Source organism: Pocillopora verrucosa, chromosome 4 (assembly GCF_036669915.1).
Source record: "Pocillopora verrucosa isolate sample1 chromosome 4, ASM3666991v2, whole genome shotgun sequence".
NCBI classification, from domain to species: domain Eukaryota; kingdom Metazoa; phylum Cnidaria; class Anthozoa; order Scleractinia; family Pocilloporidae; genus Pocillopora; species Pocillopora verrucosa.
In genome coordinates this window covers 13,720,975-13,964,767 of record NC_089315.1, presented here as the reverse complement: position 1 = coordinate 13,964,767, position 243,793 = coordinate 13,720,975, and the positions used below count along the sequence as shown (strand labels likewise).

Genomic DNA, 243,793 nt, shown 5'->3' with positions numbered 1-243,793 from the left:
TTCTCAAAGTTTATAGAATATTTTACAATTTTCTCTCTTTGAAACAAAGATAAACCAAAGAAACATTGGCCTAATCAGTTTATCAAGGCTCGTAATTTGCAATCTTTTAATCTTTTCTATTCATACCTTCCCCTTTCCTTGTCAGCTTTCAGCTTACAGACGTCATAAATGTCAGTTTCTTTGTACTCCAGACCTGGCAGAGTGTTCTTTTTTCAGTTTACAAACTTGTTTTACTTGACGCGACGTTAACCATCGTGAAGCAGCTACTTGAAATTGACTGTTGGCAGGTTTCCACGAAACAACTATAACGGTTATTTTTTTTTTTTGGCCTGGACTATTTCTCTCATTCGAGGATAATAGATTCAGAAAGCTTATTATCATTTACCCATCCCCTCCCAGCTTACGTTGAAATATCCTAAATAAAGTTAAACCGTTTGCGTCATTGATTTTTTCGTCGTGTTAGTTCTTGGACAATTGTCAATTGAATGCGGACTAAGCAAACTAAATACCAGCGTTGAATTTTGCCTAAATGCTTAGAAGCTTTGATAAAATAAAGTATTATAGCCGAGAACTTCCATACATAATACTACAACAATTACCAAACACACAGCGCGGGGATCTGATTATCAAAGCACATTGTAAAAATAGCTCGACTGAGCAAGCTTGGACTTGCACAACCCATAAGGAACTTTTTGGTTGAATATGTCAGCTGCTACGTGACTGATCTCGCCGAGAGTAACCTCATACTGAGCGAGCAAAACAACCGTTTCAGGTCCTTCGTTGAAGGCCGCTTTTCATTTATGGTCTTGTTCTAGTTACTTCAACCCTTCTCCAGAAGAGTGTTCATCCATTTTGCGAGCAGACCCAATATAATGAAGATCCTACTTACCGCGTGTGTCATATGGATTGTGTCGAACGCTCGCGACGTTGAAGGTTAGCCAAATTTCATTTCTGGTCGAATCGCATTCCACTGTTTACTTTTATCAAAATATTATTTCATGATTGGTTCTACCCCACTGAATAAGAAATCCTCACGGCCCTAAACATTTTTCAAACAGACTACCTGTTATATTTTGATAAAAGTCACTGAGGGACTCATCGTATTGATGTGGCTGCTGTTATAAGCAATAGCCACACGTAAGCTGTCGTAAGACGTTTCTGCGTTGGTGGTATACATCATAGCTTGTTTTGATATTTGTATTTTCCCCATGCAACGCTCTTTGTCAGCGTAATTTTAATTTTTTTTTCAATAATAGTCCTAAGATCTATTTAATCAAAAATCTAAATGAAATAAAAAAAACTTAGACTGCGCTCTCTATTTATCTTTTTTCGTGTTTTCCGCAAAGGAAACAGGAGACGCTAACTTATAAAGGACGTCTGTGCAAAGATAGCAACGAAAGCCATTAATATACTAATATTTCAAATCATCAAACAGGAAGTTTAAAAGATAGGAAAGTCAAGCAGACGTGAGAGATTGAGCCTAAACAATGTATCTGCACTAATCAAATTTTTAGTCCAGTTTCTTCCCCATGCGGTAATTTCTAGCTATATTTATATGTGAGACATTGGCCTAAGTCTCATCGATAATCTATCTGTGAGATAGCTTTCGGTATTAAAGGTCAAGTGTTGAAACTGACTGATACTTGAAGTATTTGTTTTGTTTAGCAACACGCAAGGAAGTTTATATTACTTATTACCCCCTGAGCGTTGTCGGAAGATTTTCGTTAATTTGGTTCCATATGTTTCATGTTCGGACAGAACTCCTGTGAGACTGAAATGAAAGGATGAATCATGGAATTTTTTATTTCTTTTGCGTGGTCGGCGGACAACTCCCTGGACAATTAACATAAAAGAAAGGAAAAATTAAACTCCGCGGTTTTTCACCTTACAAATTTGAATTTTTCGTTGAACTTGTCAAGTGCCGTAGTCAGATCCCTGAGATCCTTGTCAGTGTATGCTGCCACTTCTGTACAAATTAGGACGCATTTGTTCGCTGATATGATTCGCCTCGAACATCCCAACTATAATGCGAACAAAGGCGTTTATCCCGCGCGAGGTGCTTAACGCTAAAATTCGACTCTGTTCTCTGAAAGGTGCGTGCAATGCAAGCCTGGGAATGCAGAACAAGAAAATTCAGGACAGCAGCATCACAGCATCGTCGCAATTAAGTATAAACCACGTCCCTTCCCTTGCTCGACTGGACGGTGTGCAAGGGGCCTGGTGCTCGGCTCCGACCGACAATCTGCCCTACATAGAAATACTGCTGAGCGAGGAAAAGTTTCTTACTTTGATTAAGACGCAGGGAAGCAAAAAGGACTTAAGATGGGCAACGAAGTACGAAATTCGATACCAGAAGGATGGAAAATGGATCGTTTACAGGAGAACGGACGGAACTCAGGTTAGTAATAAACAAACAAATCCTGTGTCGGATCCATATCGCTTGCACCGACATCCGAATATCGGCATTCTGCAAGCAAAATGAACATTGCACGCACAATGTATTATGCATGCCCAAAGAAGATGCACGTAACACGGTTGGTGTGCCGAACGCAATTATTCATAAGTTTCTACTATGTACTGAAAGACCCCCACCCTGCCCCACTCCTCCTCCCTTAATTACATAAATCTGAGTTACTACGCTCGAGGAACCAAAGAAGAATGAAAAAAAAAGTTATTCCTTTGATGGGACAGTTATCGTTTATTACCTGTGGAAGGGCGGGGGCGGGTAGAATTGGGGAGACTCATATGGTTTTCAGGGAGCGAAGGGAGGATGAGTCGACTCCAAAAAAGTAAAGAAGAGAGGGCTGTGGTAAATTGACTGCCAATTTACCCCTAGTGAGAAGGGATATAAGAATATTTCAGAACCTTATGGGGGAATGCAGAACTTTATGGGGGAATCAGGTAGATTTTCGCGTAACACAAGCAAAGTCCTCCTACTAGTCCCCTCCCCCTTCCCAAAAAAAAAATAGTAACAATAGATAAAATAAAAATAAAATAAAACAAGGCAGGAATCAGCCCTTAATTACATTAAGAAAAAAAATACCAAAAGGAGAGGGGCTGGACCGAGAGATTAATATCAGCGATAAAATAACGACATCAAGCGAGTGTGATTTACCTTTGAACTGGGTCTCGCATCTTTTTGGTAACCATGACGTTTTGATAAAGTTTATGAATAAAAAAATATTATCGTTTCTTACTTTTATCTTTCGACGTACAGACATTTGATGGAAATGTTGGCATAGCCTCCGTAAACGGTATTGCACTCCAACCTCAAATTAGAACACGTTCGGTTCGTATCTACCCAAAGTTTCCACTTTCTTTGGATGGTGATGCATCTCTGGCAAATGTTTCCTGTCTCCGCCTGGAATTATATGGCTGCTCTGCCCCTGGTTAGTTATATACTAAATTTCAACTTGTCTTTCCAATTAAGTCTGTGAGTGATTTAAATTTTCCATCACATATTAGGAGTGTGTTTCGTTGGTATAACTCAGATCTGTATGAGTGATCCAAGATTACTCAGATAATTGCAATTGAAAGAAGTTGATGAATCCTGTTTTTCGAGTAACTTCACTGGCTTACTTGGTTAGCTCATGATGGTTATGATACTTTAGCGGAACACAAACAGAAACAAAGTTCCCATTAGAATTATGTGCCTGTTAACACATATTTGAAGTTCAGTGACTCCTTTGCGCGCCTTAAATAGGGGCTAATACCAAATGGCGTTCTGAGTACGAGAAAGCAAGATTTCCTGGACTCTCTCTATATGGCGCTCTTTTTTCAACCCTCTCTGTCGGGCGCGGGAGGAGGAGTTTTAAGGCGTTGGATAGGAGGAATTTAATGAGTGCGGATGTGGCGATATTTAATTTTAATTGATTTTGCTTTTTTCTGTGCTTTTGTTTATTTGTTTGTTTGTTTGTCTCTTTTTTGGTGGAGTGTGATAAAAGCTACGATTGATTTGAATGAAACCTTTAAAGGTTAGACAAACAAGAAAGAAAGAATAACCTTAATAAACATAAGGATGGTTTAAGGATAAGTATAGGTAATCACATGAGGCCAAGTACTATTAAGGATTAATTGCACGAGAGTTTTCAAAATTTTCCAAAATTGCCCGAGTCGCGAAGCGACGAGGGCAATTTGGAAAATTTTGAAAACTCAAGTGCAATTAATCCTTAATAGTACGAGGTCTCATGGGATTACTTGTTTATCAATAAAGGGCAAGATTTATACGAAGGAAAATCACGCGCGCACGGATTAGCCAATCATTAACAGGTAATCATGCCCTCTCTTGATTACTAAAAATGCCCTCGATTAAGAAAAAAATGCCCTCTCTCTCAACCAATCAGCGCTCAGTAATTTTACCCTTTATTGATAAAGAGGATTAACGAATACTGGAAATAGAATCTAAAATAAATTTTTCACGATGCACAAGTTTTGACTGGGTTGTAACTTCTTTCAAGGCGAATCCTTTCAACTGTCAGACTATTCTCGTGTCAACAACGTCATAATCTCTGAACACCTAATTTCTTTTCTTTTTTTTTAGTTGATGGCTCATGGGGAACGTGGACTCCTTGGTGGCCATGCAGTGTGACCTGTGGACGTGGAAAGCGGTCACGTGAACGATTTTGCGACTCGCCAATGCCTACCAATGGTGGTGCACCGTGCAACGAGAGTGAAAGAACTGAAGACGAATATTGTAGATTACAAAAGTGCATTAAACCAGGTGAGCCAATATTGACTAAAAGTAACATTTTATTTCCAGTGTTTAATGACTTCTTTACTACTTAAGGGCAAAGGACTGAGGTGTAGATTGTGATTAGCCTGCGCTCTGCCGAGAATTAGTTTTTGACAAACCTAAAGACTAGGAAGGCGACTTACCGGAATTTTATACTGTTTGGTGGTTATCTTCAACTTCAACGATACTAAGAAATAAGTAGTGTGCATGACTAGCCCTTTTCGTTCTTAAGGTAATGCATATAAATGTATACAAAGGTCCCTCATGGCGTGAGAAGCCGTCTAACGATATTGATCAATACCATATAAGAAGATTTATCAAATGATTGGTAAATTTAGTCAGGCTGGCCTCCTCGTGTCTTTTTTCTTTTCTATCTTCGTTCCACGTTCGATCGATGAAGTTAAGTCCTGCTGGAAAACTTCCAACCCCCAGAAGTCTCCGTATTGTAAAGATGTCTCTTCACAAATGTAATCAAACCTTACTTTTTTGAGAATCAAGGTTTCGAGGTTCAACCCTCAAAAGTCTCCGTACTGTGAAGATGTCTCTTCACAAATGTAATAAAACCTTACTTTGTTGAAGAATCAAGGTTTCGTTGCGCTTCACAAATGGTGTGAAATTATGATATCTTTTCTAATTCAGTATGTTGTCTTATTTCAAAGCTGTCGACGGAGGCTGGGGCAATTGGGGTCCTTGGTCAGAATGTAGCTTGACGTGTGGAATTGGATTGCGGGCACGTGAAAGGAAATGTGATTCACCTGAACCAAGGAATGGGGGAGTGCCGTGTGACAAGGCAGAGCGAATGCAACAGAGATTCTGTAGGGAAGCCACTTGCGGAGGTCTGCCAAGCGTCACACGTTTGATAATCGATTCAAGAATTTAATCAGAGCGTATTTTTCTGTTGGTTACTTAGGCTCTGGACTGACTCGCTGAGAAACTGAATTACAGATCTGTCTGACTAAAAAGGTTGACGGGTTGATTAAGAACCGATTATCTGCTCAAGTGGCTAACTGACTGACTGTCTAAACCACTGCAAGAGTTGGACTAATTATCAACAGACTGACTGACAACCCGCTGGAAAGTTTGTCCGGAATTTTGATTTCCTGTTACCCTTTCATGTCTTAGATTTGTGTTTTCCTGTCCGATGTCTTTAAATCTGGGAGTATTATTGTTAATTTTTTTTTTTTTGGTACTCCTTGCAGGCAATGACGTGGGATTTTCTGGCTCAGGTTATGGCTGGGAAACTTCTTTAGATACTTCGGGATTTTTTGAAGAAGAAAATGGTTGGAAAGTATGTTGCAGAACTAAATCTGGTGAAGAGAAACACCACCAGGGACTCAGCGATGACGAGGACTTCACGGTTAAGTCAAGTCTTGATGATTAAGTCTTCGCCACGAACTTGGAAGGGTGTCAACAGCTTAACTGTCCAGAACAGACAATAACATCGAGCTTTTAGACCTTCAGATTGCGCTTAAAGCACTAAAACCTTTTTTTTTTTATCGTTTTAGAGGATTAACCGTCTAGCAGTTCACAGTATCTAGAAGCTGTTTCTTCACTAAAAACCAAGACACCTGATGTTAATGTTTGACAATTGCGAATACGTCCAAATAAGAAAAGTCATATGCAAAGGTTGCTACATCCTAATTAAATGCGTAACTTCGTTCAGTATTCTTTTGTAAAAGATAAACTATAGTTCATAACTGATCTAGCAAAATTCATGATTACTTAGCTACCGTTGTGGATGTATTCATTACTAAATTCAATACCGAAGTCGATACTGTCTTTTTTCTGTACAATAATCATGTGCGGAAACTAATGAAGCCACTTATTAATAATAAAGCAGCAATTTATTTCAATTTAGATGAAATAATTGCGTTAGTTCGGAAGCGAATCATCGACTTAAGAATCGTTCAAATCCTCTCCATCATAATACGCAGATCAGAGATAAGCTATTGACTGCAGTTCAGCGAAATATGGTTCTCAAATTGAAACTGCATACTGATTTTATCGACTGGATGAGCAAATGAGAAAGATAAGATAAGCTATAGTTGATAACTGATCTGGCAAAATTAATGATTACCTAGCAACCTTTGTGGATGTATTCATTTCTATATTCAATACCGACGTCGATACGGTCTTTTTTCAGTACCATAATCATGGGCGGAAACAAATGAAGCCAATTATTAATAATAAAGCAGCAATTTATTTCAATTAAGAATAAATTATGCACGGCCAAAAGTCCTAAGGACTCCCAACTGCAAACAAAGTTTAGAATAAATATAACTTATATATATAAATATAAATATAAATTATATAGAATAATATAACATTCGTAATCCAGATGAGCGTGTTCGTGGTTCGAGTAGTGAGCCATTTATTCGCCGAGTGTGTTAATGTTAATTATTTTTATTTGAGCTTTACTATTATTGCAGCATTTTCTCTTCTTTTCCTCAAGAGTTCTAGTCAGTTAATTTAGTCTAAAATGATTGATAATTTGCACCTTTTGTCGTTATCAATCCATCTTCAGCCCGGGAGAAACTGTGAGCATGAATTCACTTGTGCATCGCTCCTTAAGCCTGAGACGATTTCACGATGTCAATTTCGCAAAAAACCTTGAGCATGGTGAAAAGTTTATCGGTGGATTTTACTTCAAATTTCATGGTGATTCAAACAAAGACTTACGCTTCCTGTGTATCAACATTACTTAAATTTATTTCTGATAAATCAGCGGCGAAAAAGCGATGATCTCTCTCCATAATCGTTTTTGTTTTACCTTGAAACAATCCTTCGCCATACAGTTGCAATGTTCGCCCCGTGGCGATCCCAGAAATCTTTGCAAAATAAAAGGATCCTGTTACTGGCAACTCATTCATTTGGTCTGTAATCATACGAGTGATTAACAAAATCGGACGACCACGAAGCGGCGATCACAGATGTCCGATTACAGCCAACTGTCCGATTACACTGTCCGATTACAACTGTACAAAATGATTTGTGAAAAATGAAGCTACGGATGCAACAATAATATTTGAGGAATTTGTAATGATTATCATGAGGAACAACGCCATCAAACCTTCCGTTGGAAAAATGCACTTCTACAAAAAGATATAGGCTCCTGATCATATAACTATTTTGTTCCTTATATCGTATCAACAAATCAAAAGGACGGCGAATACCCCAATTTCTAATTTCACATCTTTTTTTGTAGACCTCAGACGTGAAAACTTACCAAAGGTAAAACAAGGGCGTTCTAGCTTCAGCAATGGCAGCTACTTTCGCAAAGTGGTGACATATAAGAGTAAGAAACCGTGTATACTCCGCGGCTCAGAAACACGAACTAGAATAGATTTCGTTTACAAAATACGGCTCAGGGCCAGTATTGTTGGCTTGTTAGCTCAGTTGGTTGAGCGCTACACCGGTATCGCAGAAGTCATGGGTTCAAATCCCGTACGGGCCTGAATTTTTTTAGGTCCTATTTTCAACTACCAGTTCAGTAGTGTTCTTAGCTGCGAAGATCTCTTAAATTCGTTTCTTCAGCGCAGTGCAAATATATGAATTTCATATATCGAAAATCATTATTCATCACTTGGATGGTTTATTTGGACCCAACATATTCTCCAGCTCCCAGTTGGCTTGTTAGCTCAGTCGGTACAGCGCTGCACCGGTATCGCAGAGGTCATGGGTTCAAATCCCGTACGGGCCTGAATTTTTTCAGGTCCTATTTTCAACTACTAGTTCAGTAGTGTTCTTAGCTGCGAGGATCGTAGAATTCAGCTTCTCGACCCTTAAGCGATTTCGGTATTTTCCCCTCCACGCGCGTTACCTTTGCCTGTGTCAACTAAGTCATCACGGTCACGCGTGACCGTGATGACTCTCCTTGCGTGCCGCCAAATCTTGCCCCAGAGGGATGGCTAACGTTTTATAGAAGTTTACGGTGAGGTTCTGTCGAAACTCGCTGACTCCCATATCACGACTAGCACTCTTTAGCTGCTTGTGTACATAATTATTCCCCCTCCTCTCTCATTTTTTTCCCGACAACTGCCGCAGCTTATCAGACATATCTAGCTGTGAAAGAACATAGCCATTTCTTAGTAATAATATCATTTCCGGTTGAGTTGACCGTAACTTGAGGAACTCATTTTGTCGAAGCGTTTTAGTGATGCGTTGGAACGGAGGCTATAAACGTGTAGAATTCGAATCGATATATATAACAATGTGGAAAACACTTCTCTTGGGGGCGATTTTCCTTTGCTGTTATCCAGTCATTGAGGGCAAACCAAGGCAGAGTGGTAAATATGCGTTCATTAGATACTCTAAGATCCTCACAGTTTCTTCTTAATCGACTTCCTCGTTTTCATAGGCTGCCCCAGAACAAATAAGGTACGATTCTGTGGCAAGACCTGCTCGACTGACGGAGATTGCCGAGGAAATAGAACATGTTTATGTGATGGAGACTGTGGAATGATTTGCGTTAAAAACAGTGAGTGGATATGATATGATCATGCGAAGATTTCTAGAAATCAAACGAAAAATTTAAAGCAAGGATATATGAACATGTCTTGTTTCTTGGCTGGACTTTAACGAGATTACATGGAATATATTCACGTAGGCGCTTTTTGAGAGAAGTACACACATGTAGAAATTAGAGTACTCTGTCTAGAGAACATATCTTTACGATTATACGACATATACAGAATTATCTATTATAATTACGGAACTGTAATGTATTCAGAGATAACAGCAAGATTTCTCTCAAACATCACAAAAAAACAAACAGGAAACACGACGAAGATTACGTTTAATACGTTTTAATATAATCGTTTAATTCATTTTCCATTATGCTAAGAGAGTAGTTCTATGTGTTCTAATCAAACGTGTCTATCAACAAGGACTCTTGATAAGACATTATTTTCCCCGTTTGCGTCACGCAATTTGATAACCAAGATTTTTCGTGATGAGTCAGCCACCGGCGTGACTCGACGAAAGTGACGTAGAAATTCCTATTACGTTTTAGGCGAGGCATGATATCTTAATCAACAGATAACTACCCCACTTTTTGCCACCTGGATACAGTTACCTATACTTAGTTCTTCAGATAATTCTGTGGATATATTAAAGGAAGAATCACTGTATATGCTCTCAACGCTTTATTCGAGGTGAGATTACTAAGCTCGATAGTTTACACTTGCAAGCCTTACTGAATCAGGCCTACCCGCTCGTGTGAGAGCATTGTTACCCCAGGGTTTATAGCTGGGGTTTTACAGATAGTGGCTGGTAAGAACTACGCCATCAAACCTTCCAATGGAAAAATGCACGTCGAGAAAAAGATATAGGCTCCTGATCATATAATAATTTTGTTCTTTGTATCGTATCAACGAAGAAAGAGGACGACGAATGCCCAAATTTCGAATTTCCCTTTTTTTCTTGTAGACCTCAGATGTGAAAACTTACCAAAGGTAAAAAATGGTCGTTCTAGCTTCAGCAACGGCAGCTACTTTCGCAGCGTGGTGACATATGAGTGTAAGAAAGGGTATAGACTCCGCGGCTCGGTAGAACGAACTTGTAGAGCCACAGGAAAATGGGATGGAGCGAAAGCGAGATGCAGTAAGTATTATGCATCAAATTCAATACGTGTTCCAACAATTTATCAATCCGACCGTCCTTCCGATTATGTAGCCATACACATTTAAATAGTTTACAATTCAGTTCTTTAATCACCGACATAAATATTGGATCATTTCTTCGCTCTTGACAGGAACCTTGTGTCAGAATCCAGGACACATCTCTTTTGGAAACAGACGAATTGAACATATTAAGGGTGTTAAGTATATTCATTTCTGGTGTTTTGATGAAGACATGTTCAAAATGGTAGGAACTCCTCGAATACGGTGCCAGGAAAACGGACAATGGAGTGCTCCAAAGCCAAAATGCATTCATTCACGTGAGTAATTCATTCGGGATTCATTCCTCATACTTAACTATGCTTGGTCGTCAAATGAACCGCTGAAATAAATAAATCGCGGTCGTTGGTGAGTTTAAAGATCAAATTAACTTTGATTTACTTAATTTTTTTTATAATTCGCAAGTCGCAATCACGATTCATGCAAATATTTCGGTTTAGCGATAAGACGGCTGAACAATCTGAAGGTATGCAGACGGAAAGAAGTAAAATTTTTGCCTTTTGCTGTAAACGACATGCTTAACCTCTCTGCTGGCGGCCTCTAGTTGTCCTAGTTGATGGAAAAATGTAGCCTTTATGAACATGATATCAAAAGAAATCGGTGCAAGGGAAAATATGAACCAGGAGTTCCAGGGCAGCTAAATTTTCTCGATCTGTCCATTTCTTGACTATATCTTGTAATTACGACTTGGATAGAAACTCAAATTTTTACTCAGTTCTCTAATTTTTTTCTTTCACCAGCTCCGTTTTGGTTTTTCCTTTCCCTGTTCTATAATTTGTTTCCGTGGTTTTTGTTTGAATGTCACTTTGCAAATACTTTTGGTTGCGACTTTTAAGACAATAGCCCCATATCCTGAAAACAAATAAGTTTGAATCTCTTTGAAAGATAGCATCATGTGTTCTTAAATTATAATTCTGTGTAGCTCCCTTATGTGACAAGCCGAACATCCCAGACGAAGCTGCTGTTATCTACCCTTGGTCAATGGATAGGGAATTCAAATACGGTGACAGAGTGCTATTGAAATGCAAGGAAGGATATTTTAAGTCAGGACTTGGTGTTTACCAATGTAAGAAAGGCAACAGGTGGAGTGGAGGCATCACCTGCTCACGTGAGTTTAGTCTGTTTAGAGTTACAGTGCATACTCAATCTGTGCTGACTCGCCAAACTCAGTCACTAAGATATCTAAAAACAAACGCCAGATCTTTGGGTCATAACTGAGCGATACACGAGTTACGCGTTTTCACTTGGCACTGATGCACATGCATGGTTTTAAGTGCATTCCAGCTTAGAAAAACAAATAACAAGGAAAAGAAAAGGAAAGATCGACTCTCTTTTCTTTACGCTATAGGTTACAAGAAAGACGGAAAATTGTTGGTTTAGATGTCCATCTTTTCGTTGAACAGGGCTGTACTCTTTGGAAATTTAACCTTCCTAAAGCGTTGAAAAATTCCTATAGTAAGATCACGCTGGATTTTTTTTCACATTTTTGCTCCCTGGTATTCTTCATTTGATTTCCCCAGCGTTGTGTCTGTGGCAAAACCACCCAGCAATTTAACTCAAAATGGATCTTGCTCAAAATAATATTGCACATCGTGAAAAAGAAACACACGGTTGTATGATGGAAATCGAAAATCATTTACAGAAATCAGTACTTGCCTAAGATTTTTATTAATTTCATCAGCTAAAAACTGTGGCCGCCCAAACGATATCCCTAACGGAAAGATCATAGGATACGTATATTCCTTTAAAGAAAAGATCAGATACGAGTGCAATGAAGGCTACAATCTTAAAGGACCATCTTATAGAACATGCCAGGCTAACGAGAAATGGGGCGATAAAGACCCTATTTGTGAAGGTAAGATATTCGATAATATAAATATTGAGATCATTTCGTACGTGTTTGTTATTAGTCATGTAAGTATTACAGTTTTGTGTGGAAGATATATTTTTTTTCAAATTTACTATTGCTTTCCCACAAATTAAACACAGGCGAGAGCGATGCATGTGAACATGGATTTGAAAGTCACGTTTTGGAATAGCGGATCAACCACTAGTCCTTAGAGAAAAATCTCACTGTGAACGTAGATTCTACTTTGAAATAAATCTTATTTTCGTTTCATTTATTTAATTAAGGCAACAAGGAACGCGTAAATTTTTATGTTACATTTTCTCGGAAATCTCCTAAGAATTATTTTGTAGCTGCCTTATACATTTATTAGTCTAGTGTTAGCAGTTAAACAGCAATTTTAGGTGAGTGAAGATTAGAATAGTTTATGGCAATTGACGAAAGAGTCATAGACTGTTTTAAACGCACGAGAAACGAAATACGCATTCAAAAAGAAAAAAAAAATTAGTAGGTAAAGAAAAAGTCTGCACTAAAGCCAAGAGGCCTGTTGGAGCTTATCCCGCTTTCTATAGTATGAAGCGACTGGGAACATTACTACTCCCGCTTGGATGCAATATACCAGTTGATCACAAGGTTACCCCCAAAATTCGCCGATGCTCATTTATAATCCTGGGTATGAGGAACATTGTTAAAAGAAAAGTGTTTTGTCCAAAAACATGCACAGCGGAGTCAAGGCCATCGCGTCTCCCACATTTAGAAAATAACATCTAATATTATATGTCATTCTTGTTTGTTGTTGTTTTCTTTCGGAAGTTGTGGATTGTGGCCCCTTACAAAAGCCAGATCATGGAGATATAATAGAGCAAGTAGCGTTTACCTATGGAAATAGAATAGTGTTCGACTGCACAGAGACGGGTTATGAAATGAAAGGATCAAGAGTAAGGACATGCTTAGGTGATGGAACATGGAGTGGCTCTCTTACAACATGCGAAGGTACGTAAGAGAAAATTGATCAGTTAAAGAAGTCACGTATAGAATATTTCAATAATAGCATTTGCTATGCTACAGAATTTTAACCTTACTAAATGTAAATAGAAAAAAACTCAAGAAACAGTGATAAATAAATTTAAACAGAAAAAATGAAAAAGACTGTTTTCATTGTTCGAAAGGCTTGATGACTGAAATTCTTATGTGGCAGCCCAAATCATTTCAATGTCGTACCAGATAAAGTTTCACGGTTAAGATGGCATATGTGCAAAAAGATTTAGAACTCTCTGGAGCAATTGCAAAGGAAAACAGCAATCTGATTTGGAGACGGAAAAATTCAAGATTCAAGTCAAGCGTTGGAATGGGGTGCGTTAGCACACTGATTGTAAACCTTTGTGAAGGAAAAGAAGAATGCACTCATAGACTTTTTCGATTAATGACAATTTTAACAGAGTAACGAAAAATCAAGAAGTACTATATAACTTAATGTTAGCTGTAGGCATGAAAAGCTTTAACGCTTTAACCCGTGGGAGTAAACTGAAATAAAAATGAGTAATATAGAGAACACAATTTTCCCAGTGATTAAACCGACGCTGACCTATAAATATCACAGTTCTTGTCCAGTTCTTGGAAAATGTCTTTATTGCTCACTGCCACATGGTAACTAATAAAAAGACAATAATTCCCATTAAAATGTAAGGCAAAGAGCAATTTAATGATTGCCTTAAAGCTAAAATTAGTAATTCTTACATGTTTGACTCCATAGCACCATGTGCTAGGCCCACCATACCTGTGAATGGCAAAATAGTTGGAAATATCTTCAGTCATGGAAAATCTGTAAACTTTTACTGTGATTCTGGCTATAAAAGAGTTGGCGCCCGTTCGATTAAATGCGATGATGGTAAATGGGATAAGCCGTCTCCAGTCTGCAAAGGTTAGAAATGTGTTTTTTTCGCAACTTCATGCATTCACTTGCATTCGTGATGACTTAACCAACGTTCTCTTTATGATTAATCAGGCATTTGCTCAACACCGAGAGATCCACAGAACGGAAAATTGCATCAGAAGGTGCCCCCAGAACGTTTCCTTGACGGAGATGAAGCAAAATTCTTTTGCAACAGCGGTTATGACTTGATTGGTAAAAAGAAACTTCGTTGTGTTGGAAAAGTGTGGGATTCCAGCGAGCCTGAATGTAAAGGTGAGTGTTCCAGCTCTTCTGAAAAAAAGGTGCCCTTGAGAAATATTTTTGTTGTAATGACTAGACTAGCGACCGCCTAAATTAATAGCTTTTTAGCTTTCCTTGCCCCACTCAGTAGGCAATGGTGGGACCTTAAACACAACTCGTGGGTAACATTTTCCTGTAATAAAAAATATCAGCTTGAGGGAAAAGGACAAATACAATGCAAAGATGGCGTTTGGAGTGGTAACCGTCCTAAATGTGTCGGTAAGAAAATTCGAATAAGATGTTCGTTTGAGTTTTAATTCATATGGAAAAGAAATTCCGAGCGATATCAGTTGTTTTGTTTTTACGTAGAAATTGTATCTCTCTTTTATCTTTTGGTCTTCTCCAAAGTGTGGTTATAGCGTTGTACATTGTAGATGTATCGTGACAGCCCCATCCTGTGCTTGCTTTTAAAGTTCTTCTCCTTTCTTTTTTGATCTTTGAAACCTTTTGTTTTGTCCCCTACCTACTTTACTAATACAGCCATGTGTCCAGATCCTGGTAAACCATTGAATGGCAAACGCTACGGCAACAATTTCGAGAAAGGTAGCATAATAAATTTTACGTGCAACACAGACCACGAGTTAATAGGAAACAATACTATACTACCTTTTTTAGACTTTACTGTTACACGCTGTAGTATAATATTGGAATAAATGAATTATAGGTATAGGGCATGCAATTTAACCTAAAACAAAACCTTGTCTCTGAGTCTAAGAACTAAACTGAACGTTGGTGATTTGCGTTCTATGTAATTCCCAATTTAGACCTCCTCCATAACAGCAGGCTTGATTACTGTTCCTTTATATGCATTATTAGAGCCTTCCTGACCTCGCTTTTGAAAGAAAATTCGATTGTCCTGACGAATGTTAACGAGACCAACAGGAGTGGGCTAATTAACATGTATACAAACGGATAAAATGCTTAGCCAAAAGGTATAACAGAAAGATTAAGAGAGACGTAAGCAAGCAAGCCTTGATTTTTATTCCAAAAAGACAGTCCGAAATTCGAAACTCCCATCTTGTCTATTGCAACTGAGCCAGAAATATGATTATCGGATTTGGATGCTTCCGTCCCGAATTCGCATGCACTCTACCCCGGCGCCGTCCGATTTGGAACAGATGGCTTTCAATGGGATTCAAAGATTCTTCTTTAGATTGATCATCTTTTCTTGTTAATTTTTTTAGTGCAAGACTGCAAACCCCCAACTATTCCTATAAACGCGAGGATTTCAAATCCGAGCAATAAATACCATTCTGGTTATAAAGTCACATTCAAATGTAATGAAGGTTACAACCAAGAAGGGATGGCGACTCAAATGTGTTTCCTCGGTTCGTGGACCGTGCTGCCTTTCAAATGTACAGGTAGGTCATTTCCGTACAGTCTGGTAGTCATCCTCAAGGCTTATCTCTACAAACCACAAAACGAAGTATGTTTTGGAGTCTTTCAAAGGCGACGTCAACCTCAAAACAATTAACAAAACCTCAATTAATTTTCCATAGCAAAAGCATAAAATTTAAGATTAAAAATAAGCTTCTTAGTTTCAGAGCTCGACCACACATTGTGCGCGTTGTTATGATCATCTCTCTAAATAAAAGTATTCGATAACAAATTAAAAAGGGGTAGAAGATGGCAGTTTTTTATTTGTTGAATGAATGCTTAAAATAGTTTAACGAACGTGACTACGAACGCGTGGGGGTGAGCCAGAAAATCAGTTTGTAAGTTTCAAAACTTATTGTCAGGTTTCTCCCAGCAAAGTTTACTCTGTTTTATCCTATAAGCGTCACCTTGGTGCATTTTGGCATATAGGCATAAGGGAAGGAAAGATTAAATTCGGCGGCGTTTGTCCTTAGAAATTTGAATGTTTCGTTGAACCTGCCAAGTGTCATGGTCAGATCCCTGAGGTCCCTGTCAGTGTATGCTGCCACTTCTGTATAAATTGGGACACATCTGTTCATTGATATGGATTCGCCTCGAACATCCGAACTCTGATGCAAACAAAGGCGTTTAACGCTGAAATTCGGCTCTTTCCTTTGAAAGGTGCGTGCAATGCCGTCCTGGGAATGCACAACAAGAAAATTCAAGACAGCAGCATCACAGCATCGTCGCAATTAAGTCTAAACCATGTTCCTTCCCTTGCGCGCCTTGACAGTGTGCAGGGGGCCTGGTGCTCGGCTCCGACCGACAATCTGCCCTACATAGAAATACTGCTTAGCGAGGAAAAGTTTCTTACTTTGATTAAGACGCAGGGAAGCAAAAAGGACTTAAGATGGGCAACGAAGTACGAAATTCAATACCAGAAGGATGGACAATGGATCGTTTACAGGAAAACGGACGGAACCCGGGTTAGTAATAAACAAACAAATCCTGTCTGTTATTCCATCCGAATATCGGTATTCTGCAAGCACAATGAATAATGCACGCACAATGCAATATGCATGCCCAAAGAAGCACATACGGTTCGAGTGACAAACGCAATTATTCACAAGTTTCTACTATGTACTGAAAGACCTCCTCCCCCCTGCCCCACTCTCTCCTCCCTCACTCACCTAAAGCTGAGTTACTACGCGACAAAATAACGACATTAAGGGAGTCTGATTTATCTTTGAACTGGGTCTCACATATTTTTAGTAATCGAGACGTTGTGATGAATTTTATGAATAAGAAATATTATCGTGTTTTACTCTTATCTTTCGACACAGACATTTGATGGAAATGTCGGCGTAACATCCTTAAACGCTATTGCGCTCCAACCTCGAATTAGAACACGTTCAGTCCGTATCTACCCAAAGTTTCCATTATCTTTGGATGGCGATGCGTCTCTTATGAATGTTTCCTGTCTCCGACTGGAATTATACGGCTGCTCTGCCCCTGGTTAGTTACTAAATTTCAACTTGTCTTACCAATTAAGTCTTTGAGTAATTGAAATTTTTCTGTCACATATTAGGAGTGTGATTCGTTGATATAACTCAGATCTGTATGGGTGATCCAAGATTACTCAGATAATGACAATTGAAAGAAAGATGAATCCCGTTTTTTGAGTAACTTCACCTTACTGGCTTACTTGGTTAGCTCATAATGGTTATGATACTTTAGTGGAATACAAACAGAAACAAAGTTTCTATAGAATTATAGGCTTGTTTACGCATATTTGAAGTTTAGTGCCTCCTTTGCGCGCATTAAATAGGGGCTAATACCAGATGGTGCTCTGGGCGTGAGCAAGCAAGTTTTCCTGGCCTCTCTATATGGCACCCTTTGTTCAACCTCCTAAATTGGGCGCGGGAGGAAGACTTTCTAGGAGTTGAACACGTCTTGACTGAGCAATAACTTCTTCCAAGGCGAATCCTTTCAACTGTCAGATTATTCTCAACAATGTCAACAATGTCACGATCTCTGAACATCTAATTTCTTTCTTTTTTTCAGTTTATGGCTCGTGGGGCGCGTGAGTAGTATAGAAAGTTGGCGTTGCGAGATCAATTTGAAAATGACCTCGAAGTCAACTCATTACTACGTAAAATTTGATAGAAACTATTTTAAAAACCCCAAAAAGTGATACTTTATGCATAAGAAAATTTTCAATCATGATTCTTGTAAAAAAAAATAAAATTATAGTTTCCAAAAAAAATCTTTACGAAAAAAGAAACATCTGTGATATTATTTTACGAAATCACAAAAAAAAACCAGAGAAATGTCAAACGATACATCTCGTTCTTCTATGTCATTTTTTTTACATAAAATTAATGTCATTTTGTAGGATCCATTGTAATTTAGAAATTCATAATGAAATAAAAATGATGACTGCCTTACATGCCCTTTTGGTAACTTTAAAATAGAAGAGTATGTAAATAATAATAAGGAAGAACCATGTTGTTATAGGATAGAAATTATTCATGACAATGACACACGTTTATGCTCGAGTTGTGGTTTAGTTCATGGAAATAAAAGAGCAGAGTAGTATATGAATTATCGTGAAAATCGATATAAGATTCATAACAATTATATATACAACCGAAAATGTCGTATCAATGAGGTCATTTTTATATTAATATTTAAATGGATAATAAAATCAGATGGAAAATACACCTTTTTCAGGAAATAGATAAAATCATGAAAGAAAATAATTAGATATATCAGATTATGATAATGAAATAATTTTTGCTAATATCGTTCCGTTATCAACATCGATCCAAATTTCTGTGTCAACTTGGATACCTAAAAGACAAGAAAAGCTGAATGTCTCCAACGAACTAGTAGAATAAAGATGTTTGATGTTCAGTTAATGATTTATGATAAAAAAGTTTATACTCAAATGTAATCTAAGATGGTTGTCATTTTGTGGTGATTTGTATCTATCAAACTAACAAATTTAATATAGACCGGCTAGTTTAATCAAATTCAGTCATTAGAATTTGAATCGCAAAAAAAAATAATTGTCCGCACTTTTTTTCGCCTCAATGCTTTCCCCGATTGAATTATTTGGAACAAAAATGAATTTTGAATCATTGCTATGCGTTCCAATGGCTTTATAATAAATTTATCCGAATTTCGAATGACTTTGGCAAGGTGTCAACAGCTTAACTGTTCAGAACAGCTTTAAGATCTTCAGATTACGCTTAAAGCACTCAAGACCTATTCTATTGTTTCTAGAGGATTTACCGTCTAGCCTTTCACAGTATCTAGAACCAAGACACTTGATGTTAAAGTTTTACAGTTGTGAATACGTCCAAATAAGAAAAGTCATATGCAAAGGTTGCTACATCCTAATGAAACGGGCTTCGACAGCTCATTTCTAGAAGGGTTTCTGAATGAGTGCAAGAATTGTGTGAACTATAGTTCATAACTGATCTAGCAAAATCCATGATCATCCATGATCACTGAGCAACCTTTGTGTATGTATTGAGTACTAGATGAATACCGTACTCGATACCGTTCTTTTTCTGTACCATAATCTTGGGTGGAAACTAATAAACTTGGAGCCACTTATTAATGACAGAGCAGCAATTTATTTAAATTTAGAATAAATTATGCACGGCCAAAAGTTCTAAGGACTCTTCAGCAAACAAAGTGTAGATAGAATAATATGACATTCGTAATCCAGACGAACGTGTTCGTGGCTTGAGTAGTGAGCCATTTATTCGAGTGTGTTAATTATTTGAGCTTTATTATTATTACAATATTTTATCTTCTTTCCCTCAAGCATTCTGGTCAGTTAATTCATCTTTCTTCAAATATTTAATCCTTCTTCAAATATGTAATCTTTTCTCACCAGCTCTTTTATTTTTTTCCTTGACGATAGCCCTTTGTTTTTTCCTTGACGATATCGCTATCACTTTCACAATTTTACCGTGATAATATCCTCTCTCCTTTCTCCATTGCAAGTTCTCCCGGATAGTAGCTCACACGACTTGAGGGGTATCAGCTGGGAGTTCCAATTAGCTAAGCGCGAGAGCGACGGTAATTTGCCATCTGCTGTCACAGAAAGCGCATTTAGACTTCCAGGTCTGATGACCAGTCGCTGTTTTGAAAAGTAAGGCAGCACATTACAATTTGTACTTAGATAAGAAAAGTTATTTATATGGAAGATTGCGTGACGTTTCCCAAGAGAGAAGACGGGAGATCGATGACGACGTTGAAGGCTGGGAAACTTGAGAACTATCAATTTACTCTAATAATAGTTCACAATACTCCATTCCCGGTCCGGTTTCACATTTTTAGTTTATTGCCAACAATAAGTCACCAGTCTGTGCTTTTAACAGGGCCGTTGACGAAACTGGTCAGTGTCTCTTTTGCAAAAAATGAGAATTCTGTTCATTTCATGCCTGCTGTGGACTATTCTTTTCACACGTCAAGTCAAAGGTGAGTTTATTTTACCGTCCGTTGCGAGTGAATTTTGAGACAAGATTCTGTACTACACGCAGACGTCGTGAAAATTGTTTTCCATGACGCATATTCATATCGCATAAAAGGTAGTTCTTCCCAAGCTTCAACAAACACATTTTGCGTTCGTTCAGAAGCGAATTATCGACTCGAGCATCGTTCAAATCCTCTCCGTCATAATACGCAGATCAGCGATAAGCTCTTGATTGCAATTCAACGCAATATGGTTCTTAAATTGAAACTGTATACTGATTTTATCGATTAGATGAGCAAATGGGAAAGATAAGGCAATTAAGATGTGATCTCGCAAAGTCACCCGAAGGAAATTTCGGTGTATTCACTGATGATTCTTGAACAAAGCTTTGGTGTGGATTTCACACACAGGAAGTCTTCCCACTATGAGCCAAAGTAGAGGTTACGTTAAGCAATCGTGCTTCTATTCTTCAAACAAACACATTAAGCCTTGCACGCGAAGGGTCATGTAAACAAAACCGCGCAGTCCCACCTGAATACAGAAAACAGCAAACATCGTAAATGCATTTATTTGTTTTGACATGTTATGAAATAAGAGGTCAGGAGTTTAGTCATTTATCCCCGACCGCAAATGAAAATTGAACATCGAGGAGCAGAGAGACAGGCGTAGAGAGATCGTGTAGAGACAGGGTTTAACTGAGGTTTTACTGGAAAAAGGGGATCAACCAGCATGAGAAGATAAAAATTGATTTTCCTTTTCCTTTTCTCTTAGTTGTTGTGTAAATCACATCGACGTAAATTTTGTAACAAAATAGATGGCTTACATTTTCATAATCCCACAAAACGACGGAAGTTGAGGACGAAAAAAGTTCACTTTCTTTTCAATGTCTACATTGGGTGCCATATTTGCTGAAACCGAAAGTAATTTCTGTTATGTAACATTAGACATTCCTATCAGGCCTACTGAGAGGTATGTCATTTCGGAATATGAAGTAAACTTTACGTGAGGTGAGCTAGTACAGTCACGGACAACTTCACGCACGTTGGTCGTGCGTGTTGGCAATAAATTTGGAATCATAGAAATTGGATTTCCTTCCATGAGTTTGTTTTAATCAGTCACAAGTGGTAGGAGTGATGCAGAACCCTTGAAAGCGAAGATGACTTCCCAATGCAGGGAATGTTCGCTTGTATTGTACATTTTTTCTTAGCTTTGTTCAATTTCATCTTGATTTGTTTTGTCCCCTATTTTGAGCGCCGTTTTGATCCCAACGATTTGCCAAATTTGAATAAAATTTCGCGCTTTGTTTTGGCGTACTCTCTAATTAATGGGTTTTTTTTGTTTGTTTTGTTTTGTTTTTGTAACGGTTCAGCTTTTAGATATGACCTCTCCAACAGCCATCCCTTATTTCTTTCTTTTGTAGATTGCGCTCATTTCGAAAGAAAAAGAGCCATCGAGTAGGTTTCAGTTAGGAATTTGATCGGCGCCGTTTGTGCGTTCATCAATTGAATTTTAAAAGCGCGTTTTGAACATTTGCTTGTGATATTTACTAATTTTTGGGAGAAGCGACCTCCAGTGCTTTGGTTTGAAACTGCTCCATTGCTTTGCGGGTTTGTTCCATAATTTTATACATCATTTATGTATTAATTGTTTACTTAGAACATGCATAAAGGGCAAAATAAGTAAATGCTGATTGGCTGAGGCAGAGGACATTTTTCTTTAAATTCACCAAAATCAGGAAAACATTAAAAAAGGCTTGACGTGACCTAAACATTTTATAATTTAATGAATGGCGAATACTTTTCATTGCTTTGGCGTTGTCGTACAAAAATATAATCTCATTCAGCTGATTCGTGCATTTTACAGTTTATTGAGGCGACCTGAAAATTAAGATGGCTTCCTACGAACGTAGGAAGCGGCTAGAGCGCTCAAGAAGTGAGTGATTACATCTCGTGTTTCTCCCTACACTTCTTTCGTGCTTTAGCCGCTTCTTGTGGGCTTTACAACAGGACAGAGCATAGTCAAGGCTTCTGTATTCGATAAAAAATAGTTGCGCGACTCGTGCAATTTCTGCAACTTCTGAAAACACGCGTGAAATTAATCCTTAAATTTACTCCACCCAATGCAATTACCTACCTTACTTATTCATCTATATTCTTTCTTAGGCGAGTCGAAATGTCTCCGCACTAATCGACAGCCCGATCGGATGTGTGTTACTAAGTGTGATCCTTTAACTGGCTGCAGGGCTGAAGAAAAATGTCTTTGCGATGGCGACTGTGGGTATAGTTGTGTAAAGAGAGGTAAGCTTGCTATTTGATAGCTACCAGTAGGAATGTTGAAGAAAAAAAAAAGAAGAGATTATAACGAGATATCACATTTTTTCAGGCTTCATTTCTGCAATTGCTAAAATTGCAGCTCAATTTTTAGAATTTTGGCTCTCTATGAATTTAAATCCGCAGATCAAAATAAATTTGTTCACAACAAATGTGCATCGCTCCCAACATCAACGTGGGGCTTCATTACTCAGTCGGTAGTACCTTCCAAATTTTGTCACGGTTTTTTTCTGCAATTAATTCAGTTGATCTCATCTGCAAGGATCATGGCTTTGATGTAAAAGTATTATTGCCGCCAAAAATTCGTTAAGCGCCTTGTGTTAATAATTCGTACTTTTTCCCCGTTGTCATGTCTTCATTTAGTCCTTTTGTTCAGCGTGCACAACTGTCATCAAAATTCTGTTACTTTTTTTCTTGTATAATTTTTGTCAGTTCAAAACGCTCGTACCAGCTCTTTACCGTTGATTTCTGTCATTCGCATCTATCGTTCTAACGATTCAAATGCCTTTGTCGATTGCTTTCACATCGTTTTCAATCCGCCGATTTGTTCCTGATCTCGCACAATGATCGTAAGTGTCTTTGTTTGCTCTCCTTTTCTTTTTTTTTCTGGTTTTGTCAATTCCTTTTTTATATATAATCGTAATAACTTGTATTTTTTCTGTTTGAGCAGTGTAGTAACGGCTTCAATTTGATTTACTTCGCTTCAATTCGCTTAACTTCACTTCGCTTCGTTTCTTGGCAGTGAACGAAGGGATGCGTTTCACATGTAATTAACGAATGTTTTGGCCTCTCCATGTATGCAGTCTTAAACAAAGCAAAGTTGCGAATTTTAACATGAGCGCATCGAAGTTTTGCACAGAAAACTTTGATTTGATTCACCCAAAATCCTAAGCAGCTAGTAGTGGAGAGAGGCATCGCTTTGTATGGATCCTGGCAAATTTTTGGTGTCTGCGCATTTTGGTTATCTAATGCTGCTAACTTATTAAAGTACTAAAACATTTTCCGTGATAGCCTGAAACAAAATCCAAGAGGAGTGACAGTAACTTCCGTGGCATCATACTCCGGGAAAGTGACACTCGCTGACATACTCCGACATCAATGACTTGTTTAGACTCCTGATCTTTTTACCTACATATCATCCATTACGTCAAATTGAATTGTATCTACTACTGATTATCCTGAGACGAAGCAACTCGGAGACAAAGTCAACAAGGGCTGGAATGGGGTATCCAAAGTACCCTTGTAAGATCAAATTTCAGTTGTTATTAGTAAGCTCAAAATGTTTGTGTCGCTTCACTATCTTTGTTGTTTGCTTTCGAACAGATTTATCCTGCGGAAGGCCACCACGGGTGTCCAACGCTCGACCTCAGTACCCAGCCACTAATTTCAGTTCCGTTGTTACTTACGTTTGTAACGAGGGTCACACATTGTCCGGAGCAGCCAAGAGAACTTGCCGGGCAAATGGCAGGTGGGACGGCGTGGGACCTAACTGCTGTGAGTATCGGCTAGTAGGGTGTGTCCTCATCGATTTTGCTGCCTTGAAATTAATATTTTTTCCATTATTTCTTTTCAGTAAAAATGTGTTCTTTACCAACAATTCCATTTTCTACGTACATCGCAAAGCCCGTAAATTACACCCGGACATACAGGACTGGTGAGAGAATAACTTTGGCCTGCAAAAAAGGGTTTAAAAAGAAACCGGGCGGTAATCCTGTAAGAATCTGCATCAGCGGGTTGTGGACTCGATTTCCGTTTCAGTGCGAAGGTAAGGTCGACTAAAAATCGTATCTCCGCAAGGTAATTTAATATTATGAACTCAGTCGATTATAGCAAATTACCTTCTTATACTCTCTCACCGACGCAGCACCACAGTTTCTTTAGAAACAACCCCGTTCATTCTTATCTCCGCAGTTGAGGAGGCCATATAATATCAGTTTAACATGGCCGTGGTACAGACAGATAAATTAATCTTTGATTCAAACGCAAAAAAAAATTAAATCTCTCTCTTCTTTGGCTGACAAATACCAAAATGGGAAGAATTACCCGGAAAAGAACTGAATGCTTGCTTATGCGTGAGAAAGACTTGCATAGATTGCAAATGAAGAAGTTCAAAGATCACCAGCTTCTGTTTTTTTCCCCTTCATGGATGAGAGTGGGATAATGAGGCATTAAATTTTTGTGAGACAGGTAGGAAACCAGCAACCAGATATCAAACCATCGGAAACAACAATGACAAAGGCGTACATAACAACGATAGTAAAACTAGAACTTGAATCCTTCATGTGTTTCATTTTAGATTGTACTATTTTTTCCTGTATGTATGCTAAAAAATAGACTATTATATATATCATATAGTAATATATTACATGTTCCTATCAAGTAACTGGTCCGTGTGTGTGGACATGTGTTTAGGTACCCACGCGTGTAAAAGAACCATCCGAGCCCCCAGAACTAAATGCACACTAGAGTGTAGTCCTCAAAGTGGGTGTGGTTCAGATAAATACAAGTGCCTTTGTGATGGAAGTTGTGGGTTCAGTTGCGTGGAAATAGGTAAGTTATAACTTTGTAATAAGGTAAAAGAAAATAGCCTTGTATTCCTGATAGCCAGTTAAGCGGCAACTCTCACATGACTATAAAGTCGCTAAAGTGACTATTGAGGTGTGTCAGTCCACGGTTAGACAAGGAGATCGGTCACGAAAGTTGGTAATAAAAAGGAATATAGAAACTTCGGTGTTGCTCTATGTTGGGAGCTCTTTCAGCATCCACATTTTTTTGTCTTTAGACTCATTTAACGGCTGAATGAAAATGGGACTTTACCATTGATCAGCTAATTTGGCGTGACGAAATGGTGTGAAACGTTTTGGACGTTCAGGTACAAAAAAAGGGTGAACAAAGAACAATGATCGGTCCAGTTGAGTTTAAGTTGGATTTCTGAGTTGGAAAAATTTAGTTGTTATTTAAATCTGCGAATGAAATAGGCACGTGAATCTTGAGAATCTGTTGGAAGTTCGAAGGGACGTATTAGCATAAAAATATGAAGAGGTAAATGTTCCAAAACTCCTGTTTAGTTCATCAGAGGGGAACGTACGGGGAATGTAGTGTCTATCGAATGTAAGATTATTGGGTTATTTTTATTTTAAGAATCTTTGAAGTTTTCATTTGTGTGATAATTGGTACTGTCCTGAGCTCTGTCATTTCAATTTCATCCCTTTCTTTTCTCTGTTATACGCCACTAGCCATTAGAGTTAGTTTCTTACGCAGGTTATCTGAATCAGCCGTTCCACTTTTATGGCATTCTGTCTACACATTCGGTGTCTGTATGTAAGCCGGGTTTGTATCGCATTAATGTTAGCTGAACTAGCGCATAGAACTAAATGATTTGTCGTTTCATATTTTTTTTGGTCCTAAACCATCAAACAGGAATGTCTTGCGGTGTCTGTATGTAAGCCGGGTTTGTATCGCATTAATGTTAGCTGAACTAGCGCATAGAACTAAATGATTTGTCGTTTCATATTTTTTTTGGTCCTAAACCATCAAACAGGAATGTCTTGCGGAAATCCACCGTCAATCAGCAATGGCAACCTCGTTTACAATAACACAAGTTACAACTCAACCGCTCATTACTCCTGCAATGAAGGATACAATTTGAATACAGCTCCAGTCAAGAGATGCACCGCTAAGAAACGCTGGGAAGGCCTCACTCCTAGATGCTGTGAGTAAACTTTTGCAGTGCGAAGTTCGTGTAGGCTTAATTGTTGATCCATCCTGTGGGGGGGACTACCCTATTTAGGCTTCACGGCTACATGCTGTCATATTATATTGAGAGTGATGATTCATAGGTATAGGGTGTGCAATTTAACCTCAATCAAATCTTTCTTTCTGAGTCTAAGAACAAAATTGTTTTGGACGTTGGCTATTTGCGCTCTATTTAACTCCCAATTTAGACCTCTGTGCCTTTATATGCACGTATAAGAGCCTTCCTGATCTTGCTTTTGAGAGAAAATTATATTGTCTTGACGAATGTTAACGAGACCAATAGGAGTGGGCTAATTGACACGCATACAAACGGATAACAATAACGCCCAGCCAAAAGTCGTGACAAAAAAATCAAGAGAGACGTAAGCAAGAAAGCCTTGATTTTTATCTCGAAAATACAGTCCGAAAATCGAAACGCCATCAACCAAACGTCCATCATGTCCATTGCTACTGAACCAGAAATATGCTTATCGAATTTGGACGCTTCTGTTCCGAATTCGCATGCACTCTGCTATCAGAATTTGTACGGCGCCATCCGATTTGGAACAGATGGCTTTGAATGGATTGAAAGATTCTCATTTAGGCTGATCAGTTGGTATCTTTCTTGCTAATTTTTCAGTGAAAGACTGCAAACCCCCAACTATTCCTAGAAACGCGAACATTTCAAATCCGAGCAAAAAATACCATTCTGGTTATAAAGTCACATTCAAATGTAATGAAGGTTACAACCAGGAAGGGATGGCGACTCAAATGTGTTTCCTTGGTTCCTGGACCGTATTGCCTTTCAAATGTACAGGTGGGTCATTCTGAGCAGACTAGTAGTTTTTCATATTCAGGGCTTATCACTACAAACCACAAACCGACGTATGTTTCGGAATCTATCACAGGCAATGTCAACCTCTAAACAATTAACAAAGTTTCAATTAATCTACCACAGCAAAAACATAAAATTTGAAATTAAAAAAAAAGGCCTCCGAGTTTCAGAGATCGCCCACACATTTTGCGCGTTGTTATGGTCATCCCTCTAAATAAAATTTATTTGTGCAGATTTAGCAGATTAGAGATGAAGTATGGAGAGCCACTTTTTTAAATGATTATTTTTGGTCTCTGTGATACTTAAATATACAAACTTTGTTAATCCTTTTAAAGTAAAATGCCAAAAACCAAGACGAATGTATCGGCCTTGTAGTTTTGCCCTGGATATCTCCTAGTTACGCTACTTCCCCATGGACTTGTGGATTTATTTCCGTGTCTCACGATTATTTTGCTCTCAGGAGACTTCTATCGTAGAAGAACTGTAACTGTAGAATATCTCGACCTTACGTTTGTTCCTAGATCATCCTGGTGGTTATAATTCCACCGCGTGTTGAATCTTTTCACATTTTATAAGCAGCATGACTCATTCTGTGGCTCTCTTATGACAGAGGGAGGATGTGGAGACCCAGGCACACCTGAGAATGGTCGGAAGCTGGGAGTCACATATTCTGTTAATAGCAAGGTCTACTTTGATTGTGACTTGGGCTATGAACTAGAGGGGTCAGCAGACCGCAAGTGTCAACTAAATGGAACTTGGACAGGAATTCAACCAGTTTGTAAAGGTAAGGTGTCCAAAATTTGTCTACTGTCGACGCTTTATGCAATAAATACAACGTTGAAGTTCTGTATCTAGTGCCTAACTTTTTCCCCATAGTTTTTCTTCTGATTTTTTCCTATATTGGTACTTAATTTTGCGTTTTCCGCGGTTGCAAAAAATCGCGAAATTAAATACTTTCGCATAAAAATCCTTGCGAAATTAAATCCCTACAGAAAATTCAGATCACAAAAAAAAAAGAAAAAATTATCAACGTGTAATAACAACAACATCTACAGGATATGTATCAACAAATGCACAATTTTTTTACCGATCTTGCTAGTAACTTCTAGTGTGTATCTTCCTTTTGTGGTGAAATGATGTTAATTTGCAAAGATTGCGCCTATGGAATAGAGAATCTTGCTGAGTCGCTCTATTCATACAAATTCCTTGGAACATCTCTCGTGCGGTCGTCAAAAGTCGAGAACGCTTTAATTGCGAATTTCATATTTGCCTGTTTTAATCGCGAAAATATAACCCTGCAATGCACCGTCTCGTCAAAATCGTGAAATTTAGTACAAAAAAGGAAGTACGAAGTGGCTGTGAGGTGTTAAGCTTTGTTACTATCCTAGAGCACTAGGGTTTGCATCTGAAAATTTTTTCTGGGTTTGCGATACTGGGAGGTAAACACTTTTACGGTATCCATTCTTATGCTAATATTCTATGTTAATGTTTTGACAATTGCTAAGTTGCGAGATCTCTCTTAGAAAGAGGCATTGTGCATTGAGCTAACAAGTTTGAAACAATCTTGAATGAACGATCCAAGATTTGTCATACCTTACTCTCATTGTCTATCTGTTCACGTTTAAAGTTGTAAATTGTGGCTTTCCGCCTCGACCAAAGAATGGAACATTTATTGGTAACGAAACAACTTTCAGAAGTGAGCTCGAATTCAGATGTGACGAAGGTTTTGAATTGCAAGGCAGTGCCAAAAGAATGTGCACCACGGACAAAAGCTGGACCGGGAAAGAAGTGACATGTAATGGTAAGTGTATTAGAAATCGTTTATTTCTACGGTTTTATTTTCGCTCTCACTTTTTAACGGTCCATTTTGAGGCTTAACCTCACTTTTCCAACCACCATTGAGGCTGGGAGACGTTCCTTCAAAAGGCAACATTACTTTTTTGGAATCGACCTCATTAAATACGTGGCGCGATAGACAATTAATGGATTGAACAAATAATTTCTGTCACTCTTAACCTGATGAGGAAAAGTGGCATAAAGAACGTCAGGTCCACATCGGGTGCGAATCCATATCTTATCTTATAGATAATGGTTTATGCTCTAGACACTTACTTAAAGTTTACTAGTTACAACTGATACTGCTTTTGTTACTGGCGATATAAGCTTGATTTTCCAGTGTCTGAGCTATAAAATAGGATAAATGGAAGCATACAGACAGATGTTAAGCTTTTGTAATCGGCGTGGTACAAAGAAAAAAGTTCGAAGACTCCCGAGAGCATTCGTTTATCACATTTTGCGATGTAGCGGGGAAAGGGAAGGGAAGGGAGGGTGGGAGAGGAAGGGAAGGGAGGGTGGGATGGGGGTAGGAGGGAAGGAGGGGGGGGGCTCTGAAGGAGGTTAATTACATCAGATTCGCTCATTAATTTCACGTTTCTTGTGAAGCTGTTGACTGTGGGAGCCTCGATCCTCCCAAGAACGGCTCTTTAATCGTAAAAGAAACTACTTACCCAAACCATGCGGAGATCAGGTGCGATGAAGGATTCACCCTGCTCGGACCACGAAGACGAACATGTCAAGCGAACGGAACGTGGAGTGGAAATATAACGGAATGTAAAGGTGATTAACTTTACTTTGTTTGAGCAGATATTTGTCCTTTTCTATTAAAATAAAAATTATCCATTTCACTGAGAACGAATTGACCCCTTAACAATATCAAATGCACCTACTCTTTAAATCGTGCAAAAATTTCAGGTACGGAAGTGTAATGTAAAATATGTCTTGTCCCGGATTGAGCGCAAGTCCTGTCTTTATGAGCTCGAGCGCTTTATGTCTGATTGAGTTTGTCTCGACAATATCAAGTTATTTCATATTGCGGCAGGAGATTTAAGTGAGTTCAATGATTGTGTGTCCCAACAAACTTTTATCAATGAAGTTACTTTGCTAGTGCCTCTCACTAAATGGCTGTCTGTCGTGAAGCCAAACTTCTCTGTGATAAATTCTTGAGGGTTGATCAATTAAATTAAATAGAGAAATCTTTGAACTTTAACTTTCGAATCTTTAGCGGTTGACTGTGGTGCTTTATCCGTCCCTACGAATGGTTCTTCCATTGGCACCGAAACGAAATTTCCTAACAAGATAAGATTCCGTTGCGACACTGGATTCGATCTGGTTGGGTCCTCTGTAAGGATGTGCATGGCTGACAAGAGCTGGAATGGCGTAAAGACAGTTTGTAAAGGTAATCTCCCTCAACGATATTAATGAAGAAAAAAAAGCAATTTAGTAGGCCCCTTATGGCCTTTAAAAGGTCTTTTTAGAACACGAGTATCAGATCAAGCGAATGGAATCTCAGGCTTTTAATCATGAAGAACCAAGAGTTTATTTACCAACACATAGGGTGGGATTCTGGGCCAGATTGACCTATTTTGTCCATTTACCGCAGAAGGAAAGGTTGGCTCCTCCGCTGAATCTCCTATGTACTCAGTTTGTTTTATCCAGGCAATTATGCCAAGGTGTATTGGAGAACCCGTAGCGGCTAGAGCGCTGTGGGTTTGAAATGTGATCATGTGTGTAAGCAATTGAATTAAAACATCTCGACCATTCTATTATGTAAAAACCCACTGATATGGGAACTTTCTAAGTTTCGAGTTTTTTGGGGTTTATTTCACTGACTTACCATGAAATATTTGTAATTCCTTCTCAGTTGATTTAACGCAATCTGTTGAAGCAGAGAACTAAAAAGAATATGAAAATGTTAACCTCCAGTCCTTCTAACTCGGGGTTTTAACCCAGTTTCAAACTCGTCCATTGACAAATGGATGTATCGTCTTTGTTCTTCGACCAACTTTAATTGCTGTTTATCAATTGTACTTTCATCCAAGCCGTGGACTGTGGGAAGCTTCCTCATCCCACGAACGGCTCAGTGATAGGGAAAGAGACAACCTTCCCGAACGAAGTGGAAATCAGCTGTGACAAAGGTTTTATTTTACGTGGATCACACCGTAGGAAATGTAAAGCAGACAGAAATTGGAGCGGAGACACTACAGTCTGTGAAGGTGATAAAAGCGATGAGTATAATCAGTTTCTATACTTTTGCAAACAGCTTTAAATGACAATTAAATTTTGTTATTTATAAAAAAAATATGTAATTGTGAAATTGTTGTCTTTTATGCTATTATTTTTGTCCGTCCGTCCGTCAGAACTTCCCTTTGTTCGTCCGTCTGTCCGTCTGTCCGTCCGTCCGTCAGTCCGTCCGCTCGTCACTATCTACGTTTCCAAACTTTCGTTGGGCTGTTAAATTATTTATCCGTTGTTTCTTTTATACGCACTCGGTTCAACGGTATTTCTACTGTCTCTTTTTGAAGTCACTGATTGCTCCGCCTTTCGTTCTAAATTTTCTTCAGCATATGAATGCATTTTGAATGCGCACCGCAGCTATTGCATTTGCAGCAAGTAACGTTGTGTAACTTGTCTTAAACTTAAAATTAAACGATTCAACCATGTTTTATTTAAAACTAACTAACTTAATAAGAATCATTGCTCATTCCTTGAAAACAATAAAACGTAAAAAACAGCATTTAATGTTTCGCTTTAACGAGGCCAGTCCTGGTTGTAAATTTCGCCAGCTGGACAGCTTTATTTTGGAGGCCAAAGCTTTCCTCTGACGCTACTACATTCGTGCATTTACGACGTCAGTTATTCGTTGTTAACTGGCACTGTCTTGGAGTGGAGTTCTTTTGCTTTTGAAGCTTGTTCTCTCATTTTGAAGCCATCAACTGCGGCAAGCCAACACTGCCAGACCATGGGTCCGTCTCAGGAGTATCTACTAGATACCCTCACTCAATAACGTTTACTTGCATTATCGGATACGAAATCTATGGGTCTGTTGTGAGAAGATGCCAAGCTAATGGGACATGGAGTGGAAGTAAAACTACCTGTAAACGTAAGATACACTGTATTTTTTTCGTTCCTCTTTTTCCATAACTCGCTCCTCCAAGTGAAGCACAGCAGATGTATATTTGGTCAACCTTATCGGACTTTTTTCTCCGCGTAAAAGGATTTCCCTCAGTTAGGTCTTTTTTCTTAATCTTTATTTCAAGAAACCAGTTGGATGTGTTGTACTTAGCGACAGTTTCCTATTAGGTACAAAAAAAGGCATGAAGACATGAAACAAATTAGCCAATCTATAATGCAAATACTAGATAAGCCGAATTTCAGTTCCGGGAAGCGTCTTTAAAGCGGCTATTCTTGTCTTTAATAAGAACTGGTAACAAATTATTTAATGTCTCCGTGAATCTAGTGTATGTCTCAAATCCAAATCCATTTTTTTCAACTGTCTTCTAGCGGTTGACTGTGGGCTCCTTCAGAGACCGAACAATGGTACTAAGGTCGGCAATAAAACAACTTTCTTAAATGAAGTCAGTTTCTTTTGCAACAAGGGATTTTATATGTTGGGATCCTCAAAGAGAACTTGTCAGGCTGATAAGCAATGGAGTGGAGTCAAGACTTTCTGTAGAGGTAAGGCAAAAACATGATTCCTGATTGCCTCATTTCCTATTCCAGAGTATTGCGTTTCCAACAAACCAATTAGAGGGCTTTTCGACTGAGTGTCTTAGAACCAAAACGAAAACAATTATAACAGCCAATCATAGCAAGGGTAAATATCACCAGGAGCCAATGAGACCTCGAATTAAAAAAAAGGCAAGAAGCGCGGGAAAACGCGTGTGACAAAGTTGCGATTGATTTTAGCTTTGAATGCGATCGGTCGAGTTAGTGGCGCAAGTTTTCTAAACCAATCACATAAAGGAATAAGCAAAAATCAAATCAAACCCGAACTACTTCCAACGCTCAATTGAAAATTGCGCCATCAGAAATAGAGAAATCGTGTACTCGCGATTATTTTGTGCGAAAGTTTTGAAGCTTCAAGTGTGCGACTTGAAAGCGGTAGCGCTTAGAAATAAGACATGGCAAAAATCGCACTTTGTTAAAGAACTTATGAACGTATTTCCTCTGACATGGCTCAACAACAAAGAAATAAATAGTGTTGAAACTAGAGTCCGGGATTGCCGTGTGAATGATGAAATAATCTCGCATTCTTCAAGACCTATCGCGTGACTCAACGCGACACAAACACGCGACGCTTTTAGCAGTAACTTTGCCCGCAATTCACCCAACCAGCGATATTCCCCAATAACAAGCCTGACTGTTGGAAACCTGTCAGCCAAAGCAGTGGCTTGAGATACCTTTTTTCAACAGAAATAACAAGAAAATGAGTTATTTTGTCGGGATAAAGAAGGGGTGAAGTTTCCTCTTCTCCATCGGCGATTTTGCAGACATCTGGTCGGGGCATCCGGGCTCATGTTCATTGTGTATAAAATTTGAACATTGAAAGATTTTAGCGAAGTTGGCACAACGGAATAAAATCAAGCAAATTGAACGTAGGCGTTAATATAGACACGAGGTAGGCACCTTAAAGCAATTAGGAGAAGCTTTGAGATATCAAGGACTATTCGTTCGTTGGACACTATGTCGGTAAATCGTCTGCTCAACCACCAAATAATTACGCAACATCGATACTTATTTGGAGGTCGGCAAGTACCGGGTGTGGTACTTCTTTTGCGCTTTCCTTTGCTGATTTTCTTTAAGCTGTAAAATATTGTAAGAGGTGTCTTCTCCTTGTTTTGGCCAACTGTATCAACTACTGTAAGATATGTTACTCTTTCAAAGTCCTCAGATTTTCTTTCCACAGTTAAAATCTATCAAGTGAAGTTATTGATCAGGGACAAGTAGCCAGAAATTTATGTAGCTGCTATTTCCTTGACTTCATTTCGCGGGAAATTTAAATGTGCAAACACGTGAATTTATCTGCCAAGTATGACCAATTTGGATATAGCTCAAATAGCTAAATCATGCTTTGTAAGTAGCATATGCATGTGGGCAGCATAATTACACTTTTCCTTAGACATCCACTGACAGGCATGAAACCAGATTACCATTGCTGGTGTGTTACCAAGGTGTTAAATATACATTCTCTATTTTCTTGCAGCGGTTGACTGTGGTTCCTTAATTGTTCCAAAAAATGGCAGCAAGCTTGGACAGGAAACAACATATCCTAATTTTATCAAATTTAGCTGTGATGAAGGGTTCATCTTGTTGGGATCGACAGTAAGGACCTGTTTGGCAAATGGATCTTGGAGTGGTATGCAAACACTTTGCCAAGGTAACAGAAAGTTTTGCTGTATACATTTTGCTATGTGTAAGACTAAGGTCATTAATGGCAACTTAAGAAGGTCATGGGTCCTATACAGTCTACTACTGAAGTCAAGTAAATTTCTCCTGATTATTTACTCACAGAGCTTGTTTGAACTCTCCAATCAGTTTCTAGGTCCATTTTTCATGTTTCTTATTCTTTTTCCCCCAAAATGAAGACAAAATGTCAAATGATTCTCATAGATGTCTATCTATGACCCAAATTCTTTCTTCTTCATTATTTTCTCTCTAAGTTGACAATTAGCTATCATTGCTCAGTAATCAGATCTTGTTAAAGGGACAGTCTCTTTGGTGTGGGTGTAATGCAGGTTGAGTTTTGATTACTGTTATAGCTTTTCTACCATATTGAGAGCAATTGTATCTTATATAATTTGAATTTATTTTTGTATAGCTAAAGACTGTGGGCCCATTCAAGCACCAAGGAATGGAACTAAACATGGAAGTCAGACCACTTATCTGAACAAAATTTTGTTCACTTGCGACAATGGGTTTAATTTGATTGGCTCAAATGAGAGACAGTGTACATCAGATGGAGTTTGGAGTGGTGCTGAAACTTTGTGTGAAGGTGAGATGATACTTGAGGTTTGACATTTGTTATACCAAGGATTGTTGAATTTCATCTTGACCTTTTCTATATTCCACTGAATTAGGATCTATTTTGGAGTCAAAATTTGGTAACTGAACTGCATGCATCCTTTCCTTCTTAGCCAAAGACTGTGGACCAATACGCACACCCATAAATGGCACCAAACATGGTACAAAAACCACTTACCCAAGCAGGGTCACAGTTACCTGTAACAGTGGCTTTCATCTAAGAGGTTCATCTGAACGGGAATGCATGTCAGATGGTGTGTGGAGTGGAGTTGAAGCATATTGTGAAGGTAACGAAATGAAATTTGCAAAGAAAGTGGTTGTTTTCTGTTTGTGGGAATTTCATCATCATTTGACCTAAAAATGGTATCTTGAATCTTGCTTGTACATCATTTTTTGTGCAGCTAAAGACTGTGGCTCGCTTGAGATTCCCACAAATGGATCCTTAGTTGGACTGACCCTGACAACTTTTCCAAACTCCTTGACCTTTGCTTGTGATGATGGGTTTGAACTGAAAGGATCTGTAGTAAGATATTGTCAAGCAAATGCATTGTGGAGTGGTAATAAAACCTTTTGTCAAGGTGAGAAAGTTCATTCATTAAGCTAACTGCATGGACATTTTGCATATAACTTTACTCTAACCATTTGTTATTAACATACCATAAATTGCATTTGTTGTACAAAACTGTATGTGCCTACACCCATGCCCAACATGCCTTTTTTTATTTTAATTAAATATCATGTTTCTTTTATTTTTGGGTTAGCTAAAGATTGTGGACCAATTGAATCACCAACCAATGGATCCCTTTTTTTTGGAGACAGAACAACTTATCCTCACATAGTGCTGTTCAGTTGTGACAAGGGGTTTCTGCTGAAAGGATCAAACCTCAGACGTTGCACCTCAGAGGGTGTTTGGAGTGGAATGCCGGCCTCGTGTGAAGGTACATTTACTGTGATAGTTAACATGTAATATGTGAGGTAACACAATTGGCAGCAATATGAATACAGGGGACATTTTTTTTGTCAACAGGAGATGAGCAATGAGATCTAATTTGACAAGCAGGGGCCTCACATGTATTATTTTTACAATCTGCACCAAGAGAAACCTTATTCTAGGCACATATTTCTTAGCTTTACAATTGCTTCTCTTGGTGAAGGTTTTCTCTGATCTATTACCTTCTAGTTTTTTTTTTTAGTATGACCTGGCTGACATAACATCTGAAACACATCTAAAGAATTTTAGATGACTCATTAAACCTTAACAATTATTAAATGGATATCCAAACTTTCTAACGACTTGCTTTTTTTAGTCAAATCATATTTGGTTATGGCCACAATTATACAAAATTCAATAAAAGATATCATATTTGCCTTTTTTTCCTCATTTGTTGCAAACATCAAAGCCAGGGACTGTGGTCCACTTCCTTTCCTATTGAATGGAACTGCCATTGGGCAAAGGACGGTTTATCCTAATGAAATAATATTTAACTGTGATGCTGGATTCAACTTGGTTGGCTCAAGGATAAGGAGATGTCAGTCCACTGGAATTTGGAGTGGAAAGCAAACTTCCTGCCAAGGTAGTAATTTCTCCATGATACACTCTAATATAAATTATTACATCTTTAACTTAAGTTCACCACAGAGAACCCCATTTTCTACAATTCACACCAGCCAATGCTATTCCATCCAACTTGAATCAAATTCATCCAATCTAGTCCAGAACATCCCAGTTCTCCCAAACTGATCCAAATCCCACCCCTGTCTCCCTGAGTCATTCCAATTCAACCCAAATCATCCCAATCCACCTTAATCCTTACAAATCCATGTAAAATCTGCCCTGGCCTACCCATCCCATTTCACCTCAGTCCACACTAATCTAGCTTAATCTGCTCAATTTTTTGTTAAATCCTTTTCTAGTATTTACTATCCACTTCATTCCCCTCTTATTTATTCTAGTCGTAGCTAATCAAACCCAATCTGCCCAATTAGGGACCAATCCACTCCAAGTCCTTTTATCCTCTTCAGTCCTCTAAAATTTACCTTTTATAGGCCAGTGTACTTCAATCCCCTTTCACTGCACTCAAATACACTCCAGTCTTCTTCAGTCCAGTCCATTATGCCCCAATCCACCCTTCTCTATACCCATTAAACTAAATCTGACTAAATATTCAATGTGCCCCAATCCAATCCAACCCATTCCCGTCTAGTGCAATCCCATCCAATCCATTTGAATCCTTTCCACTCATATCAGTCTTAAACCGTCTTGCTTCACTTTATTAGTCATGAAACCCCGAGAAAAGTATTGAAATTCGCCTTAAGAGAGTAAACCCATGATCACCTCACATTGTATTGCCTAAAAAGGCACTACGTAGCACCTCAACTACACAAAAGATTCAACTTAAGATTATGATTGGTTGATACCCATAGATCATTGATATGTCAGTCATAGTCACAAATGTGGGTCAGTGACTTGCTACATATTGATATTTAAATGGAGTGGTTTTGGAATTACCAATATGTATAGGTTCAGGAGCGCTTTTTTATCAATATATCCAGAAATACTCAAGCAAATATTATAATCTTTTGATAGGGAGGGAAGTAACTTTTGAAGTTACTTAATGTGGAATAATTGCAATTGGTTAAACGGTTACCACAACAATGGTTGTTAAGGAAACCAAGATAAACATTTTTGGTGAAATATAGTTAAAACGACATTTAAATTATCATTTCTTATCGTTCTGTGATAAAAAAGAACGATCATAATCATTTTGGATCAGTTTTTGATGTTTTGTTGCTAATTATATTTATTTATACTGACGAGGATGAACGGCAGCTGTTGTTGGCTTGAAAAATACAGTCCGTGTGAGAAATATGTCAAATAAAGACAATTGAGAATGAGTCGAGGTTGGTTATGATGTAGAAGTTGCATTAGCCAACCCGTATCCAATCTCCTACATTTACGTAACCTGCAAAGATAGTCAAGAGCTCATTGACCCCCATCTCGATAACAAATGTCTAGCGATCGGTAGGTCTTATTAGAGCTCACTGACTCCCCGATCGACCAACAAAAGTCTTGCGATCGATAGCTCTTATAAGAGCTCTTTGACTCCCCGATCGACCAACAAATCTCTTGCGATCGGAAGCTTAACTTCCCGATAACTCCCCGATCGACAACAAATGTTTTTTGGTCAGTAGCTCTTATCAGAGCCATTAAATCCCCGATCAACCACAAATGTCTTACAATCGGGATTTCTTATCAGAGCTCGTTGACTCCCCGATCGATAACAAATGTCTTTTGATCAGTAGCTCTTATTAGAGCTCATTGGCTCCTTCATCGACCAACAAATGTCATGCGATCGGGAGCTCTTATTAGAGCAGAGCCCATTTACTCCCCGATCGACCAACAAATGTCTTGCGATCGGTAGCTCTAATCAGAGCTCATTGACTCCCCAATCGACCAACAAATCTCTCGCGATCGGTAGCTCTTATCAGAGCTCATTAACTCCCCGATCGACCAACAAATGTCTTGTGATCGGTAGCTCTTATTAGAGCTCATTGACTCCCCGATCGACCGACAAATCTCTTGCGATCAGTAGCTCTTATCTGAGCTCAATGACTTCCCGATCTACCAACAAATGTCTTGTGATCAGTAGCTCTTATCAGAGCTCATTGACTTCCCGATCAACCAACAAATGTCTTTTGATCAGTAGCTCTTATCTGAGCTCATTGACTTCCCGATCAACCAACAAATGTCTTGTGATCAGTAGCTCTTATCTGAGCTCATTGACTTCCCGATCAACCAACAAATGTCTTTTGATCGGTAGCTCTTATCAGAGCTCATTGACTCCCCGATCGACCAACAAATGTCATGTGATCGGGAGCTCTTATCATAGCTCATTGACTCCTCGACCGACCAACAAATGTCTTGTGATCGGGAGTTCCTATAAGAGCTTGTTGACTCCCCTATCGAACAACAAATGTCTTGCTATCGGGTGTTCTTATTAGAGCCCATTAACTCCCCGATCGACCAACAAATGTCATGTGATCGGGAGCTCTTATCAGAGCTCATGGACTCCTTGATCGACTAACAAATGTCTTGTGATCGGGAGCTCCTATTAGAGCTCATTTACTTACCGATCGACCAACAAATGTTATGTGATCGGGAGCTCTTATTAGAGCTCATTGACTCCTTGATCGACCAACAAATGTCTTGTGATCGGGAACTCTTATCAGAGCTCATTGGCTCCCCTATTGACCAATAAATGTCTTGCTATCGGGAGCTCTTATTAGAGCTCATTTACTCGCCGATCGACCAACAAATGTCATGTGATCGGGAGCTCTTATCAGAGCTCATTGACTCCTTGATCGACCAACAAATGTCTTGTTATTCGGTAGCTCTTATCAGAGCTCACTGACTCCCCGATCGACCAACAAAAGCCTTGCGATCGGTAGCTCTTATTAGAGCTCTTTGACTCCCCGATCGACCAACAAATCTGTTGCAATCGGGAGCTCTTATCAGAGCTCATTGACTCCCGATCGACAACAAATGTCTTGTGATCGGTAGCTCTTATCAGAGATTATTGACTCCCCGATTGAGAACAAATGTCTTGTGATCAGTAGCTCTTATGAGGGCTCATTGACTCACCGATCAACCAAGAAATCTCTTGCGATCAGTAGCTCTTATCAGAGCTCATTGACTCCCGATCGACCCACAAATGTCTTGCGATCGGTAGCTCTTATCGGCACTCATTGACTCCCAATGGACCAACAAATCTATCGCGATCGGTAGCTCTTATTAGAGCTCATTGACTCCCCGATCAACCAACAAATGTCTTGTGATCAGTAGGTCTTATCAGAGCTTATTGACTCCCCGATCGACCTGCAAATGTCTTGCGATCGGTAGCCCTTATCAGAGCGCATTGACTCCCTGATCTACCAACAAATGTCTTGTGGTCGGTAGGTCTTTTCAGAGCTCATTGACTCCCCGATCGATAACAAATGTCTTGCGATCGGTAGCTCATATCAGAGCGCATTGACTTCCCGATCGACCAACAAATCTCTTGCGTTCGGGAGCTCTTATCAAAGCTCATTGACTCCCCGATCGATAACAAATGTCTTTTGATCGGTAGCTCTTATCAGAGCCCATTGACTCCTCGATCGACCAACAAATATCTCACAATCGGGAGTTCTTATCAGAGCTCATTGACTCCCCGATCGATAACAATGTCTTTTGACCAGAAGCTCTTATTAGAGCTTCTTGACTCCCCGATCGACCAGCAATTGTCTTGCGATCGGTAGCCCTTATCAGAGCGCATTGATTCCCTGATCAACCAACTAATGTCTTGTGATCGGTAGGTCTTATCAGAGCTCATTGACTCCCCGATCGACCAACAAATGTCTTGCTATCGGGAGCTCTTATTAGAGCCCATTAACTCCTCGATCGACCAACAAATGTCTTACGATCGGTAGCCCTTATCAGAGCGCATTGATTCCCTGATAAACCAACAAATGTCTTGTGATCGGTAGGTCTTATCAGAGCTCATTGACTCCTCGATCGACCAGCAAATGTCTTGCGATCGGTAGCTCATATCAGAGCGCATTGACTCCCTGGTCGACCAACAAATGTCATGCGATCGTGAGCTCTTATTAGAGCTCACTGACTCCCCGATCGACCGACAAATGTCTAGTGATCAGTAGCTCTTATCAGAGCCCATTTACTCCCCGATCGACCCACAAATGTCTTGTGATCAGTAGCCCTTATCAGAACCCATTGACTTCCCGATCGACCAATAAATGCCTTGCGATCGGTAGCTCCTATCAGCGCCCATTGATTTTACAATGGACCAACAAATTTCATCTGTTTGGTAGCTCTTATCAGAGCTTATTGACTCCCGATCGATCAACAAATGTGCGATCGGGAGGTCTTATCAGAACTCAGTGACTCCCCGATGGAGCAAAAAATGTCGTGTGATCGGTAGCTCTTATTAGAACACATTGTCTCCCCGATCGATCACAAATATCTTGCAATCGGTAGCTCTTTTCAGAGCTCCTTGACTCCCCGATCGACCAACAAATCTCTTGCGATCGGGAGCTCTTATTAGAGCTCATTGACTTCACGATCGACCAACAAATGCTTGTGATCGGTAGCTCTTATCAGAGTTTATTGACTTCTTGATCAATAACAGATCTCATTGGCTTCCCGATCGGTAACGAATGTCTTGCGATCGGTAGCTCTTATCAGGGCTCCTTGACTCCCCGATCGATGAACAAATATCTTGCGATCGGTAGCTCTTATCAGAGCTCCTTGTGTCCCGATCGACCAAAAAATGTCATGCGATCGGGAGGTCTTATCAGAACTCAGTAACTCCCCGATCGATAATAAATATCTTGCGATCGGTAGCTCTTTTCAGAGCTTCTTGACTCCCCGATCGGTCTACAAATGTAATGCGATCGGGTGCTCTTATTAGAGCTTATTGACTTCCCGATCGACCAAAAAATTTCTTGTGATCGGGAGCTCTTATCAGAGCTCATTGACTACCCCGATCGACCGGCCAGTGTTTTGCGATCGTCAGCTCTTATCAGAGCTCCTTGACTCCCTTATCAACCTACAAATGTCATGTGATCGGGAGCTCTTATTAGAGCTCATTGACTTCCCGATCGATAACAAATCTCATTGACTCCCCGATCGGTAAGAAATGTCTTGCGATCGGTAGCTCTTATCAGAGCTCTTTGATTACCCGATCGACCCACAAATGTCTTGCGGTCGTAGCTCTTATCAGAGCTCGTTGACTCCCCGTTCGACCAACAAATGTCTTGCGACCAATAGCTCTTATTAGAGCTCTTAGACACCCCGATCGATTAACAAACGTCTTGCGATCGGTAGCTCTTATCAGAGCGCATTCACCCCTGATCGACCGACCTTTTTTTTCGATCTGAGGCTCTTATAAGAGCTCATGATTCCTCACTCTAATCATTGACTCCCCAATCAATCGAAGCTGTCGCCTTCGAGATGAATCTCCTGGAGCCTTGCACGCTCTGGTCTGAATAACTTTAGAAGAAGCAACACCGTGTTTATGTGGCTGCCCCCCAACAAACTTGAATTGATGTGATGACATTTGTTTCTTGTAAGTGCGGATGTTTTTTGTTGAATACATCAAAGCTTGTTTCTCCTTCATGAGGTCTGAGCACAGAATGCTTTCCGCTGCAACCTCAGCAAAACTCCATATTTGAACCTTCTTCTCTACCAATCTCTTGAAATTTCTTAGCTATTGCAGCTTGGAAGTTTAACGCACAAACAAATCATAACTGAATTTCTTTTGCCTTTGTATATAAGGCAAGGTCAGTGTTACTGTATTCTCCGAGTGAACAGCATCTGTCATTTATTTTTCCGGAATATTCTAATATATTTCTCAAACTCTCCTTTTTTTGGTTTCCTTAGCAACCATTGCCATGGTAAACAACCGAAATAATAATCCATGAAGTATTTTTGATCGCGCTTGATTTGGTCGAAATGCATTATGTGATCGTAATATTCCCGCGCGTTGTAAAATATTGGAAGGATAATAAACAGAATAGCCTCCATTTGGCGCGAAAACACACTCAAATATTGCCTTAGATATTTTCTGTTCCTCAAAGGTCACATAATTTATTGAGTAGTTCCGGATATATTGCTGAAAAGTTCCTGAACACACAAATTTTGGTACTTCCAAAAGCATTTCACCGTCCCTGATCGCAAGTCACAAACTAACCCCGCAACACTTGTGACTACGACTAACATGGCGATGATCTCTGGGTATCAGGCCATTATGATCTAATGTCATTATAATCTGAAGAGGGGGTGCTACGAGGTCGACTTTTTCTGGCGTCTTCCTCCACCATCAATTGCCTTACCTTTAAGCGCTGGACTGTGGTCACATCAAAACGCCACAGAATGGAAGTAAATTCGGAGAGGAAACAACGTATCCTCATTCCATAAGATTTTCTTGTGACGAAGGCTTCATACTTTTGGGATCTTCTGTAAGATACTGTCTTTCCACTGGAATATGGAGTGGTCAGCAGGCTTTGTGTCAAGGTAAAAATGGCTTGTCCTGATCGTGGAGATTGGGAGTTGATAAGAATTTAAACCTTGCATTGACTGTTATTGAACTTAAAAAAATTGCATGATATTGATGAAATCTGGAGAATTTTTTGCTTAGCAGGATGTCAGATTTACTTTGTTGAATCCGGCCAAAAACCTAAGGTATCCAAATTTGACCAAAAGAATGCAAACTGTTAAGATACCTCACAGGTCTATCTTCCAGATTAGCGGGACAAAATGTAACAGTTATCATTCTTGTCTTTTCGTTAGCAGATATCTTATTCAATAGTTTTGTCAAAGAGACTAAGAAGATATACCTCAAGCAAAAGCCATTTTGCTTAAAATGTTCGAGTTCGTGATTGGAACCAAGACAGTGACCCACGAAGCGATCAGGCACCCTCTTGTAAAATTAGCAGAACAGATGATGATTAAAATTCAAGTCCTTTTTCTCCAATATCAGTATGTTCTAAAAGTGTTACTGAATATTGGGCCCAAAGTTATGCCTATGTTTAAAATGGGTTATTACCGTCTAATTTTAGCCAAAGACTGCGGTCCACTTGCATTGCCGTTAAATGGATCTTCCTTTGGAAGCGACACTACCTTCCCAAATGTCATATCATTCTACTGCGATGTCGGCTTCATAATGATTGGGACACAAACAAGAAAATGTCAGGCAAACGGCAAATGGAGTGGTAACGAAACAACTTGTAGAGGTAAATAAATGAATAAAACGTGACTCGCAGAGTTTTCGGTAAGAACAGAAACCTTGTTAGTATCTGTAGAAAGGTAACTAAGGAATACGGGATTAAAAGTAAAACCGACTTTGCACTCACATAGGTTAGTTCGTTTTCAGCCTCCAATAGATTCACTTAACTTTGGACTTTTGACGCAGTGTCACGCTTTGTTCGCTCATTCAGTTGCTAATTTTGTATGAAAGATATTTCGAGACTTGTTCGAATTTCAAACAGCTTCTCGAGAGGGATTTCGTAAGAAAGGTATTGAAATGCAACTAAACCACAAACATGAGTTGTCCTTCTTTTTCAGAAATCTCTCTCTTAACTAGAAATCAATTTTTTGTTACCAAATGTTTTCTTCTTTTAAAGGTAACAGTACACAGTTCACAATTTTTCCTTTTAATTTTTCCAGCTGTTGAATGCGGTTCCCTAGCGATGCCAACGAATGGTTCTACGTATGGCGAACTTACTACTTATCCCAATAAGGTGTACTTCAATTGCGTTGAGGGATTTGTCCTCCAAGGATCTTCTATAAGAGTTTGCATGGCAAATGGATCTTGGAGTGGAACTGAGACTCTCTGTGAAGGTGAGTTGGATAGTTAAAGAACGTCTTCACCAATTCTTGTCAAGTCTGTCGTTCTAAGTTCGGATCAGTCGTCTCTAATAACAACCATTATTATATCGCTGGCAGTGCCCGTGGGCAATATGAAGCAAATCCTGTGTTCTGATCGAGATTGCCTACCCTGATCCCACGCAAGAAAAAGGAAATTAGTTGGAACGGACAAACAAAGTTCGTAATTTTTGGACAACTTCTGCCTTAGATTCACAAACGCGGCAACCGTGATTGTTCATTTCACTGTGGTACTTGTAGCGCAAAATTGTAAAACAATAGAGGTACTTTAAGTGTAATAAATTGTCAAATATTCTGCGGTAAAAATTGCTTTGATAGTGGTCAACGTTTATCTCAAAGATCTGCACCTTTTTTTAATCTTTTTTACTGGAATTGTCTTGTGGTAATGGCGACACTAAATACTCAGGGATGCGTTTTATGGAAGTGAAAAATACTAGAGGAAAATCTTGCTAATGAAACATGTGGAGCTAGTTGGTAAGGTGTAGGATAACTGTTAACTTTCTTGTCCTTAGCTATTAACTGCGGTGAATTAGCTGTTCCGCAAAATGGAACGTTGCAGGGATCTGCCACTACCTTCCCGAATGGAGTTGATTTTTCTTGCGACGAGGGCTTTGTGCTCGAAGGATCTGATTTCAGAAGGTGCCAAGCCAATGGAACATGGAGTGGAGGGATCACGTATTGCAGAGGTAATGAAAACACACACAAGGGCACTGAGCTGTAAGAAAACATTCCGCGAAATTCATATAAGTTATCCTTACTCGCCTCGCCTTACCTCCCCTCCCCTCCCTTCCGTTGTAGGCTTCGGCATCATTTCTCCGACCTTAATTCGTTTACATATTTCTCGCGTACATAAGTATTATTTCATTTTGTCAAAAGATGAAGATCCATCACTGATTAATTTCCCACTTGTAGCTAAAGATTGTGGAAAATTACCTTTTCCAATGAATGGTTCAGTTTTTTGGAAGTCAAACTACTTTTCCAAACAAGCTACAATTCTCATGTGACAACGGCTTTGACCTGATTGGGTCCACTGTCAGGAGGTGTGAGGCAGACGGGATGTGGAGTGGACAACAAACAGCTTGTCAAGGTAAAAGAAACGATAATATTTTATCATCATTTGGCTGAAATGAGTGCTTTAAAGGACTACATTTCTTAATGCAGGTATTCATTAATTAACTGATATTAGTTTAATTTTACCCATCGTATCAACACAAATATTGTCGGGGAGACCAACAGTGTTGAAGGCAAACAGTGAATGACACAATAACACCACTCCGTTTGCGCACGGCAATTGTATTTTGTTATTATCATTATTTTTTAAAATTTGCTACTGTTTTCTTTTCTTATATCTCACAGCTGTTGATTGTGGACCATTGCCTTTACTTCTAAATGGCACCTATCTAGGAAATTTGACCACGTATCCAAATGAGGTGTTATCATTCTGCGATGAGGGGTTTTTGTTAAGAGGTTCAGCACGAAGATTCTGCCAGGCGAACAGAACTTGGAGCGGCATCCAAACAACATGTGCAGGTAAAGAGATCTGAGGCGTGTTCGACTAAGAAGCAGAAGGCAAAAAAAAATTCTGTGAGGATTTGGACAACAGACCCTCTGATTTCGCGATCTTACGATCTGCTCATTGAGCTTCAGGGAACTCGTTGATGAGGCCACATCTAGGTCCATGACGTTCGTGACAATTTCTTAGGGACTTTTGAAATAATTTTTTGTTTTACATTCAGCGACCATCTTTTATACTACACGGGACCTTCTTAGATGCTATCAGTATGCAAGGGGCTTGTTCTTAATATGACTGGTTCACCACAGAGTTTTCACAAATCCTCTGCAGAAATGGTTTTCTTTTTTCTCTCATTAGCGACAAATGCCTTACGTATTTCGTTATTCGACAACTGAGCTGAAGAATTAATTTTGTACGAATTGTGTTCTCTTTTTTAGCCCATTACGGAATTTATTTTAAAACCAAACAGCTTTCAAGACTGTTCATTATCGTACCAATTGCATTGAAAGAGTAAAGGTAGTGCATATGTAGATTCCATTGGCCGTGAGTCTTAGTTATGCTTGTTTTTATTCCTTCTCTGTGGGATTATCTGTGGGTCCTCCAGTTTTATTTTCCTTACAAAATCTTGCGCTCTAAACTCCCAGTTGATGATTTGAATGACTGTAAACTTACAGCTTATTGAAATAGGAGCACTTTTAACGAAAGGGCTGTAATATATTTATTGGTTGGTGGAATTGCTCATTTGGCCTGACTGTTTAAATGCAAATCTTGACATATCATATTTTTGCCTTCAATCAAATTTCCGTATTTATGCATATTCACTATATACACATGTTTTTAATCTATCAGCGGTTGATTGTGGACCTCTACCTGTTCTTATCAATGGTTCTTCTTACGGATCGCTGACCTATTTTCCGAATTCGATACAATTTTCTTGTGATTCTGGATTTCTTTTGAGAGGCTCATCAGGGAGAAGTTGTTTACCTACTGGTTTGTGGAGCGGAAGCAATACCACCTGTGAAGGTCAGCTATTAGTAAAGTAGAGTTTGTTTTTACATTTTCTACAATTCCTTTCCAGTTGATCGAACCATTGAATAGCATTGAGTACTCTGCAAGACGCAGACGTACAAGATGTATCAAGAACGTACTACCAGAAGATGGAACTTATGAAAAAGTGACAGCAATCTCGCCTAAAACGCACCAAGCGAACTCAGCGGAACTCCCGCTGGAGCTGCTGCATTTGTTGGCTATTGCTAAGAAAATGGCGTTCTGTCATGACATAACTGCTTACGCGTAGTTTCCCAGTTTTGTACTCAAGTGTTGATTATATTTTATCTCGACTTATCTGTTTTCTAGCAATTGATTGCGGAACACTTGCTGTGCCTATGAATGGGAGTTTTAAGGGAACCAGGACTTATTTTCCGAACGTATTACAGTTTTCTTGCGATGAAGGCTTTATCCTGGGCGTGGCTACAGAAAGGCAATGTTTAGCCGACGGTTCATGGAGCGGAAATGACACATCATGCAAAGGTTTGATTTACCAAAAAAAGAAAAAAAGAATTAACGAACTAAATACTCATAGTTGTTGGTCGTAGCTGGGAGAACACCTTTTTCGCGTCAATTTTTGCCACATTTGCGTAGTGATTATTTTTTTTCAATCGTTATGCTATGGATTTCCTATCTAGGAAAGTTATCAGAAAATATGTAGAATTACAAAACTAATACCACATCCGTAAAGGTTAATACTCAGGCTGTTCCATTTGCTCTGAAACAAACAAACAAGGATAACAACAACAGTTTTTAATTTAGGTATGTGGTATTCATTAGAGTCATTGTGCTCCTTTCAGCGGTTTGACTGTGGCCCTTTGCCTGTTCCAAGAAATGGATCCTCTCATGGCGACATGACTGTTTACCCCAATAGTGTCTGGTTTTCCTGTGACGCTGGATTCTTTCTGAAGGGATCGTCGAGAAGAATGTGCCAGGCAAATGGAACTTGGAGTGGCTCTTTGGCAAACTGCAATCGTTAGTTAGAGACCAAAGAAAGAAAAAAAAACCTTGAGGTTTCATTTCCAAAAAAAAGTTATAACTTACACTTAGAATTTCAATCTGCGCCTCTATACAAGCATGTTGTAATCTATTACTAAATATAGACTTAGGTAATAGTGTAGGTATTCTTGTAATGTTGACTCTTATGGGAGAGGCCAGTCTTCCCACTGCACGGTCGGACGGACGGATGGATACAGACCCTTACATTTTAAATGAAAGATTCAGTAGAAAGATACCATAAACTAAGGTATGTTCGTGTCTTTGGGTGAAAATACTTAATTGTGAAAACGTCAATTTATAAAAAAATTCTCCCATAGAGAACGACTGCTTACATCCTGTACCTTTACTTGTCTTGAAGCTTTGTGCGACTAATGTAAATGTTTGTTGAAAATAACATGTCTTTCTATTTTAAGCTGTTGAATGCGGACAAGTCACAGCCCCTGCAAATGGCTCTGTACGTGGAAATTACACAACATTCCCAAACAAACTGCATTTTTACTGCGACGATGGATTTATACTGAGCGGCCTCGTTTTATAATACGTTGTACTGAAACTGGGACCTGGAGTGGTGAACAAACAGTGTGCATTGGTAAGAAGCAATAGCCAGAACGTTATTACGAGTTGGTAGGTTTTTGCCGGGGGATGTCTTCGTGATGCTAAACAATGTTGTCTTTCATCTATTACAGCGAAGGACTGTGGCCTCCTTAGGGACTCCTCAGAATGGGTTTCCATGTTGGGAACTGAGACCCCTTTCCCAATGTGGTAAACATTTACTTGCGGATGAAGGGTTTTTTTGATGGATGCGTCCGGAACAGAAGGAGATGCCAAAACGAGGGAACTTGGAGTGGAAAACACACGAAACAATATGCGCAGGTTTGAGATTAAAGACTTGGATTGGAGGTTCTTAATTGTCACATGTATTAGTTGAATTTTTAGGGATGTACAATGTCCTTTTTGCAGCCATTGATTGTGGGAAGTAAAGAGGCCTAAAAATGGGATCATTGCATGGTGAACGTACAGTGTTTCCTGAAAGCTTACGATTTAGTTGTGATTATTGGTTTTCGTAATGGGCGGATCACCTGTTCGACAATGCCAACCAAACGGAACATGGAAGTGGGAACTGAAACCACTTGCAGTGTTAAGAATTTACTTTTCAACAAGTTTGAAACGACATTTATAGATATACAAGTCATTTAACAACTCTCCAAGCTCAATCTCTTCAAAAAAAGCCTTTATGGCGACCTTCAATTGTAAAATGGCAACCAGCCATTAAAAATATGTTTGGGAGTCCTTCCCTCAATACCACTTCAAGGAAAAAGAAAACCCCCTCATAAATGAGAGGCCATCTCATGGTGTACTACATGATGTAATCTAGGAGCCGAACGAATGGCGTGTTGCAAACCCCTTTCATCTGCCAAATTGATGTCGTTCACAAGCGCTTTTCTGGTTTAAGGAATTGTGTCAACGGTCACGAGAAAAAGGGTAAAGTGGGTTTTTTAAAAGTCTGGTATCAGAAATGATATTGCAACAAAGTGATTGGCGAAATGGATTCCATGCTAATTTTGGTCGATTTACCAGCAGAGAAACATCTCATTTTACCATGAGTTAAACGAGTGGTATTAAAACCTCCCTAGCTGTCAACAACATGTTAATCAAGGTCAGTTGATGGTTAACACACCATGCTTCGTAATGCAAAGTTACCAGTTAGGAGCTAAATGCTGAATAATACCTCGACAAATCAGTTGACTTGGGTCCACCTCGCTCAACTTTTAGGTTAATGCGCATGTGAGAATTAAGGAACGGCGCGAGAGAGAAAAGGAGATTTGTAGACAAGAGATTATTGCGTTTATGTTTGCTTCGTATCAGTCGACCTCCCTCTCTTTGTTTCAAATCTTTTAGGCACAAAATTTAGGCCGCAAAAGTTATTTTTCACTCGCCATGGTGACAAAATTATTCGCAGCTCAGAGTGGTTGTAATTTAGATGGATTAATTTATCTTTGTGTTTCTTTATTCGTTTTCCATCCTGGATTTATCGTTCATGCGATTGATTGCGGTAGACCTCCAACGCACTAATGGTTTCAGTGTATGGAGATAAAACCACGTATCCTAACATTTGGCACTTTTTCATGTTACGAGGGTTCACTCAGCATGGTTCTACAGAATCATGTCATCCAAATGAGACTTGGAGTGGGAAGAAGTACTTTTTTGTGCCAAGGTAGCTTGCAATTTTTGTGTTAATCTGCTTTAATGCTTTTTTTCTTTCACTTCTGATCGATGATAGGACGGCGCATAAACGACATCACCGTTAACAACATTTGCTTTCTTATCAGTACACACAAAGGTTACCGGTCGTTTCGTTTTAATGTAAGTTCGGTTTCTTATTACGAATAGCATAAAAAAAAAAAAAAAAAAAAAAAAAAAAAAAAAAAGTCCCACCATCATTAAATAATTTTGTTGACGCGGGTGTACATTATTTAAGAACGATCCCCTAGTGCAAGGCCTGGGACCGAGAATGCGGGAGTCCTCGACAGACGCAAACAACATTTCGTCCGGAAACCATTTTAACACTTTGTTTGCATTCCATCCCAATTAACCGACCCAGCAAACCGAAAGTAAAAGTCTTAAAATTATAGAGCTGACTTGACTTACTATTTTTTCTTTCTAATGTACTATACTTAATGACAACATGCCGTAATAGCGTTCAGGTCCATTCGATTACGCGCATTTGATCTTGGCGCATTCTTTCAGTAATTGTTTTAGCGAATAGCAGGTATTTAGGTTTAACAACCTGAGTTGAAGAACGTAAATTGGCCACCGTAAAGGGTAAAAAGGACAGACTAGCTGTTTTTACCCCTTTACCCTTTTTGGGATTTTTCCATTATCCGACTCAGGAACCCCATTTTTTTTTTATAAACAGAGGAGTATTTTCATTTCTTTCTTTTCTTTCTCTCGTTTTTATCAAATTACTGGTGGGAAACCTATCAGTTCCGCAAAAACGGATCCCTGTTTGGAGTGAGACAACTTTTCCAAACGTCATTACCTTTCGCTGTGACGAGGTTTTCATATGGAAAGGATCGAAAGTCCCGAAAGTGTCCAAGCCAATAAGACATGGACTGGAAACACTACTTATTGCGATGGTAATAGAAGCAGGCAAGCAACGTGTTTCTCCTCCCAGGACTAGACCAATATATTGTGTCTCTAATCACATTTTCTGCAAGGATCTAGTGGGCTCTTTTTCCTTTTTTTTTTTTTTTTTTTTTCTGTCTCTTACGTTGCACGCCATTGGAGTTAATTCGACTATAAAGTATGTAACACTAAGACAGATGTACAAGTGAAAATGAAACGTTCATGCAGATTTCATGGCACTGTAGTAAAAACTTTGGAAAGTATTGGGGCTCTCACTCTGTACCTTATTTTTTTGCATTGTTTTGTTCAACCGTAATAGCACGGACAGGGAATGACGATGAGGTTTGGGGTACACAATAAACCAATGAACCAATGGCAACTAATGACCCAATACTAAGCCTTAGCAAACAAGCATTTTTTTTATGAGTTGGTTCGCTTGGTTTTTGTTTGTTTTGCTTGGCTTTTTCCCCATTTTTGTACTAGTCCAACCACTTATGGCTTCTACTTTTTGTTTTTTTTCCAGCTGTGTCGATATTGTGGCTCACTTGAACTCCTCCAATGAATTGGCTCTTTTTTCGTAACCTCACTGTTTTTCCAAACAGCGTTCGGTTTGATTGTGATGCGGGGTTTATTCTTAGTGTTCCCTCTGTGAGAAACGTGTCAGCCGAATGGTATCGGGAGCGGATATTAAACAAAGTTGTAGTGGTGAATTTACCATTCTAAAAGGGCCTTATAAAAGTTAACTGCTCCGGCTAGCGATCGTTAACACAATCCCCACATCTAACACGTTTTTTTTCACGAAATGCTGTTCAATTCGACGAAGAAAAATTAAAAAGAATTTTTAAAAAACAGACGGGATGGACCAATAACTATATGGACAGAATCGAAATTTCTATACTTTGACTCAATAGCGTAAGTACAAACTGCTCAGTTGTGTTGAGGTCAATAATGCTGTTTCATGTTTTCCCTAATTATTATTTTTTTTGTTATTGCTCTAGCTATTGATTGTGGGCCATTACCTGTGCCACAAAATGGAAGTTTATTGGGCAAAATGACCGTATACCCCAGCATTCTGCAATTTTCCTGTGACGAAGGATTTACGCTGCACGGATCTAGTTACAGAAAGTGTCAAACAAATGGAGCATGGAGTGGAAACAGCTCTTTTTGCAAAGGTGCAAACGGAATTTTGTTATTCTGTAATCGCTTATTATACATAGAAAATAATTTATCTTAAAGCAAGGTCAGAGAAAGGTTTGGCGGAAACTAAGATTTATGCTTGTGCCCCAAAATGGCCGTGCAGTAACTCAATTTAGGTAACAATCTTCCAATGTTTTTGCAATTAACTGAGCATCAAAAACACATTGTATGTGGGGATTTTTTTATTTGTTAGTTGGTTTCTTTGGCTTATCTCCAACAAAATCCGATTCCTAGTTCATTTCCGTTTCCTTCTAACGTTTAGAGAACGATTGTGGTCCATTGTCAGTACCTATGAACGGCACCTCATTCGGAAATCTAACAACGTTTCCAAACGAGATCAGCTTTACATGTGATGAAGGTTTCATTTTACATGGATCTGTTTTGAGACAATGCCAAGCTAACAAGTTGTGGAGTGGAAATGACACATTTTGGTGAAGGTAATAAGCCCTAATTCTCTACCTATTGCTATAATTTGAAACGGAGATGAAATTAAACAAATGTAGATGAAAAGCTATTGCAAGTATTGTAACTACTGCCTCATGAATGCAATTTTTTTACAGCTGTTGATTGCGGTCACTTAGACAGTCCAAAAAATGGCTCGTTGTCCGGCGACTCGACAGTGTTCCCAAGTAGTCTACAATTTCAGTGTGACTTGGGCTTCATTCTTAAAGGATCCAGAATTAGAAAGTGCCAAGCGAATGGCACATGGCATGGATTTAAGACCTCTTGCCATGGTAAGTTATTACACTTCTGATATATACATATTCTTATTTCTTTCCTATCAAGTTGAGGCTTAACGAATAGTCTAGTTTAAGTATTTGATCCGGAAAGGACCAATGTCAGTATCTGAGCAACTGGGCACCCACCTCTCCCCTAACCCAACAGCCGCCGACTGATATCAAGCGAGAGTTACTGTTGGGTTAGGAGAGGGGTAGGTATGTAGTTGCTCGGCTCGATCTGGAAACTTACTATCTAACAAGATCTGAATAATGATAAAAACTAACCAAGAAAAGACGGTCAACCCAAGGTACCCGTGCGAAACAGAACGAAAATAATTTTTAAACGTCACCGCTACACGTAAATGAATATGGAGAGGAGTTGGCGCACGAGAAGCTGTTCATCTACTTCCTTGGAGAGTTATCTTCTATCATGTTACAATGGAGGATAGAATGAGCATCTATCTAAGCTTCCTCACTAACAGTTTCCTTCACCTGCAGCTATTGATTGCGGACAGCTACAAGCACCTCACAATGGAAGCATGATCGGTAAAAATACGACCTATCCCAACATGCTGCTGTTTACTTGTGATGTTGGGTTACACTAGTCGGAGCCGTTGTTAGGAAGTGTCAAGCAAATGGAACATGGAGTGGAACCGACGCACTATGCCAAGGTGAAAAGAAACTTTCTTTTATGAGCAAACTGAACCATCATGATTCCCCTCTTAAACATGAGTACATGAACCTTCCCTATATTTACTATTTTTGTTTTAAATTACTTTGTTAGAATTATTTGGTTTTTTATTTTAGTTTCTTTGTTTCTTCGTCTGCTTTTCTATTTTTGTTGTAACTTTAGATGCAGTGATGGAACTATCTTAATAAATGTATCAATAGTTGTATTGTGTTTATGTTGTTGTACGTGCCACTATTGTGACATGTTGAGGAAGTGCCGTAGTAGAGATTTTCCGTTTATCAGAGAGAGATGCGGTAAGAACGCGCTTGAAACAAAGAATTCTCTTTTTTGAGATATATTTTATTTGCCCTTGTAAACCTCAGGGGTTTCGATTAACATTTTAAAAATTGAGAGTGACCAGTATCTAATTTCTCCTTACGGTGATATGGCTGAATCATTCATGAGATCATGAGAATAAAGGAGATAATCAAAGAAACTTTGATTGTTAAACAAATTCTCCTTCAGTACTTAAGAAAAAAACGTATAGAAAAGAGTATGGAGAACATGGATGCTGATGTTAGAGTGTAAAGGGTTAAAAACCGGCAACCGGTGGTCTACCTCCGCTTATAGGACCCCTTACCGCCGTCTGTAACCCTGCAAGCGGGCTCTCGTTCTTCGTTTCGCCTTACTGACCCTCCCGAGGTGCCGTGGCTTCCCTTTTCCCTGGGGCTATGGCTTATAACACGAACGGCAGCCGCTAATAGAAGAGTTATCGAAATCCTATAAACCTGTGAGGCAGAAATGTGTGAGGTGTTTTCTATTCATTTTGTGCTTTTTCGATACAAACCTGTTCTTAATCTTATTATCTGTTCAACTCAGCAAATGACTGCGGACCTTTGTCCGTTCCCTTGAATGGCAGCCTTACTGGTAAACTGACTACTTATCCCAACAAGGTCAGCTTTGGTTGCGATAAAGGTTTTGTTCTGAGAGGGTCTGCAGTGCGACAGTGTCAACCTAGTAAACAGTGGAGTGGAAATGACACATTTTGTGAAGGTATGTTTGGAATAATTTTGTTGCTTTTAATAGAAAACGAACTGAAACTCACAGAAGAATTGCAACGGAAGAAATTTCAGAAAAATGAAGCCCGTATCATAAAGGTCTCGGCAGGGCTCGAACCCATGCCACTGAGATATTCGTTGGCTTTTTTTTGGATTTAACTACCATTTTAGCTCCGAACCCGCATGTCAAATATTATTTATTAATTTATTAGCAAAAGATTGTGGAGTGCTTGCTATACCCATGAATGGATCGCTGGAAGGATCACTCACAACCTTTCCGAACAAAATTAGTTTCGGCTGTGACGAGGGCTTCATCCTGAGAGGCTCAAAAGTTCGGAGGTGTCTATCAAACGGGAATGGAGTGGAAGCAAAACATATTGCGAAGGTAAACTTTCAATTTGCTGGTGTGTGTTAATTAACGTTGGATATAGAGTGTTGTAAGTGCTATGCATCGATATAACATATAGGAGCTTTAACTGTATCATTACTTTCCTCCATTAGCTAAAGATTGTGGTGAGCTAGTGACTCCAACCAACGGGTCTTCATTTGGTAACCTAACAACATATCCGCACGAAAAGATATTCAGTTGCGACGAAGGTTTATTCTGCGAGGGTCGAGGACAAGGCAATGCTTGCCAAGTGGAAACTGGAGTGGGAACACTACTATCTGTGTCGGTACGTATATTAACAAATGTTCCATGAGCGTGCGTTGGATATGAGAGTTGGATATAACCAATCACGTATCTAACAAGCACGAATGGAATAGATGTATTTTCAGTTCTGCAACAGTTGGCGCAATGCATTTCCATATAAGGTGAATATGGAAATAATATATAATAATATGAGCCGATAACCGGAGTTTAATGAACCTATCAGAACCCTAGAAATTCTATATTCGGCGTTAAAAATTTAATAAATTGTAATATTATTTATGTAACAAGATGACTGTGTTTTGGACAGTATACCTTAAGTAGCTGAAAGAAAATAAATGAGATCGTAAAGATTTCAAAATGATGTCCGTTGGTATAACAAAAAAATGTTCATTGCGTTAGATCTAAGTTCAGTTCTTTTTTGTTATGGAGAAGTTATGTTTACTACCATCTGTCGTCCGTTGTTTATGTTGAATTCTTGTAGCACCACGTTTTGATCATTTTACAATTGTGTTCTCGAGATTTAATAATCTAATAGTCAGTAATCTCTTATTAACCTTAGACAATTAATAGTCAATAAACTAAAGACTTCTGAATGTTATAGCCAAAGATTGCGGTCCTTTACCTGTTCCATTAAATGGCTCCCTATTGGAGAAAAGACAACAACACCCAAACCAAATAACTTTCAGTTGTGACGACGGCTTTGTTCAGAGAGGTTCAGTTGTTAGAAGGTGTCGGTCAAATGGAACATGGAGCGGTGATACCACGTTTTGCAAAGGTAAAGTATTAATCCCCACGGTATCAACGAACGCTTTTCATTCAACTGATTATTCTTGTTTTCCTCGTTCCCTTATCCCCACTATTACTATAGCTCCATTTTCTGCATAAAAAACACGCACAAGCCACAATTCCTCTGTGTGCTCTGACGAAGGGCAAACGCTTTACACGTCAGCTAACTAACTCTTTACGTTGGCTAATTCACATCATCAATTAGTCGATAAAAACAAATAAAAGAAATAACAAGCCTTGAAATTAGTTTTTTTTTTTATGACAGCCGTTATGACCATTAGACGAATAGCTTGAATTGTATCTCTCCTCTGGAGAAGTACTACCTGTGAATTGATTTTTTTTTCCGTTTCATTTTATTCCAGCCAAGGATTGTGGTCCTCTTCTGGCTCCAGTAAATGGCTCCTCTAGCGGAAAACTTTTTACGTTTCCCAACATAGTATCATTTCGTTGCGATGAAGGATTCATTTTAAAAGGATCTGAAGTAAGGAAATGTCAGGCCAACGGTGTGTGGACTGGAAACGACACCATTTGTGAGGGTGAGAACAAAAGAAAGGACGAGGCCAACTATTGCCGCTAAGGCACCTACGTCAGTGATATTTACCTGAATGAAAAAACGTGTAATATGTACCTTCTACTATATTAAGCCAGAGGCAATATTGATTTAAAGTCCACCCATTTTTCAGTACTTTCTTTAAGTTTTTTGCTGTCACCTTTGTTTTTTTTGGATTCGTTTTATTTTGCATTTATTCGTTTCTACCATTTTAGCTGTAGACTGTGGTATTCTTTCATCTCCTTTAAATGGATCCTCTTCTGGAAATCGGACGGTGTACCCTAATAGTGTGCGATTGTGGTGTGATTCTGGATTCGTTTTTGCATGGTCCTGGCTAAGAACTTGCCAAATCTAATGGAAAATGGGATGGAAACGAAAACCATTTGTGAAGGTAAAAAGCCCGGTAGTGAAATTGCGGCCCCATTACGCTTTCTTAAGGTTACTTTTTTCTTACTAAAATAGCGATCTCTAAAACAGTTTGAATTACATTAATTAATTATTTTTCGGCAGTTACTGCGTTCTTTTGATTTGTTATTTCATTTGTTTTCGTTATTTTCGAAGGCTATCGATTGTGGAGAGCTTATGACCCCACAGAATGGCACTATGTTTGGGAAAGTGACAACGTACCCAAATATCTTAAAGTTTAATTGTGACGAAGGCTTTATTTTGACCGGATCGTCTGTGAGGAAATGGGGATCTAATGGTACTTGGAGTGGCAATGAAACTAAGTGTCAAGGTTCGACAATCTTTTCTTTTTCTACATTTAGATAAAACTAAGTAACTTACCTTGAAAATTTTGAGCCATTGAGACTCATATTAACCAAAATTCAAGCGTCCCTTTTCTGTCTCCTTCTTCTGCACATTTTAATATTGTCATCCTATCTGGTTGCATACCTGTGCTGTCGAAATATTTTCGCAACCTGACCCTGAGCTGGGTTCAGCGGCTAACTTAAGTTGTAGAAAACTCAAGAGGAAATCATGCTGCTTTCTAGTGTAGTTAAACAAGCAGTTTATTGCGACGTTGGTGATGATTCATGATAATGATGACGATGATTATTATTTTATTTAGCGAAAGATTGTGGTCCCCTAGCCGTTCCAGTGAACGGCTCGTCTATGGCGATCGGACAGTATTTCCACACAAAGTCGTCTTCAATTGCGATGAAGGATTTCTCCTCAGCGGCTCTCATATCAGGGTTTGTCAAGCTAACGGAACTTGGAGTGGGAATCAGACATTCTGTCAAGGTCTTTCTTTGCTCTTTATTCAGTGAGATTAGATTTTGAGAAGATGCTAGTTGTACTGTATCTCAAAATAACTCGGTCGTATTTAGCGAAACAAACTTTTGATCTTCTAAATTTTTAATGGGACAATGGATATTATCCGTCGCTTGCAAGGAAAAACAAAAAAGGGAGAAAAGAGACAAACGTTTGCGTTAAATGAGATAAGATGGATCATAACTTTAGCCTTGTCTTCCTGAAATTATTTCGTTGGGTCTTTCAGATTAGAACATTCACTTTGGTAATCTAGAGGACTCTAGGTACCTAAATAAAGAGTCTTCTAAGGGCTATAATCGTTTTTCTTTCGTAGGTCCTGATGAAACTTTTTATTATTTCTTATCTCCCTCTTATTTATTTTTTTTTTTTCCTTTTTTTCCTCTTATTTCTTTTTCCTTAGCTGTTGACTGTGGTCCTTTGTCTGTTCCTGCGATGGATCCTCTCTTGGGCCGCAACAGTTTTCCCCAAATAGTCAGCATTTTTCATCTGTGATCCTGGATTCATCCTAAACGGATCTGCTTTAAGGACGTGTCCGCCTAATGGAACATGGAGTGGCTTTACAACCACATGTAGTGGTGTATGTCTGAAGCAGACATCAATAAACACGGACATTGATGTTGCCTACGTGTTCGTTTTGAAGAAACGCCCGTTTAACGCCCAACTGCTATTGTCTTTATTGTATGCCCAATTGCGCTTACTTCCTGTTATGGCACTCACTGTCGCGTTCAACTCAGTCTGTTATCATTTGAGTATTCGCTTTATGTGTGTGTTCTTTCATGCAATTACAACCTGCTCCACAATTGTTTATACATGCTAAATTTCGTTCATGCTGATATGCTTTTCTGCCGCCTATTCCCTTTGAGCATTTGCGCTACTGCTGAACCGATCAACGTGTCAAAACATTTGTATCTTCGATTCGAAATGTAATTTTGTTTGCTTCATTCGTGAAGGGACGGAACGGGCTGACGGACGAACTAAGGGATTTCGTCGTCACCTCTGTCACATATTCTCGATCATCGTCTTTTTGTCATGAAGTGCCCGATTCTTGAATTTGTTCTTGTCGTTCAAACTAAGCAATTTATATCACTGGGTCACCCAATTAATTGATTTAAACACTTACTGTCCAGACCAGCGTTCATAATTTATTAATTATTCTAAAAAGACGTATTTTTTATGGTACCGCTATCTCTTGTTTCCCCGGGCGGTATTGCATTTCAGCTGTTGACTGTGGTCGGCCTCAACCTTGCGAAATGGGAGCGTCATTGGGAAAACACAGTGTATCCAAATTTTGTCATTCACAACTGCGACCGAAGGTTTTTATCCTTCGAGGCCTCGCTAAGATAAAATGCCAACTAATGGAACCTGGAGTCAAAAAACTGATAGCTTTTTTGTGAAGGTAAGACCTTGTTTCATAAATAATCAGTGGATAGTAAAGTAAGACATCGGTGCTCAATCGTGGTGATATGGAATTGGCGATTTTTAAAACAAGTACCAACATATCCCCTGCTTTTGTTTTCAGCTAAGGATTGCGGCAATCTTTCAAAGCCCTTAAATGGTTCCATGACTGGGTCTTGAAACAACGTTTCCCAACAAAGTTTCTTTTAATTGCGATGAAGGATTATTTTTAAGTGGTTCAAGTGTGAGGTACTGCCAATCAAATGGGTCCTGGAGTGGCACAGAGGACCACGTGCACAGGTAAGGACACCTACAGCAGATAGGTAGATCCCTCCATACAACTGTTTTTAGCTTTGGGTATCTTGCGGCATCTGTAGAAGATGCCACATGACAATTGCAGCGTCTGAATTTGTCAATATACTGTTAATTAGGTTAAGGTCTAGACAGTGGTTACATTTAGAGCGCGATTCAGTTACTAAGAGAGGAACAGATGCCTTCTTTGGTTGACCGAGAATCCGACGAAAATACTTTTTCCCAGTTATTTTCATTTTTAACTGTTGTGGTGTTTTTATGACAACGAATGCATTGAAATAGAGATATACGAATTTTGAAAGACAGACATTCTTGTCGACAAGAGCAGACCTACTCGCATTGAAATCCTTTGTAATTTAATTTTTTTCGTAGCTGTCGACTGTGGTTCTTTACATGCACCCATGAATGGCTCATCTCATGGTGTGGCAACAGTGTTCCCCAACGGTATACAATTTAGTTGTGAACCTGGCTTTATTTTAAGTGGTTCAGCGGAGAGAACTTGTCAGCCCAATGGAACTTGGAGTGGAGTCACACAGTATGCACTGGTAGGATTTATTACTAATATATATTTTGCAAAGCCGATTGGCCGGGCAAAAAATATTCCCTCCTAATTCTCTACGTAAGTATTGCATAAAGTAAATTTTGGTCGATATATTTTCTCTTATTTCATCAAGCGATAGATTGTGGCCCTCTCGCTGTCCCAACAAATGGCTCCAGTATTGGTTTCTTACAACTTTTCCAAACAAGATCGACTTTAGTTGTGACGAAGTTTTTTCTTGAGAGGCTCTCAAACCAGGCATTGTGAGGGAAAAAATGGAACATGGAGTGGAAATCAGACCTTTTGTCAAGGTATCTATAGTTATTTTTGTCTTTCTGAGTTACGCATACATTTTGATTTAGACATGATACATTTATTCTCTTTTATTGCTGTAAAAGTAATAAAAAAAATTGACGAAAGTTTTTTTTTATAGTACTTTTATGAACCAATAATCACCAATATTGCGCTACATTATTGATCACTAAGTAAGTGTTTTGTAAACTTCTTATTTCAAGCTGTTGATTGGGGTTCCTTATCTGTTCCTGTGAACGGCTCCTCTCTGGGGACTCCACGTTATTTCCGAATAGTGTGCTTTTTAACTGTGATACGGGCTTCATTCTCAGTGGATCTACTGTAAGGACATGCCAGCCTAATGCGACATGGAGTGGTTCTCCAACTACTTGCAGTGGTAAGTCTAACACGAAGATAAACTGGTGTGTTTTTGTTCGTGGCTTTACAGGAAAGTCGTTTTGGCTTATTGATCGAGGAAACATTTTTTGTGGTTAATGTGGGCCCGATGTGCGGTGTACGCACTAAGCTCACGAAAGTGGCACTAATAAGTGTATTATATCTTGCGCAGTTCGGACTTCAGGTTTTAACAACACCCCTTAACAATATAATTTCTTTGTTATGTGAAAAAAGCAACTGAAAATATTTTGAGAAACAGTCACGGCGCGGAATAGAATAGAAACCTTGGTTTGCCACAACTAATAGCTGTTCTTTATTAGATGAATCTCATGTTTATTGTTTTTGTAGCCATTGACTGCGGTTCGTTATCTGTTCCCATGAATGGATCTTCCTCTGGTAACTCAACGGTGTTCCCCAATAGCGTACACTTTCAATGTGATCCTGGTTTTCTTCTCAGTGGATCTGCCATAGAGAACTTGTCAGGCAAATGGGACGTGGGGTGGACTTGAAAGTCTTTGCATTGGTACGTTTGAAGCAGAAAGGAAAAAAAAAGTTGTTAATTAAAAAAAAGTTATCGTCTTGCTACAACGAGACGGAATACGTCAACGCTTTGCTTATGCGATCTGACTGAATGTTAAAAATTTCTCACCTACCTTGCTCTGACCCTAATATCCTTTGTGATCCCTTCACACTGTCGATTCCTTGCTCTCAAGCTTTTGTCTTTTGTGCTAATTTCAAGTTGTTCACATCCGTCGTTATGATTTTGTTTGGGTATACTTTCTAAGTTTTAAAAGTCTTCGTTATCAATCTCACGTGATGCTTTTGACTCATTTTATGCTATAAGCGCGCGACAACCTTTTCTTTGGGTTAGTAAACCTTAAAAATAAAACGTCAAGACGAATGGACAGACGGACAATAGGTATCTCCCACTGTGTTTAATATCATTTATCCTGGTATGAAAAGTTCCCTAATGAGCAGTGGTAAGCAATGAAAGCCTTTGTAGTTTTTACGCACCACGCTTGATTTCGCATCGTCATGCAATTGTACTAGATAAAGTTCACAAAACGAAAATTTTGAAATGATCTATAATTTCTTGTTTTACGCACGATGCAAAGGCAACAGCGAGGCGGTAAAAATCAATATTTAGGGGAGCAGACAGGAGCTCTGCACGTGCGTTTTAAGAGTTTTTGCATTTCAAAGCTGTTCTCTGTAAAGCAGTAACGTGAAATTCCCGAATGGTGTGTCTTTTGAGAACGGAAAGTCTGACGTTAAAATTGTACTCATTAGCTCCAAACCCCCACCTCCTTGTCAGTTATCTTATGCAACGTCACAAGAGGTATATGATTGGATGAAGTTGTTGCTCGACGATTTTTAACCGTCGCCTCGTTATTGTTTGAAATTAAGATTTTCAGAGCTTGTTTACTTCTCAGCCTCTACCATGATTTTTGTTTTTATTCTCAGCTGTTGATTGTGGCAATCCTCAGCCTTTGCAGAATGGAAGTATTGTTGGCAATAAGACAGTCTATCCAAATAGTGTCACCCCACACAGATGTGTGAAGGAGTCAGTCTGGATGGCTCCTCAGGATTACTGGGCAGACCAATGGAACATGGAGCAAAGCTTCAATGCTATTGCGAAGGTAAATTGTATCAATTTAAGCCCAAAGTAGGCCAAAAGTAGTAGCTCTTCTTGCAAGCAGGTTTGGGTGCAACCAAGACATTGTAAGCCTATGTTCACGTGGCACGTGTATTTTACTTTGGAGGTCGGGGGTAGTCTTAAGTGGACGTTTTTCGGGATAGTTAAAATAAGCGTTATGGCGTTTGAAAATGTTAATCCATCGTCATCAGGATGTTTTCATTCCTCTACATCCTGTCAATCATATGCAGTTTACTTTCTCTTTTCACACAGCCAGAAACTGGCGGGGTGTCTTTGATATTCCTGTGAATGGTTCAACAACTGGAGCAACCACCTATCCTAGTAACTTTATTTTAGCTGCGATTACGGATTCATCCTAACAGGATCCACAATAAGACAGTGTCTAGCAGAGGGAATTGGAGTGGTAATGACACCCTCTTGTGAAGGGAAGTTTTCCGGTAATCGATGCTTTTACTGCCTGCAGAAATTGATTGGTAAGCCCCTTCCTGAACTATTCTAGTCGACGCCGCGTGCAGTAAATCTGATTTTCATCAGAATGAACGGAATCGAATTTTGACTGTTTTCAGGATATCTGTTTTTCTTCGTTTGGTAATGCAAGAAGTAAAATCAGAGTTAAGCCAGACGTATCGATGCAGAAGCTTTTTTCAAATAATTGCAGAATGATTTTGAATGAAATAACCTTTTTCTTTCTTTAACTCTTTTTTCTTATAGCTATTGACTGTGGTCCTCTGTTGGTTCCCGTGAATGGGCTCTTCTTCTGGTAACTTCACAGTTTTTTTCCCAATAGTGTGATATTCAAATGTGATCCTGGATTCAATCTATATGGATCCCCTATGAGGATGTGTCCGGGCTAATGGACCTTGGAGTGAAAAGCGGTTTCATGTGCTGGTAGGTTTTCAACGAATACAATGTGAAACGCGTTTTGAAGCTTCTCCACCTTAAGTGGTTGTGTGTTTTGGCAGTTATTGGTCAATTTCGCTGAATTCTGCTCTAGCCCCAGAACAACACATTAATTCTGTCTTTTATGTTCTATTCTACACAGCGAAAGATTTGTGGTCCGGCTTGCAGCTCCGACGAACGAGTTCCTTCACAGGCGAACTGACATTCTTTCCAATGAGATCGTCCTTTGATTGTGGACAAAGTTTTCTTCTCAAGGGGCTCTTCCATCAGGCATTGGCAAACAAATGGGAACTGGAGTGGAACTCAGACCTTTTGCAAAGGTTCATATTGTTCAACTATTAATCAATATCCTGGTTCCTCATAAGATTCTTACGATTCATGGATGTGTATAAAACTAAATTTCTTCAATTGTTTATGAAAATTCGATGGCAAGATTCCTTTGTGACAGCGGAACAAAGCATTTCGAAACCACCACTGGCACTTTTTTATGGGGCCTTGCGTGCGTTCGGTCCGTTGGCTCTGTTCCCCAGATGGGCGAGTTCGACTAAAATTCGCTCCTTGGCCCTCAGTGAAACACGGATTAAACCCGCTGATTCTTTGGAGAAAAGAAAAGATAATATATCCATTGTCGAAGCACAACTAAGGTTACAGTATTCTGAGCGATAGGAGAAACCTGGCTCGTTTCACACAACATCATAAAGGTTTATTGAGAGAACAGAAGAACTTTTCTCTCGCTTATATTAGTGAATGTTGTTGGTTTTCAGTTTTCCATTTATGAAAATACAGTTACAGCAATTATTTTTTTTCTCTATAGCTGTTGACTGTGGTCTTTTATCAAATCCCATGAACGGCTCCTCTTCTGGGGACTCTACAGTGTTCCCCAATAGTGTGCAATTTGACTGCGATTCAGGGTTCATTCTCAGTGGACCCCACGAAAGGAAATGCCTGGCGAATGGATCCTGGAGTGGTTTCCCGACCGTATGCAGTGGTACGTATTAAAAGAGCATTTTACTAGGTGAAAAAGAGACCACAGGAGTAACAGAAAAGACACAATTCGCACATATTTACAGTTCTCGACTTCCTTACTAAAAATCACTCAGAAACACTACCGTTTGTATATGAAGATGCGAGGCAGTAATTATAATTATATTCCAATGCTACGGGTCCTAAGCTTCCAGGTTTTGCTGTCATTCAAACCTTAATGAGATAATTAGGTCCTTAACTGAGATAAGAAAGTTTACGTAGTGCAGGTACTGACGTAATTAATGATGCCTTTCTAGCCGTTGACTGTGGTCCTCTATCCGCTCCGAAGAATGGTTCCTCAACTGGTAACTTAACAGTGTTTCCCAATAGTGTAGCATTTAATTGCGATCCTGGATTCCTTCTTAATGGTTCTGCCACGAGGAAGTGCCAGGCAAATGGAACGTGGAGTGGATTACAAGCCGTATGTAATGGTAGGTTCAAGGAAATACATTCCATTGAGGTCGCACATCAGGATTGTCATGGATGTGCTTGTCACTGGCAGTCATTTAGAAGCAACAGGAAGGCGTTTCTACACCAGACGTTAAAATTATCGACGCTAAGTATTCCAGTGTGTTTTACAATCCTCTATCGTATTTCCTTTTATTTGTTGTCGCTAGAACGTTGCTGCTGTTATGGTAAGTGTTCAATTGTCGCCTAAAAGCCAGTTTCCTTCTGATGTGTATTTGTTTGTGTTACGAATTGCTAGCGTCTTTGTAAGCACCTATTCTATCGTTTGCTGTTTGCACCTCTCATAGTTAATATGGTCTGACGGACGGACGAAGTTACCTCCTTTAGTTATAAACTTTAGAGCGTAGATTACTCATGTAATAGGTCGTCGTATGTAATAATTATTTACAACAAGCTTGAGCTTTTATTATACTTTGTCCTTTGCCGATGTGATTTATCTTTCCAGCTATTGACTGTGGTATGCCCCAGCCCTTACAGAATGGCACCGTCATCGGAGAATTTACTGTGTATCCCAATTTTGTGACTCACGTTTGCGATGAAGGATTCGTTCTTCGCGGTCCTCCAAAAATAAAGTGTCAGACGAATGGAACCTGGAGCAAAAGTTCCACCTTTTGTGAAGGTAAAACACGTTTCCAGATCTCACGGCAAATATGAATTGGAAAGGTGCATATGTATTTTCAGAACTGTTGTCAAATACGTCACTGGTGTTGTGCCTTTGGAGTGCCGAAGACATTTTAGAATAAATTGATCACAACAGAACGTTAAGATATGTAGCAAGATAATGAAAATATGAAATGACGGTCTAAATTAGAGCTTCCAGGCTTTCCAACTTTCTGTTACGGGAGAGTGTTCAAAGCAGAAATACAAAAGGAGAGATTTATTCGGGGTGACCTTTTTCTTTCACGCTTGATGTTATTTAGTAAACTTGGCCTACAGTGCTGCCTGTGTTGTTTTTGGTTTTTATTTCTTTCGTTTTCTCTTTATCTACAGCCAAGGATTGTGGGGCGCCTGTTGTTCCTGTGAATGGCTCTGCAACTGGACAAAAAACTACTTTTCCAAATGAAGTTACTTTTAGCTGTGACGAAGGATTTATTTTGAATGGTTCAACAGTCAGGCGATGCCAGGCTAATGGGTCCTGGAGTGGAGTTCAAACATCTTGCAGAGGTAACATTGCCATATTGGTTAGACGGAACTGCATAGCACATGCTAATGAAATTAAACGTGTGGAGGCACATTCTAACATTTGCTTCGTTAATCCGAAATTTTAAAAGTACCTGGTGTCAAGCGGGGAAAAACTTGGGCGAAGCCGAGATTGCTTTTGTTTGAACATTCTAGGTGGTGTTGGTTGACCATTCTAAACTCGGAGCGCAGTGAAAGGAAATGATTTTGGATTGCTTTCCTTAATCGAAATATTTTGTAAAAGAAGGAAACATGTCTAACTCGATTCTAATTAAAACATTTGTGTGAAATCTTTTTCAGCTGTCGATTGCGGTCCTCTCTCGGCTCCTAAGAACGGATCTTTCGTTGGTGACTCCACAGTCTTCCCTAATAGTCTGCTGTTTGCTTGCAATCTCGGATTCATTCTTGATGGATCCTATAGGAGGACATGTCAGGCAAACGGGACGTGGGATGGGCTTGAAACTGTTTGTATTGGTAAGTTTATTGTTGAAATCAAAATTTATTTCAGAGTCCTGCCTGGGTTTGTGCAATCTATATTCCTTTCTGTTGGGCTCTCTCTACGGATCTCACTAAGTTCTACTATACACTCGCGGAGGTCATAGTTGCAATATACCTCTTTCCTAAATGACAGGTTTAGTTGCAATTCTTTTGTATTCATTTCATCTAGTCTTTGTGGACTCAAAAACATTTAAGGGGGAAAAAAACAGGATTTTCACTCAAAAGCATGCAACAAGCCTCTCGCCCTCGCTTTTGAGTGAAAATCCAGTTGTTTTTCTCCTGAATGAGAATAAAGACCATGTCCACCGTCATGAAAAAGGTCTATAATGTTCACAACTGTCCTTGATACGCATTTACGTAGATCACCACTCAAACACCCTTTATTGATAATATCTTGATTCAGCAAAAGATTGTGGCGCCTTGGAAATCCCAGCAAATGGTTCATTACATGGTGACCTTACTTCTTTCCCGAACAAGGTCGACTTTAGTTGTGACCAAGGATTTCTTCTCAGCGGTTCGCAAACCAGGCGATGTCAGGGAAATGGAACTTGGAGCGGAATTCAGACATATTGTGAAGGTTTTGTTTTCTTTCTTTCGTTTTAGCTGTATGAAACAGGCAATTCTTTTCTACTCCAATTCATAATAGCGAGTCATTCTACTGCGTTATGAGGATTTTAGTGCAAAGAGCACCCTTCCGTCCCACTTGATTTTTTAAATGTTTAGCATTGTATTTATTTCTATAGCTGTAGACTGTGGCCCCCTGTATGTTCCGATGAACGGCTCCGCTTCTGGTAACTCCACGGTGTTCCCAAATAGTGTGCAGTTTAGCTGTGACCCTGGATTTATTCTTAATGGCTCTGCTGTGAGAACGTGTCAACCTCATGGAACTTGGAATGGGACTAAAACTGTATGTGTGGGTAAGTTGTAAGGAAAGAACTGTTAAAAGCAGGTAAATAAGAAAAGTAGAAATTGCAATTTTCCCTCAGAATGGTTAAACTTTGGAAGACGCTTCTTTTGAGGAAATGTAATTATTTAAAGAGGAAATTTATTATGAAAAGGTGGCTCGCTACAAAAGTGCGTCCAGTTGCGATTTATTAATGGTTAAATCTATGCTTCAAAGCTATAAATGCCAATGTTTAATTCAACTCGCTTGAATAGAAAGTAATCTTTTAATAATAAGTTACTGGCCGAAAGATGGAAATCGATGGCAATGTCTCATGAGCGAAAATTGTATACCTGATGCATTTCTATTATTTGTAGCTGTTGATTGTGGACCTTTACCTGTTCCTACGAATGGATCCTCTTCTGGAGACTCCACAGTCTTCCCTAATGCTATACAATTTAGTTGTGATCCAGGGTTCATTTTGAGTGGATCTGCCTCAAGGATGTGCCAGACTAACGGAACATGGAGTGGTTTCTCCACTGAATGTAGTGGTAGGTTGAACGAGCGGTCTTGTTCCTCTCCGTCTTATCCTGAATCAAGAACACCTTTGGCAGTTATAATTTCATTTTTTTGATCAATCAATGATCAATCAGTGAAACAATCAATCAAGGATTCCTTATTCATTCAATAATTCGATCATTCACGTTTTTACTCATCTACTCATTTCATTCATATGTTTATTCCAATCAAAACAAGTGCCTCAGCAACTGTGCACCTACCTCTCCCCTAACCCAACAACAGTCAACTGTTAACAAGTTAAGATTATAGTCAAGTTAGGGGAGGGGTAGTTGCGCAGTTGCTCATATACTGACACTGATCTGTTCATTCCTTCTTATTTATTCTGATGCAATTATCTTTCCGTGCCTTTATTCATGGATCTCTTCCTTAATCCTTCTATTTCATTTGCTCTCTTCCTTTTTTTCATAATTATTATTCGATGAGATTTTCAAATCTCGCGCGCATAGTCAGTCAATGAATGAAGGTCATCCAATATGCATCATCTCTCCAGCGTTTTTGTGCATGAATCCTGAAAATTTCGGATGCATCATCAAACAGTGTTAAATTGGCTAAAATCGCTCTACCTTTCGATGCTGCAGTTTAAGTTGATCATGTCTACATCGATCCTTCTTCCTCTTGAATTCGCATAATTTCCTCCACATCATATCCGTTCTGTGAAAGGTGACCCATTTACTTACACGGATTAACGCAAGGCTACACTGACGTGTCTCTTTAAATCTTTGAAGTAGTCCAAGTGGAATAAATGACCTCTTGGTCAAGTGGGAGAACGGACGGACAGACAGACGTACGTCAGTGATCGTCGTTTATTTCTAACTCTGCGATTTTTGTAATCATAATTTTAACTCGGATAATTAACAACGACGACAATGACGTTTCTTTTACCTATCGCAGCCAAGAGTCACCAAATAACCAAGCTTTTTATTTTTTGGCGGATGTTTTCTTGTAGCTATCGACTGTGGTTGGCCTGAGCCATTACAGAATGGAAGTATCATTGGAAAGTTTACTGTGTACCCGAACTCTGTGCGCCACATTTGCGATAAGGGATTTGTTCTTCGTGGTTCTCCTGAGATAAAATGCCAGGCAAACGGAACATGGAGCAAAACGTCTAGTTTTTGTGAAGGTAGAAAACAAATGTTAGTGGTAACTATGTGCCGTGGAATAACTTCCTACAGCAAACAACAGAGGCAGATCTTGTTTAACTTGAAAACGGGTGCATCGATCTTTTTTTTTATTTTTATTATTATTATTTTTTTATTTATTTATTAATTTTTTTACTTTTGATTACCAATATGGCTCGTCATTGAATATCGCTGCTGTATGGGCTAGGCGGTTAATTTCTTATTTCAAGCAGTGTTACAACTTTCACTTTTTAACGTCAATCAAATTGTCTGTGACTGGAAAGTCCACTGTTTCTTACAGCTAAGGACTGCGGTGCTCTTGAGGTCCCTTTGAACGGTTCTATTACTGGACGTGAAACGACCTTTCCGAATGAAGCCATACTGAGCTGTGATGTTGGGTTTATTTTACACGGATCGTCATTCAGGCGCTGTCAAGCAAACGGAACATGGAGTGGTACTAAAACTGTTTGCAAAGGTACTTAGTATATACCTTTTTATCATTATGACAGATTATTTGATTTGCCGCAGTTTTAGTTTGGCTAGAGTTGCGAATATGTCGAGTATCTATCACATTGGATTTTCAGGTTCGCCGAAACGAATTCGATTAAAGTCGATTTTTTCTCTGCAGCTGTTGACTGCGGCTCATTATCCGCTCCAAGGAATGGCAGTTCACTTGGAAACTTTACGGTGTTTCCTAATGAATTATTGTTCTACTGTGATCCTGGATTTTTGCTTGGTGGTTCCTCCACAAGAACATGCCAGGCTAATGGTACATGGAGTGGAATAGAGACCATTTGTACTCGTAAGTTTAAATTGTGAATACCCTAAGAGGAATCAATTTGATAATTCTCGTTGCATGTAGTAAAAAATTTATAGTTGAAATTTAGCCCAGAGCTTACGCATATAGTTAAAGCTTGCATCGCTTGGCTGAATAGATTTACCCGAATGGGTCTGTTGGCTGCTAGGGACGTTTGAAACCGTGCACCATCTGAGATTTAAGGAGTCAAAAGTTACATTGGGTGTAATTTCGCACGTAGAGGATAAAAAATGTATTGCTTGCGAAGTCTGATCATAGCTGTTCTGCCAGCTGACTTTGTTGTGATCGTATTTGTCTATTTTTAGCCGTGGATTGCGGTCCGCTACGACCTTTGCAATACGGGAGTTACAACGGGACAAGTACAGTGTTCCCAAACGTTGTGAATGCAGTTTGTGATATGGGATTCATTCTTCGAGGATCTTCTCGTATTAAGTGTCAAGTAAACGGAACGTGGAGTTCGAATGACACTTTTTGTGACGGTACGAGATCTACACGTAACTGCATCTCTACCACAATTCCAACAAAATGATTTTTCTATTGAGAAAAGTGCATCGCTAGAGTATCTGATCACAAAGTAAAAAGGGTAGAAGACGACAGTTGTTTATTAGTTGAAAGGATGCTTTGATTAGTTTAACAAACGTCACTAAGAACGCGTGGAGTGAGCCAGGAAATTAGATTATAAGTTTCAAAACTTCGTGTAAAGTTACTCTCAGCCACGTTTACCTTGTTTTATCCCAGCTGTACTCGTTATCTCGGTGCATTTTAGCATATAAAAGTTTGGTTAGCCAAACTTATCTGCTTAAAGTAGTAATTTGAGCTAAACCCTGTTGATCTTAGATGAGCTAAGTGAAGTGTACTCAAGAAGGAAAACGTTATTCCCGATTCAAGGTTTTTTACTCTTAAGTTCATGAAATGTCTGCCCCTCATTAGCAAAGGACTGTGGAAATCTACCAAGGCCTCTCAACGGGTCCGTGATCGGTGACAAGACGACGTATCCAAGCGAAGTGGAATTTGAGTGTGATGCAGGATTTAACCTTCAAGGATCCACCATCAGGAGATGTGAGGCCGATGGTCAATGGAGTGGAGTGGAGGTTAAATGCCGAGGTACATTTAATCTATATGAAATAAGGAATCCTCCACCCATTTTGTTTGCTCGTTACCACTCGGCTTTTAGAGGGTGGACGCCTTAATTGACGGCTGTCTTAGTTGTTTATTGTTTAAAGAAATGAATTCTTTGTTTCAGTACACCTTTCCCGGTTCTATTTGTCAACAATACCACAGTTTGAAGACCACAGTCTACATTTAATAGTCTTTACATGACAATTGTTCATGGTGTAGGTTTTACCTGTCTATCACAGCCTTTCAGTTTCTTTGTGTTTCAGGGAGTAAATAAAATCACAAAAAAACGGTCATTGTTAGTAAAAGAATCGTGTTATGATAAGGCGTTGTAAAAAATGAAAAATTATTCCTTTCTTACATGTGGAACAGCTGAAACACAAATTGGAGACAAGCTTCGATCCTCTCAACATTTGATTCTAAATGCTCGATTGGATTCAGGGAAGTGTGTGCTTTCTAAAAAGACGCATTTACTCGACCCCGCGCTGGTTGAGATTAGATGCATGACGTTCGTCAGGACACGATTTGAAGCTGGTTCTCTTTCGAGACCCAAAGTTCATTCCCCAATCATTTATAACTTTATTTCTTCCAGCGGTTGATTGTGGTCGTTTAGCTATTCCTGAACATGGCTTTGCCCATGGCAATTCCACAACATATCCCAATACGATCACCTTTAGTTGTAACACAGGATTTTCCTTACACGGAACATCTTCCCGAACATGCCAAGCGGACGGGACATGGACGAGTGGAAAAACACGTTGCCAAGGCACGGTATTTTCTTCTTCGTCAGTGTATCACAGCTTCTCGAAGTATCGTACATGTATTGTCTTCTAGTAGTCTTTGGCATAAGAGGATTGATCAGCTCGAAATAAAGATTAATGGAGCTGATGCTAATCGGGTATTTGTGGCAATGGTACCCGACTTTGCATCTTTTTAAGCATAAGTAGGTAAACTCCCACACGAGGGGTTTTTGACGATGGATTGCTTTTCGATTAGACTCGTAAACCGGCGGTAAACCAAAGTCAAAAAAAAAAAAAAATGAAAGAAAAGACCAACGATAAACTCACTTGAGTGAGAGCTCGAAGTAGACACTTACAAAAGGCCTTAAGGCGGCAAGAAGCGAATGTTTAAACTACAATTGATTAGAGGTTTGTTGCAGATTGCTTAAAAGTGTGGAGATATGATTTACACCAATAACAGAGCGAATTAAAAAAAAAATAGATAGAAAAGCAAGAACAAAATATATGCAATATCAGATTATTTTCGGCATTCAATTGAAAATTGTTCCATTTGTGTCCAGTTTTGCTTATCAACTGTATACTTTTATTTATAGGAGAAGATTGTGGAAAGCTACTGCCTCCTGAAAATGGTTGGATGTTTGGTTCCGACACATCTCATCCCAGTAAGGTGTTGTTCAGTTGTGCATCTGGGTACAGTACGGTTGGGTCGTCTCAAAGAACTTGCTTGAGGAATGGTTCATGGAGCGGCCAACAACCGAGATGCCTCCGTAAGATATACTGCATCCCCTTATTATGAATCAAAATGGGGCCCTAGATGTCCCCGAGAAAAATTCTTATGAAACATACGAGATTATCGTTCTTATACTACTAAATCAAGAGCAAAAACCTAGCTTTTGCCCAAAGGGATTTGATATTATTTGCTGGAATTTTCGAAAATGCAGAGAAATATGGAGCATGCTAAAAAATAACACACTCACTTAAAACCTCCCAACAAATTTGGTGTAACATGTTCGCGATTATTTAAGACCCTGGTTTGGGAAGGAATTTTGAAGGCCAACTTACAATCATAATGGCAATCTTAGTGTTAAGCACCATACTTCACTGATACCTCATCTTTTTTTCTTCACATTCGAAAAATACTGTGGAAGTAAAAAATAAAAGAAGCCAGACAAGCCGTTTTTTACGTTTTGGCATCATGTTAAAGCTGTTTCACCTTCGTTGATCAAATGACTCTTGATCATAACAATTATTGCGGCTTATCCGACAATTACCCTTGCGTTTACGAAACTAAGTCGTTTGTTGAACAAGCGTCTAATTGCTCTAATTCATTGTCGTTATTTACCTTTCTCAACCAATCCATTGGGTTTCTCCGCTTTCTACTGATGTTATGTCCTGTGTTCATTTAATCGTGTACAATTAAAGTAGCTATTTCGTACTTTCGTATAAAATACTGCCTGCTTTTCACTTTTCGTTGCACAGTCTTCAAGACATTTGTTTATAAAACGAATGAGGTATTACTCAGATATTTATAAACATCGATTTCTCTGAGTTTTCCTCTCCCTCTTTGAACAGCGCGCTGGTGTAGCCAGGCTCCGGATGTCCCTGCGTTTGCATACCAGACGTGGACAGCAAAGAACAAGCGCTATGAGGACGGAGAACGTATCTACTACAGCTGTAAAGCAGGCCTTATGATGGTCGGCATTCCGATGAGAAAATGTGTGAAGGGTCGCTGGACAAAAGCTAATTTCCGCTGCAGCGGTAGGTACAGTGTATACATGAATGTCAGAAGAGCAACGAAACCAGTGGCACGTCACCTTCCGTTGAAAGCATTGTGGTAAATTAGGATCTTAAATTTGGCTCAAATCGTCTGAAATGCGAATAATGTCACTTCGAAATATCGCAGAAACCATATTTTCAATTTTCTTGACAACACTTCTCGGTTAATCGATATCAACCATGACCAGATTTGCTTAATGCCTATGATTGATGCAATTGGCGACCAGTTAAAATTTGTTTCGACACACTGGTCCTTGTAGCATGCATGGTAGCCACCATTTCCCGACAAATAAAGGGCGTAAGTATATCTATGACTGTGATAACACCTATCGATGATGGTAGTAAGGTGCAAAAGGCAACCAAATCAAAATTCAGTAGTAGGAGCCCTCGTGGCTGATATTCTTATTGCCTTTCGCTTCTTGAAGCCACCTCTAAAACATGTCGTCTTTTAGAACTTCCTGACAAACAAACTCCGTATTTAAATATAAACATTCGTGTCGGCAACAAATATTAGTTGCCTTTGCTTGCCGTACAGCATGAACTGCACTTCCAGTTTCAAGACACTTTTGATTTTCTTTTGGCTTTCTTTTAGCGCCAAGTTGTGATGCTCCTCCAGTCCCAAAATTTGCCTACCTTACATGGGCACGTGGTGCACGGAGCAAATACCTCAACGGTGAAACTGCATACTACAGTTGTCAGGCTGGTTATGAGCTGATAGGAATTCCTTATATTGAGTGTAAAGACAGCGGCTGGACAAAAATCGACTTTAGTTGTAAAGGTACCTGTACTGTTAACATAGTGAGAGACAGGGAGGCTAGTCACACCCCTTACCACAACAAACACACCCGTACTCACGCCCATTGACTACCATCATAGTCATTACAGGTTGTCATGATTTCTTTTCAACAATTTCAATGCTGCTGATTGGGTGATTATGTCGATGTCGAGACTTGAAGGTTTCGGAAAGCCAATCAAACTGTACTTTGAATTAAGGTTTCCCTGGTGAAATGGAGAAGGATCACCGGAAAGATATTTGAATGAAGGGGGTAAAGAGAGTTTAGTGCTGCGTCAGTATGAGACTATAGCAACGTAATTTGGTATTATCAACTGAGTTGATAACGTAAATTGGCCACTGTTAAGAGTTTCAAAGCTGACGTTTCGAGCGTTAGCCCGTCGTCAGAGCAAATGGCGAAGGGCTAACGCTCGGAAAGGCCAGTTTACGTTATCAGCTTAGTTGATAATGCCAAATTGAAAAAAATATATAAGATTGAACGTCTCTGATTCTTGTTTACAGAAAGAGCGAAGATCATTTGTCTTTTGTACAATTTTGAACTATGTTGATTTGGTGAGAAGTACATGATATAATGGTAATTGAGCTGAGTGGAGTACACTTTGGGTGCAATTTGGAATAAATAAGCACGACTAAATTTTTTCAAAAACTAACAAAATTGCATGAGCCCGTAGGGCGAGTGAAATTTGTGGTCTTTGAAAAAATTTACAAGTGCTTATTTATTCCGAATTACACGAGAAAAATCATGTGATTACGTATTAATAATATACAAGATAAAATATAAGATAGCTTATCATAATTAGGCAGACGCGAAGCACGCATCGAGTGCAAAAATAAGTTATTCAACTATGCAAGTGACATGGTACTTTCGGTCAAAACAGCTCCGTACGATCAAAACAGTAATATTCAATGATATTTTCACATCTTCAAGGCATGAAAAAGTTCAAAGTCCGGCTAAATAGTTCAAGGAATTGTTCAGTCTGGTTTGTTACTTCTTTGCACTGAATTAACCCTCTCCTGCATTGAAATACCTAAAAACTGCATTTACCCTAACCAATCAGAATTGAGTAATTTTTTCATGTACCTTATTAGGTCTGTAATAATACACATGCAAAAATTTTAGCTTGCTCATTGGCTGAGAACACATCACTTAATCACTTGAAATTGAGTTGATTGACAAGTCGCCAAAGCACAATTAAACAAAATAGCGGACAGGAGAGAAAAAGTAACAACGTTTTAATTCAGAGTCTGAGGAAAAATGCGAAAAACAAAAACACCCAACAAAGAAAACAACTTACTCAAAGTCTGGCTTCCAAAAACGGATATGAAAGTATGAACCGCAGGTCCTGAGTAAAATTCTCGAGTGGTTTTACGCAACAGTTCGGGAAAGATTACGAGCGTGATAGCTTTCGTGTAATGGTTACAGCTGCCGACTGATACCTAATAGAGAAAGAATACAAATTATTATTCTTGAGAAAAGTTTTAAAATTTTAAAGCAAGTGCTTGAGGGAAAAGCCTGACAACTCCGGCGACTATGGGAAGGAAAGCAGCCGAACTGGTGAACCATAACACGAAATAAAAACAACTGAGAGGGAAAACAGCGTCACATTTTTGCCTGTATATTATTTACTAGAAATTACATGATTTTTCTCGTGCAATTTGGGATAAATCAGCGCTCGTAAATTTTTCAAAACTACAAATTGCACTCGTCCTACGGGCTCGTACAATTTGATTAGCCTTTGAGAATTTACTCGTGCTGATTTATCCCAAATTGCACTCGAAGTCATGAGATTACCTTTACAAATCGTAAGAGTGAGTTCAAAATTAAAAGAGTGTGCAGTGCGAGTTTGACTTAAAATCACAAGTATGATTTTAGTCCAAAATTACACCACTCAAAGATTCATTATCAATATATCACATCGATTTTAATATCGCAAACTTCGGTTCCTCAAATACAGGATTTTTTTAATCTGGGTAAATATTTCATTGAACTAGTGCTGAGCTGGTTTGTAAAAATTTGCAAAAGTTGTCTTCATGTTCCTCTACTTTGATTGGTTACTTTAAGCAAGCCTTGAAATATGATTGGTTGTTGTTTTTTAGTAACGATTTTTCATTGGTGGGGAAAAAAAAGCGATCTAGAGCCAAAAATGGTGCGATTCGTGAATAAATTTCACTCAAGGTCCACTAGTGTTTTCAAAATGGATGTAATAAAGAGTAAAATATCTAAACTAAGTCTCTAATGCAGATGAATCAACACAATTATTCCTAAGTGACCTAACAAAACGATTGAGAGACGCACTTAAAGAGGAAAGAAGCCCATGCCTTCAAGAAAGACCGCGGGTCGACAACAAGTACAAAAAAAAATATGGGATGAATAGGAGAGGTTTTGAGGTTTAGCTGCCTTTCTTTTTTTTTTCCCCCTTGGTGTAGCTGTTGATTGCGGCTTCTTAGAGAGCCCACCCAATGGTGGCATTGCAAAGAAGACAGGAAAAACGTTCGGAGCAATATACGTGTTCGAGTGTGATGAAGACAAAGGCTACCTCATGGATGGGTCTAAAGAGAGACGATGCCAGGCTGACGCCACATGGAGCGGAGTACAACCACTCTGCAAGTGTAGGTTTCACACATTCCACTGATGTAAACCCTTCATACTTAAAAGAGCTTGGACAAAATTGTCACGAGCGTGGGACAGACTAAAATCTGAGTTCATTTGCATAAATTGCAGGCCTTATCGGTATCTCTTTATCTTAATCAGTCTTTCTTGCCTCGACAACAAGGTCAAAAACAATGGAATTATCACTGAAAAGCGAGGCCAAGAAGGCTTGTTTGCATGCACTCAAAAGAAAAAAAAGATATTGCCTGCCATTATGGAAGAGGTCCACGAGGATTCCAATTTTTTGGTTGCCTGTCGCGCCAAATGCTTAGGAAATTTATTTGTTAGACGAAAAAGCTGAGCGAGACCTCGATAGCACCTTTTAGGGGGCAGCACATTGGTTTCAGAAGAGTTTGACTGAAAATTAATCCTCAAGTCTCATTTACACGATAACTTTTTCTTTGGCAAGTTTTTTTGATTTGACAACTTTCCCTTCTCGTAATTTTTTATCTTGTCTGTTTTTCTCTCTCAAGTAGAGATACGCCAATTTTAAAACGAAGGCACAAGGAATAATTCGCAGTTTTCTGCTTTAAACTCTATCGAAAATTTTCGACGCAATTAAAAGCCCGTTACCCTTAGTGGGTAACTCATGACTTTCATACTTTGAAAACAGTTTCAAAGTAAATACTTTTCGGTAATGCATACAGTAAAACTGGCAAATAACAGAAATATTAACCAATTCACAATCTGAGCGAAGTAGGACGTTGAAGGCATTCCTTTGGGATCACTCGCTGTCTTAACAGTAAAACGGTCAATCCTAAAGATATGATTACCTGCGAGTGGACCAATTCGACAAAATAGCATCAGTTGTGTATCGTGTTGTTTGTTATCTATGTTCTTGCGATCAGTGTAACCGTGAGATATTTACATTTCCTTGTTATAGTGCAGAGTTGCGTTACTCCAAGCAAGCCAATGCACGGGAAGTTTAAATCAGAGCCTCGAAGCAAGTACTACTTTGAAAATATCGTTGGTTACCAGTGCGATAGTGGATACTCTCTTCGTGGTCATGAAAGGACAAAATGCTTGATTCATGGTAACTGGAGTCATGCAGCACCCACGTGTACGGGTACGTTAATTGTTATTGTTTAGTGCTCATTCTTCACGTCCCAATCCTTGAGTAACGAATCCAGTAATCCTCACAAGAAATGTTTCATAGGGACCCCGTTGTTTTAACACCTGCTGTCGGGCTATGAGATTATTTTTGTCGTAATGGCAGCGTGGATGGATTGCTGCATTCGTTAAATGATGAAGCGTTCTTGTTTGGATGTTGAAATTGGTCTTTCAGAGCACAAAACGTGTTGGTTATTAGTCTTCATGAAGGTTGCCTCTTCTGAATGGACGGCATTTTATTGTGTTTAAAATAACTCGAAATTGTATTGTTTTAGGTTCACTCGCTCTTTAACTAGTTTTAGGAACTTGCAGCATTCCTACAAAAAAAAAATCAGATGCTAAATTAACGGCTGGTTTCATACATTTGCTTTGAGATTTTAGTGACTCCTTGTAACTTTTTCCGTTTGTTCTCGTTGTCGTTTGTATTTACCTGGTATTACTACGTTCTGTGACTAAATCCGTGACATGCTCCCTATAAAAAGCTTTTTCTTCACCTTGAAAGGGCATTGCGGTCACTTCCATTTTTATTTCCATCAATGCCCACAGTTTTAAAATAATCTCTGGTATGATTAGGATGTTCCAAACCTCTTGGTTTAAAGAGCAGAATGATCTTCAGCCGCCAGTTGTCAGCGTCATCAGAGCGAGATTCGCGACACTCCGCCCGACATGGCCGTCTAGATGGTAACAGCGCTTGGTGTTCTGCGAGAAGCAGCTTCGCAAAATATTTTCAGGTTCGTAAAAATGTTTTCTAAACTTAGCCGCCGCTTATCTTTGTGAGCATATTTTTGTGAGGCAAGGGTACATTTCTACTAACAGGTTAAGAGCGGCATGCGTTTTACAGAACGAATGCTAAACTGAACGTAAAGGAGTCACTTTTGGTTCGTGCATGGGGACACATTTAAGCATTCCTACCATTCAAGTCACTCTTATCCATCCTTGCTCCTTCCTGGTTCTTTTTTACCCTGTGATGATTGTCTTTCCCGGCAAACCGTCATGGTAAGGTTTTATGTTGAAAAAATCAACCGCTTCTTTTTCTGTAAAAATGACCCAATAGACTGTGACGATGTATTTTTTAATTGGAAAATACGGCGCAGCCTTCACCAAGGGACAATGCACGAGGGCGGAAACTTCTTGAAAGCTTGCACCAAGACCCGTTCCCAATCCCTTATGAACCCTTTTAGTTAGCTTTTATATGCGCGGACATCTTTTGTGAACGGACACTTTTTCTGGTCACGGGAATGTCCCTTCACTCAAAGACAATAGTCCGACCGTAATCCTCTCTTTTGCAGATCGATTTCGGCCGCACCGTTGAGGTGACTTCTGTTGCTACTCAAGGACACCCGAGAGAAGAAAAATGGATCCAGAGATATATATTGAGATATTCACTGGGGAAGAATTGGTTCACTTACCAAGCATCAGGCCGTGATAAAGTAATACAGCATCTGTTATGCTTTCTTTGTTTCGCTTCTAAATTTTTTCTGGAAGATGATATCTTGCAACATGTCGAGGTTTTTATGAGGAGCTATATAATTAGAATGAAATATTTCTGATCGAGTCTTAGTCCTATTACAGCATGAATAAAATTGAATGGTCTATAAATTTGCTTTTGACATTTTTTTCCCTCATGACAAGGTATTCAAAGGAAACAGGGATGGCAGGAGTGCTGTGAGACACTATTTAAAGGAACGGCTGGTGGCTAAGAAATTAAGAATAGTACGCCATGAAAACTCACGAGACTTCATGGGATCCACTGTATGCTTGAGGGCTGAGGTGTATGGATGTTCATTCGACACAGGTGAATATGTTATTACTATTTTTAGTTTCTGGCTTAACGCTGTAATGTGTTAAGAGCAGTTCCAGTAGGAAAAGGCGACCGTAAACAAGAAATTTAAATCAGACGAAATGGGTTAAGAGAGTAAACGCGAAGGGAACACTCTAGCCGGCGACAACTTAGAAAAACGTCGGTAAAGCTTTATCATAGTCACTAATGCACCGATGCTTGTAAGCATTAAGTATCTCCAGCTATCTATTACTTATGTTACGCTTGAGAACCTCTTGAATCGATATTATTAGGTCGTAAAAAAATGATAGAAATGTGTATCACCAACATCCTCACATTGCTTAATTTTCGTATCATTGTCCTTCTTCAGAATGTCTCACTTTCGGTTCTGAAGTATTTGCTCACTGGAATTCCATCAAGAAACATACGCGCTACATCCATGGCTACGTCACAAAGGTTCACCGAACAAGCGTCCATATATCTCCCTCGGGTAAACATGGTGGAAACGCCGACAGCATCTTTGAATTACCACGAGAAAAGGAATTTTACGTGATCAAAGATGAAAAATCCAGTCCACAAGAGATAAAAATTGGATCGGATGTCATCGTAGCTTCCGAGGATAAAGTCGGTTTTTCCCAAGGCAAAGTGACGCAGAAATATTACTCTTGGTATGGAGTCGAACTTGGCAACGGAAAGACGGTTTGGGGGACTGTGGACGAAATCAGGCTACTGAAAAGGCCAATTTATTGTGAAAAAGAATATATAACGGCATGAAATGTTATAGATTTTTTCGAGATATCTTTGAATGACAGTGAGAAGCAACACTTTACATCTTTAGTTGTATGATTAGGAAAGTGGGTACCCTTCTGTTTTTAGCCTTCGTAGAACGTTTAAGCGACCGATTATCTAAGAGTTCCATAACTTACTTTAGAGAGTCAACTCTCAATCTAACTTTTTTTGAAATTTTCTTCATATTAATGTGAGCAAGCTAGTGTCCATAAGTGAACATGGTTAGCCTAATTAGGTACCATTAAAAGACAAGTGATCAAAAGCTTTGAACTTGCAGATTGTCAAAAGTGTTGAACAGTTTCTGTTTCTCATATCTTTCATGCTTCATACGCGTTGAAAGAGACTGATGAAAAAAATGATAAATTCATTGACTGCTAGCTAATATTTGTTTGCAATGTTTTTTATTTTATCGACAAAAAAGGAAATAAATTGTTAATGTAAGAAAAATTGTGGAGGCTTGGGACCAAGTTATGATAGGGGTCTGAATCTCTGACGTCATATCGGGTTTGCGTAAAAGCTTATGAAAGCGCTTCCATTTTCGTTTCACCTCGTGCGGAAGTGTGCCATTTCTACTCGTTCATTCACTGCTTTACATCGCTGTAAATAAGCTGTTTCTTTCAGTATATTCAGCTGGGAGCCGGATGTTAATCGATCAAGCAAGCAACCGGCTGATTGACTAAGAGCTTGGTATCTGAATTTTATCACTAAGATATCAATCTGAGTGGTACGCGCCAATTTTACCATGGAATGGTCTTGGGAAACCTTCTTGTTGCCTTTGCGTAATGGTGATCTGACGTGTCATCCTTCTCCCAGAAGTGTGACATTTACACCCCAGTTCTTATCGTCTCATTCGCTCGTACGGAGATTCTCGAGAGATCTGCAAAGACAAGATTTGCAGAAGACGGAAGAGAAAAGGATTGCCGTTGCTTCTGCCGAAGCTACCCTTAGGAGTTTGTTTCAGTTTGGTCGAGTAGATCTTAAAGAACTGGGAAGAGAATGGAAAACTTATCAAAGAGCCTTGAATAGCAAGTCTGACCGTGACAGTTCAGGTTCGGCTTGGACGATTGAAATCCTGCAAAAATACATTCAACGTAGCGACATTGTCTGTTTTCAACCTTGCCCATCGCTCTTTGCAGTGCAAGAAGCGCAATACATCAGGGATAAAGTTGCACTGTCACTGGCAGCCCTTTGTGGCAATCAGGGTAACGGAATCGACGAAAACCTTCTACTGTTTCATGGTATGCGCGATAGCACGGAAGGCGACTCAAGAATGATTCTCGAGGCAATCTTACAGCCACTTTGTGCCGCTAAGGGACTTGCACTTCGATGTGAGCAAAGCCTAACTTGCAATGATCTTCCCGATAACAGATTTGATTACATCATGTACTACAATAACCAACCGCTTGGTTTTGTCGAAGCCAAAAGACAACATTGCATTAAAGATCAGTCCGTGGTGCAGCTAATCGTTCAACTCCTGCTTCTTTCTGCGGAGGACTCGCATGGTTTCCGATTTGGTGTTTTGTCTGACGCACGCCGTTTTATTTTGGCTGGGGTTTCGCAAAACAAAGTGGTTTTCTTTCAAAAAGACATTCATCCAATCAGAATAAGATATATGGAATCTGAAGCAGATCTGCTTTCCATAGCAAATGAGATAGCATGGTTGATTGACCTCGCAGTTTACTCGAGGCAAACAAACCGTTCAATCGAAGAATGTCTCAGTCAAGTTAACGATGTTTGCTATGAAGTTCAAGGTGAATTCTTTTTTCCATTTTGTTCCATACTGTAGCCGTAGGAACAATGAGATTAACGGTGATAAACAGATTGCGAGTGAAACATTTAGGAGTCAGTGGCGGAGGATCAGGTTGAAAGGTCTGACGAAGTATACTATGATAATGACGGAAGCTTACCAGGGAGGTATAAAACATTAGCGAGGCCTTCAAAACCTCCCCGTTGTGATAGAAAAGCTGTGCTTTTATTTTATTTTATGCCATATTACTTATTGGCGCTAATGCAATGTAATACCGATAACACAGAAAGATGTGACTTTCTACACATTGACGAAGCTTTAAAACTTAGACATCGCAGACCTTTTCTTTTGAGCCATTCACTCGGTAAAGTGAACTCTTTACCTTTAAACACTTCCACATAAAGATTAAATACTTGTATTCTGTCGGAAAGGCTGGACATTTCCGGTTCAAATTCCCCCCACCCCCCTGGCTGAGCCTGTAGGTTACCCGGGCAGGGAATGTTGAGGCTTCGAATTGATCGGCCCATAAACCGATAGAAAGTGCGTTGCCCTGCTTAATGAGAACCATATCTGTAAACAATTTTTTCCATTTTCATCAAAATAACAGCTCCAAATCACTGTAATTGCATCGATCGAATCCTTTTTAGTTCATAAAATTCTAAGCCAAGCGTGCATGTTGTATTTTCAACAAATACTCTTTGTCTTCTCCAGAATACGAAGAACCTATGACATCAGCTAAGTGCACTTCCGTGTTGAAGTACGAAGTATTTTTAATAGTGCATATTGAAATTACGGTGGCATTAAAATGCTGCAATTGTTTATGTTCATGTTATTATTTTCAGTATCTCCAGTGAGGAATGTATCACACTATAAGTAACCATTTTTCGCAAGCTACGAATAAAAAAAGCAATCTATGTTTTTTATCAAATCAGCCTAGTTGACAATTATAAAGTAGGCCTGTGACATGTGACGAGCTTGTATTTGTCTGTGATCTCAGACTATCTTATTTTGAACACCACTCACCACACTCGAGCTCATTATACTAACAAAGCTTCTCACCAACATTTGTTCCATTTTGTTTTTGTAAATCAGACTAATACTTTTGAGAAGACTTACAACGTTTAGCACAAACCATGCTTTTGATAGGTTTTTCTCCTCTCTGAGTTCTCCTATGCCACTGAAGATGAAATGTTTAACCAAAACACGCCACTCTAAACATTTCTAAGGGACTGCACCAGTATGCGCGTGCTTGTGTCCTTGCCGCAAATGTTAAGTCTGAAAATACTTGTTAAAAACCATATGAATAAGACCCTTCGAAAAATGCAATGCCTCGAGATGGAGAATTTTTTACCGAGTGAAACATGAAATAAACGAAAACTGATTTAGATGTGATGAAAAACTGCGTTACTTTCTGCCGTTTAAAATTCAATAATGATCCTTACTGACAAGGAGACTGGGAATGAAAATGCCAACTTGAGAATTCAGTTTGATTGAATCTCTACGCGTCTCAAAGTTTAGTTATTTTCATTCATATTGGCCGCGATTACTCATCGACTATTATTGCTAAGTCGCAATGGCAAGAAACTCAGAATATAGCAAATCACTTGATTCCGAAGTGAGCATGAGTGAAACTGATGATTTTGAGAAAGAATTGAGGGGTTTATAAATACTTTGATGACTCCTGAAAAAGATGAACCACCCGCTGAAATTGGTGATGACCAGGCAGGGGAGTCCGAGGAAGAAACAGACGTCAATGGTTTCACTCTGGCCGTTTTGGCACAGAGACACTAAGGAACTGTGAGCGTGGATACTTGGTCAGTAAAGTTTTTGATATTACACTCTTAATAAACGCAATATGGGTCATAATGGGATATTACTAAAAGCGGGAATGAGGAGTGGGAAATTGAAAATAGGAACTTCATTTTTTAATTTTTTTCCCTTTGGTTTCAGATTTACTCTTTATAATGAGGACCAGATATTTTGCATCGATATCCACATTTTCCTTCAAAAACTTTCAGGGGCAAAATTCGAGACATGAAATTAAGCAATGATAAGGAAAGAAATGTGCTTTGAGGAACAGATAATGTCCAAAGAGAAAGAGGCAACCATATTTTGGTGCAAAATAGAGGTTATTGTGTTTCATATCCTTCAAACATTTTGCAATGCCTACTGTTTTTTCGTGGGATATTTTCTTACAAGGTTTCTACCATACAACTTTATGAACAAACAAGTATTTCCCTTTTTCTGTAACAACCATCTGTAACCAAATTTTACTTGAAGACTTATTGTAGCAAATGTAAGGTTTGAAAATTGGTGAGTATGACTTGGGTGATAATATCGGGTATCCCCCAGTTTAAGCAAGGGAATATATGTTAATATGATGCATTTAGGCCAGTCGCACAAGAGCAAAAATATTTGATGGATCATAATTGAGGATATACCCCTAGAGATAATCTCTAAATTTTAAGCCCTATGTCCATTATGATATGGTGAGAAGGTGTTCTGTGGCCTTTAAATAAAGAGGGGACATGTTTGTTTGTTCATAAAACCATACCAGAGAACACTGAAAAGAGAACATCCAATGCACTGAAGGGTTAGCTGTCAGTAAACATCTTTTCCTGCAATTTTAAAAGATATTTGAAAGACACTAAACAAAACAACTTCCACTTGAGGGGAAAGATGCTTGTTCATTCACACTCTAAAGACAAGATTACATATGTTTGCAAGAAACCTTTGTAAATTTAAGGAGTTGGCTGCACACTTGCCACCAATATTCATGCAAATTACCACTTGAACCTGATAGATATGTTATCTGTATGAAAGTAAAATTATTCTTTGATTGTGGTGTATAATCACTGGACAGTTGACATGCAATCACTGTCCACAGTGAAATTTGAGTTGTCCTTGAGTCATTTTTGTCAGAAAGACACTATACCAGTGGGAAAATATCAGTTCAAGGGTTTTACCTTTTCATCTTTTGTTCTTTAAATGGAATGTACAAGGAATCTCAAGTCCTTACAGCCTTCACAGATGAAACAACATTTAGAGAGCTACACCAACACAGTTTAACACCTCATCTTCTTAGTTTTTTTTATTGTTTTCAGTGATGTACATGCTTTCATGGGATAATTGCTTTATATGTTAGCATGGATAGAATCACAAGAGACAATAAGATAACCTAATTTTTGTTGCATTGTAACCATGTGATGGTTGAGAATAAGTGATGGAAGTTTGGGTAGGACCAACATATCAAGACAGGATCATAAAGTACCAAAAGCATTGAAGACAAAAAGACAAATATATAAGCATTTGATGCTTTGACCCTTTACAAATATGGCCTTAAAATTTTTGAAACAAGGCACAGAGATCTGCTTTGGCCATCAATTCCCAGTTAATAGTTTCTGCTTAATTTGACCTTAATGTATGTCAAATGAAGAGGCTGTGAGGCCTCTATATAGAACTAATGAAAGTTATTTTACTCTCTGAAAGCAAGATACTCCTTTATCTTCTTAAGATGATTCTGTGATAGAGACAAAACAAGGGTGATTTACATACCATATTTCAGCTGATAAGTGTTAACAAAACATACTGTACTATCCAAAGGATGGAGATCTATACAGTGCATAGCATTTTACACCCTCGAACAACCAGGGCCTGATCTTGACTGCAAATGTGTCAAAATAAAAAGTTAATAGAACAAGAAAGGGATCAATATCAGTATCTGGGCAACTGCCCACCTACTCCTCCCCTAACTCAACAACAGTTAATTGACAACAAGTTAAGGTTAATGTTGGGTTAGGGGAGGGGCACGTGGGCAGTTGCCCAGATACTGATATTGATCCCAAGAAAGTTCTATATACATGAGAAATCCTTTAGAAAGCACAATAAAGAAATGACGAAGTCCACTTGCATCTTCCAAGAGTGATAGTCCTGGTTAGAAGCAAGGTCAGCTAAAGACAGGATAGTCTCTTTTTCGTGTTACTGTCTACCAATATCAATTCTGAAACAACACATGACCTTGCTTCCTTAGTTCATACATAGTTAGTAGAGGAGACTCCTCTACTAACTATGGTTCATAGAAATACGGTATAAGTGACAAGAGTTCCTGGCAGGTCTTGGATGCCAACCAAATGGTGCAAATAGTCCAGCACTGTAACAAACCAATCAAAACACCACAGAACACATCACTCACGTGATGTCTGCCAAGTATGATACGAGACATCGACACGCACAGGGCCCAACAACCAATCAGAATTCTCCAAAGTCCATTTTCAATAAACATTGCAAATAAACCTGCAACCATCGCAGCTCGTGTAGAGTGACCAGAAGGAAATGAGTAATTATCCACGGACACTGTAGCAAACATGTCTTCTTCGTTGTATACTGGTCTTTTTCGTCGCACCATAACTTTTAAGCCTCCAACCACGACTAGATCGAATATCAGAGCTAGAAGCAAATTACAAGCGAATTCTTGTTTAACACCTGAGAAAAATATCACAGAAAACACCGTTCCAACAATCCATGGAACTCCGTGCCCACTGATTTCAAGAATAATCATCAGCGATCTCCATCTCCCTGATTTTTTGTCCGCACAAACGCTTAGATTCCTTGACAACGTGATGTCAAAGTTATAAAGATTTTCCATCAAACTCGATTCGCTCGTGTTCAGATCACGTTTGTGACTTTCTTTTGGAGACAATTCTTTCTTTCCTTTTGTTTTACATTCAACCACATTATTCTTCGTTTGGTGAAAATTGTTGGACTCAATCGCTTTCTTGCGTCCACGCTCCTTCAAGTTGGGTTGATGTACCAAATCGTCTTCAACCAGAACCATTTCTCAACAACCTTTGCTCGACTATTAGAACAGTTGATCGCCGGCTGATTCGGTGTTGAAGGCACGAGCCCGCAATATTCAACGGTGAACGACGAAAGAAAGCAAATTTTTCAGGGGCCCAGAAAAGTAGAGTGACATTTTTGGAAATACTGTCTTATTTTGACCACTTCGCTGCCGCCTAGATTATCTATTCTGATTTTATTGACAGTTTTTCTTTTTTTCATAAAATAGAAAGAAGAGTAAAAACGCATAAATGGATAAGAATCATGAGCAATTAAACCCGCTCCCTTCCCTCTCCTCCCCTCTCCTCCCCTAGAAAAGTACGATAAAAGAGAGGTTACACAGCTCTCTTACTGCATTGAGAAATAATTATGTCTTTGACTTCTTGAACGTTAGTGGAATTTGTTCACAAACAGATTGATTTTTGAGTCAAATTACCGAGAAGAGGAAAAGAAACTAAATATCTTAACCTACCAAGTTGATGTTAGTCATAATTGCTTCGTTCTCGTGACTTTGTGTGGAAATTAAAATGGGTTGCCACGTGTAAAGGTACGTTATTAATGGCGATTCAGCTGACGACGTTCACGTGAAGAAACAAGAAAACACCAATTCCTTGGTACCAATTTAAAAGAAGATATGCCTCCCAAGTTTAGTCGAGTTAACGGGGACGACAGATCCACCGCCAGAGCTTCTGAAAGGGTAAGAAAGATGTAGAGTAATGATTAGTAATGACTTTGTCAGTTTGCCACGACTGACACTAAACAAACTTCACGTTCTCATTGATGTAAACTTGTCGATGCTGCACAGAAATACTGGCTTTTGATCTTAAATTTTCCACATTCTAGTAAGTACCCAGAATTTTTTTTTACCATATGATGCAAGATTGGCGTGTATCAATAGTGCAGATAAAAATCTTTCACATTTGGAGCAAGCAAACTTGTAGTGGTCTTCCTGCTCATGGCAAGCCTATGAGGAAGAATTGTCATGAGAAGCAAACCCTGAAATAATGGCTTGCGGTATTTTACCAAATCTAAGCCAGGCATTGCTGGGATTCCCTTTTTAGACAACTGTCTTGTGTCAAATTATTTGTTCATGCCTTGTCTGTAAAAGTGTAAGGGTTATGTGACGCTTAAATAGACAGTTTTGATGTTAGAAATAACCATGCCTTTGAAATAATGGCTTGAGGCTGAATTTTGTTCCATGATTTCTAAGGGATAGCTTGAAAAGAACTAATTTAAGGTGGCTCCTTAGAGTATTCAGTAATGAACCTCCCTTCAGAACGCAGGTTTTGAAGGAAATCAGTTGATCAACCACAAGATATATACCAGTTCAGCAAATGATTTGATAAGGCTTCTGTTTTGGGTGTTAATTTTAAGATTTATGATGTTACCATGGCAATATCACCTCAAATGACAGGCAGATAAATCACAATTTTAATTTGGCCTGAATACAGTAAAATTCTTACTTTCCCACAGTGAAATGTCTTCTTTCTTTGCCAAATCATAGACATGATGTTGCATGACTTTTTGAGATGGAAGAAACTCAGGAACATTTGGACAGTTTTGCCAATATTCTCTAATTTGTCATTTTTCTGAATGTATTTGATTAGCTCCGAGAGATTTTTACTAAAATAGACTGTTGATATTGAATGTATGTGGCTAGAACTTAGTCAATTTTCAAAATAATTTTTCCAAGCAAATGCAATAAATCTCACTTGAAAGATCTGCTTTTCCTTGCTCCCATGAATAAGAAATAAAATAGCACTTTACAAAGATTGATATCTGGGCATACTTAAACTTTTGTAATCTGTTGCCTTTACCCAATCTTTTACCTGGTGTTTTCTTTTCTGGCCACCTCTTTTCTCAGGCATAGGGGACCTATGGATATTATGGGTATAGTTGCTAGAAACCTCAGAAACCCATGTTAATTTTTCAAAGACTACAAATTGAAAATTAACTTGGTCTTATTAACACAAAATTGCAATTGAAATCATTTATTAAGTATACTAATCACCATGATGAGCTAGCCGCGATAGACCTTAGCATGATCGTAGTCGCTCTGACACCATCACGATTAGTATGAATTTTAACAGTTATGCCAGGTTATATTTTTCATCATTCCTGTTTTTTCTGTTTTGTTTTTGAAAACAAAACTTTATATACTATACAAATGTTAGCTGTGTTTGATTTTTATTACCATATGTAAACTCGCAATCTAACTGAGTGTGAAAACTGTTAAAACTCAGACTGTCTATTTTGTTTTATCTTTGAGGATTTTTGTCTCTGCTCATGCTACAGTAACATAAATTACTACACCTGGCATTTTTGCAAACATTTTCTCGCTTGTTCCGAAATTTCACTTTCAATTAACGAAAGAAAAGCTAGAAGGAAGTCCCAGAAAAGGTCAGACATAGTACGATTTGGCAGATGGCATGACAGCTTTAGCTCAGTTCTATGCTCTATACTCTCATAGAGCACGCTCTTTCAACCAATGACAGTACATGTTATATCTGAACTTTATTACAATTTGGTTTATTATTTATGGATTATCACAGGTCAGTTTACTTGATGACTCAGATGATGAAGATGGATCCAACATGTAAGTGACAACTTAATCTTAAACTGATTTGGAGAGCCAAGATATACATGTACATGTACAATGTAGGTAGCCTGTGGTCATTTATCCTACTCTCTACCCAACCCTCAGACTGGAGCACCCAAGGGTCATATTTACAAGTTCTGTTTGTTCAACCTAAAACTATGTAGCACTGGGCACAAAAACACCCACTGGTATAGGTGTAGGGGTCCGTAAAGCTGATTTTTTTTTATTTGAGATGATTCTTTCAAGTTTTGACAGTTATAAAATAAATTTATCAGCTACAAAAACAAAATGGAATGGTTAGGGTGCCACAACCTTCTTCTCCATTCTTTAAATTTTGATTTCGAAATATGGTTTTGGGCCTGTTTAGTTACTGGGAATTTCAAGAAATGAGCCCTAGTGGTCCAAGGGTACAGAGGCTGTTACACAAACAGTGTGCTGTAGTGTGTGTTTATAAGGTCCAAATTAAGGCAAATTGGTGTGACTGTACTTTTGGTTCTCCTTCCTTGGGCAAGGAAAGATAACCAAAATAGCCAGAATTGTATCTTGTTTGGGACAATATCTGATAGCTTTCATGATTTTAGGACCCTGTCCCTAGATGCCTTTTTTAGAGATAATTTGTGAATGAGATTACTTTAAAGAAAAAAAATTTCTCAGGTTTTTATCTGGATTGAAATGGTAGGAAAGGGGCAGGGGGAGATGTTCCAGGAGGAATTATTTGACCTAATTGGAGTAAATTTCTTGGCTAACAGTCAAAAAAAAAATTTTTTTGAACTTGCTGCCTTCTTTTGACAAGTATGGGATATCAAAAAAATTATTTCTACAGGCTAATCTATGTTTTTCAATTTATAAAGATTTGCAGCACCTGATGGTTTTCATCACATAAAACCGCAACCAACAGTGAAGGATGGGATAGCAAAGGTGAAATCAGAAATTAAGGGTGTCATGGGAATAATGCAAGACAATATATCAAAAGTACTGGACAGAGGTTCAAAGTTAGAAGACCTGCAAGATAAATCAGGTAAATTAAATACAGGTGCAGCTGTGCTGTAAATATTTGAATATATATATATATATATATATATATATGATATATATATATATATATATATATATATATATATATATATATATATATGTTTACTTTTTGCATGTTATTTTCATTACATTTTAACATACCTGAAATACTGAATTACAAGCATGATGTAGTTTGCACGATCGTAAATGTAGCATACAATAGTGATGGCTGAAACTTATCGGGGCTCCAAATGAAAAAAAAAATTTAAAGAAAAAACTTAGGTATATTCAGTTTCAGTCAGTGGAGTAATAGTTTAGGACAATGTACAGTGTACTATCTGTAACAATTCTTTTTTTTTAGTGGGTTCAACATGATGATAGTTACTGTGTTGAGCTCTTTCTTGGTTAGAGGGATCTGCATTTGAGCTGTTGGTGGGTTGTTGTGTTGTGTTCTTAGGCTAGCCTGCAGAGCAGGCATACAAAGTGTAACTTTTGGCATGTGAGTGCTCAGTATTTTCTTAGCAAAAATTATGTTTGCCATCTTTGATTTAAATGGGAATGGAAGGTTGGAGAGAGAAAGACATTTGTAGTGTACCTGTCAAAAATAAGGAGAGGGGTGGGAATGGGGGAGTTGATATTTTTGGCCTTTCCTGCCCACTTCCCCCACCGCCACCTCTATTTCCAAATCAAACATGGCCGGTTGAATAGACGACCGCAAGATTCTTAAAGTTAACTTGCCCTAAAAAGACACCTGCACTGCATGCTATTCTTGGGCACAACACTTTATTCTCATATTATCTCTCTCCAGTGAGGGATATGAATGGGAACCAGCAAACTGTTGGAGAAACATGGCAAAATGCTGAAGGATGACCTGCAGTGAGGCAGTACTTCATCCATTGGGTAGAACAGAAACAGTGCTTTAAGTGCTGTAGCTTAATGCTACAGAAAATAAGATATTAATCTTCTGTAAGATGTCCCACCTGGCTTGTGTGTTATTTTAATGATTGCATTTTTTCAGAGGGACTGGAGATGAGTGCATCACATTTTAGATCAGGGTCCAGAAGACTACAGAGAAAGTTATGGTGGCAAAATTTTAGAGTGAGTGTCAATTTTCTTCATCTGAAAATGTCTAAAGATGTATGTCATTTCTGCTCTCAAATGGTTGCAACCACTTTGTAGAAAAATGTTACTTAATATGTATTTAGTATCCTTTGTTTTAATTTTCAAAGTGAATGCAAATTTTGTTTGTCTTAAAATGTCTTACCTTTCTTTCTTTTTCTCCCTTTGGGCTCCTCATTCTGCTCTATGACTTCAACAATTCTTCCAAACATTGTGACTCATTTCTCTTAGGATTATCCCCAGGTGGAAATCTTATTAAGATCTTGGAAGATCTTGTAAGATCTTGGAAGATCTTGTAAGAATCTTATAAGATGGCAATTAAGATGAAGATCTTACTAAGATCTTATTAAGAATTAATAATCTTAATAAGATCTTGCCAAATTCTTGAACAAATCTTAACCAGGTTTGAGCATTGTAAGATCTTAAAAGATCTTATTAAGTTTATACAAGAATCTTGTAAGAATCTTGACAAAATTTTACAACACATGGGATTAAGATCTTGGAAGGTTCTTAACAAGATCTTACTAAGTTTATTTAAGAATCTTGTAAGAATCCTCACAAAATTTTACAAGAAATGGGGGTTAAGATCTTGAAAGGTTCTCAACAAGATCTTATTAAGTTTATTTAAGAATCTTTTAAGAATCCTAAAAAAAATTTTACAACACATGGGCATTAATATCTTGAAAGTTCTTAACAACATCATATAAAGTTCACTTAAGAATCTCAGTTGTAAGAATCCTAATCTTTAAGAAAAGGAAGATCTTACAAGCTTCTTGACAAGATCTTGGTAAGTTTGTTTAAGAATCTTAATAATGAAGTAAGATCTGTAAATGTAACATCATTAAGATTCTAGACAGGATTTAATCTAAAGTTCATCTAAGAGTTTTGTAAGAATCAAAATTTTAAGATCAGTAGGAATTTAAATGTTCTTGACAAGATTTTATCAAGTTTATTCCAGTACATTCTTGAGTAACTTGAAATACTTATCCTGTTCTGTTCATAAGAGAGCATGGGGATGCATAAGGCTTAAAACCTCTCACACATGATGTGAAAAATGCCATGTCCAAAAGGGGATCACATAACGTCAAGTAAGCTTCTATGGTATGGTGTGCAAATTTCAGACCTGAGAACACAATATACATGCAGCTGCTTTCTAAAGAGGTAATTGTTCCACTGGAATTATGGTATCAGCAGATTAAATTTGGACAGACTTTTCAGATTACATTTGATGATTGATTATGAAATATACTGAACAGCTAGTTTAAATAATCACTAATCATGTTCATAGGGAGTGTCTAGAAAGGGATTAAACCTTCCCATCTTTGCCTTGAACATAAAGACACCCATAGATAATGTCACCACATTCCACAAGCAAGAGACTTTCGCTGATATGGTTCAGAAAAAAAAAATATGGCAGTATGCAGACCAGCCAGATGGCAGAGTGAAAAGATGTATTAAAAAAAAAATTCATAGCTAGCTACTTGTAAAAATATTTTTCAAGAAAGTTGCATGAAATTTGTACTTTCACCAAGGCATTCCACGCCACTGCGCATACGCAGAATTGCAAATTGTACACTTGATCGTTGTTGTTAACTGTTTTTGCATCATATCGTTTCGGACAAAGTTTGACAGAAATTCTACATTGGTCGAGTGTTGTCTGCCTGGTTGCGAAATTTAACTGTGCCTTACAGCCCTAAAGAAGAAGAATGATTTTGAGAATTAGGATTTTACCAACCAAATTCTTTACAAAATAATAACAAATAAACATCGGAAATTTGCAGACCGGTCAGATGGCAGAAATTAAAAGTATTTTAAAAAAGTTTATAGGTAGTTACTTACAAAATACTTGCGAGAGTTGCGTGACATTTTGTACTTTCACTAAGGTTTTCCCCAGTCTCCCGCTACGGCCGGCGCAAAATTACAAATTGTTCACTCGACCGTTGTTGTCAACCGTTCTCGCGCCATTTCGTTTCGGCAAAGTTTTACAGAAATTTTACTTTGGTTGAGTGTTATCTACCTCGTTGTGAAATTTAATTGTGTCTAAAGCCCTGAAGAAGAATAATGATCTCGAGAATTAGGATTTTACAAGCCAAGTTCTTTACAAAATAACTAATGTTACTGTCGCTTAAAATACAGAAAATGACGCAGTCGGTAAGTAACATGAGTTTACAGCACACCAGAGGAGATAAATCGCGTTTTGCTTTTCTTGTGAAAGAACACTACGATTACACATTCAAGGTTGCGATATCCTTGTTTTATTCTGTCACGTGAAGGGGCCTCAGGTGAATAGTTTACACATCTAAGCACATAGAAAGCACACGTATGATCTTTGTGCACGACACTCGCTTTATAACTCAAGGAACACATTGGTCTTGGTAGTTTAAGTATCTTGAGAAGATTTCTAAAAAAACCACTAGTGCACTACTGGTAATGAAGCAAATGAAGGCAAATCATCCCGAAGGTAAGTGCTACTGACTTTTATTCATTAAGTTCACGTTATCAACATTACACATCTGGAAGGTGATGCGATAGACTTATTTCTCGCACTTTTTAGATTCTTTCAGCATGGACGAAAAAAGTGACGATAAGTTTATGTAATTGCAAGGCCACGGTATTTTTATACAAGGCAAATCATAAAATCTCGTTAGGGTTCGATTTCGTCAGGAAGCGTTTTTGTTTAGAATTGAGTGGAAACTGACACGAGATGTAACGCTATCATCATCAAAACCACGTAACGGCGGCTGCTAACCTTACTGCACTTGTAGCAATTCTCTCAAGTCAGTTTTAATCCAGATTGTTCTGGATTTAAGTGTTGTAGGCAGAATCATCGTAGCTTCCAGTCGTCTCGCATGGAAATGGTTCACAATAAACAATTAATTTGTCTTCGGCTTTACTAATAACCACTAGAAGTTAAACTAGAAGGGTGCAATAACAACGCGAAATCGATTATGGAATTCCTTTATTCCCAAATAATTATAAATTGCCACGTTCTACTTAAAAGTTTCCACTGGTGAGGATGATGATGAAAGCCAAACTGGGTTTGATTATCACGGCCGTGTCCACAGTAGTGGAAATCTTCCCAAAGCAAACAAAAATTACCAAAAAATGGGAAGTTCTTCTGATGATGTAAGAACTCTAAATACTCAATGTTGGTGCATGATAGTTCATTTCCCCCCCCCCCCCCCCCCTCCTTCAAGACTTCATTGACTTAGATGGCTTAAGGCAGAATTTTGGCACTGTTATCCTGTTAATTTTACTCTAATACATTCAATACCTGTATTAATTCCATGCAACATTTTTTGTATTTTGTTTGGTTCTGTTTAGTTTTTATTTGTTTTGTTTTGTGAATGTGTGTGTATTTTTTTTCTGGTTTTCATTTAATGCTGAGTTATGATTCCTTGCTTCCCTTTCTCACAATTTTCTTTGTTCTAAAGGTTAATGAAACTTAATTCAGTGGAGGGATTGCTCAACAAATGTAAACATTTTTTCAATTCATATTCACAGGAGAACAGGAGAGATAGGATCACCTGTAAAAATGATTGTATCCTGAATAAAGTAGACTTTGAGTCCCATCTTAATGCTACAAGCACAGAATGGGATAGAAGGGTGGCAACTCCTCTGATTGTAAAAAGGTAATTTTTCATTTATCAACTTTTTGTGGGAATTGGGAATAGCTGTTTCAGCAGTGCAAAGCGTAAACAAAGTTTGTTGGATTGGAGTTGGGCAGTGCAAATTGCCAAGATTCATAACTGGGAACTTGTACATAAAAATTTTGCTCTTAAAGATGATAAATTCTTGTTAAAGATAGCCACTACCTCCTTTTCTTTGCATACAGATGAGGCATGATGGTGATCAAGGAGAAACATTGAGAAGCTCCTCCCCTCTATCTTAGTAAGTACTCCTCACAAGTCAGGCTACTGAAAGATGGAATTGAAGTCAGAGCAACAATTCTACTGCAGACAATAGATTATGATACTTAATTATTTAAACACTGAGGGTTTTTTTTCCAATCTTGATTCTTGTCTCCTAACATGTTACATTTCATTTTAGATGTACAATGAAACCAAACTCCTATTACTCCTCTCTGGCAGGGATTTTAAAAAATACGCTCTCAAGGTTTTAGTATATTTTGTACCTGTATACAAATTACTATTTTCTTTTTTTCTTCCCACAGGAGCCATAAAACAGAAATTTGGTGATGCCCAAATGAATAAGAGGTGGTCTCAAATAAGGCTCTACTTGAATAAAAAAATTGCTTGGATTCCAAGAGAAAAGTTCAAAATGTAGAGGGCAATGTTGACAAGTCCGTAGACTGAATGAACTAAGGCTTGGTTGATATTTGTACAAAATTGAAACATATGCAAATTTACTTGTCAAGTAGCTGTCAAATTGACTAAAATGCCAACTTAGATGAGTGATAGTGAGCTTTAATTCTTTGAACACGTTTGCTGCAATACAAAATTTTGTTGTTTTTTTTTTGTTTTCATGCTTAAATTACTCTAAAAAAAGAAAAACTATTTCAGTTTGAATCAAACGAAGAACAATTTAAAACTGGGACATGCCTTTAGTTATTATGGCTTTTTTGTGAAAGGATAACTATGGTAGTTCAAATCAAACTGTCAAATGACTCCAACAATTAAAACAATTGTTTTTTTAGATTTTTAAAACACACCGAAGGGAAGAACAAGAACTCTTCTTGTACAATTGTCATTTAAATCGTGCATGTTTACCAGTTAACGTTTCTTATCAAGATCTTTTTTAGTAATTAATTTCACAGTGTTGAGAATTTGAAATAAATTTTGCTTAAATGTTGGATGAAGAAATTCTTTCTTAGTTGTGATCTCCATTCCTCGATCATCCAGTTACTGCATATTGCATAAACCATCAGTTACCTACTATGGTCTGAAAAAAATGTGATATTTAAGAATTTTTACAGATTCTGCAAAAATTCTTGTAAGTTGTTTGAAAATCTCACAAGTTCTTGTAAGTTCTTTTAGAGATCATTCAGACATTGTTTAGAATCTTAACAAGTTCTTTTGAAAACTTGTGAAGGTACTTAATTAAGATTCTTGTCACAGGAATCCTACCAGATCTTGTAAGATTCTTGTAAGTTTCTTACTAAGATACTTATCAAGACTCTTAGTTAAGAATCTTATAGGATCTGGTAAGATCTTCTCACAAGATTCTTACAGGAATCTTGTAAGATCTTACAAGATCAGGTAAGATCTTGTCACAAGATTCTTACAAGAATCTTGTAAGATCTTGTCACAAGATTCTTACAAGAATCTTGCAAGATCTGGCAAGATCTTACCACAAGATTCTTACAAGATCTTGTAAGATCTTACAAGATTCTTACAAGATCTTGTAAGATCTTACAAGATTCTTGTAAGAATCTTGTGACAAGATCTTACAAGATCTTGTAAGGTCTTACAAGATTCTTAATTAAGAATCTTAATAAGAATCTTAGTAAGAAACTTACAAGAATCCTAGTAAGATCTTAATAAGATTTCCACCTGGGATCACTTATTAATACATTTATAAAAGTCTTTCTCACATCATGGGGAGGGCAGCCTGCAAGGTTCCAGGACATGGATAGCATAGTTTTCAAAATGAACACTTTAAAAATAACTCACCCAATCACACTTATCCCATCCAATGTTTTTTTTTTTACCTGTGAAATTTAATATTTTGGGTTGCTGGTTGGTTTGGAATGTGGAAAGTTTCTCTTGATAAATCTGATATCTTTTTTTTGCAATGAACTGTAAGAGTTGTTGGAGAAGCTTTCAAATTATTGTCTAAGAAATGTCCTCACCTTTGCTACAGAAAGTCTTACAGGTTAACTCAACCCATCCAGAAACTTTTATTTGCCATAATGTTTTCATTTGTAATAGCTTGAAACCAGGCCTACATTGATTATACATCCCATATTTTTTTTCTGATGAGATTTTCTTTTTTCCTTTAGCTCAAGTTAATCTTTGCATTTATCTTCATTGTAATTCTCATTATCATAATAGGTGAGTTTTAACAGTAAATAGAAAACATATGTTTCTTTAGGGTAATAATGATATTTACATACAGTATGTAGGGATTGCTAATGAAGGTAAAGCTACAGCCAAACTTTTCTATAGCAGCCACAATGGGGGCACAGGAAAGTGGCCATTATGGGAAGGGAGGGGTGTAATGTGACGTGCTGGTTGGGAGGTTCCATTTTCAACTTTCAAGATATCTTATTGTGGTATATATGAAGTGCAGCTCAATGTAGAAAAATGTATCAAATCATTGATCAATAAACAAGTGTTCAGAAGGAAAAAAGTTATGAAAGGCAACTATGGAGGAAGACTGAGTTCATCAGCTTGTACAAATAATGTTTCATTTTTATGCTATTAGAGGCATGTTATTGCATTCAAGCTGTCCAAAATGGTCACTAGCTTGTAGCATGAACGAGTTCTTTTGTTCCCCATAAACTTTCTGATGGGTTATCCATTGGCCATTGCTGTAGGGACAAAGACATAGTGGCTGATGTGTTTTTGTAGCTGCTGTGGAGAGCTGCCTGTTTAAGGTGTTAAGCTGTATTTTTAAAGATAGTATTTGGGATGAATTTTCTAGCGATTCATAGTCGAAGTGTAGGATATGTTATTGTGTTATAATCACTCCCCTCGTTTTCAACATGGTTACCAGGTGACACCTTAAAATCTTGGTTACATGGGTGCCCTGTGTGAACTTCTGCTGTTTGGTGACATTTTTTTCTTCCGTTATGTTTGCAGTTCCGATTGTTGTGAAGAGTAAAAAGAAGTCAGAAGAGTAAAAAGAAGTCAGAAGACAACTCCAGATGAAGGTCGTTTTTTCAAAAATATATTGAATTATAAATGAAATTTATTTCAGCCTAGGATTATGATCAAATGTTAGAGTACTGCTAAATGAAATCTTTTAGGAAATTGCAGCAAGAGGAAACAATGAGAAAAATATTTAACGTGTAGGTGTCTTTACGTGCCTTTACGGACTTGTATATAAAAATAGCTTAACCTAATAGTACACAAATTGAAAATCTCACAGTTTTAGCCTTGACATTTTTTCTTTTCTTTTTTGTTAAATATTTGTGTACTTGTATAATTATTTCTATTTGATAGATGTTCCTAAATTGTCTCTACCATTTAAATTCAGTTTTCTCTGCGGGACTAAAAATAACTGTACTTCACTAAGATTACATATATTTTCGGGTGGGAGTTAAATTCACAATCTGTGAAAGATGAGGAACTTTTTTTAAAATATAGTATTTATTTGAAATGCAGAGAAAGTTTGTGAACAGTTCTTCTTGAGTGTCAATTATGTCTGAATATTCACCAAGATAAGCTCATTGTGACTAAATTCCAAGCGACCTGATACTTGCTATGCACCGACTGAACATTTGGTGAATTAGAAAACCTAATTTAGCAGTAGAACACATTATTCCGGGCTCTGCAACGTAATAACGTTACCGATAAGCTTGAAAGTCACTCGCCTTCGACTTGTGATTTACAAGCTTTTCTCTTGTTCTCCCAACAGTCCATGTAGCTTTAAAAAGTTATAGATCCCAGTAAATTGTTATGTGTTGCTCACTTAGGCATGCACAATTAAACTGGTACTGATCTAACCAAGCGCTTTTGCAATAAAGTTCCTCTCCTCAAAAACTATCAGAAGAATATCAGAATGAGCAATTGTTGCATGAGAACTTGCCTCCAAAGGTAGCCATTCTCGTTCAGCAGCGATTTGAGGGAAAAAGAGTGCTATAAGGTGGCAAAGTTTATTTATATTATTGCACGAGATTAACTTCAAACACGGAAAACGGTTGGTTAAAGTTGAGCAGGCTTCAATCCAAACGATGAAAAGTTGACGCGATAGAGGGTGTGGTTCGGAAGGAAAATGGGAAGGACAAAAAGTAAATGGAAAAAAAAAAGGAGATAAAGAGCTTCATAGAAAAAGCACATACGATTTCCGGTACACGTCGCATAGTTGATGTGAGTAAGTAAATTTTTGTTTTTAATGTCTGCTCCCACGTAAAAATAGGCGCGCAGAAGGCGGAATTGAACCGCTCCGACGCTAATCGGCTACAGGTTTGAAGCCTGCACCCCACACCAGTGAGGCTCATCCGCGCGATGAAAGTATAGTTGGCCATTCGGTTATATATGTTAGAGTATATAACGCCGCCTACTTGTGGTATGGGAGGTCCTTTTTCAAAAAATTTAACCCTTGTATCACAAGAGTAAGGTAGGTGCCTTAGAGGACCTTTTACCTGCTTTAAGTTCTGCTTCGTCACTGAGAATCGTTGAAAAATAGTTAGGGTCTAAATTAGATTGTAGCACTCTCACGCATGCGCAAAGGAAACCAGTAAAACTTCCTAAATTGGAAATCAGTCGAGAGGTCAGTCCGCCTCCGCCTCCACTCATTTTATTGAACTTATTGTGAAACAATGCTTTTGTTTTTCATTTCCTTTTTTTTAAGAACGATTTCTTGTGAGATGTGCATATAAAATACGTCAACGGAGTAAAAATATACTGTTTATTGCAAATCACGTTGAAGTGACGCATCGATTTTCTGAGTTTTTTCACGCTATTAATTACAAATTATCACCCCTTTCTGTCAGAAAAAGACTGATATTCTAATGATAAAGTCTCATGCAATTTGTTTATGAATGCTGACACCGAGTTTCAATTTTCATTCATTAACTGGCACTCGTTCTCTGCATTTTAAACGGGCTATAAATTTTGACCTCCTTTTAAACGCAAACTCGGTACGAACGTTTTATTGACACGTCCCTAAATACCTACGCCGTTTGAGTAATTCGTTATAAATTGATTCTTGAAATCGTGAAAGTTCTTTACTGTTGTAAAAATATGATTTAAAGCAGTTATATTTGAATAAACGTAGACTGCCATATTCCTTCTGACAGTCACGCAGCCTTTTCACCCTTTTTTTGCGTGACGGCCGAACGAAAGGCTGATCACTGAATAGAAGCCTGCCTAAGGTAAGCTGGAAAGATCTCTCTTTGGGGCGACGCCTTTCGGTTTTGCTTTCTCCTTCTTCTTTTCTTCAAACATCAAGATCCTATAAGGGTAGTGGAGAAAGGACAGAGCATAAACAAGGTTTCTTTATTTCAACATTTTCAAACGGTATAGGGAAGCACCCTGCCCCACCCACCCTCCCAACCCTTTCATTTAATTAGTTTTTCTTATGCATTTTTTTTAAGGGATTGGAAAGAGGGTAATCTCGTACCCAGATCCTACCTTGTAACTGAAATGCAAGTACAACTGCATGGCCGTTGGAGGCTTGGGTAAGAGAATAGAAAGAGGGGGTGTTCTCCGTCACCCTCAAAAACAAGGTGATCATTACTCCTAAAATACCCTGCGTGAGACATTTTGTTGTTTTTGGTTTTTGTTTGTTTTTTTTTTTTGTCAAAGCGCATGTACCGAATACTTACAATTTCAGAACACTTGATTTCTTTCCGAGCATCATTGTCAGAAATTCGGTATACGAAATTGTTCCTGCAAGAGTAATAAAAACATTCATTGTCACGAAAAGCAAGTTTATAGAGTGCAGCGACGGTAATCAGTTTTTAACTCGTCTTTTAGGCATCGTAACACACTTAACTTTTTAGAATACCAACCTGAGTTCGTTGTATCGACTTCAGCGATCATTTTCTTCAGCTCCAAGTGGGTCTTCGCTTGTCCAAGTTTTTCCATCATGCGTTTGAGCTCCATGATGTCTAACAAAAAATAATGATAAAATAGAGAGATTTAACCTCGATATCTTTGTGACACTTTAAAGTGGAACGTTATTTTACCAGGTGCTGCTTAGAGACTTTCCATTTGGAGTGTTGGGATACCTCGTTACAACCTCACATCAAAATGTATACTCTCCAGACTGTTCTCTTTAAATTGCCTAAGGCGCTGACAATTAAGGAGAATTTGTTTGAACAGTTAAGAGCTTCTATAGTTTGTGATCATTTCCTTTACTTTCGTGACACTGATGTGTGATTCCGTGATCATGTTAAAAGAGACTATAACTGCTAGCCACTTTAGGCGTCAACGGGCTAATAGGCTCCAAGTCAAGGACTTTACGAGTGGATGGTTGTGCTCCAAGTGTACTGAAGGCAATTGTCATCGTTGTTCAGTCACCGTTTTTCAAATTATCTTTAGATAGTCTCTCGAACGAGGATGTGTTTTCCAAAACGTCCGCATAAGGGCTAAGCTCGACCCAATTCTCGAGTGAAAGCAGTACAGCTTGGCGGACAGCGTAGAGATAAGGGGGGTAGTTTTCTAAAGAAACTGTGGTGCTGCGTCGGTGAAAGGGTACAACAGGGTAATTTAGTCGTTCAAGCTATATGCATATACGTGCACACTACTGAGACAGAGAAAAAAATGAATCCAACTGCATGACAATTTTTGTGTTGTTTTTTTCTTTTGGTCGCTCCTAGAAAAGAAGAGAAGCATAGTCGTAACTGGGGATCGGAAATACTGTTGCTTCTCTCCCAATTCTCACTCTCGGTCAAACATTAGCAGCAGATCAGATGCACGTAATCTTGTCACACATTGGTTGTTTTGCGTGACAACATTTCAGACGATGGTCCGCTGAGTCAAATGGAAGATATCTCGGCTACCTTTTTAAAATTTTGCGGAACTCTTGAAAGCAAGAAAATCAATTAATCGCATGTCACCATCGATATGGTCAAATAGTTATTTTCATTTTAAAAAGCCTTAACGCTGAAAGCTTTCGGGTGGTTTTGTTTTGACAATTGATGACAATTGGTCGGATGATCTTTGGTCTGTCTTTTTGTGTAGCAATTGTTTTTTTTAATCAGTAGTTCCCTTACACCAGACACCTCGAAAAAATAGTAGACATATTAATTTCACTTTTTTAAAATGTCAATCAATCATGGGTTTAACCGAGATTCCAAACAGAGCCATGCACATAAAATTATATTAATTGAAAAATTGCATTATGGCAAAGTTCTGAAAATTCCAAATATGTTAACAGATCTTTGTTTGCTTTCACTTGAATACTTTTATTTGCTAAGCGTAATAAGATCAATATTTCAGCCCTCGTTTTATCGCATATAGATATAGATATCACGCATGAAAACTCACCGATATCTCCCGAATTATCTTCGTCAAATTCCATGAACTGCTCTGTTGACCGAGAAAAAAATATGAGTCAAAAGGTCTCTTGAGATCTCAAGAAACATAAATCGATCGTAAGAATATCACTTTTGGGATTTGAATTATTCGTGATTCTCACGTGAAATAAATTGCTGGCAATTGTTCAAAAGCCAAACAAACATAATTAGTATTCCTCGACGCAACTTACTTTTGTAGCCTTCCAGCCGATCGTTGAGATCAGGGTAGTCATCTTCGTCATCGTAATCGCCGCTGTCTACGAAGGACTAGGATAAATACAGTATTCTTTATTTAGAGTTATTTAGCAATGCAAGCCAAACGTATGTTCAAGGCCTTTTGAAGTCGACTGCGTCGATGAATAAAGGAATGATTAAAATGCAACTTTAACGCCAGCTGGCTGAAATTATGCAAAGGGTTTCAATTTCGGAAGCGTCAACTTCGTAGCCCTTCAGCTTTGATTAGCTTGAGAAGTATTTGATGTTAAAGTAAGCTATTCATCTCACATACAGATCGCAAACACAGATCAGGATAGTGGTAAACCAGAGAAACCGGAAGCGAATTCATCAGTGAATTGTCTTGTAAGTTTACTAACGTATCACTCAGCTTTTAAACCCACCTTGTTGATTTCATCTAGATTTCTTTCTTGGTCGGTTCGAAGTTGTCCATAGCGCTTGCCACCTGAAAGAACATATGATCAGCACTGATATTTTTTAGATAGCCACCGATCAAAAACTTAGGTTCACCTTGATAATCGATAGAAGTCATCTTGAATAGAATCAGCTCTTCCCGTTCCTTGACTGGCGTGGACAAGCCTTTGATTCTGTATTTAAAAGGTCACAAATTCGACACGGCCCACCAAATTTCTTTCGTTTGATTGGTTCATGCTGATAATTATGCAAAAAAAGGCGACCCGCCTTGTGCCTTCGGCGAAACCGGAAGCCCTTTTGATCCCACGTAAATCACGGTATTCGATTCCACATCTGGCTTTTATAGCTTTCGATGACTTCAACCTTTGATATTGAAATGCAGTGTACGAATATTGGGCTAAATTTAACAGAGAACAAAATCAACGCGAACGAGGGAGCTTTTATTAGATCGTCTTTTGTACTCCCGAACGGAAGTGAAAGCTGGTGACTAAGAAAACAGTGAGATTTGATTGCATGTTTTGTTTTCAAGATAGTTCAAAACGTTTCTCGTCTCCTTTAATATATAGGCAGATTTCCAACACACTGAGAGGTTAATGTCTGGAAGACTTAACACATTCTCCTAGATATATGCTTAGTGGTAAGAAGCAAAGATATTATTGATGATTTTCATATATTCACAGTCATTTACAAACGGAAATGTTAAATTTCTTGAACGTCAGTTTCAACTGGTTTGATACTTCCTTGTTTACTTTCTTTCGTTTCCGAAGACGCGGACGTGGGACTGAGTAAGTGTTTGTGTCTACACAGCAAGGACTGAATCACTGCCTTTTATGGTAAAAATTCAACTTTAAGGTTGGATAGAAGACGACTTCTTCCTGATTATGTACGCATTAATTTTCAAGTGTATGCGATCACGAAGAAATTATCAAATCGTGGGAAACGTAAAAAACTTAACTATGGGAATTTTTGGAGTGTGGCGCATGAATCCTTTTAAGGGTAACGGAAGACCACAATCGAATGAATTTATTCATTTATCTATCTATTTTTATTCACTTACATAAATTTTTCCTTCATTTAACCAGCTACGTAGGTGAGGCCAGTGAAACACTCAGTCAAATATGGACGTGAAGTTGAACTAAAATAAGGCTCAGGTAGAGGTAAATTAACTGCCATACCGAATCAGCGAAATTTTAAGAACCAAACGGAAGGGACAGGACGGGCTTACCCTGCAGCCATCAACCTTACCAGCGGTTAACACGAGGCCGAGAATATACGGGCTGACTGATACCCACCCCTTCTCCATACTGTTGTATAAGGAGGGATAGATGGAGCCCTCATATCCTTTATTAAGGAGGGGGTTTTCATCAAGCTTAATTTAAAACGATTCAACTATGGGGGGATAAAAGGTTTGCGAAGGCGCTTTTTGTTAATGAAATCGAGGTGGCGCGGTAGGTGGACTGTTAAGAGAGAGCGAGATTCGATTTATTAGGATTCTCAAATGTACTAATGAAAATTCAACTCCGATCCTAAGGCAGCCAGGGGCACAGAGGCATAAAATTGACAAAAAGTGAACAAAATGTGGCTATTTTTATCCAAGTCTTTATCGTACGCCTTCTTAAGAGCAATCCCAGAGAAATCACCAGACACTGTCTGAACGGGTGAAAACTTAGATCGCAAAAAACTATCAAATAACGCCAGGGTTGCCTATGGGTTACGTGACGTGAGCGTGACACAACCGTGACATATAATTCGTGATGGACGGAAGACTTGGCACCATGGGAACTAATTTCAATATGGCGGCTGATAATTCAGTTCGAACGCCGTGCGACTGGCACCACCAAACCTTTCGAGGAAAAAACACTCTCAAAGTCATCATTTGCCTTCAAAAATGTTCCATTTTGCTTAGCAAGAACTGAAAGCGATGGTAGCGATAAAGAAGCTAAAATGGATACCACTTAATCTTTCTTAGGTAAGGATTATCTTTTTCCAAATAAGTTCACTAATTAAATTCAATAATGAAGACTTCATACAGTTTTCATTAAGCGTAAATGAGGGAAATGGATGTACTGTGGTTGTGATTTAAGCATGCATGTTGAGGTGGAGTATGGAAGTGAGCTTGTTTGGACTGTTACTTGTTTCTTAGGATGTTGCTGGTAGTTGAACGTAAGGCAGCGTCCTACCCGTAGTGTGATTCTCTAGTCATAATTTCGCAGAAACTATTCTGTACTTAAAGGGCATTTCCGAAACCATCTTATAATTTTGTGTTATTTAAATGAACCCAAGGATTTGAAAGGTTGGAAAATGATGAAAATAGGAAAAAAACACATTTAACTTGTATTGCAAGGGGGAAGGATAATTTTGATTGTCAGGAATCCATCCACTTACTGAAAAATGTATTCTATGAGTAACTCTGACATTACAAAAAGGTGTTAGTAGTTTTCATAATAAATAGCAATTACTTTAAAATTTCCTTTGATGTCAAAATCCCTCTAGCTTTTCTTTGGAAGTTTGAGATTTGAGTATTTTCAAACATGTGGTATTTAATGTCAGTTTCTGTTCAAGATGTTTGGATTTCAAGTAATACCTGGAGCAGAAAATTAGCCACAGTTCCTATGTGAAGAAAACAAACATTTACCAGGGCTTGACTTATTTCACGATAGACCATCAAAGGAATTTTACATGTCACAAGAATCCATTCACTTTAAGACTTGCTCTTATTTTTATTTTAAAACCAATTTTGCTTGTAACTATCCTTTTTAAGGAGCTCAGCATCTAGGAGTATACAGTTTTGTCTTTAAAAGCCTTGAAATTTTTCTGTCTGAAACAACTACAGTTCCCCCCTTTTCATTTTACTCTTGAAGGGAGCAGGTAAATTCAGATTTTTGTCAGTACAGAGCAAACTAATGTCAAGTGTAAGCCCATTTCCCTCCAAATTCAGAAAGTGGATGATATTTTGAACATGTTTCTGCTTTTCTGGATCAATCTCAGAAGATGAATGGCAGTAACATCAAAAAGGAAGTGGGGAAAAGAAAGAGAGGGAGAAAAAAACTTGTCTTTCAGCCCTTTTGCTCCCCTTCCATCAGGACTTCAAACAAATGAAAATATTATCATCAGGGCTCATCTGACAGACACTCTTACTTACAGTCTCCAAGCTTGACTTTTTTCACCAGTGGTTGTCAGAAATAAAACGTTGGTCACCAGAAGAAAAATAACACCTTTTGTAATGTAACATGACATACCAAGCTACTGACCATGCCTCCTGTCTTTAGAGTAAGCAGTACGGCTGGCATTTGTTCATTAGAGATTCATGTGACATCTCAGAGCTTAACACTCAGGAAACTGAAGATAAAGAGGCAAAGTTTTATAGATTTGAAGAACAAAAGTTAACATAAATTAAGTTTCCTCAAAATGTTAATCTTATTCTTATTCAGACCATAAAAACTAAAAGAGAAGAACTTAATCACCTCACTAATGATAGCTGAACACAGGTCACCAAAATTGTTCTGCAAATGAATTTACTAGAATTTTCCATTCTTATTTTGGGAACCCAAACTATTGCTAGCTAGGAATGATTATATTTATCTCACAGACTCAATTACTGACAAACTTCCAGAATTTTCCATTGTCAACTCTGGAACCAAAACTGTTGCCGCTGGAAGGGCTGGGAATGACTTTATTTCTCACACAAACTCATTTAATGACAAACTAAATTGTTGACTGATTAGGGCACTGATGGATTAACTATCCATGAAATTGAAGGGCTGTATTTTTTTAATTACAGGTTACCTAAACAGGCTGTTTTAAGTGGATTATACACTGACTGGCTTCCTTCCTAACACCTCACTGACCTAACCTATCCATTTAATAGAATGGCTTCAGTGTCTAAACCTGCAGATGCTTTGAAAACTATGTAAGGAAATCTTAATTGACAGAAAGCTAGATTGCATGATTATTGCATGCAGTAACCATGTTATTGACTGGTTGGCGCTGGCCTACCTGCCAGCTTGACTGATGCATTGATTGATTGACTTATTGATTGAGTGAGTGAGTGAGTGACTGACTGATTGATGTACTGAATGGTGAAATGATTAAATGACTGACCCACCAACTGACATACAAGTTTACTGACTGATTGAGTGGTTGCATAACAGACTGATTGTCAAGCTGACTTATTGATTGAGTGACTGCATGACTGACTGACTGACTGACTTGCTGACATGCAGTCTGGCTGACTGGCTGGCTGACTGCCTTACTTACTGACCTAAAGTGCACTGATATACTCCCTGACTGACTGACCAACTGGTTGGCTAGCTTACTGATTAATTGGCTGCCTGACTGACTTTACAGAATTAATGACCTGTAACTGACAGACTATGCTGCTATGCATTGGACGCCAGAAGGGAAACGCAAGCGGGGTCGCCCAAGATCACATGGCGACGGACAGTTGAGAAGGAAATAAAGGAGATGGGGAAGACCTGGGAGGGCATCAAGTTCATGGCAAGGGATCGCCAGACGTGGAGGGAACACGTTGCTGCCCTACATGCCTGTTAGGCGTAAAGGGCATAATAATGATGATGATGATGAACTGACAGACTGTCTGACTGATTGGCTGGCTGGCTGAACTGCTGACTGACTGTGGCTACATGTAAATGATGGGCTGGTTGGTCTGCTGGCTCACCGATTGACCTAATGATGAAATGACTGACTGGGTGACTAGCCAAATGTTTTCTCATTGTTTCACAAGCTAACTGAGCAATGGAATAACTGATTGGCTGGCTGGTAGTTTACTGTTTGGCTCACCAACTGACTGGCTGATTTGCTGGCTCAAAATAGCCCAATTGACATAATCAAAGTGTTTCATTGACAAGCCGACTTCCTTGATAATTGAATGACTGAGTGATTGGCTAAATGCTGACTGATTAAATGGCTGACTGGCAACTGACTGCCTGACAGGCTGACTGAGTGTTTTAGGCTGATGAACAATGCAATTTCACAAAGCTGCAAGGAAGTGAAAAAATGATGGGTCGTGAATTTTTTTCAGCTTTGGCCGAATCAAAATCTGTGATATGGTAAGAGGCATGCATTGTTCACAGATGTAGTTGATTTGCACTGCATAGAGAAACATAATAAAGCCGCTACAAAATTCAAGGTTTTTTACATACGTTATTTCTCGAAAACGAAGCGCAAACCAGCGAAAAAAAAAACCACAACAGTGTATATCGAGTAAAACTAAGTCCACATGCCAAAATTCAACTACTTCTGAACACTTTCAAAAATGGCCGAAAAATCAAGGGGTCGTTCTTGCTCTGAGCCTTTCAATTGATAGTGTGTCGTCACTTCTCTAATGTCTCTAATGTTAGTTTTTTTGGAGGATTTTGAAAAGATTTGGAAATGCTTTATTAGATTTTGTATGTTATGGGTCATTTTTAGGTTGTTACATTTGTGTTAGCTCTTCATTCTAGTGTTTCATTTTTTCTTTCCCTTTCTTCCTATAAATGTTGTGACAAGATAGATATTTACCCTATTTCCTTCTTCAACTTATGTAAAATTTTGAGTGAAGCGTTGGAGAAGTAAATGGGCCCAGCTTGGTTGCTACAGGTCAGGAAATGATCAGGTAAGAAAAACTGTCCTCAAAGGCAGAGAATGTCTCTGAGTCAGGAAAAATTCATATATTTGACAAAAGTCAGGGAGAGGTGAAAACTAGACTTGATATGAACTCTTTCATCTTGTCTTACCCTTTTCATGAGGAAAGATTCTTGATTTTTTGTGATGTTGATGTTGTACAGTTCTATGGTTCCTGACTTGTGAAGCATATCGCTTCCCCTTATAATGCAATCTGAAGCTGGTTTGTGCCATGAAGTCATACATTTTTCCTTCTGATTTCACTTTTTTAAGACATGAAATGTATTGGTTGGTTGAGAACTTTTCAATGAATTTAAAGGAACACCTTCTGTGTGCTTTCCAAGAAATTCAGTCCTTTACCCATGTTACGTTAAGGAACTATCAATTCAAGTAGTACAATACATGACTTACTAATGGCGTACATTAAAAGTGAAATTATACGTTCAGTTGCTTGGGGAAATACATGTTCAATTCCTGCTGTCTTTTTCACTTCAGATACTGCATGGATTACACGTTGAGAAAGAAGGTCCAGGAAGAAAGGAATACAACACGTCATGGTTAGTGTAACTGGGTTTTTTTATTGTTGAACCCCCATGTGTTAAAATCTGTATATTTTTTGTTCAAGTTGTTATCGTCAAAAAATTTTCACCGGTGAATGTTCTCGCTGTCGCTGGGCAATCAGTGGTTCCTAACTAGAACCAGAAATGCCAAACTCTTCAGAAGGGACCTAAATCAGCCTGGACGAAAACGCTGAGGAAGATGTCAATTAAAAAATTAATTTGTATTCTCAGTTTGAATTTTGCGAATGACTGGATGTGCCTACTGTCTCTTACGGTGTCACACCTCAACTCTAGCATAACATATGTGAGCAGTGGTTTAGTTCTAAAAGGAGACTTAAAAAATTTTCTGTCGATCTCAGACCGCGTTGTTATTTTGCTGAAGACGGCTAAGATATGTACAAAGTTTTAAAACGAACGTGCGGAGCTTTTTTTTGTGCTCGTTAGATCTTTTGTTTTGCCATGTCCTCGTTGCCGTGGTGGTTTACTTAAGGGTCCTTATTATCTCTCGATTTCTTTCCCTCTTCCAGGTGTTGCAAGGATTACAAGTTTATAAGGTCAAGGGAGAGAAAAACACTCTTCATTTTGGTGAGTATAATTGATGTGATATGGTTGAACCTTTAGACCTGAGACCAAGGTAATTCTAAGTAAGGGTCAATAATCGAAAATTTTGCGTATTTTTTCAGTGTTATTCGGTACTTACTTAATTTTAACGAGAACCAAAGGTGTTAAGTTGTTGAAACTGTTATTTATTTACGTATTTCTCGATTACTTATTTGTTTCAGATACTTAAAAACTACAAGCTTAAAAAGAAGGTCAAGGTGGACTGAGTAATGTCTATGTATCGTCAAAAGTCAGGAAGTTTAACTCGTTTCCAATTTTTCTTTGTCAGGGAACACTTCTAAAAATTGTAATTATTAGTTTGAGGAAGTAGCCATATTTTTAGTTCAGACCGCTACTAGGGTTTGTTAAGATTGACAGAGTAAGCCTTTTGAAAGTCGTATTTGCTGTACTTTGCATACGAACTGATAGTTTAATCTTTATTAGATACTTAATAAAGACACTTAAGTTTTGTGTGATGATTTTATTCTCCAGAAGACGATGCTGATATTGACCATCTTAAGGTTGATACTTCTTCCTTGAAGGTCTCTCTATCTTACTATATAGGTGTAACAAAAATCACCATCTCAAGCAAGACCAAGGAAAAATGTTATCTTTGGAATGAACGAAAAATTGGGGGGTCGATCCGCCACCGTCCCCCCACCACACCCACCTCTTAAAGACAGTTGTTTTGTAATTTGAGACAAGTTCATAATTATGGCAACCTACATCTTTTAATACTCATGCGTGTTGTAAGACGCATGCTTATTAGGATATATCATACCACAATGTTAAACTAGTCTCAAATTACAAACCAACTGTCTGTAAGAGGTGGGTGTGGTGGGGGACGGTGGCGGATCGACCCCCCAATTTTTCGTTCATTCCAAAGATAGGACCACGTTCACGGGGGATTTTAGACACCCGATTTCGACTTCTTTTCAAGGTCGAAGTTTTTCTTTGGCTTCTTTCGTGAAGGGGGTAGAGATACCTGCGATGTCAATAGAAATAACACAATTACCAACTTAAATAACATGACCAGCGAGGGCTTCATATGAGACTTGCTAATTTTTCACTCTATCACACCAGTTATACTCACCAGATTTGCAAGTATCGTGGACTCTCTCTCCACCACCAATTTCTTCTTTCCTTCCATGGTTGATATATTTACTTGGTGTCTTGCTTGAGATGGTCTGTCCCTCTGACATCTACTGATAGAGAAAGAACAAGTTACGAGCTATGATATGAATGCGTACAGCAGACAATGAAACTGTACCCCAAAGATGGGATCATTTAAACTTTGTCGTTAAGTATAACACGACTGCTAATTGCGGATGCTCAGATGACGGACGCACACGGTAAAATCCCCACTTTTTTAAGGTGGTAATTTTTCTTGAGATGGCCATTGGTAATTAGCGGTTTCTGGCATTGATGAATGTCTCATCGTCTCTGGTCATAACTGAAACTGAAACTATTTGTCACTGACGCTAGAGTAAAGTTTTTGAGGCGATTGCTCGTTTTTGACGTTGAGTCATTTGACTTTTTACTGCATTTTTACTATAGATTGATTCAATCTTAACCCCATTCTTTGCTCCTTAACCCAACGCCCAAACCTTACGCCATATGTTCAAAATAAACAATTCTGAAAACATGGAGGGCAAAACTTACATTTTCTCTACATCCTTAACCCTCTTAAGAGAAAGCCAACTCTATGGGTCCAACGGAAAAAAAAACTTGGAGATCTATTGATCACGGATGAGGAAACTCTACACTGTTAAGAAAACGAAAAGAAAAAAAACATGAAAACATTCCTCTTAAGATACGAGTATATTTTTTACTGTCTGTTTGCATGAGATTGATTCAATCTTAAACCAATTCTTTGCTCCTTAATTCAAAGCCCAAACCTCACTCCCTATTTTCAAAGTAAACAATCCTCGATTTGATTTTCTACCGCATGTTTGCAATTGATTGATTCGATTTCAAGCTCAACTCATTAAAGCGTGAAACAGCAGCAGCACTTGAGGTACTATAAACACTAGGCAACGAAAGCTGCTTTTCCCAGAATAAGATTTTTGGTTGAAGGAAACTTCTCTATGGGTCGGCTATTAATCACCCATCTCTTATACACCATTCAATATCCATTGAGCGCAGCAAAACAGTCCAGTTCCCGAAACAGATTTCACCCGCTTCTCTTTTTTTTTGGTGGACCAGGACTAAGCGTCCCAGATCAAGACTGAGGAAGAGAATCTGTGGGTGAGGCCAACTCCACTGCGGGTCAGCTGTTAGTTACCCATCTCTTGTACACAGTTCAAGATCCGATCAGCACAGCGAGACAATCCAGTTTCCGAAAAAGTTTCCACACTCTTCTCTTTATCTTTTGGTGGATCAGGTCTAAGCATCCCAGATCAAGACTGTGGAAGAGACTTTATGGGTGAAGCTGAATCCATTGCAGGTCAGTCATTAGTTACCCATCTCTTATACACAGTTCAAGATCCGATCAGCACAGCAGGACAGTCCAGTTTCCCAAATAGTTTTCACACTCTTCTCTGTGTTTTTCGGTGGACCAAGTCTGATAGCATCCCAGATCAAGACTGTGGAAGAGACTTAATGGATGAAGCCAATTCAATTGCTAGTCAGCCATTAGTCATCCACCTCTTGTACACAGTTCAAGATCCGATCAGCACAATAAGACAGTCCAGTTACGAAACAGTTTTCACACTCTTCTCTTTATTTTTTGGTGGACCAGGTCGAAGCATCTCTGATCAACACTGAGGAAGAGACTTTATGAGTGAAGCTGAATCCATTGCAGGTCAGCCATAAGTTACCCATCTCTTATACACAGATCAAGATCCGATCGGCACAGCAAGACAGTCCAGTTTCCCAAATAGTTTTCACACTCTTCTCTGTGTTTTTCGGTGGACCAAGTCTGATAGCATCCCAGATCAAGACTGTGGAAGAGACTTTATGGATGAAGCCGACTCCATTGCTAGTCAGCCATTAGTCATCCACCTCTTGTACACAGTTCAAGATCTGATCAGCACAACAAGACGGTCCAGTTTCTGAAACAGTTTTCACACTCTTCTCTTTGCATTTTGGTGGGCCAAGTCTTAGCATCGCAGATTAAGACTTAAAAAGAGACTTCATGGGTGAAGCCAAGATAGCTATTTGTCACCCATCTCTTGTGCACAGTTCAAGCTCAGTTCAGCGCAGCATGACAGTCAAATTTCCCACTCAGTTCTCACACCCATCTCTTGTACACCATTCAATATCCGTTGAGCGCAGCAAAACAGTCCAGTTCCCAAAACAGATTTCTTCTCTGTGTTTTTTGGTGACCAAGTCTTAAGACCCCATACTGAGGAAGAGAATTTATGGGTGAAACCAAGACAGCTATTAGTCACCCATCTCTTGAGCACAATTCAAAATCCGTTCAGCGTAGTTTCCTCTCTGTTTTTTGGTGACCTAAGTATTAGGATCCCAGATCAAGACTGGGTAAGAGACTTAATGGGTAAAGCTGACTCCAGTGCAGGTCAGTGAGAAGTCACCCACCTCTAATACACAGTTCAAGATCCATTCAGCAAAGCAAGACGGCCTAGTATCAAAAACAGCTGTAACTTTCTTTACTTTTATTTTTTTATTTTTTTTTAATGTCGACCAGGTCTTTGAATCCCAGATCAAAACTTACACCAGTGAGACAAGAATTGAGTATTTAAATAGGTAATGAAATTATTTCAAGTGCAACTTTGACTTAATAAGCAATTTGGTTTGAGTTAGCAAGGGTTTGAATTATCAGGATTCAACTGTGTATGTAACTTCACAGGAGACATGGTGATAAACGTGTATCCATAGGGAGGTACAACATGCCACAAGATTCTGTTAGAGCTTATAGCAAACTTCATGAGCAGTTTCTTTTGGATTTTAAAGCAGTTACTAGTGCCAGTTGGCAAAATGTCATAATTTTACCTTTTCATTTTGTCTTTGCCTTTTAACCCTATGGTTTGCCACTTGTTATCCAGCTTCATACACCAACCACTCTTGTCCAAGTCTACATTGTAGATTCTCCACTTTCCATGAAGACTTGTCCACAGGCATTTATCAAGGCTTGCTACGTGTACACTGTATCAAGGCTTATCCATAGGTTGGAACCAAGGCTTGTTCACAACAGATCTCCACTGACAATCTATCAATTAAATAAAAAGTGGCAAATGAGTAAAGTACATTGCATCATGTGAATAATGCCAAAACCCAAGAACTGACTAAATTCATTTATCATTATGGAAAGACCTTGATATGATGCACACTGTGATTAGTTGTTGCTCATGATCTACACTGTATCCAAGTTCAGAAGCATTTTGCATATCATTCCCAAATTGTGATCATTAGTTTGCCAAACATGACACACAGTTCGCAAAATAATTTCAAGATTTTTTCAGATTTAGCCTGTAAAGATGAGGGAAAAAATTAGCTGGGAGCTGTTTGTGAACAGGAAAAAGGGAGTGAGTTCAAAGCAACTTGAAAGTCAATAGGCATGATTATTTAAAGGAGAGTTAGTTTTTCTTTACTTTGCTTTTCTATTAATGAAGGAGACAACTAGATATCATTTTAATTTGGTTTTAGCAACTGAGTTCACAATATCAATTGGCCACAGTGAAAAGAGGTTAAAGCTGTTGTTTTGATAGTTAGCCTTTCATCAGAGCTCTGATGAAGGGCTGATGCTTGAAACTCTTTATGAAGGCCAATTTATGTGATCATAAACTCTGTTGAGAAACTCAAATTATATTTTAATAGTTCTTTAGAAACTTACCCCCTTCAGTTTATACATTTCATTGTGCCATTAGATATCTCTATTTAATCATAGCCATTACAATTTCCTCAAATGTGATCGGTGCATCAGCTGCTTCATTTTCTGTACAGTTGTAATTGGACAGTTGGCTGTAATCAGACACCTGTAATCAGACAGTTGAAGCAGCCAATCATACTAAGTCCACTCAGCTGAATCCACCAATCACAGAATTTATCACAATAACCATAGCAACAACCACTTATACAAAGAAAAACAAGGCAATTTCCAAAATGAAGGAATATTCAACTCAATACATTGTCTCCACTGGAGATATTTGTCCTAGGTGTATTTGTTTTTTTGGAAATTGAAATGGTTATGATTAATTGGTAACAGAATTTCTTGTGGTCCAATTCTGTCAGTAATCATACTCGTGATAAACAAATTGGACTCCCACTTTGCAGTCGTCCGATTTTGTTAATCACTTGTTTGATTATAGACCGAATTGGACTCCACTCGGTCCTATTACTATTATTAATCAAAGACCACAGAAGTCAACAAAACATGGTAAGATTCAATAGAAAAGAGGAATTTTTGGCAAGTTTATATTTTTCCTCTAAATCAAAGAAGACAGCTGTATTTCATTTTGCCATGTATCTGTATATTTATAGACTACAAAAGGCACAGTAATGCATCATTTGCCACTTTTTCATTTTGATCAAATATTTGTCCATACAATACTGTTTACTTTCTGAGTTTGAAACATTCCAAACCCTTATAATTACATACTACTAGGTCATAAGAGAAACAAGTTTCAGAGTAGAATAAAAGAATGTTAAGTTAGTCCCAATTTGACTGACTTTCAATCTGAAAAAACTTTGATTATGAAATTTAGAACACATTCATGGGGGATTTGTCTTATCATGTCCCTCCTCTCTGAAGGGATGTGATCTCAAACTTACACTGGGGAATTTTTTGAGCCAGAAGTCAGTATCTTCATGTATTATGCACCATGCACCAGTCAGCAGTCAATCAGCCAGACAGTCAGTCTTCATTCAGGTGGTCAGTCAATCATCTTCAGTCTGTCTGTCAGTCAATTAATCAACCAACCAGCAATAAGCCAATCTGTCAGCTGTTGAATTCATGTGTTGCAATAGCTAGCAGTCAGTCAATAGGTTGAACAGTCAATCAATCAGTCAATAGGTTGAACAGTCAGTGAAACAGTCACTCAGCCTAAACACCTTCCAAATATCAGTCTGTGTCAGTAAATCAATGAGCCCACCAGCTTGCAGTCAGTCGGTCAATGAGTTGGTCACTTATTCAATAGGCAAATCAGCCAAAACATCACCAAATATCAGTCTATTTTAGTCAACCAGCTTGCAGTTAGTCAGTCTGTTAGCCAGTTTGTTGGTGTGTCAGTCAATCAGTCACTAAACCAAAACATCTTCCAGATATTAGCCTGTGTCAGTCAATCAACTTGCAATCAGTAAATCAGTGAGCCTACCAGCTTGCAGTCAGGCTGTCAATCAGTCAGTCAGCATGTTGGTCTGAAAGTCAATCACTTGACTCAGTCAAAACATATACCAAATGTCAGTCTGTGTCAGTCAACCAGCTTGCAGTCAGTCAGTTGGCCAACCCTTCATCTAAAACAATCCAGGCTCAGTCTGTTATCCAGCTCACCTGCCTCTGGCTAATCAGCTTACCATCCATCAATCAGCTAGCTCTCAATCAATTATTCAATCTGTGGGCCTAAAAGTAGTCAGCATGTCTATCAGCCAGCCAGTCACCCAGCAGTCATTCAAAGAGTAAGCCAACCCACTGGCTCAGAATCAGTAAGTCAGTCAGCCAGACAGCCTGCTCAATGGTTCTGCCGGCCAACAGTCAGTAGAACAGCCAGCCAGTAAGTAGTAAGCCAGTCATTCATTTAGCCAAGCTATACCCAGTCCATCACTCAGTCAGTCAATTAGCCCACAAGTTAGTAATCAGTTAAGTTGTAATTTTCCTCAAAACAGAATTTTCTTATATAATTTCAAGCATTAAAGTTCGCCATAAGTAAACTGAGCTTCTTTGGAAACATTTGCAAAATGACAGAACATGCATGTACTCAGCTGGGTTTCATAAGCAAATAGAGTTGACACCACCAAGCAACTAACAACACATACAATTTAAGAAGTCTGGAAAAATAGGCTCCTGTCTTTTTTTTGGGTAATGAGTAGATTCTTGATTAAATTTTTGATTCTATGAAGAATATGTAGTTGCTGATTGCTAGTAAAAGAAATTAACTTTGGTTTGCTTCTTAAAGATCTCACCAGTATGTTTTCTCAGTTGTTAAATGATAGGTTCTGGTAAATAAAATTGATTACAGAGTGTGCATTGTATTATCTACAGAACAGAGAAGCAGATCACATGTACTATAAGTAGTGTCTACCAATATTTCCGTTCTCTCAGTGACTACCATGCTCTGAAAGATTTCCTCTTCCATGATTGGTTGCTGGACAGATGCAAGACATAAACAACTCTATTTGTTCTATTTGTTGTAAAACTGTTCCCACAAAAACATGGGGATTCATGCAAATTTGCAATGGACACTTATCAAGAAGATTGTGTAGACAAGAAACTGTAAGAAAACCATTCACAGCACTTGAAGACATTTATTAAACTTTCATCAACTTTCCAATAATTTTATTCTATTTTGTTGTAAAGTGGTTTGGCTGTCACTGAAATATAAGTGAAGTATTGACATGCTTTGACACACCTTCAATCAACTGTCAACTGGCTATTGGCCAATAGTCAACTAATACTTTGTGAAGTAGCCATGAAATAGTGGTGAAGTGTCAGTGACAAATCCATGTAGTATCAACATTTTTCAGTGGAAAAATTAAATAACTTTTGACTTATATATGTAGAGTGACTGTTGACGCATAACTGAGTGTCTGTCAACCAACTATCAATGAATTTAACATTGGTCTCCTATCTGACAATTACCTTAACTAATAGTTTTATTTCTAATTAAAATCTTCCATTTGCTGACATGTGATTACTTGCTGCAGGAATTTCCCAATAAAGTCCTCTCAAAAGAAATATGGTTACTGGTAACCAAAATTTGAGTGAGTATTTTCTTGAAACTCAAAATCTTTTTTTTTTTGCTGGAAATCATTTTTATCAAAACTAATTTGGCTGAAAGAACTCTAAAAGGTTTCAAGGTGTTTGCTTGAAAGTTCCCAAAAAGACACAGAAAGATCCAGAATTATGGTAACCATCCAACATTCTATGATACCGAACACTTTCAAAAGTCAGTCTACAGAAACAATACCAGATAATAATTATATTGTGTGTATCAAATTTCAGTATGCACATTTTCTCATATTTTGATGCTACAATCCAAACCCTTCTTTGCCTGGCCATTGTATTCCATTTAAACATCACCAGTTGACTTACAGTTGCTTAAAATATTTCCGTGATTGTAATGCCATGATCTTTGTTAACAGAGTCTTCTTCTGCTTATAATTTGAAACAAACTTTTCACAACAGAATACTGGCTGAAGCTTTGTCGGGTGCCAGGTGTTATTGAAAGCACTGGATATGTCAACCACTATATCTGCCCCCAACATCAACCCAACACTACCTATAGTACACATGATCCAAAGAACCTAACTGATATCCCATTTTTTGATTGGTTCTGTCATAATACTGGAAGATGGAATGTACACAAAGAATTTACTACTAATGAACCTATATTCTACAATTTGTTACCTAAGCTGCTTGGGATAATCATCCAGTGGTATGCAAAAATGCAGTTTAACCCTTCAACTCCCAGATCTGATAATCAATTCTCCCCTATGGCTACTACATATTTCCTTTTAAATTAGTTACAAGAATTTGGTGTTTGATCAAGTTGATATGTTTGAGTATTTTCAATACCTGTTTGCTGGATAATGTATGGATATTGCAGGGAGAAGGTCAATCACTTCTGGGAGTTAATGGGTTAAGGTTTATAAACTCAGAAAAAAGCATAGTTAAGAGTAAGTTAATTTTTGCTTAATATAGTTTCATCTTTCAAATAAACTGTTCATTAGGGTGGCATGAGGAAACAGGTTCTTAATCATGATCTATTGGAAGACATCAAACAAATAAATAAACAAATTCCATGTTGCCATGCATCTGTTCAGGAACACATAATTAAAGACATGTCCTGTGATCAGTTACTTACCAGACACATAGCATTATAAAATATATCTATTTATATAGAGTTTATTTATCAAAATTGAACTGTAAACTGCTTGATTGTTCTTGGCTGGACATGTTCTTAAATATTTGGGTATTAAAATGGCCACCTTCTGTCACAGTTCTTACATGTAGATTTTATCTGTTTGAATTTCCCGCAAAATATTTTGAGCTATGCCTATAGAATGTCCGACCAGATCACCGGCTAAGCTCGCAACAAAAAGAAGAGGAATGAAAAATAATTTGAAACAATACGTTGGTCAAGCCGTTTTTCTTTCATTCCTTACCTCAAGCAGTTGATCAAGACATGCAGCTGAGAAATCACATGCGGTCTCCACCTCAGGGTTGTTCGGCCTATGTGACATCTCTCTTCCATCCAAACACCATCAAACAAGAGACACTGTGTACTGATGACAGACAATTTATGTTCATAGCTCCTTTGTGTCCTGTTTCTGGCAACAGGCAGGTCAGTTCATGATACAGCACAGTATTTACGCTGCCATATTTGATACTAGTTTCCAGTCTTTTTCGTTAAACGAAAGTGCGTCACGCCACACACGAGATTGCGTGACAACACACATTGAGCGAGCGGCGCAAAAAACCTACTCAACGAGACTTCCATCCAGCAATAAGATTTTTGATCCTTCTTCATGTAATGATCAGGATACGATGCTTTCGTCCTTGACTATAGTCCAGACACCAATGGAGTCCACATAACTTGGTTGATTTCCTATAGACTGAGATTTACATGTGAAAAAAGCCCGCGAAAAATTCGTACGAAATACACAACCAACCGATCAGAAAAGCGAACGACTGTGGAAAATATATCATTCGTCCAATCAGAGACACGAACGATTGTACTTTAAAGTGGTGGGCAATAAGCGTGCGGTTTTCTGTAAAAACAAAATGGAGGAAGACGCGGCAACATTCGCGTATTCGCTCTCCTTGCGGGGTCGACAAAATTTGGATCGTAAATCGTAGAGACGTAAACCTGCTAAAAACCTCTCTTCAAAGGAAGATAGAGCTCAGGAACGTTGAAGAAATGCCTCCTTTTTTTTTCTTCAGATTTTATAAATTGTACATATCTTTATTCCTCAGGGCCTCTATGGATACCAGCCTCGTTGATGGGTTAACCTGGTTGAAAGTCACTTACTTACTTACTCCTGCTCAACTCAATGAAATGCTCTGCGATTTCGCTCTCAGTGTCAGAGCCAAAGATGGAAATGACTACGAGGGATGATTGCTGGCTTTAAACAATATCTCAAACGCAAAAACTTTTAAGCTAGTATCATCAACGATTCAGCGTTTGAGAAAATAACAAAAACAAAAAGTATATAGTTGTCAACAGACTGCTGAATCATCCGTCATACACGTCTTTTTAATTTTTGTCTTTATCTTTACATCTAGTTTTTGGTCATAAGAGAGACAATCCATAATTTGCGATATGGCGCATGCGTATTTTCGTCCGCAAGAAACTCTGAGGACTTGATAAAAGTGTGCCGGCAGAGGTCTGGGAAGGGCCTGGTAACAATTCAGTTATTCATATTCTTATACATGCAGAGTAATTTAGTGATATCAATTGAGTTGAAAACGTAAATTGGCCACCGTAAAGAGTTTAAAGGCTGACGTTTCGAGCGTTAGCTCTTCGCCAATCGCCAATCTCTCTAACATTGGACTAACGCTCGAAACATCAGCCTTTGAACTCTTTACGGTGGCCAATTTACGTTTTCAACTCAGTTGATATCACTAAATTACCTTGTTATACTCTCCCACCAACGCAGTACCATAGTTTCTTTTGAAACTTACCACCTTCATTTATATTCTTACACAGACTGACTGACACCCTTGGTTAGAGTAAATTTTAAATGTTAAGCTATCACCGCCAACCCAAGGTATATATCAACCCGGGGTTGTTTAAGGAAGCCGTTAAATAACTTTTTTTTTGGCCCATAGAGAAAAATGTAAACTCTTGGCGTGGGTTGAAAGACAAATCCTGAATTTCCCACGGGAACTCACGCCTCGAATCTTCTAATTTCACGGTCCAATTCGCTATTAATTGATCAAGAGCGAGCTGGGTCGACAGAAAAACTCGTCAGCAAGCCAGGCCATGTGGACGAGCATACATACGTAATGAGACTCGAACAGGTCTCCGGGATTTGCCAGAAGCGGCGAAATCAACAGGATTTGATAGTTGATGCCACGACAACTACATGAATAACGAACACCACAGATTGGACTTTGAACCATGCAATGTTTAAGTACTTCTTTGTCAATACACTTCTCTTTTGTTTCATTGAATGCAGTGTTCTACGCGATGAAAAAGCCTAATTTTCATCAACTTGTTTGTACTCAGACTGTTCAAACAAATAAAACGTTGGTATTAAAAACAACTGGAGATCAGTTAAGCTCTGAAATGAGTGGCCTTACTTTACTATATTCAACTTTCGCCGGCGTCAATTAGCAGAGCACGAGAACAATTGAATAGCAAATAAATTATTCACATTCTGACATTCCCAATGGTGAATTTTGTTGATGAAAAGACACACAATAGAAGACAGAGAAAGCTCTGACTGTGCGATTAATTTCAGTTGATGGTGCCTATTCTCTTCGTTTTATGTCTAAAAATGCATCGCGCATATTAAAAGAAACTCAGCCGGAAGGACAGACCTTGAATCTTTATGGGTACAATTAATTTGAGCTGTATCATCATATGATCATTTGCAGTTCGAGCATGCATGTTATTTGCAGGGAAACCGAAATAAATTTGTTCTTAAAAAATTTGCAGTAAGCCTTACAATGGGTACTAATGAATATAGGAAAGAGCTATTCATATGTATTAGACAGTTTTGTTTTCATTTTAATCCTCAGAACAATCCAGCAAGTCCAACCCAGAAACATCACTATTCAGTGCATAGCAACGTTTAGAGAGACCTCTTAGAAGTTTACTCGAAGGAGTATCACTTTTTGATCGTCGTATTTGACCCAGTTGACAGAAGTCAGTTTGTAATCATGAATACCAAACTGTTACTCTTCCTGGTAGTTGCTTCATGTGTGCTTTTCACCGATGCTCGCAGTATATCGCGCCAGAATGCCGACGCAGTCGAGGGCAATTTACGTAAGGGTGTCCGAAATGACGCTAATAGGAGAGAGTACCCGGCTAAAAAGGGTAAGCCACTCATGACATTCAATGTTGACTGAACGATTGGAAACTTAACATGTAATCGTGTCATATTCTTGAATAAGATCAGAGAGACTGGCAATTTCGAATTGAAATTTTTGATGTAAAAGAATGCGTTGAGGGAACTTTTTGCTGTACTCAAATCCATGCAAAAAGTTGAGCCAAGAATATGCTTATGGGTGAATCTTATCAATGGCGCCGATAGAGGAAGCATATGATGAGCGCGCACGATTCTCGTAGAATGTTATATTGAAAAGTTTCTCAAGGTAGTAGCTTATTTGGCATAAGTCAAACGGAGGAGGCGTTGGCTACAAGCCTTCGCAAATTAGCCGTTATAGTAGGGTTTTGCCTGTTCGCTAGAGCATTTCAAAGGGTTCAAGAAGCCTTTTTTTCCTGGTCTTTTTTCAGCAGGGGGAGGGGGGATAAAAAGCAGTGAATTATGGATTACGAACAACGGAGATAAGTTTCTGGAGAAACTTTGTTGCTGCTTCCGTTTAGGGTATTGAAAGATAATTTGCTTTTATTATCTGAGTTGATTATGTAAATTGGCTACCGTAAAGAATTTTTAAAGCTGGCGTTTCTAGTTCTGAAGAAGGACTAACGCTTGAAATGTCAGCTCAAGAAACTCTTTACGGTGGTCAGTTAACATGATCAACTCAGTTAATAAAACCAAATCGTCCATGGATTATGGCACTTTACCCACGAGAATCACCTTTTCGTGTTTAGTTTTTAAAAGAACCTATAAAGGTAAAGACCAAATCTGAGGAAACACTGTATGGTTAAACTTAAGGAGAGGGAAAAAGTTCTTGACGGTGGCAAAAAAACAGGCAACATCGACAGTCCTCCTAATTCCACCCCTTTACTTTGACAGTGTTCTTGTGTAGATGTAGAAATATGACATTCAGGGAAAATCACCGATGCATAAAATGCGAAGGGCTTTGTTTAGCGCGATTAAGCATTTCGCTTAGTTTACATTGTAATATAACTGCTTCTTGATGCCTGCATGACTTCTTGTAAATTGATGAAAACGAGATGAAAAGATTTTCACTTGGTTAAAATTGAAACCAATCACCCCTAAACAATTCTGTTTGACCAATATTCCACAGCGGAAGCTATTCGAGATTCTCTAAAGGAATTGCACCTATTTGTTTGTCTTATATAACTTCTGAAAAAAATCAAATGTATTCCTTCTACGTAAAAAAGCTTATAGTTTAACCTCATGTTTCTTCCACCAATCCCAGCCTTCCTTCTCTTCTTTTGAATGAAGTAAAAGGCAGCATTCAATTGTGGTGAAGATTAAAAGTTAATTTTACCTTTTGCCGTGAATGTTTCAGATGAATCCACTGGAGCCGATACTCAGGATGGCATGGTAATACCTCGCACTATAATTCATAGGATGAGACCCACAAAGAACAAAGTTGAACAGACAGCTCCTAACTTTTCGTTGACAGTTCGTGGTATTTTGGATAAAGCAACAAGCAGCATAAGCTCGGCATCTAACAAGGCGAAGGAAACGGCGAATAAAGCGAAAGCCAAAGTTGAAGAGTTAGGCAAGAAAGCGAAAGGTAAAGATGACGTACATAGTTTTCATGCATTTTTGAGCTCTACTTCCGCTGCTCGTACATTTTGTTACAATCCGTTCTGAATCTTGTTTAGGAGCTATTGAAGAAGGAAAAAAAAAGGTGGGTTCCATCACAGGAAAAAGAAAATTCGTCGACACTTTGTTGACAGCTCGTGGTATTTTGGATAAAGCAAAAAGCAGCTTAAGCTCAGCATCTAACAAGGCGAAGGAAACAGCGAATAAAGCGAAAGCTAAAGTTGAAGAATTAGGCGAGAAGGCGAAAGGTAAAGATGACGAAAATGGTTTTCATGCATTTCTATGATCTACTTTCGCTGCTCATACATTTTGTTACAATCCGTTCTGAATCTTGTTTAGGAGCTATTGAAGAAGGAAAAAAAAAGGTGGGTTCCATCACAGGAAAAAGAGAATTCGAGGCATTCTTGGAAACAAGTATGGGAACGCGGGAAGGTAAAGAGACTTGACCAAAGGTTCTGAGCTTATCCTCGCTTCCAGAGTCCTCGTTTCTTTCGGTCATGAGATTGGAGAAACGAGCGTACCATTACTGAAAACGAGCAGCTCTGGGAACGAAATTGTTCTGAACCTGTGTAAATTTAGCAACCTGCGCATGCGATGTGATAAAGAAGATGGAAACATAAGACGGGGCAATGTTAACGGAAAAGCCCATATTCTGCAACTGAAAAATAGACTAGAAACTGTTATTGGAGGTCTTTTTTTTATTTGTCACATCTTACTCGCCACTAATTGAGACCTAAAGCCGAGGCGCCCTGATACTTTCACACCTGAAAGATGTTCATCGCCTTCGACAACACAATATTACTACTCACTTTTCCTTGTTAGTCGCCTTCTATGCTACGAATTTACCTTCATGATTTGTCCTTTATTCGATTCCTTTTTCATTTTTCCCCCTTGAACAGATTTAATGGGAAACGTTTCAGCGGGGAAGGATTAAAAGTTTGTTTTTCCTTTTGTCTCCTTGTTTCAGATTAAGCCAGTGGAACAGATTCTCAAGACGAAATGCCAGATAGACCGAGAAAGAGGGTTGAGACTAGCAAATAGTTGACACCCTGTGTCTGTTTTTGAAATCTCTAATTATATTTGCACTTAAGCACCGAGTTCCCCATGAGTTATACGACGTGGCCCAGAATATAACTGAAAATCTCACTTTGGTAATTCCTAAATTCAAGTTTATTGTTGTACACATTCATTAACCCTTTCATTCCAAGACATGACCAACCTAGTTTCTCTTCAACATATCATTTTCAAGCAGGACTGTGATGGAAAGAATGCAAATCATCAATCATAAGGTGTAATTTGATTAAGCAACAAATTATCAGTGCTAAAAATTACAATGGTAGAAGGTAAAAACAATCATCTTGATCCTAGAAGTAAACAGGTTAAGAAAGAACAAATGAACCCGACATTCAACCCCAATTGCTATCTTTCCTCCGTATCTATATCTCAATTTTTTTTTACCAATAAATGGTATTAATATATCTCTTTTAACAGCTTGATTGCTTGTATTTATGTGTGCATATGAAACCTCATTTCGTCAATAATATTTTAAGAACACAAGGGGCTTGTGGGTTCAGGTAACTTAACGGGCCTGTAAAGCTGTGCTGTTTTCCTTTAAGATAGAGACTTCAAAAGGTTTGAAAATTCCACAATAAAGGTCTTAGGTAACGAAAGAAAATGGGCTGGTTGAGGTGCCAAAACCCTCCTCTCTAATTTTAAATTTTGATTTAAAAAAAAAAAAATGGCTTTAGGCGCGTCAAGTTACCTGGACTGATTCGAGAAACGGGTCGCAACGCAGTTGATTCACATTCTCATTTGTGTCGATGACTCGAAGTAATCCTAGTTTTTAGATGTAGCCCGTTTGTTAGTATCTGCAGTTATGGAATAGTCTTTGTTCGGATCGGAGCCCCCACGTGAAGATACACTTCGTTACACGCACCAAGAAAATTGTAGCCATTCCCTTGAACCGCAATTGCTTTGCTGTTCAAACAGATTAGATTCACAGTCGTTACACCAAGTTCTATGCAAGAAGAGCATCGCCCTTTGTGGAACACTTGTTCAGTTGAACTCGAACCGCAGAAATAAATACACCTTATTCGACGGTTTAACATACAATACGTGCGGAGGTGAAGCGAAATGTCTGCTTGTCTTTAAAGTCAAACCACTGAATGAGGGATTTATTTCTCTGTTTTTATTTCATTTTCTGGTATTTTGGCTTCTAGTTTTCGAAATACTTCCAACTACTTTATATAGGCCAACACTTTTACATGGGCGTCATATCGATTGAATAAAGTGTGCGTCAAAGACAAAATCAACAGAAGCGAAACCATTATAGCGTTTTTTATGACCAACGGAAAATCGGAGGCGCTTAAAGTTCGTTTCTTCAAAAGTCAAGCTTAAAAGAACGGAGAGAAAGAACCATAGTTTGGGTTGTACCTTTCATAAAGATTTTTCAGTTCCAATTAGCAAACTGGGATTTATCTTATCAAGTCTTAAAAATGGAAGATAGGCATGGTCGATAATCGATAAGGACTGCAAATGAAAAACTTGAAAATGTGGCCTCACCTTTATCAATGGTGACAAGACCGAAAAGGAAAATGAAAGGTTTGAAAAGTCACAGTACACTGGTCCACTTTCTTTTTGGGTCTCTTTAGAAAATTTCTAAAAGAAATTGAAGCCATTGGCTAAATTCGTTTTATCTATCATCAGGTGATGTCTCCACAAAAGTATGCAACGAGTCAGCGCGTGGTGTATTTGATTGCAAGAGACCGGAAAATAAGTTCCAATTCCAAATGGATGTTGTTGTCATCACGTCAGCTGAAACGTGACGCCTTAAAGTGAGACGTCAAAATAGACTCAGCAGCAATTTAGTGTCGACGTCCTGAAATTACAGAGTTCCGATCTTGGCGCAATATAGTTATAATTTGCAATATTTTTGAAAGATTTCGATTGGAGAAGGAATCATGCGAGTAGTCTACCAACTGCTGTTGTGGGTATTTGTTTTCTGCCGTTACACAACACAAGAAGGTAAGAAGACATGTTTCTGCTGTTCAACGCAGCATCTGATAAATGCAAGCCGATCGGTGGACTTCTCTCTCGATATTTTAACTGCTTCTGTGATTCCTTTTAATACATTGAGTCTTATGATGCGGTATATTCTGACGTGTCTAAACCATTCAATGGTTGTTTATCGATACGTGCATATAAATAGCGTGCACGGACACATGTTCAGCTTTTTAGTTAAGGAGAGCATGATTTTAACATTTCGTAGAGAACTTAAATCGATGGACGTATCCTTTTCTGATAAAGATTTGTAGAACTCTAAAGGGACTTGAAAAAGAGGGAAAACTGGAAAGAAGACTGATATAATAATCAAATGAAATTAAGTGTGACTGAAGCTAAGCTGAAGAGAAATTTTCTAGACTTCCCTTAGCCTAAGTAAGGGGATACTTGCCAAAAATGTCACGCTGTTGTTATTTAACTGACGTCATGTGAAAATTAAATCTTATGAAATCGGTGTAATAACGTCATTATTTGGGTCTCCAGTTGAAAATCAGAAGGGTTAGTTAGAAGGGTTTGATGATTTCGAAATGTACCCTCTTTACCAGCTGGGAAGAACTGTTGTTCCGAACCATCAAAAGCAAGAATTGTTAGCGCTACTTGCAATTGTCGGTGCTCTGTAAATTTACAGATGCTGCTCACTTTAACCTTTAGGCACACTTGCTCTTGTTCTTCTTCTTGCTCTTCTTATGAAAAACCTATCTTGTGTCGAGTGTATGAGTACTCCCAGGGAAAGGATTTTTGGAGATCTGCGGAAGCCTATCAAGGAAAACTTTGAACGGCCGAATTAGCATCTTATCACATGAGAAATCCAATCGTAAATGAGTCGCTGTTTCAGCATTTTAGTGATGAGCTGAGCTCTGAATGTATTGTGAATATTTCCGCCTGTGGATAATCCAATTCTGTCGAAATCTGCGAGGCACGTAGTGATTAATTTTACATCTTAACCAGACTTAATTCTTAAATTGAGTTACCTTTACGTCAAAACCAGTTGTTTCCTTTTTTGAGAGATGTTAAGATTTTAATTTTTTGAATGAAGGCTTCATGAAAACCTTGGGGCCTAATTTATCACTTTCGCATCTCCCATAATACATTCTGCTGCTGCACCATTTTCATGTTTCTAATTTCGACAACTGTGTGTGCCCAGAGATATAAAAAGTCCTGACCAGTGGCGGCTATGATTGGAGAAGTGTAAGAGGCGGATGTACCGCGGTTAAAAATCACAATATCACATGTTTTAATTTATCGACACTTTAGAAAAAAGCTGCCGCGATGACCTTGGAATGAAAAGTAAAGGAATACCAGACGAGAGTATTGCAGCATCGTCTTCAAAAAGTGCAGATAACTCCCCACAGTTTGCACGTTTGGACGGAAAAAAGGCCTGGTGCTCTGCGCCAACGGACAAAGAGCCACACATACAAATCAATCTGGTCGAGCCAAAGTCAATAACTGGCATAACAACTCAAGGAAGCTTTTCTGATTGGGCGTGGGTAACAAAATATGAAGTCAAGTATTTAGAAAAAGGAACTTGGAAACACTACGATGAGGTGCCTGAATTGTTATCTCTTTTAATGCTTTTGCTCCAGCTCAAAATAACTCGTATTATTTTTTGCTCTTTTTGGAATTTCCGGGAGAAAACTGGAAGTAATTGATTAAATCTTTTGGAAGTAAATGAGTCAGTGTTACTCCTCAGCTTAAAAAAAACTGCTATTCTTCAAGTTAGGAAAATGTTTAGTTAATTTGTCACGAGAGATCCAAAGCTTTAGCCGCAGAGGACAAGCACACAATGTATACTAGTCAATCAAGTTTGGATTCAAAGGCATCAAGGCAAATTGTAATATTATGAAGTTACCTAAATTGGCATGATGCAATTAAGCTAGTTGATGAGCTCAATTTCTGTCAAAATTTCAGGAATTTGAAGGCAACAAAAATATTAATGGCTTGAAGCCGAACACCTTAAATCCTCCAATCAGAACACAGTCGATTAGAATCTATCCCAAGGATCCAGTGACGTTGGATAGCACCGATCCTAAACCCTGCTGCCTAAGATTAGAGCTGTATGGATGTTCTGCACCAGGTATCATTTGAAGATCGCCTCAACGGCATTTTATCTTCAAGTCAAATAATTTATAGGTGTAATTGCCAGGTACTGTCTTGGATGAGTATGGATATGTATCATATTCGGAGGCTTAAAAGTCTTATTAATGTTGTCTCTGTAAAATCTTTCGAAGTCTTAACCGCTACATAGCTAAACTTTTGACTGAGATATACAGACCTTCAAGAATTAGTTTCCTCTTTTATTTGTTGACTGGAAAGCATGACGTATTCTTGTTTATTGCTCTACATGTCGCCATTGTTTTTGCAAAATCTTGTTAAAAGATTGACTACTATTTTTTAAACTTAGGGTTTCAGCGAAGGGCCGCCGTAAAGAAGTTCATGGATTTAGGGGGCCAGTCACTTAGGGGGAGGGGGATTTTGGAGAAGATCACAAGGCTTTTAGGGGGATTAGAGGGGGGTTCATGTGTCACTAACAGAGTTTAAAGGAGGAACTATGGAAAATTGACCGCGGATTAACTGTCGATGGGGGGATTATAGGAATATTGCAAAGCCTCATAGGGGGATCAGGATAATTTTATCGTGACACAACCAAAATCCTCCGACCTCTGAAAAGGCGGGAATTGGATTCCCTACATACGGTTCCCGGATGTAGTGGTCGTATTGGTTCCACGAGTGTTTTAGTTTTCGGTAAACCACTCACGCCCATACAATAATTAGATTTATAGGGGGGATTTTCTATTGTTCCAGCCAACTGCAAAAACCCCGGACATCCATCCAACGGAAAGCGAAATGGGAGCGATTTTGGTCATGGTAAACAGGTAAACTTCACCTGCACGGAAGGTTTCATGCTAGTGGGAAGCGCAACATCTGTTTGTCATAAGGGTACATGGAGTCATACCCTTCCTCAATGCAAAGGTAAGTTGTGTTACTTTGTGATGTGGGTTCATGATTTTCCTTGACTGGCCCTCTTTGCGCTGGAATTTAGAATGCTTCCGTCCTATCCCATTTATTCCATAGGATTATTCAGAGAAAGTAATGCCTTTTGAATAGCATTTTTCGTTTCCCGCAGCACTTAAGTAACAAAGATGATGTGAACGGAACAAATAATATTTTGACTTCTTGTTGATTACTTTTCCTCTCTCTCCATTCGTACCGGGATTCGTACCTCGGCGATTTGAGGGCGCCGGTTGAAGCAAAGTCTATTCGTAATTTTTTTATGGCTTTAATATCTGCAAGTACACTTGTGAGCGCGGGATCGATGTAGTATTGGTACTTTATGAGATTACTAGAGTTAAAAAAAAACTCTCTTCCTAACGATCGAAATGCTATCAATTCAAAAGGAAATTGAAAATAATTTGTATGGAGCTTTTGGTGCTCGTCTTGAATCTTCAAATTTTCATGTTGCTATTCGTTTTTTTTTGTCTGTTTTTCATAATTAAACGTGTAAAAAGCTACCTGTAAAGATCCTGGAGTCCCAGTGAATGGAAAGAGAAAAGGAAAGTCATTCGTCGATGGCGACACAGTAGAGTTTACTTGCGACGAAAACTTTAGCCTCTCTGGTTCATCGATCAGTCGTTGTTTGGGTGGAAGGTGGAGCGTGGCTTTGCCAGAATGCAAAGGTTAGAAAATGCTTTATCATCTCTTTATCTCATACCTCATGTTGAATTACTCCGACAATAAAAATACGCTCAAGAAAGTTTGCTAACGTTAATTTTCCATCACCTTGTTGAGAGCCTTTAAAAAGTTAGGTTTGTGTAGCACCTTCCACCAAAGAGAATCAAAGGATACCAGGAACAGTCAGGCAACGTGACAAGGAAAGTCATTGGACATTGGCGATGGACTTATGATACCCCTCCGGGAATAGCATCATGACTCGAAAATTCCTAATGCTAAGAAAGGCATATCAAACTTTGCCTATTGTCATGGTTGTATTCGTTTTAAGTCAATGGCGCTATTGTTCATTATCCTCCGAGACCTTTTCATCAGATGGTTTAAATTGCGCTCAGCAAGTGTTGAATTCAGGCGAGGAAAACTTTTTCGGTTGAACAACTTCTGCCTAAGGGTGACATTCTTAGGCATTAATGTAGCTCAAAACATTTGAAGACAAAAATTGGATTGGGAGGGAGGGAGAGGGGATTGATGGAGACAAGTTCAGGTAGATATGCAAGACAATATCGCATGCTGACATTGCCTTCATCTAGGAAGCTTGAAATGTTTCTCGTGACCGTCAGCAACCTGCATTTTTTATTCAGTGTTAAACAGCTTAGCTTTCCGTTACTGTATCTTAAAAGTGACTTTAAAGTGATTGTTTAAAAAGAACTACGTTTCCAAGTAGCATGTTGTGTGTTTATGCGCTCTCAAGTTTAATAACCTTTGGTTTTGTTTTAATTACAGCTTCTTGCCCAGACCCCGGTATACCTGTGAATGGTGAAAGGGTTGATGGGAGTTTTGAACACGGCAAGCACTTACAGTTCAAGTGCAAACCAGGATTTTGGCTGGTAGGAAGTCAACTGATCTTTTGTAATGAGGGCACGTGGAGCAACGAAATTCCCACGTGTAGAGGTATGAAACTCAAAAACTTTACGCGTCCTTCTTTAATGAAGTTACGATAACACCATAACAGTTAAAGGCCCTCTAAGGCTTTGACGCAGATGTGACCAAAATATAACTAATCTTGGCAATATGAATACATTATCTAGCAAATGACGATGTCTAGCAGTTACAAGTGAGAATCAATACAGATCTTTGGAATCTTAGGAATAACACCATCACTTGATATGAGAGCGATCTTCGCAGTAACGACCATGTCGGGTCATGAATTATGGTTGTGATAATCCATGTATTTTAGGGCCAATAGGTGATCGTATACTGGTTGCTAGCTCGGGGATATCCTAACTTAAATAACATCAGACGTAACGATCGTTTGTGGAGGTCAACCTTGCTTTACGGCGACTAATGGAAGTGCAGTTCTGAAACGCTCCTTCTAGGGTAACGTAATGACTCTCTTTTGAAGCTGTTTGTAGAGATCCTGGAGTGCCAGAAAATGGAATCAGGATCGGAGACGATTTTGGAGATAGCCAGATGGTGGCTTACAGATGTAATGAAAACTTTAACTTGGTAGGCTCACCTACCTCGTTTTGCATAGCTGGACACTGGAATACAACAAAGCCAACTTGTAAAGGTAAGCAGCAAGATAACGTCAGGAATGACGCTACTTGAGAAAACGAAGGTTGTTCTCTTAGCCACCTGGTTAGGAAAGTTTTCCCCTTTTGCTCGGTCTGAAAAAGAAACTCACGACTTCCTGGGGATCTCTTCAATTTATGCACTGCTCTTTAGAAAATTTTTTCTTTTAGTTGAAGGAACGTTTTCTTCTATGTGAATTCTGCCGTGCTGCTCTCTAAAGATAGCGAGACTTTTGCTAACAGCCATGTACACCATAAAATCCCGCAATCATTTTACATTCCACACGGATCCAGATATCGTTTTCGTTTAACGTCATACGGGAACAGTTTCAACTTTCTTCACTTAAGAGAATGATTTGGAAAACTTACGCCGTTTATGTAAAAAGGAAAGCGTTTTCAGGCGTAAATGTCAATTGCAGCATCCTGTCCTGATCCTGGTGTACCGAGTCATGGCAGAAGAATCGGTTCTAATTTTGGTCACGGTGGCCTGGTGACATTCGTGTGTTTAAAGGATTTCAACTTGATAGGAAGCCAGTCCATGACTTGTCACGACGGAAAATGGAGTTCTGTTGTCCCTGTTTGCAAAGGTAATCTATGAAAATAAATTTTGTCATCATTTCTAAGTCTCACGCATAAAATCGATCCTCAATTTTGGGACGGCGTCACGAACATGCTGAGAAAGTTCGCTGGAACTATGATTGTACAAAAGGAGAAACGTAATTCGCCTGAGAGATTTCAAATTTCCGGTAATTTTAAAGCCTTTGGGAAATTATCAGAGATAACCAAATATGTTTTAGTCTTTTTCTATTTCGTACGTTTAAGCAGTCTTTGAAACTTCTATTCGGAAAGGAGTAAATTGTCCAATGCCAAAGTCTTGAGAGATTTAATAATACTTGGCATAAAATCAGTCCACTGTTCACCTGGCTGTAGAGTCACTAGCTTTTCAGTATTATATATGTCTTTTGTATGTCCTAAGCATCATGTAAGGACCCAGGCTCTCCCAACAATGGAGTCAGACATGGTAACGACTTTGATCACAACAAGCGAATATCCTTCACATGTCTCCCGGGATTTCAACTGACGGGGACTTCGAACGCGGTGTGTATCAATGGAAAGTGGAGTGCATCCATGCCTCAATGCAAAGGTGAATTGTTACGAACTCAATTTATGATTACCGTTTAACTTTTATGCCTTTGGAAAACCTGTGATAAAAGGAATGCTGCTTTGTTTCGCCTTATGTGCGAAATCTAACGGTGCAAGTTGTTTTATCCTCAAGATGAATGCCATACAATGTAACTTTATTTAAAGTCGAGACTATTCCCAGTTAAGGAAGCGAAGGTTTCGTGAAAAAAGAAAACTCATAAAACTATTTTAGTCCCCTCCTTTCGACCACAAAAATCGCGCCAATTATAAAACGGTTACTGTTATTTGCGACTCCTTGAGCAAGGCCTTATTCTTACCCTTCTTGGAGCCAAATATTAGCCAAGAACCAAAGTACAATTTGCCGCCGAACTTTCCAGATTTATTGAACGATTTTAGGCTCAGACCCTTCGATTTTATTTCGGTTGCTGATATAATAATAATATCTATTAAACATCCAATCAAATAAACTCAACACAGTTTAGAATTCACACTCTCAAATCAATGATCAGTATCAGTCAAATCATTGAGACAAGATATTCCGGTATTCACGTCGTCATTCTGAATTATAGCTGTTTGCGTCGATCCTGGTAAGCCTGTTCATGGAAACAGAATAGGGAATACCTTCCTTGATGGTCAGGCTGTGGCATTCAGTTGCCAACCGGGTCACACACTGATTGGCGCGCCGATTCTGCGGTGCGTTGCTGGAAAATGGAATAAGCCAACACCCGAGTGTAAAGGTAAGTTTTTTAAGAGGCGTTTAGCAACACCAAGATTATTTTGCCTCCAACCCAAGCTCAATTGTTTTTCCCCAATATTCAATATGATATAGTCGAGTCTATTATGTCTCATAGACAGTATGGTACAACGGTGCGCCCTTATTTTGATTGGCACAAGTCGACTGACCAACTAATGGTCACTCTGCCTTTTCGAAATTGTACCTTACCATGTAAATTTTTTTATTGAAATGCTTTTAAAACTAGCAAACGATAGAGAGGGCTTCGCGTTACATTAATTGAGTGTCATTATACACTTAAGTTAGAAATCTATTTGGTAAACATAAAAAGATTCGAACGTCTGTCATATCAGTTGATCTCATGTGTTATTGTATGATCCTTTTGACTCATTACTCAGTCTGAAAGTCCAGTCGAGTCACTGTTAATAAATTCGTATTTTGTTTGTTCATTTCAAGCCTCGTGTCCAGACCCTGTTGCTCCTATAAATGGCCGAGCTATTGATCTAAAGCCTGGTTACCGTCACGGAGAACGAGCGAAGTTTTCGTGCGATTCAGGTTTTAAATTGATAGGATCATCAAACATCAGGTGTCTCGATGGAAACTGGAGCTCGACGGCTCCCTTATGTACAGGTATAGTTCGGTTACGTTTTTTTGATCGACTCAAATGTAATCGTCGTCCAAAGGAGCACATAATACAATATAGCTAGTTTAATGAACAAATTTAAAGTGAATGGTTTCGTGATCTTAGCCTGTAAAGTGCTTACAATCCAACGACAATGGATCATCAAATGTCGTTAATATCGAGTTGAAGTATGTTTGCAAGCTCAAAGTAATCAAAGTCAATTCCTTACGAGTCTACATCCATACAAATTAACTTACAAATCAGCTAGAATATTAACAGTTTCCTTTCGCGGATAAGTGATAAAGCAGTCGGATTCATTTACTCTCTCTATTGCGTTGTAATTTGTTAGTTTCCAGGTTTCATAGATCATTAGCACAGTAGCTCTGCTGTGTTTTAAACTGTGAATTAATTCATCCTACAATCTAGCTGTCGTCATAAGTGACGAGGTCGTAACTTTAATCAGAAAAGAAGAAACTCTTTTTGCGAAAAAAATTTTGCATTTTCGCCAGTTTCGTATTCGGAAAGACAGGACGTTTTCAGATCAGAAGTTGTGCTTCCCAATTGAAACTCTAACTATTAAATTGGAGCGTTTTTGATTAGGACAATGACTCTGTCTTTTGAGAAAACCAAACTAAAGGGGACGGACTCTTGAAACATAAATAAGATGCCATAACTCTTCTGTGTGATTCTCACGCTAGATATCGACGAGTGTTCAGAGGGAGTATCCCGCTGTCACTCCAACGCTGAGTGCTCAAACACCATTGGTTCTTTTACGTGCAGATGTAACGCAGGCTCAGCTGGAAATGGCAAGACTTGTTTGAGTAAGGAAAGATAACTTGATTGCTTGTTATACTCCAGAAGTAGGGCGTATTCAACCTTATACCGTATACCGCGTTTAAAAATCTTAAGAAGTTCTCAAGATGGCGTCCTGAGTTGCCCGCAGCCTTCTCAACATATTTGGCGGTGTGAGAATTTGTGGTGGACTATTTTCGGAAGTCGCACATCAACATAAAGATAGCTTAGCATATTTTGAGGTTCCGTAAGATTATGTGATTATTGATATCCTTATTACTATTTGCAATCATGCGTAGTATCGGCTCAATGCTGCCAAGCCGGCTGAAAAGTGTGTATTTGTGAGTTTTACAGAATGCTATATGTCCCATATAGCTGTTTAACTTTGCCGAAATTATTCAACCCGTGGCTAAGAGGCTATGGAAACCTTACTCCTCCTATTTTCTTCATCAGAGAACTGCAATGATCCAGGCACACCACAAAATGGTCAAAGAAACAGCAGTGATTTCGTTCATGAAAGTAAAGTAACTTTTACATGCCAAACTGATTTTAAGCTTGTCGGAAGCAGTAGTATTACTTGTCGTGATGGAACATGGAGTGGCAGAGTTCCTATATGTATGGGTAAGCGAGGATAATAGCACTTAAAATGATGTCTTTGGTCAGAATCTTCCACATACCTTGCGCGATCCGAAATCACAAAATTCGTATAAACTTGATATAATCGGGGTGAACAAATTTCAGTTTAACGTAATTCAGCGTAAAACACATTTCTAACCTGTTTCATGACAGCAGGACCCGTTCAGCAAATTTTTGAGTGGGGTAGCTAGAGAAGAACTTATAAGCTTTAGCCAACAAGGGGATAGGGTATGCTTAGCAGGAGAAGTTATTTTTAAAAAAGTATAGGGAAGGGGGTTGGTGGGGGGAAGCCTCCTCCCTCAGCCCCTCCCTCCGCGCGATCTCTAGAAAGGAACAACCTTCGCTACCCTTTTTCCCAAATATCGCTTCTTTCGGAGGGTTGCTACTTTCCTGTGACTAAAACACGTAACTTCAAGTAAAAATTAAACAGTGTTATCAAGAAAAACGATAAAATTAAAACAGACAAATTTCGCAGTAACAGGTAACTACGCGATACAATAGTCCTTGCTGTAAGAGCTTTACGGTGTTTCTTTTTTTAATGAGACGGTGTTTCTTTTTTTAATGAGCCAGCTGCAAAAATACAGGAGTTGCACGAAATTGCGCAGCGACAGTTCAATTGCATGAAAAATTTACGCGCGCCTTTCTATTCTAAATTACACTCGAAAAAACTAGATAATCTATACCTATTGAGCACGAACCAAGGTTCATAGAGTGTTCTCTCAGCAGTTTGAAGACATCAGTCCCAAATCTTATCATAAGTAACATCATTGGTAACCTACCAAAAGTAATATATAAAAATTAACATGATTCGACCAGGTAGACCACGTTACGTCGGCAAAAATAAACTCTTATGGTTTGTTCCGGCGTCCAATCGGTTTGTTTAGAAACTTGCATGCGACCGCGACATTTAATCGGTTCTTTCGAAGATCCTAACTTCCAAGTTTCATTTTTCCTTCTCTAGCCAGCTGCAACGATCCAGGAGTTCCCTTGAATGGTTCCAGGACAGGCGACAACTTTCAACACGGACAAGCTGTCAGCTTTTCATGTGATCGTGGCTACACGTTGATTGGTAGGAAGGCAATAAGGTGTCAGAAAGGAGTATGGAGTTCATCTTTACCGCAGTGTAAAAGTAAGTGGCTATGATAACTAGCAGTTGTATTGGATTATCGACTATATAGTTCGAAATCTTGGTCACCTTGGAGGTATGCTGAGTGACCTTCCAGACCTTCCAGTCCGATTTCTTTAGTTGATACAGAGTAAACAAAGGCAAGCTGTCTAACAAAAACCCCCAATATTTTGTAACATGAAGGCCAGTTTACTGTCTACTAATCTTTACTTCCTTAGTGAGCTGCAATGATCCAGGTAGGCCAGCCAACGGCCAAAGAAGAGGCAATGATTTCCACCACACAAAGACAGTAACTTTTACATGTCAACCTAATTTTACGCTTGCTGGCAGCAGAGCTATTACCTGCCGTGATGGAACATGGAGTGGCAGAGTTCCAGTGTGTATGGGTAAGCCATGAGACAACTGGGCATACTCCTTGTGCGACCAGAAATCTCTGTAGTATTCAGTCGAAAAACTGCAAGCCGGTAAATGGCATATATGTCGATTGTTACTCAGTTAATTTCTTTTGGCCTGCTGTAAAACGAGCTGAGCTTTTGAGCACTAACAGGCAAACGAAATGTGCTATACCTGTCATTAGTCGCTTTTTGTTTGCTGATGTGAAGAAGAAGGCATTTTGAAAATCTCAGGGAGGTCGTTACTTAACTGTGAAGGGTTAAGTTTGTGGAAGGGCTTGAAGGTTGTGAAAGGTATGAGCAGTCCTTAGCCCTATGATGTTGTTTCCTTTGTTTTTTCTTTTAGCGAGCTGCAAAAATCCTGGAGTTCCACGTCATGGTGTAAGGCCAAGCGACAACTTCCAACATGGACAAACAGTCAATTTTGGGTGTAAAAGTGGCCACACATTGATCGGTAGTAAATCAATAAGATGTCAGAATGGAGTTTGGAGTTCATCTTTACCGCAGTGTAAAGGTAAGAGGCTTTTTTTCTAAAGGGATTTTGACACACAAATCTCACATGGAATTTGTATGCTTATATCTTTTTTCCTTCAGAGACATGCGATAATCCAGGTACACCGAAAAACGGCCAAAGAAAAGGCAGTGATTTCCGTCACGGAAGGAATGTAACTTTTACGTGTCAAACTGATTTTAAGCTTCTCGGTAGCGAGACTTTAACCTGCCATGATGGAACATGGAGTGGCAGAATTCCCGTATGTTCAGGTAATCAAGGATAATATCAGTTGAAAATAGTGTAGTTGTAAGTGATGAACAGAATGACTTAAAAGTTAGTTCCACATACTTTATGTGTTGGATCCGAAATCACAAATGAATATGGCAACTTATCAAGCAGTCTGAAGCAATTTTACAGGTTTTACTGTTTTACTTTCGTCTCGCCCAAAGTGCTGTTACCATAGATATATTCTTATCTACTTACCTACTGTTGAGGTTATAACTTTAAATGGGTCGTTACGTTCTTCGTTTCTAGCCAGCTGCAAAGATCCAGGAGTTCCACTGAATGGTTCCAGGACAGGCGACAATTTTGAACAGGGAGAGACAGTCAGTTTTTCATGTAATCGTGGCTACACTTTAATTGGTAGGAAGGTCATAAGGTGTCATAAAAGAGTATGGAGTTCATCTTTACCACAGTGTAAAAGTAAGTGGCTCTCATTTCGAGTAGATGTATCGACTTAAGAATTTCAATTTGAAAATTTCAATCACTGGGGAAATGACCTTTATAATAAAAGACACGTATTTACCGAGACGCAATGAAGAAAAATGCGCTGAAAATAACCCTCTTCAACTGAGTCTTTTCAAAATTTTTTTGCAGAGCACAGTGGGTAAAAAAATGTCTCATCCTTGCTTAAGAAACAAAATTGAAAAGCACACAGTTAAATTGAGATTACGTGAGCGTCGTTACCCGCCCGACACCCCTACTCCACTCCATTATTTTTTTTGCCGTGGGATCCCTCATGATTGACGTACCGATTTACTATCTCGCCATCACTGACGTTTATTTTTCCATGGTAGAATCCTGCACTGATCCTGGTAAACCACGGAATGGTCGCAAAATTGGGGGAGATTACCGTCACGGAAGGACCATGTCTTTTATTTGCCAACCTACGTTTAAACTGACAGGAGTGAACAGAATCACATGCCGTGATGGGACATGGAGTGGCAATGTCCCCACATGTAGAGGTAGCTTTTAACCGAGGTTAAAGTCAACATAGAAGAAACAATGACTGTGTCTTTTCTGGAAGCGAGTTAACAATGAAATAGGAAAAAACAAAAAAAATGGAGATAAATTTCAGCTTGTCTGTTAATCGTGTTCTTTTTTGAACTCTTATAACCTTCTCGGTTTGTGCTTTCTGCGCTTCCTAAAACAGAATAAGCGAGTGTTTCCTGTGGAGAATCCTACACTACTATCTCATTGGCCTTTAGCAGCGGGTGTATCCCAGGTTTTTGTCTTCGTTGTGGTTGTTTGAATCGTCATTAAACATTGTCACGTACAGCGAGGGGAGTCATATGCACCCCTCCCTCTGTGCTTTCACAGAGTAGGTTAGTTAAAATGCACGAATTCCCTCAAAGTACACTGAAGTTCCTTGAAGGGTTAGAGAACTAACTAAATGCTCATTTTTCTGTTCCCAGCGACATGTCGAGCCCCGACCAACATTAAACATGGCTCTTACATCGGAAGTAAATATGCTGGAGACAGCGTCACATTCACATGTGACGATCAGTACTTTTTAGATGGCTCTTTTGTCATCACTTGTGTTAATGGGCGATGGAATGGAACTTCACCCATCTGTAGAGGTAAAGTAAAGTTGAAAAAGTGCGTTGGTTACGGTTGCTTCGGTTCTCGCTAAAACATGGCTGATATTGACACAAAATATCCCCGGGTTCTATTAACACCATCAGGCTTAGATAATGCGAAAAGAAAAAAAAATAAAATGCTTTCAACCAAGTCGACTGCAGTGATATATACTTATGTCGATAAATAGATTAAAGATATGCAACTACTCTTTAGAAATATCCTAGTGGACGAACATCACTTTTCGGTTTATTACTTTCCTTCCAGCTCCGTGCTCTCCTCCGATTCCACCAGCTAACGGTTTCGTCTTTGGCGATAACCACCAACACCAATCGCTTGTTCAGTTCTGGTGCGATCAAGGTTATACATTAGAGGGCCCAGCATCCCGTGAGTGTATCGATGGAAAGTGGGAAAAGAAAGCTCCATACTGCAAAGGTAATTTACACTACACATGATGTCAATACCAAAGTAAAAGAGACCATCGGTACTTTTAGAATTATTGACCTGGCAACACCTCTTCCAGGTACTAACATTGCCGAAAGTAGCATCACCGTGTTAAGGGACTTTTCTATTTAAAACGGTTTATTTTCATTTTCGCATGTATTTTTCAGTTTCCAATAAAAAAGTACAAATTTGTTTTGGATATAAAATACAATCTGCCATGAAAAATTGGCACACGAAGCGAAATTAACCAATTCCTCGTTTAACCTGTCAACCTCCTTTATGACAACACAGTGACAATATTGTAGTGTTAAGACAGCATATTGCAGAGTGGTTCGAGAGTTTTGAGTGTCATCCGGAAGCACAAGAACGAAGCTTTACTGAGTTTACTCTTCGAAGGAACAACAAGCGCATGGGGACCGAAAAATAATTGTTGAGTATGCTCTTTTACTGTTAAGAAATCCTGCTGTGAGATTTATTCAAAACACCTTTTCAGACACCAAATCATGTAGAAAGCCTACCCTTCCGCCGAATGCATATCTTAGACCCTCGCAGTCTCAGATGGAAGTGTTTCCTAATGGTGCAAGATTGTATTATCTGTGCAATCCAGGATACTGGCGGTCTGGATTTTCCATTCAAAGATGTGAGAATGGAAAATGGACCAAAGCGACTCTCAGATGTCGACGTAAGTAATTTAGAATCTTTCAATTACGTGAAGGAAGTGTATATTTAGAGCACTGAACTGTAGCAAGACAAACAATTAAATGAAGAAACAGCATCTCGAGTAGAATAGGCCACTTCCGAGTTCTCGCGGTTCAGTGATCTGGGGACGAAATTACGGCGCGAGAACGAGGCTAAAGGCGAGGTCGCTCTCATCGGTGTGAAGGATCAACTGTCGTGGTGGTGAAAATGAGTGAAACTTTTTTAAAATTCAATGTGGGAGAGTGAAAAATTATTTGTGGGAGAGCGGTATACAGTTAAGTGATGGCAGCAGAGGAAAGAAAAATGCAAAACTGTTCGATTTATACAAGAAAGCTGCAGCAATGAAGAAAATCAAACTAACCTTATCTGCAATGGGCTATTACGTAGAAGGTTTACCCATTACGTTTAAATTACGTCTTCAAAGTTTGTTTTCTTTTTCATCCTATGGGGGAAAAAAAATTGATGAGCGCCCGTTGCCTTTCCCTATCGTTTAGACATCTGATTTTCATTTAATTTGAGCCAGGGTTGGGGCAGAAGGCTGTCAAAGTCACTGCCAAGTTTCACAACTTCTTTAGTGACAGTCTGGAGTAATATGAATTCAAGAGTTATTCACAAAATCTGTTTCCGTTTTACTCTCTCGCACAGCAAGATCTTGTGGTAACCCAGGATCGATTACAAATGGCAAAATAAGCAGCTACGTGTTTACATACAATAGCACAGTCGAGTACTCTTGTCATCCTGGATATTCAATTGTGGGATCCAAGACTCGTTTATGCCAAGCCAACGGAACATGGAGTGGAACATTGCCCCGATGCACAAGTACGTTTGCCTGTTTGTTCGCCTCCATTGTTTGTTTGTTTTTTTTTTCTTGGCTGCCGTGAAATTGAACTAACCCCTTATACCGTTAAATCGCAACACAAGAGTATTTAGATTTCTTGAAACCTATCGAGGATGCGAGGCACCTAAAGTGAAGACGAAAAAATCGCCCTCGCCTAAAAAATTTACTGCGACTTCAGAAGAAAACAATACTTCCTTAGAGCCTCTAACTTAACTCTCGAATTAACGGGGAAAGTAAAAAATTGTTTGGAGTACAAATTAGATAAATTGCACGAATCTCAGCGGTTCCTTTACTGGAATCGTTTTTCGCCGTAGGCAATATTCGTTCATTGTAGATATCGACTGATGTAGCGGCTAGTCTACTTCGCCGCCGGGATGTCACGGATATTTAATGGGGACTGACTGAATAACTGACAGAGTGACTTCCTCAAGGACTGATTGAACTGCCATTGAGTCCTCAGTTATAGAAGACGCTTGTAACAACCCCCTGTAACTCGTTCGCATTCTAATCCAATAATTCTTAAAAACTTCTTCAAGCAGGTGAAATGTTAGTCCTCTTACATGCTCCTCCAAAGGCGAAGGATTGGCGAATCTGTCAACGACCCTCCAACGGAAAAGTGACATTCCGCTGCGTTGGCTATGCACGATATAAATTGGTGGGACGGATCAACACGGACGGGTCTCCAAAATGGACAGTGGAGCGGTACACAGCAATCATGTGCATTGTAAGTCCGTTACGATAAATTAGCTTAACTTGAACCTACTGATGCTACGTTGAGGTTTAATTGCGTTCTGTGAGACACCGTTTACTAGAACACCAAGAGGAAGTTATTGGAGAGACACAAAGAGAAACACAGGAAATTTAAGCCCCGTTCGTACTCTACCTGGTCATAAGCAGGTCGTGTCCAGAGACCATAGGAACATTCATCAATTTAGATTACAGTGACCTTCTATTTCTCCCTTTCAACGACTGAATATTAAAAGATATCGATTGAGTTGGTTGAGTTGGTCGTGTGTACGTTGTTGTTAGCTGTCTCCTTTCATCGAACCCACCAAAGGAATTTCTCCCATTGATGGGCCTTTGTGTCCATCCATTTTTGAATGTCTTGTTTTTAATACACTTAACTATGAAGAACAGAAACTATTAGATTTTCTCCACGGTAACTATTCCGCTTAGTTAATTACGTTACAAACTTTCGGATATTTTTCAGTGATTGTTTGTTCCCGGATCCCGGAATTCGGTGTAAACGGCAACAGATTCAACCGCACTAACTCTGTGCGATTTTCTTGCCCAAGGGAAAAATACAAACTTGTTGGCGACATATATAATCTACTGCCATGAAAAGATGCGTACCTGGAGCAGACCTACGCCTAAATGTTTAGGGTTAGCAGGCATTCTTGATGTGGTTTTCTGATAATCACAATGTAAAACGAAATAAAAATGAAACGCAACAGATAAGTCAGTTTGTGAGTGCGAATGAAGGATGTTCCCGTGCTTTCGGGTTAGCTGTTAATTTGTTTGGGAGGAGAATTTTCTCTATATTCATCATTTCCCAACCCATTTGGTCGTTACAATTCTTCGTGGAAGCTATCGAGTATCGCGAAGGTCATACGGCTTGTTTCTGATAAAGCAGAAAAGAATATCTGTCTAAGTGTGCCCAAGAAGTGCACTAGTGGCGGTCGTAGGACTGTGGACATAGATTCAAGAATCTGTTCATTCATAGAACGGTCCCGTACTTGTATTTTAGGGTTTTTTTTTTTTTTTTTTTTATGCAAAAATCCACGAACACCATGTGGTAAATACTATCAAAATCAAATTATACTGTTTTTCTTTCTGTCAGTATTCTTCATTACATCAAAAAGCGTATCGTTTCATTTTGCCTTTATGAATTCAGCCCCATGCCCCAAACCCCGGCCACGACAAATAATGCCGCCGACGGGTGAGTGCAAGTGATTTCAGACATACCGAAAAGTTCGGATTTCCCGCGTTGTAAAAAGAATTTTCGACTTGTCGGCTCTAAAGAAATAACTGTTTCCAGAAAGACGGACAAGTGGAGTGGAAGACTACACCTACTTGTCAAAAAAAGAAGACATTGCCCTTGAGAAGCGGAAGAAAGGACAATCAGCAAAAAAACTACTAACAAGGCAGAATCATTTTAAGCTTGTAAGTATATAGATAATATTATTTTTGGTTCATATTAACAATATCAAAGATTAAGTATGCTGTTTAGGTTTGAGTTCTGCTGCCTTTCTATAATATTCTTGCTTCTGTAATTTAATTTGTGAATGGCTTTTATTACATGTTTCCGATTGATGGACGGCAGTTGCAAACCTTCTACGACGCCTACCGCTCACGCGCCGAGTAACAGCCCATATTTAAGCTGTTAGCCCCAACGATACTTCCAAGTTGTAGGAAGATATCAATTTTAGTTACAACAAATTTAAGCATCATTAGTATGCGCAGGCTAGTACAACAATTTGTCCACAAATAGTGGAGTAAAGCCTATTAAAGACAAAATTTAAGTTAAAAATACCAAGAAATGAATTCCTGTTGTTTTAAAATTGTTCTCTAAATGTTGCATTGGTCTCTTGTACTATTCTGATACTTAGCACTTAATAACTTGTCTGGGATGTTCCTCTGGCTAGTTCGCGGCTTTTCCCTTCCTTGAGATTGGCAGACTGTCTGTGGTTGTCCTTTGATATTGTGCCATGCATTTCATTCGTTGAAGAGCCTCAAGTGTTTCTCTTACGTAGAGGTGATTGTCCGGAAAGTCATATTGGCGAATTGCTGTTAGCGCTCAACAGTAGTAATCTTCAGCAGAGCTTATTTAGGACTTCCTCTCACTGATAACCAGGGAAGTACAGACTCCGCCTGACAAGTAAACGGTTACTAATGTCGCATCTGATGTTAAATGCCCTTTCCACGAACTGCTTGGCTTTTTTCGAAGCCTCTTGAAGAGAAGTCGTCCCAAATTGTTTAAAATAATTTCGACCCATTCTTGCTTTTCTCCACAAATCTCTATTTGAAAAAAAAATTAACAATGCTCCCTGGAAACACTCGTCAGCCTCATCATGATAGAGAAGAATTAGCTCTTGCATTTCCTTATCCAACTAAACATTCTGATACATCTTTGTGTATCAATCCATATATCTCGGAAGGTAGAGAGTGCCTCTTAGTAAACCTCAGTTACGCGATAAACTAAAGTTCGCAGACCTAAATAGCGTAGACATTCTGCCACAATTTGGTGTTAATTGTTTTCATACGTCGCCTAATGGTCACAGACCTCTCTAAGTATTTGATTGTGATAACGAGTTCATCGAAATCAATCGAAGCACGTCCACAAAAGAAAATTAAAAGAGGCAAAGTCTCTCCACTTCACTTTCATTTGCAATGAAATGCTTCACTTTTTCCAAGCTCTGAACAGCTGGACGTTTGCCATAGGAAAGACATGCGGTCGCACATGAAGTAAAGCGCTAAAAGTCACCAAGTGCTGTAAACTGTTGCAATTTGACCATTAAATTCAGGGTTTTTGACGAAGGAGAGCTGAAACGAAATTACATAATCAAGGGTAGCACTCAAATGCTCCATAAAAAATGGTGAAATTGAGGCCTCTGGGCTATTTCTCGCGCTTACTGCATTACCAATTCAGAAACTAAAAGCTGGACTGGACTTTCCCAGACGTCAATGATGCGTGAAATACAAACAAAACAGCACGAGATTGTTGTAGTGTTAGAATGGTAGGACTAAAATAACCTTTTGAGTTATCAACTCAACTTGAATGAAAAAGAAAAAAAAACGTTTTAACAGCAACTTGGTGGATGCGTCCTCCCCCTAGTTAGCATTTTCTTTGAAGAATACGTAATAGTGAGTGAGTGAAATTAGATGTAACTCACCGCCTGCTGTTTTAAAAGAATTTTCCATCCACCCACAGAGACATTTTCAAATAAAAGGAACGCACTCAAAGTTAAGAATACGGAAAACGAGGAAAAAGGAGGAATAGTTTTCGATTGCAATAAATAAGACTTAAAACTTATACAGATAGCTTAGGGTAGAGGGTTCATGCGTCCAGTTAACAACAAGTAAATTAATAAAGAAAACCAAAGATTTATTTAGCGTCTAAACTTATAAAATGTTTTAATCTCCAAAACAGAATTTAGTCTATGTAGATACAAGTATTCCAAATTCTATACAATAATCTTAATTTTAAAAATGATGGAACAATTACTCTTTGAAATAATAAAACTGGAACTTAGCGCCCCCCGCCCCACCTTTAAGAACTAGACTAATCGTCCAATCGATACATTGATCGTTGCGAATACCATATAGGACTGATGTGGAGTTCCTAAAGGGTAACCCGCTCTTAAAAAGTGCGCGAGGTGGCCAAGCCGACATTGGAAGTAGTTCAACTTTTCACTCACTGACAATTTTCTGCGATAATAATGTCAATTATTTAAATTAATGACTTAACCTACACGAGTCACCAGCCGAAAGAGACATACTAACCAATCGGAGGGCACAAGCCTGTCTTTTCAACCATCGGGAACAAGAACAAATCGAACCTTTTTCCCGCGCTTGCCTAAAACTGCATTTATGAGGACGAGTTTTCCCGCGAGTTTCACCATCGCTATACGTTTCCCCGTTTTGACCTGTACTCAAACGTTTTCAGCTGGCGCTTGTTGGCCATTACAAACGTAAAATTCTTGGAGTTGTAATGATTTCTGTCATTATCACCTCTTTAACCCTTCGCTCCCATGATCTCATAAATAATTCTCCATACTGTCAGCCATACAATTCTTATGATGTTAGTTCGGAGAATTTGGTATTGGATCAACTAATAATCCCCTTCACGATATCTCTCTTTATTCTCATCACTTGTGTGCTTGATATTGTACAGATGTTGCCAGAAGAAATTCTGTCCCTTGGTCACTCATGGGAGTTACAGGGTTAAGTGAGCGTTATTTATGGATGGCTTCAGATACTCAACTAAAAGCTCAACTAACCAATAATTGCGCCATCTTTAATAGCTAACAAGCTGCTTTAATACCAGTTATATTTTGTAGAAACCATTTTATATATTTGTATATATTATAGTTCGGAGAATTTAATATTGGATCAACTAATAACAGCAGCTAACAAGCTGCTTCACCAGTTTTATTTTGTATAAATTGTTGTATAAATTTTGTATACATTATAGTTCGGAGAATTTGGTACTGAATCAACTAATAATCCCCTAAATGATATTTCTTTTTATTCTCATCACACTTATGTGCTTGACATCGTACGGATATCGCCAAGAGAAATTCTGTCTTGGTCACTCATGGAAGTTAGAGGATTAAGTGAGTAACTGAGTATCTGAATGGCTTCAGATACTCAATTAAAACTCAACGAACCAATCATTGCGCTAAATTTAAAAGCTAACAAGGTGCTTTATCAGTTATATTTTGACAAAAAACTTAATGTAATAAAGGTAATATGAAATGATGAGCCAGACGGCCGTGCCGACCAGGTTCATAGCCAGTAGGTCTGCGTGTTGCACGTGACCGCTGACTGTCCAGCAAAATGGGAAGTATCTTCCCAGAATTTCACTTCCCACGTAAACTAGAATAGAGTTCATTCCTGCAAGATATTAAATAACAATCCAAATGTTTTTCAAAAGAAAAAGTTTGGTGTTAACCAGACAATTTGCCTGTTAACCCTCAGTCTCCTGCGTCGAATTTTATCGACGTAAGCAAGAGAAATAAGATCACCCATGACGTCACAGCCTTGTACGTCACCTCTTTTGTTTCGCTTGGTTGACAAAAAGGTACTGAAAGTAAAGTGGCGCTGAGAGAATGTTTCCGTGCTCCAAATATTAACACATTAGAGATGATTTGACGGTTGTCACAAGACAAGAATTACTTTCACAAGACCCAGTTGATGGTGACTTCCACACCAGTTATAAAGGAAATCTAACCTTAGCGGTATCAGAAAAGTTTCGGGTAATTAGGAAGATGATTAGCCACACGATGAATCTTCAGTACTGTTTTCCGATCGTGCCCGATAATTAATGGAATTCCTAAATCTAGTATACGTGTTAAATAAATTCTGTTAGGTCATAATAGTTTCTGCGTTCTGTTTTGATAGTTCTCTTCTTGTCTTTCACAGATGTATCAACCACAGGTTCACGAAACGGCAGTTTGTATCTTTAAATTAAAGATACGATGTTCTCAAGCACTTGTATCGATTTGTAGCCATGGATTCATTCAAAACAAGCTTGCTCACTTCAAAAAAATTATCGGTTTTAATCATCCGGAGAAAAAGAAAGAGCGTGATCCTCTCAAAGGACTAAATTTCTCACCTCAGTCGATAGTAAAAGACCTTTTCGCTGTAAAACCGGAATCGGTTATGATGGCACGGTATCGTGTAAAAGTAAACATTCACACGGATCTTTTACTCCAAAAGGCACAAGGATCAACATGACATAAAGCCTTAAAGGCTTTAAGGGATACAACACTTTTACGAGTAAAATCCTTCTCCCTCACCTCCCTAAAAAAAACACACAGATACACTAAAAAATGGTTTTGTCCCAAGACCACTTTTCACGATTGGGGAGAAACAAGGAAAGGTCATATATACGGTATCCCGCATTGCTTCACTTGGAAATTCCTACTCACCAGGGTAGCAAAAAGGCGCGCCATTCCACCATCTCAAGACATCAATGGTCACATAGCAAAATGTCAGCAGAAGAAATGCCATGCCACCAGTAACAAAGATAAACGAAACAGACCTAGCAACAAAAATGTTGTTTGAGCAACCGAATCTAAATAGAAAACAAAGTTTAAAGGGAAATTCTCTACATTTCGACTGTATTTTTCGGGATGTGCGTAATTACTTCCACCTTATAAAAAGTATAGAATATTAGTTCGTCCAGATCTACAACACCGAAAAACTAACTACAAACCAGGAAGAAGCCAGAAAAGCTAAGGAAAGAGAGAATAACACTGATGACGAAGAACGAACCTTAAGTTACATTTCCAACAGGCGAAGCCGCGGGGCGTAATTATTATTTGCATGGACTCTAATGTAATTATTTTTCGGAGTATTCTTCACCCGTTTTCTGGTTAGCGCAGTCACCTTCTCACTTACCATAAGTTCTTGTTTATCGGTATAACACTGTCGTTATTCTTGCCTGCGAGTGCAAGAGTGATGCAACCCTGAGTAAGGAAGGAAAATGACCATATTTACGATAACGATGACGATAACGCTATTGGTATTATTGATGATACTATTAATTTTAATAACACAAGTAAAATGAGACATAAATTATTGAAAAAAATAAGATAGATGGAAAATGAAAAAAGCTTGCAGTCGTCGATTGAAGAAAAAGCATGTAATCATTCATTTAATTGCAAGCGGCTTATCTCCCGCTCGCAACTAAAGGAATAAAAAAAGTGATGTTTGGGACATACTGTGTTTTCTGTCTATAATACTCACAAGTAGCAAAGACCAAATTATCCACCGTTTCATTCTAGATATGTTGTATGGGAAAGTGTGCAAGGTGTAACCAGCCTGAAAGCAGAAAATTAAACGTAACATAATTAGCTACATTGTGTAAAGAAGATATTACAGAAGAGTGAACAGCTTCTTAGGGCTTTAAGCTTAAAGAAACAAATTTATAGTTAATTTTCAATAACCCTTTAACTCCCGTTATTGACCGCGATGGAATTTCTCCTTACAATATCAGTACAATATTAAGCAGACAAGTGATGAGAATAAAGAAAATATAAATTAGGGGAATATTACTTGATCCATTACCAAATTCTCCAAATTTACATCGTAAGAATTGTACGACAGACAGTAAGGAGAAATATTAATGAGATCTTGGAGGTGAAAGGGTCTCAACAAGGAAAAAGTTCTAAATTATCTTTGACTGATCAGACAGAAGTGCAAACATCTTTGAAATATAACAATGTAGCAAGTTGAAGAAATAACTTGAAATTAGCAGTATCTGTCTATCTTATGAAGCGATTGTTCGAGCGAGTTCGTTCCTGTAAAGGACTGTTGGTGATAGTCATCGGCAGAGTCACCTGACTCTGATAATAACTTCTGCTCGTTTTGACAAAATGTCTGTCACTGACATCGACGACCATACTCCTTTTCGGATGATCACAACACAGATCTATCAGCTATTATTATTCACAACCGCATTTGATTGCAAAGGCAAGACTGAAGGCGAAACACATGTAATCCATGCTTAAAAATGCCATCGCTTGTCTTCTGGATGCACCTAAGGTGGTCTGCACTGAGAATAACATGGAAGGCTACTAATTCAAACCTGAACTCCCAGGAACACCAAGAAAGCAGAAGTCAGGGTACCCAAAGCGCCCTCTGGATCGTACGGAACCTCCGTCTTGTATGTTTCCTGACAAGAGAAAATTTCCATGTATCATTTATTATCTCAAACTAACTTGTAACAAATTAGATAAAATGGCATGAAAATATCACTCTATTCTTTCAAGAAAGTACAACTCCGGCCTGGCACTCAAGAACGGAAGGTCTGAAATTTTTCATGTTAAAAGAGGGTGTTTGCACTTATGGCACACCTCCACAAAAGATTGATTACCTTTTTTTTTTTTTTTTCTTTTCAATTTACAGCGAAGGAAGTTAGTTCAGTAATTGTAAAGGAAAGTTGTTAGCCCTGTTGGTAGAGCACTGCACCGGCATCGGTCATGGGTTCAAATCCCGTACAGGCCTGAATTTTTTTTCAGTCCTTATAAGTTAAGTGTTCATTACTGCAAAGATCGCTTTCATATTCATTTCTTAAACTGCAGTTCACATATATGACTTTTATATATTCACATTCATTTTCTTAGAGTTTCGCTTTCACGACAGAAATAATACCAGGTTTTATAAAATTTGTACGATGATAAATGAAGAAAGCTTTCTATTGAGTAGATTTTCATCACCAGTAGCATCGGGTTACAAACTCTGAACTCCCATTGCTTATTTCCTGTGTTAACCTTTCTTCAGATTGGTCAATATGACCTCTTAGATTCACTTTTACAACATTAAATCGAAAAGTGCGCGAAAAAATACTGCTATTAAGTTATTAAGGTAAGACAGTATATATGTATAAACGTTACCATGCAAGTAGGATGCCCGTAGATGTGCTTTGATCCAAAAAAGTGTCGGTCAATGTAACCAGCATTCCCACCGGTGCAATTGTAAGCTTCAGGTGAAGCAAGACCCCCAGGTCCGATATAACCTCTGCAAGAACAAAACGTCTCATGATGAAAGTCGTCGTTCGTTTCGACACGAGCGTATGATAAATAATAAGAATCTGAGTTTCCCCACTAGGAATTGAACTCCAAAACTTCGGATTTAGCGGCCTAATTCTCTACAACCGAGTGACAGAGAGCTCGTTGGCGAATTAAAAACCTACTTGCTTTCTACGCGATAAACTTCTTGCATACTGTTGCGATCACAGATGTCGAAAGCATCGTATTCAACTCAACGGTGACATGACAGTGACTTAATATGATCAACTTAAACGTTTTCGGTTTGCTAACAGCAGCTGTCAACACTACAAGTGAAAACGACAATTCTAGAAGTAAAAAAAGAAACAATTCTTTAGACCCTTACCTTGGACAACCACCAATTTTGAGGGCAAAAGTAATGATGATATAGATAGCTAGTAGGCCCAGCATCACCAGCCATTGACCCCATAAAGCGAAGACATCCCTGATAGGGTTCCACCATGCAGCAACTGGCTATCGAATTCAAAATAATCAGACATGTTTCAATCCATGAAGTGAAAGGGCACACTGAATTCAAGATTGCAATGAAACTACTAATTAAAGAGACAGCTGAATAAGTGTTCTTGTGCGAATTACTTGTGGGTACAACATACACGCATATGCATGCAACTTAAAAGCATAAACATAAAGCGAAGACATCCCTGATAGGGTTCCACCATGCAGCAACTGGCTATCGAATTCAAAATAATCAGACATGTTTCAATCCATGAAGTAAAAGGGCACACTGAATTCAAGATTGCAATGAAACTACTAATTAAAGAGACAGCTGAATAAGTGTTCTTGTGCGAATTACTTGTGGGTACAACATACACGCATATGCATGCAACTTACCAGGATAGAATCAGTTCCAGGATTAATAACCAACTGGAGCATGGCAGTGATAAAGTAGCAAGCAGAAAATCTTTGTAGGACTCCTGGTACTCTGTAGTGAGCAAGGTCTGCATCTGTGTGCCAACAACATTTCAGCCGGTAAGAACGGCAACATTTGTCATATGCATGTGAGAAAATCCAGCATGCTTATTGGCCCAGAACACGTCAATTAATTCCAAACATTGCAGAATATTTAAATTGAGGGAAAAAGCGAAAAACAAAATGGCAAAAAAGGTGAGGAGAAAGAAACAACGTTTTACTTCACAATTTAAAGGAGAATGGTAGGAAAAAAAAACCAGAAAATAAAACTCAAATAACTGGCTAAGAGTGTTGCATGGGCATTTAAGGGCATCATCAACTTACAATTGCTTACAAAAAGCCCCAGTGCAAACAGAATGAGTGTGCGACGGATAATCTTGGCAAAGATAGTTATGGATCTCATTTGGCGACGTCTCATAGATTGAAACGAAATAACCATGGAAACACCCATAATCCACATAAACCTACAAAGAAGAAAGAAAAAAGAAAAATCGGTAAAATGTCCATATCAAAAGTTTACTTTTGCAGAGTTTTCCACTTCCCTAACTTTGCTTGAAACATCAATTCAAGACAATTTCTTGCACAGACCTTTGAGCCAACATAATTCTCCCTTTTTCTTTTACTTATAATTGTAATGAACGCACATTTTAAGATACAATACCATTGATCGTATACGTACATGTATAAATTAATGCTTTAACCCTTTAACTCAAGTTAGTGACCAAGACAGAATTTCTCCTAACTATATCTAAACAATATCAAGAACACAAGTGATGAGAATTAAGAAAAATATCAATTATAGGATTACTAATTGATCCAGTACCAAATTCTCCAAACAAACATGATGATAATTGTTTGGCAGACAGTAAGGAGAATTACTGGTGAGATCTTGGGAGTCAAAGGGCCAAAGAACTATCGTAAGGTGACATACTTGGTTTTAAATCATAATAGATATATCTTAAAAATAAGACTAAAACAGCAATGACAATTAGTCAATCAATCAATCAATTAATCAATCAGTAAAACAAAAGTGAAAAAAAACACAAAACTGTAGAAAAGCAAATGACTGTCCTGACTGAAAATCAATTGTACAGTAGAACCTCCCCAACTGGAACTAGGTGAACACAAACCCCACCAAAAACTTGAACAAACTCTGATTTCCCTTGACCCAGTTTTTTTCAGTCACTTACTATCAGCTAACTTGAATCCCCTACTAACTCTGACAACAGTTCATTTTTGTTTCCGTTTGGAGTATAAGGTAGAGGAGCTCTACTGTAAATCAATGCTAAAGAATAACAAAAAATACTAAAATTAATGTTGAAGTAATCTTACTAGTAGTAGTAACATACCATGGAAAGACAAGGTCTGCAACTGTAAGCCCTGTAAAAGAAATAGGAATCACTTACTATAGCTAGTAGCTCTACCCTGATCTATTGTCTCTCATGGAAGATACAGTTACCTCCATGTATAGTTAGAGAACATCTATCTCACCCACATGAACAAGGTAGAGATTATTCCACTGCCATTAACACTTTCACTCCCACGAGTGATCAAGACAGAATTTTCTCCTTACAATATCAATAAAATGTCAACCAGATAAGCGATGAGAATAAAGTAAAATTTGAGGACAATTAGTTGACCCAACACTAAATTCTCTGAACTGAAATTATAAGAATTGTATAGTTGACAGTGAGGAGGATTACAAATTTGACCTGGGAGTTAAAGGATTGATAGCCCAATAGATTAGGTCAATGTTAACTGACTATTTTTTAAAAAAAAAAAAAAAAAAACCTGTAAGGGATACAGTCTATGGGGGCAGACAAAAACATAAATATTCATTAAATAAAAAACAGGTTAACAAAGTCAAGTGACACAAGTGGGAGATTATTATGGCGAATGGCCAATCTCACATATATGTAGAATGTTTAAATTTGAAACTATCAGTAGTTAAAAGGCAAGGTACCTCATCCCACCCTGACCATTTTTTTTCTCAACAATCAAATCCTGGTTGAAATGTGTCTGGAACTGCAATTCATGTCAGGGTTGCAAGGAATTTGCCAATCAAGGCAGCAGCTTTCTATCCAGAAGCTGGTTGAACACAATGAAAAGCCCTCAATATTACAGACATGCCCTTTCATGTAAGTGAGGCAGTGGCTTGACATATTTCAAAGTTAAAAAAATGCATCTTTGATGACAACTGGTCAGGAGCCTGTATCTTAAAATATATTTAATAATTATGATCATTTGAAAAATACACTACCCCAGGGCAGGAAAGATACCCACCATTCCATCTGGCATGCTTGAAGAAATAATATCCACCACCACCAGAATTCACAAATATCATAATAGTCAATGCAATCCTGCAAGAAATCATAATTTATATCTTAATTCAATCACCAAAAATGCCAAAGTGCAAATGCTAATATGCTAACCAAAGCCCTGTTGATAAATAAATTTTTTATTGAATAATTCTCAGTGTGGAAATAGCCACAGTAATACTACTCTAAAATTAAAGATGTATTGTTTGAAAACAATGTCACCAGGCTGAGCATGAAACAAGAAAAAAAATGTGAGCTACACTGTACTAATTAAAAAGTATTTTTTTTAACTATGTAGTTCCATGGATGGATGCTCCAATAACTGAGCTACACAAACCTCCCTGAGCTCCGCCAAATTAGTCAAGCTGCTGCACTCATTGGAATACATTTGTGTAAACTTAGATGTTCCAAAGATAAACCCATTTGGAATCTCTCATGTGATTTACTTTTCATTTCTGTGTCCAAGGTTCCCACTGGGTACTATATTCGTTATTTTTCATTCAAAAATGTAAGAGTGCATATTTGTATGCGCATGTACTATGACAAATCTACTTCTTAAAACCAGCAACAATACACAAATAAAGACTTCCAAATAAACCATCTGACTAGCTTGAGGCTCACTAAAGTAAGGGGAGACTATAAGGTTGGATTTCGTGATTGGGCCCCCCTCAGCACTTCCCTGGTTTGCCCCAATTTTTACCAGAGCTTAACTTCATAAAGCATTCAGCTCATTGACTGATTCAGTGAATCACTAAGACTGATCCAATTAATGGCTCACCGAAACTCATGATTTTCATTGATGGAGACTCACCCGCGAAATGTGTCCAAAGATTTAAGTCTTTGTTTCTTTGGCTTTTCAAGCTGAAAAGTAATTTTGAGAAATGAACTAGTGATCTCTCATTGTTTTCATTATTTTTGAAAAACAAAATTATGTACGGCCCAATTAAACTTACCAATTCATGAGGATCAATGTGATGTCCTGAACCATCTACAGGGCCATTGAAATTGGGGCTTCCAAGATCCTAATTGATAAATATGAAAAATAGCTTAATTCTACCTCATTTAACTGCTACACATAATTAAGAGAAAATTTGTCCATCTGTACAAGTTCATCAGCAAATGTCTAATTCTTTGTCTATACTTACATAAAACTATGCATTACATTTATTCATTCATTTATTTAAACTATATTTGCTTTCCATGGCAGATGGAAAATTGTGATCTCACATGTAAGTAAGCTTACCGCATTTATAAGACTTTCTGTGTCATGAAACAGTTCCCAGTTGACCAAGAGATTGTACTTCCTATGAAATCAAACTTGTAAAGGTCAATGCTGAAGACAAAATTGCATTTTTTTACATGGAAGGAGAGTTTTCACCTGTTCACATTCAATTTGACAAAGTGCTCTTGCTTGAAAAACAGTGTGAAAACAATATTTACTGTACAGTACCAGGTTCAGCACTCCATATACAACTGTAGTGTACATGAAAATTGGACAGGAGGCAGCTGAAATAACTATGTTTATCAGCATCCTATATAAGGTGTACTTTGTTAAGATATAGGGCAGCTGGACTAACACATTGTGAGCATTCCATTCTTACCTTAGAAGATATAGAAGAACAAGCCAAGTTAAGGCAACCCCAAGAATAACCAAAAATGCATACAATAAAGCTAAAGACAAATGAAAAAATACAATTAGCAACAAGAGGAAATAAACTTGCATTAAATCATTTTGATCTGTTCAAATCAGGAAGTAGGCTAGGGATCACAAACAGGTAAGGGAGCTTAATATGTTTGATTCCCTGACCAGTAACAACACAGTCTACAATGAATCCAAATAGTATCTGGAGGGTATATATAGATATGTTCTCCTTTTCAGGAGCTAAAAGGTAAACTTAAACATGTCCATTAACTTAAATTTACCTCAAGGAACTTTTAAGTTCCATAAAAGTGGATACACTGTATTAAAATATCTACTTTGAAAGTATAGAAACTTACGTAAATATGCATTGTCTGGATCTATTTTCTTATATAAAGTACAGCTTGTCTTGGTTTTATATCCATGGATAGTGTAAATGTAAAAGCCATGTTCTCCAAAAGTTTCAGTTTTGTTCCTAAAACACAAGGGTATTTTAATTACCATCATATCATCATACAGACTATGAGGGTTCATTTCATCAATTTAATAATTATTTCATTATAAAGGAATGCCTAAATACATCTACATAAATGTGTTGAGAAGTATATATTATATGAAATTTTGTTGACAAAAGGGCCAGCACAAGCCATAAAGCATTTGAATTATTTGAAAATGCATAACAGAATGACTGTTTTAACCAATTACTGTCCATGGGGTTCCACCACAGTATGATTTTTGTGTATTACCCAGAAGTTCAAATTGATTAGATTTACAAAATTGATGAAGCTTTAGAGTTAGTACAGTGCAGTAGCTAACTTTGTACTTACTCGCATACATGTGTTCCTTCGGAGTCATTGACGAAGAGTGTAACTGGGAAATTTGTTTCCACAGTTACATTTAAAGAGTATTTCAGGTTTTTTGCCAAAGGTTCAAAGATACACTACAAAATAATGCAAGAAAATACAAAAAGTTAGTAGGTTTGTAGTACACACTAGCACGTAGACCGTTGCCTTCAAATGAAACTTTGATATAAAAAAAAGCCCAAGAAGTGTCAGAAATTTCCCAAGGAATTAGCAGCCATTCTAAATTGAGATAGCTCCTCTCTGGTTGAGAAGGTAGCACGGAGACACTTATCAATGTCGTGACTGTAGAGTTCAGCTTTGGGTCTGTTGTGTTAGCTGAAAATAACCTATAAAAAGATTGGCAAATTAAAGCCGGGTCCCATTTTGGTTCCCATTTGCTATACCATTAGTTTGTAATAGATATCCCTAAAGGCAAAGCAATAAGACTAGTTTGGCTCAGTAGAGTAGTATTACAGAGCTAGGTTCCTTAGCAGTGTACTGATCAAAAAAATTTTTTTAACGAACAGGGGACCTTTGCCACCTGAGTGAAAAGATATTTGTCTTCACCACAGAAATTGCAAAAATTTTCAAATGCGTTTTGGCTGTCTTTCAGGTATGATGGTAAAGTTTTGATGATAGGTGGCATAATTTTGTCTAAATAGCTAGAAATAAGCTTGGTGGGACAACAGCATACAGAGAGGATGGGTCCACCTGGGTTGTTAAATTTGTGGAGTTATGGCAAAAAAAAACTGATGCACTAACTGACTGATGAAGTGTTTTTTCTAACCGACGAACAATAATGAACAAAAACTAAGGAATATTAGAGTTACTATGGATCCACTGTTAATAGCCTGTGCATCATGTACCTTATGGCAGTTACTAGAGAGACCAAACACATTAACAGGTTTAATATCTGAAGTCAAAGTCAGTTGTAGCAAGGCTGTGTCCATTGGCAATGATTTCACATCAACGTGTGAGTCCGTTGGTAGTGATGTGGATGGCAAACGGTGACTTGCAAGTCCTGAATAACCAAGAATGTAGAAAAGTTAGCACTGTTTTTGTAAACCATAATTATTATTGTGCATTATCAGCCAATACAATACAATATGACTGTATGGTAATAAAGTCCATTTGTTCGTAATTTCAAGTTTTGCTCAATTTACACCACGAAACAAATCATCATACAAGGAAAAAAAATTACACATTATACAAATAAAAAAATTACACATTTTTAACAATTTAGAAAAATTTAGATATTTTTAAGGAGACTAGGAAGACGCATCGAGAAGCTTTTATCCTCAAATCATTTTTTCGTTCCTCGAATTGCCTCTATTTTTCAATTTATTGTTTTTTTTTTAACTTGTGAACTCTTCTTTGAACCTCGAAGTCACATGATTCGGGAAGGAAGTTTCACTCGCGGGAAACTACAGTGTACTGAAGAAAATATTCCGATGGTAGAGATACCTGGGCAAATTCTAAATCTGAAAATCAAGAAAATCGTAATTTCTTAATCCAAAAGCCATTACTCAATACTTTGAATGTAAGCGTGTATGGCACTCATCAGCATTCAAATACAAGGACGTCACCAAATGATGTAAAGTTGAGCACACAAACGCAACGGTCCATATTTGCGCTCACCGTTCGTCTTTGGAACAGAGTATGCCTTCTTAATTGAATATAACTATGTCTTAGTCATCTTATAATTGTAAACTTACCTAATCTTTGAGTAGAAAGTAGTGCAAGAACCAGAAAAACAGCAGAGAACGCCATGAATACTATATGGTCGTCTGCATGGATCTCCATGAAACAACAGGAGGACCAGAAATAGACTGGAACTAGAAAGTAGCGATGAAAATTTCTGGAATAGGACTTCTTGAGGTTGGAAAACGGACGGGGAAATAAAAGGAAGTAACAGCCGAGAAATGTTGGGATACTGACATGAGCTTTACTACACGTGAGTCATAAAAATTTGGGAAGTTGGAATTATAGTTAACGATTAAGTGTAGTTATAATTCTATTTTCATTCCGTTGTTGTCTTTCCTTCAGACTGATTTCAATCTGAGACGAAACGTTCACAAAGATTAATTCGATCACTAAGTTCCTTCTGCCAGCTATCGTTGTTCATTGAAATGCTTATAGTAACTCTTTCTTTCAATAAAAAAAATCACTCGTGGATCTGTCAAAGGTATCCAATCATGCTGTAAACATGAAGTTTCTGATGTCTGGTAAATCTATCTCCTCTCGTCAAGTTATACTGAAAAAGTAGGCCACTGTGTTGGTAGTCACGATAAATCATTTCTTTAGGTAAATAGATTCGCATTTGTCACACGAATATCTAAGGAAATGAATGAATGGGAATCGATTGGAAAGTGGTACTTATTGCCATTAAGATCGAAGCAGAAAATAATTTGGTGCATGTGGGAAATTAGAAGGAAATCATTTTACAGATGCTGTGACCCCGTGACAGGAGAACCTCTCGTGTTTCGTCGAAGAATTGTGTCCACGTAATTTTCAACCTTCAACTCCCATGATTCAAATGGTTGATATGCCTCTGATTGTTACACATTCATCTGACTGCCAAAAATTTAAATTAGATAAGAACATATCACGTTATGTCAATGATAAAGCTTTTCTTCAGCAATCAGTTTGTCTCTGCGCATGATCTGTTTGATGCATAGTGTACAAATAATGAGAGGTGAGGTTAGTGTTAAAGCGCTTTTGGGTGTCAGACGGATAAATATAAATATTTGTTATGCATGACGCCTGTGGGCAGGTTACAGAGGTCAAATTAGAAAACCCGCGTCCTTTCTTACATTACAGTTTCAAGCCATCCTGCTTTCACTTATCATTACAGAGCTGAAAACACTTGACCGCGGAACATGTCTTCAAGGCGCCTTCTTAGCACTGCCTTCCTCTTGTTGTTGTTCGTTGGTAAGTACTAAGATTAATATACTACCTTTGGCAAAAGGCAAGCGCCCGTTTTCCTTACACTACGGGGCGCTTCAGCTACAAAACTTGAGTATTGTGTTTCTAGCTGCTTATCTCCTTCAATACGTCTATTTGATAAAGTTCGTTATAAATCACGCTCACTTGAAAGACGTCTCTGCGTTTCTTTGAAGTTCTTGAAACAGTTAAAATGGCGAATATTTGATAAAATCGGCCATGGTCGAAAGGAAATTTTCAAATGAAAACATGATGATGAATTTAATTAGGCGGCCAATACAGCGAGTTCTCTTTGACTGGAAATGTATCTTACTTGAATATGAAGCAAAATGTTGGTTATTTTTTTCATTTTTACGTATCACTGTTACCGTTGTTAAGGTATCGAAATGCTAAGAAAAAAGAAAATTCAGTTACTTTGGAGATTCAGAAATGCCATTTCTTTCTGCATGAAAACAATGTCTCAAAATGACATTGAAACTCTGATGTGTTTATCATGAGAAACAGAAGTTACTTTTGGTTATGTCAATCAAAATATCAACTGGAATAAACATCGAAAGGTTTGTCATATCATTACATCTAAAATAATCTCAGGAAAGAAGAAGGCGCAATTAAGTTCCCGGTCGAATTTTAACGAAAATGAACGAAGCTATCAGAAAGAGAGGATGAAAGTAAACCCTTTCGAGATGATTTGAAATCAGTCAATTAATTCACGCTAAATGCGTTCCCAAAAATGATGAAACGCCATATGTGCTGTTTTGATGAATCTGTGACATTTGTTTCCTTCTGTCATGGATTACAACTGAAGATTAAAGGACCAAAACTAGGCTTTCATCTTTCATAATAAGCTCCTTTGCCTTGAAAGGACCGCATCATCTAATTAATTTAAGAGACTTCCAGGCTTGAGTTCTAAGCCCTTTTTGGACACAATCGCCTAAAGGAGGTTTTGGGAACCAGACATTATTCATCATTTGGGAGGATCACTGGTTTTAAGGGGGACTGGAGGGGGGATCAGTCGTCGCCGACAGAGTATCAAGGAGGGACTCTTCATTGGCGGTTAATTAGTGGGCAAGTAGGGTATCATAAGCCTTATGGGGGAATAGGATAAATTTTATCGCAGCACAACCAGAAACCTCTAAACTTCAATTCCACCCCCCACCCCACCCCCCTCAGGCGATAAATTGTGACCGGTCTTTAAATAGCATTTTGCAACTGGCAGGTCTGGTGTCCAACATGTCATCATCGTCATGTCCGCAAGAGGAAAAGTTATCACCGAATAAGTTGAAAATGGACACCGCTTTTGTGAATATCAGTTCCACTTTAGAGGAGCCTATTACAATATCAGGGATATCGTCAAACTGTTACGAGGTGATAAAACAGTGTGTTCGTGTTCATAACTTTGTTTTTGGCCCGACTAGGTGCCATTTTTATCCGTGCCGCCAGGCGAGGGAGCCCAAAACATTTATATCAAAGACAATAAACTGTACTAGGATTTTAATCACTTGAAGAGCACTGATAAAATAGAATGACAGAAAAATAAAAAATAAAAATAACAGCCTGAACTACCACGCGAGCAAGTGAACCATTTTGCACGATGCCCGACAAATTGATAATAATATCCATTTTGTTGCATCGATTAAACTTGTGCTTCTTGGCGCATTTAATATATGTTGTTAGGTCGACTCTACTGCTAAATTGCCTAAAGGAACATATAAATAATTTCTCAAGGAGCACACATAGTAATAAAGGGTGGCAAGATCGATGGTATTATCAAATAACATCATTCATTCTTCGTTCTTTACAACCGTGCGTTCGTAAGTTAAGGGCAAGCGAGTACAGACTCCAGTTTTGGCCGATCACAAAAGGCAAGAGACCATGAGCTGCTCATGTTCCGGCTCTAGAAAAAGTCAAGCATCCATTTAAATAAATTAATAATTTTTTTTTTTTTGCAGTGCCCAATACAGGAAATTATACCTCAGCTCCTCAATGGAGCCGCCCCCCTTGTGGTAAACACACATTACAGTTTTACCATCTCTGTTAAAATCAAAAATGGATCTCAAGAGTTATGCAGGTTTGTGACTGACTCAATATTAATTTCAATTTCAACGAGGCTCAAGTAAAAAGTGAAATTTTTAGGCGATATCAGCATTGATTAGCTCGTCGGCGAAGAACTTGCTAATTCAAGACGACTGAACATTAAAAAAATAATTCCAATGAAACAAGAAGAGCCAGCTGAGGCATAGGATTCTTTAGCCAACGTTCAGAGGGGTGGGGGGGGGGGGAAAGGTAGTGTCAACAACCCCAACCGAGAAAGTAGCGGAAATCGACACCAGCATAGGCAGAGATAAAAAAAAAAAAAGAATATAAGGGATAACATTCGGGCACTTGAAGAGAAAAGAAAAAGTTTGTAAAAGTTTTTGGATTTATCTCGGTCTGAGTGCGGCATGGTTCATGTAGGTGTATTTGTTCAGTTTAAGATAAATTTACGTGCTGTTTTATTTGCACTATAAAGTGATTGACGAGAAACACTATATCTCATCAGGAAGTTAAAATGTTGGAAGCAATGTTATAGTATTGATTGCCATGCGTTTAGGAAGCTACCTTTCGAGGGACAACTACAGTTAGCACCTGAGATCACTTTAAATCATTACTCGACCTCTTCCAGATTAGTGTCCTCGGTATTTTCGTCCCAATGTTGACTGTGTGATGTGTTTTACAGGCTTAGTTACCTTTTTGGTGAGAGAGGTTGGTACGAGTATAACATCCATCATTCTGATGGCCAATCATCAAACAAGGTCACATGCAAACTAGAGATCAAGCGGTCACCCGATTACCCATACATGCGTGAGTATCTGTTTATCTCATCCTATTCTAGTGATTAATCTTTGTATTGAAAATTAAAAATCTATCATGATACCATGGATAGTTAGGATCACTCATGTGGAAGGCATTTTTTTTCTTTTTCGCAAATGAATGATACGAATCTTTCCAAGAAAGTCTTAGTAGATTGAGGAAAAAGTCACCAGAAACAAATATGAGCAAAAAAGACGGAACAAAAGTCAAGTACTGTAAATGGATGGACGAACGAACGTTTTTGACAAAATTTTCTGTTTTTTTCTTTCCCTTTTATGATCAGCTCTATGGATAGCCCTCGGAGCGCTCTTTTGCATGGCTGTTATATGGGTTTTACTTACCTGTATTGGAAGGTAAATAACTTCCTCGAAATCAAAAAATTTATCGAAGAACATTTTTGAAGTTACGTGTTAAAAGTTATCCACTCTGTGTTTGTTCTTGAAAACTCGCGCCGTCTTGTCAACCGAACGGATAAAAAACAGTACAACTAATCGCTAATTGCTCCTCCGAGTTTTCCCGCTCTTGAAACTTGTTTTTTTTTCTTTTAATTTTTTGTTTACGTTGTGGGCTCTCATTGATTCTTTGTGATCTTCGCCCTCTTTAATTGGATAGACATAATTATCTTGCTTTGGGTTGGGAGAAAGAAGAAGTTAATCTCTGTCTTTTTTAGTCTATAATCTTGCGTCGACACAGGACCAAACACATGAAAGGCAGAGCACGTAGCAAGTGCCCACGATGCAAGGGAAACATTTATATAAAATTAAACATATCTCATCATCCATTACTATACTACTGACTCAGGTCACGGTTAACCTAATCTTGTTATTGTATTATCGAGTTCCTATGGCAGTTCATCATTCAATTACCAGATTACCTAAGTATTATATCAAGAGGGTTTGATAAAATTTACCGCAAACTTGGTTTGATGTCGTGTATTTTCATAAACAGGAAATGCAAAGTCGCTTGCAAGAAAGAAAATTCGAACATGATGAATCAGGTAAGAGCATGCAGTAACATGTCCGCGCTAACGCCAGTTTTTATGAAACGAAATCTTCAGAAGTTGATGGGGGGGGGGTAGGGGGGGGGGGGGGAGGAGATTAAAAACCTCCTTTTAAGGGCTAGAGAGGCAACCTTCAACGTAACCATCTTGTAAGGCTTAACCTAAAGCGTGAGCTTCGGGTGTTCAGTATATCTACATAAATCCTTTTAAATCTTTTTTCAAGGCCAAATACTAAAAGCCGAAATGTCACATTTTTAATTCAAGTTTATCCATTAAACGAATTTTTTTCCGTGCATATTGATTTAAGTCCTGGTTGCTGTTCTATTTCTAATACCTCAGCAAGTTTATTCAAATTAAACGTTTTTCTTCTCAACTCAAGGATGGTAATTTTGTCAATTTTTTTTTTTGTAGGCCGATGAGATCGATGACAGAGAAGACACAGAAATGGTATGCTCTGAGTCCTTCAAGTTTGTTTTAATTTATTAATTGTTTATTGTACCTTTAAAAAAAATGAGTTTAATGTCTGAAAGCTGGCTGTATTCAAAATCAAACCCTCGTTGTAGTATTGTTGATCGCCTCGATATCAATTAAAGAAGTATTTCTTAGTTTTTGTCGTTGTTTTGTTGTTAGTTGTCAAAAGTCTTAAATTACAATTAAATTAATTGATTCATCAGTCATTTCTTAATTAGTTGATTACTTAATTAATGAACGATTTATGCCGACCAATTTTATTTTATTGCGCACCACTAGCACGTGACTGGAGAGGGAGAACAACAAATGCTACCAGAGGTAAAATGTGATGTCCTTTCCCTTTCAATTTTTATTTTCTTTTTTCCTTCCTTTTTTCTTATTCTTTCCGTTCTGTGCTTTTATGTTGTTCAATACCTCCAATTCCGATTCATTACTTTCTTCGTCTAGAAACTGTCCTGAAGAAGAACTCTTTTTAACCAAAAGAATGGTATGTTCAGGTATTGTTCAATAGAGGTTCTTTTTGTTTTGTTTTTTCAGACTCAGCTTAAAGCCAGGTCGAGGAGGTTGAAGTCTTTAGATACGTTTCGAGGGTATGTCATGTTACAGCATCGACTAATGAGTATCTTGGTGGTGGAGCAATTTTAGAATTGAGCGGTTTTTGATAAGCATTCCAAGAAACACTATGAACCACTTTCTCGACCCATCAGATGAAAATTTATATCCATTTAATGATTGGCTACTCCTGTGTTTGCACGCTTGATTAAAATTTACCTTTTTGATGGGAAGTGCTCACAAGCTCCTCACAAGATTTGACTTTTTTCTCAAGAGCCTTTTGTATTTACTTTGAGTCTCGTTTTACGATAACTGATGGAAATGCGTTCTAAAACGTTAATTGACATTAACCCTGAGTCTTGCAACGAAAGTGAAGTTTGGTTAAAGTTAGAAGAAATTTTAGCATTTTGACCGAGGTTTGTTTTCTGGACTGCTCTTGTCTCCTTTTGTAGAATTGCAATAACACTGATGATATTTGTGAACTATGGTGGTGGTGGATATTACTTCTTCGGGCATGCCGTGTGGAATGGTAAAATATAATAAGCATGTTATATATGTTAACTTCCTGACTTATGAATTCAGAGCGCGCGGCATTCTCTCTTTAGTCTCCTTCACGGCCGTTGTTTGGTATCTACGCCCGACGCGTTCTCTCTTTTAGGAGAGCGAATGTATTGGGTGATGATATCAAACAGTGGCTCCCAAGCAATCCACATGTCTGTTGTCTCTATTTTGCGTAGTAACTAAGAGTTAAGTCTTTAAGACTTTTAACCTAATTCAAAACCGTGGCAATTGGATTTTACTTAACGAAGAACTTGTAAAGGGAAAAATCAACCATTAAATTCTTTAAAGCTTAGTTTACCAAATGTTGGGTTATGTGACAAAAGATCCTTTTTTTTTAAACACGTATCCATCGCTTCACCTTTCTGTCTCTTTTTTAAACAGGATTGTTGGTCGCTGATCTCGTCTTTCCATGGTATGTTGCAGATAATTCTAGTGGGAGGCCAGAATCAAGCAAAACGATCGAATTGTATTCTGTCTACACTAAAAAGAAAGGCGGAGGTTTTCAAATTCTCCCTTGTAAGCCTCATTAAATCGGTGTGGACAAGGCATGGGTTGCAAAAGATTTTAGTTATTCGAAGTCAAATTATCTATTTTCTTATAATTTATCTATTCAGATGTATCTGTTGATCTATTTGATTATTCATTCATTGATCAATTATTGACTTGTTCATTCTAGGTTTATCTGGATCATGGGAGTCTCAATCACTTTATCTTTTCGCTCGTTGAGACGCAAGAAAACAAGCAAGCCTAGAATAGCATGTAAAATCCTAAAACGAAGCTTCATCTTGTTCGCACTGGGTCTGTTTACCAGCAACTGTAAGTGACCAATCAAAAGGGTTCAATAAAGAATAGGCAAGAACCGTTAAAGTTGGCCATAAATGATTTGCCTCGAGTTGATAGAAGCGAAATCATAGGTAGCTTGGGCATCATCGCTCTTCACCTTAGTTCATGACCTCGCAATGGTGTCATTCCTCTGAAAACGTTTGTTTTATTAGGCAGTTATTCCTATGGAAATCGGGTTAACAATGACAATACAGTTAACAGACTGCAAGGCTCTCAATACAAACTTAAGCCCTCATTAGTATCGGGGTGCTCATATCGATGTACGTTATAACGGGTGTCTGTCAGGCGAGAGCTTACTACACTGTTAGAACATGATTAGTTGCGCATGCAATCAATTTGTATTTCTCCAACGCGATAGCTTATCAGAGTGCACGTGATGATTAAATGCATGGCCACATGAATCACGAACTTCTACGATAACTTGAATGAATTTATCGTTTTAGACGGTAACCTGAAGTACTACAGAATCCCTGGAGTTCTTCAGAGGTTTGGAGTTTGTTACTTCTTCGTTGCCATGATGCAGTTGCTACTGCCTCCTATGGAAAAAGGCGAAAAAAAGGTAGCATTAAAGGTTTTCGCTCTTCGCATAAGCTAAACCCTTGTAACCGTGTAGCGAGAGCTTAAGATTTTCATAAGTAATTCCTACTTCTTTGTTATCATAGAAAAGATGGTGGGAAGTGTTTCGAGATGTGTTTGGTTTATGGAAGCAGTGGATCTTTGTGCTGATGCTACTCGCTGGCTATCTTGCGCTTACCTATGGAGTGGATGTGCCTGGATGTCCCAAGTAAGGAGTATAGTTTGTTTTAAAAGAAGTAAAAGAAGTAAAACGAATCTCTCGAGTTATAGCGCGTTTCGGAGTCATAAGACCGAAGCAATCAGAACAAGGCAATCTGCTTCCAGCGCGGGAGACCATGCATGATGAGCAAAGACCCACATGCTTTTTTTTTTTTTTAAACTGAGTTTAATGTAAGTTGGCCACCATAAAGAGTTTCTAAAGCTGACGTTTCAAACATTAGCCCTTCGCTAGGGCTTGGTTTTAGTTTTGCATCTAAAGGGTAGAGACGGCTTTTCTAGTTCTTCTAGACCAATCATTGAGCCTACCAAAGCAACGCCAATACAATTCCGGCTTAGTTTCGACAGACGGTCAATAATTGGTTTATTGAATGATCAGGGTAGTTGACCTTGAATGTTTTTACATCAGCTATACATCTAGTGTACGCCACGAGAATGACTGTATAACAGTTCTACATTCGCCCCCACCCCCCCCCCCTTTTTTTTGTAAGGAACTTATTTACTAACTACATTACGATTGCAGGGGTTACACGGGTCCGGGGGGCATTGGGGAAGGATACCCAAATGCTTTTAACTGCACTGGAGGAATGGCGGGGTACATTGACACAATCGCCTTAGGCAACCATCTTTACAGGTTTCCTACTATCAAGGTTAAGTAACAAAGTCATTTCTTGAACTCAAGATACATGCGCACTAAAGTTCCGAGTGGAAAAAAAGATTACCCGACAACACTTGGTCAAAATCATTCACCGAATGTGGAAAGTTGTACCTTTCTCAGCTCATTTTTACTCAGTTCGCTTTGTAATTTTTCTTTTATTTTTGCCTAGTCAAACGACGTAGGTTGATATTGAAAACGTTGTCTTAGTGTGAATCACTCGTTTCACACGATAATCATCTTTTCCCTTCATATGTACTTTCCAATCTTTTTTGCCAGTTTCTGCACCTAATCACAAATCTCTCGTGTTCTGCTCGAACAGGGTGTCTACAAAACTACCTTACCATATGACCCGGAGGGGATCCTTGGATGCCTAACTTCTATTGTTTTGGTTTTCTTTGGCGTTCAGGTAAGAAAATAAAATGTATTTGCTATCTATGAAAAAACAGACGCGTTCTTTTCTTAGTGTTTTTTTGGTATCTTAGCACACTGCTTGTCAAATTTGGCAATACTTTTGCGGTGTTTAAAACAAACACAAGCAAACAAAACCGAGAGAAAAAATTGAAAACAAAAACACCTAATCACACAAACCTGCGTACTTGTAGTTCTTGAAGGTTAGCGGTGCTGCACCTCGCATTGTTGATAGGAGCTAATGATTACTTTGCCCTATGTATTCTCCCCGGATCATTATCAGTAGCTGGTCTGAGTCCAGCTACTGATAATAATCCCTGCCTCCTTCTTGGTATAACGTGAAAATCGGCCATCAGATAACATAAAAGCATAGATAGGCAACAAATATTTTCAAACCATATCGCGTCGTCACGTTGTGTTTATGTTGGTTGATTGCATCGCAAAAACCGTGGAGCATTTGACGAAAATCGACATCGTTACAGAACATTACAGAACTGTGCATTACAGAACCCTTCTAACCAAGCAGTGAGAAAAAAAATATGCATATATTGGCTAGTTATTTCGCTTCTGTCATCTGCTTACCTGAGTATCGCATTCCTTAGTCGTGACAAAAATGGTTCTTCGCAAACCATTACTAAATTCACCGCGTGTTCTGAAGAGCCAGCATATTGTATTGCTTACAGCCATGCGGTTTCCTGGACTACACGATTAATCATTTATAGGTTGTAGGACATATATATAACATATGATTTCAGAGGGGTTAAATACTTCGAAGATTTCGAAGAGTGAGTGACTCTCCCAAATGATGACTGCATACTTCTTGGGAAATTTGCACGAGCGATTCTAAATTTTTTCTCGTTGCTTCTACGGTGGCTCTTGGTTGGTTAAAAAACAATATCCTATTCATCGGGTTCACACATTGCGTGCAGTGAATAATTACCAAGTCTCTTCAAAGAGCACATAGTTCTTGCCAATCAGATGGAGCTACTTTAGTACATAAATTATTCTAGTTTAGTTTTGGATGGATAATTTAACTGAAATCAAAATTACATCATATTACTGTCATAAGGACAACAACAACAATAACAACAATCAATCTTTATTTGTAAGCTCTCTGGCTTTATAAGCTGTAACACACACAAAAAAAGATAATAAGATTGCTGGCTGCCTGGAATAATCATAGGGGCTATTGGAGCCAGGCAGCCAGTTGACCTCTACATTAAGAACAGAATGAAAAAGCATCCTGCAGGAGCTAGTAGGATTTGGGGGATCACATTGTTTTCAGGGGGAACCTGAGGAGAGGAGGAGATATGTCCAGTGAATAGGTGGGTGATCAGTTGATCAGTTGATCAGTTGTCGCAAGAGACTATATTATATTTATATTCTCTTCGATGTCGTCAACAGAGTAAAAAGGGGGTACAGTGGAAAAACGACTGCCAATTAAGTGAAAATGAGGGGGAGGGAAATCATAAGAATATTATAGAGCCTTATGGGGGAATGAAGTAAATTTTAATCGCTACACAACCAAAATGCTTTCAACCCCCCCCCCCCCCCCCTTTCAGTTGATAAATAGTGCCCGTCCATTATTGTATTATTTTCTTCTTCCGAACAGGCTGGTCACATACTGACAATTCATTCCAAACATAGACCACGACTCATCAGGTGGATAACCTGGGCGGTTCTGATGGTGAGAGGTTTCAATGATAATCTTATAATAGAGAAAACATTTTAGCTTTTAACCAGCATTGAATCACACGTGAAGGTTTGAAATAATTTTCATGTTACATTCTTCAGACTGCATTTACGTTGGGCCTGTGTGGAGCCACAAAAAATGAAGGGATCGTTCCAATCAACAAAAATATATGGTAACAAAATGATCCATTTTGATTTTAAATTTCGCGCCCTGATAACTTGGGCCGCGCCTGAAGCTGCTTGGGTTTACAAGTATATTTTGCACCGGCAGTAAAACTTTAATTTACGAAATTATCATCGTTTAGCAGCCAAAAACATTTTTCAAAGAGGAAATATCTTTTTAGGTCGGTGTCGTTCGTCTTAGCCACGGGAGCGAGTGCATTCTTTCTGTTTGCTATTTGTTATCTTCTGACTGACGTCCTGGATTGGTGGAATGGTGCACCCTTCTTTTACCCAGGTAAGAGTCTAAGAAAACTGCTAAGATGTAAACATACAAAGGAATTTATTACGATTACAGGAAACCCAATTATTTAAAACGCTTTTTATTAGATCATCTGGTCCAAAACAAAACAAAAAATTAGTGACAATTTTTGGACGATGCATGAGTTAACATTCAACAACTTATGATTTTTTCCTTTGACAAACTGTCTCAAATCTTCGGGGCTTATCGCTGATAATGTATCCTTACGATGTCTAACTTGTTTGTTTATTAGAAAGAGGGACCCCATCAGGGAACCAACACGTGACGTCACACCCAATTCATTGTCTTCATGATAAACCGTGATATAACATTCTTGTCTCCTCGTGATGTATCATATATTTTGATCCCAAACAACCCAGTGCGCAGATTTTCATCGATAAATATGGCATAAAAGTCAAAATCAAGCGACACTGCATCTTATAATTTTGGTTCAAGAGAGAATTGACGTAAGAGCTTAATCGCCTAATATGACCCTATTTCCAAGGGAAGATCTGTCGGAACTTTAGTTCATAATCAAGCTATCTGGTCTTCCAAAGATTGCATCTAGCGCTCTTGTTGCTTGATTAATTTTGTGGGAGGAAAACGTTAATTCATTAGAAGACTTGAATGGTCATGTGTCAGAAAACAATGACATACAATTGGTTATTTCTATATTCTATCAGGATCTTTGGAATCAGGAATGATTTAAAAGGGATTAACTTTGAATTAAGGCCATTTGTAGGGTTTAAGTTTGACGCTCCAATTTTTCTCGATAATTTTGCTTATTTTGGGATGCATGACTCTTCTTTTATAGGTATGAACTCCATTCTTGTGTACGTTGGTCATGGTATTCTGTGGAGACACTTTCCCTTCAGCTGGGAGATGGATGAGTATGGCGGCCACGCGGAGAAACTAGGCATGAGCTTAGCTGGAACTGCCTTGTGGGTTCTGATAGCGTATTGCCTTTTTACTAAAAATGTTTTCCTGAAGATTTAAAAGATCTCATTTTGAAAACGTTTTGAAGCATCATTTCTACTGACAAGGACATCTAAGGAAACTTGAACATCAGTGATCTCTCGGTTACTGAAAATATCCTACAACATAAGATAAGGACTCGTGAGCCAACATCAGATGTCTACGCTTCATCGCTATTCCTTAACATTACACTTAGAACAGTTCATAACTGCTTCAGGTTTTTCAATTAAATCATTGGGCTGGGCTATAAGGGCCGGGGAGCGAATAACTGATAAAGCGATAAAGCTAAACTCGGCTCTTGAAAAACTATAACATAAGTTAGCAGGTCATCGACCATTACTGTGCAAAAGCGTCAAAGGACAGGTCTTAGTCTATTTGCTACATACGCTAAGTCTCAGTCGTAAATCTACGCTCTCAGATGATCTTAATTAAGTCATTCCATAGATTTACAAGAGCGAAACTGCATGGAATAAAATCTACAGCTTTAATGATAAAGGCGTAGGAGTGCATCATTCTAAAGGAAAAGGTTTATTGATCGAGCTGAATTGTAACCTTGTAAATGTGTTGTCTATTTATCTTCTTGTGAAAGAAAAAAAGCAGCGAAATCACCTCACTCCAAATGATAGCGCCCCTTATGCTTATTTTTATTTTAAAACATGATGGGATTAAATTGGCTGTTTCAGGCCTTCAGAGAAGTCAGAAACGTTTAGCTGCCTGCGACCGTAGGAAACACACTTTTGTCCTGTTGTCTTATATCATTGTTTACAAAAATACAGGCGTCGTCAAGATTTAATCTTACAGACATACATTAAATTTATGATAGTGTTATACACCCATCGCTAAGTTTTTCTGAGCTGTTGTGCGTTTGGTCAGTTTATGACTTCGGCTAAGAGAAAATAATGCAGTAGCTTTTTAACGCTTTTTTAACTCTCATCTACTTACGAACATGCTGATTAATCCAGTCAACATAGGGAGCTAACTTGGTGTAGAATGTATATCGACCGTAAATACCACAGCCCTCTCCCCAGCTAACAAGACCTACAGCGACCCACTTCCATGCACCGCCCTTCAACACCCTCATAACAAAAGGCCCTCCACTGTCGCCCGTGCATGGTCCGATTCCATTTCTATCGCTTCCAGCGCAAAATTCTAACGAGTCGTTAAAGTGATAATCAGTAGAGTTCTGGCAGAGTTTCGAGTCTTGAATTTGAAAATGAGCGGATCTTAATACCGCTGATGAGGAATACTTCGAGTCGGCTGTCTCTCCTGGATTAAGCACTTGGGTGGCTCCCCAACCAGCAACAAATCCATGAGCTCCAGGTGTTGCATTTTCGTGGTATGACGTGCTGTTTTCTGCTTGTGGAAGGCAAACTTTACGTACATTCCGAGTAAGTGTGACTCTGAAAGATAACTTGACTAAGGCAATATCGTTTTCTTTGTATTCGTCGTGGTATTTGGGATGCATGATTATTTTGGTCGCAAAATACACTCGTTCCGAGGCTTCTTCTATGGTGCGCACACTGTCACCGACCTTAATCTTGTACCTGAAGAGAAAACCCACTTCAGTTAGAGGCGTCGTAGAGGCGTGTAGCGCTCTCAGAAAAATCGGCCTCAAACTAAAACGAACCACAGAAAAATTGCGAAAGTCGTGGAGCAAACGATGAAAGTTTAAGTGGTTTAAGTCTGAATTCTTTCTGATTACGTCAAAGTCAAATATAGAGGAAACTTACATTTCCGGGGGTGAAATGAGAGATTTTCTAACGTGGTCATCCGCGTGTGTGTACATGAAGCAGTGGGCAGCAGTGATTATCCACTGTCGAGTGATAAGGGCAGCTCCACAGAGAAAATGTTCTTTTCCTACATACAAAATGCAAATATCAAACTAAACGAAAACAATCTCTAAATCAAACGCGCAGCTCCACGTCAGCACGAGGAAAACAGGGATGAGGAAGGACAGATTGCGCTGAAGGAATAAGAAAGCAACCGCATCGATTATTATCAACTGAAGGAGCCTCGCCATTATGATATTTTCGGTTTTCTTGTTGCTCACTTGGATTATTGGTAGTTGTTCGTACAGTATGAGATAAATACGACTAGATGCAAAAGGTGTCTCCGGAACAGTTCATCTTATTAGCTCGTATTCTCCTTGGGGATTTTTGAGTTAATCATTCGGGAATGTGTCAGAAAAGCAGAGAGTTCCCTATTCATACACTCGTCCGGTATTCCGTGTTGTCCATTCTTTTCCGCACCTATTCCGAGCGCCCCGTTAGATTTGGCATCCCACTTAGTTTTGTGAAAGTTGTTGAACTGAGAAGGAGCCTTCGGAAAAAAAGGGTACAATGTTAGGCATCATTACATATCTCACCGGTCGTTTGGTCAATTCGATAAAGTCCAGCTTGCCAAGGCCACATCCCGTGGGTGCTGATAACACCACCCACCATTCGAGAAAGGCGGATTCTCTTCCTTTCACCGCATTTGGAATAATCTAAAAATGACAAATGCGGCAGTGTTACAATTGAGCAAGTAATTTTTTTAACTCTAGCTCTTCGCCTAATTCCTTTACCAACAAATTATTTTCAGTCCCACAGTTTTATTTAAGGAGGGGGAGGGGGCGTTTTCTTTGAAATGCAAAGCCATTGAAAAAAGGTGAAAAAAAATGGAGGAAAGGGGAAGGAACAAAAATACTTCTGTGGATTGACTGATGTGGTGGTTTTCCGAAGAAAGATTGAAAGGAGAGGCAGATAAACAATGTATTACCTTTCACTTGCGAGGGGGGCAGACACTTGGGTTTACGGTCACTCCAGCTGCCATCGTAACAGATGATTCTCCTGGGCCCTTGAATCTTCAGTGATTTTTGACACTGGAAACTCACTTGTTTTGCATGCCTAAAGTTGTTCCCGATTCTCCGCCCCCCGGCTGGCACTCCTGGGTTACTGCAATGGGCTGAATGCACATTGATAACGTTCTAGCGTTATTTGATGTTAATGGTTTTTACAACACTCAGTCGAAAAGGGACTGCATTAACTTGTAGGACAAGCGTTTTTTTCCTCTAAGCAAGCGGTGGCGAGCGCGTAGCGAGCGCAACAAGTGACACACGCCTACCAGGCGTCTCGCTCCCCCACGCTGTCCTCGTTCACGCCTCGCGCTCGCCATCGCATCGCTGAAAAACGCAAAAAAAACGAAGCTTGTCCCTTTAAAAAAGAGCGATGAACGGATATACCTTTACAAAGTGTCGGTTTGCCACTCCATTCACCATTTGCTTGACAAAACCTTCTTCGACTTCCAACGATTGAATACCGTTTTTTCCTGCAAATAAAATCAGCTCTACCACCGAATGTAGTTTTAGTTTCCTTGATTTTCATCCCATGGGCTGGATCTGGCAGACTTCCACAGTCAACAACTACCAAAATGATAAAAATTAAAGGAATTAAGAGATAAACGTTCATGATATCTTTTAAAGGTTTTCGTTATGCTGACAATTTCTAACAGGTCCAAACGTTAGTCACTGAAGGGTAGCTGAACTTTGGGCGTCTTCATGCTGCTCAACGGGCTCATGGTCTCTTGTGTTGATTCAATGTGTTTGCTGTTAGAAATTGTATTAAGAACGTTTATTTTACTCATCATTTTTCGCTGCGCTTAAAAAAAAGGACCCAAATTTTCTTAAGTAATGGGCGTATTTGCCATTTCATCGGCATTTTTACTCTCCGTTTTTCGTTTTTAGTGATACCTCTATGGTTGTTAGTCTTCGATATTTATTTAGACAGTCACTGTTTCTGTTGTCGTTTTTTTGTCGTTTTTACCTTCGCATGTAGGCGCTGCTTTGTTCCAGGTTTTATTTTTCAAGCACTCTATAACTGCTGCTCCTTGCAAGACAAATCCGGTTTCACATGAAAATCTAACCCTTTGACCTACAGAGTAAGCACTTCCAAATCTTTTACCATTTTTGGGCACACGTGGGCTTCGGCACTCTTTCGAAGCTAAAAATCAAAAGAATTCTCACTATTTTTTTCAAAACGACGACTGTAACATGAATGAAACATTGTGAAAAGTATAAAAGGTACTGATATATACATTTCTATTGTCAGTATCCATGCGGCTTGGCCAAATTGTAGAATTTTTTCCACTCAAAACTCGAAAGGAAGGTGTTACGTTAGTGCGAGCACAAGAAAGGGATAAAGTCTAATGAAGCACGCCTTTGTCACCGGCTATTTAAGACGCTTCACATGTGTGCAATCAAGCGAGGAGTCACGCAAGGCTATCCTTTAAGTTGCAAATGATTTGGCAGTATTATGGCGTAATTTCATTTTCGTAACTAATTGTACTTGCCTACACAAGTAAAGGTTAACTTCGTCCACGTTGTTCCTAGGCACTTAACAAGAACAAGGCCAGACAAGCGTTGATATCCTGGCTTACAAGTGTATAATATTACGGTTCCTTTGCTGTAACCGCTTGATGTTGGCTTTGTTGACTCAGAGCGAATGGCAGCATTGCTTGGAAGAGGTGGAGGTCCGCAAGATGAAGCTATTAGGAAGAAGATTTCAAATTCTATTTTGATAGCCTTACAATGGTTTTCTGCGAAGAAATAGATGAGTAGTGTAGGTGGGGAAAGCAAGCACGGTTTTAATGTAACTGCTCCATTTCTTAGACGAAAGAGACTAACCTGCAGAACGGGAGTAATTGTTTTGAATTTTTAACGCAAACATAGGTAAGGGTGAGGCATGCGCGACTCACGCGCGAGGGGAGGCGCTACTCTACTTGTGCGTGAATCGCGCTTCGCGCTCGCCTTGCGTTTGCCTGTTCTGCAGGTTAAAAGAGAGAGAGTGAGATGGTGTACGAACTGCTTGTCTCTTGATCTTTGTTCACTTGAATGTTTGGTTTTGAGAATTCGCGTCCTCTGAGGCTCATGACGGTTTGAATTCAATCGAGAACTTTTGACGTTACATTTCGGTTCTCATTTGACCCCGAAATGGGAAATTCGTGAGCGACTTTCTAATTTTCACTCTCAAGGGGTGGCTCGTAATTCCTTATGTCAATAATTCTTTTTCTAAGCGGGGAGGGAAGGGGGTCGGTCGTCGAATCAAGCAAGATGTTCTTCCCCACCCCTTTCCACACGATTTAAGTTTGCAAGGGGGTCCTATCACTGTACTTTGTAATAACCATATCGCATGATGCCACCGTGTAACAGATATCTTTGTTTATGCGAGACAACCGGCTATTGACTCCGCATAGCAATAACAGCCGGTATAGTTTACGTAAAGAGACAAGTTTGGGCAAATCAGGTGATTATGTTCCTTTTTTTCTCGAGAAACCAGGAAGAAAACAGTTTTAATTCAACGTTACCATGATGACAACTAATTCCCTCAACGGCGCACGATATAATTTGATTTGATATGTTTTTTTCCTTAATTAGCATTCGCCAGAACCACCACATTTTTCATTTGGTGCATGTTTGGCGTTATTTTGAGTTCTCATATCACTGAAATTTATCGGAGATCGTTTCAGCTTGTTTTGATTAAAAGACTGATAAGAGTAACTATGTTCAACTTATTCTGGACTGATAAAATAATGTTTTGGTGCAAATTTTATCTACAAACTATATTATTGTTGGTTGAGTTCTACTCTTACCTTTCACTTGCGGTAGAAATATGCAAACGCAAAGTACCAGTATTTGCAACACGTTGGTGGGGGTCATTTTGGTAATTATCCTTTAAGCGAAACAACAAGAGTGTTGGTGAATTCGAAGAATTCCTTTGAAGCTTAGACGGAAGTAAGACAGAGAATAAGCCTCTTTTTAAATTGTTTATAATCATCAGCTAAATTTGACTTTGATAAAGGGGGTAAGTTTCTAAAGAAACTGTGGTGCTGCGTCGGTAGAAGAGTATAACAGGGTAATTTAGTATTATCAACTGAGTTGGACGTAAATTGGCCACCGTAAAGAGGTTCAAAAGCTGACGTTTCGAAGGTTAGTCCTTCGTTGGAGGTAATTTTTCGCCATTCGCTCTGACGAAGGGCTAACGCTCGAAATGTCAGCTTTGAAACTTGTTACGGTGGCTAATTAAGTATTATCAACTCAGTTGATAATACTTAATTACCCTGGTAAGTTTGACTTGTGATTGGTTTATAGATACGAAGGAACTGTTATTCCTGAGGAATCTATTTTTTAATTTTTTCCCTCGAAGCACCACAGTTTCTTTAAAAACTTACCCCCTTTTATAATATTTGTTTCCTACTGCGAAATGAAGACGAAACAATTCTCCATACATAATGTAGCATAATCGAATTCATGATTTAGGTCACTTTTGTAGCAAATGACGATTTAGGCAGGAATGAAACGTAATCTTTGTTGAAAAAACAGTTAAGGCTAAGATACTCGATAGTCACAATAGCCGGCAGGAAATACCTTGCCTTATCTTTCACAATCGTCAAGTCCATCACGTTCCCAACCTCGTATGTTCCTGTTGCGCTGACTAACCCTTTTCTTCCCTTTGTTTAGACAGGCTTTCTTGATCACATTTCTCCTCCCTCCCCCCGGTGTCCAACACAAACACACACACTACTTCATCCTCAATTACCCCGCTTTCCTTGTCGTCGGTAAGATAAAAGAGCGTTACTAAAGACTTTGTCATATGGACCCTGAAGAAGAGACTTAATTTACTGAAAATAACCTGAAATTATAAGTGGTACGTGTTTGTGGATCTACGTATTCTCTCCACGCTTAAGCGCAGCGGGGAAAAAAGCCGATCAAATGCTGACGAAAACAGCATGTTGCTCTGACTCCGTCTTAAATCAAAACAATAAGATCAACATCAATCAAGGGTGTCATTTAAGCTGAAGGCGAAACCTGAAACTACATGCTTTGCCAGTCGTGACTCAGTATGTCTGTTGATAGTACTTCCTGTGTGCGTATCATACGTTCGTGGTACATTGTGTTTGAAGCACGATGAAGTACGCAATTCTTTTGCTCGCCGTATTCGCCATTCAAGGTAACTGCACTACGTTTTCAGTACCCGTGATCTTAATTTCAATTCATTGACATGTAATGTCATTAACAGACCCAAAATTAGACCGATATGATAATTGTTATCTTTGTAACATTTGTTATCAGGTATTCGAAGTCAAAATTGTACTCGCACAAACCATCAGAGCAATATCTGCGCCAAACCCTGTAATCCATCAAAGAATGAATGCGGTAGAAACGAAGATTGTATATGCGATGGTGACTGTGGCCATAGTTGCGTAAAAAGAGGTAAGACGAGAAAACGGGCATAATGAACCACCTCGTATTTCCTAACCTGAACGTTTGGCTTTTCAGTTTCTTCTTTAAGGCGCAATTTAATACAACTTCTCATGTATATTTCGAAATTTTTTCTTTTGCAAAATGTAAGAATTTAATGTTTAAAGTCAAAATTAGCGTAATCGCTGAACCGTACTGAGACAGAAGTGAGAAGTGTTCCTCTTCAGTTTGGTCACAGCAGGACCACCTTGGCAACTGTCATTAATTATATTCCGTTTAAGATAACGAAAGAATAGTTTCAATTTTTTTTTTTCAAATGCAAGTTACAGCCTGTTTCTATCTTTTTTATTTTATTTCTAAATCAAAGCACTCATCGGGCCCTACCATCGTGATTTAATAAATCACCTAATTTTTTTTCTGTCTCGCCAAATTCTTATTTGGTTTGTATTTGTTGCTGAAGACTAATATAATACTGAAATACTGCTCCAGTTGGCTGTGCACGCGCATCTGGGCGCTCAGAAAAATAGACGCGATACTGTAAAATAAGATGGGGGGGTTTTCTGTTTTTATCAGCTTTCCTTCTTCAGTTCCGTTGTTCACCATTTGATGAATGGAGACTATTTTAATGCTGAAGCCCACGCACGTATCACTCATGAATAGTGCGTGACGTCCTTGCGCGTTGACGCGTGACAATAAAATGAAAAGCCTTAATTAATCATATATGTAGACTCAATCGCAGCCATTCTTTGGGATAGCACGTAACGTTTGGAGCGCGTGATATCCCAAATAACGCGTTCGAGGGAGAACAGGTGAAACAAGCTATCCAATGGCTGTGAAAAGTACACTTTGCGACAACTATCAGAGGGGTTTTCCATTTTAGCTTCAGCAAAGAGATCGATTACAAACCGATCCATGTTTTGTTTAAATTTATATGCAATTGCTCATCGAAAAAGGAAATCAAAGAAGAACAGCATTTAATCAGAAATTTGCTTTTTTTGCTCGTATGCTTTAATTTCAAGGTTTCTATGAGGAAGAGGAATATACCAAAAAATTTCTAGGTAAATACAATGTTTATTTTTTGTGTTTTATCTACAGGCCTTCACTGTCCACGATTGAGCCGAATTGATAAAGGTCGAGTTAAATTAAAAAATACCGCATTTAGGTCAGTTGCCAAGTATCAATGCAGATCACCATACAAGGCAATCGGATCTAAAAAGAGAACGTGCAGAGGAAATGGCACCTGGGACGGTCAAGAGCCTGTCTGCAGTAAGTAGTGCACCCTTGCCTACTTTACACGCGCGATTGTTTTAGAGCGGGATGTGATTTAGACTTACTACACGCGAGTCAGAGGTCGCATTCGCGAGAGGCAATGGGAATCTCTTTCGCGTTTCTATTCACTTCACTCGCGTTTTCTTTAAAATCCCCGCCACGTGGGTTGTACTATAATCCTGGAACTTTCAATAAATTTAAAAAAATGGAAATCTACCATCATCTTTCAGTATTATAGAATAGTGTTCACTTTGTTTTAAAAGGAGAGTAAGACGCTTGCTCCAGCATTCCAACCAGTGGAATAGTAGGAGCAAATATTCATCTGAATTCAGGATTTAAACACAGGAAAAAATAATTTTCGATTCCTGACGGGTTAAAGTTAGAAAGTTCTTAACACGAAGGGTGTTAACCATTGTAGTTATTTCGCTATCTTTCAGTTGCAGTAACTTTCACTCCAGATGTTTCTACTTTTTTTTTCTTCAGGGGTGTAAATATTGAACAGTTAGACTATTCGAAAAAGGAACTTCTCAATATTTGTTGGGACGAATCATCTCCTTCCATATTACGCGAAAGAGATGGTGCTTTACACTATTGTATTCCCTTGACACATAACTTAGTGGAATGATAAGTCGCGAAAGAAATTTGACACTACAAACACAAAAATACGTCGACTATTTGCTCCTATTTTCTGCCATGCTCCTTTACGCCTTCTACGTGTACATTTTTATCAAACATATCCCAGTAGCTACTTCATGTAATATTCAACAGGCGCATTCTTTCCTTTCCTTTTTTTCTTCCGTTAATTCTAGAACTGATGTGTCCAGTCCCACCAAGTATCTTAAATGGTACAATGAAGTATGATAGCTTAGAAGTTGGGCAAAAGGTGACTTACACTTGTTCGCCTGGATTCGTAATGGAAGGTAGGAACACATTGACTTGTGCGAGGAGTGGCGCCTGGAACAGAGGTGAGCCAAAGTGCGTATGTAAGAGAACCAATCGTGAACATTGGAAATTCTGTAGGAGACAATGCAACCCAAGCACATCCGGAAGCTGCAGAAACAACCAGGAATGTATTTGTGATGGAGACTGTGGATACAGCTGTGTTCCGAAAGGTTTGAAAAAGACATATCTCTACATTCTGTTACTTGCATTCATGAAACGCTTTATGGCCCTTTTACAATTATTATGGGAATATAAAGCGCTAAGCTGTCCTTGAAAAATGACACTAGCAGGAGCATCTTCTTTTCACAATTGAAATACATGATTTTGTTCAAGATTTCTTGTGTCAGATTTTCACCTGTCGACATATCCGTTCTTGATCTCCTGGCCTCGTATGGTACGTGAATTTTGTGTCGGAGATTGACAGACTTAAGAAATAAGATAGCATAGCCCAACGCAATATAATTTGAGGGCTATGGCCTTTAAAACCTGTAAATTGTATTTACATTCCCTCGAAACCTTGATTGAAAGCACTTTAGTAGTCTTATATCAATACCAAAAAGATGAAGAGCGGGAACTACCGACTAAATGCCTCTACATCAACTGTCAAATGGGTAAAATCACATCGAATATGGCTAATTAAAGCGAGGAGACTATGCACCTCCGATCTTTTCATGTGTATGTGTTTTTCGGTTAAACGCTATACTTTTGTGTCTGAATCACGGTTTAATTTGGGAATAAGGCGCCGTACCTAGACTAGTCTGACATCTCTGATAACTCATCTCTAAAATATGACTCTATCAATTAAGTGTTATATCTATACCAAAGTAAACTTTTTGCTTTCAAATGTAGCTCTGGAATGTGGAAGACCATCAAGATTGGAGAATGGAAAACAAAAATATTCCTCCCGAAGACTTGGGTCTGTTGTAAAGTATAATTGCAATGAACCTTACACCTTGATCGGACCCAAGAAGCGTACTTGTCGTGGCATAAAGAGATGGGATGGCAATGATCCATCATGTAGTAAGCAATGGTCTTTTTTTGTATTGAGATCATGAATAACCTTAGTCAATATAGGACCTCTCGTAAGGTTGCTGCGTTATTTAGTAATTGAAAAGAAATCGAGAAAAGAACGAGAAAAAGAAGAAAGTAAGAGTTAAGAAGGTGGTTTTATTATGCCGAAAAGATGACGACGAGGAACAGCTTTTAATTTTCTTTTAGCAATTTAAATTTGTTGAGGTTTTTTCTCTGAGATAGTTTTTATGCCCTGTTTATGGCTCTTTTAGTAATATTGTTAATACTTCAAGTAGTAAGCACCTCAACGTGAGCAATCCTGTGCGAGTGTACGCAAGTAAATATCATGGACGGAATTATAGAACTAAGTATCACAGATGCGATTCAAGACGAAATATTTCACCGAACTCTGACAGAAATCCCTAGTTATAACTCAGTGGGGGTACAAATAACTTGCAAATAGGGTACAAACATCAAGCGATATTGTACAGTTGGTTATTTTGTTTTGTAAAACACCAATTTAACCAGTCGACTGCGCGCGCTACAAGAAATGAGCTATATACTTAAAAAAAGATAGCAGTTGGATAATAAATAAGTTATTGGACGTTTTGGTGTCTAGTATTGCTTAGCACTTTTACTCATGGTCTTTATACGGGCTCGTCAAACTACGGCACAACTCGTGAAAATGCTAAGTAATACTCAGTATGTAACACACCACAACCTCTAATAAGATATATTTACTCTAAACGTTATTCTCTTTCATCAAACCTAATGAAAGAGAATGATGAGAAAACTGTAAATTCAAACTTTAGAAAATTTAAATTTTTTCTTTATAATACGAAACGCTACAATTCATCGCCGTTTGTCGGAGAAACGTTTACTTTTTTTCCTTGAAGAAATCATCTGTAAGGATCCTGGAGATATCGATTTTGGTAACAAACAACTCTACCGACGAAATTTCGAGGAGGATTATCTGGAAGTAGGAGATAGAGTGGAATATAATTGCTTCCCAGGTTACGAAATGGAAGGCTCAAAATATCTTGTTTGTGGTTCAACGGGAGAATGGAATAAAGATAAGCCAAAATGCAAACGTAAGTTAAGCCGCCAATTTGAAGAGTTGTTGTGTTTGTTGTTGCTTTGAGAGGGATCAGGGTGGTACACTTTTCTTTGAAGGGTGTAATTATTCATTTGGAACACAGTTTCCCCCAACACTTTTACAACCGAATTTAGAAAAAAAATTATTCCTACTGTTATGGGTATAAGTACTGTCATGGTCTATCATCATTCAATTGTGTGAGTTTCCCAATCACTGTAATTGGGGACCTTTTTTATGTGATATTTTTTTTTACAGTTCCAAGCTGTGATCCTCCACAGCTTCCAGAAAATGTCGATTTCAGGTTGCCCCATCAAAAAAAGACACGGTCGTTCAAGTTTCAAGAAAAAGTACTACTGAAGTGTCAAACGGGGTACTTCCAAAACGGAATAGGCCTGCTAACATGCAAAACGAAAGGAAAATGGACTGGTTCTTCGTTCACTTGCTCTCGTAAGTTGAAAACGTCACCAACGATACCAGAATCACTTGGACAAATTTATAATCATTCACATTATAAGAAACAAACACTTGTGTGTTTGACCAAAGCAAGGGGCGATGAAAAAAAAAAGGTCGGCTTGTGGTAATAATAATGATAATAGTGATAATAATTCAGGGAAGTTGTTAAGAGTAGTTATTTTTGTTGCCAGGTTTGGACGCCAATGAGCCTCAGCCCCCGCCTCATACACACAGGCTGTTAAGGCTTTCTTTACTTTAGTCTTGATGGAAAAGACACCGGTGTTACGTTAATATTTCAGGCAAAACATTACGTCGATGGATAAGTTTTTCGGAAAAGTGCTAAAACTGGGCTATAAATCGTATTCTACTTAGTGGTAAAGATTGTGCTTTTCTGATCGATTAATGGTAGTTTTGTTTCCTTTGTGTTCACAGCTAAAAGTTGTGGCAGGCCACAAATCCCTCTCCATGGCAACGTGAAATCACACGTTTTTACGTTCCGAAGTAAGGTTTACTTTGAATGTAACCCCGGCTTCAAGTTGGTTGGAGACAAGTATCGCCAATGTCAGGCGAATCAAAAATGGAGTGGACGTGTGCCAACCTGTAAACGTAAGAAATGATGCTACTTAGTGTTTCCTTAGAGGCTGCTTTACTGAGCAAATTGGAAAGGTGTCGGAGAAAGGGGAAAGAGCGTGAAAAAACAAATTAGGGACTCAGCGAGCTCCCCGGAATGAAAGATATTCAGGTATCTTGCAAACGACAAGTAACATTCATGCCATAGATTTCTTCCGGGACGAATCTTTTGTGAAGATTCATATTACCTGTTATCCTTCACCACAGTCCCCACTCCCCTCCCCTTAAACAACTTAAAAGTTTTATTATGGTCAGTCTTCAAAGCGATGGAGGAGTGAACAAATCAGAACTAAGTTTATTTGCTGTTGCTTTATAATTATCTCCATATTTTTCTTTTGTCCTTTAAAGTAATCGATTGCGGTAGGTTGTCAACTCCACATAAAGTTTTAATAGTTTCGGAAACCGGTCACACGCGACTTGGCGGTTATGTGAAATATCGGTGTAAGGAGAAAGGCTACGAGCTGATTGGCTCGGAGACTCGAGTTTGTCAAAACGATGAACAGTGGAGCGGAGTTGAACCTTCGTGCCGAAGTAAGTACTATTCTTTTACAAACTAACTTTAACATTACACTTATATTCAAAAGAGAATGATTCAACATGCAAAGGCCAACCTACATCCTTCACGCATTCCTGTCTCGCTGTTGTTCAAACTTAGTTTGGCTATGAATATGTGTGTTTTATGAAAGCCTGCGGTATTCAAAATGTCACAGACCGTGCCATTTCGTTATTGGCCATTTAATCTCATTATCACGTGAACATTTGCGTGGCAAACAAATTGAAAATTACATCGTCTTACTAGATATGTGATAAAGTAAGTGATCCTAAATTTTACACGCCCTTGTATTCCTGAAGGAATTTCACATTTGAAATTTTTTTTACAGTTATAAACTGTGGGAATCCAGATACCCCAGCTAATGTGAAACAAGTTAGTATTACAAATGGTTTTAATTATGGTAGCTCGGTGGAATTCGCTTGTGAGGCGAATTACACTTTGGAAGGATCCAAAATAATAGCCTGTGGGGAAACAAAAGAGTGGAGTTCATCTGCCCCAAGTTGCCTTGGTGAGTAAAATTGTCACTAAAGAATTGTAAAAGTCCATTTTACAGTTGCCTGATTGCCTGCCAGGCCTTTGAATAGAAGTGAGGCTAAGGTTGAACTTGTTATGATACAAACCTTGCTGTTTTTCAAATGTAAATTGCTTTGTTATATCTAGTTTTGCTAACTAGATATTGGTCTCTATTGGTCTCTACCTTCAGCCTCACTCCAAATCAAAAGCTTGTCAACTAAGTAAGCAACTGTAAGATGGGCTATTGAACGTCGTTGTGTTATAATGGCGCAAGGAAGGAGGGGGGGGGGGGTTGCTATTATTGGTGCCAACTTCGGAGCTAAACAAATTATGAAATGCTACTTAATTAAACAAAACAACAACAACAACAAAAACCAAGCAACAAATAATTATCAAAACAAACGCAAGGGGAAAAAATAGAAATTGAAAAGTAAAAATAGCTTTGGCATCTAAACTTTTACGTAATAAGTGATATTTATATATTGATTAACTCGACAGTACAATCGAATAGTTTTCAGACTGTATGGACATAAGCCATTTGATCCATTTTCCCTAGTATTCTCTCTGAGCTTATTTTCTCATTTATCAAATAAATTACACGACAAACGGATCCAAATGCTTACATTTACACGGAATTTATCTTTCAGCTCCATGTTTAGACCCTGGTGAACCAGGGAATGGAACAAGAATAGGAGATGACTTTACGCATGGGAAATTCATAAAATTTCAATGTGATGGTGACTTTGAACATGTTGGGGAAAAAACCATTCAATGTTTGGATGGAAAGTGGAGTCACAAGATACCCCAGTGCAAAGGTAAAAGACGTATTAAATAGGAACGACAGTGGTTGGTCGTTATGATTAACTACTAAGCCACAAAGGCAAACCAGTAGGAAGATGTGGAAGGAATGGAAAATGTTGTTGTTCATTACGGTTCTATAGATAAATGAACGTGTAATTGTTCGCCTCGCAAAGTGGAGTCAGGCTATCAATCGTATTTACCGCGTCGTTTCGACTTTTACACGGCTAATCTTCGTCAAGCGACGAGGTCGAGAGTTTATCTTAGATTTTTATTTATTTAACCATTTCGTTTCTCATCAATATCTTAGATTAGTAAATGAATAACCCTGTAGATATGATTACGGGTTTTGTTATTTGGTCTTTGATAAGTTATGTATATGGCCATTTTTCCTAGTAATTTCGTGCGGAGATCCAGGAACACCAACACATGGAAGGCAAACAAATGTCGTTAAAAACTTTGCTTTCAGAGGAATAGTAGAATTCCAGTGTGATAAAGGCTACACCTTGAATGGCAAATCATCTCTTTCTTGCCAAAGGAACAAGACGTGGGATGGAGATGTTCCAAAGTGTTTAGGTAAATCTCTCTCTTGTGATTAAATATTTGAGCATCCAAAGGCCTAAGAACAATATCACACGCTCTTGTAATGTTGAAAAGAAACATAAATAAGCTCGAAAAGATTTCCCCATTTCGTAACAAGTTAGCACTTGATGGTCGTACACTTCCATAATTTCTCATTAGTTTCCATTGCAAAAGTACAACTTTTCGGGAACACGGTCCATTTGGTCATGATGCCTTCGGCTAAAAAATGAGTGTTGTAGCCCCCACCCTATTTATTATCGATCGAGGTATCGATTTTTATATTTTGATACAATTAAAAAAAAAGTTCTCTCGCTTTTTAATTTAAGCATATAAGACCTCACTTAAAATACCTCAGTGTTTGTACTTACTCACATGAACGTACCAAGAAATGCGGATCAACATCGGCCAAATTTGTAATGTTTTACGACCGCGAAAGGTCAGTTCACAACGATAAGCTTGATGATATCCGATCACTCTACGACCGTGAAACTCAAGCGCTCGGTCAAGCAGGTCAGGGAGAAGAAACTCTTTTAGTGCAACTATTTAGCTCGTAATTTGTTTTCACTCTCGCTCATACAGTATGATTTTAGACGATTGCTATTATTTTCATTTTTTTGTATTTTGCATTTTTAGTATCCTGCTCTTACCCTGATGGTCTACTTCACGGGATCAACAGGAAAAATCTCAACTGTTCAATCGAAAAAGAGAAGACTTCTTTAGAGATAATGCTCCCAAAGGAAAATACTATTACGGCGGCAAGTATCCAGCTGGGACAAGATAAAGGAAATGTTCAACAGATTCAAATAAAAGCACTTCTTTCCAACAAATGGGTAAACTTTGGCAAACCTTTCAAGGTAGAAACAATTTTTTCTCTTTTTTCCGTATTTTTCTGCTCTTGACTGTGGGAGAGTGATAAAGTGGAATATTAAAATTTGATATTCAAGTATAGCATAGTCATATTCGCTTACACGATTATAACATCAGATTTTCATACCTACAGCCACATTTCAATGAAGGAGTGAAAGCATTGAAACTTCCTCAACCGGTTATTACTCGGTTTGTGCAAGTTCTGCTTTTCACCAGACGAAGAATCTCTAGTTGTTTAACACCGACGTTATATGGATGTGACGCAGTGCATCGAGGTTAGATCACTTAGTTCATCGATGAATTGTATCTTTGAGTTCTCTCTCCAAAGCCCTTTTAAGATAAGCATCTAGGAATTAAAATGAAACGGTGTTATGACTGAAATGTAGAAAATGAAAATGTCTTTTCTTCTAAAATCACAGTGATCAGCATTGATGGTTGTATGAAGTATTAAATAAATCCTTTAGACGAGAAACTGTTCGAAGTTCAGCTTGAGAATCACCTCAGTTTTGATGCAGTAAATATTCATATTGTTGTCTTCCCTCACGTTTTGCGTCCTTGTCTTTTTAGGTTGTATCATGCCAGGCTCCGCAGTCCTCTTCAAAGAGGGAGGAACATATCGTAAGGGGCGTTTTGCGTCTGTCTGGGGCGTCAAGTGGGAGGTCGTTGAAGGAAAACGATACAAATATTTAAGCAAAGATGACACACTAATACTTGATGAGAAACCTAACGTCAACCAGCTATCTGAAGGCACTACAGTCGTTGGAACAGATTCGCGAGGAAAAATAAAGGGGGGAAACATAAAAAGATCATGCAGTTCCACTCACTGTCCTATTGAAACAAACGGTGAAGAGTGGCAGAGCAAATTAGAAAACGTTCGACTATTCAAAGGAGAATTGTGTAAATAGTTCAATTTCACATGATATATAAAATGTCTGTGCGGATGTTGAACTGTATTGAACAATCTTGTAAAATTTATCTTTCACTTTTAACGGACGCACCAAAGGTGGGCTATCGTTAAAAGAGGATTTGTGGAAGCTCGACCCGCCAACAAGATCGAAGCTTCGTACTCACTCAAACCCTACATACATTTTGAAGAAAGTAGACGACTCTTGCCACTAATTTCTCTAGGAAGAGGGGAAACATAAAAAGATCTTTCAGTTCCACTCAGTGTCCTATTGTAGAGTGGCAAAGCAAATTAGAAAATGTAAGAGTATTCAAAGGAGTGTTGTTTAAATAGTTCATGTTTGACTAATACATCAAAAGTTTTTACGTCCTTATGGGGGCGGGGTTAGACTTCATTGAAAAATCCCCCATCTACGACCTTTGAGGGGTAGTATTGGTGGACTATCGTTCAAAGAGGATTTGTGGAACTTCAATCTGCCAAAAAAATCGAGAGATCGCCTTCGCACTGAAACCAACACATTGTTGTAAGAAATAAGAAAGTTCTTTAGTATGCAACAGTAAGATCCCTTAAATTTTTCATTTTTTTTTCTTTTTTTAATGATAAAGTGAAGTTAAAATCATTGTTAAGGAGCAAAGCTTTTTCCTCTTTTTATTACTGTAAGGGGCAGAGGACTTCAGGTGACAAATTACTCTACCCATTGTAAAGTAAAAGCTTCTCAATTGACCTCTAAAATGTGTTTGGTAAAAATGATTCAAACTGCACTAGTCATTGTATAATTGTAAGACATGATTTGGCAAGATATCGTAGCGAGTGGATCGATTTTTGTTGCCGCAACCGGGACGATACTACACACAGGCTAACCATCATTTGTAGGCAGTTATTTCCAAGTCGTAAGGTAGCTTTCTTTTCTTTTCTTTTCTTTTCTTTTTTTGCCGCGTAAAGAAATAAAAATTGAAACTGTCTCGAATGGCCTTCAGTCGATTCTCACAAAGTCAAAATAAAGCAGTTAGGCATCTCGCAGAAACTTACTCGGAGCCGTTCCGTATGGCAATGGTTTGAAAATATTCCATCCCCCAAAACAGCACAACTGTTTGGAACCTTTTATAGCCCATTTTATCAAGTCACTACCTACAAATTATTCATAATTGCTTGGATTAAGACTCCTACTCCTTTTTGCGAGTGTTACTATAGTCTATGACCTCTCGGTGCGTTATAATAATGCGCAAGAAATCCCCCTCGTCTCTCTATCTCTCTCTATCGTTGTTTTTTCATTTTCTGTCTTATTGGTTATGAGAAAGTCAAAGGAAATGAATTTGAATGCTGCTTATAATGTTTACTTTTTAGTGATTTCATCCTATTTTGGATCTAATGGTAGGTAGCGGGGCAACAGAAAACGTCGCTTGTTTTACTACGTAAACTGATCTAAACTTTACTCTTTCTCAACTTTACTATAGGTTCAGTATATATTAAGCTTAAGATGAATATGGATTATATGGGTAGGGTTTGAACAATATTAAAATAATTCTGAAAAAAACATCTTATCGAACCTTCGTGCCAAAGTAAGTACTATTCTTTTACAAACTAACTTTAACATTACACTTATATTCAAAAGAAAATGATTCAACATGCAAAGGCCAACCTACATCCTTCACGCATTCCTGTCTCGCTGTTGTTCAAACTTATTTTGGTTATGAACGGTGTGTATTTCATGAAAGCTTGCGGTATTCCAATTGTCCCAGAATGCTATGCCATTTTTTTATTTGGCGTTTAATCTCATTATCACGTGAACGTTTGTGTGGCTAATAAAATGAAAATTACGCCGTCTTAATGGATATGTGATAAAGTAAGGGATCCTAAATTTTACGCGCCCGTGTGTTCCTGAAGTATTTTAATCTTGAAATTTTCTTTTTACAGTTATAAACTGTGGGAATCCAGATGCCGCAGCTAATGTTAAAAAAATTATTTCTATTACAAATGGTTTTGATTATGGTAGCTCGGTGAAATTCGCTTGTGAGGCGAATTACATTTTGGAGGGATCCAAAATAATAACCTGTGGAGAAACAAAAGAGTGGAGTTCAACTGCCCCAAGTTGCCTTGGTGAGTAAAATTGTTACTAAAGAATCGTAATAGTCCATTTTACAGTTGCCTGATTGCCTGCCAAGCCTTTGAACAGAAGTGAGGCTAAGGTTGACCTTGATATGATACAAACATTGCTGCTTGTCAAATGTAAATTACTTTGTTACATCTAGTTATGCTTGCTAGATATTGGTCTCTATCATGTATTCTCTCAGAGCTTGTTTTGTCATTTATTGAATACATTATACGACAAACGGATCAAAATGCTTACATTTACACGGAATTTATCTTTCAGCTCCGTGTTTAGACCCTGGTGAGCCAGGGAATGGAATAAGAATAGGAAATGACTTTAAGCATGGGAAATCCATAAAATTTATATGTGATGACGACTTTGAACGTGTAGGGAAAAAAACCATCCAATGTTTGGATGGAAAATGGAGTCACAAGATACCACAGTGTAAAGGTAAAAGATGTATTCGATAGGAACTACAATAGTTGTTCTATGATTAATAAACCACAAAGGCAATCTAATAGGAAGATTTGAAGGGAATGGAAGATGTTGTTCATTATAGTTCTATAGTTAAATGAACGATTAATCGTTTGCCTCGCGATGTGGAGTCAGGCTATCAATCGCATTAACAGCTTCGTTTCGATTTCTACACTGCTAATCTTCGTCAAGCGACGAGGATGAGAGTTTATTATTTTAGATTTTTATTTATTTAACATATTTGTAAGTTTCAAGGTACGAACCATTTTGTTTTTTGTCAATATCTTACATTAGTAAATTATAATTAGTCACCCTGTAAATATAATTATGGGTTTTGTTATTTGGTCTTTGATAAATTATGTATATGGCCCTTTTTCCTAGAAATCTCGTGCGGAGATCCAGGAGCACCAAAACATGGAAGGCAAACATATGTCGTCAAAAACTTTGCTTTCAGAGGAACAGTAGAATTCCAGTGTGATAAAGACTACACCTTGCATGGCAAATCATCTCTTTCTTGTCAAAGGAACAAGACGCGGGATGGAGATGTTCCAAAGTGTTTAGGCAAATATATCTAAGAACACGATCAAACGGTTTCGTAAAGTGTTTAGGTAAATCTCTCTCTTGTGATTAAATATTTGAGCATCCAAAGGCCTAAGAACAATATCACACGCTCTTGTAATGTTGAAAAGAAACATAAATAAGCTCGAAACGATTTCCTCATTTCATAACAAGTTATCACTTGATGGTCGTACACTTCCATAATTTCTCGTTAGTTTCCATTGCAAAAGTACAACTTTTCGGGAACACGCTTCATTAAGTCATGGTGCCTTCGGCTAAAAATGAGTTTTGTAGCCCCCGCTCTATTTATTAGCGAACGAGATATCGATTTTTAAATTGTGATACAATTGAAAAAAAAAGGGTCTCACGCTTTGTAGTTTAAGCAAAAAATTCAATTGCTAGGTCAAGCAGGTCAGGAACCCCTTTTGTTTTTAGTGGAAAGCGACTGTGATTGAACGTTCTCCAAGCATCTGGCCTACATGATTGTACTGATATTCCGTATAATTCGCTTTAAGGATGATTAGTGCAGCTATTTAGCTCGCGAGCTGCTTTCACTCACGCTCATAGGGTATGATTTTAGACAAATGCTTTTATTTTCATTTTTTTCTATTTTTCATTTTTAGCATCCTGCTCTGACCCTGGTACTCCAAGTCAAGGGAAAACCATTGGAAGTGCTTTTGAACACGATTCAGTCGTAAACTTCCAATGTTTATCCAATCGTGTTTTAGATGGCGCCTCGAGGATAAAATGTAACAACGGGCAATGGGACGCACATCGCCCAACATGTAGAGGTTTGAAAGTTGTCTTAAGTAATTGAATATCGTTGATTTGCTAGAGCACTAGAAATTTTAAAGAGCAATATGGCCATGATATGTTTGGTGCAGTATAGTAAGAAGACACTAGTTGTGAAGAAGCAAAAAAATGTGTAGAAGTCATCCAATTCATGTTATGGTAAACTTCTTCCAAACGCGACATTGTCACAGGGAACTGACACATAGTGAACGATGGGCTAAGCACAAAACGTCAGCTATAGAATCTCTCTACGATGGCCTATTCACATTTTCAACTCAGCTGATTATACCAGATCATCTTGTAATACTTCCCGACGACTTAGCGCCACAATTTCTTTCGAAACTTACCACCCTTAACACAGCATTGAGAGTCCTCGAGAGGTTAACTGGGAAATGACCAAAATTTTTATTGGTAAGAGATATTTATTTTCCTCATTCGCTCTTACGGTTGATTATTGTTACGACACACTCATCCATAATAACACGAGCCCGGAAAAATGAGCGATATACGAAAGTGTAGGACCACATTCGCCCGTCCCTTCGCACTCCGCTTTGTTAGAAATGTACAAACATAGCCGGTTGTTTCATTTGAAACTTCAGAAGCACGGAGTCTAGAGCCTGGGTTACATGCTTAGGCAAAAAGTCAGTGGAGCGAGAGAAACAATGTTTCGTTGTCATGTTAAAGTCTCTTCAATCGGAAGCCTTTAAAATGGAATTGAAACTACAGAAACTGGCGGCAACTTGTATTTTTGAATTTGTAGCTTATAGCTCATTGTCCACTTCATTTTTACGTTTAAGATTGCGGTGTACCCCTGAAAACCTCCAGCAGACATATCAGCTGTCGAAGGGGAAGAGATCAGAGTTATTTAGAGATAAACCTCCAAAAGGAAAATACTATTACGGGAGCAAGTATCCAGCTGGGAAAAGATAAAAGAAATGTTCTACAGATTCAAATAAAAGCGCTTCTTTCCAGCAAATGGGCAAACATTGGCAGCCCTTTCAAGGTAAAAACCTGATTATAATATTTCCTCTTATTTCCCGTATTTTTCTGCTCTGGACTGTGGAAGAGTGATAAAGTGAAATGTGAAAATTTGACAATCAAGTAGCATAGTCATATTCGCTGGCACAAGTATAACATTAGATTTTTACACCAACAGCCATCTTTCAGTGAAGAAGTGACAACAATGAAACTTCCTCAACCGGTTTTTGCTCAGTCTTTGCAAGTTCTGCTTATCACCAAACAGGAACTCTCTAGTTGTTTAACACCGACATTATATGGATGTGATGCAGTACGTCGAGGTTAGGCTATTTAGTTCATAGATGAATTGTATCTTTAAGTTCTCTCTCCAACACTCTGTTTAGATAAACATCCACAAATTAAAATGGAACGATTTCATGACTGAAATGTAGAAAATGAAAACGTCTTTTCTTCTAAAATCACAGTGATTAGCATTGATGGTTGCATAATGTATTAAATAAATCCTTTAAACGAGAAACTGTTCCGAGTTCAGCTTGAGAATCACCTCATTTTTATGCAATAACTATTCGTATTGTTGTCTAGTCTCACGTTTTGCGTCCTTGTCTTTTTAGATTGTATCATGCCAGGCTCCGCAGTCCTCTTCCAAGAGGGAGGAAAATATCGCAAAGGGCGTTTTGTGTCTGTCAAGCGCAAGTGGGAAGTCGTTGAAGGAGAACGATACAAATATTTAAGCAGAGATGACATAATTCTTGATGAGAAACCTAACGTCAACCTGCTAACTGAAGGCACTACAGTCGTTGGAACAGATTCGCTGGGGAAAACAAAGAGGGGAAACATAAAAAGATCGTGCAGTTCCACTTACTGTCCTATTGAAACAAACGGTGTAGAGTGGCGGAGCAAATTAGAAGACGTTCGAGTGTTCAAAGGAGAATTGTGTAAATAGTTCACGTTCATATGTTAGATAAAATGTCTGAGCGCAAGTTGGACTGTATTGAACAATCTTGAACAATCTATCTTTCACTTTTGACAGACGGTGGTGGGCTCGTGCTCACTCAAACCATACTTATAATTTAAAGAAAGTAGACAGCTCCTGAGTGTGCTACTTTACGTGCTCTTAGATTTTTCCGTTTTTAATTTGTCTATGGAGCATAGGACCTCTAGTATAAAATTCCTATACTTACTGTGTTGTAAGGGCTATTCGAATGACCTCTAAAAATGCATCTCTGCATTTATAAATAAAAACTGCAACAGATATTTGACAATTTTTAAAAGACAAGGTTGAGCAAAATATCGTGGCAAGTAGATATACAATTTGCCGAAGCCGAGACGATATTACGACTAGGGCAACCATAGGCAGTTATGGCAAGTCACATGATAGTATGTTCTCCCGATTAAAAGAGACAAAAATTGAAAAGACATCGAGTGATGATTTCCTATAAATGATTCCCACAAACTTAACTCGAAGCTCGATAGCTCGATGACGGCTCGCTGACCCCCCCCCCCCCCCCCCCCATGGTACCTTTTTACTGTTTTTTTTCTTTGTGCTGTTCTTTGTGCTGTTCGCACTTTCCATTCCCTATATTGGCTTTCTAGGTAAATTTAACTTATGTTTAATGTTATTTAAACAAGTAAATTTCAATAATTTTGTTTGGAATGCATTACTTAGTTTTGATTTACTATTGTTATCAATTAATCCGTTGATTTTAACGTACGGTTCAGCTTTAGGCATTGATGTCCAAGCAGTAAAAGGAACAAGGGAAGTGTACATGTTGTTCCGCCGAAAACTGGTTAATAAATGAAAACTGAACAGAGACGGAAACAATTAAGCTCATAGTTTACGAAAGTTTGACTACTTTTTTCGGTGGCGTAATGTTGGTTTTATCGATATAAGCTTATTAGAAGCACTTAAAAGGGAACCCTTTATGACAAGTCCTTCCGGTAAAAACAAAATTGAAAACTAAGATTTTTCGCTTTTACTAAAGCAGCATTAATCTCTTCTGGATGTTTCACGGAAAGTTATGCTTCAAGAATGCTAACGTGACGCAAGAAGGCGTGAAGTGTTCCATTGTTAATGAACGATTGGCAGGGCATAACTTTCTGGTGTGACTAGTAACTAGGCTTACTTTGAGAAGCGTTCACAGTTATATCCTCACAAAGATACTATGCTGTAATTTTTGAGCCAAACAAAGACAGCTCCCCCATCAGGCTAACAATATTTAGTTCTTGGAGTTTCCTATCGCTCAGTTTATCGCCGCTGGCTTAATTGTATCTAACTTAGAAGATCAGACATCGTAAGACAATTGCTCTCATGGCCTACGTGGCTGAAATTATTACTATTCTTTACTACTATTTTTTTTTTCATTTTTTCGCGGGAGGGCGAGGGGGTAAGGGTGGAGAACGTGAGTAGTTCAGGTAAGTAGAGTTACTGAGAGAGCAAAAACTAGCAGTGAAGCTCGCATTAGTGATATCGCGAGAAGCCAGCCACGCAGACGATGTCTCTTCTTGATTCTGGAAACTCCAATTATAAAGAATAAAGGAACATTCATGATACGCGCTTCTGTCGCGTCCTTTTTTGACGAAGGACGAAGGCTACATATTGCTGTCGCACTATGCTTGCTTCAGCCGTTTGAAATCGACTTAAAATTTCTGAACAGAGATGAGTAAACTTCCATGTCTTAGGAGATTACTATTTTTAGGCACACGTCCTCTATCTTCAGCGATATTTCTATACTTTCACACATGCACATATTTTTGTTCTAGATGTTGCCAGAAGTTATGAACAAATTGCGGAATTTTGAGCAGGCATAGCAAAAGGTAACATGTTCAGCAAAGATTCTTAAGAGAAAAACATTTCAGAAAAGATGCATTAGAACTTTTTTATCCACGCTTTATTCTTTGCAATTCAGGTTTTTTTTCCGAATGAACTGACCAGGTTGAAGCTCTTAGTCTATTCGAGTGGATTTCAAAGAGGAAGTTTGGAGTTTCAAGTTGTAAGTCCCCTTATAAGTGAGCATGTTGAGTATTGTCGGTAGAAGAAAGAATGTGAAATTTGGTGTTGGTTTTATCTGATTGCGAGAGAAAAATCACTATGCGCGTGAACCAATGGTGGGTTGTAATAGTGTCGTTGAACGCGGTTTTCAGTGTTGACATCTGAATTGACCAAGTCCCTTTTCGGCAACTTTACTGTATACACTAGGTTTGAAATTATCTACAGAAGCAATTATTGTTCGTGATCGAGAAAAAGAGAACTGAAAGCAAGTAGCTTTCATGGTTGGGAGTGGTGTGGGCTAAGATCTAAGACAGCGTAACGTGAATCTCTCTAGAATGCTAACTGAAGTGAACACGCAGATCGACCATCCTCACTGTCCCTTCCATCCCCAACTATCGCGATTTAATACTCTGCTCTTTAAAACTACTCGTCCTGGCATTAACATAGAGCAACCGGTTTCGGTGAAGTGCGTGTTTTCCAAACCAACCTTAAAAATCTTGAGTATAATCTGAACATAAGTCATGCACGTGCCGGCAAACTTACTGTCCCTGATATTACGGAGACACTAAAAATACTTTTTAAAAAGATCAATTAAAGATCGGTATTAAAAATCTAACCTCAAAACAAAGCCAAAGAAAATAGAGATTAAAAGAAAATCATAGCAACTATTTTAAGAGCTATTTCAGATTTGGTCAAATTTACCGGTTATGATCAGAAATTTTTGCGATACTCAAAAGGATTTCTTTAAGTGACAAGTTAACTTTTTAGCTAAACTGATCCACCGCACCTCCTTCCCAAACCTTTCTTTTAAGCAGAAAGATTCTGGAAAGATTCTAAGCAGCATGAAGTGCTTTGTTTTTTTCAAAAGAGGAAGGAGATTAGGAATGGAGGTATGCTGGTAAATAGGTCATTTTGTTTAGTATTTTCTTAATCACTAGATATAAAGCTGTAGCCAGATTTCCATGCGTAAGCCTCTTTTGATTGCTTATACTGCCTTATTTGTTTTCTAGCAGGCGAAATGTTACAGACAATGCCGATCAGCTTGGAAAATCCGGAAAAGGATCAGTAACCTTCAGTTGATTAGTCGGCTTTAATTGGGTTCTAAGATGTCTTTTTAGGTTTGTGGCCGGACTCGCCGCACTGGCAACTCCCTTTCTCATTTTCTAACCGGCTCCTCTCAATTAATCTCAGACCCCGACTGCTCTAATTCTTAAACATAAATACCTAATAGTTCATACGGAAATTCTCTGAGAGGGGCTATTCGAAGGCCGTTCAGTGGTTCAAATGATTCGAATTGTTTGGTGACTCTGATTTAACGCACTTAGGGGGGGCGACTGAGTGGGTCAATTTCTCTGTCATTGTGTAGTAAAACTACTTATCATTAGCGTCGACCAGTGCAGCCTGTGCGTGCATGGCGTGGTAGTTGTCTCCTTTATTGCCTAAATGGTCATCTTCAGTTATGACTTCTTTCATTGCTAACTCTTTGCTAGACTGCAGAACACACGCGAGCCTCTTATATGTTGAGGGCTGATTTGCAAACACTGCCAAGGCAAACAAGCCTCGAATCAAAATATGTGGAATCAAACCGTATGACTTCGCCAGTCGGTCATTCTTTCCTCTACCGAACTATAAGCTAAAAGCAATAAACTACGTGTACAAGTTATAATTTGGTGCTTTAGACTCTTACACGTCTTTGTCAATAAAAATAAATAATTTTCACTTAAGTGATACCCACAGACTCTAAAAAGTAAGCACATACTAAATATAAACTCGTCAGAACCAATGCGAGTCATGAAATAGATCCCTTCATAATCTGTTTTGCTTTTTTTCTTAATGACATCAGTGTAGCATTGACAACTTGTAGAGCTTTTTGCCCTTTAACCAATTTAAGCTCCGCCAGGACAACTATACAGTGAAATGTTGTTTTTCAGTTTAATAACCGGAGAGATTACACTTTTCATCTGTCTGTCTCCGTCAAGTCGTCTAATTTGTCGGGAACAAATACGTTTTAACAAATTCTCATGTTCTTTTTGCGGTTGCAATGTCAAGAAAATTTCGTGATGTAGGACTTCCGATTGCTTTTCACCAAATAGAATAAAAATCGGTGTATGTTGATTTACTGTAACCACAGCATCCGTTTTCAAGTGCTTATTCTAAGAGAAGCCATCCAGGAATAGCCCACCGCAACTCAATGCTAATTTACCGATGTGATAAGACTTGACATGTGCGTCAAATTTGGGCTCCATTTTACCGCTGACGGGAGTGTTACTTATTTATCAAACTTACAAGTTTGAGCTGTGCAATATAAACATTATTAGCCCGATAGCTCGCGGCAGCTCGCGCCATTAAAGCAAAGACCTCCCACTAGGTGTTGATATCTTATGGGTGCACGTCCACAGTTCTCTACACAAAATGGGTTTCTTGTTACAAATTTGATGAAGATTAAGTTGCTTCACGCCGCTTCCAGCGCCTCTTTTTTTTTGTTGCAGCCCTCAGTGCTTTACCTTTGAAACTTAGAGCGGCTAAGGTGTCGTCGCTTTCAAAGTGCATCAAGGCAGTTAGTTTTCATTCTCGTGAATAAAGAGCGAAATTCTCCAAGTCATTTTGCTTGAAGTTACAGGAGTCAGTGATGACACCAGTGAGGCACTTCTTGATATTTTCTTTTGGCTTGATCTGGATGAGTGCGACAGATGTGAGCTCTTTTGGAGCCGGGGCAAGTGAAGGTAAGTTCGTGTTTTCTACCATTTCAGAGCGTGTATGCAGTCCGTGTCACGTTCCTACCCTTAGTAGCTTTGGAATATATTGGCCAATACCGCGGTTTGTACAAATGTGCAGAACTTATTCTCATTTCGTAATATGTGTACTGAGATGAATTTCGAGCAAGATTTGAGCTTGTCATTCATCGACCTAGACAAACGAAGCTAACTTGCGTGTGTAACTCTGACGAACTCTTTTCAGCCAGATTGAAAGTCTCTCCTAACGGCAAAAAACATTTTTTCTTGCTCAAATGGTTGACGTGTTTATAATACGTTCATGGACTGGAGATTACCTCTATAATTGAAAGATTAGTAGTGCAAGCGATGATAGTTTCCTCTCTAGCTATCAAAACTTTATTTTTCCATTCCTAAAGAGAATGCATGATTCTTCCCCCACACGGATTGCGGCCAGATGATGCCAGGATTTTGATCTTATCTTGTATTTTCTGTTTACCTTATTTTTAAAGCGTTTCATTGCATATCAAAACAATTTCAAAAGGGAAAATTTCACTGACGTTAAACATGCTTTCTAAAATTGTCGCACGGATTCTCTGAGAGAATGATAACGAATCGTATTTCGAAACGTATTTCTCCTTGTTCATCATTCTAAAATGTTGTATTCAAGGCTTCTTTAGATAAATGTTTTATGTTATACTTCGAGGTCCTCAGAGATACTACTACGACAAATGAAAACATGCACCTTTAATTATAAGAAATTAGCACAGAGAATTTGTTGTTGTCCTTTTTGAAAGCTCCTGCCACAAGAAAAGCAATGATTGACGCATCATTCAACCGCTGTAAAATAGTTCAAGCACTGTCACTGAGGTCCAGATCCATTCCATTATTCCGTAAGTCATACATCGAAAAATAAGACAATCTTTTGGCGATCATGTTTCGCGGGTAGGTCCTATCAAAGGCAAGGATCACTCATACCTGCAAATTGTCAAAGGTTGTAATGGCTGTATTACTGGCTTGACCACTCAACACATACACTAAGAAATGACTCGTTCAGAATATTCGCAATTCGTTACACTGTTGACAACGGGAGATCTTGGAGGAAACGTGCTTTACTCTTTATTTCAACGTTACAGTAATTAATGTTGTAAAAGATAACGTCTGTGAGGTAAATCAAAATATAAATCGTTCGGTACTCATTCGCTTTCTTATGCTCACTCTCTCAAGACCGTTTATTGCTTGCAGACATTTTAGCTTATTTATTGCAGATGATATCTTCCCAAGGTCACCCGCAGTATAACAGAGTGACCCCCAGATCACGCAAATCATCATAAAATTAACGGATTAAGGGAGAAAAAAGTGTATATCTGCACTTGTACTAGGTCCGCACTGTTCAGACCACACAAAGAAAGTCCCTTTCATTAATTATCATATTCCATTCGTGTAACCTTTTAAAATCTCGTGCTGAGTTTCCTTTGCGCGGCTTCTCTTCATTGCGCAGTTGTAAACAGGAAGCTAAAAAATGTTGATTTATTTTGCCGTCTGTCTCAGTATGCGTTTCCGGAATAACCTAAGGGTTGAAGCAACAATGAATTAATTTCGGCGGTGTTATAGACGGAGATTTTCTAACGCTGGCATCACTATTCAAGCTGTACATCTGAAGTATTCGTTAATGTGGGAGCAAATGGCGCATTCATTTTACAAGGTTACTCTTCAGGAAATCTCTCACCGGGCAATTATCATCCAAACGGGGAGTAATTTTTCTAGCAACACCGTTACGCCGAAGCACGCAAAGCATTTTGGGTTCGCTTTGATTTAAAAAAAAAAAATCCGCCCCAAATTTTGTCATAGGTTAGTATGGCACCCGAATATCTCTTGTGTGGTAGGATAAATAGAGCTCTATGTTTTTAGACGCTTTTAGTGTTACCAACAAAAATGATTTTTTAATTCTCTTGACACATTGATTTTATGCCACCAACAAAGTCTGTTTAAATTAAGATTGTAGGTATAATTGAAAAGCAGACATTAAAAGATAGTGTGTTAACCCCATTTTTTCCCACCTCACCCGCATACAGGAGAGGAGAGGTTTTGGGAAAAATCCACAGCAGTTCTAAGTCAATTGCATGTTTATAGCCATGACATGTAATTGAAGAGTACACGTCGAGAGACAATGTTTTAGCAACCTTTTTTTTTCTCTTTACGGGCAAAAGGGGTAAGGCACTTTTGGGAAAGAGGAAGGAAACTCCTTGTTTTCTTTTCGGCCAAGATCCAAGGCTAGAATCCGTAACTACGTTTGTATTCCAATGACACGATAATTTTGCCGTTTGGGTGCGGCGGAAGAGAAGATTTGCCAATATACTGAAATTATTATTTTTGTTAGTGACAAATGTATCAATCAATACAATTTTAGTTTGGATTTTGCTGTCTCATTTGTCCTCCTACCTCGAAAGGGTCTCTAATAATTGTCGCCTGAGTGCCACGCACACTGTCAATCTTTTTGCGTCATAATGTACCACTATGCTTTCGTTGCCATGAGAGCATAAACCCCGACAGGAGGCATCGTTAAAAGAAAGTGTTTTGAAAGGAAACAACGAATTGTTTTGCACACCTCGTAAATATTGGCTCGAGTCTTTTTGGAAAGTTCATTTTTGTTGTGAAATATTTTGTTAGTTAAGTAGGATTTAGCAATTTGTTTGCATCAAGTATTTAGTTACTGATTGAATTCAAAGTCCCAAGTTGGGTGGGTTTAAGCTATCGCTATGAACTTACAAGTTGTGTCTACCTTGTCTAACTTCCATTTGTGGGTGAGTTTTGTTTGTTCACGAATAATGTCTTGGACCCACACCAAAGACTTGATTGGCTTGCGCAGTCAAAGATTGATTTGATTGATCGAAAACATGAAGTACGTTGCCTTTAATTTGCGAGATTCCTGTAAAAAAGTTTGGGTTAGCTTTCTGACAACAAATGTTTAATTCTATAAGGTCAGTTTGCAAGCGTGTTCACTCATGCCTATTGATAGTGAGTATTAGAGCGTGTACTTTGGAGTTAGCAGTCAGTGAGAATCAGAGAGCGCAACTGATCAGTCAATCAGAGTCGGAGTAATTAAAGATAAGGGTGAAATAAAAATGATAAAATCGGATTGTATTAGAGAATGGAGATTAAAGAAAACTGAAAAGAACGGAACGAGAGTACTTGGTGCCTTTCGCTGAGCGTAAAGCGCTATGTAGCTTGTTTTTTCCTGATATTACGACTCAGCATTTTAAAAGGAACCCTCCCAATCGACGAAAGGATTCTTTTGAAACCCAAAACAGATTGCGTGAAATGAAGAGACCCTTTTTGTGCGAGGTAAATTACCTCGATCTCAACCAATGTCTTTCCATTTGTAGTTAGAACATGTGACGACCCTGGCTTTCCAAAGAACGGCTTTCGTGTGGTAGGAGACTTCAGATACAAGGCCTCTGTTGAGTATTTTTGCAATCCGGGATTTATATTCACCACAGGAAATCGGTTACGTCATTGTCAAGGGAATGGAAAGTGGAGTGGGACGTTGCCAACATGTAAAGGTTAGTGGAGTAACGCGGTAGCGCATTTCAGCAACACACGTAAGGGCTTCTGTCGTTTGTGCTTTCTTGCCGTCTTCCCCTCTTAAAAGGCAAATATAGTTTTTGTTACAACACTTTATTTGCCCCCTGTAGGAAATTAACAAGTAGCCTTCCATGGAATTTTTTTATAGGGCTGCAGGCTGCAAAACATGTACGAAGTCATCCTCAAATAATTGCCCAGACTAGCTATCAAAAGGCGGTGGGAACTAACAAAGACTCAGGTCTTTTTTAATGTAGACAATAAGCCTATGGGTTAGCTCAAGTGGTATCCTCAAATTTTAACTTTAGCAGTGACTGCCTTAATGAGATGAATGGCTAATATGTTAAGTTCCATCATATGCATTATATTCCTTTCACAATCTGGCAACAGTTTTCACATGGATGTTATACGAGCGAGTTTTGAATTGGCAGAATTCTTGTGTGGCTGACTTGTTCTGGCGTCCCAATGGTGTACACGTGCTGCCTCTCCCAGCCTTTTGTAGTTCAAGACCCCTCCTTGGTTAGAGTCTAAAGAGATGAAACTAAGTCCACAAGTTATAATTTTCCGGTTTGACTACTATTACTTCATTTGTTAGAGCAATTGGTCACGTTAAATAACATTGACGAGAAACTTACCGCTTCCTAAACATATGTATGGAGGATGAACTCAGCTTATGCGTACTTGAGGCTGAGTCCATACGCAAGTGTTAATTGCATGTTTTAATAGACTTATCGAAAGAATCCGATAGGTTTTTCGGCCTTGCCTTTCCTTGACTTCACATTTTACTCCTACATTCGAGACAAATCTAATGTCCTCTGCAGTTTTGCTCGAACAACAAAACACTGTACATTGGCACATTCGCATCTCATGACCCTCTGGATCATGGTTTGATCTGTTTTCATACAGATATCAACGAATGCATTGAATACGACGATTATGCAAACCCGTACACCACCAATGACGTTCAAGTAGAGCATAATCATCTCTGTCACGCAGAGGCAACGTGCATCAACACTATTGGGTCGTTCCACTGCAAGTGCAAGCCAGGTTACTATGGTGATGGGAAGTTATGTTTGTCTAATAAATACGTCATGGTTGCGGCTTTGTTTCGAAGTAAGTGGCAAACAGCCATTTTATTTACAACTGAAATGAAGCTTAACCGTTGAGCTGTCAGGTTTTAATTTGCTTGAAACGCATTTAATAAGATCGTCAAAAATAACCAGAGCTTATTTGTGTAAATAGATGTTTCAGAGCCTTTGAGATTTCTTTAATTGCATCATAAAAATTGGGAGCACAGTAATTTATTTTTCCTTATTGGCTTAAAGAAATCCCTAATCATGCTCTCTATGCTCTTAGTATTATTGATTTGCTCTCTAGAATGTTAAGCAGGTCACGTGGATTATCTTGCGATGTTTTTACTACTAGTGGTACTATCCCAAATAGTTCAAGTTGCCTGATTAGTCCTGTTCGTAACATGCATCCTTTTCCTTGCTGTAGAAAAAAATAAGGCGTCAGCTTATATGTGTGGCACTTTGGGAAACACTAGGAATGCTACACGAATCAGACGGATCGTAGGAGGAATATCTTCTGCGCACGGCTCCTGGCCGTGGCAAGTCGCCATAACCTATAATAGTACAAGTAAGTACATCAAGTGATTTATGAACAGAAGCCCCTCTAGGGTGTCTTTACCATTAAAATGATTCAAAGTGGCATTATTCTCAAACGGATAAGAAACGACATCGGGGTATTTGATCTTAGAAATGGAGGTATTTAAATAATACAAATGGCTTGGTTTAATACCTCGGTTGTCCGGATCCCACTGATACCCATAATTGACGAAAATATGTTAGTTAAATTATCACTAATGCCATTATGTGGATTTATTTCTTACGAATGTATTAGAGGAGCAAATACCAATGAGATAACCTCAGTTCAACCGCCCTTAAAACAACAACAAAAGATAAACAAGATAAACAAGATAAACAAGATGATGATAAAAAATTACTGCTAAAAATATTTGATAAAATGGAGCGGTCGACAGTAATCAAGCAACGCCAATGACACAAGCAAGCAAAATCATTTAGGTTCGCATATATACGCTTAACTTAACTTTCTTTTCTTTAAGATGCTGCTTTTTTCGTGTGTTTCGTCATTGTAAATTTTACGGATGTCGATCGACATTTGAACATTTATGCTTCAGTACAAGCATTTGAAATTCCGCATGTTTTCTTTTACCTTCTAGAGAGATATAACTTCCTCTTTAACGGAGCACTTATAAAACCTGGATGGGTCCTCACAGTCGCCAACATTCTTCAAGTGAAGAAAGGTGCTAAGCCAATAAAGCCTCACAAATTACGCGTGGTGTTAGGTACGTTTAACTTCAGAAATTTTTTCCAAAAACTTCATTCCTTGTGGAGATGGCAAAGAAATCAATCAAGCAATGAAATTTATCAAAACATTCTTGTTGCAAAACAACAAAAACAACAACAATAACAACAAATTACGAAGTAAATGGTACTTAGGCTGCGAAAGGTTGTGGGCCATGGTTTTTTTTTCAGTACATTTAGGCTACCACAAACCCTTTGTTCAAGTTACTCGACTATCTATTTTTTTTTTATATAGGAGAATTCAACCGCAATAAATTGGACGGAACGGAAACGCCCATCCGCGTTAAAAGAATAGTTATACATCCGGGATACGATCGATACTCAATGGCCCACAACATTGCTTTGTTAGAGTTGGAGAACCCTGTGAAGCTAAATGATCATATAAGGATGGTAAGTTGGCGTGTGGTTGCCATCATAGGTCGCTTATTTCTGCTGTTGCTTTTGGGATTAACGAGGATTCTTGGGATGGGAAAAGCATAGAATTAAGGTGTGACCGAACCTTCTCCGCTGAAAAATATAAGTTTGCAGTGAGTAGAATGTTCATGGCACACGTTTATCTGTTAAATAAATGGCTGGCTGGCTAGGTTTAATTTACTTTTTTTCGGTTTTGTTCAAGGTGTGCATACCAAAGCGCAAGAGAGACAAAGTTTTGGAGAAGCCGTTACGGTACGGGACAGTGGCAGGATGGGGTTCCACCAAACCAATTAGGCTCGGCGAACCTACTGGACCTTTGTCAGCTGTGCTTAGAGAGGTTACGGTGCCGATAGTCCCGGATAAGGAATGCAAGGAAGCTTCAATTTATACCTACCATAAGGAAAGCACGTTCTGTGCAGGATTCAAAAAGAAGCCCAAAGATCCGTGTTTTGGGGACGTGGGAAGCCCTCTTGTCATGCAGCACCCTCGCTCTGGGCGCTGGATTGTTATCGGACTGTTCGGTTGGAGCGAAGGTTGTGGAAGACCCAGAAAGTACGCGTATTACACAAGGGTTTCAAAATACAGGAAGTGGATAAATTCCAACGTCAAAAGAGGCCATTAGCTGAAGAAAATCAAATCAAACATTTGATCGTAGGTTTTTCCATGTGTTAAGTGTGAAACCACTTGCGATTTTCCTATCAAAAGGGGAAAACCACTTAAACAAACTACTCAGGCGTGTTTCCCTTGTAATAACAATTGACTTTAGAGTTGAAGTATGGTGACTTAGAACATTTCTAAGGGAAAGAAAAGGGTATTCTCTGGTACTTAAGTAGCAGCGATATCTGGTTTCTCTGTTTTTGTTTGGTTTTGTCGTCTTCGTTAAATATTTCGTTTTCTTGTGTAGCTTAATTTGCTTCATTTTTGCTCCTTCATTTTCCAACAAGGCTTATTAAGACCTTTTTGAGAAATATTTCTCCTCTCACTGCGTTAAACTACTTTATGCGGTGACCGGAACTGCAGTCAGTATTGGGACCACTCTTTTGTCTGCGAAGCACCCATTACCGAAAATACGTCGTACTTAATGATATACTCCCATTAAGTTTAATACATGGTACTCCCACTTAAGCTTGTACTCTCACTAAGTTTTGCTAGGGCGGAACAATTTACTCATTTTGGCAGATCTAAAGCTCTGTCGTAATTCAGAGGGAACGTGTGACACCAATAAAAGATTGCTTGTTAACTTAAAATTTCAACTTTGTCACCATATCTTCGTTGATTAAGATAATTGTTTTAAATTATCTTGGTTGACAGTTGTTTATGCTGATAATATCATTTCATTTTCAAATTACTATCGTTGTACGTTGCGCATGCTCGTTCCGTCACAATAAAAATAATGTGACGGCGATGAACTAATTCCAACTTAGTATCATTTTTACTCTTGATAAAGAGAGGAAAAGGACGCGGAAACGTTTTTAAAGTTTCCAAATTAGTTCAGCTATGAGAATGAACTGTTAAACATGGACTTGGCAAATAGGAAAGGAATCAATAAACATTGTTTGGCTTTCTATGAAAGCTAACCAAAAAACCTCAAGTTTGAGTTTCAGCCCATCACCTCTTTCATTATTGTCACGGGAACTACCGCCGACTGTTTTTTTACAAATGATGTTTTTCCTATCTATTTATTTATGTATTTCTTCATTTATTCATTTTTCTTTTAGATTACGGGAAAAATTGTCGCCCATGTGCTTATTCTTAACTTAAAAATCCTGGCGGCAACCGCTTTCACATGGTTACCGCAGTATAGGATTTTAAAATTCCCTTAATTTTTTCCTGAATTTTCCCTGAAAATATAAAATCAAATTTCCCTGACCAATAGAAATAGCTATTGTACAAACGAGTCCTGATAATGGCCTCCAACCGCCACTCGCAGCCATCCTCGCCACCCATAACATTATGCTTTTACCAAGTCACATGCAGTGTACATTAATTGATAGTTTAAATAACACGGTAAAGGGATTGATTTGCTTTGAAACCCAACATCAGCTCGTCGTTCACTAAAGAAAATTTTACCAATCTAATCCAACTCCTTTCATTTCTGTGAAATTTACTAAAGAATTATTTTAATGTTAGAAAACAATAAAGGAACAAAAGTCAAATGCATGCTTTCATTCACAAAATAACTTGAACTTGTATTACAAAAGGTATGGATGAACTGGTCAGGAATTTGTCAACTGTACTAAGCCATGTAAATGAGGAACACCAGAATCACTATCTTTCGTCATGAAGAGTGCCAAAACGATAAACGAAATCGTATTTTCTTTCAATTTCCCCAACGCAAAGTGCAATATTCTGACTTTTCCCTGACATTGAAGAACTTTATTTTCCATTAAAATTTTCCTGACCTGTGTGAGGCAACCATATTACAGTCAGGATCGTGTTTCCACTAAACTAATCTTGGCGAAATAGATAGAATGAATTGCACTACTTTTCCCAGAGTAGATTTCGGTTTCAAAATATGGTTCAGGGCCAGTAACATTACTGGAACTTTCGAGAAACGGGTTTCAGCGATATCAATATCAGTATTTTGCCCCTCCACGCGCGTTACCTTAGCGTGTGTCAACAGAGCAGTGCGTGACCGTGTTGACTTGGCTCGCGCGCCTCAAAATCGTGCCCCGGAGGAGTGGTTATAGTTTTATAGAGGCTTACGGTGAGGTTCTGTCGAAATTCACTGACTCTCATACCACGAGTACATAATTCTTCCCTCTCCTCTCTCATTTTTTTTCCGACAACTGCCACAGCCTAATAGACAAGACCGTGCCGCCTTTGGAAAATATCCAGCTGTGAAAGAAAATAGCCATTTCTTAGTAATGATATCATTTTCCGGTTGAGCTACAACAGCACGTTCCTGTTTAGCTGACACGAATTAAAAATTGACCGTAACATGAGGAACTCATTTTGACGGAGCGTTTCAGTAATGCGTCAGAACGGAGGCTGATAACGCATAAAATTCGCACCGATATATAGATCAATGTGGAACACACTTTTCTTAGGGGCGATTTTCCTTTGCTGTTATCCAGTCATTGAGGGCAACCCAAAGCAGAGTGGTAAATATGCGTTCATTATATACATGAAGATCTTTACAGTTTCGTTTTAATCGACTTTCTCGTTTTCATAGGCTCTAATGGCTGCCCCAGAACAAATAACGTGAGATTCTGTGGCAAGACTTGCTCGACTGACGGAGATTGCCGAGGAAATAGAAAATGTTTGTGTGATGGAGACTGTGGAATGATTTGCGTTAAAAACAGTAAGTGTATATGATTGCATTCGTCTACAGGACTTTGTACGAACATTTCTAGAAAATAAAAGGAAAATTCTGAACCAACGATATATGGACGTGTCTTGTTTCTTGGCTTTACTGTATGTGTGATGTATTTGATGTATTTAAGCGCTTTTTGAGAGAAGTACACGCATATAGACATTTGAGAACTCTGTCTAGAGAACATATCTTTATGGTTACACGACATTAACATAATTATCTATTGTAATTACGAAATTGTAATTCATTCAGAGATAACAGCAAGATATCTCTCAAACATCAAGAAAAAACGCAAACAAGAAACACGACGAAGATTACGTTTAATCTGAACCAATATGTCCTCAGTTTTTCATTATACTAAGAGAGCAGTTCTATGTGATCTAATCAAACGTATCTATTAACAAGGACTCTTGATAAGACAATATTTCCCCGTTTGCGTCACGCAATTTGATAATCAAGATTTTTCGTGACGAGCTAGCCACTGGTGTGACTTAACGAAAGCGACATAGAAATTTCTATTACGTTTTTAGGCGAGGTGTGATATCTTAATCAACAGATAAGTAACCAAATTTTTGCCTCCTGGGAACAGTTACCTATACTTAGTTCTTCAGATTATTTTGTGGAGATGTATTAAAAGAAGAATTAGTGAATATGCCCGGTAGGATTATTTAGCGCGGTAGATTATACCACTTGCAAGCCTCACTGAATCAGGCCTGACCGCTCGTATGAGAGCATTGTTACCCCAGGACTTATTAATGAGGAACTACGCCATCAAACCTTCCATTGGAAAAATGCACGTCTACAAAAAGATATAGACTCCTTATCATAAAATTATTTTGTTCCTAGTATCGCATCAACAAATTAAAAGGACGACGAATGCCCAAATTTCTAATTTCACTGCTTTTTTTCGGTAGACCTTAGATGTGAAAAATTACCTAAGGTAAAAAATGGTCGTTCCAGCTTCAGCAACGGCAGCTACTTTCGCAGCGTGGTGACATATAAGTGTAAGAAACCGTATAAACTCCGCGGCTCAGCAAAACGAACTTGTAGAGCTACAGGAAAATGGGATGGAACAAAAACAAGATGCAGTAAGTATGATGCATCGAATTCAATGCGTGTTCTAAAAATTTATCAACCTGGGCATCCTTTCGATTATCCAGCCATCCATATTTAAATCGTTTAAAATCCTTTCTCAGGACAGCCTTTTTTAAATTTTTTAAAAAATTTTCCCACGGCACTGTCACAACTTTACAATTTATCCGTCCGTGCGTTCATTTATTCACATTTTATGCATTCGCTTATCTTTGGCCTATTCGTTGTTTATTTCAGTCATTCTTAATCGTTTCTTAAGGTAAAATTTGGTGAAGTAATATTTTCGCCAACGCTTGTTCATTCACTGAAAGTCATTTGGTAAAGCAAATAATTCAGTTCTTAAATCTTCAACATAAATGTTGGATCATTTCTTCGCTCTCGACAGAAACCTATTGTCCGGATCCAGGGCAAATCTCTTTTGGAAACAGACGAACTGAACGTAGTAAGGGCGTGAAGTTAATTCATTTCTGGTGTTATGATGATGTTATGTATAAAATGGTAGGAACTCCCCGAATAAGGTGCCAGGAAAACGGACAATGGAGTGCTCCAAAACCAAAATGCATCCATTCACGTGAGTAGTTCATTCGGGATTCATTCCTCATACTTAACTATGCTTGGTCATCAAATGAACCGCTGAAAGAAATTAATCGCGGTCGTTGGTGAGTTTATACATCAAATTAACCTTGATGTACTCAATTTTTTTTTATAATTCGCAAAGGAGTTAATGGGCAGCTAAATTTTCTCGATTTGTCCACTTCTTAAGTATGTCTTGTGATCACGACTTGGATAGAAACTCGAAGTTAATCAGTCCTCTAATTATTTGTTCGTTCACCAGCTCCTTTTGATTTCCCTTTTCTCTGTTCTATGATTTCTTTCCATGTTTTTTATATGAATGTCACTTTGCGAATACTTTTTGTTACTATTTTTAAGACAATAGCTCTATAACAAATAAGTTTGAATCTCTATGAATGATAGCATCATGTGGTCTTTAATTATAATTCTGTGTAGCTCCCTTATGTGACAAGCCGAACATCCCAGACGAAGCTGCTGTTATCTACCCACGGTCAATGGATAGGGAATTCAAATACGGTGACAGAGTGCTATTGAAATGCAAGGAAGGATATTTTAAGTCAGGACTTGGTGTTTACCAATGTAAGAAAGGCAACATATGGAGTGGAGGCATCACTTGCTCACGTGAGTTTAGTCTGATTAGAGTTACCCTGCATCTCAATCCGTGCTGACTCCCCAAACACAGTTACTAAAATATCTCAAATCGAACGCCAGATCCTTGGGTCATAATTGAGCGATTTAAGAGTAACGCATTTTCACTGAGCACTGATGCACATGCATGGTTTTAAGTGCATTCTAGCTTAGAAAAACAAATACCAAAGAAAAAAAAGAAAGAGTCGACTCTCTTTTCTTAACCCTATAGATGAAAAGAAGCAGGCTACAAGAAAGACGGATAAATTGTTGGTTTGGTTGTTCTCTTTGGAAATTTAACCTTCCTAACGATTTGAAAAATTCCTACAGTAAGATCCCGCTGAATTTTTTTTTTTTTTTTTTTTTACATTTTCACTCCATGGTATCCTTCATTTGATTTTCAGCGTTGTGGCAAAACTACCCAGCAATTTAAATCTAAATGGATCACATCGTAAAAAACGAACATGCAGTTGTATGATTGGAATTTAAAATCATTTACAGAAATAGAATTTGATTAAGTTTCTTATTAATTTCATTAGCTAAAAGCTGTGGCCGCCCAAACGATATCCCTAACGGAAAGATCATAGGATACGTCTTTTCTTTTAAAGAAAAGATCAGATACGAGTGCAATGAAGGCTACAATCTTAAAGGACCATCTTATAGAACATGCCAGGCTAACGAGAAATGGGGCGATAAAGACCCTATTTGTGAAGGTAAGATATTTTATCTTCTAAATGTTAAGATCATATTCCATACGCGACAACAACGGTCACCCAATGGGGTATGGCGGAGGGACCGCTAAATACTGGTTCCACTTAATAGGACTCAAACGCGATAAGAAAACGCACTCTGTCCTTACGGGAATAAGTAGAAAGTTTAACTATAATGCGTTGAAGAAATTTGATAAACATGAAATAAATTTGAGTTGAGAGATTATTTTTTTGCTTTTCTATTCATTCATTGGATTTGTGTTTGTTGTTGTTTTTCGGAAGTTGCGGATTGTGGCTCCTTGCAAAAGCCAGATCATGGGGATATAATAGAGCAAGTAGCGTTTACCTATGGAAATAGAATAGTATTCGACTGCACAGAGACAGGTTACGAGATGAAAGGGTCAAGAGTAAGGACATGCCAAAGGGACGGAACATGGAGTGGCTCTCCTACAACATGCGAAAGTACGTAAGATTTCAATTAAAAAGTTAAAAAAAATCCCAAGTTGATCAACTTTAATATTTCAATAATAGTATTTGCTTGCTATAGAATTGTAACCTTACCAATTTGACTGCCTGACAGACGGACGAACTGATTGCCTGACTGACGGATTGATTGACTGGTCAAAAGATTAATTGATTGATAGACTGACCAATTGATCTTTGCAGTTGTTCAGTGTGGAGATCCTGGGACACCCCAAAATGGAAAACAGATGGTAACCAAAGGTTTCGTGTATGGTGGGTCTGTGGAATTTAAATGTAACAGAGGTTACACTCTGGTAGGGAAGCACATCACTTACTGTCGAACGAACAAACAATGGACTGCTGCTGTTCCGCAATGTCGAGGTTAGAGTTACTTCATGACATTACTAAACAGACTTACTTTCTCGCCCTTTCCTACACACCCAACCCTGGTAATAATCACGGGAAAGATTAAAAGCTTAAATCCTCAACTATAAAATTCTGGACGGAGAAAACCCTCTCTGAGGAAGGTTTTTTTAATTCTAAATGTGTTCATCATATAATTACCTTGAATCAAACAAATCCAGACTCTTTCTCAGATCTTCAACGAAGCATTCTAATGGCATCCCTTAAAAAAAAAATTCAATATGTCATGTACTTTAAATAGTTAACTGAAACGAAAAATAAGAGTCCTTAACGCGCCACATGTTGGATTAAATAGGACCATAACTTGGGACACTTGACGGATCAAGCGACGATTAATTACATGCTGCCGATTACAACTGTAGCGTCTTTCTTGCGTAATTGAGTTCTCTCACTGATTTTATATTTTTCCAAACAGCTTCTTGCCAAGATCCTGGCATTCTTTTACATGGTCATAAGATTGGCAACAATTTTAGTCACGGCCAAAAAGTATCATATTCATGTAATAGCAATTACGTCTTGGAGGGTGCGCAAACGAGCACATGTTCAGACGGCCGGTGGAGTAACAAGATGCCGAGTTGCCGCGGTAAGTTTTGATTGACTTTCTTAACAAGCCACAAACGTTTTTTTAATCAACACATCGATATCAAATTAGGTCAGTAGCTATACGGGTTCCACAACAAATTAGAGAAATACTCTTTTGACCCCAAGTGCTCCAAACAGGAGACTAATGACCTTTTTCTACCCAAAGACCTTTCTCTACTGAACTAATTAAAAAACCAATGCAACTAAGCAGGAAACTCGTGGCACCTACGTCACCGTCCATAGGACGATGAACCTTGAATCAAAATCAGTATACAACTGCTCTCGGGCCTATTCACAGTGAATGTAGGGTTGCTACGTTAACTTCCGGCATTGGAGAAGGGACTCAAAGTGATGATCGGAAATTTGTATGATACCATTATCAAAGCAATAAATAGGAATGTTTTGGTTGCTTTGATGCATCATACAATATATTTTTGTAAAGAGGAAACCGCACTAAGTATCCCTATAAAATCATTTATGAGTAAATTACCATATTCAAAAAAGGAGCTTAACTAACTTTAAAGTAGCCATTTCAGCTATAGTTTCTACTGTATTCCAACTAATGTCACGATTTACAGAGAAGTTCTCCAGTGCACTATAGTATGTCTTCATTTTCAAAATAATAGTTGCTTACATTTGTATATTCATTACATTAAAGTATAACGATGATGATAAACAGGTAAATTCCTATTAATTCGAAACTGCTTTGACTCCATAGCACCATGTGCCAAACCTGCTGCACCTCCAAACGGAGGATTGCGGGGCAGAGATTTTAGACATGGACAATCTGTAAAGTTCATTTGTCGTTCTGGCTATCAAAGAGTCGGTACTTCCCCGATCACATGCAATGATGGAAAATGGAACAAACCATTTCCAGTCTGCAAAGGTTAGGATAGCTTGATTCTTGTGTTCGCCAAAACTAAATTGCAATCTTAAGTTAAGAACTGTAATATCTGCTAATAGTTGCTGTGTTCTCGTGTTTGCAAAAACTAAATTGCACTGTTAAGATAATAACTGCAATTCTTCTGCGATTAACAAGGCATTTGTCACACACCAAGAAATCCGAATAAAGGGAAATTGCACAAGAAATTTCTTGCCGGCCCTTTCCTCGACGGAGATGTAGCAACGTTCTCTTGCGACAATGGTTATGACTTGATTGGTAATAGGAGAATTCGTTGCGTTGAAAAAGTATGGAAACCCAGCGTACCTCAATGTAAAGGTGAGCATCTCTAGTATATAATTATGCTGATAGTTAAGCAGTCATGATTCATCAGAGAGACTTACTGAAAAAAATGGTTCGCATGATGTTAAATTACAAGTTTAATAGCTTAAGATAAGGAACACGTCAAGGCACCCATTAAACTGGTTAAGAATTTAGAAATTTTTTGTGCATTTTTAAAACATAAAAAAAAATATATTGTATATAAAATGATATTTCTCCACTCTCACCTCATCCACGAAAAAGACGCGAAACCCAAAGATTCTTTATTTCAACCTTAAAAAGGCAATCTATAATAACCGTCAGGTCTAAGTTTCTAATAATAAGACATCTTCCTCACATATTACTAACATTTTTTCTCACAATGTGTATTTAGTTAGTAGCTAGAGACGAAGATTCACATTGTTTTGACTTCTTATTTGCAGCTCGTTGCAGATTTTCAGGAAAACCTCTTAAAGGTTATGTTATTAAAGGCCCACTAGTTATAGGAGAAATGATTAAGCATGGCGAAAAGATCACTTACGACTGCTTTGCCTCTTACACCATGGAGGGAAGTAGTACTCAGGAATGCGACAATGGTCGATGGACAAGTGGTGTTCCTAAATGCAAAGGTCTGTGACGATTTATCTAAGAACGAGTATTTCGCGAGCACTTAAGGGACTTTGTTAGCTACAAAACACTTAGAAGCTCTTATTGCAACCGAATGCTAACTTTCAAAAATACCAACGATATTTTAAGGAAATCTTTGGGAAAGTTGCAAAATGGCAAAACCTATAAACATAACAGATAAACGATGCTGTCACTCATGTTCTACTACATTTTGACGTTTTCTGTGATCTGTTAGTATACAGACCCACGGCAACATGGAATCTTTTTTGTTTTTTTTAATGATAAAAAATGCAAATCGTTGCTGATGGTGACGTTATCTGTGCGTATATTCTCCAACATATTTGAAGTAGGAACCATAAAGATGTATAATGATTGCATACGAGACCTATCCCTTAGTCGAGGTACCCATCTCTCTGAATCACATGCATAAAGGATTTGTTCCCATCGTACACATGAAACATGACATGAGTCAACTGATGATAAGGAACCTCCAGCCTGTCACCGACCAGTGAAAATGATATTGATCTCTTAATTTGTCTTTCATTTGGCTAACTACTGTAGCTTCATGTGTGCGTCCCGGGAGTATACGCAACGGACGAGTATCTGGTAAAGATTTTGGCCATGGAAAAACTGTTAGCTATCGATGTGATGGAAATTATGCCCTTGAGGGGCGAAGCACATTGACGTGCGACGATGGAAGGTGGAACCCTAACCCTCCAGTGTGCAGAGGTTAGTCAGAAGGAAAATAGTCGTTAATAGTTACACATTTAACAATTAGAAGCCTCCAAATACCAGTTAGTACAGAAGCAGAAAGAGGAAAATCATCGTTAGTAGCTACACATTTGGCAAATAGCAGCCTTCGAATACTCATTGCTACGGGAGCACAGACGGGGCAGATATCATTGTAAAAATATATATATATATATATATATATATATTCGCCAGCCGGGAGGTCCCTATTGGGAAAAACTGTGCCCTCTGAGGGCAAATTAAAGAGAGAGGCTTCACTGAAACATTTTCATTTGCGTAGTGATAAAGGTGATCTAAAAGGCTTCCAGTCAAACTTTTAAATATTATTTGTACAAGTATCTGTCACAATCTGACACCTGTCAATTAGGGAGCGCGTAAGAAAAAAAAGCGTATGTACACTTAGAAAAACAACGAAACTAGTTTGGTAAGGACGGTCACGGCAATGTTTTCTTCAAAAACAGTCAATGATCGTACGGAATGTATTATTCACTCTCATCAACGATTAATTGATGTACGAAGATTAACCTCCTCTCAGTAAGTAAATGGTAAGGAAATCAATCGTAAGTAAATTCAAATTTTTTTATTTTGAAGTTGTTAGAATTTGCTCGTTTGTTTGCTGCAATAGCGTGTGTAAATCTGGTCTTTCCTTCACAAAAGCTAAATTCGAATGAGCCACTTCAACGAGACACAAGGGGATTTGATGCAGCTTTTTCTCATTTAATCCCTTCGGCTTTTGTGGTGCAATTTACCGTACAAATATCCCAATTGAACAGACTTGGAAAGACCCACCGAAAGCGCATTTGAAAACTTCGATGGCCCTTTCACTGCGAACAAACTGTTTGAGAGAATTCAGATCTTAAATGAATGAAAGCTCCATCGATTAATTCAATTGTAACCAAATATCTCACGTTTTAAATTTTTAAGTACTTTTTGTTAAGGACTGAAATTTATTTTAGACGGTTTAATGACACTTTAGCGTAATAGAAATTCATTTCGAAACCAATATTTTTCAGTCAACCAAAGTGATTTGAGAGAGAGAAAAGAGAGGATTAATAAGTTATTTAAATGAGATGTCTTTATGATGGTAACGAAGATAGTGATGTACTCAGGGACTCACGAAAGTGTTACTGTGCCCGTGAGCAGAGATAGGAAAATACTGACCGTGCTAAGAACCCATCAGATTGCAGGATTCGTTCCCGTGCACTCTGAGAAATAAACAACAACTGATATTCTCCTGTTGCAACCCATGTGACTGTTCTTTAGACGGTACATCCAATACATGCACAGATTAACTGAAAATATTTATCACTGGTTCAAACAAGCAACCGAGCTTTGAAATTCTTATTCTTTTAGCATCGTGCAAAGATCCAGGATCACCTGCTAATGGCAAAAGACAGCAACAGGGCTTACGCCACAACTCTTGGGTATCGTTTTCCTGTGATAAAAATTATCAGCTTGAGGGCGAAACACAGATTCAGTGCAACGATGGCACTTGGAGAGACAATCTCCCGAAATGCGTTGGTGAGAAAATGTTTGGAAATGTTTCTTTTTTAACTCCAGTTTATAGAAAGAAACCGTTGTAGTGTAATGACATTTTTCTTTCATAGCTTAGGATTAATGTCTCTGTCCTATTTTTTCCTCTCCAATGTGCTTCCCTGTTTTTCCTATCTCTCTTATTTAATATAGCCGTGTGTCCAGATCCAGGTCATCTAACTAACGGCATACGCCGTGGCAAAAATTTCAAGAATGGTAGTACAGTCACTTTTAAGTGCAACGAAAACCACGACTTAATAGGAAACGACACAATCCGGTGTGAGGACAAAGTTTGGAGCGGTGACGTCCCAATATGTAAAGGTGCGATGCAATGTGAGATGTTTTGAGAGGTGACCTAACATACCCATATGAATCATTCGTAACGTACTTCGCATGACAGATGAGTTAAACACAAGAGTATTTTTATACTTGTGGGGCAGTGATACAACATTCCGATAAATATGGTAATGATAGTTTTTGCCTTTTCTAAATTTTGCATTGCAAAGACAAACGTTTTTAAATAATAAATATTTCAATGGTACAGTAGAAGGGACAATCTGCAGAAAAAGACATTTTTAGGGCTAAAGCTTGACAGTATGCTGGAGAAATACTGAGCGAAATAATGTTCAAGCATGGCTAGCAGCCTAGGAAAATTACAGTAGTCTTCAAAATGAAACCAGAATGCGCTCATTTCCCTTTTTAGAAAAAAATAAGATGAAAGACCACGACGCTATTGGTTTTTAGAAAGGAGCTCATATCCATGCTATTTTTTACACTAAGTGTTTTTCTATTAGTAGTTTTAGCCTTTTCGTTTTTGGTATTTTTTTTATCATAATAATAGTTTTAAGCTCAACGGTTCAGTTTTTCATCATCGATATTTGTTCAAGGCCTAAGGTTTTACAACTAATGCGGCTTCCCTGAAAAAAAAACAAAAAAACATAGCAATTATATCATAAGAACGGAACTACCGTAAAACATACTTCATTTTAGCGGTATTTACACCTGTATGCAAATATGCTCTCAAAAACTGTTCCCAACGTATTTTTGATTCGTCCACCACCAATTTCAAAGAAATTTGGGAGGCTAAATAATTACTGAAAAAAAATGGTTCGCGTGATGTTAAACTACAAGTTTGATAACTAATATAAGGAACACGTCAAGGCACCATTAAACTGGTTAAGAATTTAGAAGTTTTAGTACATTTTTTTAAAACGTACAAAAAATATTGTATTAAAATGATATTACTCCACTCTCACCTCATCCACGAAAAAGACGCGAACACCAAAGTTTCTTTGTTTCAACCTTGAAAAGGCAATCTATAATAACCATCAGATCCAAGTTTCTAATAATAAGACATCTCTCCCACATGTCACTAACATTTTTTCTCAAAATGTGTATTTAGTTAGTAGTAAGAGACAAGGAGTTACATTTTTTTGACTTCTTATTTGCAGCTCGTTGCAGATTTTCGGGAAAACTTCGTGACGGTTATGTCTTTAAACGCCCACTGGTTATAGGAGAAATGATTAAGCATGGCGAAAAAATCACTTACGACTGCTTCGCCTCTTACACCATGGAGGGAAGTAGTACTCAGGAATGTGACAATGGTCGATGGACAAGTGATGTTCCTAAATGCAAAGGTCTGTGACGATTTATCTAAGAACAAGTATTCGGTGAGCACTTAAGAGACTTTGTTAGCTACAAAACACTTAAAAGCTCATCTTGCAACAGAATGCTTACTTTCTAAAATGTCAACGATATTTTACCGTTGGAAATCTTTGGGAAAGTCGCAAAATGGCAAAACTTATAAACATAACAGATAAACGATGCTGTCACTCATGTTCTACTACAATTTGACATTTTCTGTGATCTATTACTATACAGACCCACGGCAACATGGAATCTTTTTTGTTTTTTTTAATGATAAAAAATGCAAATCGTTGCTGATGGTGACGTTATCTGTGCGTCTATTCTCCAACATATTTGAAGTAAGAACCAATAAGGTGTATAGAGATTGCATATGTGACCCATCCCTTACTTGAGGTAGCCACCTCTCTGAATCACATGCATAAAGGATTTGTTCCCATTATACACATGAAACATGACGTGAGTCAACTGATGATAGGGAACCTCCAGCCTGTCAGCGACCAGTGAAAATGATATTGATCTCTTCGTATGTCTTTCATTTGGCTAACTACTGTAGCTTCATGTGTGCGTCCCTGGAGTATACGCAACGGACGAGTATCTGGTAAAGACTTTGGCCATGGAAAAACTGTTAGCTATCGATGCGATGGAAATTATACCCTTGAGGGGCGAAGCACATTGACGTGCGACGATGGAAAATGGAACCCTAACCCTCCAGTGTGCAGAGGTTAGTCAGAAGGAAAATCGTCGTTAATAGTTACACATTTAACAATTAGAAGCCTCCGAATACCCGTTAGTACAGAAGCAGAAAGAGGAAAATCATTGTTAGTAGCTACAAATTTGGCAAATAGCAGCCTTCGAATACTCATTGCTACGGGAGCACAGACGGGGCAGATATCAATGCAAAAAAGCTGGAGCAGAAATTGGAGCAGAAACAGTTGTTCATCTCAATTTTGTCTTTTGTTTCGTAGCATCGTGTAGTGACCCTGGATATATTGATCGTGGAAACCGAAGTGGTAGAGACTTTTCTCACGGGAAAGTAGTCACATATGAATGTACTAATCAGACCTACAGTTTAGTGGGAAATCCTCGATTGACATGCCTCGACGGCAAATGGGATTCAGTTCGTCCAAGTTGCCAAAGTGAGTAGAATACTTGACAATAGTACATATTTGGCAATTTTTGTTATTGCGGAAGATAATTACGGATTCTTAATCGTTTGCACAACCCCGCTATTTCCGTGATTGTATCAGTTACAAAACATAAATACGTACTACATAATAACGTAGGCTTATTTGGTTGTTGCCTATCTGGACTTTGCGCCGTGCGCCGTTATAGGTTATAAAATGCAGGTTGTTTACAAGGAATTAACACGTGATAGGGTGAAGTCCAACGAAGCTAAAAGCGAATATGATTGGTAGAAAACGTCTAAACACGTGAGAATAACTAACAACGGCATTCAAATTCTTTTGTTTCTTTTTTCAGTGGGGTAGCAGTTCGACATAAAATTTAAGTTATTTACTGGAAAATGGGATATTTGAGAAAGTCTAATTCACAGTGACAAGTAAACACGAAACTGTTTTGGGAAAATACCGTTTAAACACAAAATGTAATTCATGGAGAACTGTTTCAAAGCAAAGAAACAGATATTTCACATTGCAGTCGATATTTTCAACGTTCGCCAAAAGAGCAATGACAAGGCAAAAACAAGATTATCGGTCAAACATGCTTTATGCAAATACACTTATTACCCGAGTCAGCAAAACTAGGCCTTCCAAATCAAACGCTCTACCCATAATTTCGTATTAGCTGACGGCCTGTGCGTCGTTAGCGAAGGAACGGTACACAAAACACGTTTTTAACCTTAACAGATCATAGCGGCGAACTCCTTACGAAGGATATGCACCCGTACACTGGGTAGATGAGCTCACAGTTCTTTGGAGTGTCTCTCATTGGTATAAGCACAAGCAGGCCCCAATGCTGTGATCTCCTAATGCGGCAATCTGCTAGGTGCGAGATACATACCTAATGCAATAATCTGATTGGTGCGAGCAACATACTACTTGATACATAGTGTTCTCTTTTTATAAAAAAGAAATAGTTTGAAAGAAGCTTACTAACTCCCCCTAATTTGCCGTCATCAAGCTATGTAGAGCGATAACGTGGCACAGGAATAATCCATCGCCATTTAAGTAAATACTTGACAGTATCACTTTAATTCAATTCTCATTAGTCCTTCGCCTCATCCAATAGTTTGTCCGGATTATAACGTTTGATTTTTTTGATTGCGGTCTTACGTATATGTTAAGACTTGGTTTAACTCCTTCGTCAACTAAATTTTCTTTCATTGATTCTCACCTAATGTTCTTTGCTCGTCAATGCCTATATAATAATCTGCCTGATTGTTCTTGTATTTATTCAAATGCTTATTTTTTTAAAGGTTTATGCAACAAACCAGGAATACTCAAAAACGGAAGAGTTATTGGAAGAAATTACAGCGACGGTTCTGTGATCAAGTTTGAATGCAATAAAGGCTACGAGGTACGAGGCTCACCCTTTTCAACCTGCAGAAGAGGTGCATGGGAAGGTCAATTTCCAGAGTGCGAAAGTAAGTTTAAGCGTGGCGTAAATAATAAAGATAATTTCGACATATGAACATAACTACTGCCACTCACTTAGACCCTCTTTTCAGAATGATCAATTCGTTTCAGTTGAAGCGATTGCAAAATAGAAAATAAAGAAAATGAATCCAAATATATTGAAATTTCGGTTTTACCAACTGAGTTAACAGTGTAAATTGGCCTAACGAAGGGCTAACGCTCGAAAAGTCAGCTTTAGAAACTCTTTAGGCTGGCCAATTTACATTGCCAACTCAGTTGATAAAACCAAATTATCTTATCTTTTTATGCTCCCCAGACACAGCATCACAGTTTCTTGAGAAACTTTCCCCTCAATTCATTTACAGGATCAGTTTTTTTTTTAATCAGAGGTTCTAGGGTCTATGGTTCTTGTAAATAGCCCGAGCTGGTTAAATATGTTATTGAGATTGTATATAGAGTAGTTCTGCTCAAATTCGTGATAACGCGCATTTTAATTTTTCTTAAGTTTTTTTAATTGATTGTCAACTGTTGTTCCTCAGTATGTGTCCAGGTTGGAGAAATATTTTGGGGACTTTGGGCCTGGAACAAGGGTGCAAACAACTACTACCGAGCTAATATCACAAGAATAACCTCGACACGTGTAGACTTCGCATTAGTTTATAACAGGGAGCAAAAGCGCAGTTACCCAAGGACTGATGAGGTGCTTATCATAGATAAAGTGCCATCAATAGGGGACGTACCACCTAATTCGCCAGTAATAGCCAATCAGTTCAGTGACAGAAAGCGGTACCGAACTGGTAATACGACTGGCCCTTTTGATGATTCTTCTGTGTACGTAAGGTTTGACGATGGTGAAGAAAAAGTGGTTCCCCTGAGAAGAGTTCGCTTAGTTTCTCGTCCACTTTTTTGTTCAGATGTTAATTAAATGAAACATTAATGGACTGCTAAATTTTTGAGAATAGAACAGATACATGAAGTGTTTCCTTCTTGGAAAAAGTAAAAAAAAAAGAAGCCAGTAGCCTGTGTAAGTTGCGGTTGAGATGTATCAGAATAAGTTATTTACAATACTTGTTTTTTTTTCTGAATAGTTCTATACGTATGATCAAGAATTTATTAAAATTGTATTTTAAGAGATTTAAATAAATTGAATTAATCTTTTATTAACTTACTAATTAGACAGAAACTTGCTTTTTTTACATTTCCATTATTAGTTGTTCAACCTTATGCAAAATAAAATCTTCAAGACTGAAGCAATTCTCGTGACGAATGAATTAATATGTGGTGGAAAATAAATAAGTAAATAATAACCAGCAGCCATGTAGGTTGCGGTTAAAAAGTATCAAAATCAGTTTACAACTACGTATGGTGACTAACATTCAGGTAATCAACATCTTTCTCTGAGGACTCCCTGCCAGAGCAATGTTAGACTAATGTAGTCGAAAATAATTAACAAATAGAAGAGCCTTGACTGAGCTCTGTTCTCTTTTAAAGCACGCAGGAAGCGGTTAGAGCGCGAAAGAAGTGTGGGGAGAAACTCACGAAGTCGAGTGTTTCTCCACACTTCTTTACAACAGAATAGAGCGAAATCAATTTGGCTTCTCTATTTGTTTCCCACTCATTACTTTCAATTTTCAAGGCAAACTTTCATTCCAAAGCAAAAAACAGTGTCGTCAGCATGCTCCATACTCTCATAAAGCAGGCTATAATAAGCCAATCAGATTCCTTGTTAGAATGGTTCAAATAATCTGATTGTTTGAACAAGACTAAATCTGTCAAAAATGGCAAACCGTCAAAGTTCACAATCTGCAATCTGAAGTTTCAGATGACAGCGCACGCTATATCTGAACTTTATTACAACAGGAAGTAACAGGATACAGCGAAGGAACTGAAAAAATAAACTAGTGAGAAATACAAGCTTCGTCAAATTGAGTTGCAACCGGTTTCTCGAAATTGGTCGAAGAAGGCCAAACGGAAACCCCATTCAGTTTTAGGAAGCTCTATTTCAGGAAAGGGGGCCAAGGAAAGGGCATACCCCGTTGCTGGCTTCTGAAGCATTCTTCAAGAAAAATACACTTTCGTATGACTTTTTCAATTACCTATCTAGCCTCACAATATTGTTTGAGCAAGCGAAAAAGAAAACACCTACCAGAATTAGATCTTACCAGCAAGATCTGTCACCGAGAAGATAAAGCGATGTAAAAACTCTATTACAATCAAGAAAAATACGTTTGTCGCAGCTTTTCAAAAATTAAAATGAACATTGTGCAATTTTCAACCTATTAAAATGTTGTTTTCGTATCTGCAAAAAGAGTGGTAAAAGGGGCCAAGGTTCCTATCTTCGTGTCTGATAGAATTGGACGCTTTAGTTCAACGCCTGCGCATGGTAAACAATCAAACGAAGGCCTTTTTTCCACACGGGTGATATATCCAGCTGAGATTGTCTATCAATACCACAGTGGAGTACCAATAACAGCCCTTTAAGGGAAACTTAGAGGGATGATTCATCCGGACTACACATTGAATTGTTACTCCTTCAAACCATTCACTGTAAAAGGCAATTTTTTAAAATTTAGAGTCTGGTAACAAGGACTTACATCTTCTTGGCATTGTTCATGTAAGAAATAACTGCGATAAGGCGGCTCGTTATATGAGAGAAAAAGTATAACTTCTGAACCAAACGACAAAAGTCGGATTTCTATCCGTCTACTTTGAGCCGTTTTTACATTAGAGTTAAAATCATGTTGGTTGTACTGGGAACAAGGGACCGCCCATTTTCTACAGGATTTATGAAAGTGAATGAAATCAGATTTCCAGTTGCTGTAAACGTCATGGTTTACTCCCTAACTTTGCTAAAAGCTCTGTATTAGGGCCTGAATAGACAAGACAAAACAAAACAAGAACAAGTTGTTTAGTAGCTGGTGAATATTTTCCTGTAATAAATTGGAGAAGTTCCTCGTCAGTTGGTTCATTGCCAGGAGAAATAATGTTGTATATGTAAGGATCTCCTTCAAGGGTTCACAATAAGACAAATTTGATATGCAACCCAATTAACGAATGGTAGTGAACAAAAGAATATATACCCCGCGCACACTTTAGTTTTCCTCGCACGGGCGGAGTAAATAAGCTAAGGGAAGCTATTTTTGACTCTGGTAATGAATTCAGCTGATGTTTTTGAAAGATCAATAACATTTTTGTGACTCAGGGATTATTATTCAGGGGTGATTATCACAATATCAGATATTTTAACCACAGATTAGATGCTACGCAATCTGAGGTTCAAAGGGCTAACAGTTTTATACTAAAGTCAAAATGTTTGCCTCAACTAACAACAAGAGACTGCTCATTTTCTCCAATAAATTCTCCAAAGGACTTTACAAAAGTGGGTGTGATTAGAGTTCTCCCTTGTTGTAAAAATCATGTTTTACTCACTCACTGTACTTAAAGCTCCATATTTTGCCTATATATCCAAGATAAACCGAAAGAAAAATAAATGACAAGTAAAAAAAAAAAAAAAACGGGAAAAGTTAGTGCTACTAATGCTTTGGTCCCACAAGGGGTATATCAGTGGGAAACCAACCTTTTGTAATGTCAGCTAAGTAAGTTCAGCTTTCTTCCATGTTGACAGCCTGAGTCTTGTTCTTCAGGAGTTTAACGGTTGGATGAAGTTTTTCTCCTCTTCAGTTTCAACATGTAGGTAGGAGCATTCAGTTTCTAGGTAACAAACATACCAATTACATAATTAGCATTGTACTGTACTTCAATCAAATATACATCTGATAAAAGTGAATCAACCACAAATGTGTTATTGTATAAGATAAAACCTAATGTTTCAAGAAATACTCCTTTATCTGTGTAAACCACATGTACAGTAGTCGTCCTGGATACAGAAAGGTGTCACAAGTTTTATTTGGGTTCTGCAGAAGAATCCATGTACTGTACATTCCCTGTAATTTAACCCCTGATTATCCCCCTAAAAACATTTACATGTAATTCAACAACAAGAGATAAACAAACAAAATAAAATTATTGACATTCAGCCTTAAGACTGAATTGAAAAACTAGCAAAGGGTAAAGTTTAGCAAGCAGGTCAAGCCTTGTCATTATGTCATCAGTTGCCTGCTTTCCGTAGACAGTCAAACCCTTAGTAATCAATCAATCTCTATCTTTCAAACTCAGTCTTTACATTAATTCTGATTGAATTCAGTAATCTAGAAAACTCAGACAACTATTTTCCTATGAGTGTGATCATTGAATCAATTGACTGAAGGTTTCAATCAAGTGAAGAATGTTAAATTTGATGTTTTACAGAATTTCCACCAACAAAACTTTCAAGTTATCAAGTTCCAGTCTCATAACAAAATTACCTCTTTAAGCAATTTGACATGTTAATAAAAAAATTCTTTCTTGAAGATGACAGGGAAAAGCCCCAAAAAATACCTTCATTGTTTTTTACTTCTAACTATTGTTCAGAAAGCTCACTGTTTTGGAGGAAAATATATAGTCACTTAGATCTGTTGCTGATGATCTATCTGTTGTTGCTGATGGTCTATCTATCTATCTATCTATCTATCTAATAGGTTGACACTAGTGCCAAAGCTACCAGTTTAATTCTGATGTACATTGTATGTTCACAAATGAATTAATTTACACGTGCGCATGAACAGCCAGTCCTCTCCCTATGGACAAATGCATGTATACTAACAAGTTTTAATTAAAAAAAAAAACACCAAAAAAAATCATGTATGGGAACCTTCTCTAAGATAGACAGAAGACATTACATTTGAGCCCCTGAAAATAAATACAACACATCATAAAAACACACACTCAGATGATCAGGCTATGAGACGCAATTTTCTGTTTGCTGTTTCACAAACCTAAACCCATTATTTACAGTGACTTAGCCTTGTAAAACCAAAGAAAATTCTGCAACAATATCTGTTTAAAAAAACTGTATATAAATCTATCTAATCACTGGTAAGGTGACTGCCCCTTTATTCACCCAATAACCCTTGAAAATAGCATTCCTTTCTTTCAAACAATGACCAGCAGAAGCTTTGCAGAGGACTCTTAGACTACTACATGTAGATACTGCTCACATCAGCTATTGAAATGATGATTTCAAAATTGTTGTGCTGCAGCATTTGTTTTTAGCTATAACAAGTCAGCGGAGTCTTAAAAAGTGATGTTACAGGGGTGACCTTAACTGAAAACAAAGGTTTGACTGTATGTGCATACTGAAACACTCAATATCATGCAATGTTTAACCCGTATATGTCCTGTATACATGTGTTACCACATTTTGACGTCCTCTTTGATCTATTACTGAACAGACGCACGGCAACTTGGAATCTATTTGTTAAATAGACCTCGTTCACCTTGGAGTCTCTGTGGCTCACTGGCAGGGAATCAGATGGCGGAATCCGAAGGTCTGAGGTTCCATTCCTCATGGGGACTCAGAATTTTTTCTTTGTCCCACGCTCGTGACGAGACGAAAAAAATCTTTCTTCATAAACAAGTACTTTGCAAGCAGACACTCGTTTAGAGCTTCTTAATTGTTAAATCAGCGAATTCTTGAGTTTTACTCAACTTTGAGTTCTAAAATTTACCTTTGAAAACGTCATTATCAACTAAAAGAAAAGATAATTGTGTCGAAAGCCCTCAAAAGAGAAAATTCAAAACCTACCCTAGTGGTCGAAAATTAACTAACAGCCAGGTTTGTCCATTGACAGGCCTTAATACAGGTACAGTTGTGTACGTTATCTGCAGAATATTTCTCGAAATAGGTAAAAAAAATCGTAGTTCAAGTCCATTCAAACGGTCAAAAGTAGCACGGCACTTGATATATGCCAGTTTGGCCGTGGTCTTAAAGAAATGAAGCGAGCAAATGTCCATCGACTGCACTGAAGAAGTGGACTACACAACTACTCAAAATGGCGCCAAAGAACTTTTTTACTTAAACCGCTGACTTGAAACTAAAAGTATAGGCATCGGAAGTTGGAAGTGACTCGGAAGTTGAGGTGATGTCTTTTACGACTGAAGGTTGAAAGTTTGGCTTTTTTACGGCTTACGGTTAACTTCTTTCCTTTTCGACTAGAAGGAAAATTTTCCGCTAGTTTTTTTCACGTCTAACAGTTAAAATTTGTCATTTTATTACGCCTAACAGCTAGACTTTTTGGCGGTTTTACAATTAACCGCCATTAAGACCCAGCGAGTGCATGGTGAAAAGGATCGCGGAGAGCGTTTTTGCGAAAGTTAAGCTAATAAATGGCCAAAATTTATGTCAGCAAGAGACATTCTTCTTTGATTTACTGTTACGGTAGGCATCGTATAAAGACCCTAGAAACAGTGATACGGCACTCCCTATATGACAGTTACTTCACTTCAGGTTCGAAGTCGACGAGACTACCTAAAACTATTAACTGATTATGAGACATTAATACTTTATTCAGCTATACTTTATACTATTCAGCTAGGGCGAGATATGGAAAATGTTTAACATATCCGAATATGTATAGGCGCTTTTTCCAATATTAAATAGAAACAGATTGGCAGAACTTTCAGGGAAGAGGCGGTCGACGTCTGTAACATTTCTCTCATCTCCCATCATCTTTTGCCCTCGCTTGTAGATGAGTGATAAAGTGAAATATGAAAATTGGTATTCATATAGTATAGTCACATTCTTTTACAAAAGTAATGTAAGCTCTTTACTTATTGCTTACAAGTTTGACTTTTCACAAAACGGAGAATCTGTAGTTGTTTAACTCCGATATTATATGGATGTAACGTAGCACGTCGAGGTTATACTACTTGGTTAATAAATGAATTGGATCGATCCTTTAGTTCTCTCTCCAGCACTGTTTAGATAAACATCTACAAATTAAAATGGAACGGTTTTATGACTCAAATGTAGGGATTAAAACGTCTTTTTTCCAAATCACAATGAACATCGAGCATTAATTGTTGTTTAATGTATCATGTAAAGCCATTAATTGTTGTTTAATGTACCGTGTAAAGCCCTTATATGAGAAACAGTTCTGAGTTACACTCGAGGATCACTTCAATTTTTTTGACATTGAATTTTCGTTCATTTTTCTCGCCTTATATTTTGCGTCCCTTTCTTTTCAGGTCGTATCGTGCCAGGCTCCGCAGTTCTCTTCAAAGAGGGAGGAAAATATTTTGGAGGGTGTTATGCGCCTGCCACGCGTCGCGTGTGGGAAGTCTTCACAGGAACATAACATAAATATTCAAGGAAGATGGCACACTAATTCTTAATGAAAAAAATAAGGTCGGCCAACGACCTGAAGGAACTATAATAGTGGTTGGAACAGACCCAAGAGGGAACTTTAATACGGGAAAAAATTAAGCAATCGAGAAGTTCTACTCAGTATACTATTGAACAAATGGTGAAGAATGACAGAGCAAATTTGAAAACGTACGAGTATTTAAAGGAGTGTTATGCAAATAGTTCATGTTTAACTAATAATCAAAATATTTTACGTCCTTATGGGAGTGGGGTTAGACTGTATTGAAAAATCCCCCATCTTCGACCTCTGAGGGGCAGTGCTGGCGGACTATCGTTCAAAGGGGATTTGTGGAACTTCAATCTGCCAAAATCGAGAGATCGCCTTCCAACTGAAGCCAACACGTTGTTGTAAGAAATAAGATACTTCTTGAGTATGCAACATTAAGATCTCTTAAATTTTTCCTTTTTTCATCTTTTTCTAATGGAAAAGTGAAGTTGAAATCATTGTTAAGGAGCATAGGGTTTTCCTCTCTTTATTTCTATAAGGAGCAGAGGACCTCAGGTGAAAAAATACTATACCCGTTGAGTGGTAAAGGCTGCTCAGTTGACCTCTAAAATGTGTTTAAAACCGCGCTGGTTATTGAACAATTATGAGACAAGACTTGGCAAGATATCGTGGCGAGTAGAATGATTTTTGTTGCCGCGGCCGAGGCAATACTACACACAAGGTTACCATCATTTTTAGTAGTTATTTGCAAGTCGTGTGCTAGTCTTTTTATTTGTTTGTTTGTTTGTTTGTTTGTTTTTTTCAGAGTAAACAGACAAAAATTGAAACTGCCTCAAAAAGTGATGACCTTCAGTCGATTCTCACAAATTCAAAATAACTGAGCAGTGAGGCATCTCGCCGAAACTCGCTCAGAGGCATTCCTAATATATCATAATAAAAATAATCCATTCGTCGCGGCTTTTGAAATGCAAGCTCCAGTTTTTGTCGCGAACGCGTGGTAAGTTAGCAAAAAGGGCCATTTTCAACTATCATGATGATCCAGCTGAGATTGAAAAAACGTGTGTTACTACAGCTAACTACAAACAACACTCTTACAAAGGATTACTCTCATACGGATAATAAGACAACACGATCAAATGATACCCATGGGTTCAAACTATTCGCACTGAAAGGGCAGTTTAATTGATGATGCAGATGATAATATCATCTACCGTATTAATGGCACAGTTGATGTGGTTGCCATAGACAAAGTATAGTCCTAGTGTCTGAGAAGTGGATTGATTGCACATGAGGGGAAATTCAAAGCATTGATTTTGAGAACACACCCTTACGATGGCACCTTGAAGCCCTTTATGAAGGGAGACAAAATTGTTCAATACACATCTTTTCTTGTTTGCCTTCAGGTAACAATTGATAAAAAAAACTTTCCTGGGACAAGGATGTACAAACAGCTGCAACATCATTTACTGCCTTAAAAATTTTAACGTGGAAAGAAAAATATAAATTATCTAGAACTAATTTAGCAACAGTTTACTCAAAATAAAGATTCAAAATGTGTCATATTAGATTGGTTTTCTGAGGCTCCACCAGTGAACATTCAAATAAGGACTTAGAGCTATGCCAGCATACCAAGATTACTTCCTTATCATATGAGAACTTAGAGCTTATCCAGCAAACCAATATCAACCCCTAAACCAGCAAGGGACATTGCAGATGCTACTTTTTACTTAAAAAATGTAAAATGGGTGCCCCTCAAGTACTTTCATTGTTTTTTGTCTTCTGACTATTTCCCATAAAGTGTTTTTTAATTGCTGACTTATATTCTTCAGTAATTCTACAATGTAGTTCCTCATCAGCAATGATGTTGCCAATTTTATTCTGATCTACTTTCACAAATTCACAAATAAATCCATTTACGATATGTGTGCATGGACAATAGAACGAATGAGAACCCCCTTAAGTAGTGGATAAATAGGAGACACTACATTTGAGCTCCAGAGAACAAATATAGTATACAATGTATACTAAATCTCTTTGACACGGACAATCAGGTGATGAGATGCATGTGATGCAATTTCTTTGTTGTTTACAGTGAAAAAACCATTGATGCTTTATTTAAATTGAAGGTAAATAAAATACATAAAAGAAAATCCTGCAGCAATGGCTGCTTCAAAAAACTGTGTTTAAATCTACCTAATCACTGACAAATTAAAAGGTTACTCGCCATATTACTCATACAATAAACCTTTAAAATATCATTCGTCTCTTTAAAACAATGACTAGAAAAAGCTTTACAGAGGACTCTAGTGACAGATCACTTCTTATATAAGCTATTAAAAGACGACAATTAAATTGTACTACTGGGGTAATTCCTTTCTAGGTGTAACAGGTCATTAATGTTTGTTTCTTCTACAAAACAGTGTGACAATACTGCATAATATTAAATTTGGATGAATGTGCGAGCCTATTTTAGTTACTTGACACTTAAAATCATAAGTAAAGAAATGTTCCTCACAGGGGAAGGGAAGGTGCAGAAACTACAGAAAAAAAAAAAAAAAGCTTGAGAAATATTCAGGCTTCAATGGCATTCATACCCGAGCCTCCCGGATAATTTTCCCTGATAATTGTTGGGCACCACTTCTTAACTACACTGTATAAAGCCACCCGCCCGTGGAGTCTTTAAAGGGACGTTTACATAGTGATTCTGATACAAAATAAAGGCTTGACTGTATGTTAACACTGATCATATGATACTGGATATTGTGTGTTTTCACCTGTACACCTGTACAGGTGTTCAGTGTGATAGGTATCGAGAATCTCTCACGAAGATACGTAAATTTACCTACTGTTCCACTAAATACTCATTCTCCGTGTATTTTACTCTTAAACTAACGATTTCTCGAGTCCATTTTCAATCTGAGCACTACAATTCACCCTTGAGTCATTATCAAATTAATACAAAGACAGGATAACGTTGTTGAATGCCTCCTTAAAAGGAAACTCCAAACCTACCTTGTCTCACATTAGCTTGACCCAAATGTTCGAAAATGTGCTCTCCTCTCGGGCTGAAATGGCCAGGTAACTAAAAGCCAGGTTTGTTCAACGATAGGTATGTACAGTTAGCATTTTTGTTATCCGCAGAATATTTTCTGTAACAGGTATAAAAAACCCCACACTTCTGGTTCATTCAACGCTCAAAAATAAGGAGACTATTTATGCTTCTGTTGCTGTGTTCTTGAGGAAATGAAACGAACGAATTTCTAGCAATCGACGAAAATTTATTATATAATAAGCTCAGTTATGTACGCATTCTGATTGGTTCTCACTTATGATCTATCGGAGGACAGATGTATAGATGATGTCATCATTAGAACTTTTTTTCCGTATATTTTAATTCTTTATAATATAAAGCAAATAGGTTCCAATTTGCCGTGCGTCTGTTCAGTAACAGATCACAGAGGACGTGCCTCGTGTGCCACTGATGTTCTTACCACATTTTGACGTCCTCTGTGATCTATTACTGAACAGACGCACGGCAACTTGGAATTTATTTGTTAAATTTGTTAAATTTGTTATACAACTTTTCAAAGTGGCGCCGAAAAGGAATTGGTGTGTAACATGAAACAGCTGACCTGAAGGATAAGCACTGTAACGGCATAAGCACAGCGGAGTTCTTTGCAAATAATAATTTATTCGAAAGAGATATGGGTTTCTTGTTTTAAAGGAACTTTCTCATTTAAAAAGGTGACAAATATTATGATCAGAAGTGGTTCAAAATAATTTAAAACATTGCTAATTTCAACTTATTGCGGATCTTGCAAAGCCAGAGGCTGATGGATAGAAATTGCTCACCTTTATGCCTGTATGCTTTTAGTTTTCATTACATGTGCAATGAGAAAAAGCCAGGCGACTTCCACATGAAACTCCGGTTGTACAAGAACTGTTCATTTTAGGAACAAGACAAAAGCTGTGGTAACGGGGCTGCTCAGGGGAGTAAAATAACAGCATGCCTGGCGTGTAATGGCTAAGATCATGACCTCGTCTATTTTGCCAATATAATATGTTAGAATTGAAGACATCAATAGTAAGCAAGCAAATGAATGAAACTTGGATCTTGGATCAGGCGCAATCGTTCACAACTACCAATAACACGAAATTTTTTATTTCGTTTTCTGATTGATATTTGTATTTAAAATTTATAGTAATAGACCGTAGCGCTTAGCGAGTTCTCCGTAACTGTTTTTTGCGCATCGAATGAACGATTTGGCGGCCAAAACGTAGTTCGTTTTTCAAATCTCAGCCTGAACAACGCAGGAGAGAAACCGTATCAGTCAATCTTCGTCGGAGTCTTCTCTTGATGAGGAAGGTTCTCCTTCTTAGGGCTGAACCGTACTCACAACATCCATTTCTTCTTTATTACTTGAGTACGATGCATCACAATCTCGGAAAAGCTAGCTTAAGGATGGTATATATCGCTGTAGGAAATAATTTCTATGGTATTTCAACGATAAGTATTACAAAATTACAGGATATGTAAGAGATTTTTAAGTGACAACTGAGGGTTTTCACAGTTTTCAAAGTTATTTCCCACTACCTCGTTACCACTCTACGAATTAAGACAAAATTAAAGCACTTTTGGGCCCGAACTGAAAGCCGAGTTTTATTTTTTTGAAATTTTCCTTTTCTCGAAATTGATTTATGCCTGGAAAAATTTAAAGAAGAACGCAAAAAACTTTCGTGTCATAGGCATTGTGGATAATGATGTGCTTCTTAAGTTTAATAAGGTGTACTTAAAATGATCTCAATGAGTGCTAAAGAGAACAAAGGCGGCTATTTTACAAGGGGGGGTCACTTAGTTCATCACTGCAGTCGCACACGATCGCCTGCCAACGTTTCCTTGATGACGCGAGCTCCAAACTAAGAAAGTGGAGACTATTAGTAAATTATAATCTTACTGAGTGACATTCTAAAGCAATCTCAGTTGAAAGTAAGTCCTCGTGATTACAACAACAGATATGCTGAAAGGAAGTGAAATGGCTTTGCGCATAAACTGAAAAAAATGTCTCTTTTATCATTCTTATCTGTAAGATTGGTTTTTAGCGTCCTTTATATTTTCCTTTTTTGAGCGTCACATATGGTGAGTACGAAAAATAATTTAAACATACACCAAGTTTTGACAAAGGTGCAAGTAGTAAGTTCTCGATTTCAAAAGCACATGTCTGAAGAAAAGTAACCTCTCATACATGTAATGCTCAATAAACTTCCCTCAGCGCTGAAGCTGGAAGATAAATAACGCGGTACTCCCCAATTGAAAGAAGATGTCATGCGTCATCTTTCAGCATCCTTTTTTTTCCCGTAAATTATTGGTTTAATATGCAAAGGCACGTGCCACTGAACTCTGCCTGAGCAAAATGTAAAATTATGACAGAAAAAATGCTTTTGTCGTATTTTCGATTTCACTTCGAATAATCTGCCTGATTTCTACAAAGGAAAACAAGAATATCGACATTTGATCACGAAAAGAAAGTGACAGGGCTTCAAACAAGGAATTGGCATAAGGTCAGCAGAAACTGTCAAACACAATTAACAGTTTGTTTTCCTTCTCCTGATAAAGGTGAACAATACGGCGTATTCAATTACACACTGTAGGAGACTAACTTGCTTTTCTTTATACAAGCCCAATAGTAAGGATTCGTGACACTGAACGCTGCTTGAGATGCTGCCCCTTTGACACTATTATTCTTATGCTAAATTACAATGTTAAAGGAAGTTGAAGTACGTTGCATCTAAAAGGCTGTCTTTCCGCATCCTCATCTTACTTTGAGCAACTTATTTCAATAAGAAGGTCAGATTTTATGGGCTTCCTCGTAAAACGTGTGGGGTTGGTTCCAGCGTCCTTTATAGTCTCGTTTGCGATCGTCACATATGGTGAGTACAAAAAATAGTATCGACTACATCGTACCAGCTTTTGACAAAGCGGGTATGACTCGCGGCGACAAATTCTCCATAAAGCACATATCTGAACAAAAGTAACCTCTCATACAAGTTATGTTCAACAAGCTTCCCTTAACACTCAAGCTGGAAGATAAACAACCCGGTTCTCTCAAAACGAAGGAGGATGCCATACGTCAGCTTTCAGCATTGTTTTCATCTTAAAAAATATAAAATTTTATTATGCAAAGCACGTGCCTCTAAACTCTGCTGGAGACGTCGTTCCTTTGACAAATGTGAACTGACGTTTGATAACAGCGCAGTTAGTTTTAAGTCTGTGACACTGGAAAAGGAAACGTCCTTCTACATATCCTTATTCTTGAGCAATCCAATGTAAAGAAGGTTTTCATCATTTTCCGTCACGAAATGAATTGTACACTCTTAGCCTCTGTCTTGAACATTCTCTCGCTGGTGATCGTCACATCTGATGACTGACGAAAACTACAATACTCAAATCACTGTAAAAGTTGGCAAAGCTATCAGTTATAAATTTTGATGACATCTCATTGAGGAAAAGAGATTTTTACCTCATGCAAAGAGCAATAAGCTTCCTTTGGCGCTGAAGCCGGAAAATAAGCAATGCGTTACTCTCAAATTAAGCGGAAGAAGTTTTCATGTGTTATCCGTCAGCACTTCGTCATTTATTAGAGAAAGATGCATATTTTATTCTGCATCGCTGCCTCCATTTCTAAGAGTCTGCTGAATTTTCAAAAAAAGAAACAAGACTAGCCATAATCATGATAAGTTAAGGATGGAACTGTGGCTATGAGATGGGCATAAAGGTCAGCACAAATTGCCAAAAAAGGGTTAGCTACCATAACTCTTGGTCCCAAGGCTCATTAGCCAGTTTCTTAATGCCAGCAGCTCTGTCTGTTTCAAAATTTACAAGATAATTCAAAGATAATTATAACATGTATGGAAAAGCGCATGCCCAACAAATCAGGAAACCCCAAGATTGTTTCAAGAAACATTAGGACTTAACGTTGTACACGACAGGGTCATTAAATTAGCCTTTCTTGGCAAATAATTTGCCATTATAAGGCGGAAACTATTTGTTTCTTAACCCAGGTCATTTGTTATAAAGGGGTTGCACATTGTGACATTAATTTGCCGTTGGTCTCGAAAGCTTGTCGTCAGCTGTCATTTTTCTTTTTTTGAAGGCTCGACGTGTGATCAACCAACCTCTCCTCATGGCTCAACTATCATTCATCCCACTCAGCGAGAAAAGTACCAAAACGGCCAAGTAATTCTCTTTGGCTGTAAACAGGGTTTTTATCTGGATGGAATGCCAATTATAACATGCAATGGGAAGAAATGGACACAGACACAATTTCGATGTCTGGGTATGACGCAATTAAATTCTCTTTAGAATAAAACAAAACGTTCTATAACTAAAGATCGGCATTGTTTAGTGGTTCTGCATTTCACAGTAACATTCGGTGATTCATGCATAAATGTTCGCATGTCAAACTTTTCAATTCCAGAGTGTAGCTTTGTAGAAATGTCATAGATAATCACTATGGACACAAGGAGAGTTCCAAAATGACGATGAAAGAAGTTAAGTTCCTATTTTGTCACCACCTATGGAATAATGAAAAGATATAACGCTTTATGCTTAACACAAGATAGTTTTTTATTGTAAATTTATGACAAACACTGAAGACAGTTTAATCAAAAGTATTATTTCCCTTCCTCCACCTAAAAATTCTAATGCTTCATTTAGGGTTTTGTCCGGAGGTGCGTAGCATTTTAAATGGTAAAGTATCTCATGTGACCCCACAAGTTGGCAAGGCTGCCATAGAATTTCGCTGTGCTAATATCAGTTTCCAGCTGATCGGCAGGAAAAGGCTGGAGTGCATAGGTGGACGATGGAATGGAAAGTTACCCTATTGTCATAGTAAGTTATCAAAACGATCGTAAAACTAATTAACTTGCATTAAAATTGCATAAAAACTTTGACAACTACTTGACATAAAACTGATTAAAACTGCTTATAATACAGCGTTTTTGCTCTTTTTTATCATTTACTAGAATTCGAATATGCGTAAAATTGACTTGGAATAAATCTATTTTTCTTCTACAGAGTTGCCGTCGTGTGTTCGTCTGCAAAGTCCAGCTAACGGCATAGTACATGGCAATGACAATAGCCATAGTGCAGAAGCAAAATTCACATGTTTTACAGGCTACGATCTATTTGGGGCTTCAACATTAATATGCAACAGGGGCGTTTGGAGTTCCCGTGTTCCAACTTGTAAAGGTCAGTCGTCTTATTTCCCATAATCTGTTGACCTCTTTATAAATGGCCTCTTCCAAATCTTCAGCACTAAACTTTCCGGTTCTTTTATCCTTCTGATGCGCCATTTGCATCTGAGGGCCGAACAGGTTTAATGTTCATGTTGTAAATCATTGTTCAATGTTTATTTCTCAGCTTACTGCACGAAGATTAGGGATCTGCCAAATGGACACGTGTTTGGCACAAGCTTCTCCCATGGACAAGTGGTTTCTTTTAACTGCAAACATGGCTACGAGTTGGTTGGAGATCGCAGCCTTCGTTGTATTAATGGAGGATGGAATTCTTCTGTCCCGCAATGTAAAGGTTAGTAATTCCTCGACATCCCAGGAAAAATTTTTTACAAACATATTGTGGCTTATTAACTGAGAGCAGCATATTCTTACGATATGAGAGGGTTTGTCAAAAAAGTACAGAAACTCCGTCTACTTTTATTTTGGTTCTATTTACCTCTTTTATATTTGTTGCCACTACGTATACTGCGAAGACCGAGAAATACATCGGAATCAGTACAGGAGAATACTTTCCATTCAGTTAGGTCACTTAGAATGATTTCTTTCTTCATGTACTCACAGAGTTCCTTTATTCACGTTATCCGATCTTTTAACTTTTGTCCAATTGCCACGCTAACTAACACGCTCCCCAAGATTAAGGGCCCTCATTCCAAAAAGCGCTCTAATATAAAACATGTATATATATAGTTAGCTTAAAACGAATCCTTCATCCATACATTTTTACCTGGAGAAAATGGCTACTGGCATTTGGCAGAATCTTAACCATTTTTCTCATTTAAAATAGATAATTAGGATAAAAGCATGAGCTTTGTTGCTACACTCTCATTGGTTCTGTCTCTGCGTATTTTATCATATCATTCCAAATGATTGCAATTTCAAACGAAAACAACCCCAATTTGCATCTAATACATATTTTCATTATTCTTTTATATCAATGAAGCATTATAACGCATGGCTAGCTTAATCTTGAAAAAGGGGCAAATATAATCGCAGTTTGTTTATGAACATTGCTCTTTGTTTTTTCTAGTTATGCAATGTGCAAAACCCTCCATTCCGAGTAATTCACGAATCATATATCCACGAACAGATCAAGTGAGATACACACACGGTACAACTCTTTATCTGGCCTGTAATCAGGGTCATCTTTTGGCGGGATCGCCAATAATGGTGTGTAACTATACCACGTGGCTGAAAAGAGAATTCAAGTGCATCGGTATGTTTTCTCCAGTTAAAAAAAGGCTATTTTCATGTGACCCGTTTCACCTCGCTAACGCAATCCTGACTTGTGGTTTACGCGAACTGGTCCGGAAAAAGCTTTATGGCCCCACACTTGCGCGACTCTGTTGCATTTTCCGAGGAAATAGTGTATAAAAGGGGACGTAAACTTGCAACAAACGTTCTCCCTGAATTGTGATTTAATTGCTCTGATCCGAAAGAAAACGAGATCTTTTTTATTGTAAGCTCTTTTTTGTGGTCTTTCATTGTGCTCCTTTTCTTACTTAAGTAAGAGCCGGTACACGCTAGCGAAGCGAACTCAACTATTTTCCAATTTTTCGCGAAGCAAAAATTGGCAAAAAATTTTTTAAAATTTTGGCGGCGGCCGCATCAAAGTCACATCATTTGACCACCACCACTGATTAATACATACATCAATCACAAACGCAACCCATCTCGCTCTTAGAAGAAACGAAAAAAAAAACCCTTGCGCAAATTATTACGCAAGAGTGGATCTTTTTACTACCTGTTCTTAGCGTTTCGATTGCCAATTGCGCTTTGTGCGCTGTCGTCGATACCTGAGACGGAAGGGGTATTTCTCGAGTGATGGCCACCACGGTACGAATCAAAGAAATGTAAATAGCAGCGTCGCTCAAGCTCTTTGTCTCCCACGAAGGTAAACGGGTCAGATGGACCAGGAAAGAATTGTTTAGTCCTTCCTTGGCGTGCACCAAACTGGACTAGCGGCGGACCAAAGTCTTTTATCCAAATATGCCTAACGTAACATAACAGTTTCATGATAAAAAACATGATTATTAGTTTTACCAAAGTTTGGAAGCCTTGGAGGCAGGGCATCGGTTACTTTAAATATTGGCGAAATTTTTGAACTGGGGGTTAATCTTACTTTACGCTACTTGCTGACACATTTTTTTTACTTACACCAGCAAAAATAGCTCTAGCGCTGGCTCGTCGAGTACACACTCTTTCTTATCTCTGTAATTGAGTCTTATTTACGTTTAAACGTGATTTCAACAATTTGAGAACTTGGCAGTCAAGTAATAAAATAATTATTGACTAATTTAAGACGGTCCGAACGGGAAATATTTGACTCTCATTAAGCTCGTCATGATAGGTAAGTACATTTTCTTGAAAACATGTTTTATATTATAAATTTATGAAGAAAAAATAAGTAAACTTTTGTTACACCGTCGCTTTGATAGCTTCCTGTCCCATCCTTGGACCAATAAGGAACGGAGTCATCACATATGTAACACGGAAGGGTGGTGGTGAAGCTGAAATAAAGTGCCATGCTAATTATACGTTATTCGGATCCTCAAGATTGAGCTGCATAAATGGAGAATGGAGCAGTAGTATTCCTTCGTGTAAAGGTATATCTCATACATGTGATTACCATCAGTCGAGAAGTAAGAAAAAAATATAAACCTTCACGGCCTCCACCTGGCCTTCCCCTCATATCGTGCCAATTGTATATGTAGTCTTCCTTGCAATATAAAAGATCCGATTCTCTCACAGGTAATTTCTATTCTTAAAGCTTCCTGCAATGGGAGAAAGATAGACGATGACTTCTGTCACAAAAAAACTGTCTTTTACCTGTCAAAAAAATTACGTTGTAGAGGGAGCGCGAACGGCTACATGTTTAAACGGCCAGTGGAGTGCTAAGAGGCCAATTTGCCATGATAAATGCAAGATCCTGCATGTTGTTCAAAGGTCTTAGTTTCCTTAGTTTCATGATACTAAGCTTGAAACGTAACATAGATAGCACTTAGAAATAATTCTTTCTTTCATTCTTTCTCAATAAACTGAGAAAGAAACTAGTTATTTAGAGAACACAGTTTTCCCAATGACCTATAAATATCATAGTTCTTTTCCAGTTCTTAGAAAATATCTTGATTGCTCACTGCCGAATGGTAACTAGTAAAATAACAATATTCTACTTGTAAATGTACGTTTAAAAAGCAAAGAGCGATTTAATGATTGCCTTTAAAATTAGTAATTCTCTCCTGTTTGACTCCGTAGCATCATGTGCTAGGCCCAGCATACCTGTGAATGGCAAAATAGTGGGAAATATCTTCAGTCATGGAAAATCTGTATTGTTTTACTGTTCGTTTGGCTATGCAAAAGTTGGCGCCCGTTCTATTATGTGCGATGATGGTAAATGGGATAAGCCGTCTCCAGTCTGCAAAGGTTAGATATATGTTTTTTCGCAACTACATTCAGGATGAGTTAAGTAACGTTTGCTTTACGATTAATTATAGGCATTTGCTCAACGCCAAGCGATCCACGAAACGGAAAATTAGGTCAAAAGGTATCCCTCGACAAACGTTTCCTTGACGGAGATGAAGCAACATTCTCCTGCAACCGCGGGTATGACTTGATTGGTAAAAAGAAACTTCGCTGTGTTGGAAAAGTATGGGATTTTAGAGAGCCTGAATGTAAAGGTGAGAATGTTCCAGCTCTTTTGAATAAAAGGTATCCCTTGAGAAATATTTTTGCTTAAATGACTGGTGACTGCTTGAATTAATAGCTTTTTAGTTTTCCTTTCCCGCCCCCTTCCCTTCTCCCTCTTAAGAACAGTTCTGATTATAAAACACAAGCCAATCAATGTATCTTCAAGAACAGAAAAATCGTCGTAGGGGTTGAAGGGAAATTGTTCTTTATGCAAAAATCGAGAATGAGGTGCCAGGAAAACGGACAATAGAGTGCTCCAAAGCCAAAATGCATCCATTCACGTGAGTAGTTCATTCGGAATTAACTATGATATACTTAACTATGATTGGTCGTCAAATGAACCGCTGAAAGAAATAAATCGCGGTCATTGGTGAGTTTATACATCGAATTAACTTTGATGTACTTAATTTTTTTTTGAATTCGCAAGTCACAATCACGATTCATGCAAATATTTCGGTTTAGCGAAAAGATGGCGGAACAATCTGAAAGCATGCAGCCGGAAAAGAGTGAAAAGGAGTTACTGGGAAGCTAAATTTTCTCGATCTGAGATATTTTATCTTCTAAATGTTAAGATCATATTCCATATGCGACAACAGCGGTCACCCAATGGGGTATGGCGGAGGGACCGCTAAATACTGGTTCCACTTAATAGGACTCAAACGCGATAAGAAAACGCACTCTGTCCTTACGGGAATAAGTAGAAAGTTTAACTATAATGCGTTGAAGAAATTTGATAAACATGAAATAAATTTGAGTTGAGAGATTATTTTTTTGCTTTTCTATTCATTCATTGGATTTGTGTTTGTTGTTGTTTTTCGGAAGTTGCGGATTGTGGCTCCTTGCAAAAGCCAGATCATGGGGATATAATAGAGCAAGTAGCGTTTACCTATGGAAATAGAATAGTATTCGACTGCACAGAGACAGGTTACGAGATGAAAGGGTCAAGAGTAAGGACATGCCAAAGGGACGGAACATGGAGTGGCTCTCCTACAACATGCGAAAGTACGTAAGATTTCAATTAAAAAGTTAAAAAAAATCCCAAGTTGATCAACTTTAATATTTCAATAATAGCATTTGCTTGCTATAGAATTGTAACCTTACCAATTTGACTGCCTGACAGACGGACGAACTGATTGCCTGACTGACGGATTGATTGACTGGTCAAAAGATTAATTGATTGATAGACTGACCAATTGATCTTTGCAGTTGTTCAGTGTGGAGATCCTGGGACACCCCAAAATGGAAAACAGATGGTAACCAAAGGTTTCGTGTATGGTGGGTCTGTGGAATTTAAATGTAACAGAGGTTACACTCTGGTAGGGAAGCACATCACTTACTGTCGAACGAACAAACAATGGACTGCTGCTGTTCCGCAATGTCGAGGTTAGAGTTACTTCATGACATTACTAAACAGACTTACTTTCTCGCCCTTTCCTACACACCCAACCCTGGTAATAATCACGGGAAAGATTAAAAGCTTAAATCCTCAACTATAAAATTCTGGACGGAGAAAACCCTCTCTGAGGAAGGTTTTTTTAATTCTAAATGTGTTCATTATATAATTACCTTGAATCAAACAAATCCAGACTCTTTCTCAGATCTTCAACGAAGCATTCTAATGGCATCCCTTAAAAAAAAAATTCAATATGTCATGTACTTTAAATAGTTAACTGAAACGAAAAATAAGAGTCCTTAACGCGCCACATGTTGGATTAAAAAGGACCATAACTTGGGACACTTGACGGATCAAGCGACGATTAATTACATGCTGCCGATTACAACTGTAGCGTCTTTCTTGCGTAATTGAGTTCTCTCACTGATTTTATATTTTTCCAAACAGCTTCTTGCCAAGATCCTGGCATTCTTTTACATGGTCATAAGATTGGCAACAATTTTAGTCACGGCCAAAAAGTATCATATTCATGTAATAGCAATTACGTCTTGGAGGGTGCGCAAACGAGCACATGTTCAGACGGCCGGTGGAGTAACAAGATGCCGAGTTGCCGCGGTAAGTTTTGATTGACTTTCTTAACAAGCCACAAACGTTTTTTTAATCAACACATCGATATCAAATTAGGTCAGTAGCTATACGGGTTCCACAACAAATTAGAGAAATACTCTTTTGACCCCAAGTGCTCCAAACAGGAGACTAATGACCTTTTTCTACCCAAAGACCTTTCTCTACTGAACTAATTAAAAAACCTATGCAACTAAGCAGGAAAATCGTGGCACCTACGTCACCGTCCATAGGACGATGAACCTTGAATCAAAATCAGTATACAACTGCTCTCGGGCCTATTCACAGTGAATGTAGGGTTGCTACGTTAACTTCCGGCATTGGAGAAGGGACTCAAAGTGATGATCGGAAATTTGTATGATACCATTATCAAAGCAATAAATAGGAATGTTTTGGTTGCTTTGATGCATCATACAATATATTTTTGTAAAGAGGAAACCGCACTAAGTATCCCTATAAAATCATTTATGAGTAAATTACCATATTCAAAAAAGGAGCTTAACTAACTTTAAAGTAGCCATTTCAGCTATAGTTTCTACTGTATTCCAACTAATGTCACGATTTACAGAGAAGTTCTCCAGTGCACTATAGTATGTCTTCATTTTCAAAATATTAGTTTCTTACATTTGTATATTCATTACATTAAAGTATAACGATGATGATAAACAGGTAAATTCCTATTAATTCGAAACTGCTTTGACTCCATAGCACCATGTGCCAAACCTGCTGC

At 38.4% G+C, this 243,793-nt stretch overlaps 16 protein-coding genes, 3 long non-coding RNA genes and 1 other non-coding gene across 46 annotated transcripts in view; 14 read left to right on the top strand and 6 right to left on the bottom strand.

Annotated features, from left to right (window-relative positions):
* Positions 1–705: 705 nt before the first annotated feature.
* LOC131772903 (uncharacterized) lies at positions 706–7,584 on the top strand. The gene is made up of 6 exons (XM_059088865.2): positions 706–933; positions 2,094–2,398; positions 3,218–3,389; positions 4,541–4,720; positions 5,392–5,568; positions 5,932–7,584. The coding sequence occupies exons 1-6, from the start codon at positions 873–875 to the stop codon at positions 6,111–6,113; spliced, it is 1,077 nt and encodes a 358-aa protein (XP_058944848.2). The 5' UTR covers positions 706–872; the 3' UTR covers positions 6,114–7,584.
* Positions 7,585–8,631: 1,047 nt separating this feature from the next.
* LOC131772897 (protein lev-9) lies at positions 8,632–18,614 on the top strand. Its single transcript, XM_059088859.2, has 13 exons — positions 8,632–9,018; positions 9,090–9,209; positions 10,160–10,333; positions 10,485–10,670; positions 11,333–11,518; positions 12,092–12,265; positions 13,070–13,249; positions 14,010–14,177; positions 14,262–14,441; positions 15,653–15,829; positions 16,506–16,810; positions 17,168–17,339; positions 17,889–18,614. The coding sequence occupies exons 1-13, from the start codon at positions 8,889–8,891 to the stop codon at positions 17,909–17,911; spliced, it is 2,175 nt and encodes a 724-aa protein (XP_058944842.2). The 5' UTR covers positions 8,632–8,888; the 3' UTR covers positions 17,912–18,614.
* A 1,537-nt stretch (positions 18,615–20,151) lies between these two features.
* LOC131772909 (CUB and sushi domain-containing protein 1) lies at positions 20,152–81,339 on the top strand. Its single transcript, XM_066165317.1, is given in 98 exon segments — positions 20,152–20,321; positions 22,479–22,613; positions 23,970–24,140; positions 24,220–24,411; positions 25,059–25,196; positions 26,188–26,358; positions 27,022–27,198; positions 27,827–28,000; positions 28,844–29,017; positions 29,659–29,832; positions 30,278–30,451; positions 31,095–31,268; positions 31,982–32,155; positions 32,557–32,730; positions 34,259–34,432; positions 34,874–35,047; positions 35,190–35,363; positions 35,478–35,654; positions 35,838–36,014; positions 36,477–36,650; positions 42,971–43,144; positions 43,690–43,863; positions 44,297–44,470; positions 45,028–45,201; positions 45,428–45,471; positions 45,473–45,602; positions 45,872–46,045; positions 46,878–47,051; positions 47,385–47,558; positions 47,856–48,050; positions 48,488–48,603; positions 48,761–48,836; positions 52,199–52,372; positions 52,660–52,828; positions 52,953–53,131; positions 53,615–53,710; positions 53,713–53,787; positions 54,666–54,839; positions 55,057–55,197; positions 55,200–55,229; positions 55,346–55,444; positions 55,447–55,518; positions 56,098–56,271; positions 56,645–56,818; positions 57,048–57,178; positions 57,180–57,212; positions 57,385–57,568; positions 57,902–57,943; positions 57,946–58,074; positions 58,505–58,553; positions 58,555–58,679; positions 59,323–59,374; positions 59,376–59,412; positions 59,415–59,454; positions 59,457–59,488; positions 59,491–59,500; positions 59,624–59,676; positions 59,678–59,785; positions 59,787–59,799; positions 60,184–60,339; positions 60,342–60,356; positions 60,486–60,533; positions 60,536–60,577; positions 60,580–60,660; positions 60,865–60,903; positions 60,906–61,037; positions 61,385–61,506; positions 61,508–61,559; positions 62,498–62,615; positions 62,617–62,673; positions 62,947–63,014; positions 63,017–63,127; positions 63,402–63,578; positions 63,733–63,842; positions 63,844–63,910; positions 64,405–64,578; positions 64,871–65,044; positions 65,527–65,700; positions 66,072–66,245; positions 66,561–66,734; positions 67,162–67,335; positions 67,502–67,675; positions 68,019–68,192; positions 69,167–69,340; positions 69,640–69,813; positions 69,967–70,140; positions 70,461–70,634; positions 71,086–71,259; positions 71,864–72,037; positions 72,605–72,778; positions 73,584–73,769; positions 74,380–74,565; positions 77,008–77,190; positions 78,114–78,296; positions 78,914–79,071; positions 79,630–79,770; positions 79,973–80,135; positions 80,491–81,339. Coding segments are annotated over 98 exon segments (13,296 nt in total). The 5' UTR covers positions 20,152–20,260; the 3' UTR covers positions 80,895–81,339.
* A 102-nt stretch (positions 81,340–81,441) lies between these two features.
* LOC131772904 (uncharacterized) lies at positions 81,442–83,600 on the top strand. The gene has a single exon (XM_059088866.2). It carries the CDS (start codon positions 81,652–81,654, stop codon positions 82,693–82,695), a length of 1,044 nt encoding a protein of 347 aa, XP_058944849.1. The 5' UTR covers positions 81,442–81,651; the 3' UTR covers positions 82,696–83,600.
* Positions 83,601–85,361: 1,761 nt separating this feature from the next.
* LOC131772930 (polyisoprenoid diphosphate/phosphate phosphohydrolase PLPP6-like) lies at positions 85,362–87,675 on the bottom strand. Its single transcript, XM_059088899.2, has one exon. The coding sequence runs from the start codon at positions 87,488–87,490 to the stop codon at positions 86,723–86,725; it is 768 nt and encodes a 255-aa protein (XP_058944882.2). The 5' UTR covers positions 87,491–87,675; the 3' UTR covers positions 85,362–86,722.
* Positions 87,676–87,846: 171 nt separating this feature from the next.
* LOC131772908 (vesicle-associated membrane protein 4-like) lies at positions 87,847–99,893 on the top strand. The gene is made up of 6 exons (XM_059088871.2): positions 87,847–88,189; positions 90,045–90,088; positions 90,943–91,109; positions 92,124–92,203; positions 98,187–98,238; positions 98,989–99,893. The coding sequence occupies exons 1-6, from the start codon at positions 88,127–88,129 to the stop codon at positions 99,027–99,029; spliced, it is 447 nt and encodes a 148-aa protein (XP_058944854.1). The 5' UTR covers positions 87,847–88,126; the 3' UTR covers positions 99,030–99,893.
* On the top strand, positions 94,135–97,047 carry LOC131775480 (uncharacterized). The gene is made up of 4 exons (XR_009339465.2): positions 94,135–94,685; positions 95,729–95,856; positions 96,060–96,115; positions 96,399–97,047. It is a non-coding gene; the product is annotated as an uncharacterized lncRNA (long non-coding RNA).
* A 375-nt stretch (positions 99,894–100,268) lies between the features above and the next one.
* Trnastop-uca (transfer RNA opal suppressor (anticodon UCA)) lies at positions 100,269–100,355 on the bottom strand. Its single transcript has one exon. It is a non-coding gene; the product is annotated as a tRNA-Sec (tRNA).
* Positions 100,356–100,745: 390 nt separating this feature from the next.
* LOC131772907 (allograft inflammatory factor 1) lies at positions 100,746–104,226 on the bottom strand. Its single transcript, XM_059088870.2, has 7 exons — positions 104,118–104,226; positions 103,991–104,052; positions 103,565–103,640; positions 103,345–103,386; positions 101,865–101,963; positions 101,679–101,742; positions 100,746–101,305 (listed from the first exon to the last, which is right to left on the bottom strand). The coding sequence occupies exons 1-7, from the start codon at positions 104,137–104,139 to the stop codon at positions 101,221–101,223; spliced, it is 450 nt and encodes a 149-aa protein (XP_058944853.1). The 5' UTR covers positions 104,140–104,226; the 3' UTR covers positions 100,746–101,220.
* Positions 103,710–111,274, top strand: LOC131772910 (uncharacterized). Of its 19 annotated transcripts, none has more exons than XR_010717376.1 (6): positions 103,711–103,952; positions 104,588–104,658; positions 105,104–109,635; positions 110,139–110,200; positions 110,731–110,788; positions 110,986–111,274. It is a non-coding gene; the product is annotated as an uncharacterized lncRNA (long non-coding RNA). The 19 variants fall into 19 exon arrangements; XR_010717372.1 differs by having other exon boundaries at positions 103,938–103,952; positions 104,789–109,635; XR_010717375.1 differs by lacking the exon at positions 103,711–103,952 and adding an exon at positions 104,339–104,504.
* Positions 111,275–111,478: 204 nt separating this feature from the next.
* Positions 111,479–120,293, bottom strand: LOC131772929 (uncharacterized). 2 transcript variants are annotated; one of them, XR_010717382.1, is made up of 5 exons: positions 120,086–120,293; positions 114,758–114,974; positions 112,466–112,568; positions 111,897–112,008; positions 111,479–111,788 (listed from the first exon to the last, which is right to left on the bottom strand). It is a non-coding gene; the product is annotated as an uncharacterized lncRNA (long non-coding RNA). The 2 variants fall into 2 exon arrangements; XR_010717383.1 differs by having other exon boundaries at positions 111,897–112,005.
* Positions 120,294–122,807: 2,514 nt separating this feature from the next.
* On the top strand, positions 122,808–125,545 carry LOC131772927 (uncharacterized). The gene is made up of 5 exons (XM_059088898.2): positions 122,808–122,964; positions 124,311–124,541; positions 124,633–124,821; positions 124,913–125,005; positions 125,541–125,545. The coding sequence occupies exons 1-5, from the start codon at positions 122,808–122,810 to the stop codon at positions 125,543–125,545; spliced, it is 675 nt and encodes a 224-aa protein (XP_058944881.2).
* Positions 125,546–127,401: 1,856 nt separating this feature from the next.
* Positions 127,402–143,065, top strand: LOC131772926 (sushi, von Willebrand factor type A, EGF and pentraxin domain-containing protein 1). 2 transcript variants are annotated; one of them, XM_066166105.1, is made up of 23 exons: positions 127,403–127,597; positions 128,888–129,177; positions 129,542–129,707; positions 130,436–130,603; positions 131,140–131,307; positions 132,083–132,250; positions 132,702–132,869; positions 133,290–133,457; positions 133,847–134,014; positions 134,583–134,750; positions 135,203–135,376; positions 136,067–136,189; positions 136,614–136,781; positions 137,758–137,925; positions 138,141–138,308; positions 138,661–138,828; positions 138,909–139,076; positions 139,342–139,509; positions 139,884–140,051; positions 140,502–140,666; positions 140,932–141,099; positions 141,602–141,790; positions 142,453–143,064. In XM_066166105.1, exons 1-23 carry the CDS (start codon positions 127,534–127,536, stop codon positions 142,686–142,688), a joined length of 3,927 nt encoding a protein of 1,308 aa, XP_066022202.1. In that variant the 5' UTR covers positions 127,403–127,533; the 3' UTR covers positions 142,689–143,064. The 2 variants fall into 2 exon arrangements, with proteins under 2 accessions (XP_066022203.1, XP_066022202.1); XM_066166106.1 differs by lacking the exons at positions 137,758–137,925; positions 138,141–138,308 and having other exon boundaries at positions 127,402–127,597; positions 142,453–143,065.
* A 3,684-nt stretch (positions 143,066–146,749) lies between these two features.
* LOC131772898 (heparan-alpha-glucosaminide N-acetyltransferase-like) lies at positions 146,750–159,489 on the bottom strand. The gene is made up of 19 exons (XM_059088860.2): positions 159,365–159,489; positions 158,516–158,670; positions 157,635–157,747; positions 157,167–157,282; positions 156,770–156,839; positions 156,412–156,472; positions 156,122–156,190; positions 155,980–156,029; positions 155,134–155,210; positions 154,200–154,230; positions 153,175–153,314; positions 152,773–152,885; positions 152,267–152,394; positions 151,768–151,891; positions 150,960–151,046; positions 150,119–150,193; positions 149,771–149,838; positions 149,299–149,411; positions 146,750–148,261 (listed from the first exon to the last, which is right to left on the bottom strand). The coding sequence occupies exons 1-19, from the start codon at positions 159,450–159,452 to the stop codon at positions 148,080–148,082; spliced, it is 1,860 nt and encodes a 619-aa protein (XP_058944843.2). The 5' UTR covers positions 159,453–159,489; the 3' UTR covers positions 146,750–148,079.
* Positions 159,490–159,584: 95 nt separating this feature from the next.
* LOC131772899 (heparan-alpha-glucosaminide N-acetyltransferase) lies at positions 159,585–172,349 on the top strand. 2 transcript variants are annotated; one of them, XM_066166117.1, is made up of 21 exons: positions 159,585–159,603; positions 160,504–160,580; positions 161,809–161,957; positions 162,542–162,660; positions 163,309–163,433; positions 163,726–163,795; positions 164,391–164,439; positions 164,854–164,889; positions 165,193–165,231; positions 165,451–165,503; positions 165,918–165,994; positions 166,408–166,438; positions 166,703–166,842; positions 167,313–167,428; positions 167,532–167,653; positions 168,185–168,311; positions 168,639–168,725; positions 170,340–170,414; positions 170,522–170,592; positions 170,764–170,876; positions 171,694–172,349. In XM_066166117.1, exons 2-21 carry the CDS (start codon positions 160,529–160,531, stop codon positions 171,873–171,875), a joined length of 1,833 nt encoding a protein of 610 aa, XP_066022214.1. In that variant the 5' UTR covers positions 159,585–159,603; positions 160,504–160,528; the 3' UTR covers positions 171,876–172,349. The 2 variants fall into 2 exon arrangements, with proteins under 2 accessions (XP_066022214.1, XP_058944844.2); XM_059088861.2 differs by lacking the exon at positions 159,585–159,603 and adding an exon at positions 160,336–160,349.
* A 130-nt stretch (positions 172,350–172,479) lies between these two features.
* On the bottom strand, positions 172,480–178,559 carry LOC131772900 (coagulation factor X). Its single transcript, XM_059088862.2, has 9 exons — positions 178,255–178,559; positions 177,480–177,559; positions 176,181–176,375; positions 175,655–175,831; positions 175,075–175,254; positions 174,612–174,797; positions 174,220–174,339; positions 173,585–173,711; positions 172,480–173,398 (listed from the first exon to the last, which is right to left on the bottom strand). The coding sequence occupies exons 1-9, from the start codon at positions 178,284–178,286 to the stop codon at positions 172,789–172,791; spliced, it is 1,707 nt and encodes a 568-aa protein (XP_058944845.2). The 5' UTR covers positions 178,287–178,559; the 3' UTR covers positions 172,480–172,788.
* Positions 178,560–178,687: 128 nt separating this feature from the next.
* LOC131772925 (protein lev-9) lies at positions 178,688–195,408 on the top strand. 4 transcript variants are annotated; one of them, XM_066166109.1, is made up of 16 exons: positions 178,688–178,837; positions 178,960–179,100; positions 180,184–180,354; positions 181,167–181,469; positions 182,149–182,319; positions 183,207–183,401; positions 183,662–183,853; positions 184,292–184,465; positions 184,838–185,020; positions 185,371–185,550; positions 186,203–186,370; positions 186,750–186,929; positions 192,451–192,618; positions 193,417–193,622; positions 193,776–193,917; positions 194,209–195,408. In XM_066166109.1, exons 1-16 carry the CDS (start codon positions 178,795–178,797, stop codon positions 194,538–194,540), a joined length of 2,949 nt encoding a protein of 982 aa, XP_066022206.1. In that variant the 5' UTR covers positions 178,688–178,794; the 3' UTR covers positions 194,541–195,408. The 4 variants fall into 4 exon arrangements, with proteins under 4 accessions (XP_066022206.1, XP_066022208.1, XP_066022207.1 ...); XM_066166111.1 differs by lacking the exon at positions 186,203–186,370; XM_066166110.1 differs by lacking the exons at positions 192,451–192,618; positions 193,417–193,622; positions 193,776–193,917; positions 194,209–195,408 and adding exons at positions 187,569–187,789; positions 187,936–188,077; positions 188,370–189,668.
* Positions 195,409–198,893: 3,485 nt separating this feature from the next.
* Positions 198,894–207,271, top strand: LOC131772901 (serine protease 33). 2 transcript variants are annotated; one of them, XM_059088863.2, is made up of 7 exons: positions 198,894–199,309; positions 202,684–202,860; positions 203,786–203,992; positions 204,377–204,517; positions 205,122–205,247; positions 205,502–205,656; positions 205,883–207,271. In XM_059088863.2, the coding sequence occupies exons 1-7, from the start codon at positions 199,216–199,218 to the stop codon at positions 206,300–206,302; spliced, it is 1,320 nt and encodes a 439-aa protein (XP_058944846.2). In that variant the 5' UTR covers positions 198,894–199,215; the 3' UTR covers positions 206,303–207,271. The 2 variants fall into 2 exon arrangements, with proteins under 2 accessions (XP_058944846.2, XP_058944847.2); XM_059088864.2 differs by lacking the exon at positions 203,786–203,992 and having other exon boundaries at positions 198,895–199,309.
* Positions 207,272–208,556: 1,285 nt separating this feature from the next.
* LOC131793102 (sushi, von Willebrand factor type A, EGF and pentraxin domain-containing protein 1) lies at positions 208,557–223,059 on the top strand. Of its 2 annotated transcripts, XM_066166107.1 has the most exons (20): positions 208,557–208,784; positions 208,856–208,984; positions 209,911–210,084; positions 210,474–210,659; positions 211,097–211,282; positions 211,828–212,001; positions 212,281–212,460; positions 212,665–212,841; positions 213,299–213,466; positions 214,184–214,351; positions 214,505–214,684; positions 215,110–215,295; positions 215,855–216,022; positions 217,397–217,564; positions 217,730–217,897; positions 219,028–219,213; positions 219,777–219,944; positions 220,189–220,359; positions 221,658–221,825; positions 222,357–223,059. In XM_066166107.1, the coding sequence occupies exons 1-20, from the start codon at positions 208,709–208,711 to the stop codon at positions 222,740–222,742; spliced, it is 3,567 nt and encodes a 1,188-aa protein (XP_066022204.1). In that variant the 5' UTR covers positions 208,557–208,708; the 3' UTR covers positions 222,743–223,059. The 2 variants fall into 2 exon arrangements, with proteins under 2 accessions (XP_066022204.1, XP_066022205.1); XM_066166108.1 differs by lacking the exons at positions 221,658–221,825; positions 222,357–223,059 and adding an exon at positions 221,089–221,286.
* An 11,679-nt stretch (positions 223,060–234,738) lies between these two features.
* LOC131772923 (sushi, von Willebrand factor type A, EGF and pentraxin domain-containing protein 1-like) overlaps positions 234,739–243,793 on the top strand; it is a 17,936-nt gene continuing 8,881 nt past the window's right edge. The window contains exons 1-13 of the mRNA XM_066166104.1: positions 234,739–234,995; positions 236,219–236,401; positions 236,782–236,955; positions 237,142–237,315; positions 237,487–237,654; positions 238,390–238,575; positions 239,798–239,965; positions 240,615–240,782; positions 240,854–241,036; positions 241,869–242,048; positions 242,253–242,429; positions 242,887–243,054; positions 243,772–243,793. The exon at positions 243,772–243,793 is cut by the window's right edge and continues 146 nt beyond it. Coding sequence (XP_066022201.1) covers positions 234,923–234,995; positions 236,219–236,401; positions 236,782–236,955; positions 237,142–237,315; positions 237,487–237,654; positions 238,390–238,575; positions 239,798–239,965; positions 240,615–240,782; positions 240,854–241,036; positions 241,869–242,048; positions 242,253–242,429; positions 242,887–243,054; positions 243,772–243,793 — 2,024 coding nt within the window. The 5' untranslated portion in view covers positions 234,739–234,922. The remainder of the gene's footprint in view (positions 234,996–236,218; positions 236,402–236,781; positions 236,956–237,141; positions 237,316–237,486; positions 237,655–238,389; positions 238,576–239,797; positions 239,966–240,614; positions 240,783–240,853; positions 241,037–241,868; positions 242,049–242,252; positions 242,430–242,886; positions 243,055–243,771) is intronic.

Coding starts and splice junctions, on each gene's coding strand:
- LOC131772903 (XM_059088865.2), top strand. CDS start 873: ATGAAGATCCTACTTACCGCGTGTGTCATATGGATTGTGTCGAACGCT. Junction 2,399..3,217: donor GGAGAACGGACGGAACTCAG/GTTAGTAATAAA, acceptor TTCGACGTACAG/ACATTTGATGGAAATGTTGG. Junction 5,569..5,931: donor TAGGGAAGCCACTTGCGGAG/GTCTGCCAAGCG, acceptor TACTCCTTGCAG/GCAATGACGTGGGATTTTCT.
- LOC131772897 (XM_059088859.2), top strand. CDS start 8,889: ATGCGTTGGAACGGAGGCTATAAACGTGTAGAATTCGAATCGATATAT. Junction 10,671..11,332: donor GCCAAAATGCATTCATTCAC/GTGAGTAATTCA, acceptor AATTCTGTGTAG/CTCCCTTATGTGACAAGCCG. Junction 17,340..17,888: donor ATACGGCTGCTCTGCCCCTG/GTTAGTTACTAA, acceptor TCTTTTTTTCAG/TTTATGGCTCGTGGGGCGCG.
- LOC131772904 (XM_059088866.2), top strand. CDS start 81,652: ATGGAATGGTCTTGGGAAACCTTCTTGTTGCCTTTGCGTAATGGTGAT.
- LOC131772930 (XM_059088899.2), bottom strand. CDS start 87,490: ATGGTTCTGGTTGAAGACGATTTGGTACATCAACCCAACTTGAAGGAG.
- LOC131772908 (XM_059088871.2), top strand. CDS start 88,127: ATGCCTCCCAAGTTTAGTCGAGTTAACGGGGACGACAGATCCACCGCC. Junction 91,110..92,123: donor AGACCTGCAAGATAAATCAG/GTAAATTAAATA, acceptor GCATTTTTTCAG/AGGGACTGGAGATGAGTGCA. Junction 98,239..98,988: donor AATTCTCATTATCATAATAG/GTGAGTTTTAAC, acceptor TTATGTTTGCAG/TTCCGATTGTTGTGAAGAGT.
- LOC131772907 (XM_059088870.2), bottom strand. CDS start 104,139: ATGACTTCTATCGATTATCAAG. Junction 103,641..103,990: donor ATCTAGATGAAATCAACAAG/GTGGGTTTAAAA, acceptor TATTTATCCTAG/TCCTTCGTAGACAGCGGCGA. Junction 101,306..101,678: donor AAATCAAGTGTTCTGAAATT/GTAAGTATTCGG, acceptor CTACCCTTATAG/GATCTTGATGTTTGAAGAAA.
- LOC131772927 (XM_059088898.2), top strand. CDS start 122,808: ATGAATACCAAACTGTTACTCTTCCTGGTAGTTGCTTCATGTGTGCTT. Junction 122,965..124,310: donor AGAGTACCCGGCTAAAAAGG/GTAAGCCACTCA, acceptor TGAATGTTTCAG/ATGAATCCACTGGAGCCGAT. Junction 124,822..124,912: donor ATTAGGCGAGAAGGCGAAAG/GTAAAGATGACG, acceptor AATCTTGTTTAG/GAGCTATTGAAGAAGGAAAA.
- LOC131772926 (XM_066166105.1), top strand. CDS start 127,534: ATGCGAGTAGTCTACCAACTGCTGTTGTGGGTATTTGTTTTCTGCCGT. Junction 135,377..136,066: donor GACGGCTCCCTTATGTACAG/GTATAGTTCGGT, acceptor TTCTCACGCTAG/ATATCGACGAGTGTTCAGAG. Junction 140,667..140,931: donor AACTTCACCCATCTGTAGAG/GTAAAGTAAAGT, acceptor CTTTCCTTCCAG/CTCCGTGCTCTCCTCCGATT.
- LOC131772898 (XM_059088860.2), bottom strand. CDS start 159,452: ATGGAGATCCATGCAGACGACCATATAGTATTCATGGCGTTCTCTGCT. Junction 151,892..152,266: donor AAAATTGGTGGTTGTCCAAG/GTAAGGGTCTAA, acceptor TTGTTCTTGCAG/AGGTTATATCGGACCTGGGG. Junction 148,262..149,298: donor CGCGCCTTTTTGCTACCCTG/GTGAGTAGGAAT, acceptor AATATCTTGCAG/GAATGAACTCTATTCTAGTT.
- LOC131772899 (XM_066166117.1), top strand. CDS start 160,529: ATGTCTTCAAGGCGCCTTCTTAGCACTGCCTTCCTCTTGTTGTTGTTC. Junction 163,434..163,725: donor ACCCGATTACCCATACATGC/GTGAGTATCTGT, acceptor TTTTATGATCAG/CTCTATGGATAGCCCTCGGA. Junction 165,504..165,917: donor TCTTTAGATACGTTTCGAGG/GTATGTCATGTT, acceptor CTCCTTTTGTAG/AATTGCAATAACACTGATGA.
- LOC131772900 (XM_059088862.2), bottom strand. CDS start 178,286: ATGGACTTGACGATTGTGAAAGATAAGGCAAG. Junction 174,798..175,074: donor CAAACCGACACTTTGTAAAG/GTATATCCGTTC, acceptor ATGTGCATTCAG/CCCATTGCAGTAACCCAGGA. Junction 174,340..174,611: donor GCCCCCCTCGCAAGTGAAAG/GTAATACATTGT, acceptor TGTCATTTTTAG/ATTATTCCAAATGCGGTGAA.
- LOC131772925 (XM_066166109.1), top strand. CDS start 178,795: ATGAAGTACGCAATTCTTTTGCTCGCCGTATTCGCCATTCAAG. Junction 184,466..184,837: donor ACGTGTGCCAACCTGTAAAC/GTAAGAAATGAT, acceptor TGTCCTTTAAAG/TAATCGATTGCGGTAGGTTG. Junction 185,551..186,202: donor ATCTGCCCCAAGTTGCCTTG/GTGAGTAAAATT, acceptor TTTATCTTTCAG/CTCCATGTTTAGACCCTGGT.
- LOC131772901 (XM_059088863.2), top strand. CDS start 199,216: ATGACACCAGTGAGGCACTTCTTGATATTTTCTTTTGGCTTGATCTGG. Junction 199,310..202,683: donor TGGAGCCGGGGCAAGTGAAG/GTAAGTTCGTGT, acceptor TTCCATTTGTAG/TTAGAACATGTGACGACCCT. Junction 202,861..203,785: donor GACGTTGCCAACATGTAAAG/GTTAGTGGAGTA, acceptor GTTTTCATACAG/ATATCAACGAATGCATTGAA.
- LOC131793102 (XM_066166107.1), top strand. CDS start 208,709: ATGTGGAACACACTTTTCTTAGGGGCGATTTTCCTTTGCTGTTATCCA. Junction 211,283..211,827: donor TGGAGGCATCACTTGCTCAC/GTGAGTTTAGTC, acceptor TAATTTCATTAG/CTAAAAGCTGTGGCCGCCCA. Junction 216,023..217,396: donor TAACCCTCCAGTGTGCAGAG/GTTAGTCAGAAG, acceptor TTATTCTTTTAG/CATCGTGCAAAGATCCAGGA.